At 39.1% G+C, this 288358-nt stretch overlaps 3 protein-coding genes, 1 long non-coding RNA gene and 2 pseudogenes across 18 annotated transcripts in view; 3 read left to right on the top strand and 3 right to left on the bottom strand.

Annotated features, from left to right (window-relative positions):
- NCDN (neurochondrin) overlaps positions 1–5967 on the bottom strand; it is a 9030-nt gene extending 3063 nt beyond the window's left edge. The window contains exons 1-6 of one of the 3 annotated variants that reach the window (XM_025935255.2): positions 5594–5967; positions 5254–5321; positions 4226–4366; positions 2161–3129; positions 1123–1364; positions 321–545 (exon numbers count right to left, since the gene is read on the bottom strand). In XM_025935255.2, the coding sequence (XP_025791040.1) occupies positions 321–545; positions 1123–1364; positions 2161–3129; positions 4226–4366; positions 5254–5286 (1610 nt within the window). In that variant the 5' untranslated portion in view covers positions 5287–5321; positions 5594–5967. The other 2 variants (XM_086716439.1, XM_086716440.1) reach the window with 2 other exon arrangements.
- KIAA0319L (KIAA0319 like) lies at positions 5774–104745 on the top strand. Of its 7 annotated transcripts, none has more exons than XM_086716433.1 (22): positions 5774–5924; positions 8946–9115; positions 36496–37025; positions 62809–63055; positions 65520–65621; positions 68546–68643; positions 72754–72841; positions 74013–74105; positions 75929–76061; positions 79798–80026; positions 81416–81539; positions 82133–82265; positions 84268–84416; positions 86259–86410; positions 86755–86893; positions 88413–88572; positions 92724–92866; positions 93716–93838; positions 94393–94483; positions 96388–96479; positions 101421–101525; positions 101839–103069. In XM_086716433.1, exons 2-22 carry the CDS (start codon positions 8974–8976, stop codon positions 102024–102026), a joined length of 3261 nt encoding a protein of 1086 aa, XP_086572559.1. In that variant the 5' UTR covers positions 5774–5924; positions 8946–8973; the 3' UTR covers positions 102027–103069. The 7 variants fall into 7 exon arrangements, with proteins under 7 accessions (XP_086572559.1, XP_086572558.1, XP_086572561.1 ...); XM_086716432.1 differs by lacking the exon at positions 5774–5924 and adding an exon at positions 6051–6266; XM_086716435.1 differs by lacking the exons at positions 5774–5924; positions 101421–101525 and adding exons at positions 6052–6266; positions 96962–97047 and having other exon boundaries at positions 101839–101997.
- On the bottom strand, positions 24581–26928 carry LOC147577913 (uncharacterized). Its single transcript, XR_015254605.1, has 2 exons — positions 26849–26928; positions 24581–25158 (listed from the first exon to the last, which is right to left on the bottom strand). It is a non-coding gene; the product is annotated as an uncharacterized LOC147577913 (long non-coding RNA).
- Positions 104746–121632: 16887 nt separating the features above from the next.
- On the bottom strand, positions 121633–267626 carry ZMYM4 (zinc finger MYM-type containing 4). Of its 7 annotated transcripts, XM_086716427.1 has the most exons (32): positions 267243–267626; positions 235056–235117; positions 207150–207195; positions 183198–183722; positions 181401–181462; positions 180878–181048; positions 176493–176555; positions 173672–173756; positions 173181–173436; positions 168905–169079; positions 168397–168609; positions 165631–165781; positions 165022–165137; positions 163703–163978; positions 163378–163528; positions 162159–162331; positions 161220–161370; positions 160281–160421; positions 159921–159958; positions 158836–158980; positions 154863–154981; positions 153781–153952; positions 150681–150734; positions 150106–150285; positions 149675–149769; positions 142572–142743; positions 142299–142394; positions 140156–140307; positions 130011–130122; positions 128284–128532; positions 125190–125319; positions 121633–124289 (listed from the first exon to the last, which is right to left on the bottom strand). In XM_086716427.1, exons 4-32 carry the CDS (start codon positions 183709–183711, stop codon positions 124082–124084), a joined length of 4620 nt encoding a protein of 1539 aa, XP_086572553.1. In that variant the 5' UTR covers positions 183712–183722; positions 207150–207195; positions 235056–235117; positions 267243–267626; the 3' UTR covers positions 121633–124081. The 7 variants fall into 7 exon arrangements, with proteins under 7 accessions (XP_086572553.1, XP_086572552.1, XP_025789817.1 ...); XM_086716426.1 differs by lacking the exon at positions 235056–235117; XM_025934032.2 differs by lacking the exons at positions 235056–235117; positions 267243–267626 and adding an exon at positions 267049–267073.
- LOC112849155 (small nucleolar RNA SNORA1) lies at positions 200476–200578 on the top strand (annotated as a pseudogene).
- Positions 260901–261501, top strand: LOC112871744 (small ribosomal subunit protein uS10-like; annotated as a pseudogene).
- Positions 267627–288358: the final 20732 nt, after the last annotated feature.

The following is a 288358-nucleotide window of genomic DNA, read 5'->3' as shown; positions in this document are numbered from 1 at the left end:
AACCTGGGATTCTGGGCTCCCAGCTTCACCAGGCAGGGTTTGGCAAGAAATGAGACAGCAGGGTTAAGAGTTAACTTTGGGCCCATTCATGGCATCTGGGGAACAGAGACTGGGTTATAGCTGGAGCAGGCAGACAGGCCCAGAGGAGTTCTAGACATGCCAAAACCTTGTGTGGGGTGGCTCTGTCTATTCTGAGAGCCTGTCACTCTAACACTAACAGGAACCCATGGGCACAGGGAAGCAAAGTAGGAGACGGAGATCTGAGGCAAGTCTGAGCAGCCCCCACCCCTTGCTTCCTCCAACCTCCTTCCCGGCCTCACTTGATCAGCCCTGGTGCGGTGACCACAAGGTTGAGGAAGATATGGCAGCAGGTCTGCAGGCCGATCTCCACACTGTCAGGCAGCACTGAGGTGTCATGGCCTGGGGATGTGAGTTCCCACTGCTGCAAGAAATACTTGCACAGAAGTGAGGGGGCTCCCTCCTTGATCAGGATCTCCCGGGGCCCATCTTCAACGGTCAGGTGGCACCAGCCGGGCAGAAGGAGCCTGGGGGGTGGAAGGAACAGGTGTGTAAGGGGTGGGGAAAGATGAAGGCACAAGGATTCCCTTTCTTGGGGCATCCCACCTAAGAGAAATGAAAGCAGGGGGAAAGGACACATCCTTCCTTGTAGGTCCCACAGGAAAAGCACATGCTTTGGTGCTGCACAGGCCTAGGCTTGAACTTGGGCTCTGCCACATGGTGTATGTGCGGGCAAGTTACTTTAACCCTGAGTCTCAGTTTGCTCATCCTGAAGATGTGGATGAGACTTATGTCATAGATTTGCTGTGTGAACTAAATGAGACTGTTTTGGTAAAGGGTAGAGCAAAGTGCTTGGTGTGTCGTAGATGCTCAATAAGCATGAGTTCTCTCTTTACAGAGAAATCTGGGGTTGGCAAAGAAGACTTGGCTGACCAGGAGTCCTGTGTGAACAAGCCCCCCAAAACAAACAGAAATAATCCTAAAGGAGATCTCATGCCCCAATCAGGAAGCCCAGCACAGACCAGTTTGGGGGTGAGGAAGTGTCCCTCTGTTATGCTTTTCTTTAGAACAGTCTGGCTGGACAGACTCTAACTACAAACTCACCGGAGAGCATCCCCTGGCCAGGTGGGCCCTGGGGTGGTGGGGGAGATGGCCAGGGTGGCCACCTGCTGGGAGAGGTCATTCGCCTCCTCGGCCTCCTCGTAGAGGGTCTTGGCATAGCGCACAAGGAAGGGCAGCAGCTGGCAGACCTCCTTGCGCAGGGATGAGGTCTCCTCGGCCAGCCAGGCCCCCAGGATCCGCACCGAAGCAAACACAAAGGGCTCCTTCTGCTTCTCTGGCCCCACCTGTTGCCATGGGACCCCTGTGAGATGGAGTAGGACCAGAGACCCTCCCCGGCCGGGACAGCATGCCAGCCAGCCTAGGAATAACACAACTAGAAGGGAATTCTGGCCTGTGAGCCCTTCAAAGGCAGGCCCTGTGTACCCAGCACCTAACACATGGGAAGGATGCGCTCAACAGGGGCCTGGCACAGAGCAGGCCCTCAGGGCATGTCTGCCGAGCGAACTGGACTTTGGACAACATGTCCCCACACTCACTGCATCCCCTTTCCCCCCACCTCTGAAGTATCACAAGGCTCGAAGGAAACTCACAGGTCCAAAGCTAACTAAACACTCCCTCTACCGCAGCTCTGACCTGGGAGGAGTTAGCTGAATCTCTCCAGAGGCCAGGAACCAGGCAGCCCCGCTCCTTTGCCCAGCTCCGTGCCAAGTTTGTATGTGCAGGTGTATGGAACAATGCAAGAGGCTGAGCAGAACAGACTGCTTCGATTTGGAGTGTGTGTGTACTGGGGGGAGGGTTGTGAGTGGGAAGTCACTGTGTTGTGTGCGTGTGTGTGTGTGTGTGTGTGTGTACTGTGATGTGAGTGCACATATGGTGTGTGGTATGGTGCTTGTGTGGAGGCTCAGGGAGGGAGGGAGAGGGAGGCTTGGCCACTCTACTCCCGGGAGTGCTGCAGGATCAGCCCTCAGAGTGGGCATCTTGCGCTCTTCCTATTACACTGAGGTGCAATTCACTTCCCCCTTTGCCTGGCCTTCTGGCTCTCCCCACACCAGACTCCCTCCGTGGGCCGCTATACCTCACCTGCTGCAGATAGTGGATGACAGCCCCGATGGCCTCCTTCATGATGCTCACGAGCTGCACCTTCTGTGGCTCCTTGAGCAGTGACTGCTCACAGCGGGTGCATTCCTGGATCCCCAACTCCATGAGGGCGTAGCAGGCGGTCACCACATCCTCTTTTACTTCTGTGCCTGTCTCCTCCAGTGCCAGCCGTACCTCCACACATGCCAGATTCACCAGCAGGGCCAGGAACTTGCTCCCGGAGCTGCCCGCTGGGATCCAGTCGGAGCCGCAGGCGTGCGCCAGGCGGGCTGCCAGCTTTAGTGCAGGGTTGCGCTGCCAGGAGCTCAGCTTGCTGCCCAGGATGCGTGCCAGCCCGGCCTGCAGATCCCGGAGGCATTCAGAGGGCACGGTTGTCGGGGGCAGAAAGAGGGGCAGCAGCTGGCAGAGCTCAAACTTGCTGGCATCCTCAGCTTTCTGGAAATCTTCACTGAGGCCCCGCAACACGGCCAGGAGGTCGGGCTCCGCCTCCTTCCAGCACTGGGTCTCAGCAGCAGCCAGCAGCCCCACTAGGAGTGCCAGGGCCTGGTCAAAGCCATAGCCATGCCCCAGGTATGCCTGACACAGGGCAGACACGGTGCCACCAGCAATGAGGTGCCGGGGGCCACGGGGTGTGCCTGCCACAGCTGTCAGGCACTGGTAGGTGTCGTCAATCATGGAACGGCGAGCAGCATCATCCGGGTCCCCCCGGGCAGTGAGGAAGGTGCTAAGGATGGGGATCTTGTTCAGGACCTGGGGATGGGAGGCCAGTTCAGGGTCACTGCAGAAGCAGGCCAGCAGGGCCACACCCAGGGCTCGGAGAACATGGTCGGGGCAGCCATCTGGTGCCTCCTTGGTGGTCAGGAGACGATTGGGGAAGGTGAAGCCTACGGCATCGAAGATCCGCCGCCGAGTTTTGGCATCGATGTCACCTGCTTTGACTGCCTTGGTCACCTAAGGGGGGGGGGGGTATGTGCTATCAGCAGGATGAAAGGAAGACTGCCCCCTGCACCCTTGGGCGCTGACCATTACCAGGATGTGGTTATGGAAGGTGATCCTCTCTGGGGTCAGGACGCCTCCAGAGGTCATTTTGTCCAGCTCCTTCCCTCCCCACCCGGGGAGACAGATGGCTGTGACCTCTGAGATCCCTCATTTATGATTACGTATACAGAAGGGAGGTCCAATCCTCAACTACTCGTTCTGCCATTTCATCACTCAGTCATTCGGGAAGTTCTTTCTGATGTCTAATCTAGAAGCTGGCAACCTGATTTGGGCTTAGAGCTCAGTTTAAAATCCCCCAAGGATTTAGGGTCTCGCCCTAATTGCTCTCACCCCCTCCCCAGAGAAGCCTCTGATCCATTCCTGCCACCTTCTCAGGGGAAATGGCTCCTGTGTCTCGCCACTCTGCCTGTCAAAACATTTCCCCTTACATTTCACCTCAACACCTCCTCTGCTGCAGTGTGAGCCCTTGACTCTGGAGCCTTCTCCCTGTTGCCATGGCAAACAAGCAGAGACTGTACTCCCTCCTCCCTTCACCCCCCACACATCAACCCCCCCCTTCCCAGCACTGCAGCTCTTGCTCTGCTGGCCCCAGCCTGGTTCTTCCAACTGGGCTAAGCCCCAAACCAGCTCCTTCACCCTCAACCTACCTACTGCCATCCTGGCCATCCCCTGGGACCCCTTCCCAGTTACTTCTAGTTCTGCTACTCTCTCCACCCCCAGAGCAATCATCCCCAGCCCTCAAGTACTCTGCACTAGTTACTACCTGCTGCTGTCACCCTATGAGTCAGCTCCCATCTGCTCCGGGACGCCCCAAAGAGCAGACCCAGGCAGCCTCCTCCAAGGCTTCTAAGGCCCTACGCCTTATTCACCCCCATTCTCCCCTTTGCTCCCACACTTAGGGGAGCAATGAAGAGTCCAAAGGCAGGCATCTTGGTGCCTCCGGGAATGCCAGGACCACCTATATATCCTCTGGGACTTTTTGACCCCATTCCTAGGGGACCCAACCACCCAGCCCTTCCCACCTCCCAATTTTCAGTCAGGTCCTTACTAGCAGCAGGGCTGCAAACTGCTCACTGTCATTCTTGGCCTCACGGAGGGCTCCCAGGTAGCGCTCCAGGGTGGGGTTTCGGCTCTCTGCCTGGTTCAGAGCTGGCTCACAATCCGAGGCCATGATGCCCGCCTTGCCCAACTGTGAACACAAGAGGGACTGAGCATCCCTCTGCAGAGGAGGGGTGGGGGTGGGAGTGGAGGATGGAGGGAGGGATTAGCACAGAGGGAGGGGAGGATCAGGAGGGATGGGTTCCTCAAGACTGACCTCCCTTGTGGGAGCCCCTTAAAGGCGCTGGACCCTCAAGTCCTTAGGAATGAAGAAGGGACCCTGGCCAAGGTCACCTCCGGAAAGCGGGAAGGAAAGAAGGACCATGCATCCTGCTGCTCAGCTGGACAGCTCTCCTTACCAGTCTCTCAGGAGTGGGAGGGGGCTGGCCCCACTGCTCAGCTGCCCCCTGGCACCAGAGGCCTGGTTTTATCTCCTTCCACCCAGGCACACCAGGAGGGAGTGGTGAGGACAGACAGGAAGGAATGGAGACATACATGGGTGAAGTTCGATTATCCGGACTCAGGCTGATATGAGGGAAAAGGGCATCCTAGGTTCCCTTTCCCCTCCCTTCTCCAGAACAGGCAGGAGACAAGCTTCAGCACAAGTGAGGATGCAGGGTACTGACCAGGGAAGGCTTGGAGGCCCCTTTGCGGACCCCACCCCTCCAGCCAGGGCTCTCAAACGCCCCCGCAGGCTCCTTGCCTCCTCTCCTTTCCCTCCCTCGGGCAGAAGCTGCAGCAGCAGCAGCAGCAGCAGCAGCAGCAGCAGCAGCAGCAGCAGCAGAATTAACCCTTTGCATTCCCTCTCCTCGCCCTCCCCGCTCGCTACCAGTCAGTGGATGCCGGCAGGGGCTGGAGAAGCAAGAAGGGGTCCGGGGTAGCTCCCAGGACAACGGAGAATCCAAAAGCCGGATAATCGAAGCGGGGCTGCTGAGATGGGGAGATGAGAAGGGGAAGAGGGTTCCTGGCGGTCACCACCTGTCCCGCCGCAGCCAGGTCACAACACGACATTGATGAAGTCACGACAGGGCGGCGATGAGATCACACTTCACGATGGCGCGGTGATGTCACGGAGAGATCACGGCAAAATCACGACATGGACAGCCCCCAAAGATGACAGGGCAAATTAAAAAAAAATATATAGCTATATATTGAAAAGGGCTGTGACAAAATGGAGTCTCGACAGGGCACGATGATGTCGCGATATGGCGCGATGGAGTCGCGATAGGGTCCCCGGGGTGTGTCGGCATCGATCAGCGCCGGCTCGGCGAGGCCCTGGTTGGGATGCAGGGGAGGGCCTGAAGGGGGCTGAGCTCACCAGGCTGCGGCCCCGAGCGGCGAAATCTTCTCCGAGCGCGATGCTCCTGGAGCCTGGGGCCGCTGCTCACGCCGCTTTGCCCACTCCCGGCTCCAGGCGGCTGCGGCTCCACCCCCACCCCCGCAGAGCTCTCGGCCAATCCGCGGCGGCTTCACTCCGGGCTCTGGCCAATGGCACACCTGGGCGCTAAGCCGTAGGGGGTGCCACCGTTGCCGCCATCTTGCTTATGGGTATTGCCCGAGTCTGGGGCCTGGGGCTCGCGCAGGGCAAGCGAAGGAGCAGACTGCGGAGAGCAGGAGGCGACAGCCTGGCGGCCCAGGCTCCTTCGCTCGTGCGTAGTTCTGTCCCTCAGCACTGCCTCACCTCCCCCTCTGGCTCGCGGCTGGAATTGAGCTTCCGGGGGTGGGGGTGGGGGCAGGAGGGCTGGTTAGCAAGAAGAGTGTGTTTCCGGGTTGAGCCCAGGGAGGTGGGAGGAGGCGGCGTTTCCGGCCGCCGTCGCTGTCCTGGGAGGCTGAGGCGAGAGGGAGCTGTCCCGGTGGGGAGCCCACACTACCTTCTTCTTTTTCCTCCTCCTCCGGGTGAGGGGAGCGAAGGTTGGGGCCCCGACCCCATGGACCGGGAGGAGGCGGAGGCCGCCGAGAGCCGGGGCCCCGCTGTGTGGCCCTGAGCCCCGGTAGGTGGCCGGGGGCGGCTGGCTGCCAGGCCGAGGACCTCGAGCTCAGGGGAGGGGCAAGCGGGACGGGCTATTTCTGAGGGTGCGCTGGCCGGGTGTTGGGACCCGGAGGTGGCGCTCCTGGCCCGGCTAGGGCAGCCAGCTTCTTCTGGCTTTGTAGGTGTGGGGCTCGAGTCCCAGACCCTGCTTCTTTCAGGCCCACGCCTGGTCATGTAGCATCCTCCATCCCCTGACAGACCGGGCTCGGGGCGCTGCTATCCTTCTTCTCTCGACTTCTGCAGCCTCGTCTTTAGCTGCTGTCTCTGGTGTTCGGTCTCCCAACCAAGATAGAAAGTTGATGCAGAACAAGGGGGGCGGGGTTGAGCACGACGTGTAAATTATCATGCGAAACCTGCCTTATTCCGGACTTTAGAAAATTATTCCCCACAGAGGGGTTCTGTGGTGTCTGCGGTGGGCACAAAGGTGAAATGAAGGAAGTCAAAAGAACAACACCCCAGGCGGTTCCAAAAACGCTTTTCCTTCTCTCACCTCCTGATGCTTGTGCCCAACCGACAATAGATGCAGTTAGTGAAGAGCATTAGCTGAATCTCCTTGTGCTTTCTTCTGTGATTAACAGACTGGGAGCTAAGAACAAATTGGAAAGACGACCTCCCAGAACAATCTGTTCATTTTTCCAGCTATTTGGAAAACAATGCCTGCAAATATAAGCAAAGTTATTCATGGCAGTCTGTTCTGTAACTTTCCCAAATATCTGAGATTTCTTTTTAAAAGAGCTTTATTCTTGATTACTCATACCAGCTGAATAGGCTGTTTCAGACTTGCTCTGTCGTTGTTCAAACATATCTTATCGCTGTGTACATAAATGGAGTTCCACGTATGTAGCTGACAGACTGAACTATGATACATCCCCCATCAACCTGAAGGATTAAGTAAACATTACCCCCTTCTCTGTCTGAACAGCTGCTGCAACAGAGAGTGCTTTTATTTCGGGTGTACTTGTAACGCCCTAAATGCCAAAACTATTGCAGGCTTTTCTGGATTTTCATTTGTCAAGTATTGTGGGGGTGTGTGTTCTCTCTCTGGGTTTTTACCCTTTGATTCTGTAACAAACCATTTGGATCTTGGTGATTGTGTTGTTCTTGCCTCTGGTCAGCAAGGCTTTGACTGGACCCTAGCAGTGATTTGCACCCTTAGGCAGTTGTAGATTTCAGAGGCTTGGCTGGTTGGGAGTTCATTTGAAAAGAGCTCTGCCTCTTATGCATGGTTCGTAAGACATTGCACTTCTGATCAGCTTGCTAATCCAATGGTGTTTGTTACTCCCATTTTCAAAACCTATTCATTTCTTTTATGCTTCTGTCGCCCACCTGTCACGCTATTGATGACAGGTGTTGAGTCACTTTGAATTTAAAATCCTTTTGTGGTAGGCAGAAATGTGTTGGGTAAGATCCATACACACACACGTACACGTGCACACTCACTGTTCCATCTTGAGAGGCTAGGGAAGTTGCTGGATATACTTTCTAACTTGGGCTCCATTTTATAATCTCTTGAACATGTCACTGGCCCGCACATCTTTCAGCCCCCTGCTCCCTAACATACAACTTCAAAACTGCTAGAAATCAGAATGGATGGAAGTGAATGAGGAAGAAGTACTTCAGTTGCTTAAAGCTCAGAGAAAGCCTTTTCTTGGGTGGGCTGTGCCTCAGTTTTGCAGCTGTGTGTGTGCATGTGTCTATTTCCTGGTATTAGTCAATATTGACTTCATGTGATGCCCATCTCCCTGTATGCTGGCTGGGGGTGGAGGGCAGAGTCTACCATTTGCCACATGTGGGTGACGGGTGCACATTTAGGACAGAAGAATTTGAATTGCTTCCTCAGAACTCAACCAACCCTCATGATATTGCCAAGATTTATATAATAATTTATACAATGTAGGGAAGTTGTATAAGAGAAGAAACAGATGAAAATCATTTTTTCTCTGGAAGGGACCTAAATTATCCAGCTCTTAGATTCTAGAGTAGCCAGCACAATGCCTAGCACATAATAGGAACTGTGTAAATATTTGAGTGTCTATATGAATTCAAGTCAGGAATTGCAGATGATTCTAGGAATCAGGGATGTGACATTGAAGTGTAATTTGGATAGATTTTTAAGGTCATAGTGGTGGGGCAGTAATAAACTGGAGAGTGCATGTACTTCCTAAAGATAGTCACGGTATTTTTTAGTTATTTTTTTTTTTAAAGCACAGCTAGACAAAACTCTCAGCTTAGTTTACCTCTGATAGTCGAAACTCTTCATAAATAAGAAGGTCTGTTTGGTCAAAGTCACAAAGCTGTTACTTGCAGAATTGGAACTGAAGCTCAGATCTTTTTTTTCTTCAGGCAAGTGCTCTTTCCATTCTTCCACATAGGTGATTTACTGTTAGCTTAGAAAATAATAGAACATAAAATGTTTCAGTTTTACAGTGGATTCATTTCATACCCCTTGCTATGTTTTTATCCTGATAATTATAGGCTTTGTCAGAACTCAGGTTTAAAATTTACAGGCAGGTATGAGCAGTGAAAGATAAACTTGAAATTTCTCTTCCCTCTAGGCTGTCACATTCTCTAGAATTCTACATTTCCAGGAATCAATTATTAATTACTTGGCATATAATTTCTTCCCTTTCTATCTTTATAGTGAACGGGTTCCGTCTGTCTGGAAGGCCATGGAGAAGAGGCTGGGAGTCAAGCCAAGCCCTGCTTCCTGGATTTTATCAGGATTTTGTTGGCAGCTATCCGTGAAATGGTTGAGAAGCCTGTACCTGTTTTTTACTTGCTTCTGCTTCAGTGCTCTGTGGTTGTCAACAGGTACCATTTTCTTTATAGATTTAAACTGTATGAGTCTTTCAGTTCATATTAAAGACTAGGAGGAGGTAGAAAAGCAATCTTCTAATTGAGAGAAACGGTCATCCTTTTGGTGGACACTTAGTTTGTTGGGTTTATTTGTTTTGGAACCACAATTAAAATTGGATTCTTTCTTATAAAAGGGAATTGGCATGATAATTTTAAGATTTGGTGAAGATGTCATGAAAAGAAAAACATTTGAGGGATGCCCGGATGGCTTAGTCAGTTAAACATCTGACTCTTGATCTCAGCTCAGGTCTTGATCAGAGAGGCATAGGTTCTGGCCCCGAGTTGGGCTCCACCCTGGGCATGAAGCCTACTTAAAAAAGAAAATAAAAATATTTGGAAGTTGGGAAGACCTGGGTCCTGGTTCTGGATGTTTCTACGTAATAACTGTAAAACCTTGAGCAAGTTACCTATTGTCTGTTATTTATTGTCTGTAAAGAAGGATAAGATTTCACCTTGTAGCTTGATAGGAGTGATACCATAATTAAAGTGTGTAGTACAGCACTGTGAACATAGATGCTTCATAAAGATACTTTGCTTCTTTTTCTTTTCTAGAGGAATCTTCACTTACAGGGACAATGTGTTCCTTGCTTTTTCTGTAGAAAAGGGTTATGCTGATAGATTTCATAAAGTATGCTTTCTTCCTAGAGATTATCTCACCAGGCTGGAACCTCTTGCCAGGAAAAAGTGCGAAGGTTACATTTCAAGGGATACTGTTTCTTGAAATCATTTTTTCTTTTAGTTCTTTTGTTGACATTATCCTTTTCAGAGTATGGAATGTGAGAGAACAGCCATCTCGGAGAGACTTTGGAGTATGCTGCCATTCTGGGCAGTGACCAAAAAGCCTTGTGTTATAGAGACCACTGTCTGGGATAAGGAATCAGCCTTTTGCTCCTATAATTCCAAAGATTTCTGTTGTTTCCCTAAAGGAGTTGGTGGTCATGATCTAGAGAATCAAGTAATTACTGTATTTAGCAATTTCAGTGACATCAGCTTTAGAGTTTTTGTTGTTCTGCAGTGGTGGTTGATGATTGCATAATTAGAGCAGTGGAAATTGCAGTTGACAGAAAGCTGACCTAAATGTTTTTTTACCCAGATGATGCTTTGCTGGGACAGCTAACTATTTCAGGCCAACATTTTATGTAAGATCATTTGAGTTAAATAAGTAAGTGATTTAGCACCATCAGAGTAGGAAAATTGCATTTTTTTGAAGAGCACCTACCACATACCAGACCCTTGATTATAAACATTGCATATCTTATCTCACTTAATCCCTATGATAATCCTAAAACAGATAGTTTTAGTCTCATTTTATACATAAGGAAATTGAGGCCCAGAGAGGCGGAATGACTCGCCTAGGGTCATACAGCAAGAAGTCACGACAGAGCCAGGAGTTAAACTCTGGTTTGTTCACCCAATAGCCTGTGCTCCTTTTCTTCTGTTACTCTCTGTCTTCCAACCACAGATAGTCTTTCGGAGGACCAAAGATAGTTTTTTTTACCCTGAACCATGATGAGCAGCTTGTTATTTGAGGGATTCCATGTACAGGGGGGAGGAAGCATTTCTACTTCTGTGTCTGTATTTCCAATCTAGCACTTGGTTAAACAGAGTACTGTGGGCTACTGTGCTAGTCTTTAGTATCCCCTCAGCTTGCTGCTTAAAAACAACAACAGTGAGCAGATTGAATATAGAGGTGCAAAGGTGGTATTGTTAGGAGTGGTTCTGGTGCAGATTAGATTTTACTAGTTTTATTTTAGAACAGTTTGGAGCTTTTACTGTGGAAGAACCAAGAACCATGTGTGTTCAAACTGAGGTCACATGCAGGTAACACGTGACAGATTTGTTATATATTTTAACTTACCAGAGCTTTTTCACATCAATATTTTATTTTATTTATTTAAGTTTATTTATTTATTTTGAGAGAGAGAACATGTGCACGAGCAGGGGAGGGGCAGAGAGAGAGGAAGAGAGAGAGAATCCTAAGCAGGCTCTGCACTGATCACGGAGCCTGATGCAGGGCTCAAACTTGTGAATGCTGAGATCATGACCTGAGCCGAAACCAAGGCACTTAACCAACTGAGCCATCTGGATGCCCCACACATCAATGTTTTAAAAAACATAATATATTTTTTTAATACTTTTTTAAATGTTTTATTTATTTTTGAGAGAGAGAGAGAAAGAATGAGAATAAGCGGGGGAGGGGCAGAGAGAGAGGGAGACATAGAATCTGAAGCAGGCTCCAGGCTCTGAGCTGTCAGCACAGAGCCCAATGTGGGGCTCAAACTCGTGAACCACGAGGTTATGACCTAAGCTGAAGTTGGTTGCTTAACTGACTGAGCCACCCAGGTGCCCCCAAAAAACATAATATCTTAATAGGAAAAATGAATAAATGATGTACCCAGAGGAAAGAAAAGAGACAGTACCATAAATAAGAAAGTAAAATGATTTATTAGCATTTTTAAAAATGTACTTTCTTGTTAGTAACCAGAGAACTGCGGATTAGATTTTTTTTTCTTTTTTTTTTTTTTAACGTTTTTATTTATTTTTGGGACAGAGAGAGACAGAGCATGAACGGGGGAGGGGCAGAGAGAGAGGGAGACACAGAATCGAAACAGGCTCCAGGCTCCGAGCCATCAGCCCAGAGCCCGACGCGGGGCTCGAACTCACGGACCGTGAGATCGTGACCTGGCTGAAGTCGGACGCTTAACCGACTGCGCCACCCAGGCGCCCCTAGATTTTTTTTTTAACTGAGTAATCTTTACTCCCAACGTGGGGCTTGAACTCACAACTCCAAGATCAAGAGTTGCACACTCCACCGACTGAGCCAGCCATGTACCCGCAAAGAACAGATTAAAGTGAGATATCTTTTTTTAGCTTATCATACTGATGAAGATCAAAGTAAAAATATTTAGTGCTCCCGAAGGGTGATGTGGTTGCCCTCATACTATCCTGGGAAATTTGAACAGAGAACTTTTTGGCATAAATATCAAGATCCTTAAAAAGTTCGTATCTTTTGGCCTGGTAATTCCCCTTGTGGGAATTTATCTCAAGGATTTATTTATTTATTTATTTATTTATTTAAAAAAAAAAAATTTTTTTTTTCCAATGTTTATTTATTTTTGGGACAGAGAGAGACAGAGCATGAACGGGGGAGGGGCAGAGAGAGAGGGAGACACAGAATCGGAAACAGGCTCCAGGCTCTGAGCCATCAGCCCAGAGCCCAACGCGGGGCTCGAACTCCCGGACCGCGAGATCGTGACCTGGCTGAAGTCGGACGCTCAACCGACTGCGCCACCCAGGCGCCCCTCAAGGATATATTTAGATGGTTGTGAATGAGGACATTCATCAACACTCGTTTATTGTATGTTGCAAAGCATTGCTACAACCTGCCCAACAGTAGGAGTGTGATGAAATTATAGCATGTCCACATGTGGCATATTATCCAGCTTCAGAGTTCACAGTTCAGGAGAGTAAGTCCATGGGAAATGCTCCTCATGTTAAGTGATAAGAGCAGGATAAGGGCACCTGGGTGGCTCAGTCGGCTGAGCATCTGACTTTGGCTCAGGTCATGATCTCACAGTTTGTGAGTTTGAGCCCCGCATCAGGCTCTGTGCTGACAGCTCAGAGCCTGGAGCCTGCTTCGGATTCTGTGTCTCCCTCTCTGTCTGCTCTTCCCCTGCTCATGCTCTGTCTCTCTCTCCTTCAAAAATAAATAAAAACGTTAAAAAAAAAATTAAAAAAAAAAAGCAGGATATACAACTGCATGTCCACTATGGTGCCAATTTTGTGCAAAGAGAAAAGTACTTTTATATAATAGGAAGCTTGAAACAAGATACATAATTGTGTGTGTATATATGTGTATATAATATATATGTGTGATGTATGTATATATTTAAAGTTTATTTATTTGGGAGAGCGAGATCACATGCTTGCAAATGGGAAAGGAGCAGAGGGAATCCCAAGCAGGTTCTGCATTGTCATCGCAGAGCCCAACATGGGGCTTGATCTCGTGGTTCCTGAGATCATGACCTGAGCAGAGATCAAGAGTTAGATGCTTAACCAACTGAGCCACCCAGGCATCCCCTGTTTGTATATTTTTTGAGTAGTGGAATTATTATCTCTGTACAATTTCTGCGTTTTCCATCTTTTTTTCAGTGTACGTGTATAACCTTTTTTTTTAATAAGGGTAAAAAAACCTACCTGACAAAGCAACAACAAAATAATAGCAGTGAAAACCTGCTGTTGGTAGCCTGAGTCAGTATTTATCTACTAGTGAGTTGTTCAGTTTTTATCTGAGCCCTTAAGTGTTCCCTGAAAAAATACATTCTTGATTCTTTGCTGTTGTCATTTAGCTTATGGATTATATGTTTATTTATTTTTGAGAGACAGAGAGAGAGGGAGGGAGGGAGGGAGGGAGGGAGGTGGGAGCAGAGAGAGAGGGAGACACAGAATTCGAAGCAGGCTTCAGGCTCTGAGCTGTCAGCACAGCCAGGTACCCCTGGATTATATGGATTAATCCTGAAAAACTGACCAAAATAAGGCAGGTCTCCTGTTATCCCCATTCCTGTTTACCACTTGGCAGTTTACTCCATCTCTAGTAGCACCCCAGGTACCTGCTGACTTATGTAGGTTTCTTTTTTATTTCAGTTTCTGGGTTCAGTGCTGAAGCCCACTGCTAGAAAGTAGTAATTATAGTTGGTCTGATAAAAGATACTCTGTGTTTTCCTTGTAGGCCATTGAATCACTATTTCTCTGTTTAGTGTCATTGTTAAATGGCTTAAAAATAGCATTTTGGGGGGAGCCTGGCTGACTCAATTGGTGGAGCATATGACTCTTAATCTCAGGGTTGTAGGTTTGAGCCCCATGTTGGGTATAGAGATTACTTAAAAAGAAGTAAAATCCTTTAAAAAATTCCATTTTGGACCTGGGGACTGTCAGTATCCGGAGACAAAAATGAGGTGATTCCAAGAATTTGGAAATTCCTGCAATAGATGTCAGCTTCTTAAGGGCAGAAGTTTTGCCTGTTTTACTTCTATAGGTATTCCTAGCAGGTGCCGAGTGCTTGGTATATAGTAGGTGCACCATAAAAATATCTGTTGACTGAATAAATTAATAAATTAGAAATAAGGGAATTGTCCTTTGAGAATTAAACTTTAAAATTAACATAATCTATCGCTTGAGAGTTAAAACTTAAAATTAGCACAATCAGATCAGAGGTATATGAGGGCACTTTAAGGAGACACAATGCCTTTGAGAGAAATGAGATCTGATTAAAATATTCACAAATATATTAACATATCTAAAGAAAGAATATGTACATCTGAAGAGCTATGCCTGTGTGTGTATGTGTGTGTGTGTGTGGTGAGAGGGCCTGAACCAGCATTGGAAACCTAAACTATGGAGTCACCAAGGCTCATGTAGGCCTAAAGCTAACAGTTGGCTGTGAAAACTTCTACTGACATTCCCCCGCTTCTGAGAAGTAGATCACCCAATTAGTTAGTAAGTATTAGTTAATAAACAAGAGAAAACATTCAATTCAGAACTGTTTTTTTTTTTTTTTTTTTAACGTTTATTTATTATTGAGAGACAGAGACAGAGTGTGAGCAGGGGAGGGGCTGAGAGAGGGAGACACAGAATCTGAAGCAGGTTCCAGGCTCTGAGCTGTCAGCATAGAGCCTGACGCGGGGCTCGAACTCACAAACTGCGAGATCATGACCTGAGCCGAAGTCGGACACTTAACTGACTGAGCCACCCAGGCGCCCCTCATAACTGGTTTTTGAGAACTTACTGGCAGTTTGGTTCCAGGCTAGGAACAAGGGTGATAAATATGAGTACAACACAGTTCCTGCCCTGGAAGAACTCCCAGTTTGACGAGGGAGTAGCCATATGAATACCGTGCCATGGTAAGTGAAAAGGTACAGGGGTGCAGTGCTGTTCTTTGTTCCCCTTCCAGCCCGTTCACTGAACTTTCTAATTATTCTTCCCTCACTCCCTTGTCAGCTTGTTTATTCAGCGTTTTGTTCTTCAGGGTTCTTTTTCTACCCTTTCTTATCTAACTCTTATGTGTGCCCCTGGGTAGCCTCATTTTTTCCCATAACTGTTAAGATGTGTGCCGTCTACTCCCAAATCCATAGCTGTTCATTCACTCCTTTCCAGAGCACATACCCACCTGCATGTCATACGTTTCCAACTGGATGGCTCACAGCTGCCTCCGACTTAATGTATCAAGACCAAACCCATGGTCCTTTGTCCTTCTTCCTCCTGTGTTCCCTATAACAGTGAAAAGACCACCTCCTCTTGCGTTCTGAGGTAGAAATCCCTGAGTCATTCCACACTCTTTTCTTTCCTCCACATTCACATCACTGTAGAGTCCTGTCTCGTGCAGAGTGCCGTTAGTCTTCTCACTGAGGTGGTCTGATTCAGGTAAACATAAGCTCCTTTCTGATATATTCTGAGACCTCTAGTTTGAACTTATTCTTTAATGTTCTTGTAGTGTCTTACAGCTCTCTGTTATTATATCATGCTGTACTGTGTGTGTTAGGCTTTGTGAGGAGAGATTCAGAGTGGGTCTTGCTCTAGAGTGTGGTCCTTAGTCCTGAGGTGAGGTCTTTCTGGTGTGTGCTCGTCTGTGGTGTTAATGTGACTTCTTCGCTCTGGCAGAGCCAAATTCCAAAGTGCTCCTGTTCTTACCCCCAGCGCTGTTTGACCTCTAGTGATTCTGTTTCCCTCTCTGCCCTGTAGCGTCTGCTATCTCATAAACCTCGAGTCTTGCCCTGTGCCTTTACATTCCAGCTCTCAGCTTGGCAGGGGACCCTCCCTAAGGACTTCTGGGGCTCCCTCTTTTCACAGCTCCTTCCTCTCCAGTGTCTCACCACTCAGATTTTAGCCAAATTCATATCTCTGCTTCCTGGGCTCAGCAAGCCCCCTGTGTTCTGTTTGGGTTCCAGCTTTCGGTGCTGTGGTTGGGAAGTTGGCCCTGGAGACCTGGGCAGTGGTAGGGCTCACTTCAAGTTTCCTCTCTTCTGCAATCTCTCTCGGGGATTGCAGCCTTGTACTGGCTGTTATCTCCTGACTAAGAACAGTTGTTTTGTATATTCTGTCCAGTTTTATAGTTATTTATTGTAGATGGTGAGTCTGGTACCAGGTATGCCAGGGAGTAACCTGTGTTCTAAGTAAGTAACCTAAGTAATCATAGCAGATGTGGCTGGGAGCAGATGGCTACTATGGTTACTCACTTATGTGTCTGCTTCAGGAAACTGTCTTAATCACAGTTACACACCAAGAATCTAGCACATAGTAGGTAGCAATAACAGTTTGTTGGATTAACCGAAAAATAATGCTGGAAATGACACCACGTTGGAATATACATGTTGAGGAGAATCGTTCTTTTCTACCCTGTTTTTCATTCTTGGCTCATTAAGTGGGCCCTTCACTTCCCAGGAGGGAGCAATATTTGGAAGGTGATTTTAGCTCTTTTTTCTGCCTTTTTTCTGGCTCTCTCTCTGAATGGATGAGTGACTTTTTTTCTGATTGGTGAGGTTGAAAAAGACTCCTGTTGTATGGAATGGCCTGTCTTCAGGATTTGCATACGTTCTGCCGTGCTCTAACTGGTCTGCCCATGCCAGGATAGCCTGCCTGTGTCCAACTGGGTAAGTTTAATTAAGTACAGGAAAGTATTAGAAAGCCAGTATGTGGTTGTACATCTAAGCTATGTTCCCCAGTCACCTTATCGCTTATTATAAAGATGATATTTTGATCTCCATTTACCTCTAACTGCCATATTTGTTTAGTTAAAAAAAAAAAATTTAAGTAGTCTCTACACCCAACGTAGGGCTTAAACTCACAACCCTGAAATCAAAGTCACATGCTCTACTGACTGAGGCAGCCAGGCACCCCTGCCATATTTATTTTTTAATTCGTCCCAAACTCCGGGTGGGACCCTCAACCTCCCGTAGAGACTACAGTTGAGACAAAGGCAGCTTCTGGCTTAGCAAGACGTCTTTTCCCCACTTGTTGCTATTTTCTTTTTGTTCTCATAACTACCTGCATTTGCCCCTGACAGACAGAAGGCACCTGCACTCACTTTCCTCCTTTGCCCCTATCGTTTGATTGTACTTTGAGGGCTGTAGCCCCTGTTGTACCAGACAGACCCAGAGGTATCTTTTTCTTTTAAGAGAGTAATATATCTTGATCATGCATTGGTCTTATCCTTAGGAGAAAAGCATTTTCAGGAGACTTTTTAAAGGGCATTATATCCCTGCTCTTCTTGTATCTGCTGGGCATCTAATTTAAGGTGGATGACTAATGGAATAAATCTCATAGTGATGAGGCTTCAGCAAGAACTTTCTCCTGCCAAACTGTCCTATATTCTTAACTACATTGCAGTACAGGAAGGTGATAAATTATTAATCCTACATCTGTCTCCTCAGATTGTAGGATAATGACTTGAGTATATGGCAGCTGGGGGAAGGTAGAGTTTTCTGGCTGTTAACACAAATCATGCGAGCTTTTTGATTCTAAAGTTCAGCTAGCATTGAGCAGGTCTTTGGGATCTTGTTATATCACAATTTAATTGACCTAAGTAAGACCAACCAAAATCCTCTAAAATTAGCCTCTCTCCCAATGAAATGAAGCAATTGTGTTTTGCTTAAACACTCTTCAATAAAAGATGATCATCTTAAGTCTTGCTCTGTATCTTGGAGCATAATTTTGGTGGGTTCTTTTTGCCCTTCAGAAACATAATGCAAACACAAATGTAGTTCCTAACTTGTGTGACAAAGTGAAGAGGGATAAGACAATGGTATAACTGGGCAGTAAATCCAATATGATTTAAAAGCTGTCTGAAATGGACTTGCCTTAGGAATTCTTCAAGGGAGGAAATAATACAGTGGAGGAATTTATAAAAACAAAATAACAATTGCAGGGCCAAAGTAAGCCTTTTTGCTTATTTTGGAGATTGCGTAATAATCTTACTAATTGAAACAGCTTTCAGTTCAAGTCATTGTGTGGAACCAGGAGGAACATGATTAAGAACTGTGTGTGTGGTTAGTGTTTGGACATTTATTCTCAGATGAGTTGTACTGAAAAGTTTGGGCCAAAATGCATAGCTCTTGGTTTGAGGGACTGCCTTTTGAACTTCCTTTCCGATCCTTCATCTAAGAGCTTCCTTAAGAAAAGTCAGTCTATGTGGTTAAGTTCCTTTAACCACTTTTGATTTCAGGCAATAATGGGTAAGTTTTAGAAGCTGCAAGAATTGGTCTTGATACCTACCTATTCATCGACCCAGCAAGAGACAGGAGGAGGCAGAGTAGCAAGAGCTTGGAACATGGACTCAGGAGTCAGACAGGCCTGGCTCTGAGTCCTGGTTCTCTTACATACTGGGTGGTATTACTGAAACCCACATTTCATCAGGTTTTTTTATCTTCGAAGTGAGAATGACAGTGCCTCTCATAGGATTGTTGTAAGGATTAAGTAAAATGTTTATGCAAAGTATTTAGCCTACTCCCAGGTACATAAGTGACAGTTCAGCAAGTGTTCACAGTAGTCATTGTAACATAACATAATATCCTGTTTGGTTAAACTCTTGTCTAACTGCAAGATGACTCAGTGGGCATTAGGTTTGAAGTCTCTCCTAGCTTCTTAAACCTCCACCCAGTGGGATCTCAGTTCCCACATTTTTAGAGGTAGAATGCAGGCAGGCAGCTGGTCTTTCTGCATTGTCGGGAAAAGGAGACCTCCATTCACATGGCTTTATAGGCCTGAGGTTGGTGGAAGCCGTGGTAGGATGAGCTACATTGTGTGTTTTCCATGATTATAAAATTCCACTAAGGAGCATGACTGACTACTTGTTTCCTCTTTCAGCCAAGGATACTTTTCCTCTGGAAGAGGACTATGTTCTGCTATCATGACACCACCTGACCCTGAGCCCTGGTTCACTTTCCCCAAAACTGTTGATGTGCCCATGCTTGGCAAGGCCGTGTGATAGGCCAGGTTATTGCATTGACTGTGACTGGTTCAATAGCACTTTTGGATTTTGTGTCAGAAGTAGCTTGCCAGAGTTAGTCCCTTTCTTCAAAACATTTTTTTGGGGTACCTACAATCCTGGGCATTAGAGATGCAGTGGTGAGTCAGAGAGACATGGTCTCTGCCCTCATGGAGCGTGCAGTATGTTGATTCCTTTGCCATTCCTAAGGAACAGAAAATATCTTTGAAAGGATGATGTTACTGGCATCAAGATTCCCTTCAGAGAGGCTGAGGCCTCCCTAGGGTCCCAGGGTAATTCAATGACAGTGGAGACCCAGTTCTTCTTGCAGAATCCTAGAAATGTAGGAGACTAGTTGATTTGATGTCTGGTCTCAGTAGAGTAACCTTCTGCTCATAATTGTGTGGGTGAAGCCACTGTCTACAGTATGTTTCCATCTTTCCTTTCAATCCAGCTGACTTGCTCCACCATTAATAACCCATGGCCCCAGATAAGCGGTGAAGGTGGTTATCTGGAGATTTGGGGACAGTGTGACAGCTGCAGCCTTTGCCCCTAACTTGGAAGCGTTTGTCCTCTGGTGACTTCATAAGTATTACGTATACCCAACCAGTGAGCTCTGGAAACTCTTTTCTGCATCAGTGTGCTCCTGCCTTTTCGGCATCAGGTTGGTTACTCAGGCCCTCTGGTGAACAGTTCCAGGGCTTAGTATCAGCAAGCACCAGATTATACAAATTCTGAATTTCTCTGGTCAATCACAAAAGGAAACTGTAAAATACCTTAAGATAAGCAGGAGTTAAGAATATCCTGAATGGCGCATTAACCATCACAGACACTGTTCTAGGAGAAACAAAAGCAGACGGGAATGCTGGCCAAGGCCTATCTGAAACTCCATCAACTTCAGACTCTGCCACTAAGGTGAGTGCCCATGTAGCTCACCTCAATTCCCCTTTTTAAACCCTTCCACTAAATGACAGAATTTTTAGGAATGCTGTCTTTCTTCCAACTGGCTTAACATTATGCTTTGATTCTAATCCAGCAGCACATTTGCGTTTGAAATAAATGTCTGCTCGTGGATTCTCTCACTTGTAGGTAATAGGAGAATGTCTAGTATTATCAGACCTGGGAGGTGGGGAATTTATATTGATTTGGTTTTACTTCTCTACTCTAATTTCAGATTCAGGCTTAAAAGTTTGACAGGACTGGCTTTTAAAAGAAATGACTCCTCTGGTGTGCGCGTGCACGCGCGTGTGAATGTGAATACAGCTCAGTGTTTATTGTCCTTAACTGGGGGCAACCTGAGTCAGCTGGAGGCTTATGGAAGTAGGCCAGGTAAAATGAGTGAGTCTTAATCAGAATAAATGAAGGGACCTTGTGGAGAGAAGCTGAAGAGCCAGATTCCATTTCAGAAAGTTGAGTAATCTGCATCCTGCTGGGTCAGTCTGTGGCTTTTAGCCTGAAGCAAAACAGCCCCCAAGTGCTGAAGCAGTGCTGAGCTTCTCTTCTACCTGTGCCTTCTATTTCATCAGTCCCGAACTGCTTATTTTCAAAATGCCTGTCAGCTGTGCTCTCCGGAGTATGCTCACGAGCTGCACCCTGACATTTCTCACAATGCACTTTTCAAATACTGGGGTGAATTTTAATGTTACCCGTTCTATGAAAGGTTAAAGGGAGGGCTTGGCCTTTAAGCTCAGGTAAGCAGACCTTGAATAGGGCTATGTGCCTAGGATGGTCAAGGCAGAAGCAAAACTTGTCTGGCCTTTCCACGGAGACTTTCACTGACACGCATACCCTCCTTTCCTTTCCAGGCTGTTTTGATTGAGCTGTTTCGCCTCCACTCTCATATTTCACGTGGGGGTTGCTGCCTTGGCAGCATGGCTGCCTGTGTCAGTGGGAAGGAAGAGGTAAAGAGTGAAGGCCCTGTGTATGATGTGTTTTCAAGGAGTTTCCTGTGTGCCTATGGGGAATGTGTGTGTGAGAGAGAGAGAGAGAGAGAGAGAGAGAGACACACACACACACACGTACTTGGATATCCTTATTGCCCCACCTAGAATTAATGTCACTTTTGAAGCAGCGGAATAATATTGCTATTTTAGGTGATGATAAGGAAAGGTCAGTTTCTCTGTGGCTAGAGGGAGTCTGTACTGGATAATTTGGTAGTGGGAAGTGTTGACCATTTGGCCCCAATTTTTATTTCTGTCAGTAGAATGTGTATTACAATGAATTTGAAAATGGAGGTATAAGAGAAAGATACATGTAAGTACATGTCATCAAAATGAAATCTATTAAAAGCCACATGACTACAATAAATAAACCAAACAATACCAAATTATCTGAATGTTGGTGCTGCGTTGTATAGATGACTTTAACTAGATGGCACTTTCCTAATATTTGCGATCCCTAGTTCTTCATATGTGTTGTCTTATAGTCAGTGCCTTATATGCTTACTGCCTTTTTAAAACCTTCTCTAGGATGTTTAATTGAAGTCACTTGATGATAAAATCTGGGTGTTATGTACATACTGTAGAAACATACAATTCAGGTCAACAGACACTGTCTCCAGCTAAATAAAACCCAGTTCCTGTCATCAGAGAGTTCACACTATGGAAGCAGAGATAGATATAGAAACATAAAGAAACATGATAAATTCCAAGATGTGCTATGGGAACACAAAGAACCGGGCAGGGAAGAGTTGAACCCTGTTCTATAACGGGCTGCTAAGACGAATGATACTCTGATCCCTTTGAACTTCCTTCTCCCAGATTCATGTGAAGTGGTTTTGGACCTGGAGAGCTCTTTTCACTTCTTGATCTCAGAGGGAGAGGTAGAGAGAAGAGTATGTACAGCTCTATAAAGTCTAGAGAACAAGAGCCCTGAGAAAATTATTTCTGTACAGATACAGATTGGCTTTGATTTAATTTAAATAAACTGGCTCTCAAAAATTCTAAGAATACTAACTACTCACACAGTTTTGCTTTCATTTACACACAGATGAGGAAGCATCTGCAGCTCTGCATTTTATTTGCTATAAGCAAAAAGTGGTTTAAGATATTTAAGTATTCGAAGCTTGGTTGTATTGAGTCCTCACATGGCCCAGTTCAGCCCACTGCAGTTTTTTTTTTTTATGACACTTACATAATACTCCAAAAGGAGAGATTTTTAATGGATAAATTGACACAAACTTTTCCTCTATTGGCCATATCTGCTGAAAGAGCACTTCATGATGGCTTGCTCCCTTATTTCCTTATTTCCTCCCAAGCTCACTGCTATTTTATATAATTTACATCCCTCTGCCACAGTCCTCCAAATGACCTTCTCTTTAGAAAACCAAATCAACCAGCAAAAAAAATTTTAAAACCTTCCTGAAAAACAAAGCAGGGCTCTGATTCAAGGTTCATTGTGTGGGTTTCCAGAGAAGGTTGGTATGATTGTGATGAATGCAAATAATTTATCAGCCCTGCAGTCAGAGACAGCAGTCAGCTGCGGGTTTTTAACAATAACCTCTACAAGTGGGCCATGTAGGGAATTGCTAGATTCGTGACACCATACCTGGGGGCTTTCTCTATAAAAAAATGTTTCTTTTTAGAACCACTTTTATGTATAGGCTGAAGTTTATCTGTTATCATTTGATACCTGTGCTTTTTGAAGTACAAAGCCCGTGTTACTTGGAGAGGTGTGGGTTCGTTCTTTCATGCTGTGGCTTGGAGGCGTGCGTTTCTTGCTGACAGCATTCTCCAGAGTCTTTTAGTCATAAGGTGGTGGGAGAAAAAGCGAAGCAGGAGATTCTGAGTATATTATATGCAGCAGTGTAACCCCCTAGTTACAGGTGTTTTTTGTTTTGTTTTTAAGTATATGGTTTAATCATTTGCCTTCAATCTTCCTTTAAATATTATAAAGCCTTGATGACTGGATCATTTTTGAACAGGTAACTTTATGGCAGGAGAGCTATTTTCAGCTATACCACTATTTTGATTAATATTCTCACTTATAGCTTGGTTGTAAAAATGGCTTTGGACTAAACCTTAACAGAAAGGTCTTTGAAATTAATAGCAATTGTATCTAGTTAATGCAAACTTCTGATTTTTATTTATTTTTTCAAAAAAATTTTTTTAATGTTTATTTTTGAGAGAGAGAGAGAGAGACCAGGCAGAGAGAGAGGGAGACACAGAATCCAAAGCAGGCTCCAGGCTGCATGCTGTCAGCACAGAGCCTGATGTGGGGCTCGAACTCACAAACTGCGAGATCATGACCTGAGCTGAAGTCGCACACTTAACCGACTGAGCCACCCAGGCACCCCAAACTTCTGATTTTTAAAATAAATATCAGGTAAAAGCTATAGGCATTAGAATTGTTATAGACTGGTTTCTGTCTTTCCACCTAGGTGACCAGAACTTGAGCTTTTTTTTCTTTTCCTTCCCATTATTGCTTGGGAGAAGGAAAATTGAATGGATCTAGATGTCATCTGTGATGGATGGCTGTTTGTCTAGGTGAACTGGAAACTATTTTCCACTGCCACTTTGTTCAGAAAGTTCTATGGTGAAAGCCTGTCCTTCCTTTGGCGTGTTCTGACATAGATAACTTGGGGAACTGAAATGTGGTTGGTCCTTTCACGAGGAAAGATTGCTTTGTGGTTTGAAAGGATGTTTCAGTGTAGGCAGGAAAGGCTGTTTTCTAGCTGGTTACTTTAGACGCAAAGATCTCTTAATCCATTTAGCTTTTCTTCGGTTTCTTTTTGTACATGTCCTCATACCTCCCATTCAGTGCTCTCTCCAATTTAACCCGGAAAGCCAGTTCTCGTTTCTTAGTGAGCTGAGAACTTTGCTTTTCTCTCCTGTCCCTGCCTTCTTTTAGTCAAGGAAATTTAATTACGATTAAGGAGCTGATTCGAACGACTACAATTCAAGTAGTCAAGTAGTGGAGCTCACATCTTTTGCTAGATTTTGTTAGTTTAAAAAATAGCATAAATTTATTTCAATATTGGGTAAATGTTTAAAATTAAACAATTCTTTGAACACCTTCTACATGCCAAGCGTTTTACTGTGCCTACAAATACAGAGTTACAACATACAACTCCAGCACTTCAACAGGGCACAGTGTGTGAGGTAAGCAAAGGGATATGATCAGTGGGAGAAATACTGTGATAGAGGATATGCAGAGAGGAATCTGGGGGTAAAGGTTTCATCAAAGAAGGCTTTCTGGAAGGAGTGGTACCTGTGCTGAAATGTACTGTTGGAACAACAGAAGTAATGGCAGCTAATATATACTGAGCTTTAACTACATACCAAGCATTGTGTTAAGTACTTTGCATAGATTACCTTCTTTTATATCTATAATAACCCTGTGAGTTTAGGTACTGTTACCATCATTCCATCATTCCTGTTTTTACTTATGAAGAAACCAAGAAATGGGACCCAGGATGACACAGCTAGTAAGTTGACTGTATAGAGATTCAGACTCTGGCAGTCTTTATTTCAGGGGCCAAAGCCTCAACTCATGGGGTGAGGGACAGAAGATGGGGTGAGATGGAGTAAGGGTATTGATCTTGATATGGGATTTTCTTTTGGAAACAATGTTTTTTTAACTCAGTTTTCCAGACGGTTCTGTATGAACCTCACCTTGGAGATTGGATGTATTTTTTCATCAAACCAAGATTAAATGAGGGGGTTTTCATAGGTCCTTTAAAGTGTCCATATTCTGCCTTAAATAAGAGATTAAAAGAACCTTTTCCCCCTCTTTGCATGTAAATATTGCCATCTTCTAAGGAGATGTTATGATTTTTCTCTTCAGCAGTTTGCCACAATCCAGTACTTTCAAGACTTCTTTAGCGACAGTCTTACAGGAGGCGACTTACTCTTCCAAGTACGCTTAATCAGAGAAGTGCTGTAGGACTCAGGTTTTGTGATTGAGTCGCTGGAAGCTTGTTTTCCATCTAGCAGGCAATCAGGAGTTAATGTGAACAGTGGCTGTGAGACATCTGTTGGGCAGCTGGTTCCATGGGGAGTTTGTCTTTGATCAGAATGGTCTTTGGGAAAAATGGAAATATTACATGTTGTCAAGGAAAAGGAGTCAGAATATGGACACAAAGCCTATTGATTCTTGTGTAGCAGTTTAGTTTCAGCAAATCACCTACACCACAACATTTAACAAACTGTGCTCTTAACAAAGCTAGGCACACAGTAAAGGCAATGAATGGTAATTATTTTCTTTTCAAAGGGCTGCTTTGTGAGGCTGCTGCCACCTTTCATTCTAACCTGTGTGCAGTTGAGGAAAAAAGTGTTGGCCCTTTTGAAGAGGAGAGAGGGCACCAGTTATTACCCTGGCTTTTTCCAAACTTCATAATATCTGATTGTGCCCTTCAGAGGATTTAGTTACCACCTCTGCTTTGCTTTCTGAATATGCTACCCCACTGTGGGAGAGAACTGGTGTGGAGAGTCACTGGAACCATTTTTGTGTTTGTTTGTTAGTGGGTGTGCAGGTGATAGACATGCTGACAGTCAAAAGGAAGGTGGAGGGTGCCCCCTGAGGTGGTTTGTATTTGAACGGTTCCTGTCAGTTGTTTTGGGGATTGATAATATCCCTGCTGTCTGCTTTTCATATGGCAGCCATCTTGGCTAAGACCTATTGCTTCTAAAAGAATGCATGCTTTTGATTATAGCTGCAGGAAGACAGTTGGTGTGGGGCCATAGTTCAATCACTGACTTCACCAAATTTAGGGCTTCTGCTTTACTGCTTGATAATAGTTCATTACAGGTATAATAATCAAAGGAAAGCTTTGAATGGATTCTTGACCATATTATAAAATTCTGAAATTTTAGTTTGAATGAATATTAAAAGTAAGTGCAAATTTTGCTTATATAATGTTCTTACCATGCCTTATTATCCACAGAAACTTGGTTTCCCTTTGTCCCCCAAGAGAAGAATTTACCAACTGTTCTTTTTTTTTTTTTTTTTTTTTAATAACACTGACGGGGCGTTCTCTCTACTCTCGTTTCTACCATGTCAGTCCTTCCATTGGGATTCAGTTTGATGAATTTGGTTAAAGTATGAATTCCCAATGACCATAACAGTATGGTTCCTAAAGTAGTGGGTGTTCTGTATCTGCTTCCTTCTTGGTTGCCAGCTCTGTCTTGGAAACTCTGAAGTTTCCAAGTTAGCTGGAAGAGTCAGGCTTGTTACCTGAGAATTACAAATGCCAGAGGTAACAGCATTGTCTCTAAGTATTTCTAGAGTTGTTCACAGCTTCCTAAAGTATTTGATGAACTTCCACTGGTAATAATTTTTTTTTTCTATAGACTTCTCCACTCTGCTGCTGGGGATTATGAAACCTGGTCTAGATTTTGTGCTAGATTTATTAGAATTTTGTATTTTGAGAGGCGGTAATAATAAGTAAGTATTGCTAGTTCCAGAGCTTCCTGTTTTGGGGATTCTCCAAATAATACATATGGGAGCCCTGTATTCTCTGCTTTGCCATGGCTTTAGAAGGAAAGGGATTGGCTCTGTCCTCCTGTTCTCCACTGGGTAAGCTTTCTACATGCTTCTACCAGGAGTGAGTTCCAGACTTTCCCAAAGGGTTTTCAGTCTAAGGTTCTATGTAAGCCCTCTTTTGTAAGGATTTAATATTGCTTTTGCTTAGGCCCTGGGAGCGGAGCCAGGCTATGACGGCGTGGGCAGGAGAGGAACTGATCTAAAATTGGAGCTTATTTTCATCTTACCTTTTATCCAAGTTACTTCTAGAATCCAATATTGACTCTACCAGGGCTCCCCTGCTTCCTCCTCTGATGAACTCTTTTTCTCAAGAGTAACAACAATGAAAACAATGAAAATTGAATCTTAGGTTAAATTACTTTCCAAAGGTTAAATTGCAGTAAATGATTGATCTAGAGCTGAATCTGGATCCCATGTCTTTTAGCCCTCTAAGAGGGCTAAATTATGAATTATGATCTACTGAATAGATGGAAAAGAACTGGTTTCCCCCCATATTTTTATTATTGAACACATAATGGAGCAACATTAAATAACATTTAATAAAAAAAAATAACTCAGTCAAAATCCTGCTAAGTAAACATGTGAACTGAGAGATCAGAGTACCTCCACTCCTGACTGAGATTAATTTTCTTAGCAATGCCATAGACAGTTAACCTGCCCCAGACCTCACATTTGTTTTTACTCTTGGTCACTGTCAAAGACTTAAGTGCTTCTGACCATTTGTCCTTTCCCAGGCTCTCTATTCCCTTGAGCTAAGACAAAGGATCAAATTGTCAGTTAAGATTCAGATGAATCAGAGATCTTAGCCGTCATTACTAAGCTTTAGTAATAATTGTAAGAATACGTCAATCAAAAGGTACAAGTGAGGTAGAGAGAGTCTGAAATATCCTGTGTGAACCCCCAGGTTGTTCCTTCCCTCACTGAACGGGTTCTCTCCAGCCCAGAGTAATGGTAAGATCTCTAACTGAGGCTTCCAGGTCACCTCACAAAGCAGGGGAAGTGTTTGGGTTATGAAACGTTTCTCTTTTATGCTGCCACATAGTTGTGTAGCTTATGTGACATTCTTCAGGGAGCCATGGAAGCAAAAGAAGACCTTTGCAGGTCAGACCAGTCTTATAGCTCCCTCCCCCCACCCCCACTTTTATCTCCTCTTCTTTCAAAGATCTGGATTTGACCAGAGCTGCTAGCAACAACCAGATAATTAGAATTTTTTGCTGTTTTCCCTTCAACCTTGTAATTCCCATAAATTTCCTTAACCATTTCTCCTGAGTCTAAATCTGTTCCCCCAGATTCCACAGTACCTCTGTGATTTGCCTCACAACTTTCACCATTTGTACTGAGGATGGATAGGCAGCAACCCTGTCATCAGTTCATCATCATAATTTTCCATCCTCTCCTTTTTTCTTGCTAGAAAGTACCTAACCGTTGTGATTTGTGTGAGTCTGACATGACATTCTTGAATAACTCTGTGTTTTTCAACTCACTCACATTTACCACCCTCCCTTCCCAACTTTTTAACTGTGATAAGAATCCATTGCATTATTAAATCCTCTCATACTGAAACTTGTGAGTTAAGATATTAGATAGATCTGGCTTTCTCTTGGAGGAAGACATGGTTTTCCCTCTAGCCTGCAGGCGATGGTTGCTCATTCTTCCATATCCCATGTACCTCTGAATTTGGAGGTGGAACTGATGTCCTCATCATTCGTCACTGTCACTTCTTGAACAGTACTCCTCCAGTGTCATGGAAAAAGTTCTGCTCTTTGAGGTTTATACCACTTCCTACCCTTCCCTAATCATTATTCATCTACCAACCATCATTCACCCCCCTCATTTATTGTGGCATATGGGCCTCATCTCTTTTTGAAGTCTTGTTATCAGCCTGGATGTCTTCAGTATGACCCACCTGATATCAGGCCACCTGGTTTCCTGACAGTTTACTCATGGATTCTTTCAATACTTCATGCATGCACATGTGCATTTATTTGTGCATTTATTCAAAAAGATATTTTGGGGGGTGCCTGGGTGACTCTGTTGGTTAAACATCCAACTTCGGCTCAGGTCATGATCTCATGGTTTGTGAGTTTGAGCTCTGCATCGTGCTCTGTGCTGATAGCTCAGAGCCTGGAACCTGTTTCCGATTCTATGTCTCCCTTTCTCTCTGCCCCTCCCCCACTCACGTGTGTGTGTGTGTGTGTGTGTGTGGGGGGGGGGGGGGGTAAGCGCGCGCTCTCTCAAAAATAAATAAACATTAAAAAAAAAGGTTTGAGGGGCGCCTGGGTGGCGCAGTCGGTTAAGCGTCCGACTTCAACCAGGTCACGATCTCGCGGTCCGTGAGTTCGAGCCCCGCGTCAGGCTCTGGGCTGATGGCTCAGAGCCTGGAGCCTGTTTCCGATTCTGTGTCTCCCTCTCTCTCTGCCCCTCCCCCGTTCATGCTCTGTCTCTCTCTGTCCCAAAAATAAATAAACGTTGAAAAAAAAAATTAAAAAAAAAAAAAAAAAAGGTTTGAAAAAGATATTTTGGGGCACCTGCAGTGTAATGTGCCAATCTCATGCTAGAGTTGGAGGTACAGTGGTGAGAGAAAAAAAAACAAAACAGACATGGTCCTGTCATCCTAGGGCTTACAGTGTGGGGTGGGGTGGGGAAGACATTGAGCAGATGATCGCACAAAGAAATGTAATTTTATGTGTTATAATTGTTTTGAAGGAAAGGGGCAACAGGGCCCAAAGAGTGTGTAAGCGGAGAGACCTGACCTGGCATAGAGGCTTCTCTGAAGAAATGATGGCTGTGCTGATATCTCATAAGAGGAGTTAACTGGGTAAAGAAGGGAGACAAGAGAGTTCCCACTAGAGAGTGCAGCATGCGCAAAGCCCAGTTAGGAGAGGGAGCATAGTCCATTTGAGGAATGAAAGAAGCCTGGTGAGTTGGAGCACGACAGAGGGAAAGCAATGATACAAGTTGGGGCCAGAAAGGTAGGCATGGTCTAGATCATACAGGATCTTCTTAGGTTATGTTAAGAATTCTGGTTATCAGAGCACCTGGGTGGCTCAGTTGGTTGAGCATCCAACTCTAAATTTCAGTTCACGTCACGATCTCATGGTTTGTGGGTTCAAGCCCTGCATCCGGCTCTGCATTGATGGTGTCGAGCTTGGGATTCTCTCTCGCCCTCTCTCTCTGCTCCTGCCCAGCTCACACTCTCTCTTAAAATTAATAAACATTAAAAAAATTTTTTTTGGTTATCATTCTAAGAGCCCTGGAAAGCCATTGAAATTTCTGTTTATTTAAATTTTTAAAATTTATCTTTCAGAAGATATTACATGTACATTGTACAAATTCAAAAGGTAAAAAAGGGTATTTGTGAACCGACAAGTCTCTCACTTCAGTCTTTTGAGCTACCTCATTTCCCTACTAAAAGCAACCGTGCCAACTTCTTGACTATTCTTCCAAAAATAGTCTATGCAAATATATGCATAAACATTATATTCTTTCTCTCCCTACACCAATTGTAGCATACTATGCACACTGCTCTGAACTTTTCTTTTTCTACATAACGTACCCTAGATATCACTGCATATTAGTACTGTATAAAGTAGCTTTATTCATCCCCATAACTGCATGGATCGTCTTTAATTTAGTTAACCAGTTCTTATTGAGAAGCTTATAAGTTATTTCCAATATTTTTTTCATTTCAAACAACACACAGTGAATATTTTTGATAGCATGTCACATGTGCGATAGTATACCTGTTCAGTTAATTCCAGGTTTAGCTACCTTTATTCTATAAAGGCTGAATTACTTTCCTTCAGAGCACTTATGCTGGTTTGCAATCCTGTATTCATTATTATGTCTATTTAATCTAATTTAATCCTACATTCGTTATTGTCTGTTTAATTGTGTCTTCCCCATCTAAATTATAATCTCCATCAAAGCAGTCCTAGCAGGAGACAGATGCATTGTAATATTTGTTGAATGGATGAATGAATAAAGAAATAAAGATAATAGGTAGGTGGGAAGAAAACGTGCCTTCTTAATTAAACCTTTGAGCTTATCTTTTACTAGACAGGAACAATTTGCATCTCTGTAAAAATCAAAATCATTTGTAACTTATCAGTCTTCTATAAATTAACATCTAAATTTAGGCTGTACTCATTAGTTAATAGTTCAAACAAAAGTACATTCTTTGGACCAGGGGTTGGCAAACTTTCTTAAAGGGCCAGATAGTAAAAATTGTAGGCTTTGTGAGTCTTAAGAAAAAACTCTACTGCAGCTAGTTAACTCTGCCATTGTGGAGCAAAAATAGCCATAGACATTTTATATGTAAATGAGTGTGACTATGTTCCAGTAAAACTTTATTTACAATAAATAGGCAGCAGCCAGAGTTACCCTTTGGGCCATAGTTTGCTGCCCCTGGTTTATTGAATCAGTAGTGATACCCCTTCTTTCATTCCTGATATTGTTAATTTGTGACTGCTATCTTTTTTTTTTTTTCTTTTTTTTCCTGTCATCAGTCTGACTAGAGCTTTATCAGTTTTGTTGATCTTCCAAACAACCAGATTTTGGTCTCATTGATTTTTTTTTTTTCTGTTTTTTATTTGTTTTCGTTTCATTGGTTATTCTTATCTTTAGCTTTTCTCTTCTCAGTTTATTTTGGGTATAATTTACCCTTCTAGCTTTTATGATGAAAGCATAGATCATTGATTAAAAAAATTTCTTTTTTTTGTTTAAAGTTTGGCCTTTTTTTCTCTAGATCATTTGGAATGTGTATAATACATATGTACAAACAAAAAAGCTTCATTTAAAAAAATATATAAGCCCATCAGACATAGATTTCTGCAACTTTTAAAATTTAAAGTATCATGGGACTCTTTCTGTTGCTGTATATAGATTCTACCTCATTGTTTTCAGTTGCTGCATAGCATTCTAGAGTAACTGTATCTGTGTTGATAGACATGTAGATTTTTCATATATTTCACCTGTACAAACTATGCTGTAATGAAATTGTCACATGTGAGAAGTTCTTCAGGATAGACGTGCACAGAGTATTTTTGTTACATGTGTAATTTATTGAATGTCTCCCCTTTGATGCTCAGAAGGAATTAACTCGATGTGAATTACCACACTAACTACAATTGGTGGCTCTGTCTTTGTTATGAATTTTCTTATGTTGTTTAAGGGCTGAACTTTGGGGAAAGTCTTCCTACTTTCATTACATTCCTGAGGTTTTCCTCCATATAGATTCTCTGATGTTCAGCAAGGCCTGAGCTGTGTCTGAAAGCTTTCCCATATTTCTTGCAGTAATAGGCTTTTTGTTCAGTATGAATTCTCATATCCAATAAGTTCTTCATGAAGACTTTCACACAGTCATTACACCAGTAGAGTTTCTTTTCTTTTTTTTTTTTTTTTAAATTTTTTTTTTCAACGTTTATTTATTTTTGGGACAGAGAGAGACAGAGCATGAACGGGGGAGGGTCCGAGAGAGACACAGAATCGGAAACAGGCTCCAGGCTCTGAGCCATCAGCCCAGAGCCCGACGCGGGGCTCGAACTCACGGACCGCGAGATCGTGACCTGGCTGAAGTCGGATGCTTAACCGACTGCGCCACCCAGGCGCCCCAAGTAGAGTTTCTTTTCACTGTGAGTTTTCTGATGTCCAGCAAAGGATATATACCTGAAAGATTTTCCCCATTTATTTCAGTGATAGGGTTTCTCTCTTGTATGTATTCGTTGATGACTAATAAGGGTTGAGCTCTTCCTAAAGGCTTCTCCACATTCATTACAGCAATGTGGTTTCTTACCAGTATAGATTTTCTGATGTGCCACACAGTTAAGTTATCCCTGAAAGCTTTTCATCGCATTTAAAAGGCTTTTCTCCACTATGCATTCTCATGATGAGTAAGGCCTGGGTTCTAAGCAAAGGCTTTTTCCACAGTCTTTTCATGTGTAGGGTTTCTGACTGGTATGAATTCTCTGATGACTTTAAAAGGATAAAGTTCATTTTGAAAGCTTTTCTACATTCATTGCATTTATGGGGTTTCTCTCTAGAATGGATTCTCTGACAATTGATAATTGTTGAGTCCTTCTTGAGGATAAGGTTACTTGTTCATGTGAATTTTATGATCATTTAAAGGAAATGAGCTGGGACACCTGATTCAGTCAGTTGAGCGTCCGACTTTTGATTTTTGCTCAGATCATGATCTCATGGTTCATGAGATCAAGCCCTGCCTCGGGCTCTATACTGACAGTGCAGAGCATGCTTCGGATTCTCTCTCTCCCTCTCTCTCGGCTCCTTCCCCACTTGTGCACCCTCTCTGTCTCAAAATAAATAAATAAACTTTAAAACAAAATCTTAAAGGAAATGAGATGAGTTGTTCATAAAGGCTATCCCATATTCTTTTTTTTAACTTTATTTATTTATTTTGAGAGAGAGAACGTGAGTGGGGGAAGAGCAAAGAGGGGAGAGAGAGAATCCCAAGCAGGCTCTACACCGCCGACAGCGCAGAGCCCAATGTGGGTCTCAAACTCATGAACCACAAGATCATGACCTGAGCCGAAATCAAGAGTCGGACGCTTAATCAGACTGAGCCACCCAGGTGCCCCACTATCCCACATTCTTTACATTAATGGGTTATCTCACCTGTGTAACATTTCTGGTGACTGATAACGGAAGAATTATATTTAAAGACTTTCCCACATTACCGTGCCACATCTCTTTGGAGCTTCTGTGCTCCCATTCCAGGCCTTTATCAATCATGACACTGTATGTTCACTCTTCTAGAGACGATCCTTCAGAAACGTTTTGCTTTAGGACTGATATCTTTGTTTCAAATCAGTACTCCTGGACTGTACAGGCACCTGGCAGAATTTTTCACACCTCTATCCAGGGCTCTACCCCTTGCTCCAGTGGGTGATTAATTTTGGTTTGAAAAAGAAGCCCCTTGGACACCAGATTCCCATAGTTTTCCAGCATCACATCCCTGTACGTATCCACTGAATGGCATCCAGGTGTCTCTGTTCAGTGTGGGTAAAGGTCACAGCCACATGTGTAAATGTAGCTTGGGAGCCCTTTGTCTCCTTACCTGCTCTTCAGAAAATCCTGATAAACCAATGGTTCTGGAGTCTAGAAGTCCAAAATCAAGGGTTGGTTCCTTCTGAGTCTCTGCATAGAGCCCTTCCTCAACTCTTCTTAGCTTCTAGTGGTCACTGCCAGTCATTGGTGTTCCTTGGTTTGTAGCTGTATCTCTCCAGTCTCTGCCTCTGTCATCACATGGCCTTCTCCTTGTGTGTCTCTCTAGATTATCGATTTTAGATTTTTCTTATTTTCTAAATAAGCATTTAAAACTGTAAATGCTCCCTCTAAATGCCACATTAACTGCATCCCATGAATTTTTATATGTTATGTTTTCATTTTCATTCAGTTCAAAATATATTCTAATTTCCCTCATGTGATCTCAACCTACACTTGGGGTAAATTAGTGGTCAGTCAAAGATGAAAAGGGACCATTATCCAGTTGTCGGGAGCTCTTTATCTGTGTAGCTTCTTCCTTTCTGGTTGTTTGTTCCAAAATTCTTGCTATCACAGTCACCTCAAACTCTGTTTCCTCAGTGCAGCAAGTCTGCCCTAGTCTGCTTGGGCTCTCTCCTTCCCTGTGCCACCATCTGGAGCATGATGCTGTACGGAAAGCCCTGGTGGTCAGAGGGCTCACCTTGTTTGTTTCCTTTCTCTCTGGGATCACATACCTGTTGTTCATGGTCTAAAAACAATTGTTCCATATATTTTGTCTAGCGTTCTAGCTACTCATGGTGGGAGGGCAAGTCCTATGGCAGTTTCTCCTGCAGGAGCAAAAGTGGAGGTCACGGTACATATTAAAAATTAAATGAAATAGTGGCTTATAGAAAAGTGTAGGTTATTTTCATCTGTGTGGACCTCTTCACTATGTTAAATATGAGAGAATTACTCTGGGAAGAATGACGGAAAGTTGATATAAAGGTGACTGACAGTGGTTACTGAGGTAACAATTTATTGATTTCAACACAGTCTGTGTACTTCGCTGTTAACCAAGATTCATACCATTGGTTACTGTGTGGGAAGGTGGATGAGGATATGAGGGGTATTTCTGTAGCTCTTGGTAGCTTCATTTTTTTCATAGTTGCTATTTCTTCATTTTTCTTAAGGAAGTTCTATTTTTTCTAGGTTTCTAAATTGCCTTGTCTGATGTTAGGTTCGTGCCAATGTCTGTCTCTTTTCTTTTAATGAACAATGGCAGATTGGCTTCCATAGCGCCTGCTCAGTCATCCAGAAGCTTGCCTTTATTTTCCTTATATCTCTCAGTTGACTGGCGTTCACATTTAGTCTGCTGGACGTTTTGTAAGTATTTCCTGGGAGTCAAGTTGGCTTTGGCTGATTCTTCTTCTTCTTTTTTTTTTTAAGTTTATTTATTTATTTTGAGAGAGACAGAGACAAGCAGGGGAAGTGCAGAGAGAGAGAGGGAGAGAGAGAATCCCAAGCAGGCCCCGCACCTTCAGCGCGGAGCCCAGCATGGGGCTCAAACCCACGAACCGTAAAATCATGACTTGAGCTGAAACCAAGAGTCGGCTGCTTAACCGACTGAGCCACCCAGGTGCCCTGACTTTGGCTGATTATTCCATTGTTGCTCTGGTTAGTCATAGCCCTTTTTCAGTTATGTGTATGTGCAGACATGATTATCCATCTCTTCAGTGTTTTGGTTCTACTGCATATTTTCTGTGTGTAATTTCAAGATATTTTGTGTTCTAACCCCAGGGCCAGAGCTAGGGTGAAGAAAGAAACACATAAGGCACAAAATTGAAGGAGGTGCTCACTCTCAAGGTTGGGTAAGCCAACTCTGTACTTACATGACTCTGAGAATATATTCCTTCTTAAATTTTGTGCCTGAGGCATCGATCTTGCCTCACCCTGGTTCTGGCCCTGTATAACCCTGACCATAGTTGAGTACAGATACCTATATAACTAAGACCTTAAAATGAGCTCTGTATAATAGCTTTCATTTAGAACATGCTTTGACTTTACTTCATCTAATAAAACAGAAGTGAGGTAATATTTCAGGAGAATTAATGCCATGCCTAAAGTAATTCAGTAGCCCAAAAGTTTATCCATAAGCAACAGTAACCAGAATTTTGAACCATGTTATTTATGTTAACCACACTAGGTCACTGTTGTACTTCTGTTCCTTTGTTTCTTATCATGACATGGCTTGTCAGTAGGAAGTTCATTCTAGCAGAATACCTCTCATGATTAAACTTTTTGGTAATCTGACTACTGATCAGCTCTGGTTGATACCATGATATGCAAAACCACCTGACTCTGGCAAACAGTTGGTTAGAAAATGGATGAACCTGTAACCTGTTGGAGGTGAAGAATACTCCGTTTGTGTTGCTGCCAGTTCAGTGGGTGGGGGTGGGGGTGGGGGGACTATTCCATCCTGTTCCACTACCTGTTCTTCTGGTCCCATAGTGCTTGCACTGTCCCTGAGAAAGGCCAGGACATGAGTGGAAGGTCAAGTGGTGGGACTCTGCCCCTTCCACCCCTCCATACACTTCCACCAGAATAACTATTTTGTTTGTCTTGCTTTTTTCATGAACTGGAATTCTGTATGAAAGGTCTATGTGGAAGGGACTCATTGAGAAGGGGAACCACCGATGAATGTGGAACAGTAGCTAAAGTATCCTGAGCCAAAAAACACTCTATTTTGCTTCTTCTGTTCCACTTACTAGACAGCTTTCCCACCTTCTTAAAAACCAGTATTCAAAATAGCCTTAAATGTTGGTGTTCAGGGCACTTTACAGATCAGTAGTGTGTTTTTATTACCTCTTAAAATGTTTTCATTCCTTGTTTTTAGATGCCAGTGAGAGCAGGTGCCAGCATGAGAAGACAGAATTTGGAGTTGGCCTGAGATCTGGGGGAGAAAATCATCTCCGGCTTCTTGAAGGAACCCCCTCTCTCCAGTTGTGTTGGGCTGCTTGCTGCCAGGATTCTGCCTGCCATGCCTTTTGGTGGTTAGAAGGGATGTGCATTCAGGCAGACTGCAGCAGGCCCCAGAGCTGCCAGACTTTCAGGACAGACTCTTCCAATTCCATGCTGGTGTTTTTTAAAAAATTCCAAACTGCAGATGGTTTGGGCTATCCACCTGAAGAAGATGAACCACATATTCTGGGGCTAGGTTGGAGCAGGGTATCTTGGAGGAGACAGAATCCACCCAGAGCTCCACTCAGACCCACTGTATCTTCTAGTGACCAGCAGAGCTTAATCAGGAAGCTTCGGAAGAGAGATAGTCCCAGTGAAGAAGTAGCTACACATACAGTGACACAGCATTCTGAAATGAATGACTCCAAGGAAGTAGGTGATCTGAATACCAGTGGTTCTGCAGAGGTAAGCATATTATGAATAAGGAGCAGAGAAACTGTTAAATCTGCTTTCCATTTGGCACACATGAGCAGTGAAGCTGGTGCTTGTGGGAAGCACCCTATGCTGAGGAATATATGTATAAAGCTGCTTGGTGTCATCTTTGTGGGTGCAGCCCAGATGTTACAAGCATAGTTGGACCTTAGAGATGTTCACTGCATTACAAGTCTGACCATTGTTTTGGTAACAGCAGAAATCTGCTCATTATCTAGTCTAAGCTGGTTCTTGGCTACAGGTAAGTGCAGTTGTGTGGTGTCCGTTTTCACCAACAATTCTGCAGTATTTTCTGCCAGGTTGCAAAACACTTGATTGACATAGTTGCATTCAAGCTGTCCTCCCTCTTCCCCATCTCCCACGTACAAATACATTTCCTTATGGGGTAGTTTGTATTCCAGTCTGAAGTGCCATTCCTGGCACCACAGACTAAGACCCGACTTACTGAGCTGGGGAGCCAGAGCTGGCCATTAGCCAAGAGGTTTCTGGGGTGACTTCTTACCAAGCTTTGTATGCCAAGGGAGATACCACCAGTAGAGTTTATTCTGCTTGTTATGTTTCTTCATTGTTGATCTTCCTGGGCAAATGATTAAAAGGAATGACTCACTCTGTGCTCAGCCTCCCTTGATTGCTGTGACTTATTTTTGTATTTGTTTTGTCCTAGTTGTTTCTACCAAGTTGAAGCCAGAGTGGGGAAGCTACTACATGCCAGGCACTATGTGTGCTAATTGTCGTACAATGTCATTTTGTTTGATTTTCATAGCAATATTCCCAAATTGGTATTATTAGCCCTGTTTTACCAGTGAGGAAACTGGGGCCCAAAGAGGTTAAACAGTTTGATTATGTAGCTAATGAATAACAAACCTAGGATTGGAATGCAGATTTAATATTAGGAAAAAACCTTTCAGTGCAATATTAGAGATACAGTCTTAGGTTTAATATGCCCCGTAAACATTAGACATCTGTTGTTAATGTCAGATACTTTACTAAGCACTAGAGATAGAAAGTGAGCAAGATGTGGTCCATGCCCTCAGGGAGTTTACAGTGTAGTGGAGACTCAGACACAAAGGTTGGGTATTTATAATAGTGTGTAACTATTGCATTAGTAGAGTTATATATACAATACAGTAGGAACAGAAAAGAGGAAGTGACTCATTTGAACAGGCAGGTGGTATGTATATGCAGGGAAGACTTCACAGAAATGTTTAATTTATTATTATTATTTTTAATTAAAAACATTTTTTGTTATTTTTGAGAGAGCACGCGCACGCGCGCGTGCACATGAGTGGGGGAGGGGCAGAGAGAGAGGGAGACACAGAATCTGAAGCAGGCTCCAGGCTCTGTCTGTACAAAGCCCGACTTGGGGCTTAAACCCATGAACTGTGAGATCATTTCCTGAGCTGAAGTTGGACGCTTAACTGACTGAGCCACTCAGGTGCCCCAGAAATGTTTATTTTATTTCTCTTTTCTCTTTAAGCATTTATTACCTACACTAGATTATAATCCTCTTTTTAAAAATGTTAATTCCGGTGTGGTTAACATACAGTGTTATAGTAGTTTCAGGTGTACAATGTAGTGATTCAACAGTTCCATATATTATCCAGTGCTCATCAAGATAAGTATACTCTTAATCCTGCTCACCTATTTCACCTATGCCCCCCACCCACCTCCCCTCTGGTAACCATCTTTAATATATTCCTTGAAGGATGTGTAGGATTTCACTGGGGACAGAGACACAGTGCATGCAAAGGCTCAGTCATTTGGCAAATACTTTTTGCACATTTCCTGTGTGCAAGGTATTATACTAAGCTAGGCACTGGGGATATTATAGTAAGTGAGATAGACAGGATTTCTCCCCCAACAGAGCTTATGCTCTGGCAAGGAAAACAGACATTATGTTTATAATACTTAAATAATTATAAGCTTAATATGGGTTTAAGAGGGTAAGTGCAGAGTGCTGGAAGAGCATCTAACAGGGACCTAATTGAGACTAAGGGATATGGTTAGGTACTTTAAGTAAAGAAAGTTTAAGTTGAGACTTGATGTAGAAGGAGTTTGGAAAAGAAGCAAAGTATTTCAGGCAGAGAGCTAACAATTTCAAAGTTTGTTAGGTGCCCTAGAGCGTGGCAAGATCAAGAAGTTGAGAGAGGCTGGTCTTGTTCCATGTAGAAAGCCAAAGGTGAAAAAGGAGGGTTGTGAGCTGTGGAGAGCCTTAAGGCCTTCTTAAGATTTTGGTCTTTATCTTCAGGTCAGTGAGAAGTCATTAAAGAATTTTAAGTAGGGGAGGGGCACCTGGGTGGCTCAGTCGGTTAAGCGGCCAACTTAGGCTTACGTCATGAATCTCACAGTTCGTGAGTTCAGGCCCCGCATCGGGCTCTGTGCTGACAGCTCAGAGCCTAGAGCCTGCTTTGGATTCTGTGTCTTCCTCTCTCTCTGCTCCTCTTCTGCTCATGCTCATGCTCTCTCTCTCTCTCTCTCTCTCTCAAAAATAAATAAACATTAAAAAAAATTTAAGGAATTTTAAGTAGGGGATAACTTGATCAGATGTGTTGCTGTGTGGTGAATAGATTGGAGAGAGGCAAGAATGTACTTGGAGCAAGCAATCTCATAGGCTCTTCAAGGCAAGGGAACCATTGTACTAGAGAAAGGTTGAAAATACAGGAAAGGGAATAAACAACAAATAATTCCATAAAGCGGTGGTTCACAAACCTTAGCATACATCAGAATCACCTAGAGGCCTTGTTGAAAACAGTTTGGCCCTAATTCCAGAGTTTGTGATTTAGTAGGTCTAGAGTGAGGCCTGAGAATTTGCATTTGTGACAAGTTCTGGAGAGGCCAATGCTGCTGGTCTGAGAAACGCACATTGAGAACTAGTGTCTTATAGGGTGAGTGCGTTTGAATCCTGAGCACAGAGGACCAAGATTAGCCTTAAGCAGGAGGAGATATCTCCTTCATGATGATAGGAAGGAAGAAATAGGTGAATATAGGTGTAGCAAAGGTGGGTTTGTAGGTTCAATAGAAGGAAATTGTGGTAGTTCTAATCTCATGCCTGTTTTTCTGAAGTGGGGTAGATTATTTGCTGAGAGTAGAAGCAGAGGTAGGTGGAATGGGCATAGGTAGGTAGTAGGCAGGAAAATCAGAGGTTTGGAGAGAGTGGTAAAGGTCTGAAACAGCCATTAGGAAGGCTGGGAGAAGGCCAAGCAGTAAGGAAATAGACTGCTGGTAGCACTGAACATGGAGACTACGAATTTATAACAGTGGTACTGACGTCTGCAGGTGTGTGAGTCTCCTCAGCAGCTCTCAGCAACCCTGTCAAGAAAAGGCAGTTTGATAGGTTGATTTACCCAAGATTGGAACTTTGCCAATCTTGCATAGAAGGAAATAGGGATGTGGAAGTCGAGGTTATTGTCAAGAGAGTGGATTAGGAAGATAGAAAAAGAGGCAAATAAATATAAGAGGGGCTAACTGACAGAGATATGATAGAGGAGTTTGGCATTTAGAGTTTTCCATGATGAGAGACAGACACAGGAGGCACAACTAAGTGTGTGTCCTGTAAAACTGGAGGTAGTCATCAGAGGATGGCATATATTTGTAAGATTATTTATTTTGATTGGGGGGGGGGAGGGAACAAGCAGGAGATGGACAGAGAGGGAGAGAAAATCCGAAGCAGGTGCCATGCTCATTGCAGAGCCCAGTGCAGGGCTTGATCCCAACCTGGGGCTTGATCCCATGACTATGAGATCATGACCTGCGCCGAAATTGAGTTGGCCGTTTGACTGAGCCACCCAAGTACCCCAAGGATGGGATATTTGAATCTAAGTTATTGGAGGTGGAGAAGTTCTGGCAACTACAATATCTAGGGTATAGTTGTGGAAGAGAGTTGCTGGGGTAGAGTAGACAAGGAGCTCAAAGAACTCAGGAAGCTCAAAATACATGTTACATGAGTTATCCATATAGACACTGAGATAGACTTTTATGATGATGATGATGATGATGATGATAGCAATAGCTACTGTTTCCTGAGTGAGCACTTACTGTGTACCAGATACCATTCTGAACCCTTGATGTATTTTTAACTCTTTTAATCCATACAACAACTCCTATGAAGTACTATTAACCATCTCTATTTTATAAACGAGGAAACTCAGGAAGAGAGAGGTTAAGGAACATGGTCAAGGCAATATAGCTTGTATATGGTAGTACCAGGATTTGAACCCAGGCACTCTGATTCTATCCAGAGTCTGTCCTCTTAACCCTGTTACTGTTTAGGCAGTAAAGAGGAATTTCGAGAGCCAAATGTCAAAGCCCTCAGAAAAACAGAAGGAGTAGTGAGGCATTTGGGAGAGGACAGTATGGTAAGGGTTGAATTGCAGCAAGATGGCAGAGGAGAGAGGTTTTACAAAAAAGATAGAAGGGTAATGGTCTGCAAAGGGCATTGGGAAGGGGAGCAAATAAAATACTAACCTGCCTTCAGTTGTGACATATGGGAGAGTAAGGAGCCCTTGCATTGCAGAGATACATGGGAAATAGTATCCTTAGGGAAGGGCATGCTCACAGTTAAGAATAGGTGCTCAAGGACCCTTTTATGGGCATGTGACCTGTGCAGTTGTACAAGACCACACACTTAGGCCCTGTTCTCTGTTTGATGCATTGCTGTCATTGTCTTGAAATTCTTAATAGTTTTTCAATAAGGGACCCCACATTTTCATTTTGCACTGTATCCTGCGTATTATGTAGTATGTCCTGCAGGAGGTATAGGGAATAACACATGAAATGATGAGCTTCTAGGTGATTTTTGATCATGGAATAGAAATTCTAGGTGATTACATGGAATTTTTGGTAGAAAGAAAAGGAAGCTAGGTCTCACAGGAGAGGAAGTGTAGGTAATTTAGGGAAAACAGTTGTGGTATAGTAAATGTTTAACAACTGGGTCCCTCCCTCCCCTCAAAGCCCCCAAAACAAGCCCTGAGTTGTAGATGTTGTCAGTTTCCATGGTGTAAATACAGCCACCATGACCATTTTGGAACTTCTAACATGAGTTGGGAGAGATGTGCACAGTCAGGTCAGATGAGCCAGCTCCAGCACACTTCCAATAACTGTGATCAGTAAAATGAGAAGTAGACCAATAAAACAAGAAATACAGTAGATGTAGGCCTGGCAGTGTCCTGGAAGAGGATAAAAACTCAAATTTGGGCCTTAGAGAATTCAGGTGTACATTGGAAGGAAGATCCTGGGGTTGTGTTGCTGGGGAGTACTTTTTCTTCTTGTTTGCCTGCAGTGGACAGTAGCAATAAATTGCTGCTAAGGAATGGGATCTGGAGCTTTAGGGTCTAAAACAGAGAGTGGGTGGACATGGGGGGGAGGAATATTGAACTTGAACTATGAGCCGCAAGAGTAGGAGGGGGCCTTTGTGCAATGTTGCACAGAGGCATTTATATAGGTTGGCATCACTTGCTGAGAACTGTAAGCATTGTAAAATAATAGGGCAAAGTGAAGTCTTCAGTTCCAGACATTATGTTTGACCTTATATGCCATTTGTAGGAGCTTGAGGCCTTGGATAGTTCTGGAAGGGTGGTAGAATCACCTTGCGCATTCAGAATAGTTAACTGGTAGGCATTTCTTTTAGGAGAGTACTTGCAGCTCAAACTTGTGCTTAATGCACTGGGGAAAGGGAAGGAAGTGTATACGCTGCAGATCTTCTCCTTCTAATTAGGGATGGCTGGCTAGCAGTACTAGTTTCTAGTTTGTACTGTTGGCATTAAGGTAGGTCAAGCAACTCTGCATCCAAAGTGGTAAGAAATTGTATCATAAATTGCTCTCGTCTTGCCTGAAATGCCTGCAGAGCTGTGAAGGCATTGGGTTGTTAGTAGCATTCTTCATTCTTTTGGAGACATACAAATATTGTATCTAAGAGCCGGTATTGTGGACCTTTTGCAATTCCAAAAATGGAAAGGAATGTCACCAATTTATTCCCCTTTATCACCTTAAAGAAGGAGAGGCTTGTACTGCTTGGTTTAAGTGCTGTGTCCTTTCTGTGCGGTGAATTGTCTCTGAATTGTCAGCAGGAGGAGAATGAAGGCTTATTGCAGTTCAGCCACTGGCAGTTAATTGCTGCCAGGCCTGCTTTGTGAAACGAGGAGAGGAATGTTCTCTGAGCCCAGGAAATGAAGGTACAGTTAGGTATCCCCACATGGAAGGTTTGGCTTTAGGAAAACTTGAGGCGCCCCTTTCTCTGCCACCACCATCATTTCATCCCCTGTAAGCCAGTGCCTTTCTGTGGGACAAATATCTGAGAGGATAAATGAGTCAAGCCTTTGGGCACCTCTCTGCTGCCTTTTTTACTGAGGAAAATTCTTGTGCTGACTCTACATCTTACCAGCAGATAGAGGTGTGGGGTGTGGGCAGCGACAGAGAAGAGCCTTGCATAACCGAGTACGAAACCCGGCAGTTCTGTCTCCCTTTGTCCCATGTTTTGGTTTGGTTTGGTTTGGTTTTCAGGGTTTTTTGCTTGATCACTTTGTTTTGATTTTTATTTACTTTTTATTTTTTTGTTAAATTTTTTTTAATGTTTACTTATTTTTGAGAGAGAGAGAGAGAGAGAGAGAGAGAGAGAGAGAGAGAGAAAGAAAGAGACCAAGTGTGAGCAGGGGGAGGGACAGAGAGAGGGAACACAGAATCTGAAACAGGCTCCAGGTTCTGAGCTGTCAGCACAGAGCCCAGTGTGGGGCTTGAGCTCACTATCTGTGAAATTGTGACCTGAGCCAAAGTCAGACATTTAACCGACTGAGCCAACAAAGTGCCCCAACTTCGTTATGATTTAAAAAAAATCTTTCCTGGGGTGCCTGGGTGGCTCAGTGGGTTGGGTGGCCAACGTCGGCTCAGGTCATGATCTCACAGTCTGTGAGTCCGTGAGTTTGAGCCCCGCGTCAGGCTCTGTGCTGACAGCTCAGAGCCTGGAGCCTGCTTCGAGTTCTGTATCTCCCTCTCTGCACCTCCCCACTCGCACTCCGTCTCTCTCTCTCTCAAAAATAAATAAACATTAAAAAAATAAAAACTAAAAAATCTTCCCTATAATCCTTTAGGGTTGTGAAATTTTTGCCAAGGGTTCATTTATTCTTCTGGCTATTATTTCCTGACATATTTGGAATTCCTAAGGGTCAGGCCTAGTTTCCCTCAGATTCTCATTCTCTGTTATCTGGGCAGCGGACAGGCAGGCCAATAACTTTTACCAAAAATTGTTTAGCCTCAGGCCCCCTTCCAGCCCCCTGGCCTGGATAAGTTGTATGACTTTGCTACCCCTCAGTGACCAAGGCCCTTCTAGTACTGTCTGGGTGCACACATATGCACTAAATGCCCCCTCCCCCACCACCATTCTAACCTTACATTACTGGCTTATTGCATTGAAAGAAAAACTGGGTAGCCTGTGCCCTTGTTGTGTGTGGGTGTGCAGAAATCCCTGCAACTGTACTGTTCTTTTCTCAAAAGTATTAGTGCCTGAACTAGAATACCCTTTCCTTTTTCCTCCCCTCCCCCCTTAACTGCTCCCTTTCTCCTCTCATCTCCTAAATTTTCTGGTTCTTTCATCAGCTTATCTTTTTTTTTTTTTTTTTATCTATTTCACTATATGAAGTGAATTTAAAAATGTGTTTGTTGGCTACTTTGTTTAAGGTTTTTTTTTACTTTTAAGTAATCTCTATACCCAACATGAGGCTTGAACCTACAGCCCTGAGATCAAGAGTCACACGCTCCACTGACTGATCCAGCCAGGTACCCCTGTTGGCTACTTTGCTAAGTTAACTTAGGATGCAGGCAGTGGTGAAGGTTTTGGTGTGGATGGGTTAATAGAGCGATGCTAATTGGCACACCTTGAGCCTTGGGAAGAAAGTCTCAAAACCAGCCATCTCTTAGCCAACACCCTTATCATCCCTCTCCCTTTCTCTCTTCATGGTGGTCTTAGTTTCTCCAAGGAGACTATGAGAAGACATAACTTTGTAACTAACTGCTGCAAAAATAAACCCTGCCCTGTTCTCCAGCCTCAGCTTTAGTTGCTGAGAACTGGGTTGGTATGTCTTTAAACCCCACTGGCTTTGCTATTGTAGGAAGACTGTCTTCTAGTAGGATTTTTTGTTAATGACAATGATAGTTTTTGTTTGATTTTAATACAGTTGTGTCTCAAATCAAAATGTGTTGAAAGTTCAATTTCTATGAACCATTCGTTCTTTTTTATTAAGTAGTCACCAGGGTGGCATGCGTATTACCAAGGAGGACCCCCTACTTGGACTGTGATGATATGGCCTGGATAAGTGTGAACATCCTGTGTGGGTCCTGCAGGCTCCTGATACTCAAAACCAAACAGCTCATGGTGGAAGTTTTTCGGGTCATCTGGAATTATGATATTAATCACTGGGCTGGCTTGTTTGATGAGGGGAAGGCAGTCCCAACTAGGCCTGGGGAGAAAGCAGAAGGAAGAAGTGGGAGAAGGAGTGAGAGAGAAATGGCGAAAGAGAATGTGAATAGAAGCCTCTCATCATTCTGAATAAAGCTTCTTTGAAGATGAAATAGGTGTATGCACCTGGGGCATGATTATATGACTTACGGTTAGTTCAGAATTAGGTTGGTTTTTATTTCTGTCAAGTGCCAGAAAAAAATTGCCTGAGGAAATTTCACCCAAATCTCAACCCTATATCATCCTCTACAAATTTTTAGTATTACTTCATAGTTTCTGAAGTAAAATGATTTGCTTCATATCTCCTCTTCCTGCTTTTTAAAAATTTAATAATAATAAATAATAAGCAAATTCTTTAAAAATAAAAATCTGCCTGCCTTGCTTAAAAGGATTTATACTCTTCTATTTCTGGGAATCTGTTCTAAAGCAGCAATTCCTAAATAAAGAAAGAGCTTCATACACAATGATAAGATGCTATTTAATTAAAAAATGGAAGCAGTCTGTCTAATAAGGGGAAAGTTGAAGTTGTTCAGCCATTAAAAATATATTTTTGATTAGGGGTGCCTGGGTGGCTCAGTTGGTTAAGCGTCCGACTTTGGCTCAGGTTATGATCTCATGGTTTGTGAGTTCGAGCCCCGCGTCGGGCTCTGTGCTGACAGCTCAGAGCCTGGAGCCTGCCTCAGATTCTGTGTCTCCCTCTCTCTCTGCCCCTCCCCTGCTCATGCTCTGTCTCTCTCTGTCTCAAAAATAAATAAAAACATTAAAAAAAATTAAAATATATATATATTTTTGGTTATATGAATGGCTTTTCTGAACTTCCTCTGCTTTCCACTTCAGCCACACAGAATGCTTGCTCTTCTGTGGATACCATACTTTTTTTTTTTTATAGTTTAAGGAATTTTTATTTATTTTAACTTTTTATTTTTTTATATATTTTTTTAATTTTATTTTTTTAATTTACATCCAAATTAGCATATAGTGCAACAGTGATTTCAGGAGTAGATTCCTTATCTGCCCCTTACCCATTTAGCCCATCCCCCATCCCACAATTCCTCCAGTAACCCTCTGTTTGTTCTCCATATTTATTTATTTATTTATTTATTTTTTTTTTTAAATTTTTTTTTCAACGTTTATTTATTTTTGGGACAGAGAGAGACAGAGCATGAACGGGGGAGGGACAGAGAGAGAGGGAGACACAGAATCGGAAACAGGCTCCAGGCTCTGAGCCATCAGCCCAGAGCCTGACACGGGGCTCGAACTCACGGACCGCGAGATCGTGACCTGGCTGAAGTCGGACGCTTAACCGACTGCGCCACCCAGGCGCCCCTGTTCTCCATATTTAAAAGTCTCTTACGTTTTGTCCCCCTCCCTGGTTTTATATTATTTTTGCTTCCCTTCCCTTATATTCATCTGTTCTGTGTCTTAAAGTCCTCATATGAGTGAAGTCATGATATTTGTCTTTCTCTGATTAATTTCACTTATCCTAATACCCTCTAGTTCCATCCATGTAGTTGCAAATGGCAAGATTTCACTGTTTTTGATTGCTGAGTAATACTCCATTGTATATATATACCACATCTTCCTTATCCATTCATCCATCGATGGACATTGGGCTCTTTTCATACTTTAGCTATTGTCTATAGTGCTGCTATAAACTTTGGGGTGCGTGTGCCCCTTCGAAACAGCACTCCTGTGTCCTTAGGATAAATACCTAGCAGTGCAATTGCTACGTCATAGGATAGTTCTATTTTTAATTTTTTGAGGAACCTCCATACTGTTTTCCAGAGTGGCTGCACCAGTTTGCATTCCCACCAGAAGTGCAAAAGAGTTCCCCTTTCTCCACATCCTCACCAACATCTGTTGTTGCCTGAGTTGTTAATGTTAGCCGTTCGGACAGGTGTGAGGTGGTATCTCATTGTGGTTTCGATTTGTATTTCCCTGATGATGAGTGATGTTGAGCATTTTTTCATGTGTTGGTTGCCCATCTGGATGTCTTCTTTGGAGAAGTGTCTATTCATGTCTTTGCCCATTTGTTCACTGGATTATTTGTTTTTTGGGTGTTGAGCTTGATAAGTTCTTTATAGATTTTGGATACTAACCCTTTATCTGATATGTCGTTTGCAAATATCTTCTCCCATTCTGTTGGTTGCCTTTTAGCTTTGCTGATTGTTTCCTTTGCTGTGCAGAAGCTTTTTATTTTGATGAGGTAGGTCCCAATAGTTCATTTTTGCTTTTGTTTCCCTTGCCTCCGGAGACATGTTGAGTAAGAAGTTGCTGCGGCCAAGATCAAAGAGGTTTTTGCCTGCTTTCTCCTTGAGGATTTTGATGGCTTCCTGTCTTACATTTAGGTCTTTCCTCCATTTTGAGTTTATTTTTGTGTATGGTGTAAGAAAGTGGTCCAGGTTCATTTTTCTGCATGCCGCTGTCCAGTTTTCCCAGCCCCACTTGCTGAAGAGACTGTCTTTATTCCATTGGCTCTTCTTTCCTGCTTAGTCAAAGATTAGTTGGCCGTACATTTGTGAGTCCATTTCTATTCTGTTCCATTGATCTGAGTGTCTGTTTTTGTTCCATGTGAATACCATACTTTTAAAAAACAGCTTTCTTGAAGTGTAATTGACATAAACTGTATGTACATGTTTAAAGTGTATAATTTGTTTTAACAAAAATATACCTATAAAACCATCCCCACAAAAAAGGTAATGAACATATCCATTACGCCCCAAAGTTTCCTCCTGTCCCTTTATAATCTGTCCTTCCTTCTCCCTCCCTTACCCCAGGGCAACCACTGATCTGCTTTAGGTTATTATAGATTTTCCAGAATTTTTATATAAATGGAATCATACATTATGTACTCTTTTTAACGACTTTATTGAGGATGCCATAAAACTCACTCCTTGTAAGCATACAGTTTTGTGATTTTATTAAGCATAGAGTTGTGCATTATCACCACCATCCAGTTTAACATTTCTGTCACCCCAAAAACTTCCCTTGTGCCATCCCCACTCCCACTCTTAGCCCCAGGCATCCACTAATCTCTTTAAATTTGCCTTGTCTGGACTTTTCATATAAATGAGCCATGCAATATGTAGTCTTTTGAGTCTGGCTTCTTTCACTTAGCATCATGTTTTGATGTTCATCCTTGTTGTAGTATGTGTCACATCCTACATAGTGTGTAGTTGGTTCCCTTTAATTGCTAAATAGTGTTCCACTGTATGGATACATCATTTGTTTATCTGTTCACCTGTTGATGGACATTTGAATTGTTTCTAGATTTTTGGGTGCAGATAAGGCTGTTAGGAAATTTGTGTAAAAGTATTTGTATGGGGATATACTTTGATTTCTCTTGGATAAATACCTGGGAGTGGAATAGCTGCATCATATCGTAGGTATATATTTAATGTTATAAGAAACCGCCAAACTTTTTCCAAGCAGTTGTACCATTTTACATTCCCATTTGTAATGTATGAAAGTTCTAGGTGTTCCACCTTCTCACTAAACTTTGTATGGTTTTAGACATTGTAATAGGTGTGTTAATAGTATCTCATTGTGGCTTTTCTTTGCATTTTCTTCATGACTGATGATGTTGAACATCTTTTCATGTACTTATTTGCCATTTATATATTTTTTGGTAACGTGTTTATAGTTTTCCCCATTTTAAAAATTGGGTTGTCCTCTTACATACATATTCTGCATATATGTCGTTTATTAGAAATTTGATTTGTAAATATTCTCTCAATCTGTGGCTTGTATTTTCATTCTCTTAGCAGTGTCTTTTGAAGAGCAGATATTAATTTTGATGATGTCTAGTTTATCAGTTTTTTAAATTTATGGATCATGCTTTTGGTATTGTGTTTTAGAAAGATTTTATCGTAACTTCAGAAAGCTTTATAGTTTTAAGTTTTTAAGTTCAGGTCTAGAATGTTTTTGTGCATGGTAGGAGCTGTGGATGGAAGGGTTTTGTTTTGTTTTGTTTTTTAGCATATGAATATCCAGTTGTAGTAGCACCATATTTTTTGCATCCTTTCTCCACTGAATTGCTTTTCACTTTATTGAAAATCAGTTAACTATATACTTATGAATCTATTTCTGGACTCTTTTTGGTTCCATCATTTTATTTGTTTATATTGATACATTGTCTATATCAACACCACCCTGTCTTTTTTTTAAGTAAGTTCTTTGCCCAATGTGGGGCTTGAATTCATGACCCCTGAGATCAAGAGTCGCCTGCTCTACTGACTGAGCCAGCCAGGCACTTCAACACCACACTGTCTTGATAATGATAGCTTTGTAGTAAGTCTTTTATTCAGATTATGTAAATCTTACAGCTTTGTTCTTTGTTATCAGAAATTTTTTGGCTAGGGGAAGCCTGGGTGCCTCGGTTGAGCGTCGGACTTTGGCTCAGGTCATGATTTCAGGGTTCGTGGGTTTGAGCCCCACGTTGGGCTAAGCTGATGGCATGGAGCCTGCTTTGGATTTTCGGTCTCCCTCTCTCTGCTCCTCCCCCACTCACATGCTCTCTTTCTCTCTCTCTCCCTCAAAAATAAATAAACATATAAAAAATTTAAAAAAGAAATTTTTGGCTATTCTGGGTCCATTATGTTTCCATATAAATTTTAGAATCATTTTGTAAAAAAAATCATCTTGTCAATTTATTTTTAAAAAGCCTTCTGGTATTTTTATTGGGACTATCTTGGGGCTATAGATCAATTTGGAGAGAATTGATAGCCTAATAATAATAGTGATCTAGTGATCCATGAACACAGTGTATCTTTCTTTTTATTTACATCATCGTTAATTTCTCTCAGCAATGTGTTGTTTTCAGGGTACAGATCTTGCACATATTTTGTCACTTACTTCTAAGTATTTTATACTTTTGGTGCTATTATAATTGGCATTTAAAAAATTCAGTTTCTAAAATGCTCCGTGAAAGAAACTATAAAAAAAATTCAGTTTCTGTTTGTTGCTAGTGTGTAGAAATATAATTACTTTTTGTAGATTGATCTTGTATCCTGAAACCTTGCTAAGCTCACTTAATCATACCAGTAACTTTTTTGTAGATTCCATTGGATTTTCTCTATTTATAATCATGTTGTCTGTGAATAAAGACCATTTTACTTCTTTTCTGATGTGGATGCCTGTTACTTCTTTTTCTTGCCTTATTGCACTGCCTAGAACCTTTACTACAATGTTGAATAAAAGTGGTGAAAGTGTTGATGTGAATTTGTATCAGGAATAAATGTTGGGTTTTGTCAAATGCTTTTTTTTTTTTACATGTATTGATATGATCATATGGGTTTTTGTTTTCAGTGTGTTAACATGGTGAATACCTTGATTGATTTTGAGTATTAAATTACCCTGTGTTGCTGAGATAAAACCTACTTAGTCATAATATATTATCCTTTCTGTATATTGTTATATTTGGTTTACTAAAATTTCGTTATGAATTTTGAATTTGTATTCACGAGGGATATTAGTCTGTGATTTTTAACATCAAAGAAATACTGGCCTTATAAAATGAGCTGAAAGTTTTAACTCTTTTCGTTTCTTGGAAAAGTTAGTGTAGAACCGGTACTATTTATTCCTTAAATGTTCAATATAATTCCCCAGTGAAGCTATCTTGACCTGGAGTTCTTTGCAGGAAAATCTTAAACTGTAAATTCATCTATATAATAGATACATAGCAATTTAGGTTATCTATAATAGTTCGTCATGAGTGAACTTGGGCAGATTGTGTCTTTCAGGTAATTTGTGCATTTTGTCCCAATAGTCAAACTTATTGGCATAAAGTTGCTCATAATATTCCCTTATTGCCCTTCTAATAACTGTAGAACCTGTAGTGATTATATTGGTAATTTGTGTTCCCTTCCGCTTTCTTCTCCCCCCCTCTCCCCGCATCAGACTGACTAGATTTTCTTAATGAATCTTTGGTTTTATTCATTTTTCTCTATTGCTTTTCTATTTTATTGATTTCTGCTCTAATCTATTATTTCATTTCTTCTTCATAATTTGGATTTCATTTGCTCTTTTTCTAGTTTCTTAAGATATAATCTCAATCGTTAATTCAGATTTTTTTCTAACATAGGCATTTTAGTGCTATAAATTTCCCTCTAAGTACTGCTTTAGCTGAATCCTACAAGTTTTGATATTTTGTTTTTACAGTTTCATTCAGTTCAGAATACTTTTAAATTTCCTTTTTGACTATTTCTTTGACTCTTGGGTTATTTAGAAGTATGTAATGTGGTATCCAAATATTGGGGGGGAGGGCCTTCCAGATATTGTTGTCTTATTGATTGGTAATTTAATGTAATTTTAATGCATTGCTGTCTGTGAATGTTGTATGACTTAAATCCTTTTAAATGCATTGAGACCTGTTTTATGGTTCAGAAAATGGTCTGTCTTGGTAAATGTTCATTGTGTATTTGAAAAGAATATGTATCCTACTATTATTGTTGGGTGAGTGTTCTATAAATGTCAAATAGGTCAAATTGGTTACTGTTGTTCAGATCTTCTATATCCATACTTATTTTCTGTTAGTTTCTATCAGTTATTTAGAAAGGTGATGAAATATCACACTATATTTGTGGATATATCTGTTTCTCCTCACTGTTAGATTAGGTTTTGCTTCATGTACTTTGAAAATTTTATTAGCTGTGTAAATGTTTAGGATTGTTACACACTCTTGGTGTATTGGCCCTTTTATCATTATAAAATCATCTTCTTTATCTTTGATAATATTCTTTGCTCTGAAATCTGTTTTGTCTGATATTGATATATCCAGTCAGGTTTTCTTTTGGTTAGTATTAGCATAATGTATCTTTTTTCATGTTTTTACCTTTAACTTACTTGTGTTTTTATATTTAAAATGTATTTTTTATAGGCTACATATAGCTGGATATTGCTTTTTTTCCAGTCTGAGAATCTCTGGTGATTAACTGAGATATGTAGACTATTTAATGTGACTACTGATGTGATTGGAGTCAAATTCTACTACCTAGTATTTATTTAGTGTTTGTCCCACGTGTTTTTTGTTCATTTTATCCCTATTTTTATGCTCTCCCTGAAATTAACTATTTTTTATTCCATTTTACCTGCTTTTCTTGATTTATTAGTGGTGATAGGCAGAACAGGAGGCCAATGTCCAACTCTCAGGAACCTGTGACTATGTTATGTTACATAGCAAAGAGGAAGTAGGGTTGCAGATGGAATTAATGTTATTAAACAGCTGACCTTAAAATAGGGAGATTATCTTGCATTTTTTGGTAGGCCCAATTTATACACAAGAGTCCTTAAATGTGGAAGAGGATAATATAACTATAGAAGAAAGACATAGAGAGATGTAACATTGCTTGCTTTGAAAATGGAGAGAGGGGACCATGAGCCAAAGAAAGTAGATGGCTTCTAGAAAATGGGAAAAGCAAGGAAACAGATTCTCTCCTAAAGCCTCCAAAAAGGAATAAAGCCCTGTGAACACCTTAATCTTACCCCAGTGAGATCTGTGCTGGATTATTATCCTGCAGAACTGTAAGATAATAAATTTTTATGGTTTAGGCTGCTAATATAATTTTTTACAGCAGCAATAAAAAGATTAATAGTTATAATAGTTATGTAGTTTTACTGGTTGCTATAGAGTTTATAGTTCACATCATTAGCTTATCAAGAACTACATTCAAATGATATTTTACTAGTTCATATATAATGTAAGGGCCTTACGACACTTCTGTTTTCTCTTTCCATCCTTTGCTCTATTGTTGTCATACATTTTACTTCCACATGTTATAAACCATAGCATCTATTACTACTATTTTTGTTTTAAACAGCCAGTTACCTTCCAAAGAGATTTGAATAATAAGAAGAAATATATAACCAATTAGTTACTATTTTCAGTGCTCTTTATTACTTTATGTAGATCTAGGTTTCCATTTGGTATCATCATCTTTGTCTTGAAGGATTTTCTTTATCATTTCTTGTGGTGTAGGTTTGTAGTGATGAATTCTTTCAGCTTTTGTATGTCTGAAAAGTCTTTATTTCACCTTCATCTTTGAAAAATACCTTTGCTGTTTAAGTAAATCTAAGTTGGCAGGGTTGCTTTGTTTTTGTTTTTGTTTTTTTGCTTATAGTACCTTTTTTATTAAAAAAATTTTTTTAATGTTTATTTTTATTTTTGAGGGAGACAGAGACAGAGTGTCAGCAGGGGTGGGACAGACAGAGAGGGAGACACAGAATCTGAAGCAGGCTCTGGCATGGCTGGAGCTGTCAGCACAGAGCTTGATGCGGGCCTTGAACTCACGAACCATGAGATCATGACCTGAGGCAAAATTGGATGCTTAATCGACTCAGCCACCCAGGTACCCTACAATACCTTTTTAAAAAAAAGGTTTATTTGAGAGAGAAAGAGCAGGGCAGGGCCAGAGAGAGAGAACCCTAAGCAGGCTCTGCCATGTCAGCGCAGAGCTCTACATGGAGCTTGATCCTGCGAACCATGAGATCATGACCTGAGCCAAAATTGAGAGTTGAACACCTAACCAACCGAGCCACCCAGGTGCCCCTGCTTACAGTACTTTAAAGATACTGTGGCAATATCTTCTAGCTTGTGTTATTTCATTGAAAAGTCGGCTGTAATTTTTATGTATTTCTTTCCTTTATACATAATGTGTCTTTTTTCTCTGGCTGCTTTTACGATTTTATCGCTGTTTTAAGTAATTCCATTGTTATTCCTTGGTGTAGTTTTCTTTCTGTTTCTTATCCTTGGAGCATAAACTCAAATTTATATTCAAGTGTGGGTTTATAGTTTTCATCAGATTTGGACATTATTGACTATTATTTTTTTCAAATATTTTACTGTCCCCCCTTCCTTTGAGAACTCCAAAGTGTATTTGGTCACTTGAATTTGTTTTACAAGTTGCTGCTACTTTGTTCATTTCTTTTCAGTCTTTTCTCTGCTTGTTTCATTTCAAATCATTTCTGTTAGTATGTCTTTAAGTTTACTTATCTTTTCTTCTGCATTGTCTACTGTGCCATTTAATCTTTGCAATGTATTTTATGTATGTGTCTGTACATAAGCCAGGATAACAATACCTTAATCACAGCAGTGGCTCACACAAACACAAAATTCTCCACAGTGTATTTTTCATCTTACACATTATAATCTTCATCTCTAGAAGCTTGATTTGGATCTTTTAAAAAAAATATCTTCCTGGGGCTCCTGGGTGGCTTAGTTGGTTAAGCATCTGACTCTGGCTCAGGTCATGATCTTATAGTTTGTGAGTTTGAGCCCCACATCGGGCTCTCTGCTGACAGCACAGAGCCTGCTTTGAATTCTCTGTCCCCCTCTTCTTGTGCCTCTCCCCTACTCACTCTCTTTCTCTCTGTCTCTAAAATAAATAAACATTAAAAAAACTAAAAAAAAAAAAAAATCTTCCGTGTCACTACTTAATATATGAAGTCATGCACTTTTTCCTATAGCTTCTTGAATATATGGAATATATAATACCTTTGTCTACCAGTTCTGTTCTCTCTGTTATTTCTGGGTCAGTTTTTAAAAAAAAATTTTTTTTTTCAACGTTTTTTTATTTATTTTTGGGACAGAGAGAGACAGAGCATGAACGGGCGAGGGGCAGAGAGAGAGAGGGAGACACAGAATCGGAAACAGGCTCCAGGCTCTGAGCCATCAGCCCAGAGCCCGACGCGGGGCTCGAACTCACGGACTGCGAGATCGTGACCTGGCTGAAGTCGGACGCTTATCCGACTGCGCCACCCAGGCGCCCCTGGGTCAGTTTTAATTAATTGATATTTTTCCTCATTACAGGAGCATTGTTATTCCCAAGTATTCTATTTTTAAGCCTCATTTCCTTTCCTTACTTGCTCTTCTTGGGCAAGCTTATGTATTCCCATGGCTTCAGTTGCTATCTTTGGGATCTTGATTCCAACTCTGGGTCGCTTTGAATTTCCCAGCTGTACCTCAGGTTTAGTATGTCTAAAACATAACTTGCCTGTTATTTTCTTAAAGTTGCTCCTTTGTAGTCTATCTTAGTTTTTGATACCACTATAGTTAGTCCCTCCACTCAAGCTGGAAACATGGGATTCATCTTAGATTCTTTCCCCCAAGCCCCTGATGCATTTCAGCTTCACAAGTATTAGATTCTTAATATTTTAAAATTCATCCCACAGGAGGAATTTCCAGTAATGGTGGCAGTGTAAAGTGGTCTCCTGAATCCTCCCACAGATAATAATTATAAAATATGTAAAAAAAAAAAAAATGCATTTAAGGAAATTGGAAAGGATCCCAAAGCAGACAGAAGCTAAAGGAGAGCTTATTCTTGAAAAAACAGCAACTGGAAGTGATAAGAATTGTGAGTTTGGAGCTTTTTAAAATTTTTGCCTGAAGACATTAGCTAACCCCCACAGCAGAGGAGAGTGGCAGTGGAAAACTTTAGTTTTATTTCCTTATGGTGGCAAAGAACAGATTTCAGGATAGAAAAATTCCCTGAAAATTTATGGGGAAAATAAGAAAAGCACAGAAGATGGTGAAATCCATAACCTGACAATAAACTCTACTAAAATCCCTGGCTGAACCTCTAAACTACACCTACATAGGAAGATTCCAGAGGGCATGGTAATAAAGCAGGCAGAGATCAGAGAGGCAGAGTTCTGTCTTTGAAAGACAGAATGTAATGCAAAGTGAGTTCTGTGAGTTTAACTGAGTGCATTCCTCAACAATATATAGCTCAGGTGGCAGAAATCTGAAGTCTTACTGACTTAGGGAGTCCAAGTACAGAGTCTAAGGCTGAAAAAATTTACGGAATAATCTCATGAAGTTAAGAAAGCACAGAGCAGGCCCCAATTCTGGGTACAATCTATGGCAAAATTGTTTTGCTTATCACCAGATTAAACGAGAACACCTGCAGGGGACCAGGTAGAAAAAGCAGTTGTGGGAATTACACAAAGATATCAGTTGCTGCATATTGCAGAGGAAGCAAAGTCTACAGTTCTAAGTCCAGATAAGTTACTTGCCTACTAGAAAAAAAAAAAAACTGTAAATAATCCCAATGAAAATACAGTAGAATCCAGAGTCACTGCATATATTAGATGTCCAGTATTCAAACAGAAACTGTTAGACCTGCAAAGACAGAGGAGAAAGTGACCCACACTCAGGAGGTAAAAGCAGTCAGTGGAAACAGACTCTAGTTTGATTCAGATATTGGAGTTAGTAGTCAAAGACTTCAAAGTATGTTCAGAAAACTAATGGAAGTTAAAGGAAAATGGTTTTAGTGAGTGAACAGTTAAAGAATTTCAAAAGAAATGTAAATGATTTTAAAAATGGGAAAATAGAGATTAGAGAACTTCCACTTATGGCATCATGAGAGGGTCCCTAATTTTCTCATTAAAAAAATACGTATAAAACTGAACAGAATTGTCAAAAATATTTCAGGCTACTAAAAATATAATAGAGGCAGAAGCAAATTGAGAAGCATTTCAGCTGATAATGCTTTGAGCAAGTACAGTGGGTGTCTGTAGTCTTCTTCCTGGGGCTTCCCCCATCAGTGTCTACCTCCATCACTCCAGCTCAGGTGACAAGAAATGTAGTTTTACGTGTGTGGTTGGACATGAAAACTAGCCACTTTTCTGGAGGTTCAACATGGCTTGGGGCAAAGGGTGAAAACATAGCTTTGACAACTGAACGTGGCAAACTTAGCTGGGAATGAATGGAGAGAATCCACAGCTTTGCTAGCCTGAGATTGCAGTGCCTGCTGGGATGAGTGGTGGGCCTGCCAGAAACTTAATGGGAAGATCTTAAAAATAAGAGAGCCATAAAAGGGCTAAGATAAGCTCTCCACATATCCCTGGTCAACGGAGAAACCCAAAGATACCCAAGAGAACCTGATAAAAGTTAAAAATCAAAGGAGACTTGAGAATTGGCTGCAACTTTCAGTGCATTCCCCAAGGAACACACAAATGGATTGGCAGAGGGTGAAGGTTTATGGGCTTAATGTGTTTGAGTAACCTCTGCCCAGATCATTGACTGACTGCTAAACTGTGCAGATATAGGAGCGACACCTAGGAAGCCAGGCTAAAATAAAAATAAGAATAAAAAACAAAACAAAACTGAGCAAAGGTATCACTTGCAACATTCTGTGGAGGGAGTCTGATCCTTCAGTTTAAGCACACAGAAGTTACTAAAAATAATCAACAGCCCATCAGAAAAATAAAATAGAATCCCGAATTGCTGCAGTATATGATCTAAAATTTCCAGTTTCCAACCAGGTGTCATGAGACATGTAAAAAAAGAATCAGGAAAGTATGACCCATATTTAGGGAAAGAAAAGTAATCAGTAGAAGTGAATTCTGAGAGGACTCAGCTGTCAGATTTAGCAAGACTTCAGTGCTGTTAAAAACATGCTTAAAAAGTTAAAGGAACCCGTGTTCAAAGATACAAAGGAAAACAAGATGAACATTGCCCAGCAAATAGTGGCTCTAGCCACTTTTACTCAGCATTGTACTGGAGGTCCTAGCTAATGTAATAATGCAAGAAAAAGAAATTAAAGGAATACAGATTGGAGATAAAGAAGGAAAACTGCCTTTATTCACAGATGATAGAATCATGTACCCCCCAAATTCCAAGGAATCTACACAAAAACTACTGGAACTATTTAAGGGAATTCAGAACGGCATCAGGATATAAGACCAATATACAAAAATCAATTGTGTTTATATATTAGTGATGAATACTTGGAAATTGAAGTTTTTAAAAATGTATAGCATCCAGGGTGCCTGGATGGCTTGGTTGGTTAAGCATCTGACTCTTGATTTCATCTCAGGCCATGATCTCATGGTTCGTGAGATAGAGCCTCGTGTTGGGCTCTGGGCTGCCAGTGTGGAGCCTGCTTGGGATTCTCTCTCCTTCTCTCTCTGCCCCTCTTCCACTTGCGTGCATGCTCTGTCTCTCTCTCTAAATAAACATTAAGAAAAATAAAAATAAAAAATGTATGGCATACAAAAACATAAAATACTTAAGGATGGATTTAACAAAATATGTGCAAGAGCTACATACCAAAAACTGTAAGACATCGCTGAAAGTAAAGAACTAAATAAATGGAGAAATAATACCGCATTGTAAGAGTGTTCCCTTCAATGGGGCGCCTGGGTGGCGCAGTCGGTTAAGCATCCGACTTCAGCCAGGTCACGATCTCGCGGTCCGTGAGTTTGAGCCCCGCGTCAGGCTCTGGGCTGATGGCTCAGAGCCTGGAGCCTGTTTCCGATTCTGTGTCTCCCTCTCTCTCTGCCCCTCCCCCGTTCATGCTCTGTCTCTCTCTGTCCCAAAAATAAATAAAAACGTTGAAAAAAAAAAATTTAAAAAAAAAAAAATAAAAAAGAGTGTTCCCTTCAAAATAATGTCCTCCTGGGACCTCAGTATTTGCCCTTATTTGGGAATAGGATATTTGTAGATGTAGTTAGTTAAGGATCTTAAGTTGAAATCATTCTTTATTTATTTTGGGTGGACTCTAAATCCAATGCCTGGTGTCTTTTCATGAGGAAGCAAAGGTAGATTTGGACCCAGAGAGACACAAGGAAGACAGTCATGTGAAGATGAAGATAGCGATTGAAGTTATGTTGCCACAAGCCAAGAAATGCTGAGAGCCTCTGGGAGTTGGAAGAGGCAAAGAAGGTCTCCCCAAAGGCCTTCAGTAGGATTGTGGCCCTGCAAATGTCTTGATTTCAAACTTTTGGCTTCTAGAACTGTGAGAGAATAAGTTTCTGTTGTTTTAGGCCACTAAGTTTGTGGTAATTTGTTATGGCAGCCCTAGAAAACTGGTACAATCATGTTCATGGATTGGGACTTAGAATGTCAAAACGACCTTGAAAATAAACAACAGAGTTGGAAGATTTAAACTCTGTAGCTTTAAGACTTAGTGTAAAGCTGCAGTCATCAAAGCAGTAGTATTGGTGTAAAGATAGACTAAATTAGTGAAACAGAATAACATCTAGAAATAGACCCACGCAAATATGGTTAGTTGATGTGCCAAGGCAAGTCCATGGGGAGAGGATAATCTTTTCAATAAATAGATGCTGGAACAATTGGATAGTGATATGAAAAAACATGAACATTGACCCTTACCTCCTACTGTACAGAAAAATTATCTCATATGGATCATAGACCTAAATGTAAGAGCTCAAATTATAAAACTTATAGAAGAAAACACAGGAGAACCCTTTTGTGATCTTGTCATTAAATAAATAAATAAACTCATATCACTAAAAGCATGAACCATAAAAGAAAAAAAATGATAAATTAGAATGAAAAATTATAGACTTTTGCTATTTAAAAGACACCAGTAACAAAAATGAAAAGGCAAGCTACAGACTGGGAAACCATATTTGCAAATTAAATACCCAACAAAGCTCTTATTCTAGAATACATAAAGAGCTGTTGAACTTAATCAGAAAACTAATAATAAAGCAAAGGATTTGAACAGATAGCCCATCAAAGAATTCATACAATCCAATACAGTGTTGGGACAAAAATGTCCAATAAATGCATGAAAAGATACTTATTAATCATTAGGAAAATGCATATTAAAACAACAATAAGATGCCATTACACACCTCCATAATGTCTAAACTTAAAAAGACTTAAAAAGACAAAAAAACCAATTTCTGTCAAGGTTGTAGAACAACTGGAATTCTCATACCAGTGGTGGGACTATATAATGATACAACTTTGGAAAATAGTTTGGTAGTTTTTTTAAAGTTAAAGGCATATCTCCCTTATGACCAGGCATTCTACTTGCAGATATTTACACAAGAGGAATGAAAGGATATATGGTTCATACAAAGACTTATAGAGGAATATTTATAGCAGGTCAATTTGTAATAGGCAAAAACTGGAACCAGCCCATATGTCCATCTATTGGTGAATGAATAAACAAATTGTGGTATATTAATATATGCGTTGCTCAGCAATCATAAAGGAAAAGGTACTGATACAGACAGCAATGTGGACAAATAGCAAAATAATTTCGCTGGGTGAAAGAAGCTGACAAAAAGAGTACATAGAATGTGATTCTGTTTATATAAAATACTAGAAGATGCAAACTAATCTGTAGTGACAGAAGCAGAGCAGTGGTTGCTTGGGGCTGGGAGTTGGGACAAGGGATTACAAAGGAGCATGAGGAATCTTTGGAAGTGATGGATATGCTCATTATCTTGATTGTGGTGATGGTTTCAAAGTATGCATATAGTAAAATTTGTCAAATTGTACACTTTAAATATGTTGTTTATTGTATGTCAGTTATGTCTTAATAAAGTAAAAAAAAAAAGTGGACAAAGATTTGAATGTCACTAAAGAAAACATATGACTGGCCAGTAAACACATAAAAAAATATTCAGCCTCATTAGTCATCAAAAAAATGCAAATTAAATCACAGTGAGATACTACTAGAATGATGAAAAATAAAAAGACCAAGAATACCAAGTGTGGTGAAGTTGTGGAGTACCTGGAACTCTCATACATTGCTGGTAGAAATGCAAAATGGTATAGCCACTTTAGATAACAGTTCATAAACTTAAATATACACTTATATGTAACCCGCAATAAAGACTTCTGAGTATTTACCCCAAATTAAAACACATGTTAACAGAAACTTTGGTATTCAAACATTTATAGCAGATTTATTTACAAGAGCTGAGAACTGAAAACCGCTTCAATCTCTATCAATAGATGAATGGGTAAATGAATTTTGGTATATCTCTAGAATGGTATATTACTCAGTAATAAAAAGGAAGGAATTACTGATATACACAATAACATGGATGAATCTTTAAAATATGTTGAGTGAGGGGCGCCTGGGTGGCTCAGTCGGTTGAGCGTCCGACTTTGGCTCAGGTCATGATCTTGCAGTTGGTGGGTTCGAGCCCCACGTTGGGCTCTGTGCTGACAGCTTGGAGCCTGGAGCCTGCTTCGGGTTCTGTGTCTCCCTCTCTCTGCTCCTCCCCTGCTCATGCTCTGTCTCTCTCTCCTTCAAAAATAAATAAAAACATTAAAAAAAATTTTTTTTAAATATGTTGAGTGAAAGCAGCCAGAAACAAAAATAGTACGTGACCAGAAATAGATTCATTCTATATGGAATATAAGAAAGCCCAAACTAACCAATGGAGACAGAAAACAAATCAGTGGTGGCGTGAGCCTGAGGGTGGAGGCAGGAATTTACTGCAAAGGGAATGAGCCAACTTCTGGGGCTGACGGAAATGGTTTCTCTCTTGATTGTGGTTACCTGGGTATATACCCTTGTCAAAACTCATAGTCCTATACACTTTAAAAGCATGCAGTTTACTTTCTGTAAAATACACTTCAATTCAGTTGATTAAAAAAAATCCATACCACCAGTTTTGTGTAGCCGCTCATCATTTCTCATTTGGATGAATGCAGTACCTTCCTAAGTGGTATTTCTGCTGTTGTCTTAGTTCTTCAAACCCTTACATGATGCAGCAACCTGAATGATCCATTTAAGACAAAAACCTGACCTTGTCACTTCCCTGTCTACAACACTGTAATTGCTCAACACTACCTGGCACCTTAAAATAGCATGTGTCTTCTTTAGTTTGGCTCTTGACAGTCTTTCCAGCTCATCCTCCATTACTTCCTGCCTCTCACTTTGCTTATGACTCTCAGCTCCCGACACAAGCCATGCTAATCTCATTTCCTGTACCTATATTTCTCTTTCCCCTCAGATTTTTTCTAGTAAAAAACTGTTTGCCTTTTTAAACTCAGCTTAGGACTGTCCTCTAGAAAAAGCCTTTATTTATTGAAACTGTCCTTCACATGCTCCCTCTTCAAGAGAGGAGATAAGTACTCTTCAGACCATGCTTTTTGGGCTCAGTGTAACCTTTATAGGTGTATTTATCATTTTGGCTTGTTAGGTTTTTTGTTCTCTCTCCCACTAGACCGTGCACTTGTTGAGCACAGCTATTCTGTCTTACTTATATTTTGGATCCACAGCCCCTGTTCCATAAGTGCTTAAGAAGTATTTGTAGAAAGATTTAATGTAAATGTTGAGAAAAGAAGGTAAAAGAGTATGCATAGAATGGTTATGACTATTTTGTTTTAAGGAAAACTCTTTGCATAGTAAAAAAGACTGGGAAGACTGACAACAACATTTGAACACCAGTTTGGGTGGTGAGATTAGTTTCTTTAATATTTTTGACAGTTTTGCATTTTTCATAAAAACATTTAACATGTAATTATTTTATGAGACATAACCTAAAAACTGGCTGTATAACTTTTGCCTATTCAAGCGAATGTTTGCATTTCTTTAGGTCCACAAGGCCGTTGTAATTTCCAGTCCCTTAACCACAGTCCTGACTGCGGAGACTCCTGGTTGGTTAAAGAATGTGTCAGTCCAGCCTGAGACATCAGAGGATCCTGGTGCTACGCCTAGCACTCAGCACATAAAAAGCCCTGGGAGAATCCAGATTGTTACCCCTCTGCCAGTGGCTCCCTCCTACAGTTATGCTACCCCTACCCCCCAGGCCTCTTTCCAGAGCACCTCAGCACCATACCCAGGTGAGGCCCTTTGCTTCTGTCCTTGGAGATAAGATATGAAAAGTAGAGCGTTTGATCACAGTGTCCCCTTTACTGCAAGAAAAGGAGGGAGGCATGACTTTTAAGTGCTGTGGATTAGGGGGAAAAAATAATAATCCTGTCATTGTATCTGTAATCATAGGACTTGGGGCTCTCCATCCTTTTTCTCAGCAGGCCCCAGCCTATGAGAATTTATGAGGCTCTTTTGCCCAGAGCCAGATTCCACTGTGTTGGGGACTAAAAGGCACAAGATTCAATTAAGTAATGTTCAAGGAACCAAACAAACAGAAGCCAGTGGGAAGACTGTTGGATCTACGTACCTATTTGCCTTCTGAATGTCTGATTGTACGTCAGTTCTTTGTCTCTCTGATTTCAGCAGCGTCTTTATTTTTAAGCAACCCATAGGAAGGAAATTTATAAGGAGTGTTGCCTTAACAAGTCTGTGCTTCATGAGTGCTGTTCTAAGGTATTAGGAGGAAGTGGTTAATCAAGGAAACTAATTCTTTATCCCCTGAAAAGGCAACAGGGTGAAGCCAAGCCAATGAAAATGAATTTTTGCTGATTTTTGATTTCCTAGGGTCTTCTTTCATGGTGGTATAACATGAAATTTTGGGGTTTCAATCCTGAGGTATTAAAGTAATTTTTGTGTTCAGGCAGAATGCCTGTAATTTTTGGTGTAATTGTGAAGGGTTTGAGCAATGCTATATTTTTGTCCATTACACTCTTTATGAGTATAGTGGTTTCTTTTCTTTTCTTTTCTTTTTTCTTTTCTTTTCTTTTCTTTTCTTTTCTTTTCTTTTCTTTTCTTTCTCTTTCTCTTTCTTTCCTTCCTTCCTTCCTTCCTTCCTTCCTTCCTTCCTTCCTTCCTTCCTTCCTTCCTTCCTTCCTTCCTTCCTTCTTTCTCTTTCTGAAAGTCACTTCAGAGAATTCTTATTCAACCTCTTAGGGTGTCTAAATGCTGAAACTTCCATAAGGAAGATTTCCTTTCTCCCCAAGTGCAGTGTTCTCAAGCAGATAAATCTCAAATTTCATGTTTTCTAAGAAATATGGATGGACCAGCCATTTGTTTCAAGACCCCCAGTGTTGAAATATGGATGGACCAGCCATTTGTTTGCTTTAAGCTCTCTAATTCCTAGGTGTCATGCCAAATGACAATTATTGTCAGAGAAATAAGATTTATATAATAGTAGTTCTCGATAACCTGCAAATATTTTTGGTTGTTACAATTATGGAGGAGGGTTGCTACTGACACCTAGTGGGTGGGGGCCTGGGATACTGCTAACCATCTTACAGTGTGTAGGACAGTTCCTCCCACCCCCTACAACAAAGAGTTATCTGGTCCGAAATGTCAGTAATGTCAAGGTTGAGAAACCTAGACATGTATGAGATAGTTATTGAATAGTATGAAGAGCGTATGTATATAGCTATTAGCTGATGTGGGTATTCCAGAAATGCTGAAGTAGTTCAGGAAATAGGTAAGTTTGAACTGAAATGGTCTGAGAAGATTTCTTGGAGAGAAGACTGGCTTTAAGCTAGAAACAAAGTACTGATTTAGAATAAAGAAAACATATAGCCCAGTTGAAGGAAGTAACATTAGCAAAGTCCCCAAGAGTAGACCATGTCTTGTATGGAGCACAAGAGGGAAAATGAATACAGCTGAGGCAGAATTGGGTAGGAAAGGTGAGGTGGTGTGATCAGATGATAATGGTTCTCTAATGCCAGATTAGGAGTTGGCCTCGAACATGGTGTGGGAGTGGGGGGTCTTAAGTAGGAGAGTAACATGGTGGGGGTAGTATTTGAAGAAGACAGAATAGATTACAGTGGGGAGTGTTAGCAGAGGGAAGACCAGTTAAGATTCTTGGAATAACCTAAGTCTATGGTTGTAGCAATTGGAATAGAAAGAAATTATTAAGGTTAGCTTCATGATCAATATTTGGCATTTCTTCCAGGAATGTTACAGATGTATTTTATTAGAAGGTTATTTATTAGCATAAAGATGATCCTTGAGACACTGTAGAACTTTAATTATTGAACTCTATGGAAAGTACTATATAAAGAGGGCTTAGGGACAGACTAGTTAAAATACAGTGAAGAAAAACTCAGAGAACAAGGAATAAAAGTAGAACAATATGGTGTCATGATAACTGAGAGTTTTAATAACGAGGCAGTCAGCATTATTAGATGCCACAGAAGTAAAGTATGTGAGTTGAGAAAGAACTATTGGATTTGCTAAGGATCAATTTGATGATGACCTCAAAAGATCTTTGTCAGGAGAAAAGTGGGGGCAGAATCAAATTTCAGGGGGATTAGAAAGTAGATAAATAATGAGGAAATAAAGGAAATAGCAGAATATTATTTATAAAACAAATTGGGCCCCAAAGGAGGGAGAGAAATGAGATAGTCTGGATCTAATTTCTTATGTCCTGTATATTTTCTTTGTTTCTAGTTATAAAGGAGCTGGTGGTATCCGCTGGAAAGAGTGTCCAGATCACCCTGCCTAAAAATGAAGTTCAGTTAAATGCATTTGTTCTGCAAGAACCACTTGAAGGTAAAACATCCCCTTACATTTGGATAATGTTTTAATTTATAATGATATTCACATACCTTAACTCATTTACTCATTGCAAGAGACCTGTGAGAACAGGATATAGTGTGCACATGCACAAATATTTATCTGATGCGAGAGGCAGTGTAATGTAGTGTTTGAGATCATGGGCTTTGATGTCAAGCCTGATTCAGATCCCAGCTCAGCCAGTCATTATCTGAGTGGTTTTAAGCAAATTATTTCTAAGTTTCCATTTATTTCTTAGTAAAATGAGGATAATTTCTACTTTATGAGGTTATTTTAAGGGCAAAATGAGATGGCATACAAGGGACTTGCTTCAGTCTGTGCCTAGCATATAGCTGATGCTCATTAAACTGAGGTTGTGTTGTACCCACTGAAAGAGGAAGAAACTTAGGCTAGGTTAACCTATTTATTTTGTCCAAACAACTAGTAAATAGTAGATATAGCAGTTGTAGAAAAGTTATTCAAGACTACTGCTAATATAGATTTGACATTAAAAAAAAGACAAGCCCAATGTGATACATAAAATTCAGATTTATAAAATATATAAATTAGGGAACGATTCATTCAGTATTTAAGAAAACTTTTATACTATGAGTATCCCTTTCACCTTTGAAGTATATGTTGATAGACCAGAATTTGACTTAGAAACATATATGCGCTTCTTAAAACTTTCTTTGACAGTAGTGAAGCATACTTTGATGGAAAATGTTTGCATTGGGTTTATGTTCCCCTCATTAAAGGTGAGTCAAGAAGAATGTCCTACTCTAGGATTCAGGTTGGAGTCCTCCCATTTTAGGTACATGTACTCTTGTCCTGTACAGTAGTCCTGCTTTCTAATAGGCCTAATACCAAATAGCATATTTATGCAAAAGTACTTTTCCAGAACCTAAATGCCCTCTCTGTTCTATATGTCTGCCCTCAAATTATCAGTTCATTCCAACTTCCTCCAGAGAAGCTTTTTCCTTCCCCGCTCTGGTGGTAAGTTAAGGTGAATGAATTGGGTGGCCTTTGAAGATGGAGGTGAGGAGAGAACAGCCTTGAGCTGTGGTTGCCTCCACTGTTTTGTAAAAGCAGCTGAGTTCTGCCTTATCTTCTTGTCTAACCCCTGTTTGCATGTTCATGTCTGTGTGGTGCTGTCACCTTGTAGATCAGTATTCCAAACCACATAGGTTGAGAAACAGATTCTTTTCTTTTAAAAAAAAAATTTTTTTTTAATGTTTTTATTTATTTTTGAAAGAGAGAGAGAGAGAGACAGAGCATGAGCGGAGGAGGAGCCGAGACAGAGGGAGACACAGAATCTGAAGCAGGCTCCAGGCTCTGAGCTGTCAGCACAGAGCCCGATGCGGGGCTCGAACTCACGAACCGTGAGATCGTGACCTGAGCTGAAGTCGGACGCTTAACTGACTGAGCCACCCAGACGCCCCGAGAAACAGATTCTTTTCAACTCTCCTCTCCATGAGTTGCTCAGCCTTTATCAGATACATGAGATGAATGGTTTCAGATTTTCAAAGGTTGAGGACAGATGAACAGGACCAGCTCTGCCTACTCTTCCTCCCCCTCATCTCCTGTGGCAATCCCTGAAGCGCCTCTCAGGATCTCTCTGGGGTTCGGAGGCATGGTTTGAAAACCACTGCCCTGAATCATTTAAACCAGCATTCTGTCTAGCAGACCTATCCTCAGTTGTTCCTACCCTTGGGCAAATTTTGGGCTGTAAGGCATAATGCATCCCCCAAGCTTTTCTGTCCTAGGAATATTGTCCTTTCTTGAAATTGCATTGCCAGCCTTAGATATTATAAAATTGTCAGTTCCCAAACTGGTGTGAGTCTGTTTTCTGTGTGGAAAAAAATTTCCAATTACAGTTGGAAGAAATGTCATCTCTTAGCACCAGTCCCACTGCTGCAGTTGCTTTCCTGCTTCTCACCTAACCTGACTTCTGCATAATACATTTGTGAGAGCTGCGCAGGGCTGACGGCTGGCCAACACAAAACTAGTATTTTCGGGAGGAAGGAAGAGTAATAGATCTCGTATCTTAGGCTTATAAAATAAAATCTGGTCTTCAGATGAAGGCTATCTTGGAATTAGGTTTGGCCATTCTCTGTTATGCTTTTGAGGTTTTTTTTTTTTCTTTTTTCCTTTTGAGTAGTAATGTAAACTAAGCCTTCGTTCCCTAGCCAGACATGAATTTAGTTCCTCCCTCCCCCAAATTTAAGACCACTTTCACGAAGGAGGGATTCCATTTAGATAACAGGATTCTGTCCTTGCCCTACTCAGTCATATAGTCTGAGCTACAAATGAGGACCATTTAATGCTTCATTTGATCTTAATTAATTTCAGTGGGGCCTGTTTTAAATGGGCCATCCCCTACCATCTTCTGCAGTGTGTTATTTAGCTCAGCAGGAATGAAGTAGCTCTTTTAACTCACCAGGGTGTGATGACCTCAGTGAGACAAGCATTGTTAGCACTCTGTAAAAAAGCTATTTTTGAACCATGTTATTTAGAAGTCATTGCTGTTCTTTGTTGCAAAAGAAGTTTTGCAAGAAAATGGCCTTTGTTCCCAGTAAGTTCATCTATAGTGATTGGTAGGGCATGTACTTTCAGTGTGACACCACACCATGAGCAACCCAGTATTTGGAGGGAGGATTGGCCTCTCTCAATGGGAAGGTGGATATGGGGCAGGAAAGAGCACTGCTGGGAGAAAGTAGAAGAAGCCCTGACTGTAGCTGAGTCAGCAGAATCTCTTTTTTCAACAAAACATTTGGTTTTCCCTATAGGCTTTGGGGTGGAATCTTAAAAACTAAATCCTTGTCAAGATTTAAAAGAGATTTGTTATTGGCAGGATGTGTGGCTGCCCTCCTTGTGTGTAGGTGTGTGTTTTCATGATTTTTGTAACTGCCCTTCTATAGGAGAAACCTACACCTACGACTGGCAGCTGATTACTCATCCCGAAGACTACAGTGGCGAGATGGAAGGGAAACATTCCCAGATCCTCAAACTATCCAAGGTGAATTTGCCTCCTCTCATTTGTGGGGCCAGGAAAGAGGTGCTGACCATTTTCTAAAATGTGTAATGTAAAATTTTCTGCTCACACTTAAATCAGGAAGTCTTTCAGAAGTGAATCCTCCAAAAGTCTGGCTGACATCCAGTATTTGTTAGTGTATGACTCTCAAATGTTCATTTATGGTGAGAAGACTGTATAAGCATGGTGGTGATAGCTGAAAATATACACTAAACAGCTTTTAAGGGTAACATAAGGATTTTAGAATTTGGGAGATAAGCTAAGTTTTTTGCGGCCACAAGACTGTGTAAATTGGCTCAGTCTTTTTTGAGATTCAGTGTAGTTATTAAGAGCCATAAAAATGTTCATATTCTTTGGCCGAGCATGCTCATTCATTCATTCATTCATTCTTTCTTTCTTTCTTTCTCTTTTTTGCATTGTTCATTGTATACTAGTTATGTGTCAGGCATTGGAGATTTACCAGTGAATTGATCAAAATCTTCACATTCAAGGACAATAGAGTCTCATGGGTGATACTGAGCAGAAGCAGGCAGTTATAACAGGGGATGCACTAGGTTGGTGCAGGGGGTATTGAAGCCCCGGGGAGTTTGATTTCTTAGAGTTTGCCTGGCTTGGTCATGATGGAGTGCTGGGTAAAGGATGGAGTGCAGATACCCCATGCAGGAGAAGCAATATATCCATTGGGCCAAATATTAGAGGGAAAATGTGGGAAAAAGGGAATTCCATGTGGTTCAGTGTGACTGGACCCTCTAGCACGAGAAGAGCAGTGGCACAAAGAAGTCAGAGAGATGCAGGGATCAGATCACACAGAGTCTTACACCAACCTGAGGACTTAGAAGCTTATCCATAGGGACTAGGGAGCTTTTGAAAGGTTTTAAACAGCAGAAAGACTTATTTAGATTTTCAGTTTAGAAAGATCACCCCGCCTGCAGATTAGAGGAGGTAAGACTCAAACCAGGGAAACCAATGGAGAATCTGTTGAAAAATGTAGGTGTGAGATGGTAATAGCCTGAGTAAAAAAAAAAAAACTAAATAAATAAAGTTTTATTTTTAAAATTGTTTTCATTTGAGAGAGAAAGAGTGAGCATAAGTGGGGGAAAGGGATAGAGGGACAGAAAGAAAGAGAATCCCAAGCAGGCTCCACGCTCACTTCAGAGCCTGATGTGGGGCTTGATCCCATGACCCTGGGATCATGACCTGAGTTCAAAATCAAAAGTCAGATGCTCAACCAACTGAGCCACCCAGGCACTTCAAAAAACTAAATAAATAACTTAAAGATCACCTGTTGAGTTCCTACCATGTGCCAGACATAGTGCTAATTGTTTTATGCACTTATTTCATTTTATCTTCATAACAACCCCAACATGTAGGTATTAATATCTGTTTTACAAATGACAGAACTAAAAATTAGAAAAATTAAGTGATTTAGCCAAAGTTCATGCTGTTATTAATTGGTAGATTTGAACTGGAACTTTCCATTCCTGAAGCTCTTGCTTTTAACATCTGTGCTGTGATCGTTGAAATCTAAGGTGATGGCAATGTGAACAGAGAGAAGTGAGTGGATGTGAGAAATATTATATGGAGGTTGACTCAATTAGACCTGGTGATCAATTAATTGGGTGGTGGTGTTGAGGAAGAAAAGTCTAGGATAATTCTAGCCTTTTGGCTTAGGCACCTGGGTAGATGTCAGTGCGACGGTGGTGATATTCACTGAAATGAGGAACACAGAAAGAGAAGCAAGTTTGGGTGAGGTTTACAGATGATTAAATCATTTTTGGACAGAGTGATTTTGAGTGATTTTGATTTCTCAAATGTGAAACATTTGAGTGGAGGTGTCCAGGAAGTAGCTGGGATCAGGGACTAGAGATCAGGACACAGATCTGGGCTAGAGAGATAAATCTTCACAGCAACCTCAAAGAAATGACACTGACACCATGGTAATAGATGAGATCATCCAGAGACAGTGCGTACAGTGAAGAAATAAACAGGTTGCAATTAGAATCCTGGGGAATGTTGTCCTTAAAGGTGTGGAAGGAAGAAGAAACTGAAGGAAATGAGGAGTGGACAGAGAAGTGAAAGCCAAGAAATAAAAGCGTTACAAGAAGAAAAACATCAGAAATGTTAGTCAGTTAGCATGTTCTCAAAGAGCATAATTCAGAAGAAAGGAAAAACCTCATTTGTCTGAATGATGTTCATCACAGCATAAATATCTGGAAACAACCCAAATACTCAACAATGTGGAATGCCTATGTGATATGACACAGTCACTCATGTACTATTCTGTAGCTTTATTTTATTTTATTTTATTTTATTTAAAAAAAAATTTTTTTTTTTTCAACATTTATTTATTTTTGGGACAGAGAGAGACAGAGCATGAACGGGCGAGGGGCAGAGAGAGAGGGAGACACAGAATCGGAAACAGGCTCCAGGCTCCGAGCCATCAGCCCAGAGCCTGACGCGGGGCTCGAACTCACGGACCGCGAGATCGTGACCTGGCTGAAGTCAGACGCTTAACCGACTGCGCCACCCAGGCGCCCCTATTCTGTAGCTTTAAAATGACCATTAAAAAGACTGTTATACTGAGGAAAGTGTTCATGTTACATGAACAGAAGAAAGAATAATAAAAAGCTTGATGCGGGTTTCTCTTTCCGATCCACCATCTGCAGTGGAACCACTGCCAAGTTGCAGATTTTCATGAAAACCCATATGAGGAAGATCATCACTCTCGAGGTTGAACCCTTGGATACAATAGAAAATGTAAAGGCCAAGATTCAGGATAAGAAAGGAACTCCTCCTGATCAGCACAGACTGATCTTCTCTTGCAAGCAACTGGAAGATGGACATACTTTATCTGACTGTAGCATTCAAAAGGAGTCCACTCTTCATCTTCTGTTGCGACTTTGTGGTGGTGCTAAGAAAAGGAAGAAGAGAGAAGCCTGGGTGACTCAGTTGGTTAAGCATCTGACTCTTGATTTCAGCTCAGGTCATGATCTCCGGTTTGTGGGATCAAGCCCCGCATCAGGCTCTGTGCTGACAGTGCAGAGCCTGCTTAGGATTTTCTGTCTCCCTCTCTGTCTCTGCCCTTCCCCTGCTCGTGCTCTCTCTCTCTTTCTTTCTCTCAAAAGTAAACATTTAAAAAAAAAAAAAAAGAGGAAGGAAGGAAAGGAAGAAGTCTTATACCACTCCCAAGAAGAATAACCATAAGAGAAAGAAGGTTCAGCTGTCTGTCTTGAAATACCATAAGGTGGATGAGAATGGCCAAATCAATCACCTTCATCTGGAGTGCCTTTCAGATGAATGTGGTGCTGGAGTTTTTATTACTAGCCACTTTGGCATTATTTTGGTAAGTGTTTTCTGACCTGTTGCTTCAATAATCTGGAAGACAAGGAATTCTATATGGGTTAATAAAAGACATGAAATAACAAGAACAACAAAAAAGCTTGATGCACACCTTGATTTTAACTGGACCCTGAAAGTCCAGTTCCTTGACGGTAGTAATCTTATCTTATTCATCTCTAAACCCCAAGCCTAGGATAATGTCCAGTACATGATTGGTTCTCAGTAAATGTTTGCTGAATGAATGAACTACTTAAAAACTATTTTTTTATATGTGGTCAAGGATTGGAAGGAGAAAAAATACAGTTACCTGATGTGTTAAGACAGTGGGATTGTCGGTGATTTTCTTTATATTATGTTTATACCATTAGTGGAAATCAGGAGGGAAAAATATTCAGATATTTGGGAGCTATTTGGTAGTTTTACAAAATGGTTTTCTTTGCACAGATGATTATTTTAATTTCATAACTCTGTGAAATAGGATGGTTGGGCCCTTAATGTTCTTCTGAAAAGAAAATGGGAGTATAGAGATATTGAATTCCCTTTTGTTGTTCTAGAGTCAGCTGGTAATAAGATTCACATTAAAAGCTATGGTTTTTTAGTTTATAATTCATTGTTTCATCTCCTTAGCTAGTTTACTTTCTCCATTTTGGAAACAGTGCAAAAAGAGAGTTCAGTATCAGCATGGCAAGTTCAGATATATGTGTTATTTTACATAGAATTGCTGTTCTTTGTGGTTGTCTTCTTTCACTCCCGCAGCTTACTCCAGGCCTGTATGAATTCAGAGTGATTGTAGATGGTCAAAATACCCATGGGGAAGGCTATGTGAACGTGACAGTAAAACCAGGTATGTGTTTCCAAGCTGTAGCTGAGTCTCCATTGCTCCCTCTGCAGGATTCCCAAAGAGAGGGAGATTTGACTTGAGGGGTTTTTGTTTCCCATTCTTTTTTTTTCTTTTTTTTTTAATATGTTCACTGGGCAATTCCTAGTTCAATGTAGTAAAAGATTAAGGTGGCAGAGTATATACTTTGGTTCTAGTTGGAACATTTGGCTGGGTGGAGAAACAGTAGTCACATGGCCCCCAGTGCAGTATGGCCTGAACGATAGCCTGTCTGTCTGAGAATTACTTCTCCAAGTAGGTCATGCTGAGAGAGGACCATGTGTTGTGATTAAGAGACACAAGAAAGCCAGGAGCTTAGGAGAAGTATGTAGAAGGAGAATCAGCCAAATGGCTGGCTCTTTCTGATCTCTTTCCAGATACGGGTTTTGCACACAAAATTCCTCATTTAAACCTTGCCAGTCTTCTTTCACTTTGGAAACCAAATCCCATCATTCTTTTTTAACTGATCCACCATTGGTAAATTACAGTGCAGTAGCAAAGTATCTTGTTTTGCATTTTCAGGGAAATTTGGGGGAAGTTGGAAAATGGTATTTTCTGCCTTTGTTGGTAATAGATTTTATTTTCTCTTTGTTCCTTGAACTTTGTAACCAAGGTAGTCCTTTCACTTTATTAAAAATGTGTTTAACATCAAGACCATTGGATTATTTCTCAAAAGGCCATTGGGTTTTTAGCTCACAGTCACTTGAGTAGACAGTGTGGTTTGTGACCCTCCCATCACTCAGGCCTAGTCACCTCACACACGATCAGCTCAGGGATGGTTGAGAAATCTCCCATTGTCTTTTTAGCACAGTCCGTGCCAAGGAATAGTTTGCTTGCCAAGGCCTTTATTGCACAAAGCTTGTTTGTTATCCACCTCTACTCAGCTTGTGCTGCTGTAGTACTTTTCATGAACAAGACAGCACCAGAGCCTATCTTCAGGCCTGGAAGAGGGTTTAACACTTCCAGGTATCTTATGGTAGAATGGCAGCCTGGTCTTATGACTTTCTAATTTGGTGATGCTGCAACCAATAAATCAATTATGTAATGGAAGCAGATTTATAATCCATTCACATAGGCCTGCTCCTCCTCTAATTTAGAAAGCCCCTCGTCCAATTTCTTCTGGGTCATTTTCCTGCAGAGCCTCGTAAGAATCGGCCTCCCGTTGCCATTGTGTCACCACAGTTCCAGGAGATCTCTTTGCCAACCACTTCTACAGTCATTGATGGCAGCCGTGAGTATTTGTCTAGACGTGATGTTTTAGAAGAGCATTCACTATGAACTATGGATAGAAAAGTCTGGTAGAAGATTCAGGGCCAACTGTGTCCACATTCTGTATAGGCCCATCTTCTTGACCATGTTATGGGAGGACTACCCATCTCAAGCAAATGATTAGGAAGTAAAAAACAAGACAGACCCCATTTAAAATCCCCATGTGGCTTGTTTGAAGTAATACTTCTGCTCTGTTGAGATGGTAAGAAAGTGGAATTAAGCATATACTTAGCATTATTTATTATGAAACTTCCTGGTTTTCAAATTTGCTTAGATAGAGTCACCATTTTTAGCTATGGAAACAAAGCTCCCTCCTCTCATAGCAAGGTAAGTAACTGAGGGTCTTGACTAAGGAGCTCTCCCCAAGCCCTCACTGCCTAACAAGGCTCTTGTCAGCCTCCTCCTGGAGAGACTCGCAGAATGTGCTCCATGCCCCGGCCGGGCTCGTTAACATTGTACCCTTCAGAGTAGTGTCCCCTGGTGGATGACATGAGAAGACTCTGGGATCTCTGCCTCTCGTCCTGGCTGCATGTGAAAGAGGTTTCAGGCCTGTCATCTCACCAGAGTTTGCTTGGTTTCCTTAGAGACCTCTTAAGGCCCCATTACACTGATTGTCTTGGCACCAATAGCAGCTTTTGGCGGATGCAGTCAGAGCACGAGCAGAAGAATCTCTAGCAAGGTTAAACATTTCATTATGTTACTGGCGAGAAGAGGAGGGTAGAAGAATAGCAGGCAAAGAGAGAAGGCAGAACAAGAAGCAGCACTTATGAGAGAAGTACAGAGGGTTCACATAGTACCATTTTACTTTATATTTTTTAATAGGTCAGTGTTAAATTGTAAGTAAAAGCATAAAGAGAAGAGTCACTACCATCCTTGTCTCCCAACTGTCCAGTTTTCCTCCAGACTATCAACGGTATTATTTTATGGTCTTTCTAGAGGCATTCTATGCATATGTATGAAAATACGTATACAGTCTTTACGATAGCACATAATACACACTTTTATGTACAATGTTTGTTTCTGTAGGTTGGAGAATTTTTTGAGTCAGTACATGAAATAGTGTTTCATTTTTTTTTTTTCTCTTAATGATTACATAGCCTTCCATTACATGGCTGTATAATGTCGTCGTATGGCTATATACTTGTTTTCATTCAATCTCTGTTGATGACCATTAGGTTATTTTTGGTCTTTTGTTATTACAAAGAACGTTGCCATAAATAGTCTTGTAAGCGTGACATTTAACACATGTGCAAATATACCTGTAGGATACATTCCTCAAAGAGGAACTGCAAGGGCAAAGATAAATTGTGCTAAATTACTCTTTATGGAGAGGGTGCATCTCATAAGTCCACCATGACTTGCGAGAGGGCCTTGCCCCACACCTTTACCCATAATATGTGTTATGAAACTTTGGTCTTTACCAGTCGGGTAGGTGAAAAATATAGTACTTGAAGTGTAATTTAAATGTGCATTTCTCTTATTTTAAGTGAGGCTGAGTATCTTTTCACGCGTTTGAGAATTTTTGATTTTCCTTTTTTCATACAGTAGCATTTTAACCAGAGATTGCCTGTGTTGGAGACCTTGGATAACTACGCAGTGGAATAGTCATAGAGAGGCAGACTGACCCAATACTCCTAGGGAAGAAACACTCTGGAGAGATAGTTTGTAATTTCATGAAGCTTTCCTAGCCTCACATCTCTGGGTAGTTGCCCTAGTTTGTGTAAGCTGGATAAGTGCTGAGACCCAGTGCTTTCATGTTGTAACTGATGTTTCTTTATGGTCAAGAAAGCACTGATGATGATAAAATCGTCCAATACCATTGGGAAGAACTTAAGGGACCTCTGAGAGAAGAGAAGATTTCTGAAGATACGGCCATATTAAAACTAAGTAAGCTCGTCCCTGGGAACTACACTTTCAGGTAAATTAGGATCCTTCAAGTTTACCTTAGGCTGTGTTTTTCCCTTGTGGGTTTTATGTTCCTCTAGGAGTAACTCTGACAGATATCAAAGTCATTGTAGATTTAGTTGATGATACAGCCTTCGGCTCGATTAGTTCTCTGAGTCCTGTGGTGATTGTGGTCACACCAATGATAAGTTTTTAGGGCAGATGTTCTTGCATAGTAGATCAGGACCCACCACAGTTAATCCTTCTCAAAGCTGCACCTGGCACATCTCCAAACATTTTTTTTTTAGGATTTCTGTCATTAAGTGAAACGGCTCACCTTCCTTTGCCTTTTCTCAGGAAAAATCTAGAAGGAAACTACCTACTCCTATCTTGTCCCTTCCCTTTGGTAAATGTTCCCTCAACTTATGAGATCTCAAAATCTTTACTTTTGACTAGTGTTTTATTTCAATATGATTTCTAGGATCTTTATCTTTTGGGACGTTTTGAGAGAATTTGATTCAAAGATAGTCCTGGGAACTAGGGTCGACTTTATAGGATGTTATTAATAAGAGTGTGAGGCTGACTCTAGAGTCATCCTCTTTATGTTTGCAAGACTTCTTGTATGTTACAGAGCACTTGTGAGTATCATACAAACATTGTATGTACATGATACCATCCTCATTTTACATCTGAGAAAAATGAGGCTCAGTGTATTTACTAACTTCTCTAGGGTCACACGTTTCAGCTAGGTTCTCTAACCCTCAGGTCAGGGCTTATTCTGTTCCACTCCTTGACTTGACCTGTACATATTTTGTTTATGGTTCATTGAATGCTCTACTCAATCTGTTGGAGTTCTGCCCATCCTTAGCGACCTGCTCAGTTTTCTACGAGTCCTGAGACTCCTCCAAGAGGAGAGAATATGTCTCTCCCCGGAACTGTTGCACTTGGTGCCTCTATGTGGCACCTACCGTGGTGCAATAGTTCATTCATGGGTGTCTGTCTTCCCCACTGGATCTGCGATGAGTCAAGTTTTAGACACTACCAGAGGCACAGTGATAAATGTCCTAGCACAACACCTGCCATGTAAATAAATAGGACTTAGCACTCTCATTGACTCAAGACCAGATGATTGAAAGGCAGCTGCCATTCAACAGGGTTGGAACCTTCTCATTGGCTTAAAATGAAAATGTGAGTTGGTTTTTACCTTAGATTTCTAATATAGGAGCTTTAGCATTTATGAAATTTAGCTTGGGCCAGGTTGATCTTTTTTAAAAAGTAACAATAATAGCTACTATTTCTTGAACAATTATTGTGAGTACTGTTCCGAGCTCTTCCCATGCAGTAGCTCATTTAATCCTATTATTTTGTAGATTAAGAAATTTAGGCACAGAGAAGTTAAGTAACTTGCCCAGGGTCACACAGGCAGTAGGACTCGGGTCTGCACTTTTTTTTTTTTTTTTTAATTTTTTAAATTTTTTTTTTTTTTTTCAACGTTTATTTATTTTTGGGACAGAGAGAGACAGAGCATGAACGGGGGAGGGGCAGAGAGAGAGGGAGACACAGAATCGGAAACAGGCTCCAGGCTCTGAGCCATCAGCCCAGAGCCTGACGCGGGGCTCAAACTCACGGACCGCGAGATCGTGACCTGGCTGAAGTCAGACGCTTAACCGACTGAGCCACCCAGGCGCCCCTGCACTTTTAACCACAGTATTTGGGTGGATGCAGTATTGGGGGTGATTCTTTTTTTTTTCTAACCTTCAATCTGTGAAATGATGAGGGTTTGATTAGCATTAAGATCCAGTCTGTTTGGTTCCACTCACCTTTCCTTCTCCCCTATGTTCATATGGCAGTGGCCTCTTTCCCCGGCCCTGTAGTCAGCTGCTAATTGGGTCCAGTATCCTTGCATGGAAGCCCGGGACTGTTTGAGGTGAAAGAATAACGGGTAGCTGCCCTTTGCCATTTGTCTGTAACTTACTTTTGTTCTGAAATAGGAGACAAATAGGATATGTTTAAAACAAAACAAAACAAAACAAAAAAATGTGAAAACAACAAGGAAACTGGAAAAAGAGGAAAGATTCTGTGGATTTTTCTTTTTTGAGATGTTTGTTGATTTGCACATGTCTGTTTGTCTGATGTTTTTGTGCTTTTCTTCTAAAAGCCTCTAATACCAAAACTCCCCTTCAGGCCATGGGTAGAAGGTGAGGCTGTGGGGTATAGCCCCACAGGTGTCTGGCCCTGTCTGTGGCTGGCAGTGAGATTTAAACAAACGACATGTCTTTTCGATGCTTTTCCTCTTTCTGTCAGCAAAATGGAAGGAACCCAAACCTCCTTGCTTGCTTATGCTCACATTTGGAGGTGGCAAGAGAAGCTTTAGGCTGTTCAGCTGGAAGGCATCATTTAGGTAAAAGCCTGCTCTTATAAATGAACATTTTTTTTTTCTCTTGCAAATCCTATTTCACACTGGCACAAACTGTGGGGCTGTCGCGTAGGAGAATTCATTTGCATCTCGGGCGCCTGTCTTGCCAGAGCCAGCCCTCCTGGTCCATCCTCGAGGTTGTCCGCCCGGGGCACCCCTTCTTGTAATGTGTGCACAGAGGAGGGCCTGCTGCAGTCAGCTTGCTCTACTTACTGGGATGCCTCTAAGCCCCACAGCTTCAGGGGCCAGGGATTATCTGTTCTTTTTATTTATTTATTTTTATTTATTTTTTATTTGTTTTTTTTTAATTTTATTTTTTAAAATTTACATCCAAATTAGTTAGCATATAGTGCAACAATGATTTCAGGAGTAGATTCCTTAATGCCCCTTACCCATTTAGCCCATCCCCCCTCCCCCACCCCTCTAGTAACCCTCTGTTTGTTCTCCATATTTGAGTCTCTTATGTTTTGTCCCCCTCCCTGCTTTTATATTATTTTTGTTTCCCTTCCCTTATGTTCATCTGTTTTGTCTCTTAAAGTCCTCATATGAGTGAAGTCATGATTTTTGTCTTTCTCTAATTTCACTTAGCATAATACCCTCCAGTTACATTCACGTAGTTGCAAAGGCAAGATTTCATTCTTTTTGATTGCCGAGTAGTACTTCTTGTGTATATATACCACATCTTCTTTATCCATTCATCCATCGATGGACATTTGGGCTCTTTCCATACTTTGGCTATTGTTGATAGTGCTGCTGTAAACATGGGGGTGCATGTGTCCCTTCGAAACAGCACACCTGTAAGGGATTATCTGTTCTTAAAGCTTGGTTTCTGGGCTTTGCAGTCACAGAACTGGGCTTGCACCTTGGCCCACTGTATAGCCCTGGGGAGATGACTCAGCCTCTCTCAGCTTCCCGTAAAGTGAGATTAAGGATGCCTGCTCTTTACGGTTGTTGTGTGGGCCAGACCAGACAATGCTCGTGAAGGCCCGAGCACACAGAACACACAGTGTGGGCAGTGGGCCAGAACAGTGCTGGTGACATACTGCCTGGATTCAGGTCCTGACTCTCTCTGCCTCAGTCTCCTTGTCTATGTGAGGAGTAAAATGAGGATAGTACTTTATAGAGCTGTTGTGAGGATTTAGTGAGATAGAAAGCACCTGGAACAGTGCCTGGGACTCAGTCAGTGTTAGCATTTAGTGTTATTCTGTCTTTGCAAGAAGAATGGGTAAAGATTTGGTTACCATTTGGTACCCCTGCTGCCTTGGTATTTCTTAGCCTCAATTTTCAGTCTTCTCAGATACATTCCTCTTCCTTAAGCCCATCCCTGACTGCACTGCTTTCTCTGCCCTGATAGCTTGACTGTAGTAGACTCTGATGGAGCAACCAGCTCTACCACTGCGAGCCTGACAGTGAACAAAGCTGTGGATTATCCCCCTGTGGCCAATGCGGGCCCCAACCAAGTGATCACCCTGCCCCAAAACTCCATCATCCTCTTTGGGAACCAGAGCACCGATGATCATGGCATCACCAGCTATGAGTGGTCACTCAGCCCAAGCAGCAAGGGGAAAGTGGTGGAGATGCAGGTAGGAGGGAGTGGCTTCTGCCTTCTCTTGCCCAGGGGAGTCAGAGCTCCTAGGCTGGCTGCCCTACGGAGGCTTCTTTTTGCCCCATTGTAATTACCAAAGTCAGATTTATATAGAACATTGAAGGTTAGAATTAAAAAAAAAAAAACTTAGAAAATTTAAGGGGCCTTTAATGAACACATTAGCAAAATCTTTGTCTTTAGTGTTTAGTATTAGAGAAAAAGATGAGATGAAAAAGGGGAGCTGTTCTAGAACAGTTCCAGAGAGTCAGTCTACTCTGATGCTACAAGGGTGCAGATCTTAATGAGCTCTGCCACAGATTGGAGTAGCCTGCCTGGATAGATGGTGAGCATCTTCTCTCGGGAGATATTTAAGAAGAGACTAGATCTGTCACCAGGCAGGTAACGTAAGTAAAACTGAATAGGGCCTTTGGCTAATCATACAACATAACCCCTGACTGAGGTGGCCATCTGTGCCTCAGGTCCAGCTGGTTGTTGCCACATGGAAATATGCTCTCATATATTCCTAGATAGACCAGCTTTTCAAGAGAAAATGGAATTCTAGACCTTTATGTGAAAATTTCCAACTTTCGGGGTGCTTGGCTGGCTGCTGTCACTGAAGCATGGGACTCTTGGCCTTGGGGTTGTGAGTTTGAGCCCCACATTCAGTGTACAGATTGCTTAAAAATAAAATCTTAAAAAAATTAAAAAAAAAAGAAAATTTCCAACTTCTAAGACACTGCAGGCCAAACACAACGCCTGCAGGCTAGATTCAGCCCAGAGGCTGCCAGGTTTTGCTCACTCTTCTAGAGGAAGTTCCTGCATTGCCCTAAATTGGGTATAATGTTCCTTCTGACACTGTGTTTCCAAATCGGAGGCATGACTTAAAGCTCACATTTCACCTGGCTTTTGTTTAGATATGATGTTCGGTTTCTCTGCTGCTGTAGCATCTGCACGAACCTGCAAGGGGACAGCATGGCATTGCATAACCTCTTGAGTTGCCATGTTTTACTGAGGCAGCTTTGTTCTGATGTCTGAGTGGCCTCAGCAGGAAGAACATGGTTTTAAAAGCATGTTGTTTTATTATATGCTCATGGCCTTCTTTCTGGCTTGGGTCATAAAGACTGATGATCTTGGTTATCTGTGCACAGTTTCCTGTACTCCTTTCCCTGGGGAGAGCTCTGACTTTATTTGAAAGTGCTGCTGTCAGGGAAGGTTGTTCCCTTGAAACGGGAACCTTTTACTTTCAACGGGATGTCCCACAGTGTTTGATGCTGCACTCACTAGCTTTAGAGAACTGGGTGCATCATTTAGACCAGAGTAGGACTTACTGTATGATGTTGTGATTCTGGGAGTCTGCTTTTCCACTTGTCTGTATTTATACATCCAGGGTGTTAGAACACCAACCCTGCAGCTCTCTGCCATGCAAGAAGGAGACTACACTTACCAGCTCACAGTGACTGACACGATAGGACAGCAGGCCACTGCTCAAGTGACTGTTATTGTGCAGCCTGGTAAGTTCCAACCTTGTAGCGCAGACTCCTCTGTTGGCTGGTCCTTTGAACCATAGGGGAGAAGAGGGTTTGGGTTCTGAGCTACACAGCGGTAGTGGGAGGCACCAGTCCACGGGGACCCTGGCAACTTCACTTGTCCGTTCCAAGTGCTTTCTTCAGAGCTAGAGAGAAAGAGTACTTCACAGCCTCAGCTTGTGCCCTTGCCTTTGGCTAGTCATCGTGCCTTCGAGGGGACCTAGCAGATAGAGTCTCTGTTATCCCAAAACCTACCACGTCCTGTAAGGGATAGCCTAAAGCCCACTTCCTCAAGAAAGCCCTATCTTATCACTCAGACTCTTTCATTTGAACTCCCATAGTATTACATTTCAAATTTAGCATGGCATTACAACTTTGTTATGTTCTGCCATGTTCTTTCAGAATAGTTTTATATCTTTCAGTCTTATATTCATCATGAGCTCCCTGACCCACAATATCTGATTGTTCTCTGGGCAGAGAGGCAGAGTCCTGATGGCTTCCAGAACATATGTCCCGGTGGCTCCTCTCTTTTCCCAGCCACACTACCTTCTTTTGACCTCTGTGTCTCTGTCTTCTAGAAAACAACAAGCCTCCACAAGCAGATGCAGGCCCGGATAAGGAGCTGACCCTTCCTGTGGACAGCACAACCCTGGATGGCAGCAAAAGCTCAGATGATCAGAAAATTATCTCATATCTCTGGGAGAAAACACAGTGAGTATTGACACAAAACCCTTATTTATGCAGCCTCCAGACCTTTGAAGAACAAAATGTCACTTGCTTTTAAGAGTTCACTTGTTCTTACTGGCTTATCCAAGGGGGCAACGGGGGTGGCTTGGTGACTGAGAAAGAAACGTTAGCAATCTAAACTAACTCTTAAGAAAATGATATAACATAATTTTTGTAAGAAAAAAGTATGCTTATCATCAGCTAGTCCCCAGTTAGTACTTTGTGGTCCTGGTGCTTTTACAGGTACAATCCATCTGCCGAAATGCATAGTTTAATTACACTTGAGAGGCGGGATGGAAGGGGTAATGGAGCAGAAAAATACTGTTGCTCAAAATTAACTGGGTAAGGCTGGCAGTGTGGATAGGGCAGAGCAGCTATTAAAGAGAACTGAAAATTCATCTGCACAATGAAAGCATTACTCTGTTATTGTTTCCTTAAAGACATCATTTACCAATTATGTTAGTGAGAGGCCAAAGGCACTAACCAAAATAATACTAATTAAGCTGGAATTACCTAATCGAACCATTTCTGGTTCTCACAGTTTCTTTCAGCTCCTTTAAACCATAACAAATGGAACTCAGATTGTATTCAGGATCCCACAGAAAGCAAAGGAATTCCAAGGAAGAGTTAAAAAGCATTCTTAGTTTCTAAAGGTAGCAACTAAGGACAGACTGAGGTTTTTTTTTTTGTTTTTGTTGGTGACTAGGGCATTCAAAATGGGTGGGAAGGGGCTATAATTTGACTATAGAAACCACTGGACTTTACAATTGGTGAGTTGGATTCTAGAAATTCATTTCCTCAGCTCTTGTCTATTGTGGAGAACCTAATCCTCCTCAGCCCAGTGTGTTTGCGTCGTAACTGTTAAAGACAGCTGATAAACCTTCATTTGAGTAGAAATCATATAGCAGAAATAGTGCTTAGAGTAGCTTCTTGGAGGAGAGTCTGTTTCAGGAGGGATGACTAGGGCCAGAGATTATATGTTTAAACAGCAAAATAAAGCAAAAACCTGGAAGACTGCAGATTTCTCTGGTCATCTCTTAATTTTAAACAAAGCTCTCTGGGGCATTCTGCTCCTTGAACAGAAGGGCTCTCTGGTATGTGCAGAGTTGTGCCTGGATGTTGGCACAGAGCTCACTCTCTGGCTGCAGGCTGCTATGTGAGGCCACAGGGGAGAAAGAAGGATGCAGGGTGTCCTGGGGCCTCTGTGGCCCCTGTCTGGGAGCTCTGCTTCAGAGCTGCTAAGAAGAGGATGGTTTTGCTGAGAGTTCCTCTGCAGCTTTGGCCCATTTCCTTTCCTTGACTTTTCAGTGGGAGGGAGTTTGGCATATGATTAAGAAACGCATTTTGCTTCTTTGCTGGCAAGAGCTGAACCAACTACTGGGCCAGAAATGCTTTTCAGAAACATCACTCTGAAATCGTTCTTTTGATCAGGGACCTGCTCAGAGCGCTTTCTTCCTTTTACAAACTGGAACAGCAGAGTTTGAATGTTCTAGAAACTCATAAAAAGGATAAGGCTAGATGTGTTTGAAAGCTGGTGAATGGAATTTTCTGATCAGCAGGTAGCTGTATTTTGGTGCCAAATGACACTCTGTCCAGATGTATTATTTTTATTTTTTTTTAAATTTTTTTTTTTCAACATTTATTTATTTTTGGGACAGAGAGAGACAGAGCATGAACAGGGGAGGGGCAGAGAGAGAGGGAGACACAGAATCGGAAACAGGCTCCAGGCTCTGAGCCATCAGCCCAGAGCCTGACGCGGGGCTCGAACTCACGGACCGCGAGATCGTGACCTGGCTGAAGTCGGACGCTTAACCGACTGCGCCACCCAGGCGCCCCAGATGTATTATTTTTAAACATGTCCTCTCAAGGTCTGGGAAACAATAGTTTGTGCATCAGCTGAGGCAGTAATTGTCTGCTTCTGCTGAGTCAGGGATGGAAGAACAGCAGACAGGTACAACTCTACCCTTTGGTTTCCATCTTTGTCCAGGGGACCCGATGGGGTGCAGCTCGAGAATGCTAACAGCAGTGTCGCCACTGTGACAGGGCTACAAGTAGGAACCTACGTGTTTACCTTGACCGTCAAAGATGAGAGGAACCTGCAAAGCCAAAGTTCTGTGAATGTCATTGTCAAAGAAGGTACCTCCCTGTCTTGGGTTGGTGCAGCCTCTGGGTGAGATAACTGAGGAATCAGGCATCTCTTTTTTGGCTGCAGAAATTGATGAGAGACAAGGGGTGGGGGATAAGTTGGGGGAAAGGGCAGCTGTTATGAACTTTTTTTCTTTTTAATGTTTATTTTTGAGAGATAGGGGAGGAGGGGCAGAGAGAGAGGGGGAGACAGAGGATCCGAAGCAGGCTCTGCTGACAGCAGAGAGCCCGATGTAGGGCTCGAACTCACAAATCATGAGATCATGACCTGAGCCGATGTTGGAAGCTTAACTGAGCCACCCAGGGGCTCCTGTTATGTGCTTTTCTAAAACAACCTTTAAATTTTTTTTCTTTTTTTTTTTTCAACGTTTTTATTTATTTATGGGACAGACAGAGACAGAGCATGAACGGGGGAGGGGCAGAGAGAGAGGGAGACACAGAATCGGAAACAGGCTCCAGGCTCCGAGCCATCAGCCCAGAGCCTGACGCGGGGCTCGAACTCACGGACCGTGAGATCGTGAGATTGTGACCTGGCTGAAGTCGGACGCTTAACCGACTGCGCCACCCAGGCGCCCCTCTAAAACAACCTTTAATTGGGAGTGCCTATAAGGTGACTTTTAATTTCTTGTCACCCTTCCCCTGCCTTCCTTCTCAACTGAATAGGGAAAGAATTAGGTTTTTTTCCTTTGCATTTTTATTTTGCCTCTGCTGCTGAGACCTGGGGTTTCTGTGACTCTCCTGCTAGCTGCAGTGACACCTGCTGTCAGACCTTAGAATGACTGGCCTGCACTGTAGTTTGCTCTGCTCCTCCTGTGAGCCAGCTGAGGCCAACTTGAGGCGAGCATTGATTGGCTTGCTCTGGTTTGCAGGCACGTGACCCGTGATGGCCTTGGGAGAGGGCTGTAAGCTGATGGGAGATGCGCAGGTGGCCTCCAGCTACAATATCTTGAGCTCAGTAGAGAATACACACCTGAGTAAACAAAGGGGGGGGCGGGGGGGGGGGGGCGCAGGAGAAGAGAGGTCTTTTTTTCCTTTTTCTCTATTAGAGTATTAAGGAAAGAATAAAAGAAGATGTTCAGAAAATAACATTTTAGGCCATACTGTAAAGAGAATTTGTGGTAGCAGCAGCATGAAACCTAACCTCCAGGTCTTTAAACCAGTTTGGGCCTTTGTTTCCAATCATCATGCGCTTCCCTAGCAAAGAGATGGAATCCTTCCAGGGGAAGCTGCTAGGAGGACACAGAAGAAAACTATGCTTGTTCCCCCTGCTGTATGGTGTCAGAAGAATGTCACTCTGGGCGGGACTGGAGTCTCAGGACCTGTGACACTGGTGGCTTCAAATTTATACTATTAATCATGAGCTCTCTGGCTCTGCCTGGGTTTTATTTAGCATGGAGAGAGGGGAACTGAAGCCTGGTCTTCACTGGGTCCTAACCCCCAACTAACTAAAAGTTGGTTTATTGTCAAAAAATTCTACTACACTGTTAGTTGCTGGCATGGATAGGCAATTAAAACAGTTCTCCATTTAAGATGCTTTTTTTTTTTTTTTTTTTTTTTATTTATCTTGAGAGAGAGAGAGCATGAGTGGGGAGGGACAGAGAAAGACAGAGAGAGAATCCCAAGCAGACTCCATGACAGGCTCGATGTGGGGCTCAATCTCACGAACCGTGAAATTATTACCTGAGCTGAAACCATGAGTCGGATGCTTAACCAAGTAAGCTACCCAGGTGCCCCTTAAAATGCTTTTGATGTTAATTTCCCCATTAGCATCATGAAGAAGCATTCTTTCTTTTCCAGAATGTTATGTCATTTCATTGATGTCTCTTTGGTTAGAAATGAACAAACCACCTGTAGCCAAGATAACTGGGAGTGTGGTGATTACCTTGCCCACGGACACAGCAGAACTGGATGGCTCCAAGTCCTCAGATGATAAGGCAATAGTCAGCTACCTCTGGACCCGAGATGAGGGGAGCCCAGCGGCAGGGGTAAGTGCCAGGAACTAGAGAGCTATATGGGGTCAAGGTGGTGAGATGGGGAGAAGAGGCTGAGCCAAACATTCCAGTATCTGTTTTAACCAAGGGGTCTTGTGTCAAACCTGGATTGCCCTCTGAAATCCAAGGATCCTGAATGACTTTCCTAGGGTCACTCTGCAAGTTAGTATGGCACAGAATATGTTCCTCTGCCCTGATCTTGGCAGCTGTGGGCTTCAGAGCTGTTACAAAAGCAGGAGCTTCCCAGAGGGGGCCTAGTCCTAACAGAAGCAGTACCTGACCCCAAGAAAGGAGTGTGGTCTTGCTCTGCAACGTAGCCATGTTGTTCAACTCCATAGGAGGTGCTGAATCACTCTGACCACCACCCGATCCTCTTTCTTTCCAACCTGGTTGAGGGCACCTACACATTTCACCTGCATGTGACTGATGCGAAGGGGGAAAGTGACACAGACCGGACCACCGTGGAGGTGAAGCCTGGTGAGTTTATCTGGCGCTGGGACTGGGTGGGACTGCCGGCTCAGCCCAGCAGGACCTCAGTCCTGGGACCCCTTCTGCCCAGCAAGAACAGAGCCAAGTGGCAAAGCCAGCTTCTAAACACTCTAGAAACCCCAAGCTGAAAAATCCGTGGAGACTCTGTTCCAGCAGTATCCCTCCTACCCATACAGGAGTTAGTGTGGATCCCTGCTCCCCAACTCATCTCAGATGGAGAAACTGAAACTCAGAGAGGGCAGGGCTTGCTCAGCGTCACACAGCAGTTGTGTCAGAGCCAGGCCTTTGTGCCCCTAGTCCAGCACTGCCTACTCACCACGTGACAGATGAGAGAGGGCTCTGGGTGCTTCGGGAATCTGAGCAGAGAAATAACTTGAGTCATGATGCCTCATCAGCACACAGCTGCAGAAAACAATTTATTTTTATAAGTTGAGCCTCAGGCTTTATCTGACAATCCAAGGAAGGTAAAGTAACTGATGTCCTTTACATTTTTCAGATTTATAGAGATAAAATTTCTTTCTTCCATAGAACTATATTTTTATTTTGCTTTGAGGCTAGATTAGTATTAGGGAGGAAATGAGTGTGGGGTGGGGTAGAGCTTTATAAATTCCTGAGCATCTGATACGAAGGTACTAACTTTAAATCTACTCTTGTTTATATAGGCCAAGCTCATGTACAGGTATCTTAGATGGGAAAGGATCTTGGCAGGTCTTCCAGTCCTTGTCCTACCTCTATGAAGGACAACAGCCAAGACACTGTAAAGTCTCTTCTGTGTTTAAAATCAGATCACAGATAGTCTACTAATTATGTAAATGATACATCAGAACAGGCAAATGGTGCATCCAATTATGGGAATAAGGTATTGTGATTAATCACTTAACTTCCAAGTGTAGCACAGCCTCTAGGACACAGAAATGAAGGACAGTGGTCTCACAGTTCTAGAGCCGTAAAAATATTATGCAGCTGTGATATTGCTCTAAAGCGAAGTCCTTGTTTCTTGGCTGCCTGGAAATTTTTTGTTTACTGTTTTCAAACCTGTAGGGCTGATGCATTTCCAGGATCAATAAGATTGTTGAGATGGACATTTTCCCTCCCATTGTTGTAGACAGAGCACAGCAAGGCACTGAAAGTCAGACACAGATCAGGAGAGATTGTACATATCCCCCACTTGGCCTGGAGAGCTCAGCAAAGCCAGCTGGGCAGAAGCTTTGAGAACAGACCTCGAAGTGTTCTTCTTTCCCACTCCCTTCACCAAACCCCTAGCCTCCCTGTTATGGCCTGATCCCCAGCACATGTGTGGTAATTGTCAGGTTGGTATAGAGCTCTCCACACCAGCCCCAGACCGCATTAGTAGCAATTCAGTATGGTCCCTTTCCATTTGCAGGAGGTCAGTTGCATTCCTGAATGCTCTCACTACTTTTTCTCCTGTGCCAGAACAGACACACAATGGCAGGTCTGTGTTAACTCTCCTACTTCCAAAGCCATGACTGATCCACATGCTTTCCAGATCCCAGGAAAAACAACCTGGTGGAGATCATCTTGGATGTCAACGTCAGTCAGCTAACTGAGAGGCTGAAGGGGATGTTCATCCGCCAGATTGGGGTCCTCCTGGGGGTGCTGGATTCCGACATCATTGTGCAAAAGATTCAGCCGTACACGGAGCAGAGGTAGCTGGGCAATGAATGGGGGGAGAAAAGGAAAGACCAGGGGCCCCCTGGGCTTGTTGATTGAGCTAAGAAATAGTGTGGGTAGATAGAGAAGGGTGGGCTCTTTGACCAAGAACCACTCATGGTGTCTATTTCTTTAATGAAATTTTCTCTTCTAGTACAGGTCACATAGTCTGTACTAGATACTGCAGCAGGGTACCAGGGTACAAGGTCAGAAGAGGTCCTTTATCTTGAAGGCCATAGTCTCATAGGGAAAATAATCAAGATGAGTATGTAACATCAGTACAGGGTGAATTTGACAGAATGTGTGGGTGTCATGGAGACACACAGAGGCAAGGCCAATGAATTCTTCCAGAGGAGTTGGGGCAGGGTGTGATCCAAAGATCTTCCAGAAGAAGTAAAACTTACATTGAGCAAGCATAGAAGGACTAGGAGGAAATTCATAATAGCTGAAAAGTATGAGCCATGGTCCTGTGGTATGAAAGTACAGAGTTCTCTCTGGAGGAAGTCATATGGTTCAGAGCACTTACCAGGCCCAGGACATGGTGGAAGATAAGACTGGCTGTGTAGATGGAGAATAGTCATAAGTTTAGGAAGGGGGGGATTCAAGTTAGATTCCTTTATGTGTGTGAAGTTTTTGTTTGTTTTGTTTTTGGAGCAAGGAAATTAGAAATTGTTTTTGTTTTTTGTTTTTTTTTTTAAGGAAGACCCCCTAGTGTGGAGGCTAGACCAAAATAGAGAGATGCAGAGAGAGAGAGACAGACACTAAAGGCTGGGGAACCAACCAGGAAGCTTTTGAACTAGTCTTAGTAAAAAAGTGATAAACCTAAGTTAAGGTAGTGGCAATGGAATGACAGAAGAGAGAAATGAAAAGAAAATAGAGGCAGATCAGCAGGACTTAGTAATTCTTTGGAATGAAGGGGAATGAGGCATCAAACATGAGGCTTTAGGTTTTGATGCCTGGATAGATGGTGAATGCCATTAACTGAGATTATGGATACAGAAGGAACCAGTTTCAAAGAAAAGATAACAGTTTTGACTGTTGAATTTAGGGTGTCTCATGGGTTACATGGAGAGAGATTTCATCAGACAGTGGCAAATACGGGCTGGAACTTGGGGCAGAAGGAAAAGCCGAAGATAGGGAATCACTGCATACAGGCAGGAATCAAAGCTGGAAGGACAGATGAGTCCCACTGGGGGTAATGTCCAGCACTCTGGAGAACCCCAGTATTTAAGGACGAGGCAAGGAGAAAAGAGCCAGCAAAGGAAACTAGGAAGCAATAGTAGAGAAGTGAGTGAAAAAGCAGGTGGGAGTGGTCTGCTGGAAGTTAAGAGGCGGCTGGCAGCTAGGGGCTGCCAGGGGATTCAGATGCCACAGAGGAAGAGTATGGTGAGGACACAGGTTTTGGCTTTATGATTAGATCGTCAGGACTACAGTGAGAGCATTTTACTTAGATGTTGGGGACAGAGGGCAAATTCTGTCATGGTTGGAGGATACAGAGATGGTAAATAAAACACTCTTTGAAGAGGTTGGTGCTGAAAACAAGATGGGAGGTAGATCAAAAGAACACCTTTTAAAGACAGGAAATACTTGAGCACTTTTATAGACTCAGGGAAGGTGCAGAGGAAAAGTAGAAGGTGGAGACTGGGGAGGTGGGTTCCAAATAGAGGCAGGTCTCGGGGACTGGCTGTGGGCAGAGCAGGTGTGCCACTTTCTCTGGAGATGGGAGGAAGGGCAGGAAAAGGTGCTGTTAAGGATGGATTTTAGAGACAGGATGGCATTCGAGAGCATTGATACTAGTGTTCTGGGTTTTGTCTTTGAAAGTGGAGGCCAGGCCATCTGCTTTGAGAAGGTGGGAAGGAGGTGGGCAGCATGAAGAAAATGGTAAAGGTTAGGTACAGCAGTTCCAGCAAAAGGATGCTGGCTTTGAGCAGCATTGAGATCTCATCCAAGGTTAGAGACACGAGGTTAGAGTGGTGGCTCCCAATTCTAGCTACTTGATAGCACCACCTGGAGCTTTTATGAAGGTGCCATTACCTGAGCCTCACCCCCAGGGATTATGATTCAGTTGGTCTGGAGTGAGGTCTGGGCGCCTGAAATTTCCATGCTCTCTAGGTGAATCTAACACTGAAGTTTCACTGGGTCAGAGCATGATAATAAGACCTTTTTTTTGGGGGGGGGGTGGGGGGGTGGTTTTATTTATTTTTGAGAGAGGGAGAGAGACAGAGTGCTAGCAGGGGAGGGGCAAAAGAGACAGTGGGAGACACAGAATCCAAAGCAGGCTCCAAGCTCTGAGCTGTCAGCACAGAGCCAGACACGGGGCTCGAACTCATGAACCATGAGATCATGACCTGAGCTGAAGTCGGATGCTTCACCCACCAGGCCACCCGGGCACCCCAGGGATTTTCTTTGTAATCTCTGCTGGCAGCCTGTGAACAGGAACAGGGCAAGTGGCTGCCTGGATTGACCCAAGCTGGTGGGGATTGGCTGGGCAGAAGTAGTGCTAAGACATTAGCAAGAGTGCTGCTGGACGTGTCACGGAAGGGTTTGCCAGCACACTTGCTCTCCCTGCATCTGGAAGACGATGCATGAGGAAGAGAAGCAGCACGGTGGCTCTGGGTTTCTGACTTGGACTGATTGGCCAAGTTGAGGAATTCAAGAGGATAGGCTTGCAGGCAGGGAGTCTATGATAGCAGGAAAGAGCATGGGGCAGACACCAGACAGACCTGGCTTTTGAGCCCTGCTCCATTAGTGTCTGCTCTGGGATGATGGGCAAGGTACTGCCCCTCTCCAAGCCTAGCCTGCTACTTGTACACTTTTGTAGGATTGTTACTGAGAGTTAAATAAGAGAATGTTCGTATCCCTACCATACAGAGAGTGCTCGGTTGCTGGTTATTGTAAGTTTATTTTGAGACCTGTTGGGTTACAGGTACCTATGAGAGATACGGATGGGGTGGATGTCCCAGCAAGCTTCTGCAGATGTAGATGTGGTCATTCTGGAAAGACTAAGGGAGAGGAGATAAATATTTGAGGTTTATTGGTATATATAGAGAAATTGAAACTGTTCGCATGGATTAGGTAACTGGGAGAAAATAATGAGAAATGGACCACACATTTTTATGACAAAGGTCTGTGTCTTGATTCTGAAATTTATAATACCCCACCCTTAGTCTCACTGTGCAGAGGACTTTATGAAGTCTTTTATGACAGTGCTTCCCAAACTTTTATGTCATGATACACATAGGCACTGATGCTATGTGTATGGCACTTTGGGATAAATAGACACGGCTGGTTATACAGGAAGCAACTGGTCTGGGGCCTCCGGGTCCCAGCCAGCCACTCTGTGTGTTGAAGGGATCAATATCTTGGGCACACCTACAACCCAGCGTGACCCACTGATTGAGAAGGTTCATTTGTGAGACTAACATGGAGTCAAGGGGGCTCTCCAAAAGGCCTCTTAAGGCCAAGGCATAGACAGCAGACTTTGTGCCCATATAGAGGTGAGATCAAACATGGCCTGCCCTGGACAGAAGTTGACAGAAAGCAAACAGATTCTGGACATGGGGTAGTATAATCTTGCACCAGCCACACCACTGTGTGGGGTCTTTCTTGTTGCCGTCACAGTAATGATCATTTGGCTGTTTTGACCCATGGATAATGCTTTGATGCTGTCCAACAACATACATTTTTCAGAGCATTATGGTTTGTCCTACAGGTAACCTAGGCACAGACCCAACAGCACCACACCACAGTCTTAGCTGTTAAAAGGCTGACAGCAGAGATGTAGTTGTAACCAAATCTCCATTTTCCTGACCTCCAGTTACTTGTTTGGAATGGGTTGTCTTGTTAGCTAGGACAGCTTAGGGCATTTCTAAAAGCATAGGTGTTGTAGTCAGACATACCAGGGTTGGAATTTGGCTCTGCCATAATTAACTGTGTGACCTTGGGCAAGTTACTTAACCCCTCTGAGCCCTAGTGTTGTCCTCTGTAAAATGGAGAGGATGCTGATAACACCTTTCTCACTGGCTTGCTGTGAGAGAATGTGTCTAATGCTTCGCACAGTGTCTGGCATAAAGTGCTTAGCAAATGGCAGCTACTGCTATTATTGCTGACGGCTTCAGCTCATTCATACTGTTGCATGTCTCTGCAGCACCAAGATGGTATTTTTTGTTCAAAACGAGCCTCCCCACCAGATCTTCAAAGGCCATGAGGTGGCAGCGATGCTCAAGAATGAGCTGCGGAAGCAAAAAGCAGACTTTCTGATATTCAGAGCCCTGGAAATCAATACTGTCAGTGAGTAATTCTGGGAAGCTGGGAATACAAGCCTGCCCAGTGCCCACAGTTCACCACAGTCCTGCTGTCCTCAGGCTTCATCACCTGTTCTTGAGGAACATGGATATAATCGCTTAGCTCCACTACCAGGGACATGGAAGAGTCCTGACTTGTTGCAGAGGTTTTAACCTGGGGTCCATGGGTCCATGAGCTAGTGTTCAGAGGGGCAAGGAGTTTGAATGGGAAGAAAATGACATCTTTATTTTCACTTACCTTTAACTGAAGTTCATTATTTCCCTCTGTTGTGAAGGTGGGCCACGAACTCCAGTAATATTAACAGAACCTGTGACTTTAAGGCAATAGGAATCACAAATAACGTCATAGCACACTACGTGATGAAGTATCATTACTACTCATCACTACTTCAAAATCATGACAGTTGTTAGACTTGCTTCTAAATCTTGTTACTTGATGTTTTCATAAAGACACATGTATATGTATAATTAGCTTAGAATTTTATATTCTTCAATATTTAAAAAACATGTGCAATATAATTGCTTTCCTTTGTAATACCATGTATTTTATTTTGGCAATTAAACGATGCAAAGAAGGGGGGGTCTGTGGGCCATGAAAGATGATGTACTGCTGGCAGAGAGTAACAATAAGTAAAAGCAGCCGGAACTGTCTTCAGTGGCCTGACTGCTCCAGTTTCATCTGACCGTGGCGATGATCACGGGCAATATGCCCGAGCTGTAAAAGCCCTCGGGGTGGGTGTCCAAGGAATTTCCCCACGGGCCACAGCAGGGGCGCTGGCAGCTGCCAGTCTGGCTCTGACTCCTGTTGACCTTTTCCCTTTCCTACTACTTTCAGCATGCCAGTTGAACTGTTCTGACCATGGCCACTGTGATTCATTCACCAAACGCTGTATTTGTGACCCTTTTTGGATGGAGAATTTCATCAAGGTGCAGTTGAGGGACGGAGACAGCAACTGTGGTGAGTTTTCTGCCTGGCGCTGTGCCAGCCGGTTTGGCACTGACTGTAGTTCTGAGTTGAGCAGGTGGGTGTTGGTGTTTCCGAGGCAGATGAGCAAGCGAGGAGAAGAACTCTGTGTATTTTCTGTTTGCAGAGGACTTTTACTTCCTTCCTCCACGCTGCTCAGGGTTAGAGCAGAGCTCTGAAGCAGTGTTGTACAAAGAACCAAGCTTAAATCAGACCAACTGCAAATTGCAGGCTAGATCAGACTGGCTGCAAGGCCTCCTGTCTTTTGCGGGGTGTCTCTGTGCCATAGCCTAGTGGAAGTCTGCAAGTGTCTGTTCTCCCTTTCCTTCTGGGAAAGCTCCTTACAACCTGCTACACTGCCTCAGGGTCTCAGCAGGGATGGTTTAGAAAGGTGAAAGCTTCAGCTGCCTACAACTGCAAGGTCTCACCTTCCCTGAGCAGCCTTCCTGTCTGCAGAGCGAAGCCACCTGCCCGAGGCCGAGGCAGCCCAGACTGTCCTGCTGGCCCCTCTCTCTTCACAGCCCTCACCATTTTGTTTCTCTTGGCAGAGTGGAGCGTGTTGTATGTTATCATTGCTTCCTTTGTCATCGTTGTCGCTCTGGGAATCCTGTCCTGGACTGTGATCTGTTGTTGTAAGAGGTAAGATGGATTCTCCTTGAAAATTCATTAGAGCTTCTAGTTGTGTCTTCATTCATTAGGGAGGTATCTGGCATTTTCCATGTGGAAGGTGCTAAGTCTTGGGGGGTCCCTCCCTTCCTGTCACTGTTAAAGTCATTTGGCCCACCCAAGGCATGCACAGAAAGGCTTTCCTTACCCTCTGCCACTCCTGAGGGCAGGAACACACCCCTCAGCCAAGTGGCTGTCACTGCATTGATGCACAACCTGGGAAGCGTGGCCATAGCCATGATGGGCCTGGAATGTGGACCTGAGTCACATCTGTCTAGGATAGGTGTTCTATATTACTCCCACTCCACCTGTCTCACCACTTGACACATGAGTTCTCAATTTTTATGCCTTCCTTTCTAGTTGGGATTCACGTGTCTATGTACTTTCACGTAACTGTAGACTTAGATTAGTCATGATTAAGTGTTCTAGGTTTTTTTGTTTGAGTCTTCCTCTCAAATGATATTTAATGGGAATATTTATTGTATGCTTTTCATTATTAATAATAAGTATGATTTCTACACTGCTGTGTGCCAGACACCATGATAACATTTTGTAGGTAATACCTTTTTTTTTAATTATAATTTTTTTTTTAACTGTTTGTTTATTTTTGAGAGAGACAGAGACAGAATGTGAGTGGGTCGGGGCAGAGAGAGGGAGGCACAGAATATGAAGCAGGCTTTAGGCTCCGAGCTGTCAGCACAGAGCCTGACGCAGGGCTTGAACTCATGAGCTGTGAGATCATGACCTGAGCTGAAGTCAGACGCTCAACCAACTGAGCCACCCAGGCGCCCCTGTAATACCTTTTTTTTAATGTATATGAGAACCTTTGCTCATCTTACAGCTAAGGAAATGGAGGCCCAGGAAAACAACCCCACCTGTCCACGGACACACAGTTAATACGTGACAGAGCTGAGACAGAGCCTGCAATATTGAGCCTAGGTTTCACATGAAACCTAGAAAGTGAAAATAATTTTTGATAATTTCCACCAGCCTGAGACAACCACCATTAGTAGATGCTTTCTTTCACCCCCCACCCCTCAAGCACAGGGTTTTTGTTCTCTTAATGTAATAGGGAGAAACTGTGCCTGACTCCACGTTGCCTCTTTCCCTTGCTGCTGTGACCTACAGCTTAGAAACTTCTGCTGGGCCCTGTACGTAGGCATGTTAATCATCGAAGGAATTTTGCTTATAGCTGAGATGAACAAAAAACTCTTGTTTTAACCTGAGACCTACCTCACTCAAGGAGATAAGCAAGTACCTTCAGATAGGCCTGTGCTATGTTTGAGATTCACAGAAACATGATCAGATTCCTACAGATTATCAACCAACCTAGGACAGAGAAGTTACACAGCCTTCCTTGGATGTCTGCAGACATCAGTCACCTTTCGACTCCAGCCTCCTCCCACTTCCTCCACCCTAACAGAAAAGCTCAAATATCATGCTGGGGGAGATGGTTCTTTGGGACAGGAGTCTGCCATCTCCTCGGTTTGCTGATTTTCTGAGTGAAGTCGTTTTTCTCACCCCATTCATCTTTCCCCTTGACTTACTGGCCTGTGTGTGGCGAGCAGGACAAGCTTGTACCCCCTTACGTTTGTGTTGTTAACCAGTCTCTCCTTCCTTGCTGCTGTGGAGTGGTGGCTCCATGGTAAGATAGTCAGAGTCACCTTCCTTTCCCAGAATTGGTGAGGCATTACTTGAAAAACAAATCACAGTCGCCACCTTCCTGCAGCTGCGAAAGCAAGGGAAAACAGTCCTCCCATTAAGCAGCTCTCACCAGGACGGGGCCCTCTATGTAGTCTGGCCATCACCCTGTGGTGAGCTCCCTAATCTCACACAGAACCCCCTTCTTGAGCAGCTGTGGGGATTGTGTTTTTCAGGCAGAAAGGAAAACCCAAGAGGAAAAGCAAGTATAAGATCCTAGATGCCACGGATCAGGAGAGCCTGGAACTGAAGCCAACCTCCCGAGCAGGTAGTGGCCCTGGGGGTTGGGGACGGAGGCCTCTAGATTTGTGCACTCTCCCTATGAAGAGCTACTGTCACTATAGTCCCCTCCTAAATGTGTTGCTAACAGCTGTTTGTTCCAGAAAAGCATTTTGACTCTTGCTTGTTAAACGCTGAGGGCTGACCTTGCCTTGCACTGCCAGAAGCTGCCTGCTGGGTGAGCTCTGATCTGGGGCTCACTTCTCAGTATTGCTTCTCTTTGCAGAAGGACTAAGCCTCTTGCTTTCCTTGGCATGCTCATTCCCCTCAGGGATTCCTCCTGGCTTTCAGCTGTTCATGCTGCCCCCTGTTAGTCATGCTCAGGGACCTTGGTCTCTTAGGCCTGACAAGTCTGTCCTTTCTGGGCAGACAACAAGGTGTGGCAGCAGTGGGATTGAAATCAGTGTCTCCAGCTGGCCTCCTCCTCAGCTGGCCTTCCTCTTCCATCTTCCTCTACCTTGTATTTGGCAGATAGATCCATGGGCTCCGCTGGTGGCTTAGAACAGGCAGGAGGGCAGCTTCCCTGCTGGTCCCAGTGCACAGGACTCGTCTTTCAGGTGCCTCCCACCAAGGAATCACCAACTGCACAAGCACTGAGATGGCTTGGGTGATGGGGCTGGAGGTCAGGGTGCGCAGGGACTCCCTTCCTTGGCTGGGTGTCGTCATGGGTGAGGTTTCCATTCATCATCATGAGGCCACAGGACCTGCATTGCCTGTTTATGGGACTCTAGGTGGGGCTATTCCTAAACACTCTGCCAACAGAACTGTTTTTATACAAAGCATTTATCAAACATGTTCATACTTAAAGCTTTGTATTAGGAGAGGCTGGAGGGGAAAACAAGAGAGTTCTGACACCCTGGCTCTGCCCTCGGAATTTCAGTCTACTGAGGGAGCACAGACACATTAGAGAAAAAAAAAAAAAATGCTCTCAGGCGGCCTGGGCTCTGCACCCATGCACCTTGGGTAGAGAACATCTTGGGGTGGTACCTGGAGGTGGTGGGGCTTGTAAAACCAGAGAAGTAGAAACACTGAAATGGAGCCTGGAGGTAAAAACGTGCACAGTCCACCCCCCAGCTGGTGGCCAAGGTTGTTTTCATGTTACTCTGAAAGTTTTCCCACCCCTCGAAATCCTTTGGTGACTGACTTTGGGTCTGGCTAACGTGGCCTTGGGTGAGCTCTTATCTGTTGGCTTCTCTGAGATCTATCGCCTTGTTGACTTGGTTCATATTTCTGTCCAGAAAGCTCTTTGTCGTTTTTGTCGTCCCTCCCTTAACCTGTAAATGTCATGCTCATCTGTCACGTGACTGTTTTGGAATTTCTGTCCCTATATTAGTTCTGTATCTTTCCCCTACCAGTCAGTGACATTGGTGAGGGCAGAGATTGTGTCTTATTCCTCTGTGCATATGGATTGAGACCACTGTTTGCCAGGCCCTCTGCCAGATACCAGTTACATACGGTGAGCCAGACAGACTCTGCTGCTCTGGAGCTTCTATGAGACAGACATGAAATATGCAAACTCCCAGATACACAGCATGTGATAATGAAAGGTCTTTGTAGGGGCGCCTGGGTGGCGCAGTCGGTTAAGTGTCCGACTTCAGCCAGGTCACGATCTCGCGGTCCGGGAGTTCGAGCCCCGCGTCAGGCTCTGGGCTGATGGCTCAGAGCCTGGAGCCTGTTTCTGATTCTGTGTCTCCCTCTCTCTCTGCCCCTCCCCCGTTCATGCTCTGTCTCTCTCTGTCCCAAAAATAAATAAACGTTGAAAAAAAAAATTTAAAAAAAAAAAAAAAAAGGTCTTTGTAAAGAAGAACACTTGAACTGAGACCCAAGGGACCAGTAGGAGTTAGCCACATAAGGACTCTGTGAAAGCGCATTCCAGGCAAAGGAGCAAAGTCGGTAAAGGGCCAGCTGCTGGAAGCAGCAGAGGGCATTTGAGGAAATAGAGGAAGGTGACATACTGGACATGGTGAGCACGGGGCCAGTGGCACGAGGCTGCACAGGTGAGCAGGGACCTAGCTGTGGGCTCCTTCTGAGAGTAGTGGGCAGCCACAGGCAGCTTTTTAAGGAGGTGAATGGTCTGATTTGGTTTACATTTTAAAAAGAGACAACCCTGGCTGCTGTGTAGGAATCAGACGGGCAAGAGCAGGTAAAAGAGGATTCGGTGGAATGTCCTAATGGTGGAGAGATGGTAAGATAGGGAGAGGCACGTAGATTCCAGGTACCTTTGCAGGGAAGACTTGATGCAGTTTGTGGCATGTTAGCCGAGAGGTGTGGGAGAAAAGGAGACGTGCAAGCTGGTCCTGGAGCTTCTGCTCTGAGCAGGTGTGGGTTGGGTGGTACTGGAGAGGAAATGCCGGAGAAGAGAAGTGTTTGCTTCAGGACGCTTGCGAATGGTGTTGAGGAAATGAGGCTGGAAGACTGGTGAGGACAAAAGTGCGGAAGGTTTTGAACATCAGCCAGGGTTAAGCATTAATTCTGATGGTGACAGGAAGTGTCATCTTGAAAGTGCTGGCTTAGGAAAATTAGTCTCTAATGACACCTGTAATTGACTGAAGGGGAGATATCCCATGTGGAGGCCAGCAAGGAGACTTTTGCAGTGGTCTGAGAGGGAGGTGACGATGACTCGACCAACATGGGGTCAACAGGATGGAGGACGGGAAAGGTCAGGGCTGACTTCTGACCTGAGGGACAGAGAATGATTCTGTAGACACAATTAAGACATCAGTGCAGTGCCGGCTGGGGTAAGAAAAGATGAATTCAGTTGAACCCAGTAGAACAGTTGGACTACAAGTGTCAGTGTAAGAATCTTCTAGATGCTGGTGAGGGCCAAAACAAAAGTGGGTCACATCCCTTCTGGGGAAAATGTTGAGGGACCAAAGAGTCCAGAGCTGAGGAGCCCATGAAGGGCCGTCAGTGAGGGAAGAGGTGCACCGTTAGGGAGTGGTCAGCAGTATTAGCTGTTGCAGACAGGGATAAGAATTGTCCATGAAGATGACACTGGGGAAGTTTCTGGTCACCTGAAGAGCTAGAGTAGAATGGTGAATGGTAGAAGTGAAAATGTAGGTTGTTCCAGCAGTAAGTATGCAGTGAGGAAATGGAAGCCCTAAATATTGAAAAAAAGTCCTTTAGAAGTGAAGCAGGGTGAGGCAGAAGACAGAGGTAAGGCTCCTGAGGAGAGAGGGAATGGGGCTCAAGAAAGGAGAGGGTGGGGGACACAGGGCTGGGTGATAGCACCAGGAAGTGCTGCGTTGAAGAGGCAAAATGGGCAGGAGGCAGACATCCAGTGAAGGGGGGGCAGCAAGGGAGAGCCCAGTTGCATCTGGGTCACCAGGAGGAGAAAGAGGAGAGTCAGGAGGCCCTTGTCTGTGGGCAGTGTGTAGCTGAGGGACAGGTGAGAGCCCCCTTGCGCTTGGTCTTCTGGCTCTGGCCGGCAGATCAGTTGTGGACTCAGCAGATTAGTGGGTGCCCCGCAGAGCAGAGCCACTAGCAGGTAGGGGAGAAGGGGATTCAAGCCTGTCAACGTAAGGCACGGAAGCTGATAGGTTGAAGCGTGGATTTAACAGGCCCCTTGTGAAGAAAGGTAATGCACGTGGAAGCACGCTGACAGAGACCCTGTTTGCTGGGAACCAGGCTGAGCTCTGATGAGGGCTGCCTGGGGAGCCGGTGCACCCGCCTGGGTGAGCTCCCAAGGCAAGCCTCAGGAGACCTGCTTTCCGTTCAGCGACTGTGGTTTTGGGTTTGTTTTTGCTATTCTATTGATTTTCCAAAGCTTTCTTTTGAAGCATATTAGATTGAACCATATGAAATTAATAGTGTGTGACTTTTTTGAACCCATAAAAATGGTAGTTTTTTGTGGTTTAGCCCAACGGACAGCTGGATGGGTTTCCTGCAAGTGAACGTGCCCATATAATCAGCTCCCTTTCTTTCCCGTCATCCTCTTCCTCCTGCCAACGTACTTCTGATATTTTAGTTTATATAAAGGGAATCACTGTATTTGGCCCTTTCCATTCACCATTACACTTATGACTTCCCGACGTGCTGTCAGGCAGAGCAGTCGTTTGTCCATTTCCTGCTGTGTAATTTCCACTGTATTAATACATCTGGCAGGTGTACTGTTGACAGGCAGTTGAATTCTTTCCAGTTGTGGCTGTTCTGAGGAGTGTGGCTGCAGAAGCTCCTGTCCAGGCCCAGCTTGTACTGTTTAGTGAGTGAGATCGCTCAGTTCTCCAGGCAGAGCAGGAGTGAGTGTGGGAAGGCCCTGGGTGAGTGCTGTCTGGTGTGGTGCTGGGTGCATGTCTCCCTCTCCCGCTCCTGTCCTCTGTAGCTGTGGAGGAAGGAGGGCTTTGGGGAAGAAGGGAAGCTTCATGTGGGCATGGGAGGGAAGGCTTCACAGGCACAGAGGGGAAGGGGTTGAGCCTCCCCTGGGCTTCGTTCTTATGTTGGCCCACTGTTCCCGCCACACGGGAGAAGCCTGGGACACTGGTATCAGCTTTCCTGGCCAAGAAGGGGCAGAATGGCTGAGAAGGCATCTCAGGACATTACTTCAGTGTTTTGGGGGATCTGGGTGGGACCAGGGGGAAGGGAGAGTGACTATTGGATATGGGGTTTCAAACATACCTCACCTGTCTGGTCACCTTTTTCAAAAAGGAGGTAGGTCAGCTCCAGGGTGGGTGGTGTAGGGCCCAGAACACTACCACGTGGGGTTTTCTGTTGGCACTTCCCATGCCTCATCCTGTGGCTTTGTTTTTCCGGTGTGGTTTCTGCAGCCACAGGGATAGGTAGTGAAGGTGACTGCAATGGCTTGCAGAATCTCAAGCATCCTTTCTGAACTTAGGTGCTTCTTATGGGTCCTCGTTTGTGTGTTCTGATGCACTGATGGCCTGGGACTGTCTCTGGGAGTCCCTGGTACTCCAGTCAGGCTCTCTGCTTCTAGCACCCACGCAATGGAACCAGAGCAAGCATCTGTGGGGAGCGAGGTTGCGTACTCACTTGATGTCGGGAACTCGGGCAAGCCCTTTACCATCCATGCTGAGCCGGGGTATGGTGAAAAGTTTGTCCTCTAGAGCTGAGTTCTCATTTGTCGTGCTTTCCTGCCTCCTGTGGGAGCTCCATCCTGTTCATAAAGGGAGGTGATAAAACATTGCACATTTCAACAAGAGGAGAATGGGTCATTAGGTGGCACTGTTAACCAAAGCTAATAGATACTGGAGACAAGGAATCCACATTGCAACCCAGTTCTGTTATTTCCCCGGTCCCTCTGTTCCTCTTCAGGCTGGGAGAAGGGTACAGGGTGTGGCTGAGGCCGAGGAAGGTTTTGTGCTCCTGAGCCTGGATTCTCCTCTCTCTCGCAGGCATCAAACAGAAAGGCCCAATGCTGAGCAGCAGCCTGATGCGCTCTGAGTCGGAGCTGGACAGTGATGATGCCATCTTCACGTGGCCAGACCGAGAGAAGGGCAAACTCCTGCATGGTCAGAATGGCTCCGTGCCCAACGGGCAGACCCCACTTAAGGCCAGGAGCCCACGAGAGGAGATCTTGTAGCTACTTGGTCTGTTTCCTCAGGGTAGGGGTGGGCAGTGCGAGTCCAGAGCATTGCCAGGCTGGTTCTCATACCTCCCATGTCCGTGGGCAGCTGTTCTCCCAGCATCTGCTGGTCATTCCACCCTAATACCCTCAACCAGAGCTGCTGGCACCTGAATCCAGAGACTGTCTCCGGGAACCCTGAATGAAGCTGTGAACGAAGAGGTTTCCTCTTTAAAACCCTTCTGGTAGCCGCCCCCCCCCCCCCCAAATGTCCTCACCTCAGGGCCTCCTTTTTCGCAAACCCCTCCTCTGCTCCAAGGGCTGTCCAGCCAGCTCCCAGCTGCCTCTCCAGTTCCCTGTTGGCAGTGTTGCTGCTCCCAGGGCACCCGCACAGCAAGTCCTGGCTGTAGAACAAGCACCACCAGCCTCCTGCTCCGAGAGCCTGCCTGTGGGCACATTCTTTGTCCTCCTCTTTGGGACAGAGCCGTTATCTTTTCGCTAGGTCCAGAGAAAGTGGAACCCCCTGTCCTCATCACTGATGCCCATGTCCAGCCTGAGATTAGGGGAGGACTGGCTGTTTCCGGAATGGAGGGGCCCCTCTGGCTGCTGGGCCATCTGTCAGACAGCTGGGCTGGCCACAGACCCTTTCCTTCCTCCTGACCTGCTGCTTCAGGACTCAGGCCCCCATGCCCTGCCCGCAGGAGACAGTCACACGCTGACTGGAATGTGATGGCATGAGCGCATGTGTGCGACTGCCCCATGGCGGTCTCCTCTGTCTTGTGTGTCCCTTGCATGTGTGTGTGTGTGTGTGTGTCAGAATGTGCGCACATCAACTCCTCATAGGGCTCTCGGGTACTTGTGAGGCTACCTGGACAGACTTTTAGCTCCTTGGAGCAGAGACTTCCTGAATCCCTCTGGCCCTGTCACTGGTTCCTCAGCCATGGTCATCCTGGGTGTTGGGGAATGGGAGCTTTGAGGGAGTGACTTTTTGAAAAGAAACTTAGTTTACACTACTGCACTACTGTCTGTTGTGAGATGATTAAACATGCTATTTAATTGTATGTGTACCTGCTGGGTGTGCTGCTTTGTGCTACACTGCTGACCTGTACCATGGGTCCAGCCACCTATGCATCCCTGGGATGCGATAGCCTCCAGTAAGGAAGTTGTGGGCCTTGGCATCAGTGTGTGTGGCTGATGGTGCTGAGATTCTGCCTCAGCCGCTGCCTGGCCACTGGTGCAGGCTCCCGGCCTCTGCTGGCCAGCTGCTCCCCCCTGGCTTTCAGGGAGGGGGTTTTCTGTCCTCTTAACCTTCTGTTAACAGAAAAATGATTCATTCCTCCACCTTCACCCCACCCTCTGAACCAAGCAAGGAATTCAGAGTGTCCTAACGCCCAGGGTGTGGACTTTAGATTTCTGGACCCCTGTGCTTCCCTTTTGGATTTTCAAAGCAATAGGGGTGGCCTCATGCCCCAGAACACAGTGCAGTGTTCATGGAGCAGCTTGCACAGCACGTAGGGTAGGAGGAGGGCTGGTGTACAGTCTCTCTCCCAGGAAGGGGAGGGGAGAGGACAATGGAGCTCATTCCCTACCCAAGGCCCTGCGCACAAAAACCCCCTGGGCATGAGCAGAATTGGCTCTGTTTTCACAGATACAGAAACTGAGGCATAGCAAGAAATAACTCGGTCCACATACAATAAATGACAGAATTAGAACTTGGGCCTCGCAGAAGTCTGTGGGCTGGATCAAAAGCCTGGGAGGCCTGATGCCAGACTGTGGGGGATCGACTGTGGACTTTCTGATGGAGGTCTGGCACAGGAGGATGTACCTTTCTACTAAGTTCCCAGGAGACACTACGCTGCAGATCCGGGGGCACACTGTGAGCACCACTGGTTTGGAAGTGCGTATCTAGTGCAACGTTGAAGAGGAGCGGCAGCTGTCCCATCCTGAAGGTTGGAAGTAATCACAGAAGCAAAAGCTTGAATCGCTTCAGGCCAGGGATACAGATTTCCTCAGGGCTGCAGGTCAGGCTACACAGGAGGAGAAGGTGGGCAGGAGACCAGGACTTGATCACTTACTGGCCTTCTGGACTTGTCCTGTTGTGGGGTGTGGGGCTCATTTCTACATCTTACCTCAGCCACAGCTCACTGAAGGATATGCTTTTATCTCCGAGATGATGAATTTTTCATCCCCTACTCTTCCCACTGAAAAAACGACAAAACCCAGAAACCAATGCTGCTGTCCTGTTAGGCATATTTCCAGTTGAGTACAGGAAATATTCAGCATTACCAAAGCACCAGTGTCCCCTTACTCATCGTCTTGTCTCTACTCCTTAGCACAGTGGCTGATACGCACTTCAGAGCGTGCCTGTGGTGAGCACAGTCTAAAAGGGTGATCCATCCTAGAGATGTGGGAGATGTGGCTTCTCAAAGGAAAATGTCAGCTGAACAACGGAAAAGATGGCAGATCTTGTCACTGCTGAACTGAGCTGACACTCCAGGGAAACATGGCCTACTAAGCTCCCAGAAGTATTACTTAGGAGAATAAAGAGAAGGAGTTAAAATATGAACAACAAAATAAGATTGGGGTGGGGGTGGGGTCAAATGATTGAAATTAAAGTAAGCTAAGGTCCTTCCAGTAAGCTAAGGTCCTGGATTCAAGTCAAGTATTCATGTTATAAATATTGAGGACACCATTAACAATTAGTAACTGGCATATGTAACATCTGCACCAGACAAGGGAAGAAAAAAATACTTCAATCAGTGAAACCGTACAGGAATGAAGGGGGAGAAAGCAGTTTTTTAAAAATGTGACCACTTAATGGGCAAAAGTTGTCAGATTCGACATTAAAACCACCACTGCCGTCACCACCACCACCACTTCCAAACTGAAGTTAACAGATTGGATATATTTGTAAAACTGTAAGAGAGACACGTAAAATACAACATTGAAACACTGAAAAAGAAAACAGTAAAGATATAGTAGGGGCTTTGGTCCTTATTAAGATGATAAAGTGGCATAGGCTACTGGCTCCTCTCCCCCCCAAAATAATACACCTTAGGAGATGGCATAAATCTGAGGAACCACCACCAAACCCAGCAACAAACCACCCCCAAATCCTGTAAGTATGCCTAGGAGACTGAAGGTCATCATAAACTGGGAGGTAGGCCATAAGTGAGAAGTCTACCCTTTGCTGCACATGGAATAATCAGTCAATTCACTGGTGTCAGCGGGACACTGTCAGGGCAGGGCCGTAAGCTCTGCTGAGATGAGAAGGGCTTGGCTGGGCTGCTCTTGAGATTAAAAAACCCTTCCCTCTCCAATGCCCCAAGACTGGAAGATGACAACTAGGAAGTTGCTGCTGCTTCCTAAGGATCTGAAGCAACTACTGGTAAAGCAGTTAATAGAGCCTTTGAGGTGTCTGGAGGTTATTACCTTCCCCTTCTTAATCTCACTGGGATGGACAGCATAGAGCCTGGCCTTGGCCTTTCATCAATAAATGTTACTAGACAGGAGCTGGTGCTCTTTAGAAACATGAGCTCATTGGCCAAAATAACCAGATGCTGCCTGGGGGTGTACAACCCTCAGCCCCAAAGACAGCAAACTAAATACACACATTAGTCGAGAACTAAAAATAAAGCAAAATAAATGTACAGGGAAACATTAGCAGTGTGAAACAGGAACAGGAAGTACAGGGAAATACCCAGGATGAAAAATATAATGAATGGGATAGAGTGACAGATACAGGTCAAAACAAATCAGCATCCTGAGGATCTTTACCACCAGAAAGCAGGAAAGGAAAAAGACAGCAGTCCAGGGGCAGAACAGAAGTGCCGACATGTGAGTAACTGGGAGTCCTAGAAGGAAATGGAAGAGGTAGAAAAGGAAATATTTGATGTAGTAAGACCAGAATTAAAGAAAGATCAAAGAACTCATGGATAAGTAGGGAAAACGTACTGAAACCAGAAACACTGTAGCAAGACAGCGAGAGATGGTTTTAAAGACCATCTAAGACGGGGCGCCTGGGTGGCGCAGTCGGTTAAGCGTCCGACTTCAGCCAGGTCACGATCTCGCGGTCCGTGAGTTCGAGCCCCGCGTCAGGCTCTGGGCTGATGGCTCAGAGCCTGGAGCCTGTTTCCGATTCTGTGTCTCCCTCTCTCTCTGCCCCTCCCCCGTTCATGCTCTGTCTCTCTCTGTCCCAAAAATAAATGTTGGGAAAAAAAAAAAAAAAAAAATAAAGACCATCTAAGAAAAGCAAAAATTCTGAAAGCTCCCAAAAGAGAAATAGATCGATTACAAAGGGAGAAGAATCAGACTGACATCAGGTTTCTTAACAGTATCCTTATGTGAGAGACAAAGAATCACATTTCCAAAATGCTGAAGAAAAAGAACTTTGAGCTCAAAATTTATATCAAGAAAAACTCATTTGAGAACGTAATAAAAAATATTCTCGGCTGTGACACTTGGGTGGCTCAGCTGGTTAAGCGTCTGGCTTCAGCTCAGGTCATGGTCTCACGGTTTGTGAGTTCGAGTCCCACGTCGGGCTCTGTGCGGACAGTTCAGAGCCTGGAGCCTGCTTCGGATTCTGTGTCTCCCTCCTTCTCTGCCCCTCCCCTGCTCATGGGCTCGCTCACTCTCAAAAATAAACATTTAAAGAAAAAAAAATATTCTCGGAGCACATGGCTCACTCAGTTGGTGGAGCATGTGACTCTTGATCTTGGGGTTGTTGAGGCTGAGCCCCATGTTGGGGGTAGAGTTTACAAAAATTCTCAGGAATATAAACCTTCAAAATTATTTTCACAAAAGATCCATTTAAAAAATATTCTTGGAAGTGGTCAAATACAAAAAATAAATTTAGACATGAGAAGAGATATAGGAAGTAGTGGCGAGCAAATAAAATATTCTGGCAAAGTTTGTAATCTGAAACAGCTAGGGCCAATGGAAAACAAAATGAAGTATATCAACAATACAAAACCAAAATTCCAAAGAATACCAACATGGTATGTTTAGGGAGACCAAGAACATTAAGAGTATAATGTCTTATCAGGAAGACTTAGATGGCAGTTAAACCAACTGGGGTAAACAAATGATTACTACTGAGTAAAATTGAAAAAAAACCTGGAATGTATTACCACTTTTTATTTTTTATTTTTCTTTTTTTTTTTTATTTCATTTTTTTTTATTTATTTTTTTTTCAACGTTTATTTTTGGGACAGAGAGAGACAGAGCATGAATGGGGGAGGGGCAGAGAGAGAGGGAGACACAGAATCGGAAATAGGCTCCAGGCTCTGAGCCATCAGCCCAGAGCCCGACGCGGGGCTCGAACTCACGGACCGCGAGATCGTGACCTGGCTGAAGTCGGACGCTTAACTGACTGCGCCACCCAGGCGCCCCTCCACTTTTTATTTTTTTATTTTATTTTATTTATTTATTTTTTTTATTTATATATGAAATTTATTGTCAAATTGGTTTCCATACAACACCCAGTGCTCATCCCAAAAGGTGCCCTCCTCAGTACCCATCACCCACCCTCTCCTCCCTCCCACCCCCCATCAACCCTTAGTTTGTTCTCAGTTCTCAACAGTCTCTTATGCTTTGGCTCTCTCCCACTCTAACCTCTTTTTTTTTTTTTTTTGTTCCACTCCCCCCTGGGTTTCTCTTAAGTTTCTCAGGATCCACATAAGAGTGAAACCATATGGTATCTGTCTTTCTCTGTATGGCTTATTTCACTTAGCATCACACTCTCCAGTTCCATCCACGTTGCTACAAAAGGCCATATTTCATTTTTTCTCATGGCCACGTAGTACTCCATTGTGTATATAAACCACAATTTCTTTATCCATTCATCAGTTGATGGACATTTAGGCTCTTTCCATAATTTGGCTATTGTTGAGAGTGCTGCTATGAACATTGGGGTACAAGTGCCCCTATGCATCAGTACTCCTGTGTCCCTTGGATAAATTCCTAGCAGTGCTATTGCTGGGTCATAGGGTAGGTCTATTTTTAATTTTCTGAGGAACCTCCACACTGCTTTCCAGAGCAGCTGCACCAATTTGCATTCCCACCAACAGTGCAAGAGGGTTCCCGTTTCTCCACATCCTCTCCAGCATCTATAGTCTCCTGATTTGTTCATTTTGGCCACTCTGACTGGCGTGAGGTGATATCTGAGTGTGGTTTTGATTTGTATTTCCCTGATAAGGAGCGACGCTGAACATCTTTTCATGTGCCTGTTGGCCATCCGGATGTCTTCTTTAGAGAAGTGTCTATTCATGTTTTCTGCCCATTTCTTCACTGGGTTATTTGCTTTTCGGGTGTGGCGTTTGGTGAGCTCTTTATAGATTTTGGATACTAGCCCTTTGTCTGATATGTCATTTGCAAATATCTTTTCCCATTCCGTTGGTTGCCTTTTAGTTTTGTTGGTTGTTTCCTTTGCTGTGCAGAGGCTTTTTATCTTCATAAGGTCCCAGTAATTCACTTTTGCTTTTAATTCCCTTGCCTTTGGGGATGTGTCGAGTAAGAGATTGCTACGGCTGAGGTCAGAGAGGTCTTTTCCTGCTTTCTCCTCTAAGGTTTTGATGGTTTCCTGTCTCACATTCAGGTCCTTTATCCATTTTGAGTTTATTTTTGTGAATGGTGTGAGAAAGTGGTCTAGTTTCAACCTTCTGCATGTTGCTGTCCAGTTCTCCCAGCACCATTTGTTAAAGAGACTGTCTTTTTTCCATTGGATGTTCTTTCCTGCTTTGTCAAAGATGAGTTGGCCATACGTTTGTGGGTCTAGTTCTGGGGTTTCTATTCTATTCCATTGGTCTATGTGTCTGTTTTTGTGCCATCCACTTTTTATTTTTTAGTAACCTCTACACCCAACGCGTGGGGCTTGAACTCACAATCCGACATCAAGAGTCGCATGCTCCCTCAACAAAGCCAGCCAGGTGCCCGTGGCATGTATTATTACTTTTAAGCAGGTAGAAGAAAAATTTCCATTGCTACTCAATGAAAAGCAAGAGGGAAAAAATACAGTAAGTAGAAACTGAAATAATAGCAGAACTAGCTTGGCTGGGAAGATGACAGAGTAGGAGAACTCTAAGCTTACCTTGTCTCACAGATACATAATACATCAACATAAATAACCCAGAAAACGATCTGCAGATTGGCAGAACAAATTCCACTAAAGGTAGAGAAGAGACCACACCCGAAGAAGGTAGGAAGGGTCAAGATGTGGTCCACAGTGGGAACGGAGCCGGTGGTGTGGAGAAGGGCAAAAAACAGACTTTCACACCTGGGAGCCCATGAACAGGGAGGATGTATACCTCGTAATACCTGCCTTTGAAAGCAAGAGGGGCAGAATTTTGTGAGTAACAACTCACAAACCAGCTGGATTTAAAGCCTGGAATTTTTAAATTCTGCAGGCTCTGCTCTAGGAGAACCTGGAGGGCATTAGGAAGCAGAATTCACCCCCCTCACCCCCATCCCCAAGAAACTACACAGCCAGTGCAGATACAGCAAGGAATCGGTAGTTTGGAAAGCACCAGGGGCAGCTGAGAGATGAATAATTTGCTCATCCTAGAGCATGACCTGGAAAGACAGGGACAACCAGGAAGATGGCTCTAGGAACAAAGGAGCTGACAGGTACCATTTCCCTACTCCACCCCCAAGTATAAAAAACCCAAACAGCAGGGTTCTGGCTCTGACACTTGTTACCTAAATCGCCTGCACCAACACCCTCCACCCCTCCTCACTTCTGTGGACTCATCCTTCCCACTCATCCGCCTTAAGTCGTGGAGTTGTGGGCCGCACCCCAAAAGGTCAGTGTAAACCCTGCCAACACATCTCTTGACTCATGTTTTGCGGGACCTCAGTTCTGGAGGTGGCAGTTGAGGCGGGGGGAAGGTCAGGTCTCACTTCCCAAGCAGACCACTACACACACTGTTAAAATGTGTTCCATCTCTACTGGGGACCAAACACTGCCCACAATAGGCAAAGAAAGCCTCTGCAGACAGCTGGACTGAAGAAAGAAGAGGCTAAGACAAAACCACAGAGAAGATACAACACACACAGAAGACACTCCTTGAAGTGCCAGGCCCTGGGGAACAGGGGACACGGCACTGCAGGGCACTGAAGGACCTCTTCTTCATAAGGCTATTCTTGTTAAAAGGAAGAGAAGTAGCTGACTTTCCTAACAGAAACAGACACAGAAAGTTAGACAAAATGTGGAGACAGAAAAATATGCCCCAAATGATAGAACAGGACCAAACCACAGCAAGAGACCTAAGCAAAATGGATGTAAGTAACATGCCTGATGGAGAATTTAAAGTAATGATCATAAAGATACTCATTTAACAAGAGTGAATGACATCAATGAAACCCTTAACACAGAGATAAAAAAGAACCATGCAGGGGACACCTGGGTGGCTCAGTCGGTTAACCATCTGACTTTAGTTCAGGTCATGATCTCACGGTCTGTGGGTTCGAGCCCCGCGTCGGGCTCTGTGCTGACAGCTCAGAGCCTGGAGCCTGCTTTGGAATCTGTGTCTCCCTCCCTCTCTGCCCCTCCCCTGCTCATGCTCTGTCTCTCAAAAAATAAATGTACAAAAAAAAAAAAGAACCATGCAGAGATCAAGAACACAATAAATGAAACTTAAAATACACTTGATGGAATAAATAGCAGGATAGATGAAGCAGAGGAATGAATTAACAACCTGGAAAACAGAGTAATGGAAAGTAACCAAGCTGAGCAAAGGAAATAAAATTCTGCAAATTGAAAACAGCCTAAGGGAATTCAGTGATACCATCAAGTGTAGTAACATTCACATTATAGGGATCTCAGAAGAAGACAGAGAAAAGGGGGCAGAAAATTTATTTGAAAAAGTAATAGCTGAAAACATCCCTAATCTGAGGAAGGAAACATCCAGATCCAGGAGGCACAGAGATCCCCCCCCAAATTCAACCTAAGGAGGTCCACACCAAGAAACATAGTAATTAAAAATAGAAAAAAAAAAAGTTCTAAAGAAATTTTCAAAGCAGCAAAAGAAGGCAGTTACATACAAGGGAAACCACAGGAGACACTCAGCAGATCTTTCAGAAAAAACTTTGCAGGCCAGAAGGGAGTGTTATAACATATTCAAAGTTCTGAAAGGGAAAAATCTGCAGCCAATAATACTCTATCCAGCAAGGTTATCATTCAAAATAGAAGGAGAGAGAAAGAGTTTCTCAGACAAAAACTAAAGGGGACTCTGAGTGCAAAGGAAATACCCTGAGGGACAGTATGAAAAGTAAAAAAATCAGAAAAACAGTAAAAACAAGTATTTCTGTAAAAATCACTCAAGGGATTCATAAAAAGAAGTAAAATATAGCAACATATACATAAAAAACGGGGAGGAGAGGAATAAAGACTAGGTTCAAACCTAAGTGACCATCAACTTAATACAGATTGTTTTATGCAGAAGATGTTTTATACAAACCTAATGGTAACCACAAATAAAAAAATCAGTAATAGATATGCAAAGAATCAAGAGAAAGAAATCCAAATGTATCATTAAAGAAAGCCAACAAACCAAGACAGAAAGAGAAGGTTCAGAAAAAATCTCTAGAAACAACCACAAAACAAGTGACAAAATGGCAATAAATACATATCAATAATTACTGATTACAAATGGACTAAATGCTTCAATCAAAAGACACAGGATAGGGGTCCCTGGGTGGCTCCGTTAGTTGAGCGACCGACTTCGGCTCAGGTCATGATCTCATGGCTCATGAGTTCAAGCCCTGCATCAGGCTCTGTGCTGACAGCTCAGAGCTTGGAGCCTGCTTTGAATTCTGTGTGTCTCCATCTGTCTCTGCCCCTTCCCTGCTTGTTGTTTCTCTCTCTCCCTTAAAAATAAATGAACATTAAAAAAAAATTTTTTAAAGACACAGGGTAACAGAGTGGATCAAGAAACAAGACCCATCGGGGCGCCTGGGTGGCGCAGTCGGTTAAGCGTCCGACTTCAGCCAGGTCACGATCTCGCGGTCCGTGAGTTCGAGCCCCGCGTCAGGCTCTGGCCTGATGGCTCGGAGCCTGGAGCCGGTTTCCGATTCTGTGTCTCCCTCTCTCTCTGCCCCTCCCCCGTTCATGCTCTCTCTCTGTCCCAAAAATAAATAAATGTTGAAAAAAAAAAAAAATTAAAAAAAAAAAAAAAAAAAAAGAAACAAGACCCATCTATATGCTGCCTACAAGACACTCATTTCCAACTGAAAGACATCTACAGATTGAAAGTGAGAAGACGGGAGAAATATTTATCATACAAATGGATGTCAAAAGAAAGCTGAAGTAGCAGTATTTATATTGGACAAAACAGACTTTAAAACAAAGACTGTGGAGCACCTGGGTGGTTCAGTAGGTTAGACTCCTGATTTCAGCTCAGGTCATGACCTCATGGTTTGTGAGTTCGATTTCCATACTGGACTCTGCTGACAGTGTGGAGCCTGCCTGGGATTCTCGCTCCCTCTTTCTCTGCTCCTCCCGTGTGTTCTCTTTCTCTCAAAATAAACAAAGACTGTAACAAGAGACAAACAAGGACACTATATAACAATAAAGGAGACAATCCAACAAGAGGATATAATAATTGTAAATATTTACGTACCCAACATGGGAGAACCCACATACATGAAAGAGTTAATAACAAACATAAAGGAAATAATTGATAGCAATAATAGTAGGGGACTTTACCACCAAACTACCTTGATGGACACAACATCCAAACAGAAAATCAACTTAGAAGAAATGGATAAATTCCTAGAAACATATAACCAACCAAAACTGAACAGCAGGAGGAAACAGAAATTTTGAATAGATCAATTACCAGCAGCAAAACTGAATCGGTAATCAAAACACTCCCCGAAACAAAAGTCCAGGACCATATGGCTTCAGAAGCAAAATTCTACCAAACACATAAAGAAGAGTTAATACCTATTCTTCTCAAATTATTCCAAAAAAATAGAAGAGGAAAGAAAACAGACAAATTCATTCTTTGAGGCCAGTATCACCCTGATACCAAAACCAGATGAAGACACCACAAAAAGAGAACTATAGGCCAAACTATCTCATGAATATAAATGCAAAACTCCTCAACAAAATATTAGCAAACTGAATCCAATAACACATGAAAAACAAAACACACCACAATCTGGTGGGATTTATTCCCAGAATGCAAGGGTGTTTCAATATTTGCAAATCAATCAACATAACTTTATCAATAAGAGAGAGGGTAAAAACTCTGATTTCAACACCTGCAGAAAAAGCATTCAACAAAGTACAACATCCATTCATGATTAAAACAACCTCTGCAAAGTATGTCTAGAGGGAACATACTTCAACATAATAAAAGCCTTTGTATGAAAAACACACAGCCAACATTATATACTCAATGGTGAAATACTGAGAGGTTTTCTCCTAAGGTCAGGAACAAGAGAAAGATGTCCACTTTTATTAAACAGTAATGGATGTCCCAGCCATAGCAATTCAACAACATAAAAAAATAAAAGGCATCTAAATTGGTAAGGAAGAAGTAAAACTATATTTGCAGATGACAAGATACTATATATAGAAAAACCTAAAGACTCCACCAAAAAACTAATCATGAAGCAGCAAAAGGAGAAATTAAAAAAGCTATCCCATTTAAAAAAAAAATCTTTTTTAATGTTTATTTATATTTGAGAGAAAGACAGTGTGTGAGCAGAGGAGGGGCAGAGAGACAGAGACAGATTCCGAAGTAGGCTCCAGGCTCCGAGCTGTCAGCACAGGGTCTGATGTGGGGGCTCGAACTCACAAGCCATGATGATCATGACCTGAATCGAAGTCAGAGGCTTAACTGACTGAGCCACCCAGGTGCCCCAAAACCATCCCATTTTCAACTGCACCAGAAACAATATAGGATCTTAGAATAAACTTAACCAAAGAGGGGAAAGGCCTGTACTCTGAAAACTATAAAATACTGATGAAAGAAATTTAAGACAACGCAAAGAAATGGAAAGAAATTCCATGTTCATGGAATGGAAGAACAAATATTGTTAAAATTTCTACACTACCCAAAGCTATCTACAGATTTAATGTGATCCATATCAAAAATACCAACAGCATTTTTCACAGAACTAGAATAAACAGTACTAAAATTTGTATGGAACCATGGTATCTCGAATAGCCAAAGCAATGTTGAAAAGAAAAAGAAACACAAAACTGTCGGTATCACAATTCCAGATTTCAAGTTATATTACAAAGTGGTACTAATTAAAACAGTATTGTACTGATTAAAAATAAACACACATATCGACTGAGTAGAAACCCCAGAAATGAACCCACAATTATATAGTGAATTCATCCTCGACAAATGAAGAATGAATATTCAATGAGAAAGACAGTCTCTTTAACAAATGGTGTTAGGAAAACTAGACAGAAACATGCAAAAGAATGAAACTGGACCACTTTTATCATACACAAAAATACCCCAAAATGGATCAAAGACCTAAATGTGAGATCTGAAACCATAAAAATCCTTGAACAGAGCACAGGTAGTAATTTCTCTGACACTGTCTGTAGCAACATTTTTCTAGATATATGTTTCCTGAGGCAAGGGAAATAAAAACAAAAATTAACTATTAGGATTACATAAAAAGTTTGTGCACAGTGAAGTAAACAAAACTAAAAGGTAACCTACTAAGTGGGAGAAGACATTTGCAAATGATGTATGCAATAAAGGGTTAGTATCCAAAATCTATAAACAATTGACACAACACCACCCCAAACACAAATAATCCAATTAAAAACTGGGCAGAAGACACGAACAGACATTTCTCAAAAAAAGACATACAGGTGGCCAACAGACACCTGAAAAGATGCTCAATACCATTCATCATCAGAGAAATGCAAATCAAAATTATAATAAGGTATCACCCCACACCTGTTAGAATGGTTAAAATCAAAAACAACAAGAAACAACAAGTGTTGAATGTAGAGAAAAAGGAACCCTCGTGCACTGCACTGTTGGTAGGAATGCAAACTGGGCAGCCAGTGTGGAAAACAGTATGGAGGTTCCTCAAATTAAAAATACAACTACCCTACAATCCCGTGATAGCACTACTGGGTATTTATCTAAAAAATACAAAAGCACTAATTCCAAGGGATGCACATACTCCTATGCTTATTACAGTATTTACAATAGCCAAACTACAGAAGCAGCCCAAGTGTCCACTACTAGAAGAATAGAATATTATTCAGCCATAAAAAGGAATAAAATCTTGCCACTGGCAACAACATGGATAGATGCAGAGAGTATAATGCTAAGCAAAATAAGTCAAAGACAGACAAATATCATATGATCTGATATGTGGAACTTAAGAAACAAACAAGCAAAGGAAATAAAGAGACAAATCAAGAAACAGACTCTCGACTATAGGGAACAAACTGATGGTTATCGGAGGTGAGGTTGGTGGGGGATGAGTGAAATATGGGATGAGGATTCAAGAGTACACTTATCATGATGAAAGGAAAAGCAACATCAGAAATAAGTTCTAAAAGCAGTAGTTAAAATGAATATAAACATTTTAAACTTAACTGAAGACAGACTCCCACCCCTCTTTGCCATCTTCACCTGCTCCCCCTGCAGACACATTAGCATTTGAGAAAGTAAACGCATGGAGTAATTGGTGTGCCTGGAGCCCAGGTACAATGGTGAGGGGTGCCACCGTGAAGCAGCCCTACTGCAGAGCAAATGAGGTGGTGACTGGCTGGAATGGTAAGGAGACTGATTACATTGTACAAATAAGTGATTCGGAAATTAAGTACATATACTGAGAATAATGGGAACCAGATTTTTCACTGTTCTGTAAAAGGATTTATGAATATTTATTTTTTAATTTTTTTTTTTCAACGTTTATTTATTTTTGGGACAGAAAGAGACAGATCATGAACGGGGGAGGGTCAGAGAGAGAGGGAGACACAGAATTGGAAACAGGCTCCAGGCTCTGAGCCATCAGCCCAGAGCCCGACGCGGGGCTCGAACTCACGGACCGCGAGATCGTGACCTGGCTGAAGTCGGACGCTTAACCGACTGCGCCACCCAGGCACCCCGGGATTTATGAATATTTAAAGGGAAAAGGCTAGAAAGAACCCCAATGTTTTGAATTGAAATTGGAAGAATTGGTAAGAACTCACAGGCTAAACAGGTAGATGGATAGTTGTACATAGTTATATGTATTTGCTTATGGATTGACTGATTCATAGGAAAAGAAAATTTTCCTTAGTAGCAATGAGCACCAAGTGCTAAGGCATTAGGTTCCACTACTGATTCCAAGATTATGGCAGGGAAGTACACAATCATCTTGGAACATCTTGTTTTGACTAAGTAAATGCTGAAAAAATGATGGGGACATATCAGAAGGACACAGGAGCCAGCCAGAAGAGGCTTCCACCGGTTAAATCTATTTTAAAACAAATAAAGAGAGCATCCGATTATAACCTAATGAATAAAATAGGAATCCATGAGTCTATACTGATATAAACAAGAGAGTAAAAAGGACGACTATAAATTCTTTATAAAATATCTAACAACATGGGGCAAAAATGATGGGAAAATACTACCAAGCAAACATTAACTAAAGGAAAGGTAGGGGATCAATATTTATAGTGACAGAATTCAACGCAAAAAAGAAGGGTTAGGGATTATATACTATAAGAAAGAGAAATTAATCAAGAAAAATGGATATTAGAGTACCTTTTCAAAAACAGCCTGAAAACTGACAAAATTTCAGGCAAGGAAAGGGAGGGTGGATAACGCTTAGTTAAAAACAGAAATGAGAAAACACCTACAAACAGACTAATGATAAAATCTTGTCTGAAGGTGGGAACACCACTAAAGAACTAAGAAGGAAAAATTGATTTGAAATCATTTTCATGAAATCATTTTTAGCAATAAGAATGATTAATAATGAAGGAAGCAATCATTCAACAATTTAAAGAATGAACTAAAAAACAAAAAGAACGGTAATAAAAATGGTAATAAAACCAGAAATAAGTAGAAAAGACAAGTCTGACCAAAAAAAAAAAAAAAAAAAGGTTCTTTGAAAAGACCCTTAGATAGCAAATACAGAATGGAAGAAGGGAAAAATTACAAACCATGTTAATAAAGCTGAACATATAGATGAAACTTATGAAAATTACAGAGAACTAGAAAATTGCAGAGAAAACATAAGATATAAAAATCCAAATTGACATCAAAAATTTGAATAGAACAGTGATCATTAAGTGAATTAAAATGGCAAAGACCTCCCCTTTGAGGGATAAAAAAATTAATAAGAATAGTAATTTTTACAGTTTGAGTATACTTTCAATAACAGAAATTTTCTATACATTCCACACAATGGAAAAGGAATAAAACTTGCTCACTCTTTTTGAGTCTAGTCTAACGGTGATTCCAAAGTCAGTTGACAATTCAAGAAAAAAAAAAAAAGTATTTCACCGTGAGTACAAATACAAAAATAAAATACTAGTTACCCAAACCCAAAGGTATGTACATATTTTTAAACTAATAAGGGTTTATCCAGGGAATGCAAAACCACTGATCATAAGAAAATCGATGTGTTTCATAACATTAATAAAGGCAAAAAAAATGACTATTACAATAAATGTCAAAAAAAGCATTTGGCAAGTTCAACACTTCTTTATAATTGAAAGAAAAATTCATGGCAAACTAGGAATAAAAAGGAATGTCCTTGGTAAGGGTTATATATCTAATCCAATAGTATATATATAAAATACATGAACAATTAAGATTTCATTAAGGAATGCAAGGATGGTTTGATATCAGAAAAATCCATCAACGTATTTCACTAAGGATACAAATTATATGATTATATAGACACAAAAAATGCATTTGATAACAATCTTTTATTTAATGGATGGAGGGGAGATTTTTTAGTAAAAGCTATCAAAACCTTCTTGATGTTTAAGACTGCTTTCCAGAATGGATATACAGTTGACCCTCAAAAAAACAAGGGTTTGAACTACACAGGTCCACATATACATGGATTTTTTGGTAGTACAGGGCTGTAAATGTATTTTCTCTTCCTCATGATTCTCTTAATAACATTTTCTTTTTTCTACCTTACTTTATTGTAACACAGCATATAATACATAAAACATGCAAAATATGTGTTTAATCAACTTTTTATATTAACAGTAAGGCTTTTTATATCAACAGTAGGCTACTAGTAGTGAAGTTTCTGGAGAGTTAAAACTTATACTTGGATTTCCAACTTGGATTTTCAACTGTGCAGAGATAATTGCCCTAATCCCTGCATCATTCAAGGGTCAACTGTACAGTTCATTTATTCTTGCAATATGTAAGGGTTTTTAAGTCCCAACAACAGTACACTTGACATTATCCATTTTTCCAATCTGTCCAGTCTCAAGGACATGAATTGATAGGTCTGAAGAGAAACTCCATGATTACTAATGAGTCTGAACATTTCTTCATATACTTGTTACCCTTTAGGTTTTTCTTCTATGAAGTATTTGTTATTCTTTGTTCAGATTTCTTTACAATTCAGCACTCTGGGGTATATTCTAAATATATATCATTGGGTAGTTTTGTGTATACAGATTCCTGCTTTTTGAAGGTTTGTTAGGCCACTTTATTTTTACAAAAGACTTACATTAGCACGTGTTTTTGCTAACCGAAAGATATCAGAAGAGGATTCACACTCTTACAAAAAAAGGCACAATGCGAAAACAGTGTTGAGTTTATTTTACAGCTAGCCCTTACAGAGGCAGTGCGCATCCCAAGGAATGAGAGTGGCCTGCCAAGCTCCTTTCCCAGGAGCACACTCAGTGGCTCAGCATCAACCATCTAAGTCTCCATAGCTTTGGATGTGTCTGTGAGCATCGGTGCTTTATCTTGATTTATTTTCTGTATCTGTTAGCAAGATGTGCCCTGAAATGTCAGGACAACCTAAGAGAGGTTATTTTGGGGTCTGGGAGTATTAAAAAATTTTCCATTACAAATTAATGGTAATTGCTTCTCCATTCTACACCATTTTGGTTTACTAAAGGTTTCATAGGAACACTTACTTTCAGATAGAGGGAAAACCTGTATCTTCCCTAAGCCTGTTATTTGTCATCTTTTATTGACAAACATCTTTAATTTTGATATAGAATTAATATCTAAGTTTTCTCCATATAGTTTCTGCTTTGGAGTTTATTTAAGAAGCTCTTTCTGTCCCCCAGATCACATTATTCTCCATATTTCTATTAATTTTATAATATTACCTTTCACATTTAAGACCTTTAGTCCATTGAGAGACCATCTTTGGACATGATCCGAGTTAGGTATCCTGTTTTTCTCCATGTAAAAAGCCAGTTTACCAACACCACCTACTAAAACAAACACAGGATATTTGTATATTACTTAATTACTAAATACTTTACAGCTTTCACTGCTACTGTGAATAGTATCTTTTCCTTTTAATTACATTATCTAACTGGCTGCTGCTCTAGTGTTTTTTGTAATACACACATGCACCTGAACCTCTGAAAATACGACTTAAAAATAATGAGTTTCAGGGATGCCCTAGCTGGCTCAGTTGGTGAAGCATCCAACTCTCGATCTCAGGGTCATGAGTTCAAGCCTCGTTTTGGATGTAGAGATAACCTTATAAATATAAATAAGATAAAGTAAAAATGAGTTTTATTTCTCTTCCCAATACTGATATTCTCTTTTTCTTTCCTTATAGTCTAAATCAGAATTTCTAGTTCTATGTTAAGCAGTAACAGGATACTGGGCATAGTAAGTCTTAGTTAGGATACCAGTTTGGTAACCAAACTTTACTAGAGACCAAATAACAATGACTGAATAAGATGGAAGGTATCTTATTTCTTTTTAAATGTTTTTTTTATTTTGAGAAAGTGTGCATGTAAGTGGGGGAGGGGCAGAGAGAGGGAGAGAGAAAAATCCCAAGCAGGCTCTGTGACGTCAGCGCAGAGCCTGACACAGGGCTCAACCTCACCAACAGTGAGATCATGACCTGAGCCAAAACCAAGAATCTAAGGCTTAACTGACTGAGCCACCCAGGTGACCCAAAAGGTTTCTTTCTTATGTGAAGGACTGAGCTAGCAGGCAGTTCAGGAGATACGTGGCTCTGCCTTATGAAGTTTAATGTGCTTTTGATATTCTGCCCTTTCCCACATAGATGAAACAAGTTTGCCATGAGCACACACACATTCTGGCCCGTGGAAAAGAGGCAATTACAAGACGAAGGCAAGCCCTTTCCTTTTAAGGATGTGGCCTGCTAGTTGTAAACTACTGTTTCTATCCCACTGGTCAAAACTCAGTCCCATGTTCCAGTTGCAAGGTAGCCCGGAAAATACTGTCTCTTACCAATGAAACTACTGCCTAGCTAAAATGTGAGGGAACAGGGTTTCTGTTACTGAAGGAAGAAGTGGGGAGACGTATACTGTACAGCTGTCTTGCTCCCAAGTGATGCTATATAACCATTATCAAGTAAACGAAATTTCATTAGGAGTTTCTCTAATTGAAAATAGGTATATCACATATATCTTCTTTGCAATGTAGTAAGTATATCAATGGATTTTTGTGATGTTGATTACTATTCGTATGCATATAGGCACATGAGTGAAGAACTTATGACTGTACATAGTATTTAGTTATAACAAATATTTGACTCAAATCATATAGGGAATTCTGTTTTGCAGAACCTGAAGCACCGAAATAGTGAAAATTCAGGCTGCAGGAAGGGGATTAACATCAATTTTAAATCTTGCTATACATGCCTAGCAATCTGCATGTTATAATAAGAAATCCACAACATCTGAAAGCCTACCATGAGCCAAACTTATAAAAGAGTTATTACTATTCCCACTTTATAAGTAAACTGAGGCACACAAAAGTAATTTACTTAAAGCTATACAACCAGTAAGTGAAAAGACTAGGCTCCAAAGCCTCAGCTCTTCCTACTCTGTTAACAATGCCTCTCAGTGATTATTTTTTTCAACAGTGGTAACACATAGGAAGAACTGGGGGAATCAGTGCTTAATTCTTCCCTAAAATTTCAACTCAGTACCATAGGGAACCTTTTTATCTGCATGTAAAATTAAATTCTAATTTCTAGTAGAAAACTGGGATTAATATACAGAAATTCATTTTACTGTAGACTTTTTGGAAAACTCCTGTTTTATAAAATTAGGGATGCCAAAAGGCAGCAGATAGAAACAGTCCGTATGGAATTTGAAGGTGTTTGTACAATACCAAGGCGGAGCAAGAATCTAAGGAAAATGCAAGTTAGTCTGACATTTCCAAGATAAATATATATACATATATATATACATATATATACACATATATATGTATATATATATATATATACACACTTAAGAATGAGTACATATTCTTTATTCCAGTCTCTCAAGTTCAAAATCACTCAAGGTAAAGTGATGCAAGCAAGCTTTGTAAATCTCAAAAAAGTTTGCCTGAAATGAAATATATATGTGAAATCTGGGATTACTCGCTATCAAGGCTTTGCATATAGTTAACTAAAAACAGGCACAAGTCTTTTGATGGAAAAAGACAACAAGTGAAAAGACTTTGCAATGAAACAGTCTGTTTACTGGACTTAAGTAAACACCAAATAATTTATTTCCTGAAAACTGCTCTTTCTTTGTAATATACCATCTGTTGGCTCATACCAATAAGGCTAAACAGAAAAAAATATTTAAAATTCGTTCAAGACAAAGAAAAGGAATAACTCACCCATCAAATACAAATATACTATTTTATTCTAAGGGAATATTTCTGTGGTTTCTGCAAGGGGAAAACCCAAAGTGGTTAAAAAACAAAAAAGAACGGAAAGGATAATTTAGATGTTTCTCTCGTTTGTTTGATGTTTTCTCCCCTGGAAATAAAAATGCAATTTTACATAATTTTAATAAAATTTTAAAAAGCAAATAGTCTGACACACATATCAACAGCTACGCTTATGAAGAATGACCAATAATTAATCAAAATTTTCTTTTACGAATTTAGGATCTGGACAACTCTGCGGACTAACATGCAATTGAAGTCCTGATACAGTCATTTACCTGGGTATTGGCTGTTCTCAGTTAAAAGATACAGATTTCTTTTTCTCTCTGGTGTTTTATAACAATGTATCTACTATGCCAACAATATTTGTTCTTGATACAACTACAGAAGGGGAAATGTTAGTGTTTATACAAACCATAAAATTTGTATAGTGGGGGCTATTACACCTGATGTTTCTGGATAGTTTATTGGCAGACTTATCAGACAATCCAGTTGTTTTTCCTCCATATCAAATAAGATCTGGAAGTAAGAAGTTTTCCAGTCAGAAATGACAAACACAGATGGAATTAATCATACAGAATTGGGGCAGATTTACTTCTTTCACACAGTTCCTGGTAACCAAAATGAAATTTGTTACAGGCAGAGGGACAGAACCATCAAGTACACAACGCCAAGAGGCCTACTTTAAAATTTTTATTTTACTTAAATGACTTCCATTTATTTTAAAAAACCAAAACACCTGCTACGCCCATCTAAAAAAACGGGACAGATTGAAAAGTTTTCCAAGGTTAAAATTACTAAGAGGGTTTTTGGACTCTTCTCATTTCTATTACAGGGTCAAATTAACCTCAGCTAAAGAAATTCTGTGACTGGCCAACATCAGAAAAGCTTTGAGTCAAAATTTGGGGGGGAAGAAACTGCGAATGGAGATGAGGGAGATGGACTGATATGCCAAACACACCTATGACTTGCAGTCCTCATAGAACTAGTAAAACAGCTAGAGTTTGGAATAATGCTAGAAGCCCTGCTGTGGATATGCAAGACAGTCCATGTCTTTGTATCCTGACCCCAGAATCCCTATTTTCAAGTTTCTTAGGACAACAAGGTCATCTTCCAAATGCTTTATAGGAACGTACTAGGACCTTTTCTACCATAATTCTGATAACTAAGTAATACTGTGTCCTTGTGGAATCATCCACAGGTTTGCCAGAGTGAGAGAGACTTTTCTTTTTGAAATGACAAGGGCCTCCAGAAACTGGTGCAAAAGACAAATAAGAAGATTTGGGAAATAGGAAGATAAAACAATGGGAGAAAAGCTGCCATTTGGGGATAAAATGAAAACAAAAGGAGAACCCCCATTTCTGTGTACCACAGCTCATGCTATGAGACAGCAGCAATAAAGGCTGACACCCAGAGAAGTGGGCATTTTAGTGGGTTTTCTACAAACATTTCAAGACACTTGGGGTCTAATGGGCTCCACAGATTTTCTGTGTGCATAATCAGTTTGTGGAGTATCAGCCCCTTTACCTCAATTTACCCACAGCCAGACCCACAGCTGAGAAGGCTAGACCCAGAAAGTGAAAGGGACATATTACTCTGTGAACAGCAGTGAAGGCCTTTTTCCCTGATGTGAGGGGCCTATGGCAAAAGCACCAGAGGCTTCTATCCTTCACAGAATTGGCTTGGCAGTGAAAATCAAAATCAAGACCACTTCACTCTCTACCTTTTAAAAAAAAAGTTGAGTATTTTTATTGGGTCTTCAAGTCTGGGTCCCACGGTCCTCATCTGATGTCACTCTTAGCTCTGCACTGACTTCTCCCCTGACGTGCACATAGGGCTTGCCTATGTAGCCTACTACAGCCAAGGTCTTACTCCAAAGCTACCTCTCTAAGGTCTAAGGTTACTATGGTAGAGTTTTATACAACAGTTTTCCTTAAAAATATTCCACAATTTGTTATTCCCAAACAAAATAAGATTATGCACCACTCAGAGAAATTGGTTAGTCATTCTGAAGATGTCTAAGAACTCTATCACTGCCAAAGAACAACATTTCTTGGTTCATATTCTTTCCTTCAATTTTCATTTGTACATCCACACTGTGGTTCACGAGTCATCTGTTTTCCATTATCTTGTAATCAAGTCAAGAGGACTTGTACATCGTTTTCCAAAGCTGGATGCATTCACAGTTTGGTGCATACCCACGTGTATGAAAATAGGAACCCCACGTCCACTTTAATCTGATAACTCAACATCAGAGTCTTCTGATTTGGCTTTGGCAAGTTCTTCGTGTACCTCCCTCACCATGAGAATACGTGTTAACATGGTGTCCAGGGTCCCAGGGTCTATTGGGAATGTGGAGTACCACATGGGGCTGTTCGGAACACAGGAGCGCTCAGGTTGCAGGTAAAACACGTCATTCCTCTGCTTCACACTTTCAGAACTATCCACAGGGGATAAAAAAGAAAGAAAGAAAGAAAGAAACTAAGAAAATTGAGGATCAGAAAGTATAGGAAATACGTAACTACTCTTTCATATAGTGACTCTCACCTTTTTCCCTACTGTGACTAATGTCCTAGATAAGCAATGTACCCACTGAGATAAATCAGTTTACAGGCATCTTCCCCCCAGGTGCAACCGGTAACTGCACATTTTTTTTCTCCTACGCTCACTGGAGGTGAGTGTAATGTTAACAGAAGACACAGTGTAAATCGTTCACAAATTGAAAGATTTAAAACATTATTAGGAGTAACAAAAAATTCAACTCACATGTAACACTATGGCTGAGAACCACATATCCTCAGTGCCCAGTATCCTGGAATGACCCCCAAGAGCACTCAATACACATTACCATGGGGCAAACCCAAGCCACTGTATTTCTTTGAGAAAAAAGTGCTTTTGTGTGGATCTTATAACTCTAAAGTCTTAAAGTTTCTGAAAGAAAAAGACCTCAAACATATAAATTCCTTAAAAATAAATTGTTTTTCCATTTATAGGTTTAGGAGTACAACTTCTCCTCTAAATTTTTCTATATAAACAGTAAAATCACAACAGTTTCATTATCACATAAAGGCTGAGCAACAGTTGTAAAGATCAAACTACAGCTGTGGTTCTTGATTTTGAAGAGCTTTTCAGGAAAAAAAAAAAAAATCAAGATAAAGCAATGTGTTTTGGGGTCCAAAATCAGGCAGATATGAGAATAGGGAAAAAAAGGAAATTAAAAGGACATCCTTATCTACAGTCATAAGCTGGCTACATTTCTGATATTCAAGCATCTGAAATCGGAACCATGCTAACTACTGTTTGAAGTGTGCTGGATCTAGTCCAGAGGAAGACTGCTTACCATTTTGACAGGTAAAACTCATAAAGTCGGACTGGGCATCTTAGTGGATTGTCAGTATTCTCTGCCATCTCCACACCCACGGGGACCTCGTCATCTTCATTTCGTTTCCTCTTGCCAATAGCCAGTTTATCTTGAGATGGGAAATAATTATCAAAAGATCAGAAAAATCTTTACTCCCATGCTCAAGACATCCACTGAGCTTTGTCTCCGGTCAGAACTGTCACTCCCTTTCTCCTCCCTTTCACTTAGTCATTCAACAAGCATGACCTATGCAGGTGCTGGAGAGTAATGTAAGTACTAGGTAATAGCACTGAACAAAACAAAGTCCCTGTTCTATAAAATTTATGTTCCCCTGCTTACAAAGTGAGCCAAATGCATGGTACTAGAGAGTTAGGTCTTACTTTTGAGCCTGACTTTGTTACGAAATTTTATCACGTGTATCTTAAGCCATAGCAAGGTAAAGCAGGAACAAAAAGGGTTCAGACAGAAGAGATCAAGGTATAAGTTGTCACCTAGTTATCTGAAAATATTTTCACTGTAGAAAACGGTTTTTCAAGTTTCTTTTATTTGTCAGTTTTATGAGAAATGGGATCTTTGCTGGGAAAAGAAATTCTCAGTAAAGTTGGCCATTTGGTAAGAAAGGAGCAAATCCTTTTTCACCAACAGAATTTTGTGGAGGCTAAGGGTTATCAAAAAGAAACCAGGGTGAAAACATGGAAAGTAAGGCTTTTTCTTTCCCACCTTCTCCATTCAGGCTTCAAGAGAATAGCAGTGGGTGGTGGATCTGCTGTGAACCTGAGGAAAAAGGTTTTCTTCTTCTTTTCTTACAGCTGCTCTGAATAGCTGGCAAAGAACTTTCCCCAGCTTCCTGTATTAGTTATTACTTAAAATTCACCCCAGTCTTCTATTTAGAGGATACCTAAATATAAAGAGTTGCTCATTCAGAGAAGAAGCTAAACTTACTACCAATCTTGTCAAGCACCTCAACAGAAAGCGGAAATGTAACCTGAATGCCTCTCCCTCCCACAATATTTATTAAGAGCACAAAATGGGTTATATATGAACAAAATGAAGGAGATAGGACATAGATATAATAATAGTTATATTTTCTAAAGAGAAAGGGCAAATGACAAAAAAGTTAACACAAACATGAACATCACAATTATTCTTTATAGATTTTAGTTTCAGTGATTTTATTTTTTTTCTTTTCTTTTTTTTTTTAATTTTTTTTTTCCAACGTTTATTTATTTTTGGGACAGAGAGAGACAGAGAATGAACGGGCGAGGGGCAGAGAGAGAGGGAGACACAGAATCGGAAACAGGCTCCAGGCTCTGAGCCATCAGCCCAGAGCCCGACGCGGGGCTCGAACTCACGGACCGCGAGATCGTGACCTGGCTGAAGTCGGACGCTTAACCGACTGCGCCACCCAGGCGCCCCTAGTTTCAGTGATTTTAAATGCTCACATTCAAAATATGTATTTCACTCTTATCCCAAGGAAGTAATAACTTGATTTTGGGAATTTTAGAACTTACAATTTTGGTCAAAATTGATACATTTATTTTCTAGTTCCATAATACATTAATTTTTTTAATGTTAAAAACAAACTATTACTTAATAGGCTTTTTTGGAATGTAAGATAAACCTTCTACGAAAATTGTCACTGCTGGTATTATTCTACTGTGTACAAAAGCAATACAGATCTTCCTTGACCACGATGGTGTTACAACCTGATACAGCCATCCTAAGTCGAAAATGCATTTAATACATGTAACCTACTGAACATCATAGCTTAAACATGCTCAGAACACTTATACAGTCTACAGTTGGGCAAAATCTTCTAATACATATAATAAGCCTATTTCATAATAAAGAACTGACTATCTCATGTAAATGATTAAATACGGTACTGAAAACACAGAATGGCTGAATGGGTGCAGAATGGCTGTAAGCATATGGGTTGTTTACCCTCGTGATCATGGGGCTGACAGGGGGCTACAGACTGCTGCTGTCAGCACCACAAGAGAGGATCATACTGTATTCCACTAGTTTGAGAAAATATCAAAAGTCAAAATTCAAAGCATAGTTTCTACTGAATGTATATTGCTTTCTCAGGATTGTAAAGTTAAAAAATTATTAAGTCAAACTCCATCTGTATACTCTAGGCCAGGTTCTAAGGTTCTGCAGAAACAGATAGTTAATGTGAACTAAAAAGTGGTGCTCTGGTTAAAAAAAAAAAAAAAAAAAAAAAAAAAAAGATTTAGAAACAGATTTAAAAATTAGGCAAGTTCCTTTTACCTAGCAATTGGCCACTCTGTTGCCTCTAAATCAGTGATTCTGATCCTTAGCTGCAGATTTTAATTCCCTGGGAAGTTGTAAAATGCAAATTATTTGAGGGGCACCTGGGTGGTTCAGTCAGTTATGCGTACGACTTGGATTCAGGTCATGATCTCACGGTTCACAAGTTTGAGCCCCGTGTCAGGTTCTCTGCTGTCAGTGCAGAGCCTACGTCAGATCCTCTCTCTCTCTCTGCCCCTCCCCCACTTGCACATTTTCTCTCTCTCTCTCTCAAAAATCAACAATTAAAAAAAAGAAAAGGAAAAATGCAAATTATTCGGGCTCTAATCTTGACCAATTAAATCAGAATTTCTAGTTTATTTATTTATTTTTTAATTTTTTTTAACGTTTATTTATTTTTGAGACAGAGAGAGACAGAGCATGAACAGGGGAGGAGCAGAGAGAGAGGGAGACACAGAATCTGAAACAGGCTCCAGGCTCTGAGCTGTCAGCACAGAGCCCGACGCGGGGCTCGAACTCACGGACCGTGAGATCATGACCTGAGCCGAAGTCGGACGCTTAACCGACCAAGCCACCCAGGCGCTTTCTAGTTTAAAAGCCAATAAAAGTATAGGGAGGCAAGTGATTCCTCTCATTTTGTGGCAAGCCTTTAACCTAACGCTGACAATAAAAAAGCATCTAAATTTTAAATTAAAGTTACACTCTTCCGTGTCTAGAGTTTACAGTTACTCTTCTGTGATAAGTCTATTTGAATACCAACAGGGCTTCAAACGGAAATCTCACAAACTCCCCCACACACCTGGTTCTGACTCCTGCTTTTGTAAAGGTGGGAAGAACCTCAAATATGTCATCTTGGTGCTGTACTTCAGAGTCCTGGTCCGTCTCATCACATGGGCAAAGGAAAGCTTCAAGTGCTCAGTAACATTCTTGAGTTGAAAGTATTTGGTATTGAAGAAAAGGAGGGTGTTCAAGAGGACAATTGGTGAGTAAGCGCCCAGCTGTTTGCATTCCCACAAATGCTCTTCTTCAATGCGAGAAAACATGTAACCTGCACCAGAAGGAGGACAGAAGTAACAGTACTAAGCTCCTGCTAAACAGGACTAAATAATTTCTCCAGTTCTCAGATAGGAAGATATAAAGGAAATGACCAATTGCTCCCATCTTTCCCCTGCTCCCTTATATGGAAAACCAAAAAAAATACCACAAAAGAAAAAAAGATGTCTGTCTGAGGCAGACAGACACTGGGAGCAACCCCCTGAAACAGTTTTAATCTATTGTTATTTTAGACCAGGGTTTGGCAAACTTTTTCTATAAAGAGCCGGATGTAAATATTTTAAGTACTGTGGGCCATTCAGGCTCTGAACAACTTTGTTGTTATTGAAAATAAGGGGCAGCAGAAAACACATAAACAAATAGCTGTGGCTATATACCAATTAAATTTATTTATACATACAAATATGAATTTTATATAATTTTCATTTACCACAAATTATTATTATCTTTACATTTTGTCCCGACCATTTTTAGCTCATGGACTATCCAAAAACAGGCAGCAGGCCAGATTAAGCAGTTTGTAGACTCCTGTTTGAGAGTATTAGGCTTACTGTTAACTGGTTCAGTTTTATTTTAGCTAAGAACATTAGAAGGCAGATAGTTCCTTCACTCCCTCACACTCCCTCGTATTTTAAATTTACATTAAGAGTAATTACTTCATGATGACTTTTATGGGATTTTTCTCGAAAAGCAGATGTCTTACAGAAGAATTAAGATGAATATACTGTTAAATGTACACTCCTCATGTCAGCCCTTAAATGCAGGTCTTCCCTTATGTTCTCTGAACAATCCTCTTTGCTGCTGCTTATGCATTCTATTCCTGGGAGCCTAACCATAAACATGAATTTATTACTTCCAACTCTATCTCCCTAGCTGCCTCTTTGAATGCTAACTGCATCAAGCCACCACCCTACTCAGAATCCTTCAAAGTTGCTCTACAACCCAACCAAAGAGGCAAAAATTCCTGAACATCACATTCAACCTCTCCATTCACAGCCAAGGAGCCCAAGACTAGGAGTAAATTAGGGAGCTGTCCAACAACATATGGTCAAAGACAATTCAAGGATGAAGATTTAACTCTTGTAATAACCCATACAGGGTATTTATAATAAACTGCTGAAGAAGGACCACTGCTAACAGGTAGTGTCTACAAGTAAAGTATGTGCCAGCTACTGGTATAGTGTGCAACTACACTACCAATATCGGACCAAAAATGGTTTCTAAGAAGTAAATACAACCTCCAGTTGTTTTTTTTTTTTTTTATTTTCAATGGTATATACCTATACATACACTATATGGAAGTTATAATTCTACTTAAATAATAAGCCAAAGACTTCCTCCTCAAAACTCCAAATATCTCATGAATCAAGACAGAAACATAAATGAACAGTTTATAAAAAGATAATCATAAAAATTAACCAATTTAAGAATGCATATCAAGAAAAGAATCAAAATAAAAAATAAGCATCCTACCATTAGGAAGTATTGTAGGTTCCCATATTTTCAAGAGTTTGGTAAGTTCAATCATAAATCTGGAATAGGGCTCAGTAAAAATATTATCTATTCTACCATTTTCAAACAGGTACTACAAGAGAAAAAATGGAAACATATATGTTGATACAAAGAAAACACAAGTTTTTTTTTTTTTTTAAGATTATTTTAAGGAATAAAGTTGACCCTTAATTTTTGCCGTTAACGTTATGAACCATTTTAAGAACACATCTTAAAATACCAGGATTTAAGCTATAAAGGTTCTTTTCTTTTTTTTTTTTTTTTAAGTTTATTTATTTATTTTGAGAGAGATAGAGATAGTATGAATGGGGGACGGGCAGAGAGAGAGAGAGAGAGAGAGAAAGAGAGGGAGAGAGAGAGGCTGCCAGTGTGGAGACCAATGTGGGGCTCAAACCTGTGAAGGCATGAGATCATGACCTGATCTGAAACCAAGAGTCAATGTTTAACCAACTGAGCCACCCAGGTCCCCCTATAAAGGTCCTTTTCATATGAACTGTCCTTGTCTCAAGCACTGAGCTTGCAAGGTAAAATTTTCTCAGTTCATAAAACTGATATACCAAAAATTGGTTCTAGTTTGGTATTTTCCAAATCCTTTTCGAATTCAAAGGATCTATCTGCAAATGTGTTCTCAGAAGGTTTTGGGTTTTTTAGCACAGTTACAAGATCCCTTCCTGAAATAATATAGTTAGCTAGTGTCAGGTGACCTAAGGATAGCCAAATTTTAAACCACAGCTCTCAACTCTCTACCCCACAACCCAGACTTCAAAAAGTTCAAGTCTAATTATAGGATGTAAAACTATGCTAATTATAACCATCAAGAACCATATCACAGAATGGGGAAACAAGAAACAGTTTGGGTAAACTACTGTTAAAAAACATCTTGAAGGTGCAGGGTAGGTCAAATGAAATCACTCAGGGAAATACAACACAAGGTATAATTACATGCTTAAAATCTTTTGGTGTTTTTTATGATTTGGGATTTCTAATTTATTTATCTATAGATATTTTGGTTTTCTGCTTTTCTAGCCAATGTATGACCTGGAGAAAAATTGTATTGCCAGTCAAATCTTGTTTTGGCTAATAAAAATTATATACCATTTCAACATGCATTTCTATAGGCCTCTTCAAAGGCAATTCATGCCACTGCCAGATTATAGTTTTATTGTTGAGAAGTGTTCATCTTTTTCTTCTTTTAAAGTTATTTTCACAATGTAAGCATAATAAATCTTCATTATGGAAAAAGTTTAAAATACAGAAAACGTGGAAGAATGACATGCTCCCAACTCACTAAACATCAGAAACACACAGAGTTGAGTTTTATACATTTACTCAAACATATGAGTACATATAAAATCCATGTTTTTTAAATTACTTCCCCCTTAGATCAGGAACACGACAAAACTGCCTGTTCTTGCCACTTTCATTACTGTACTTGAAGTCCTAGCCAGAGTAAGCAGGCAGGAAAAACAAATAAAAGGCATTCAGACAGGAAAGGTCCTAAGGAGTAAAAATATCTCCATTTACAAATGACACGAGCCTATATAGGGACAATTCTAAAGAATACACACATACACGCGCACACACAAAATTGTTATTAGAGTTAATAAATGAATTCAGCAAAGGATACAAGCAACACAAAAATCACTTGCAATGAATAATCCAAAAAGGAAATTAAGAAAACAATTCAATTTACAATCGTACTGTAAAGAATACTCAAGAATAAATTCAACAAAGGAGGTACATGACTTATACAGCTAAAGGTAGAAAAAAACAAAAACAAAAAACTGCTAAGAAATTAAAGACCTAAGTAAAACATCTCATATTCATGGATTTGAAGATAATATTGTTAAAATGGAAAAATTCCCCAAAGCACTCTAAAGATTCAGTGCAATCCTAATCAAAATCTCAATGGCTTTTTTTCTTTTCTTGCATAAAGGGAAGGAAAGGCCAATCCCAAAATTCATATGGAATTACAAGGAACCTCAAATCACCAAATAAATCTTGAAGAATCATACTTCCTATTTCAAAATTTATTACAAAGCAACAGTAATCAAAATAGCATGTATCACCATAGGAATAACCATATAGACCAATGTATCAGAATTGAAAGTCCAAAATAAACACATAAATTTAGTCAAATGTTTTTCAATAAGGATGTCAAGACTGTTCAATAAAGAGACAACAGTCTCTTCAATAAATGGTGGTAGGAAAACTGGATATCCACATATACAGTTATCCCTAAGTCAGATGTATCCCTACCCTACGTGAGATATAAAACTGAATTCAAAATGGATCAGTGACTTAAACATAAGAACTAAAAGCCAAAAACTTAAAAGAACACATAGAGGTAAATCTTTATGAACTTGAATTTGACAATGGATTCTTAGATGATGACACCAAAAGCACAAGCAACAGAAAAAATAAACTGAACTTCATCAAAATCCAAAATTTCTGTGCCTCAAAGTAGAAGACTGAAAAGAAAACTCAGAGACTAAGAAAAAATATTTGCAAATCACGTATCTGTCAGAGTTTAATATCCAGAATACATAAGGAAATCCTACAACTCAACAACAAAAAAACAAACAACAAATTAAGAAATGGAGCAAAGGACTTAAATATTTATCCAAAGAGGATACACAAATGGCCAACAAATACATGGAAAAATGTTCAGTGACATTAGTCATTAGGAAAATGCAAATCAAAACCATAATGAGATACTACCTCATACCCATCAGATAACTTTTAAAAAAAAAAAAAAGGAAATTAACAAACATTGGCGAGAATGGAGAGAACAGACCCTTTGTACACTGCTGCTGGCAACATAAAATGGTGCAGTCACTGTGGAAACTGTTTTGGTGGCTCCTCAACAAGCTTATCATGGAGTTCCTATTTGACCATGTGGTTCCACTGGTAGGCACAGACCCAAAAGAAAACAGATGTTCAAACAAAAATTTGTACATGAATGTTCACAGTATCATTCACTATTTGTAATAACCAAAAGGTAGAAATAACTCAAATGTCCACAAACAGATGGATAAGAAAAATGTGGTATATCCAAAAATGAAATAATTCAGCCATAAAAAGGTACTGATTCATGCTACACAGGTTAAACCTGGAAGAAGCCAGACACAAAAGGCCACATAATTGTATAATCCTGTTTATATGATATATCCAGAACAAGGAAATCCACAGAGATAGAAAGCAGATTCATGGTTGCCAGGCACTAAGCAGAGGAAGTAATAGGGAGTGGCTGCTTAATGGGTTATGAGATTTCCAGTTAGGAAAACACAGTGATATTTTGGAAAAACACAGTGATGACAACTGCACACCATCATGAATGCACTTAAGGACACTGAACTGTACATTTTAAAATGGTAAGCTTTATAATATGTGTATTTTGCCACAATATAAATAAATATTGCACAACACAGTCGTGCAAGTTACTTTAAAAATATGTCTCTTGGGGGCAGGCACCTGGGTGACGCAGTCGGTTAAGGGTCCAAATTCTGCTCAGGTCATGGCCTGATGGTTCACAATTTCCAGCCCCACGTCAGGCTTTTTGCTGATAGCTCAGAGCCTGGAGCCTGCTTCAGCTTCTACGTCTCCCTCTCTGGCCCTCACCCACTCAACACACTCTCTCTCTCTCTCTCAAAAGCAAATAAACCTTAAAAAAACTTTTTTCAATGTGTCTCTAAGAGTTTTCCATGCAAAAATGTGTAAGAGCAATTCATTGCTTTTTAACTATTGTATGGTATTTAACAGTACAGACATATTATAGTTGATTGAACATTACTGTTTTAATGAACACATAGGTGGTTTCCAATTTTTTGCTGTTGAAAAAGTTATAATAAAAATACCAGTCTATGTACATGTGTGCATTTCTTGGGGGAGAAATACTGATCAATGGATTTGCTACACTGAAGAACCTACAAGCATATTTTTTAAATGTTTATTTATTTTTGAGGGAGAGACAGACTGTCTGTGGGGGAGGGGCACAGAGGGAGACACAGAATTAGGAACAGGTTCCAGGCTCTGAGCTGTCAGCACAGAGCCCGATACAAGGCTCGAATCATGAACCGAGAGATCATGACCTGAGCCGAAATCGGATACTTAACCAACTGAACCACCCAGGTGCCCCGAATCTACATGCATTTAATGTTTTATTTGCCACATCAACTTGCCCTCTGAAAAGGCCTCCAACAGTAATATGTTTTCATTAATACTTGGTATTATTGAACTTCTCAACCTTTCAATTTTTAATCAGTTTAATGGGTGACATTTTTCCTTGATTATAGTTAAGTAACCTTTTACATCAGGGAGATAGTCCAACACAGTGATCTTAAGAATGGACTCTGGGGGCGCCTGGGTGGCTCGGTCGGTTAAGCGTCCGACTTTGGCTCAGGTCACGATCTCACGGTCCGTGAGTTCGAGCCCCGCGTCGGGCTCTGTGCTGACAGCTCAGAGCCTGAAGCCTGTTTCAGATTCTGTGTCTCCCTCTCTCTCTGCTCCTCCCTTGTTCATGCTCTATGTCTCAAAAATAAATAATCGTTAAAAAAAAAAAAAATTAAGAATGGACTCTGAAAATAAATTACCTGGATTCACATCCTGGCCCTGCCACTTACTACATTTGAGGCCTTAAACAATACTTTAACTCACTGTGCCTCAACAGAAAATGGTGATGATAACAGTCCTTATGTATCAGAGGGGCACGCTCACAAGTGAATGAGTTAATATATGAAATAAGCTTATATTAATAATACACACAGCATACACAGTAAATGACTGTTAGACATTCCTAACACATTTTGCCTGTTAGCTGTATGTTAATTCTGCTATTTGCCTATTTATTTCTTTTTGCCAATTCCCCTTCTCAGCTAATGTTAACAGTGGTGGTACAGGTGTTGATATTATGGTTGGGTTTAATTTATTTCTTTACACTTTAATGTATTTTCAAAATTCTTTACACTTAGCATAACCATTTTTATAATCAGGAAAGAAAACAAAACAGGAAGCACATCTAAGATGTGAGCTTAAGTTACATTTTAAAATTCCTTATGGTTAAGGAAAGTTTATTTCTTGTCAGAACTGGTAAAAGGTTTATAGTATTTACTTCCTATCACCGATAGGTAAATATTGTTAACTTATAACCTCTTTTTAATAGTATTATTATAAAAATCATTTATTAATATAAACAACAGGATAAATACACTGGAAAAAACTTTTTATAAGGTTATGATTTGTCTCACAAATTAGAGTATATTTTATAGATAGCAGAGTATCTGGTATGTAAAGCAGTTTGTGACTGAATTCACAGCAATGGCCACACGTTTTGATTATGTTCAAGTCGGAATATGAATCACTGCCACAATATTTCTTACTCCTTGACACCTGCACTGATAAAATATGAGAATGTTTTTAGATCCATAATATCATAAACTCTAAAAGCTCAGAAAGTGTTCAGAATCTTCAAAATTTTTACCTAACCAAAATGCATGTGTGGTACATAGTAGGTGCCCAATACATTTTCATTGAAAGAGCCTATAAAATTCCTCTCATGTGTTGACTTTCTTTTTTGTTTTCCTTTATTTTTATTTTAGAGACAGAGTGCAAGTGGAGGAGGGGGGAGGGAGGGAGGGAGGGAGAGAGACAGACAGACAGACAGACAATAGGAGAGAGGGAAAGAGGGAAAGAGGGGGAGAAGGGGAGGGGGAGAGGGAGGGAGAGAGGGAGAGGGAGAGAATACCTTAAGTACTGAGCATGGGGCTCAATCCCACAACCCTGGGATCATGACCTGAGCTGAAATGAAGAGTTGTATGTTCAACCAACTGAGCCACCAAGGCACCCCTTGTATGTTGATTTTAAAAACATCTTTTACAATCTAGAAATTGTATCAAAATATAATGGGAACAATATTTTAATAACAAAGGTGCTATTTCGATTCTGTGGGGAAAATGAATGCTACCTGTGTAACTAGATAACCCATCATAAATGTTATTCATCTGAAGTAAACGTGTATCATACACAAAAATGAATTCTGGATGTATTAAAGATGTCAATATAAAAAGTATGTATTTTAGAAAGAAATCTATGAGAATTTAAATTTAAACACATAAGTAGGAAGACCATCCTAAGCAACACAGAAAAATCAGGAATTATAAAATAAATGCATATTATTAAACTGTGTAAAAAGGAAAGCTTTCTGAATGGCAAAACAAAACTGAAAGGCAAATATACACTAGAAAAATTTAACTCAAGCACTTAGAGTTCATATCCCCAACATAAAAGAGATCCTACAGAAAGAGAGGAAAATCCAAATGACCAACAGCATACAAAGACATACTACTTCATAAAATTGGAAAATAAAAATTGGAGCCACCAGATGCCATTTTTTTTAATCCATCAGAATAATAAATAGTAAAAAGAGTAGTGGTAAGGAGAATTCAAGAAATGGGCGCACACAACACTGCTGGTAAGACTGTTAATTACTATAATCATTCTGGAAAGTTATCTGAAAACATCTTAAAATTAGAGAAATCTATGTATGTTTTAACCTAAAAATAAAAGCCCCAGTTCATCAGGTATGCAAACAAAATATTTACTGAAACACTGTTTATAAGAATAAGGGGGGAATACGGACTTCAAGCTGTACTACAAAGCTGTAATCATCAAGACAGTATGGTACTGGCACAAAAACACACTCAGATCAATGGAACAGAACAGAAATGGACTCACAAACGTATGGCCAACTAATCTTTGACAAAGCAGGAAAGAAGAGCCAATGGAATAAAGACAGTCTCTTCAGCAAGTGGTGCTGGGAAAACTGGACAGCGGCATGCAGAAAAATGAACCTGGACCACTTTCTTACACCATACACAAAAATAAACTCAAAATGGAGGAAAGACCTAAATGTAAGACAGGAAGCCATCAAAATCCTCAAGGAGAAAACAGGCAAAAACCTCTTTGACCTTGGCTGCAGCAACTTCTTACTCAACATGTCTCCAGAGGCAAGGGAAACAAAAGCAAAATTGAACTATTGGGACCTACCTCATCAAAACAAAAAGCTTCTGCACAGTAAGGGCAATAATCAGCAAAACTAAAAGGCAACCGACAGAATGGGAGAAGATATTTGCAAATCACATATGAGATAAAGGGTTAGTATCCAAAATCTATAAAGAACTTGTCAAACTCAACATCCAAAAAACAAATAATCCAGTGAACAGATGGGCAAAAGATGTGAATAGACACTTCTCCAAAGAAGACATCCAGATGGCCAACCGACACATGAAAAAACGCTCAACATCACTCATCATCAGGGAAATAAATACAAATCAATACCACAATGAGATACCACCTCACACCTGTCAAAATGGCTAACATTAACAACTCAGGTAACAACAGATGTTGGCAAGGATGTGGAGAGAGAGGATCTCTTTTGTACTGCTGGTGGGAATGCAAGCTGGTGCCGCCACTCTGGAAAACATTATGGTGGGTGCCTGAGTGGCTCAGTTGGTTAAATGGAAAACAGTATGGAGATTCCTCAAAAAATTAAAAATATACCCTATGACCCAGCAATTGCACTACTAGGTATTTATCCAAGGGATACAGGTGTGCTATTTCAAAGGGACATATGCACCCCAATGTTTATAGCAGCACTATCAACAGCCAAAGTATGCAAGGAGCCCAAATGTCCATCATGGATAACGAATGGATAAAGAAGATGTGAGATGTGTGTGTGTGTGTGTGTGTGTGTGTGTGTGTGTGTGTGTGTGTGTATATATATATGTATGTACGTGTATATACATATACACGTACGTATATATACATATACACGTACGTGTATAAACATATACACGTATATGTATATGTATATACATATACATATACACACACACACACAAACACACACATGAAGTATTAAACGGCAATCAAAAAGAATGAATTCTTGCCATTTGCAACTACGTGGATGGAACCAGAGGGTATTATGCTAAGCGAAATTAGAGAAAGACAACAATCATGACTTCACTCATATGAGGACTTTAAAGATACAAAACAGATGAACTAAGGGAAGGGAATCAAAAATAAAATAAAAACAGGGAAGGGGACAAAACATAAGAGACTCAAATGTGGAGAACAAACAGAGGGTTACTGGAGGGGTTGTGGGAGGGCGGATGCGCTAAATGGCTAAATGGGTAAGGGGCATTAAGGAATCTACTCCTGAAATCACTTTTGCACTATATAACTAACTTGAATGTAAATTAAAAAAAAAAAAATTAATTAAAAAAAAAAAAAAGAAGGGGGGAATAACCTGAATGTACAAAAGAAAAAATGGTGAATAACTGGTATATTCATACTCTGCAGTATTATGCAGCTTTCTGTATAAAGGAAGAAACTTCATTTATATTCAATTGGAGGGACAAACAGATTGGGAAAAATAAGCTGCAGGGGTGCCTGGGTGATTCAGGAGATTAAGCGTTGGGACTCTTGATTTCAGCTCACGTCATGATCTCATGGTTCATGAGATTGAAACCTCCATCAGGCTCTACAGTGACAGAGCAGAGCCTGCTTGGGATTCTCTCTCTCTCTCTCTCTCTCTCTCTCTCTCTCTCTCTCTCTCTCTGTCTCTCTCTCTGCCCCTCCCCTGCTTGTGTGCATACTCTCTCTCAAAATAATAAACATTTAAATTTTTAAAAAAAGTAAGCTGAAAAAAATGTGTATGGTATGAGCTCTATTTTGCTAAACAGTAAGCAAAACAAGAATAAATGTATAAATGCATAATGCATAAGAATAAATGCATAAATGTATAGCACAGAAGAAGGTACATGAATGACAGATGTTACAATACTGGTTACCTCAGAGACTGGGAATGGAAGTAGATAAAATTTTCCTTAAATGCCTCACTGTTTTAATAATTACAGTGAGCACAAACTACTTGTATAATTAAGAAATAAACTTTAATAAATGCCTAAATAAAAGAACCCACCTCCCCCATCATACACCTGGAAGAAAATTTGGCAAACAGAGAAAAGTCAACAATACCCAAGGCACTACCACCCTAAGACGATAACCACGATAACTGCTGTCAACATTTTTTTGGTGCATTTCATTTTACTATGTATTTATATGATTGGGTTTTAAATCACTGTGTTAACATGTATTCGTACTCTCATTTTGTTCATTTAGTCCTTTAATATTAATATTTTTATGTTACTAGAAGTTACTTTGTAAACAATTTTTATTGGTTATGTAATATACTTTATAAATATACTATAATTTACTTAAACATAACACTCTATCTACCTTTGATATAAACATAACACTAATATCTAGCTTTGACAGACTCCCAAAAAGGGAATTACTTGGTGAAAGAGTATGAACATTTGGTGTGCTGGATGGCTCAGTTGGTTGAGCATCCTACTTTGGCTCAGGTCATGATCTCGCGGTTCGTGGGTTCGAGCCCTGCATCGGGCTCTGTGCTGACAGCTCGGAGCCTGGAGCCTGCTTCACAGTCTCTTTCTCTCTCTGCCCTTCCCTTGCTCACATTCTCTCTCTCTCTCTCTCTCTCTCTCTCTCTCTCTCTCTCTCTCTCAAAAATGAATAAACGTTAAAAAAATTTAAAAAAAAAGTATGAACATTCAAAAATATTCCTGAAACATATGTTCAAGTGTATACTAATTATCACCAGCTATGAAGGCAAATCCCCTCCTCAAAGAAGTCCTATCAACAATAAGTGTTATAATTATTTTATTCTTGCTAATGTGATAGACAAAAAATGGTAACCTGTTATTTTAATATGCATTTAAAGTACATACATATATATACATATTCACCTATATTACTTTTTTGTGAATTGGCTATTCTTGCCTTTTTTGTCCATTTAATAATTAAATGCACCATCCTCATTTTCTGTTATTCTACAGAGTCTCAATTTGGCTTACAAAAGACTATATGATCAAGACTTTTAAATCAGGGTCAGTGGTTCATTAGAACAGAATATAAAAGTAACACCAAACAACCAATACACACTATAGTTTTTCAGTTTGAATCGTAAGTTCTATGAGAATTATTAAAAATGCAATACATTTTAGAACAATTACTGAATTTGATACCTGCTGAATTCCAAGGCACAAGTATAAGATACTGTCTGGATCATATTTTTCACCATTTGGTCTCCGCACCTCTTGGATAAACTGGCATAAACCCAAACTCAACTCAGCAAAAGTGCAGGACAGAATATCTTCCTTCAGCTTGATAGAACGGACTATGGAAAGGTAGAAAACATCTGAAATATTAACTTATAAGAAACACAGTAACACAACTTTATTCACTAAAAAACACTGACCACTAATGTGCCCCCAGGCATTGCAGTGAACACTGGTGAATACATGGATTACAGACAAATCCAGCTCTCAAGGCTTTTTCAATTAAAGAAATGAAAACAATGTAGTACCAGGTGCTATGACAGAGGTTTTATTTAAGAAGGATTCTAGGAAAACAAATAAGGAACATCCAACAGGGAAGGGTCAGGTGAGATTCTGCAGGATGTGATACTAATGCCAGACCTTGAAAGGTGAAAAAGAATTAAACAGGTGAATAAAGAATTCCAATCTGAGGATGTAAAAAATTTTCCCAAAGCATATTCCACAAAATACTAGCAATATGAGAGCTGGACAAACCCGGGTTTCTAAGATCTGATAAATTTGGAAAACAGCAGCATATTATATTTGCCTCTAAAGAATTCACAATGGTATATAAAAGGCTTATGAAAGGTTCTGGGAATATCTGCATTAAAATGCTGTTTAACTTTCTCTAACTCAGATTTATGTGCATATAGAACACTTAAATAACATATAAAAATGTCATGTCCTTAGAAATGCTGGAATACACAAAAAATGAAAAGGTTCAGGGGATTTAGATATACCGGAGAAAATCAAGAAAGGCAGATGGGAGCAGATCATGGTAAACCTTACATAGCATATTAAGGCTTTGAAATCAACTAAGAACTGAATTAATTTTGGGAGAGTTACCCAATTTGATTTGTAGAGATACTACTTCAGTAGAGATCCTACTTCAATTCAGATTAGAATTGAAACACTCTTCCTAGTCACTGCTCATCTATATTGAGACAAGACTGCATGTTTCCAAAGATACACTTGAGTTCCCCTGAAATGATTTTGCAAAAGGTAAAAGTGGTGGCTCAGAGGGCAAGGACCATGTTTGACCTTTTCACCAAAGCACCTAACCACTATGTCTGCTAACCACCTAGCACATAAATTCAGTAAGTATTTTTTTGATGAACGAGTAGCAAAAATGAGTAGGCATCCCCTGTGGCTATTGCATTTAGGGCTGGTAGTCTAACATAGTATTACCTCTTCATTCTCATTATCCTTCTTTCTTTTTTAAAACAAAGAGTGCTGTGGCTCAAAGTGGTTGGTAAAGGGACCAATAAACCTCCACAAGAGGAGTATATTTATATAACTCTGTAGAGATTACACTTGATCTGTAGGAACTGAATGAGTCATAGACCACAGCAGCCACTAACTAAAAGCCAGCAGGATACACTGAGGTGAAGCCAAGAGTGCATGCAACTACTAAGTTGTTAGATAGAAGGTATAGTTGGAAACAGGCAAAAAAAATCTAGTGACAAGGACATACTCATTCATTCCTGCCCTATCTCATTCCACAAAGATTATAGTAAGTATATTACATAAAACAAAGATAATAAAAAAGGAAAATATAAAATGAAAACAAAAGTTTAGAATAGGAATTTCAAAACCAAGGCAGGGGCAATGGGGGAGTTAATGTGGGCTCTAAAATTATACACTGTTGTTCTATGTGAAGTGTTTATTGGGTTCCAAATTTCCCAGCACCCAGTCTCACAGAGCTTGTTATTAGGAAAAATTTCTACAGAAGAGGCAAGGCTTTTCCAGGTACTTTTCTTAACACCAACACCAACAACAGAAGTTCCATGTGGGTTAGGTTACAGATACAGGGCTCAAGAAGGCAGATTTGAGCCACCCTCATAGTGTTGGAAAAAGGAACAAAATTCCTCATATTTGCATAACGAAATCATGCCTGTACAACCTTACCTTTATAGAGCTTATGCTCTTTATAACTGAGAGTAGGATATTAATTTCTCTCTTTTACCATAACACTTCAAATACTAAATATTCCATTTACAAATTTAAAATTGACAATAATATTAAAAGTGATTCAGAAAATTCAGATTACAAGCAGAGAAATGATTTTTACCTCTACAGCCTGGCTCTGAGGATTCTTGAGAGAGTACATGGTCTTGAGCACTTCCTAAAGGGTCAGAACATGGGCTAGATGCAGCATGTTCAACACCTGACAAGGAGAAAAAAGAAATAAGAAGTTAAATAAAAATGGGAAAAATTTTAAGGCAGGCCAAAACCAAAGTTTTATGGGATTTTTGACCTAGTACGTATCCCTTTTGTGTAGATTAATGACTTGCACTCTATCCTCCCAACCACCTTAAGATACAAATTCATGCTGTGTATTTACCGCCACATTTCAGATCCCCCTGATCTTCCTTGGCATTTTTCCACTGAACCCAGTTCTTCCAGGCATTTACCCCGTACATGTATTTCAGTGTCATCCCAGACACTGAGCACCCCTGAAAGGCTCCTTGAATAAGACTTCTGGGCTCCACAGCCACTATAGACTTCTTCCGTCCCTGTAAGAATTCCAAAAATTTATAAAATATAAAATTTAGTTTTGAATCTTTAAGAAACAAGCTCTCAAAGAGAGAAGGGAAAAATTTACAGAATATGCAATTTTTATTAGATCCTAAAGATTCAGAATTCTTAAAGCTAGAAAGAAGCTTTAGAGATTAATCCAATCCATATGGGAAAAGAAAAAAAGAGAGTTAAATGCAGAACTGTAATGATTACTAACACTTAAATACTCACTATATTCCAGATACTGGACCCATCCAGTGAGGTATGAACAACCATTTTTACCATTCAGGTCTATTTCATGAAAAACAAGAGTAGATCATATTCTGGGATAAAAAAACAAGCCTCCATAAATTCTCTAACTATAATCAAGTTAAACTAGATACCTGTAGTGGAACAATATTAAGAAAATCCTCAAAAATTGGAAATTAACCAACACATTTATAAATACTCATGGTCAAAGAAGAAACCACAAATGCAATTAGAAAATATTTTGAACGTCAGTGAAAACAAAAACCAAGCATTTTTTTCCCACAGTGCTAAAGCTTACAATGACATTTATAGTATTAAAATGTGTCTATGCGGGGCGCCTGGGTGGCGCAGTCGGTTAAGCATCTGACTTCAGCCAGGTCACGATCTCGCGGTCCGTGAGTTCGAGCCCCGCGTCAGGCTCTGGGCTGATGGCTCAGAGCCTGGAGCCTGCTTCCGATTCTGTGTCTCCCTCTCTCTCTGCCCCTCCCCCGTTCACGCTCTGTCTCTCTCTGTCCCAAAAATAAATAAAAAAAAAAAAAGTTGAAAAAAAAAATGAAAAAAAAATGTGTCTATGAAAAATAAGTCTAAAATCAATAATCTAAGCTTTATCTTAAGAAACTAGAAAAAGTTGGGGCGCCTGGGTGGCTCAGTCGGTTAAGCGTCCGACTTCAGCCAGGTCACGATCTCGCGGTCCGTGAGTTCGAGCCCCGCGTCGGGCTCTGCGCTGACTGCTCAGAGCCTGGAGCCTGTTTCACATTCTGTGTCTCCCTCTCTCTCTGACCCTCCCCCATTCATGTTCTGTCTCTCATGCTCTGTCTCTGTCTCAAAAATAAATAAACGTTAAAAAAAAAAAAAAAAGAAACTAGAAAAAGCAGACCACATTAAAACCCAAAGTAAGAAAAATAAAAGAAATAATAAAAGGGCACACACATTATCAGGGAAATACAAATCAAACCACAATGAGATACCACCTTACACCTGTCAAAATGGCTAACATTAACAACTCAGGCAACAACAGATGTTGGCGAGGATGCTGAGAAAGAGGATCTCTTTTGCATGGTCGGTGGGAATGCAAGCTGGTGCAGCCACTCTGGAAAACAGTATGGAGGTTCCTCAAAAAACTAAAAATAGAACTACCTTACAACCCAGGAATTACACTATTAGGTATTTATCCAAGGGATACAGGTGTGCTGTTTTGAAGGGGCACATGCATCCCCATGTTTATAGCAGCACTATCAACAATAGCCAAAGTATAGAAAGAGCCCAAATGTCCATCGATGGATGAATGGATAAAGAAGACGTGGTATATATATACAATGGAGTATTACTTGGCAATCAAAAAGAATGAAATCTTGCCATTTGCAACTGCATGCATGGAACTGGAGGGTATTATGCTAAGTGAAATTAGAGAAAGACAAAAATCATATGACTTCACTCATATGAGGACTTTAAGAGACAAAACAGATGAACATAAGGGAAGGGAAACAAAAATAATATAAAAACAGGGAGGCGGACAAGAGACTCATAAATATGGAGAACAAACTGAGGGTTACTCGAGGGTTGTGGGAGAGGGGATGGGCTAAATGGGTAAGGGGCACTAAGGAATCTACTCCTGAAATCACTGTTGTACTATATGCTAACTAATTTGGATGTAGATTAAAAAAAAATAAAATTAAAAAAAAAAATATATATATATATGAATAAATATGTCAGAAGAAAGTAAGGTACATCCCGCAAATGCAAACTTAGCTTATCATTCAAAAAATTAATATATATCATCATTTTTAAATTTTTTCTTAAGTTTATTTTGAGAGAGAACACATGCACAAGCAAGGGGAGGGGCAGAGGAAGCACGAGAGAGAATCCCAAGCAGGTTCTCCACTGTCAGTGTGGAGCTCAGCATGGGGCTTGAACTTAAACTCAAACTCACAAACTGAGATCATGACATGAGCCGAAATCAAGAGTCAGATGCTTAACACACAGAGCCACCCAGGTGCCCCTGTATGTCATCATTTTAATAGACTCAAAAAGAAAAACCAGATGATCATTGCAATAAATACAAGAGAACCACCTGACAAAATTCAACAACACAATCATGATAAAAATTCTCAGCAAATTAAAAACAGAAGAGAACTTCCTGGACCTGACAGAGGACAACTAGGAGAAACCCACAAGTAATATCATACTTAATACTGTAAGACTGAGGGGCACCTGGCTGGCTCATTTGGTAGAGCATGTCACTCTCGATCTTGGGATCATGAGTTCGAGCCTCATGTTCAGTATAGAGATTACTTAAAAATAAAATCTTTAAAAAACAACACTGCAAGATTGAACACTTGTCCTAAGATTAAGAATAGACATGAAGACCTGCTTTCACCACTAATATTCAACATTGTACTAAAGAGCCTAGCTAGTGCAATATATCCAAAAATAAATAAATTAATTAAATTAAATTTAAAAAAATAAATAAATAAAATAATAGAGGCATTAAGACTAGAAAGGAAAAAGTAAAACAATCTTGTTTGTTTTTTTTTAAACATTTATTCATTTTTGAGAGAGAGATAGAGCATGAGTGGGGATGGGCAGAGAGAGAGGGAGACACAGAATCTGAAGCTGGCTCCAGGCTCTGAGCTGTCACCATAGAGCCAATGCAGGACTCGAACTCATGATTTAGATCATTATCTGAGCCAAAGTCGAATGCATAGCCAACTGAGCCACCCAGGCGCCCCAAGAGTAAAACAATTTTTATTCGCAAATAATATGATTGTCCACGTAGAAAAGCCTAAAGATTTTGATTGAGCAAAATCACAATACATAAACTCTATATAGAAAAAGTAATCTCTATTTTTATATGACAATGAGGAATATTAGAAAATGAAATTAAAAATAATACTGCTTGGGGCACCTGGTGGCTTAGCTGGTTACGTGTCCAACTTTGGTTGAGGTCATAATCTCACAGTTCATGAGTATGAGCCCTGAATCGGGGTCACTGCTGTCTGCACAGAGCCCGTTTCGGATCCTCTCACCCCTCTGTCTCTGCCCCTCCCCTGCTCATGTGCAAGCTCTCTCTCTCTCAAAAATAAACATTAGAAAATTTTTTAATAAAAATAATACTTAACACAGGGTCAAAATAAATTTTAAATACTTATTAGATAAAAAGTATGAGACTTGAACAATAAAATATATAAAACATTGCTAAGAAAAATTAAAGATGATCTAAATAAAGGAGAAAAACATAATCTTCATATATTGAACAGCTCAAAATTGCAATTTTATGCAAATTGATCTTTGGATTCAGAACAGCCCCAAATTTCCAGCAGTCTTTTTTATAAAAATTGGCAAGTTATTCTAAAATTTATATGGATATACGAATGACAATTTTGAAAATGAACAACAATGTTGGAGGACTTATACTCCTGATTTCAACACTCACTGTAAAGCTACAATAATCGAAACAGTTGGTACTGTATTAAAATAGACACATAAATAGGGGCGCCTGGGTGGCTCAGTCGGTTGAGCGTCTGACTTCAGCTCAGGTCACGATCTCGTGGTCCGTGAGTTCGAGCCCTGCGTCAGGCTCTGGGCTGATGGCTCAGAGCCTGGAGCCTGCTTCCGATTCTGTGTCTCCCTCTCTCTCTGCCCCTCCCCCGTTCATGCTCTGTCTCTCTCTGTCTCAAAAATTAATAAATGTTAAAAAAAAAATTAAAAAAAAAATAGACACATAAATCAATGCAGAATACAGTTTCAGAAACAGACGGACATATATACAGTTGGCTGATGTTAACAGAAGTATAATTCAATAAGGGAAAGGACAGCCTTTTCCCAGATGGTACTAAAACAGTGGGACACCACATACAAAAAATAACCTTGACACTTGCCTGAACTCATATATAAAAATCATCTTAAAATGAATCAGAGACACATAAAATCTAAAATATAAAACCAGAAGAAAACATAAGATAATATCTTAGTTGCCACAGGTTAAGCAAAGACTTTTACATGGAATTCTAAAAAGCATGAATAATAAAAGAATTAAAAATTGATGAAAACGGACTTTCACAAATTCAGAAAGTTCTGTTCTTTACCATTAAGAAAATAAAGAAAAAACAGCATAGAAGCAAAAGTCAGTTTGAGAAAAGAATTACATCCATGATAAAGAACACTTACAACTCAGTAAGAAGGCAAACAACCCAGTAAAAGAAATGTGCAAGAGGGGCACCTGGGTGGCTCAGTTGGTTGAGCATCCCGACTCTTGATTTTGATTATGATCTCACAGGTCATGAGATCAAGCCCTGCATTGGGCTTTGCACTGACAGTGAGTAGCCTGCTTGGGATTGTCTCTCCCTCTCTCTCTGCACCCCTACCCCTGCTTGACATACACTGGCTCTCGTTCTCTCTCTTTCAAAATAAATACTTAAAAAATAATAATAAGGTAGTTTTTTAAAAAAAATGCACAAAAGTTTTGAATAGACACCATACCAAAGAAAATACAAGAATAACAAATATACACATGGAAAGATATCCAACATCATCAGTCATTAGGTAAGTATAAACTAAAGCCACAGTGAGATACCACTACACATTCACTAGAATGGTTAAAATTAAAAATACCAAGTATTAGCAAAGTCATGGACCACATTGGAACTCATACACTGCTGGTGGGAATTCAAATCAATACATTTACTACCCTGGAAAACAGTTTGATAGCTTTCCTACAAAGTTAAAAATACACATACAATAAGACCCAGCAATCCCACTCCTGGGTATTTTTCCTCAAATGAAAGTATATGTTCACACAGAGATTTCTATTAAAATGTTCACAGTAGTATATCTGAAATAGCACCAAACTGGAAATAACTCAAATTACCATCAACTGTTAAACAAACTATGGTTTGTCCATTTGATGAAATGCTACTCAGAAATAAAAAGGAATGAATGGCCTTACTGATATATGGAACAACACAGATGAATCTCAAAACCATTATGCTAAGTGAAAGAAGCCAGACAGGGAAGATGACAAATCACAAAACTCCATTTATATGAAATTATAGAAAAAGCAAAGAGGTACCATTTTACATCAATCTGCAAAGTGGATCGGTGGAACTGGAAAGGACAGACTACAAAAGGTCCCAGGGAGCGTTCAGTACAGTGGAAGGGTTATGGTTGTGGTGGTAGTTACATACTTAATATATCTGACAGAGCCCCTCAAATATTACACTTAAAATTTATGAACTTTTAGGGGTGTGTGGGTGGCTCAGTTGGTTAATCATCTGACTTCTGCTCAGAACATGATCTCATGATTTGTGAGTTCGAGCCCAGCAACAGGCTCTGCTGACAGCTAAGAGCCTGGAGCCTGCTTCAGATCTGTGTCTCTCTCTCTCTCTGCCCCTCCCCTGCTCACTGTCTCTGTCTCTCTCTCAAAACTAAACATTAAAAAAATTTTTTTTTAAATTTATGAACTTTTAGATGCAATTATAACTCAACAGAGCTAATTAAAAAAACTATAAGGCCATTATTCTTTTAATTTTAGTGTGGGAAAGCCCTGTCAATATGAGAAAATGTCCAAGTGAATTTCACTATTATACTATATTATATAAAATAATAAGGGGTGCCTGGGTGGCTCAGTCGGTTGAGCAGCCGACTTCGGCTCAGGTCATGATCTCGCGGTCCGTGAGTTTGAGCCCCGCGTCGGGCTCTGTGCTGACAGCTCAGAGCCTGGAGCCTGTTTCGGATTCTGTGTCTCCCTCTCTCTGACCCTTCTCTGTTCATGCTCTGTCTCTCCCTGTCTCAAAAATAAATAAAAAACGTTAAAAAAATTTTTTTTAATAAAATAATAAACTTCATTATTGTATGTAAAAAAGGCTAAATTTAGAGGTTTTTTTAAAAAAAGTGTACAATGAGGATTTTAAAAAGCTTTTTAAAGTAAAACAGAACAAAAACATCTCTAATTGTAGAAACAAAGAGAGCCTGGTAGAAGAAATATAAAGTAAAAGATAATGTTTTTTTTTTTGTAACAGCAGTAGTCTGCCAAATATTATTTATTAATTTAAGTTAATCAAGTGTTAACACAAATACATTTATAAAGTTTTATAAATCTATAAAAATTTCATGATTATGTGGCACATACACAGGTGTGGTATCATATGCTATTTAGAGAGGCAGGAATGCTGTCTTTTCTTGGGTCTATATGGCTGAAGCATGGGCCATGACTCAAAATATATGCTCAGGAGCTCATCAATCCCTACTGAATCCTGAATGACTTTCTGTAACACAACTGAGTAACAAAACAGAGTAACAAACAATCCACCAGGAAACTATAAACTTGCCTGGTTACCCTTCTACCAGCTGGAAAAGGTATAATGGTGATACAGACCATGACATTCACAAGAAACATCTGAGCAGCTACATAATAACAACCACACACTAAGCATTTGCCCAGTGCTGTGCTGGGAGACTTGTCTCAGTACCTCTACTACCATAACATGAGGTTTACACATCCCTTTAAAATATCCAAAAGATACCGTTCTTGATTATAAGAAACAAAATAAAGGCATAAAAATACAAGGTTCTGTAAAACAATATACGGAATACTGGGACGATGGCCGTTACAGAGCTTTGTAAACAGCAAGAATTAATAAACACCAAAGAAAACGCTAGAAAAATTAAGCTACTGCTTACTCTTCGTCTGGGCTGAGGGAAGCCATCTCTGTGCCGTCGTCTTGTTCGGGAACGTGCCTGGATTCCCTGTCCTTTATTCAGTGGGTCAAAGGATTCTATTAATAATAAGCAGAAAGCATGTTATGATATAAATAACTCAGATTTATATAGAGACTTTGGGGGAGAAAATATCAGGTAATCATCACTATATTATTTTTTTATGATCAAAAAAGGTGGATATAGCATTTAAATAAAAACTTCATTAATGATGAAGGAAACCTCCTGCAAGATTACGGTGTGAAAGGTTAAAAAAAATTAACCACTTTATTATTTAACCTTCAAAGGTAGAGACCATTTGTGCCTTAGGTTATCAGACAGTATAACTGCTTCATGATGTCAATTCAGAGTTCTACCAATCTTCTAAAACCAAGAGTATTTTATGTTGCACAAACCTGATGGAAAATCTGCTTCCAGATCCTGCTCAGTTTCCCCTTTTGAGAACTGCTTCAATTCTGAATCAGCCTCTTGCACAGCATTTGACTTTAAGGCATAATGATTCAACTCTTCCTCCCAGCTATGTGGCGTAGATACTGCCTCTGATTCAAGATCACCACTGTATGTACTTCCTTGGTCTGAAATATACAGAAAACAAACAAATGCTCAAAATGAGATGGACCCTATACATGCTCAGAAACCCTCCTGAACCCCTGAATAACAAAAACCAAGATACACCTGCTGATTTAAGTAGATACACTCAAAAGATGAAGTAATTTCTTCACCAGCCTCACAAAACTGGCTTCATATTCTTGGTAAACACTTTAAAGCATTATTTTAATTAATCCTTAAAACCAGTATCTGAGTTACCTTTTATTATTCTCATTACACATTAGCATACAATCATAGACATCTGATGCCCCTTATGAATAGCTAAAAATACAAATATTAAATCCAAGAATACTAATACTTTATGGTTTCTATGACTGAGAATAATATTTCTAAGATTTGAAATATATGTAGAATTACAAACCTTTTTCAAAAATCTTGGTATCTAAAAAGAGCTCCTGTTCAGAAGTTTGGGATCCTAAGGGAAAAAAAGCACATAATTAAAGAACTTACATGTATTCACAAAGCAAACTGCATCTCAAATGAAATGACTACATTATATAAATGAATCATACTAGGGAATGCTAAAAAAATAGCCTTCATATGCAGGGCACCTGCGTGGCTCAGTCGGTTAAGCATCCAACTTTGGCTCAGGTCATGACTTCATGGTTCATGAGTTCAAGCCCCCCACATTGAGCTCACAGAGCCTACTTAGAATCCTCTGTTCCCCTCTCTCTCTGCCCCTCCCCCACTCATTCTCTCCCTCTCTGAAAATAAATAAACTTAAATAAAAATAACTTCATATGCAGAAAGAATAATTCATTAATAAAAATAGGCATTAGTGATAAATGCAATTAAATTATGACCCCTAACAGTGTTTATATTTCTAAGGTAGCAGTACAAGAGAAGTCATGTCAAGAGGGACCTTTATTTTAGATTTACAGTCCTGTGCTTTCTTTTTTTTTTTTTAATGTTTATTTATTTCTGAGACAGAGACAGAGCATGAGTGGGGGAGGGGCAGAGAGAGAGGGAAACCCTGAATCTGAAGCAGGCTCCAGGCTCTGAGCTATCAGCACAGAGCCCAACGCAGTGGTTAAACTCATAAACCGTGGGATCATGACCTGAGCCGAAGTCGATCGCTCAACCAACTGAGCCACCCAGGCACCCCATACACTCCTGTGCTTTCTGAATTTATTTTTTACCACGAAACACACACACACATACATAATTTATTTACAAACTGACAAATATGCATTGAATTGCTTTTTCCTCCCAAAACATATCTTAACACTACACTGAGAAGTCACTAGACTTAGAATATAAATACAAGTTACATGAACAATCAGCACATGAATGAAACCGAACACAGTTCTATCAATTAACTATTTTAAAACTAAAATGCTTAAGGTTTTAGGGGCGCCTAGGTGGCTCAGTAGATTAAGCATCTGACTTTGGCTCAGGTCATGGTCTCGCGGCCCATGGGCTTGAGCCCTGCATTGGGCTCTGTGCTGTCAGCTCAGTCTGGAGCCAGCTTCAGACTCTGTCTCCCTCTCCCACTACCATTCTCCCATGCACACGCGCTCTCTCTCTCTCTCTCTCTCAAATGTAAATAAACATTAAATTTTTGTTTACTTTTAAAAAATAAAAGTAAAGAGCTTAAGGATTCAAAGTAAAAAACAAAACAAAATGCTTTTTAAAACCCAGGACTACAGCTTCTTTTCTCTGAAATCAAACATAAATTAGCCAGTTCTCTTCAGTAGGAATAAATTTCTCCCTCCTTTATGTTTCTAAACCATTAGATTTTACTTACACTCTAGTGATTACAACTATCTGTCTTAAGGCTTAGTTTTAAAATGTTTTTTCAGTCTGACTCAATTTTTAGGTTAAGAGAAAGTCACAATATTTGTTCAGAGGAAGCACCTAAAAAATGTTAACTATTTTTTTTTAATGTTTATTATTTTTGAGAGAGACAGAGAGCAAGCAGTGGAGGGGCACAGAGAGAGGGAGACACAGAATCTCCTTCATGATTGTGAGATCATGACCTGAGCCAAAGTTGGATGCTCAACCAACTGAGCCACCCAGGCACCCCAAAATGTAAACTGTTAATGTGAGTGGAAAGCCAACTTAAAATGAGGTTTATTTTCATGAATTGCTAAACTTCCAAACTAAGTATCAGAAATTATAAGATCAAGCATAAGGGGCAACATTCTAAGACATTAAAATCTACATATAAATGGGTCAGAATTATGAGATTATACACTAGAGACCAAAATGAGACCAGAAACAGAATAGTAACAAATAACCTTTTTATGCAACTCTGACAATATTATGATTTTAAAACTTAATGGCATCACTAGAGATGTGGGTACTTTTTTTAAAAAAGCGCTACAGTGTTTGGGGTGCCTGGGTGGCTCAGCTGGCTAAGCATTTGACTTTGGCTCAGGTCATGATCTCACAGTTCTTGGGCTCAAGCCCCCATATTGGGCTCTGTGCTGACACTCAGAGCCTGGAGTCGGCTTCGGATTCTGTGTCTTGTCTCTCTGCCCCTCCCCCACTTGTGCACTGTCTCTCTCTCTCTCTCTCTCTCTCTCTCTCCCTCTCTTTCTCTCTCTCTCAAAAATAAATGTTAAAAAAAAAAGTTACAGTGCTCAGAAAAATCACCCATCATTTATTATGCAAAAATCTAAACCTTAGCTTTGTAAAAACCATCAATAAAAAAAGAAAAAAATTGTCAAGAAAAAATAATTTCTTGACTCATCAGTGATACAGGAAAAGGCCTTTGTATATTTTGACTATCCAAACACAATTTTCTCTATGTCTTCTTATATCCCAAAATCAAGAAAGTGCTAAGGCCAGAAACCTTTCTGGATATGTCCTGCTAGTATTGGTTACTATCATCAACTTTGGAGGAAGACAGACCTGAATTCAACCTCTAGTTCCGTCACTTCCTGATTGTACAACCAGGGCAAGTAGGATATCCTATTTTTCCAAATGAGGAATCTAAAGTAAACAGTACCTTCCTCATAGGGCTGTTGTAAAGGTTAAATGAGGCAATGCACACAGTGCATTTAGGACATGCCTACGGTATGTAAGCACATAACTACTGTTCTTATTGTTATTCCACCCCACAGAGGGGGATTTATCTACAGGTTATTTTGAGCTGAATGGTTTTCCATCATAATATTCTATTTACCTTCTATGAACATGCTGATTATTATATACTAAGAATTCTTACATGGGGATCATGGCTTTGAATACAGAAATGAAGTCAGAAAATAATCATAAAAATGGATTTACAGGCAATTTTTCTGGAATCATTAAGAACTAAAAACTGTATTGACTATAGATATGTAGTTTCATAAAAAGGAAAAAAGTTTCAGAGGTATCAACAAGTTTAACAAATTCGGTATTTAAACACAAATAAAGCTTTTAGAAATATCTTGACTACCCAATACTTAAAATTACTTGAGCTACGTGAAAATTTGTGTGTTTTCTTTCTTTCTTTACTTTACAATTATACCAACCTCCCTGGGATAGAGTCTTCTCCTTCTCTTCATCTTCTGCAATCATTTCTGCCATCTCAAGGAGATCAGCTTCAAATGGATGTGAAGGAAGCTTCTCCTTAATGTCTTCAATACTTTCAGTGACTTTATCTTCATTATCCATTGAGGATGGAATAAGCATAGGGACAGGCATCTAAAAGACCAAGGACAGTTTCTTGGGAACAGGTTTGTCATCAAAACTATTATTTGTGAGATGATTTAAGCACTAAAATAATGAACAAATTCAGATATTTCTATTGCTAATGATTAAAATAGTCTTGCTAGTTTGTTTTTATAAGACAACAGCCATTTAAATCAAAATTCAATTAAGTGCTTTTCTGGATAGTCAACAAAATGTGTTTCTAACTCATCTAAAATAAGTTATCTAATACACACTAGTTTCTGATTATATTTCTTGCTTAACATTTTCAGTTTCACACAACTATTTTCCTTAAGAATTCACCAAGGAAAGGGGCGCCTGGGTGGCTCAGTCGGTTAAGCATCCGACTTCGGCTCAAGTCACGATCTCATGGTCCGTGAGTTCGAGCCCCGCGTCGGGCTCTGTGCTGACCGCTCAGAGCCTGGAGCCTGCTTCGGATTCTGTGTCTCCCTCTCTCTCTGACCCTCCCCCGTTCATGCTCTGTCTCTTTCTCTGCCTCAAAAATAAATAAACATTAAAAAGAATTCACCAAGGAAAAATATATTTCCAATACAAAATGAACACATTTTTTAAAATAGTGAGAATAATATAAATCACAGTATTTATTTTTTCACCCTTGTTAGACTCTAGAATTTTAACACACATACACATGTCTGACCTTTTTCTATTTAAGTGGTCTTATTGTGTATGGAACATTATAAAAAGGCTGTATCATAGCATTCTCTGAGAAGGCAGGGTATAAATACAAGCAGCCCTTAATATACTCCATATTAAATAATACAGTAATATGATAAGAGCCAAACACTTTTTTACCAAAAAGTGAAGAGTTTTTAAATTGAGCTGTAACATTTTAATTGAGGAAAATGTGCACTCAATCAGCCTTCATCTCTACATGATTACTCACGGGAACTGGAATTCCAAATGGGACTGGTGCATACTGAGTATAAAGATGAAGAGGTATGGGCACAAACACTGGTACGGGAACTGGCACCACAATGATCTGGGGCTGACTTGGAGTGTCTTCTAATGAAAAATAAATAAATTAAAAAAAACAAAACAAAGAGGGTTAGAAACATCTTAATATAAATTTTTTAAAAAGCAATGGGGATTTACAGTTCCAAAGAATTATAATTAAAAAAAAACTTTTTAAAGCACACAGACCTATAGTTCAAAAGTGTAATTTATGACACTGGCAGTCAAAAGAAGAAATAACTAAACTAGCAAAGAAAGGTTTGAGTATAGCAAAGATAAAAAGCAGGCAACAAAACAATGAGCAATGATATGAGGATACAATGAATGAAGGATATAATGTGGATTAATGCATGTAAAGAACTGGAACAATTATCTTAGAAGAGGGTTACAGAAAACTGCTAACATGAATAAGAAAGGTATGTTAAAGATGAGATTAAATAGGGCCATTTTTGTGAAGCTATAATGAACTTTAAAATAAATGTTTATGTATTCTGGGGGGAGGGGACAGAGAGAGAGGCAGACAGAGGATCTAAAGTGGGTTCCACGCTGATAGCAAAGAGCTTGATGTGAGGCTCAAACTCATGAACTGCAAGACCAGGACCTGAGCTAAAGTCGGATGCTTAACCGACTGAGTCACCCCGGCACCCCTATAATGAACTTTTAAAATCATTTCTAGTAGATAGTGTGGAGTTACTGCAGATCTGTTAGCACAGAGTAATATGATGAAAAGGTCACTAAAAAAGATTAATTTGGAGGCCATCTTAGTATGGAATAAAAAGTATATGAAGTGTAAAAGGAGCAGGCAATTGAAGTATGTACATACAATGAAGACGATGAGGACCTGGACTAGGGTGGTTATGATACCTACAAAAATGAATAGATACATACAAGCAGATTTTCTTTTTCTTTTAAACCTTTTTTTTTTTTAATGTTTATTTATTTTTGAGAGAAAGAGAGAGAGACAGAGTACGAGCAGGGGAGGGGCAGAGAGGAAGGGAGAGAGAATCTGAAGCAGGCTCCAAGCTCTGAGCTATCAGCAGAGAGCCTGATGCGAGGCTTGAACTGTGAGATCATGACCTGAGCCAAAGTCGGATGCTTAACTAACTGAGCCACCCAGGCAAGTGAGCCATACACATATTCTAAGGTATTAAAAAGATGAAAAAGAACTTAGAAACCTAAATGAGAATAGGGAAACTAAGTGAGAAGGATGGAGAATTTATCCAATGTTTAACAGGTATCCTACAGGGTCCTTTCTATGTACCAAAAAAATACCCTAGATGATTATAAAACCATTAATGTAAGAGAAAGGTAATGCTAGTGAGAAGAAGTGAAAAGCTGACAAGTTGAGTAGGGTTAGAGGTAGGAAATAATATTGGATCAATTTTACCATGGTCTAGTGGACATTAAAAATTACCTGTCAATGGGAATGCAAACTGGTGCAGCCACTCTGGAAAACAGTATGGAGGTTTCTCAAAAAACTAAAAATAGAACTACCCTATGACCCAGCAATTGCACTACTAAGGTATTTATCCAAGGGATACAGATGTGCTGTTTTGAAGGGGCACATGCACCCCCATGTTTATAGCAGCATGTTGTTTTGGCTATCAACAATAGCCAAAGTATGGAAAGAGCCCAAATGTCCATCGATGGATGAATGTATAAAGAAGATGTGGTATATATAGACAATGGAATATTACTTGGCAATCAAAAAGAACGAATTCTTGCCATTTGCAACTACATGCATGGAACTGGAGGGTATTATGCTAAGTGGAATTAGTCAGAGAAAGACAAATATCATATGACTTCACTCATATGAGAACTTTAAGAGACAAAAACAGATGAACATAAGGGAAGGGAAACAAAAATAGTATGAAAACAGGGAGGGGGACAAAACATAAGAGACTCATAAGTATGGAGAACAAACAGAAGGTTACTGGAGGGGGTGTGGGAGGGGGGACAGGCTAAATGGGTAAGGAGCACTAAGGACTCTACTCCTGAAATCATTGTTGCACTATATGCTAACTAATTTGGATGTAAATTAAAAAAAAAAAAAATTTCTTAAATTACCTGTTGATAGGAGTCTGGGCAAAATGGGTGAGGGGGAGAGGGAGACAGAGGTCTCCAAATTATGGAATGAGTAAGTCACAGGAATAAAAAGCAGAGCATAAGTAATACAGTCAATGATACTGTAATAGCGATATGATGGGGACAGATGGTAGCTATACTTGTAGCGAGCACAGCATAATGTATAAACTTGCCAAATCTCTAAGCTGTACACACCAGAAACTAATGTAACTGTGTGTTTCAACTATACGCAAAAAATAAAAATAAAAATAAAATCACCGGGATTAGAGATGTCTGATAACCAAGCTACATAATACTAAGTAAGTCACTATTAACTACAATACAAATATAGGCTGAAGTCATCTGTAACATTACTATTCAATGTGGTCCATGGGGGCTTTAAGAAATGCAAAACCTCAGGGGCGCCTGGATGGCTCAATCAGTTAAGCATCTGACTTCAGCTCAGGTCATGATCCCACAGTTCTTGAGTTTGAGCCCTGCAGTGGGCTCTGTGCTGACAGAGTGGAGCCTGGAGCCTGCTTCAGATTCTGTGTCTCCCTCTCTCTCTGCCCCTCCCCCGCTTGTGCTCTGTCTCTCAAAAAACATTTAAAAAAACAAAAAACAAAAAACAAAAAAAACCCAACCACTTAAATTCTTTACAAATTGTCCTAAGGGAATACAGCAAATAGACATTTATTTGAGAAAATCTACCTAAATACAGTAAGAATAGTGGGAATCTATGACATGTGCTCCACTACTTACTCCATACCCCAGCTCAGCCAGCTCAACTTGACAGAAGCTCTGCTCTGGGTAGGTGTGGCCAGGAGGAATGGGATCCTATTTCTACAGCTCCCAAACAAGGGTTACCATATCTCACCAGGGGGCTGGCCACCATCATTTCTCATTCCCTCCAACTCCATATTGAAAAGTTTAATTTCCTGGTGAGTACAGCTGACAGGCTGGAGTCTCCCTTTCTCCACCCAGCTGCCACCCATAGGGTAGAAGCCCTACTGCAGGACTGGTAGGCCAAGAATATGAGGTCCCAATCATCCTCAGCCCAGATCATTTGCAGGGCAGAGATTCCAGGCCAGGAGAGGCGAGCTGAGAAGATCAGAGGACTGCACCACACCAGCATCCAGAAAAGTAGATTAGAGGATTTTGCTTAGGGATGGCAATTCAAAAGAAAAGAAAGCCCCCCGCCCCCACAAAAACCTGACTTTATTTGATACAGAGGGTAGAAAAGTGCAAACATAAGGATCCTCTATGAAACTACAACTCCTATTAAGAGCGTGTCTATATAATTCCAAAGTCTACCCTTATTCCATAAAATTACACTGTCATTAACAAAAGAAAATGAAGTGTTCACAGTATGGTATTATCAATTAACTACCTTCTCTTTGGCATAACTTAATTTTTAGAGGGTGAAAATACCTAACTGACAGGAAAAGTCATGAGGATGCAACTGGGTGATGTACATAAGCAATCAAACACATCACCCAGGGCATAGGCACTCAATTAATGTAAGTAAATCTAGCATTCCTTCCCCACTAAAAAAAAAAAATATATATATATATATATATAAATATATATATAAATATATATAAATATATATACTAAATATATATAAATATATAAATTTATGTATGTATAAATTTATATATAAATAAATTTATATATAAATTTATTTATATTTATAAATATATATACTAAAAACATATATATAAATATGTATATAAATATATATATAGAGAGAGAGAGAGAGAGAGAGTATATATATATAGAGAGAGAGAGAGAGAAAGAGAGAGAGAGAGAGGGAGAGAGAGGAAGTGCAAGGAACATACCTGTCTGGCATTCTTTGTTTTGGGTATGTGGTTTGCAAGAAGTGGCTTTAGTCTGTGTGATAGGTTTACATAATAAAGCTTTATTCTTCAAAAGTCTTGGGGGCTGGGAAGGTGGCAGTTTCAGAGCATCTGTTTGTGTACTTGCCTAGAAAAAAAATCAGAAACCAAAGAGGTTTCAAAAGCTTATCATTAATTAGAAGAAATACTATAATTTCAAAAGAAACACTATATTGGAATTACATGGAAGACAAAGAACATAAATATTCAACTGAATATGTAAGAAATACAATATTCCTGAAATACCAATAGCTATATAAGAATATTTTGATAACTATATACTGACTCTGAATGTATCTAATTACCAATTCTATTTACCAAGAAAAATGCTATTTCTATTATAAGACATTGCTGGTCAATCTGGCTATGTTTAAAATGAGAACTGTTATTTCCTGACTGAGATGAGTCTTAAAAGACTTAGGTTCAAGATAACTAGAAATAACATAAACACTTATGATCATTTAAGTAACCTAAAAAAAGATGATGTGAGAGTTATCTAACAGACCAGGACACTTCAGAACTGCTAGTATTCTAGTTGTAAATTTTTCTCCAATTAATTTTCTTCTAAGAAACAAAGCAAAAATTATCGAGGAAAAAAAAAGAATGCTTACTTAAGGATAATCTGCTCTGGGTGGAAACAAACTGTATTTTATAAATACTTTATTTACAATCTGACTACATTACAAAATGTCCCAAATACCTTTATGCCTGAATTCTGTAAAATTTTATTATCTACTATTAAAAACAACAAAAACAAACCAACAAAAATAGGCTTCAGTAACTATGCAGAGATAGCAAGTATTCAAAGAAATCAAAGTACATTAAAGACCTAATTAAATAACCACAATATGAATCAATCAATAAATAACCAGAATATCTTATTCCTAAACAAAGGTTATGAGCTTATGAAAATTATTTTACATAACAAAGAATAAAGCATGGAAAATTAGCATAGACATATTCATACTGTACAAAACTGGAAAATAAACACAGTAGCAAGCAATACCAGTTAAAAGAATAAAACTTACATCCCCAATGATTTTCGCTGTTACTGTTGGAACTGCACCTAATATAAATTAAAATAAATATTTAGGATCTTACACAATTATTTAAACATAAACAGCAGCATTTAAAGCTGATGGTGGGATAACAGACACAAAATCTCCAAATAAAAACAGGTATTATCTTAATTCATGGGAAGACTAGCATCTAAAGTATCACGTGTGAAAAAGGGACAAAAACATTGTTTAGTGCCCAACAGCCCACAGAGAGCCACCACTCATAATATAAATGTGTCAAATATTTGAAAATGACCAGTGATGGAAAAAAGACAGAACCCCTGTACTCAACCTCAAAAGGCTACATAAATGCTTTCAAATCAGACATACCTTGTAAGACACTGTTAGAATTCACTGTGGGCTGAGCAGCAGGAGCACTGGCTAATGATACCACATTGGCTATAACTGGAGTTGAATCTTTTCTTAGAGATGGGGGCCCTGCTGAAGCAGCTGGCACCATGGAAATACTTGCTGATTAAATAAACAAAAATAAAAAGACCTCATGTAATTTATATGCACATACATAGAAACCAACATCTCAAGGAGGTTAAACAATGCTTTCAGTAAAGTTAAATTCTGTCAGAGCAAAGAATCACGTTAGGATTAACTGGGGTTTTTTTTTCCTATTTTTTAATTAGTGAAACTTAGAAGTATTCCATGTATTTTCTCTTGTAAAACTACACATGTGGTGTATTTAAAAGGCCATGTGGGGGCGCCTGGGTGGTTCAGTCGGTTAAGCGTCCGACTTCAGCCCGGGTCGCGATCTCGCGGTCCATGAGTTCGAGCCCCATGTCGGGCTCTGCGCTGATGGCTCAGAGCCTGGAGCCTGCTTCCGATTCTGTCTCCCTCTCTTTCTGCCCCTCCCCCGTTCATGCTCTGTCTCTCTCGGTCTCAAAAATAAATAAACGTTAAAAAAAAAAAATTAAAAAAAAAAAAGGCCATGTGATTTATATTCTATGTCCTTTGTTACATTCTCAAATCCTTGTTTAAGGAAGTCAAGGTGTATATACCCATTACAAAATATTAACTGCCATTCTGTCCCATAGTTCTTACAGAGTTTATTTAATTCAAAATGTTCAGAGAAAACTAAATGAACTCCTTTCTACAAAGATTTAATCTGTTAAACAAAAAGGGATTCAAATGTTAATGTCATTTGAACAGAGTGAAATTTGCATTTCATGAAATTATTAACAACTGTTTAAAGTTCCCATTCTGTAGAACAGTAGTTGGTCCCTAGCACTGATCAAAGACTATAAAGTTTAATTTTACCTGCATTGTTTTGTGAAGGTGGATCACACATACTTTGCTGATTACAGAACATCAAGATACAAAGCAGGTTACAGAAATGTTTCATTTCTCCTCGCCATTTCAAGGACTCACTGAGTTTACCCTGTCGCTTACAACCATCACATTTGGCCATCTAAAAATGAAATAAGATAGTAAAAGAGTAAAATACAAATTATCTCTGGTCTGACAGAATAAAAGGAGTTCACACATAACAAGTGAGGAAATTAACTTAGAATTTAGAACATAAAAATGAAAAACATCCTAAAATGGTAAACATTTATCATTTTTCAAATCATTTACACTACATATTAAAAGTCACATTATAGGGGCGCCTGGGTGGCTCAGTCGGTTAAGCGTCTGACTTCGGCTCAGGTCATGATCTCGCGGTCCGTGAGTTCGAGCCCCGTGTCGGGCTCTGTGCTGACAGCTCAGAGCCTGGAGCCGGTTTCAGATTCTGTGTCTCCCTCTCTCTGACCCTCCCCCGTTCATGCTCTGTCTCTGTCTCAAAAATAAATAAACGTTAAAAAAAAAAAAAATTTTTAAAAAGTCACATTGTAAAGATGCCAATAAAGAGTAATTAAAAAACATAGTGAAATGAAAATAAAACCTATCTTCTTCAAAAACTTCAGAAGACAAATTCATTTTAGTTAAATAATAAATAGATAAAATGCTAATTTTAAACTCTTTAATGTCTTAAGACTGATACGTCTTCTACAAGGAAATTAAAAACAAAAAGAACATAACTTCAGTGACATTAAAGTCATCTTAAATCTTACATTAATACCGCAGGACAACATAATACATTTAATACTTAAAAGTTTTAAAATCATTACATTGCCCTTCATGCTACTTTAAAGAATAAAAGAAGGGAATAATGTGTGCCTTAATTTGAAAAACCCCAAGGATATTAATTTTAATTACCTGATAGAATAGAACTGTATATTTGGACATGCATTCTTCACAACAGAACTCTTCTACTTTCCCCCCCAAATTATTCTGTACCAATTTGGGAGATGTCTGTAAACAATAACTGCACATTTTACAGTGATTTCCCCAGCGTTTCGCCAAGTCATGTTTATAAAGCAATTTGCAACCTAAAAACAGGAAAAATAAAATTAACATTAGAAAAAAATTAATTAAGTACCTACATCTTTAAACTTAAATGCTCTAAGACAATGTTTTCACAGTTGGATCCTTACCAGTTAGTAGACCAAGAGATCAATTTATAGAATCTATACTATCATTTTCTTTTTCAAATAAAATAGGACAGGATAGTAAATACTACAGAGCATCACATATAATAAAAGTCAGTTTTGTTTCCTAAAACTTTGTTTTACTTGGGTAGGTGATAACATACTGGGTCACAATGTAAAATGTATTTCTTCTTTTGTGTTGTGGTCAAAAGGTTTGAAAGCCAATAGTCTAGGAGGTTAATCATGCACAGTTTTAGAATAAAACATTTTAAACATACAAAAAAGTCATCAAAATAGACAATCTACCTCATACTGATTTGTCTATTATATTCAGAAATATAATGACTATTTAAAACAATAAAAATATAATTTAGGATGCTACTAAAATGTAAGAAGTTCTATTTATTTATGTTTAAATGTTTGCTTTTACTTATTTATTTACTTACTTACTTGCTTACTTATTTATTTAGAGGGTGCGCACAAGCAAGGGGAGGGGCAGACAGAGGGAGACACAGAATCCGAAGCAGGCTCCGGGCTCCACACTGACAGCCAAGAGCCTGATGCAGGGGCTCAAACTCACAAACTGTGAGATCATGACCTGAGTCAAAGTCAGACACTTAACCGACTGAGTCACTCAGGTGCCCCTAAGAAGTTTCTCTTTAGAAATAAGCGCCAATAACTAAAAGAATCCCTATCAACCTAAAAACATGAAATGTTTTTCACATCACCACCATCTTCTGTAATACACTTCAACAATCTTTTCCTTCATTTTAACATCTATATGATATGAAGGACTAGCTCAGTAAAAAGCAAACCAAATGTAAACAAAACAAAAAGCTTTGTTACACAATGGATAAAACAGATAAACTTACAAAGTAACAGCTTAAATTATCAGTTACTTTTAAGAGGACCAACATGATCAGTAGGTAAGATGATCTTGTCTTTACCTTCACTACAGAATGACTTGTCAGCACCTGAGAATCGCACAGTCTCCTTTACAATTTTCTCAATTTTACAATATTCACACATTGCCATTACATTATTTATTTTCTTATATTCATCAGAACAATTCTTGCCACAGAACTGAAACATTTTACCCTGTAAAGAAATAATCATTAAGTACTAATGAAACATTTGGTTTATCTTTTGGAAATCCTTTATTCCCTCTTATTTTAAAACAAGTAGTGTAATTTTTAAAGATGAAAAGCTAGAAATGATTTTATAGATAGACCATTTTACACTCAAACCCTTTATCAGGATCCTATACTTTACCTTATAGTCAAGAAGTTCTGGCTTTGTGGCAAAAAGACGGTTACAGTGCTGACACTTGAGTTTTACAACACTTCGTGCAAACCCAACGTGCTGGGATTGGGCAGCAAGACGCTGGAGGCCAGCTGCAGCAGAGCTACTGATGGAGGTGGGGGAGACAGCAGAGGTATTACTCCCACCTGCTGACACTGTTGAACCTGTGGGAATGCTTACAATTACCTGGCCCTGAGACAAGGGCACTACTGAAGAATTCATTCCTGTTGGTTTGTTGAACAAATTCTGAAAAATGAAACAAAACAAGATAATCAATGTAATCATTTGTTCAGTCAAATGAGCACCGAGTGCCTAAGTCTGACAAGCACAATTCTAGGTACATAAGATACACCTGTGAACAGGCGACACTCCGTGCCCTTGAACAGCTTAGAAGTGAATGGATAGAGTGTCATTTATATGCAGAAACTAAAATAACTAATGATCTCTTTAAATTTTTTAAACTTTTTTTTTTTTTTAAGTAATCTCTACATGCAACATGGAGCTCGAACTCAGGACCTTGAGATCAAGAGTTGCATGTCTACTGACTGAGCCAGCCAGAGGCCCCAAACTAATAATCTCCTTTAAAAATAATATCCCCATGGGATGGCCTGGGTGGCTCAGTTAGTTAAGCGACCGACTCTTGGTTTCAGCTCAGGGCATGACCTCATGGTTCATGGGATAGAGCCCTGCACTGGGCTCAACAATAACAGTGCAGAGTCTGCATGGGATTCTCTCAGTCCCTCCCCTGCTCACACACTCGCTCTCTCCCAAAATAAATAAACATTTAAAAAAAAAAAAAGGTAAATTAAATAAAATAAAAATAATATCCTCCCGGGGCACCTGGATGACTCAGTTGGTTAAGCATCCGATTCTTGATTTTGGCTCAGGTCATGACCTCATGGGGGTGAGTTTGAGCCCCGTGTCGGGTTCTGTGCTGACAGCACAAAGCCTGCTTGGGATTTTCTCTCTTCCCGCTCTCTCTGCCCCTACCCTGCTCGTTCTCTCTCTCAAAATAAATAAATACGCTTTTAAAAAGTTAACAAAAAATAAAAGTAAAATAAAATAATAACATCCTCCCAATAGATAATCTGGGTAGTAACAGTACCATTTAATTTTACAGGAGGCAGTTAAATGACATGCCTCCAAACACATCAAAAATCAAAGAATCCAAGTGTAATAGGACTGAGAGAAAAATTCAGGCAATCCAGGCATTAGCAAACACCTAACAAGTTTATATACGTTATGGTAGGCAACTCACTGACAGGAGAGGAAGATTTCTGAAGCCGTACCTGGAAAGCTACCACACAACTGTAGCTGCAGAAGTTGCGTATACTTCCATCTGACATGGCTAGGTGATACTGAGGGATTGCTGAGGTTTTACAACTGTTACATTGAACTTGTACACCTTAGCAAATCAAAATAAAAACTAATGAGTAATATATACAAATGTATACAAATGTATGAGAAAATAAATATTATCCAATATATGAAATTCAAGGGCCAGGTCAAGTTGCAGCAACTGAAACTAAATCATGTCACATACAGACAAAAACTAACTTAACATTAAAAATATTTTTAATGTAAAGTTGGCACGGTAGATCTACCCTGAAACTACAAAATGAACCCTGAAATAAATCAGGTGTGGATAAAAAAAATACCTTAAAGAAGTCAAATGGAATTCTTTTGGTAAAGGGGAATGCACAAATAGGCAAGCAAATAAATAAACATAAGTTAAGCAATCAAGGCAATAGGTAATATTTTACAACACAGATCTGAAATATTTTAAACTTGCCTTAAAAATCAATTAAATCTGGACAAAAATCTGTACTATACAAAAAGCAATAACCATAATTTTGTCAACTATTATATATTTATATAGTTTATGAAACCAGTATTACCTGCAGAAGTAACCATTTTAACTCTGTAAGCAGATAAGCAATTAACAGAACAGAAAAGCTCTGTCTTTCCCAAGCTATTGGTATTTTCAATCATTTCTGCTGAGGATCTCAATGATTTGCAAAGCGCACATGGTGTAATTTTGGCTGATTTCTATTAAGAGAATAAAATAACATTCATTTTTACCAAATGATAAGTAAAAGCATAATTCTTTGAAATGTTTATACTTAACACTGTTGAAATATTTTAAATTAGTGGCTTTCAAACTTTTATGATTACAATCCTCAGTAAGAAATAAATTTTACAAAGTGACCCAGTACATACTTCTGAACTTTCGTGTTTGTGTAGTATACATGTATATAAAACTGAAAAAAGTTTCATAAAACAATATAAATCATGATAACATGTGATGCATTTTTATATTTTCCATTATATTCTATCTCATTAAAAAATAATGCTGAACACAACCTAGCAATTAATTTGGGAATCTACTCATTGATTGTAACTATAGTTTTAAAAATAGTATTTTTAAAAAATTACAAACAGGGAATTCATGCTCTTACACTATGCTAAAAATTAGAAGAACCCCCCTACAAAAGGTGCTATATGTGGCAATAAAATGTGATTTCAATAAAATTAATAAACTTATTAGGAAAGTCACTGCCAACTATTCTATCACTAACAACAACAAAGCACACAAAGCAATAAAGCAAGTACGCAATAAAGTGGGAGCAAACCTTGGATATCACAAATTTTCAAATATAAGCAATCGAACAGTCTATTATTATCTTAAGTTTGCGCTAAATTAGGGATTCAGCAGGGGTGCCTGGGTGGCTCAGTGAATTGAGCGTCGTCCGACTTCAGCTCAGGTCATGATCTCACGGCTCGTGAGTTCGAGCCCCGTGTCGGGCACTGTGCTGACAGCTCAGAGCCTGGAGCCTGCCTCTGCTTCTGTGTCTCCCTCTCTCTCTGCCTTTCCCCCACTCAACACTGTCTCTCTCTCTCTCTCAAAAATAAATAAACGTTAAAAAAATTTTTTTTTAATTAGGGATTCAGCAGCCAGTAATACTAAATACTACTAGTATATCATACATTCAAGATAACTTGTAAGTATATCCAGCATCCATTATCTCTGTGAAGTTTTTGCTGATAGTCTCATCCTGTCCTACCAACTAGAACTGACCATGTTTCCTCTGTGCCCCATTGAACACCATAATACTTCCACCATAGCATCTCTACTCAGTTTTATGTCTATCTCTCTCAGGAGACATGGAGCCCTTCAAAGCAGGAATCGCATCTAATGTTTGTTGAATGAATTATATATAAGGAAAAAAACAAAACAACAGATACGACCATTTTCAACATGCCAGGTTCTATACTAGGTGCTTTCCCATTCTTCCTTCACATAATCCTAATAACATCCCAGTGACAGTAGTAGTATAATACCCATTCACAGATAAAAGTTAAACCCAGAGAGTTTAACTGTTTATCCAAGGTAAAATTCTATTTGAATAGAGAATCAAGATATCAAACTGAGATATGCTTTACTTCTAAATCAAATTCTTTCTCTATACCACAGTACATATCACTATGTGAGAAATTTAATAAGTAATGGCTAAATTAAATATAGTAAATAAATTAAAATTAAGATGATTCAACCTATTTCTCCTTCTCTTGTGGAATATAAACCATCTTTGAATGGACTGAATCCAAGTAACTTTTAGTACTTGAAACAGTTATCATGAAAACAGTCTTTTGAACAAGGATAAACTCATGAAGATATTGGCTTTTTTTATCCCCTGTGAAAGCAAAAACAAGGAGTTTCTAAAGGAAGGAATAAATAGTAAAGCTAAGCCCCTTTAATGTACTTGAATAATAACAAGAAATAAAAGGAAACACCATATAATGTTTAAAATTCCAAAATCACTGCAAAGTATTAAGAATTTAAAAGGAATTTCTCAATTGACATTATTACATTCATGAATGTTGGTAGACTGTATAAAAAGTCACTATTTTAAGAAAAAGAATGATCAGCTATCATGCTACAAAAGAAAGGCATTGTAAAATAAACAAAAAAGATTATCATATCTTTGGATTTATGAATTCTAATTTTTGATCAAAATTTGCTAACAAATTACAAATATGGTAAAAACGAAGCTGTATTTGTCATACAGAATTCATTCAATTCATCTTCTATAAGCCTCATCTATTCACAAAATAATATATGACCTACATTTATTTTTTTCGTATTTCATGAAGAAAAGGAAAAACCCTTATAAACAAATTAATGGTAAGATTTTCAGTTTCTGAATTGCAATTTCAACTATATGGATCTGATTCAAGAATATGTACGTAACCTGGACCTTACCTTGTCCAATAAAAAAGTATATTATATGCAAACCAAATATATTTCAAAGAAGGCTACACACCAAAAAGATAAGACTGGGTATCTCTGGGAAATGCATTATTTTTCTTCTTTGTGTATTTTCAAAATATTATTCAAAAACATGAATCATATTTGAAATAAAAATGTCATGCCCACAAGCATGTATTTCAAATGCATGAAGAGAAATATGCTATTTACAAAACTCTATACCCGGGTTTTTAATAACATTCATTTGACAAATCCTATTTATATGTAAAGTACATCAATTAAGCTAATAATAAGATCTTAGTATTTCTGCCGCATTTTCATAAGTAAGTACTACCAAAAAACGTAGGTCCTCCTGAAATGAACAAAGACATCGGGGTTAGATACAGTCATGTACCTGCTTATACGCCGTGACACATGCTGAACTACAGAACTTCTTAGACTGGCCCTCTATCTGAAGCACGTGGCACTGCCCAGAGCCACTGTAGCAGTAGCCCCCACAGTTCTCACAACAGTTCATGGTGAGGTTGTTGGCAGAGCGAAACTTAGAGAAGCAGGCATCACTGCAAAGTTTATGTACCACATTCTGGTAATTAACTTCATGTCGAATCTAGGAATTAAAAAACAACAAACAAATCACAAGCACAGACCATCAAAAGCTGTTCTTGGGGTGCCTGGGTGGCTCAACAGGCTGAACGTCTGACTCTTGGTATTGGCTCAGGTCATAAGCTCAAGGGATCAAGCCCCTCATCGGGCTCTGGGCTGACAGCACGGAGCCTGATTGAGATTCTCTGTCTCCCTCTCTCTCTCTCAAAAGAAACAAACATTAAAAAAAAAAATCTGTTTTAAGCACAAACATTAGATTTCCCCCCCACACACCCCAATACAGTAAAAAGATGACTTACAACAGCATTCTTCTGACACATGCTGCATTTGGTTGAAATGCTATTCGTATTTATGGTGACAACAGGTTTCCTTTTCAGTTCGTATGTTGACAGACATGACTGACTGCAAAAATCTTTACTAGCTGTGGTATTTTCAAACTGGGCACTGATCACATCCTTTGGATTTAAAATGTCTCTAAAAATGATAACAAAGATAAAATAAGCCACAGTATCATTTGTATTTTTCCTTTTTTGTGAGTTAATAAGTAACACAGAGGCCATTACAGGTGTATGGAAAGGGCACTGTTACTTAAATGAGAAAGCCTCAGTTTTCCTGGATAAACTGATAAATTGCTCTGATCCTTAAGTTCTGTTCCATAAAACAGAACTTCTAACACATGACTTATTTCATAGAACTGTTGTGAGGATTAATATACTATATTTTAAGACTAACAGACTACACATCAAACAGTTCTCATTCATTATCTCTAGTAGGTGGGATTATAAGAGATAGGAATTTTCTTTTTTAGGCTCTTCTATATTTTCAAAGTACTCTTTAAAAATAATTAAAACTATTTTTAATTTTACATACACTTGAAAAATCAAAAAAGAAAAAAAACAAAACACTATCATTTAAGAGTAAAAATACAGGGCCGCCTGGCTGGCTCAGTCAGTACAGCATGCAACTCTTGATCTCAGGGTTGTGAGTTCAAGACCCACGTTGGGTGTAGAGATTATTTCAATAAAACCTTTAATGAATCAATGAATGAATGAATGAATGAAAATAAAAGTACATTTCAAGCTACAAAGTGTATATTCTAGCATGGTTATACAAAATAGAGTATTTCCATATCTAAATAATTTAATTTACAAGCATTAGTAGCAAAGGCAATGAATATTAAAACCTTTTAAGGCTCCCTACCACTCCACCCTTTATCTTACCCCTAAACCACTGTTCCTAAATAGTAGTTTATCAGATAGTTTAAGTGTAAAGCATTTTAAAAGCCAATGGGAAAACAATGCCTTGATGAAATTTTCCAAATAGTGTCTCTCTCATGAATACACATACACATAATAGTATATAAGCCATTATATTCATTCTTGCAACTTAAATTATACTAATAGAGCACTTTTTAGAAAAGATGACAAATATCTCTGATTCAATAAAAGATAATAGTAAACATAATGGGAATCATCACCAGGAACACCTCATATGCTGTAATGTATAACTTCATACCTCATCTTCTATACTTAGTAGCTCCAGGCACCTCTAGTTTCTGCATTTTTTTTTTTTTTTTTGCCTTCACAGTTATTTTTTAAGTAGATTTTAATATATTTCATTTATAGGGGTATTTACTGAGCACTAATATTGAGCCAGCCACTAGCTACATCCTGTATAAAAATATGGTACAAGCATGCACTAAAGGCGCTCACACTATATTGGGACAGACAAATGACATAAAATGCCATAACAGAAGCATTCTTAAAATATAAAAGTGAACTAATTATGAAAAAATATAATGCACAACAGAAAGAGAAATGAAGAAACAATTATTTCAGACAATATGTAACATGAAAGGCTATTTCTGCTATGTCTTAAATAGGAGTTTCCAGAAGGTTAAGGAAATAAGAATTGGGGAGCAGCATTGATCAAAGCAATAGAGTATAAAAGTAGGTATTTCTCACTCGCCTTAGTATGCTTAGCATCCAACTACATTACATCTTATCATAGATTTTATCTGATTCCAAACAGTAAAAATTCAGAAATGATACAGACAATCCCAAAATAGTTACTTCTCTATCATTGTATCAAGTAATTTTATCTAAAAGCATTAAAAAAATTACCCTCCAAATTACCTCTTTTAAGTAGGATTTTGAAACAGATTTTTAAAAACTAAGCATTAGGTCCTTATTACTAAGGAAACCTGAAAATTAAATGATGATTAGCTAAAATATATTTAGAATTTAGGTTAAATTCAAGATGCTAAGAAATATGGTTAATAAAAGATTAAGAAAACTAAAACGTAATTCAAAGAGCTAATGAGGTTTTTTTTTTTGTTTTTTTTTTTTTTTTAATCAACCTAAGTGCTGCTGCTGTATCTCTACTGGTCTATAAAAATAGCAGTGGCTATCAGGATGGAAATCTTTTCTAGCTCCACCCATTCAAATTAAATTGAAATCCTTCTTGGGCTCCTTCAAGGGATTAACTTACAAATTAAACCTGTTTGATTATATGGAGTGGCAGGGGCAGGCGATGCATTTGCCAAAATTAACCAGCTATGTGACACAGAGGAACTCTTTTAATTTCTTTGAATCCAATTTCCTTATACTTAAGGTACGATCCAATTCAACAATATTATAGTCAGATAAATCAGACCATCCTAAACTTCTGCAGTCTGACTGTGTAAGAGGAAAACAAGGGGAGGAATGGTTAAGTGGTAAAAAGGAGATAAAAGAGTAGTTCAGGAATAAAACAAAATGCAAGGAAAAACAAGACTGATCAGTGGTTGAGGACTGAGCAACAATAGAAAAGATATCCTGTAAAATGAGAAGGGGAGAAAAGAAAGAAAATGGAGAAGATCAGGCAGGTAAGGAGTACCTGAAAGGACAGTAAGAGGCAAATGGAAAAGAACGAGGGATTTAAAAAAAAAAAAACAAAAAAGGATAATAGAATACGTGAATGAAGAGGTAGAACAGTTAAGAGTCAAGAAATGACAGGATGAAAAAATGGAAGATTTATGGATAAGACCAAACATAACAAAAGAGAAATGCAATCTTAAAGGATAACCAAACTACATAAGATCAAGATAGGTAAGATATGATATGTAGGTAAAAATGACCTAAAATAAAAATATGTATGCACAAGAATTTAAAAACAAAGAAAGAGGGCACACATCTTAAAACTTCTATGGGTTTCTGAGATGCCTGGGTGGCTCAATCAGTTAAGCATCCAACTCTTGATTTCGGCTTAGGTCATGATTTCATGATTTGGTTCATGGGTTTGCACCCTGCACTGGGCTAGCCACTGACAGTGCAGACGCTGCTTGGGATTCTCTCTCTGCCTCTCCCTGCTCACACTGTCTCTCTCAAAATAAATAAAAAACAAAACAAAAAAACAAAAACCCCTTCTGTGAGTTTTCTAAGGTCATTTTGAAATTCACTGATAACATCTCTGAACTATCTAGGGCTATTATTATGAAAGAAGAAATAGAATCAAAATTTCAGAAAGTGCCTATCACTAAAGTAGAATTAAATAAAGAAGCATAAAAGGAAGTTAGATGAAATTGTCTCATGGCAAAACAGAAAACAGGAAAAAAAACCCCTATAAATATAATTTTCAAGTTGACTTAATCTTAGAATCTGATGATGAATATACTAGAATATAGAAAAGAGGTAAACACTTTCAAAAGCATGCTTTATAATTCAAACAGTATAAATAAAGAAATCTATTTTTGCTAAATCAAACATGAAACATAAAGGGAAGCCCACATAACTAACTTCCAAAAAGACTTCTAACCACATTCAAATTTCTTTCAAGTCTCTAAAATGCCTTTTTCCATTTAAACCAGAAGAGGGAGCATCTTTTTTCCCTTTCCAGAGAAAGGGAAGGATCCGCGTAAGGCACTATAAACACAAATATCTAAACTAATAAATCATGGTTTGAACAGTTTAATAACAGGCCAAAGTGTTTCAGAATGAGAGCATTATTCATCTTTTTCTGACCTATTTAAACAGTTTTAACAATCACCTTACCAAATCAGCCAAAATTAGTTCATATTCTTCAAATATATCAGGATGATCTCATCAAGGTCTAAGGTCATATTCTTTTGATATTAAACACTGAAATGGTACCTCTGAGGCAGTTCAGAGATATTGAGAAGATAAAAATATATATTGGAGTCCTTTTTTCTACACTGGAGTACTTTTAAAGATAAGAAAGGTATTAAATGAATTCCAATTAGATAACAGGATACATTAAATATTTTTGGATTTCAGTATCTATTACCTACAAATAAAATATTGTGGTATTATATGACCTAAGTGGTGTAGTTTTTGTTTTATGAAGCATCTCAACTAACATGGATGGGAAAGGCTGGTTTCAAAAACATCTCAATATATAAAAGGCACATTATTTATAATTAAAATAAGCTGAGCACCTAAGATCCAGAAAAACTGAAAGCAACAACATACTGTGGCAATTACCAAAAAATATGGAAATGTAGAAAACTAAACAATACACAGATAAGAATGAAGTGTTTTAAAAGGAAACAGAAGATAATTTAGAATTCTGCTATACTTTGAGCAACTTGAACAAGTTTTCTTGGTGGGAGGAGGTGGTGGGCGGGCAGGTGGAACTGTATATCCAGTGAGGCACAGTGTAGAACAGAAGAGCTGAGTCGACCCCTTCCTCTGGTAAGCAGTTTGCCCCTTCTGGAGGATTTTTTTACAACCAGAACAGGAAACTCGAACAGCTGTGGCTGGAACTGAAGGAAGCATTTTATTCATGCCAGATGACGCCAGTGAAGGCTGAAAGCCAGTAGTCAACTGTGGAGCTTAAAAAAAATTAAAAGAAAAATGTTTTACTTTTCATCATGAATTTTATGTATATATCCTTTCTTCCTCTTCCATAACCAGTCTTGAAACCCCAAACTAATTATCCAATATAAATGACAGCCATTCTAAATGAGCAGAGAACTGCCTAGCTTACTAATACAAGTAGATACTTCCTCTCACTCATACTGGTCAGAATAAATAAACATGATTCATTTACTCAATTCTGTTTCTTACCAAGAGGACTGCCACTGACTGAAAACACAGCACTAATTTTCAGTTCCCCTTCTTGAGTTTTTTGCTGTTGGCCATGACTATACTCCTTTAAAAAAGAAAATAAATAAATAAATACTTAGAGAAAAGAATAAATATAAAATATCTAAAGAAATCCAGACATTCAATAAGTTTTGTTTTGGCTACATGGGTGGGAAGGTGGGGAGGGGAATTTATACTACATTACCATTAATAAGAAATAATAGCAAGCAAACTATAATTGCAATAAGGGTATAATAGGTTTGTATATGCTGAGAAAGAAATAAAAAAAAAAATGAAGGAAGCTACCCAATTAGCCTTGTAGCACTACCAGATATTTAAATTATTTTTGACAATTATTATTACAGTATTTTAAGTTGTTGTTTATCTATTATAAAAGTAATACACAAACTATATTTTGTATTGTAAAACTATACAAAATTTAGACAAGCAGAAATAAGGAAAAATTCTAATCATATTTCTATCACACCAAAACAACCACCATTTTCTCTTGGTATATTTCTTTCCAGTCTTTTCCCCTCCTGTAGTCAGAGATTTTATTTCTCTACATAGTTGTAATTAAACTGAATATATCATTCTAGTAAAATGATTTCTTGATCACTTGAGTCAGTGAAACATTTGCATATTATTACATTTTACTCCAAAATCACTTCAAGTGGCTAAATGTCCGTGTTTTTTAAGTTGGAGTCCAAGAATCCCTGAGGTCTACAGATGTACTGTAGGGAGTCTGAGAATTCTAAGAGAATATTTTTAAAAACTGCATCTATTTCAATGACTTTTTTGGTGAATGCAAACTTATTTTTAGTCATGAATAACCACATATAACTGAGTTATACTACAAGTTTTCAGTGCTGTTATTTGCTTTAACAATTCTATTATTGCACTGTGAAAACTCTAAGTGCCAGATTTAACTTTTATTTTAATTAATTGCTTATCACACTGAAATCTGCGAAACCCCAGCAGATCTCTTATTCTTGGAATTCTCAGGCAACTCCAAAATATCCCCCTTTTTTTGTGGTTAAGAGGTATCTGGTACATTACTCAAGTTTGAGAAGTACTGATAGATGTGTATTATTTAATAGATATACCAGATTACACAGGGATCGGACTGGGATAGGGTGAGTGAGGCATTTGCCTCAGGCACAATGTTAAGGTACCAAAAATCTCAGTAATCAAGATAAATTAGTGTTTCAATGTGGCATTTTTAAAAATGAAAAAATGCAAAATCCATGAACAAAATAACAAAACTTAAATAAATAAAGACAGGATCAGTATTACTGATTTTTCCTTTGGCCTCAGTCTCCAATTTGATGGCCCTGCATAACATTATGAGATTATATGACCATAACCCAATGTCAGTCAGTCCATTTGTTTCCTCACATTTGGTATAATTAGAAATGCCATGATGAACATCTTAAGTGAATATTCATACTCTCATACTTAGCATTATCTTCTAAGGAAAGGATTCTTGAAGTGAAATTACTAGGTAGAAAGGCACACAGTAAATGTTCTTGATACACAATGACAGGTTGTTGTTTTTAAACTTCTGATTAGATTTATTCTAGCAATTTGTGAAAAGCCATTGAAAAGTCTTTCCCCACTATTTCATTTCAATCTGCAATTCTTTTTGTAATATCCACTTACAAAAAAGCATTATAATATAACAATATTAACCCTGTATAGCATGTTATCAACATTTCCTCAATATGTACTTTTAAAACTTTTTATAAAGTTTCCATTTCTATGCCAAAAATCTAGTTTTTACCTTTGTGACTCCTTCGATTCTTATAAAGTTCTACTTCCAAAATAAAACACTAAGAAAATGGTTTCATTGTTTCTAAAACAGTCCTTTCATCCAGAGGTCAGCAAACTTTATCTGCAAAGGGCCAGATACTAAATATTTTTTATTTTGGAGGCCATACTACCACAACTACTCAACTCTGTCCTGGTAGAGCAGAAACACCCATAGGTAATATGTAAATGAAATGAATGTGGCAATGATCCAATAAAACTTCATTTACAAAAACACTGTGCAAAAAAACAAAAACAAAACAGAAACACAGAAAGCAGGCTGGATTTGGCATGCTGCTGCTAATTTGCCCAATCCCTAATTTAATCCATCTGGAATTTATTTATTTTGATGTTTAAAGGGCTAGTCTTCTTTTTCTTTCTCTGAGTAGTGAATTCCTTCCATTCACTGTTAACAGAGCAGATTGCTTTGAAAATGTCTCTTTTGTGGCAATCTATTCTGTATCATTATCAGCCGTATTTTTTTTTTTAAATAAACTCTACCCCCAGCATGGGGCCCAAACTCAAGGCCCCAAGATCAAGAGTCACATGCTCCACCAACTGAGCCAGCCTATTTTTAGGATATCACACTATCCTAATAAACGTAATCATGAGAGGTTTAAGCATTTATACAATAGTCCACCACTATCAACCTATATTTTTAGAACACATGTCTAATGTTTGTGTGGATGCCTATTCTTCAAAACATTAGAACCTACTGATATTGTCATCGGAACTGTTATCAAAACTGTATCTTAATTTAGGAATAACTAATATCTTACATTTTTTTAAAACTCTCCATTCTATCAAATTGTCTTTCACCTGACATAAGTACTTTCTAGTTGCTCTGCCAAGGGGAATACCAAATATTTTCATCATATTCTCTGAGAAACAAGTGATTTACAGAAATATTGCTATCTTTCATATAACTAAAATTCAACTAGCTACTCCACTATACTTTCATGAACTCTATTAATTCTCTAATAAAGATCCTTACCAGTAAACGATGACAATTTTGTCTCCCCTTTTCCATTATTTCTTCTAATTTCTTTAACATGTACTGGGTCGAAAATCCAACAAGAGTTAAATAATAATGCTGACATCAGTAATTTGTGTTCTTTTAGTAATTATTAACAGGTTTCCATCATTTTACTCTTAAATTCAATGATTGTTATTGATCTGAAGTAGATATTTCCTTACCATGACCAAGAGAGTATCTATTACAAGAAATGCACAGTAAATTACGTGAGATGTCTTTCTGCATCTATCTATCCAGTCTTATTTGACCAGTTGAAATTATGTATTAAAAGATTTCCTAACATTGGCTCCTCCTGACATTCTTACATTATACAGTATATTAAAGCAAATTTCAAGTAAAAAAACCTTTTTTTAATCTCAGAAAACTCCCGAAAAAATCAATACTTATTGACATACTTTAATGGTCTCCAGTCAGCTCTTTTTCACTGTTCACGACAATTATTCCAAACTTCTGATACGTTCCTTAAGCCTCAAGTACATGTTACTTATATACTATAGTAAAATAAGTATATCTTAAGTACTCTACTTATAGACCGCACAACGCCTTCAAAGCAGAATCATGTTTATGTTAGTATCCCCCTAATAATGACTAACTTTACAAATATTTAATTATAAACAATGACTAATAACTTAAGTGAAAATCTGATGTCTTCAAAAACTTTCAGAAGGAGAAAAACAGGTTATCAAAACAAAACAAAAAAATCCTTTACCAATAGCTTTACCTTCCCTTTGTTTACCATAAAGGAAGAACTGTATCCGTATCCCAAGACAGTATTTTAGAAATGAAGAACCCAGTACCTATAGCCAAGCTAATCTGATATACCTTAAAAAAGCCCAGCATTTAATTACTGCATTCTACTTTCTAAAACTCTATGACTCACTATTGTGAAAATTTATTTGCTTTCCCATCATAATCCATTTACTTTAACAAGAGATAAAATTAGCTTTTTTAATAAGAGGAAAAAGAAAAGAAAAAAATCATGACGTTAATGTAGTATTCACTGAATTTCCAATTTTTAGAACCAATTGAAAAGGGGAAAAGCAAAAATAGGGTCTCTGGCTCTTTAAATTTTCTATTTTAAAAACCTTCTCCAGGCAGTTTTAAACATTAAACAACTTTTATTTATATATTGTTAGGATAATAATAAAATGACCTTCATTATGGCCCCATAATGGTTCCTTCCAACCTTTATGAACTTCAGTTCCCTCATCTACAAATGGAGTTAATACCACCTACTATGGCCTTCTTATACAGAAAGATGAGGCAACACACTACACACTGTATAGGTACACTGTACCTATAAAACACTACAGAAAATATAGTCACATGCAGGAGGGATCTGAATAAAGAAATGAAACTGCAAGACCAAATGATATTATGCTGATAACAGAGGTAGGAGGATGACAACTGGTGACCCCAGAAAATCATTAACTGATGAAATAATCAAGAACAAATGGGTTGAGTCTTTAAATATATATACACACATTTCAGCACCCCAGGTGATTTGGAAAGTAGAGCAAGTATGGAAAGTAAAGAAATTAAGACCAAAATGAATTGTGTAAAAAGGAGAATTAGGAAGTGAGCTGAAAGTAAAATTACAAGTTAAGCAAAGAGAAAAGCCAAAGGAGGTTTTGATAAGGTGCCATGAACCAAAGCTATGATCTTATTAAATCATGACAAAAGTTACTACTGGTAACTGACAGTCAAAAGTAAAGCCTGACCACAACTGTAAAACCTCAGTATTTTAAGAGAGTTAGGTTAATAGCACTGCTTTAGAAACTGTTAAAATAATATTGGGACTCCTTTCACCAGTCTATGGGAAATGTAAGAGTGAAAGCATTAGGCAGTACTGAACAGCAAAGAATACAGATTTCCAATGGTCATGGGAGAGAAATACCTAAAGGAAGAGGGCAATGAAGGAGAGGAAGTGGGGAGGGAAAGGGGAAGGGAAAGGGAACAGGAAGGAAAGATGAGGGAAAAGAAAAGAAAGACCAGGTATCTGTGTCTAACATAAGTTGCCCAGAGGGATATCTAGAAGAATTATGAAAAGGTCTGATCCTACAGAATTGGTGTGGCTGATACAATAGAAAGGATTTCTCAGAGAAAACCTAACTTTATCGGGGCACCTGGCTGGCTCAGTCGGTTAAGTGTCCGACTTTGGCTCAGGTCATGATCTCGCAGTTTGTGAGTTCAAGCCCCAGGTCGGGCTCTGTGCTGACACCTCAGAGCCTGGAGCCTGCTTCGGATTCTGTGTCTCCTCCTCTCTCTGCCCCTCCCATGCTCATGCTCATGCTCTGTCTCTTAATAATAAACATTTTGTTTTGTTTTGTTTGGTTTGGTTTTGAAAAACCTAGCTTTATCTACTCACGTGCTCGGACTGCCCCGTTGTAGGGTCAGGGTAAAGAATGTCTCTGGACTGTACGCCCAGGACCTATACACATTCCTGCTTTGTTCTCAAGAGTCCAATCAGTCAAGTGCTGGAACTTTTGAGGAATTTCTTCCCCAAAATCATGATGAAACTTCATAATCAGCATTTTATAACATATTACACTTTCAATAGTGTATAAACATGTAGTTGTTTATGACAATTCCATCCTATTGGTATCCCCCAACCACCGGAATTGCTGATTGCTTTCAAAAAAGTAATATAAATTATCCTTCCTGATGTTCCCTTTCCCCCAAGGTATTTGGTCTTTGCTATAACTGCCTTTTCATCCTAAAGGAAGTGTTACTGGGTCATATCCAGAGAGAAAGTAATGCTTTTGGATCCCTGCCAGGATTATGATTTCTTATGAATGTCCCATGTCCACACTGGGGCATGTAAAGAGACAGGAAATCTTCCCTGTATACGGATGTGTTTGTAGTCTTCTGAGGCATGAACTTTCCCTAGGTTACCAAGATATTTCTTTATCCCTAATACCAACAATCAAGATCTCCATTTTGCGTGCTTCTGTTAACATGCTTTCAATCTACCTTGTATTTAACTATTTTCATATTCCTGCTCTGCCATCTTCTTTGTTACCTTCACACTCATAACCATCCAGTTCCTACAGCTTTATCATCACTACTCTATACTGCTACCTTCCACTGAGCACCAAGAAATTAAGTGAACATCAATGTGACTCATACAAAACATCTATTCTTACATCTCCTTATTGTAAAACAGGTGGTTCTCAACAGCAGACAATTTTGCCCACCCCCCAGGGGACATATGGCAATGTCTGCAGACACTTGGGAGGGTGGAGATACTACTGGTACCAAGAAGGTGGAGGCCAAGGATGTTGCTAAACAAATGTACTACACTGCATAGGACAGCCTCTCACAACAAAGAATTATCTGGACCAAAATGTCAATAGTGCCAAAGTTGGGAAACCGTGCTCAGAGACATGTGAATAAAAAAATCTCTTCCACAGAAGTCTCACACATTCAGCTCCCCAAAATAATAGAAACATATGGAAAGGGAACTTGTCTTTAGATCAACTATCATGTCGAGAAATAGCTAATTCATGGTATCTTTACTTCTCAGCCTCTGAATTCATGCCCTTTGTATAAAACATAGACCACCCTCAAATAATTGATTTTGTGTATTCATCCCTCACTTCCCTTTGTACACTCCAAACTTATTACAGCACATAACTTTTTTCTTACATCCCAACTACTGTAATGTCATTAACTGCATAGATATCTTCACTGATTTCAGAACTTCAGTTACAGGATCTCTGTAAATTTTTCCTCCAGAGCAATCTTCAATAGCAGAGCTGGGTCCTCCCTATTAATTACAGATCTCAAATTTGGAATCCCATTTCACCCATCAAAGCCTCCTTTACCTTCTACCCATTGATCAAATGAACTAGTTCTTCAATCAATTAACCCTTTCAAAGATAACCTGTCCATTACTTCCTCCCCCAAGAAACTTAAATCCACACACGGTGTGTACTTCATTATCAGTAATTGCGCAAGGCTTACTACCTTGTATAAACTCAATCACAACATAAACTCATAAAAACCATAAACCTTCAGCCATGTCTGCTGCATCAATCTCAAATCCTTGAAGACTCCCCTTCCCTAATCCTGCACTGAAATTGTAAAAATCATAGAACAGTGACATTAAGGAACAAAGAGGATTAAAAGCCTAAATTACTACTCAGGAGAAGCTTCATGTAACTCTTGATTCCTTAGCATTACTCTCAGAAGATAATTCAAATTGCCTTAACCTTCATGAAGTCTCCTCTCATACTGTCAACAAACTACTTCACTTCTTAATCAAGAATTTCCTCTCTCAAATGAAGAATTCACGTGTGGAACAGAAAAGAAGGGGGGGTAAGTAAAGGTGAAATGTTTACTTGAGCATTGTCAGGTTCATCTTTAATTTTGTCTAGTAGTCCCTGCTGTGGTGCCATTGCTTTGTCATACTCATCATCCAAAGGTTCTTCTTTAATTCTAATATTTGATGCAAAGGAATTCCCCAGTTCCGAACCAATGGATTCTTTATTGGCAAATGGATAGCTGGAATCCTAAAACACAATATAAAGTATTAATAAATATTCAGATTTAAAGATTACTCCTCTTCAGGTGTTAACACCCAAAGATAAGCTCACTGGAAATGAAGAACTCTATGGATACGCATTAGAGTCCCTATGCCTAAAAGTAAATTGGTCTATGTCTAAATATCAAATACAAATAAAGAAACTAAGAGCTGAGGCTTCTCAGAACATCTTCAAAGATGTCCTTACCAAATAATAAAGCAAATTAAAAAAACAATCCGTGCTCTACCTAACACATATAGTTACAGTTTAGAAAATGACACAGAGAAAACTTTGACACTTGCCACAGTTACAGCAGTCTGCATACACACTGAAAACTTACCCTAAAGTTTGTTTCTGGGGTTTGTGGTAAATGGGTATGTAATGTTTCTTCAACTTGATTAGCTATTGAAAGAAAAAAAAAACAAAACAAACACATGTATATGAATAACAAATCTTATAAAGAGTGACCTAAAAAGCTATCATTCGATAATCACCTCTCTTGTCAAATAAAGATGCTTATTAGAGTGAAGTGGGTCCCCAAAAATACCCAAAAGATAGTTTCACTCAAACAAAAGTCTAGCCCCACTTTCCTTTTAGCCTCACCTTACACATTTCCTTGCTCAAACCTAAATAATGTGGTTACCTTATTCACTATACTCTGCAAATTACTTGTGTTTATTCCTCCCCATTTCTGCTTATATCATTCCAAGACCCCTCTATCCATCCATCTATCTATCTATCTATCTATCTATCTATCTATCTATCTATCTATCTCTATACAGACTTCTGATTCTGCTCAGTTCAAAATTCACCTCTCCTCTATAAACCTTCCCTGGCCACTGAGTTAAAAAGCAGCTCTTTTCTAAGAATACCTAAAATACACTGTTTCAGTTACCTGAAAGAAATCTTCTTGTATGGCCTATGACAAATTCTTCTACCACTGTATTTAATTATAAATTAAATCTTACACTATTTAACTGGTCATTGATACTTCTACTACTTGACTTTTCCCTTCTACTATTAGATATTATGCTCCTTGGGCATAAATGCCCTCATAATTTATCCCCCATAGAGATATCAAAAATATAAATTTAATAATATATATTTAAAAATATAGTATACCCTGTTCAGCCTGGTACATAATGGATATGTAAATTAATTGCTCTTTTTAATAATACTGACCTAGTCTTTCTACTATATTTTTCCAGCATTGACAGAAGAAATGTAAGGGTTGATATATGGCACCTTGCTTTCCTTCACATCTATTGAGCATTTATTGAAATATTACAATTTTCACTGCACCAAGTTAGGCCCTAAGAATGCAAAGATGAATATGATACAACCTGGCCCTCAATAAACTACACTGGTAGGTACAACAAAACAAATATAGAAGTATAATAAGTAATGTAAGTACTATAAATAATGAGGTATGAACAAAATGTTATGTAAATATAGAGAAGGAAACAATTCATTCTTCAGGTAGAGAGGTTAGAGATGACTACAGAGTAGAAGAGGTTTATGTGTTAGGCATTGTTGGATAAGAAGTACTTTATAGGCATATACACAAAGAAAGAAAAGGACATGCAGACAAACGGAAGAGCAGAGGTAAAAGAAGGCAAAGAAACAAGAAAATATGTGACATATTCAAGAATGGAACTGAAGCTAAAGTATAGGGTTCTCTGGGCAAAGAGGCTCAAGAAGGGCCTCCAGAAACCTCTAGAACATAAAAGAGAAATGTTATCAAATAGAAAAACCCTCCCTAATTTGGACTAATTGGTGGGACAGCAGTTTGAATTAGTGCTTACAGCACAAAGAAGTTAAATCCAACTTGAGGTTCCAATGTTCAACCAAAGAAAATGAACAGGTGACTTGAGTATCTTGCCTTCTCATCAAAATATTGCAACCAGGGGAGGGAGAAATGAGGTTTAGAACTATTTTTCAATCATTTTTACCATTACCAAAAGTTACTGGGAGAAATTCAGTCACTCTGCAAAGAACAAGGATAAAAGAAAAATGACAAGCTTACAATGAATTTAACTGTTCATATTTTGCTTAGAATCAGAACTAATAAAAACTATATTATTATCAGTACGTAGTTATTTATTGTGTTTTGTGGCTCTATTCCAACAATTATTACCTGCTTTATCAAAAAAACTGCTTTTCAACCTTGAATCCAACTCTTTATGGGGTTTATCCAATCGTTTTTCACGTTCATGATAAGTTAGGTCTCTATTTTTCTCCTTTCCAGAAAATGTCTCTTTGCTGTTTTCTCTTACTAGACTAAAATCTTTCCGTATTGATTTAAAGACAGAAACCTGATCAAACTGTTTAGGAAAGTCTTTTTTTAATTTATTTTGAATCTGTATTTCATTTTCATTGTCTGATTCATGCTGTGTGACTCTTCTCTCTACTTCCAAGCTATCATCAGTATGAATTGAAGAAACAAGATTGTCCTTTGAACTAAAATCCTGTTCATCCTCATTGTCACTACCAACGACTGGAATTCCTGCAAGATCCCCAGAGTTCAAAAAATAATCATCTTCATCCAGCAATGAATTTTCAGATCCTGTTTGATTCGGCATTCCATAAGACATGCTGTCAAGAGTAGGAGTTAAGTTGTGGTCTATATCTTCAGACATTTCTGTATCCATGATACCACCACCTTAAAAAGTAAAATACTGTTTAGACAAACGATAGTGCTAAAGATGACCACATTTATAAGGTCTGTCTGGTATTTAACCAAATATATAATTTCTCTTTTCAAACAAAATATAGATAATAATACCACAGCATTCAATGAGCAATTTGATATAGGTGTGATAGGACTATCCTAATGTGACAGATAAGGAAATAGGGATCTACAACTTGAGAAGCTATTTGAGGTTAGAAAGGAGGCAATGTGATGCAGAAAAAAAAGAGTACCAACTTCAGAAACAGACATATCTGTGCTGGAATCATAGTATGATCGCTAAAAATCTATGTGATCCTGAAAGGTAAACTCTCAGGTTTCTTTATTTGTAAAACAGTGTAATACTCACCTTAGAGATTAATTTGTGGTGAGGATTAATGATAGTATGTATAAAAGGCCTATTAACACAGTGACTAACACACAGAAGAGAATATAAAACTTCATTTTAATTACTACAGTGATTATTCTGGGGAACTGAGATTAGAACACAGGTCTCTGCTCTTAAAGTCTCACTATCTCTGTACTAACTCTAATAAACACAGCAGTTAATGTTTACAATGCTAAATATTTAAACATAAAGAATAAAATGTATCCAAGCCAGAAAAAATTTAAAAACTATTTACCGTTTGAAACTACAATGCTCACATCTCTTCCATTCCAAAATAAAATTTAAAAAACCTCCCAGCTCTCTCATTTCACCTTCCCTTCACAGTCAAACCTCTAGAAAAAAAGTCTACATCGGTTTATTTCTACTTCATCTCCCAGTTATTAATCCTCCAAACTTAATGCAACCTGGGTCCCAACTTCTCATTGGAACTGCTCTCATTAAGATCATCAAGAATTTCCTAATGGTCAAATCCAATTGATTTTTTTCAATCCCTATGTGGCATATATGTCCTGAATAAAAGGCCTTTGGTTTCTTTGACACTATACTTCTTCCTACCTTTCTAATTAGTCTATTAATTTATTTCATATTCCTCTTCCTCTGTTTATGCTCTCAATATTCCAATTCTCTTATTTTATACACTCAGACTATTTTACTCACCACCATAGCTTTCACCATTGCTGTGAATTTCCTAAGCACTTTCTTCCAAGATTCAAATCTCCATATTCAACAAGCTCCTATAAGTCCCTAGGGATCTCCAACTTAGTACTTTTAAAACCAAGTTCATCATGTTCCCATTCCAAGCATACTCTTCTTGTATTTCCGTCACCTGATTAACAGCATCAGCAAGCCAGCAGTTTGCTCATGAAAAGAGAAATCAGTCCAATTCTCTTTCCCTCTGGACAAATTCTGTAAACTGTCCTACTTAATATCTCTCGAATCCATCTCCTCCACAAGGCACCACTCTAACACTCCACATCTCTTACTGTGGACACTGTACTAATTAAATCTACATGGACATCTAGGAAGCAATCATATTCTTACAAACCCTACCCCTAAACCACATTTAATTGATCCATGAGCAGGCAAACTGAACCTAATAAAAACACAGAATGAAGGAAAGACTAAAAATATTGGTGGTACCAACAGCCTTGTTTTTATTTGTTCCTGAAGCCCAGATCAACCATTCGTGAGACTGGTTGGTTCTTCAAGTCATTCCCTGGATTCCATGATCCAGGATAAATTCCTTTTTTTGTTTAAGTTTGTTTGAGTTGGATTACTTATAATCAAATCCTAACTGATACAAAGTCTAAATAAAAGCATTCCTCAAGTTGCCCCCCTCCAGAAAGACACTAGATTATCTTTCTAAACCATAAATCATTCCATATTATATCCCTTGAAATCCTTCCACAGCTTCCTACTGCCTAAAGTACTCATTCATTCAGCATGTATTTATTAGGAAACCACTCTGTGGTTAAGTATTGTGATAAGTTCAAGGGATAAAATGATTAAAAAGATAGCTATGGTTCCCCCTCCTCAAGAACTAGAAAGACAAACAGAATAATAAAACAAGAAAATCATCATTTACTTAATTAAATAATAATCAAACAATAGATGCTAAAATCTTAGGAATGTCTACAGCTTACATTCACATAGTATATATATAACACAGAGAGAGCAGCAGGGAGGAATCAGAGAGCATGCACTACATTATAGATATTCAATATACTATTCCTTCAATTGTTCTGTGTACTTGAAAATTCTTACAGTAATAGAAAGTTAAGGAGAAAATATAAATAAAGAAGTGTAGGGTGTTGCACACACACATGCATATGGTGTGATAAATCTACCAGACTGTAAGCAACTAAAGGCCAGGGATCCTTAGTACCACGCCATACAGCACATGCTCAGTAACTGTTTCATGAATGAATACGCCTTTCATGTGGTCAGCAGCTTAATCTAAATTTTACAGTATATGAGAAGTAAACACTAAAAAGTAATATTGCAAGCAATTTTCAAAACCTCTACATTTAAATTCAGGATATGGTATTGAGAGAAAAGGCTAGCCACTTGGGAAAAGTAGATCCTTAACTCCTATCAATTTCCAGATGTTTTCAAAGTTTAAACATAAAAAATAAAACACTAATATAAAAAATATGGAAAAATTATTTTTAAGTCTTAATAAAGTGGGGAAAAGCCTTTCTAAAAATGACACAAAATCTAGAATAAAAGACTAATTTATTGAGTAAAACAATAACAGGTCAAATGTGACCCAAAAACTGCTACAGAGAAGACACAAACCAAACCAGAGATTAAAGATTAACCAGCTAAAAAGATTTTATTGTATTTGATATCACAAAGGGTCATTTTGGATACAGATAAAATTCGTATGCCTCAATAAAAATACAACCAAATACATGTACAAAAGAAAAGGATTTGAACAAACATTCCAGGAAAGGACACATGAAGGATGAGCTTTGTTCATAAGTGAAATGAAAATTAATAATGCAGTGAGATACCATGTTCACAAGCAGGTTGGTAAGGACAAAAGGTTTTGATAACAGCCTGACAGCCATGCTACAGGCCAAAGCTGCCAGAACTATGGCCCAAGGCCAAAACATATATACAAAAAACAAAACAAAACAAAAAAAACTTGTGACATGGACCATATGTGAGCTGCAAAGCCTAAAATATTTACTCTAGCCCTTGAAAGAAGAAAAGTTCGCCAACGGCTACAGTCAAATACTACTGGTAGGAATATAAACTGGTACAACTCTAATAAAGAATAGACAGTGATATTTATGATACTTTAAATACACATACCTCTTGAGCCAGCATTTCAACTTCTAAGATTTTATTCTAGAGATATAATATTCTTTTTATTTTTTAATTCGACCATAGTTAATATACAGAGTTTTATTCTAAATCTTGCAAGGGAACTATGAAAAAAGAACAGTTACAGCAGCAAAGTCTGGAAACAGCCTATCTATTCATCAGTGAGGCTAAATTAATTATAGTACATACCTACAACAGAGCATTATGCAGTTATAAAAAAAGAATGAGGTAGCTTTATATGAATTTCCAAGGTTAATTAAGTGAAAATACCTAAGTGACAAAGAATAAATACATTAGGCTATCACTAATGTATTTTTTAAAATTTATGAGTATAAAAAATATCTTCCATTGATCTTCTATGAAAATCATAACTGGGTAGCTAGAAGACAGAAACACAACTTTTCAAAGCATATTTTTTATATATTTTGAGTTTTGAAGCACATGTATCTATTGTTTATTGAAAACAAATTTTTTATCCTTATTTGAAAATGCACTTGAGATTTAAAGCTTTTTCAGAGATGGCAATTTCTAACAAAGCATCTAATTTGAATTTGAAATTTTGCTAGTGGGGTGCCTAGGTGGCTCAGTTGCTCAAGCATCTGGGTAAATGTCTAACTCTTGATTTCAGCTCAGGTCATGATGCAGCAGTTCATGAGTTTTAGCCCTGCATCAGGCTCCACTCTGTCAGTGTGGAGTCTGCTTGGGATTCTCTTTCTCTCCTTTCTCTCTTTGCCCCTCCCTCACTTGCTCTCTCTCAAAAATAAACTTAAAAGATTTTTTAAATGAAATTTTGCTTGTTATCCCACAAGAAATATACAGGCTGAACAAAGCTTAACGTAAGTACTAGTTACATTAAGATACATAATTAACAGGGTGCCTGGGTGGCTCAGTTGATTAAACCTCCGACTTTGGCTCAGCTCATGATCTCTCAGCCCATGAGTTGGACCCCACGTCGGGCTCTGTGCTGACAGCTCAGAGCCTGGAGCCTGCTTCAGATTCTGTGTCTCCCTCTCTCTCTGCCCCTCTCCTACTTGTGCTCTCTCTCTCTCTCAAAAATAAGAAACATTAAAAACAATTTTTTTAACAGATAAATAATCAACCGGACAAGAATTCTCATCCTTGAGGCCCATTTAATCAAACAAAAGAAATAGCTCCTGTTTCTCAAAGCCTAGATATACAAAACAAAGCAGGACACTGCATTTATTGGGGATCCCAGTAGCCAGTGAAACACTTGAAAGTACCAATTTCTCATGGAAGACTCCTGGCTGTTAGACACTGTGAACAGGATTGGCATATGTGAGGAAAAGGAAGGACAAATGACTGGACCTGAATGAGTGAGAGGAAGAGTGCTAAAAAATGAGAAAAGAGAAAAAGCCAGAGAATAGGTCTATTACAAATTTGCAGGCCATAGGGAAAAATGCAATATATTTAAGTGTGAAAGGAAGTCATTAAAAGATCCTGATGAGGATTAACATGATTTATATTTTACAAGGATCACCCTAGCTTCTATAGGACTCCTTTAAGACTGTTAAATGTTACAGGGAATGTGACGCCTAAGTGGCTCACAGTCAGTTAAGCGTCAAACTTTGCTTCAGTTCTTGATCTCATTGCTCCTGAGTTCGAGCTCTCCATCGGGCTCTGTGCTGACAGCTCGGAGCCTGGAGCATGGAGCCTGCTTCAGATTCTGTCTCCATCTCTCTCTGCCCCTCCCCCATTTTCTCGCTCTCTCAAATATAAAATAAAACATAAAATTTTTAATGTTAAGGGAATGAAGAATGGAATGGAAGTGGGAAGAACAATTAGAGGAGATTATTGCAATAATCCAAGGAAACATTGGTGGCTAACGCCAGGATAGTAATGGTGGATGTAAAGGAGAAACAGTCTGATTTGGGTTTAGAGGCATTCCCTGATATATAAGAAGCTGGATATGAAAGAAGCAAAGGATAATACAACAGGGTATCATTGCTTGAGATGGGAACACTAAGAGAGGAGCAGACAGGAAAGAGGTAACTTGGTTTTGGGCCTGTTAATTTTGAGAACTTTATTAAATCTTCAACTGGAGATAATAAGATGGCAATTAGATATATTAATAAAGAGGAATTAAAAAGGAGACTCTTGCCAAGCAATGACATACATATTGGGGAGTCAATGAAGAGATGGCACTTAAAATTAATGCGACAAGATGAGATCACCTAGCAAATTTATTTACTACTGATGGAAGAGAGCTAAAGAGTCCTCTGCACCATTTGGAAATCTGATAGAAAGGAAGGAATATGGAAAAGAGACTAAGATACAACAGCCAATGAGGCAAGAGGAAAACTAGGTGACTGATGTCAAACAAGCTATGTAAAGGAAGAATTTCAGCAAGGATAGACTGACCAACCAAAACAAACACTGCTGAGCTGACACAGAAGATGAAGATTGAGAAGGATCAGTAACATGTGCAAAGCTGAAATGATCTTCTAACTTGACAAGAGTATTACCAGTGAACAAATGAGTGTACAAGCTGGAGTGGGGTGATCCCAAAAGACAGAACTGAGGAACCTTAAGTACAGACAACTCTCCGTAAGAGTTTTGCTCTAAATTAAAGAAAATGAGCAGAAACAGGGTTAAAATCTGCAGTGAAGTCTTTTTCCGACCTGGTATTTTTGTTTTGTTTTCCTCATTGTTTTACTTTTTGGTGGTGTTTTTTTGCTTGTTTTTATGATGGAGAATATTGCAGCTTGTAGTCTGCTTATGAGAATGATCCAACAAAGAGGGAACAACTAAGGAGTTTAAAAGGAAAATCTATGTGCAACAGTGGATGTGGTCAGTACATAAATAAACTTCCTCAGTACAAGAATGAAAGGAGTACATGTGTTAAATGCAAGTAAGTTGTAAGATTTTGTGAACGGAGAACAATGGTATCTTAAGCAGTTTTAAGTACAGTATTTGTATTCGACAATGAAAGCAAATTTCATGGTAGGTCAACTTTTACTCCAGGTCTTCCTGCTGAGGCTTTGCTTTAAGAGGCAGACTGATGTTTCTATACTATACCCAAGGATCATTTTAAGGCACAAACATCAACTAAGAAGTCCAATAAACACATAAATGAACACTGTGAAAGGGCTGTTAGCTACTTTCATTGCCAATACATTACTTGATTCCTCCCATACTTTTTTGTTTTTAATCAAAGCATAATTTTCAGATATTAAATAATATCAGTTATAATTTTAACTTTAGAAATCTTAGTTCTCAAACAATTCTGAAGTTGCTTTTCTCTCTTATATAAAAGAATCAAAAAAGAAAAGAAAACATAAACTCTGAAGAATGCAAAACCAAGTAATAACAAGCATAAAAATGAGGTAATCTATGGGGTGCCTGGGTGGCTCAGTCGGTTAAGTGTCCAACTTTGGCTCAGGTCATGATCTCGTGGTTCACAGGTTTGAGCCCCACGTCAGGCTCTGTGCTGACAGCTCAGAGCCTGGAGCCTGCTTCATGGATTCTGTCTCCCTCTCTCTCTGTCCCTCCCCCACTCGTACTCTGTCTCTCTCTGTCTCTGTCTCTCTCTCTCTCTCAAAAATAAATAAAACATTAAAAAAAAATTTTTAAATGAGGTAATCTTGTTCATTTTAAGTGAGGTTCATTTTAAATAAAAGCTTACAACATTAGAATTTTGTCACTGATATATTTCTAAGATGATTTAGTGTTATTCAATAAAATGCAATTTGCTGAATAATAAAAGCCTCTTTGAACTAGATTAGGAATACAGTTTAATAGTTAAAACTCCAATAAAGCCAGGAATCATTAACAAATGAAACATACATGTCTTACACATTTATTTTTATTTGGGATATATAAAAGCATACTGACCAACCATTTGAGGATCAACCAAATCTTGCAGAATGTGCATGTTAATTTGAGTTCTTTCTTGAACAAATTACACCCATAATGTAAACTCCATGACTGCAACTGTGGTTTCTTTAAAGTGGAATGACAAAATACAGACACCTGCACCTCCATGTTTTTACTGATTTACGTAGTAAGTATTTCCAAAGCATTCAAATTATTCATAGAAACAAGTCACTTGGAGTGCATAGGTGGCTCAGTCAGTTAAGCATCCAACTCTTCATTTTGGCTCACATCATGGTCTCATGGTTGGTGAGACTAAGTCCCATGTTAGGCTCTGAGCTGACACAGAGATTGGGATTCTCTCTCACTCTCAGCCCCTACCCCACTCAGCGTTCTCTCTATCTCTCTCAAAATAAGTAAATAAATATTTTTAAAAATTTAAAAGAAAGAAACAACTCACTTTCCAGAGTAAATTCCATTAGTGTAAAAACAATTTAAATTATACAATTACAATGACAAGTAGTACTAAAAGAAACAGGTTTGGAAACAACGGACTCTTGGTAAACATACAATTCATCAACAGCTGAACTTATGTGGCTTTGTCTTAAACTAGTAGACGCTTTTCAACAGCCATTCTAGCTTCTGCCTTTATTGACAGACCCCGATTCTCATCAGGACACACTTACAGTAATAGAAAGAATGATAATTTGTATTTATGATCCTAAGATGAAAAGGAATCTTTGCTATTAACAGGCCAGTAACCAACAGAAAACTTTTCATGGAAATGGGATAATAATTAGAATACAACAATCCAGTGTTCTTTCAAACTGCAGGTATCACCCATTAGTGAGCCAGGGCCAGGAAATTATTTTTTAATAAGACAGGGTAGAAGGGGCACCTGGCTGGCTTAGTCGGTAGAGAATGCGAATCATGATCCCAGGGTCATGAGTTTGAGCCCTGTGTTTGATGTGGAGATTACTTAAAAAAAAAAAACAAAAAACAAAAAACAAAAAAACTATACTAGAAAGCAAAGTGCATTAGTCAGAGTAACAATAAGCAATGCTATAAAAAATGTCTGTACACACATAGGTCTCTATGTAAAATATATTTCTATCAGTGTTTCAAAGTTACAGTGAATAAGTGGTGATGGGTATTAACGAAACTAATTGTAGTAATCATTTTGCAATACATACATACAGCAAATCATTATGTTGTACATCTAAAAAAATTACGCAATGCTGTATGTCAATTTTACCTCACTTTTAAAAATTTTAAAACAAAAACAAAAACCCCTAGATAATTTTGCTTCTGATACACAATAATTCTTGAGGATCACTGAACTAAAGCAATGCTTTCTCAATGATTACCGGCCATCAGAATCTCTTGGTGAGCTTGTTGGAAACAGATACCTGAGTTCCACACCACCCCCAAAGATTCTGGTTCTGCAGGTAAAGGATGACAGCTAGAATCTGATTTCTAACATACTCCCAGGTGATGCTAATATTGCTGATCCACAGACCACACCTTGAGTAATAGGCTCTAGTTTTTTGTGAACCAGGCATAAATCACCACACCCAGAGGCTGAAAGCAATCTTCAGATTCATCAAGTCTAACTTCTTATCAGATGGTTGAATTTCTTTCACAAAATCCCCCTGAATGTTCTACCAACAAAGACAAACCACTGAATGCCCTACCATACCAGAGATGAACCATTTACTTAAGTCAGGTCAATCATCAACGATCCATGGTAAGTACTAACAAAGATGAATGAGCTTCCTCAGGAAGTCACGACTACAGACTATAGCTCTCTTATTTTCATTCAAATATGTGTTGTTATTGTAGAACTATTCAAGTATGCCATTGTAACCTCTACACATTCAATAAAGAGAGATGAGATTCATAGGTGATAGTCACAGGACTTACTTTCACTAATTTTTGCTTTTATTTGTTCCCATGGGAAAAAAAAAAATAGCTCGAAACCAGTGGAATATTCACAACAATTTGATTTTATAACTAATAGATTTTATTACTAAAAGGTGACCAACAAATGTTGACACTTGAAATACCTCTGATAGAAATAAGTTACAATTTCAATAATCCATTTGAACACTATTAAGACTAAAAAAAATGTGATTTTAAAGAACAGATAACAACCGTTTGTTATAAAACAACCATTTGTTCTTCACTATGAGGACAACTAAAGACAACAGACTTTACTTTTTTGAAGGTTCACTGGTATTTATACTACTCTAAAAGTAATGATCAAGAAGAACAGCGAAATCCATAAATTGATACATTTGGCATGTACCTAAAAACTGTCCAGGGTCTATTAAAGTTGAAACATATCACTATAACAGAATATCATACACTTTAATGAAATAAAACATTTATGTATTTTTATAATATTTCAATATTTCAGGGCATATTATTTTCATAAGCAAAATAAAATGAAATTTTAACAAAATAATAAAAGTGGAAGTAACTTATGCCAATAGTTCCAGAAGCCCAATGCCACAGAGATACAAGGAAACAGTCCCAAATCTGTCCCAATCTACACTTTCAAATCTTCTATCCTTCCAATTCTAAAATCTCTGTAACATGGTTATATTATTTATAAAGTGAAACCTTTAATTTTCATCTTCTCTCCCATCTTGCCTCACCAGATATAGCTGATATCCCTTTCTATTCAGATAAACAAGGATCTGTTCAAGTCCTGAATCTAATTTATCCTACCCCTTATAACTAGAAAGAATTGCAATGCTAAAGGAAATCATTTTAAGGGCTATAAAACTGTAGAAACAGAGTAAGCTGCACTTTTTTCCCCTCAATGGCATCAGTAAAATTATAATAATTTCACTTGTTATTCTTATGAGATCATTAAATACAGATACACCAATCCTACTATTTGCAAAAAAAGCAAATTCTGGCACAGGCTACAACATTATGTTATGTGAAATAAGTTAGTCACAAAAAAAAAAAACCAGTATGATTCCACTTATACGAGGTACCCAGAGTAGTCAAATTCATAGAGGCAGAAAGTAGAAGGGTGGATGACACAGCTAGAGGGAGAAGGAATGGGGAATTATTATTTAACAGGTATAGAGTTTCAGTTTTGCAAGATGGAAAGCGTTACAGAGATTGGTTGCACAGCAATGCCAGCTTACTTAATGTTACTGAATTGTACACTTAAGTATGGCTCAGATAGTAAATTTAAGTTTATGTATATTTCAGTTAAAGTATTTTTTTAAAAATTTATATGAAGAAGTTGAGAGACAGAATACAAAATTAATAATATCAGGAATGAAAGGTATAGCAGTAAAGACTTCATAGAAATTAAATACAAAGTGAGAAAATATAAACATTAATAAATTTTAAAATGCTATGAACAACTTCATGACAGTACACTTAAAAATTATTAAGAAGTTTATAGAAATAAATTTGACAGCTTAGACCTTCAATGTCCAACATGGGAAGCCACCTGTCACCTATGTCTATTTAAATTAATCAAAATGAAAACTTCAGTTCAGCACTTGTTACATTTCAAGTGCTCAACTGCCAAGGGTAGCTACCTAGTGGCTACTATATTTTAATAGTATACATACAAAACATTTCCATCATCACGCAAAAATTCTATTCAACTGTGCTGACTTAAAGGAAATGCCTTGAGAGGTGCAAATTACCAAACCAGACACAAAAGATAAAGAAAATCTGAACGCACCAGGACCAGATGACTTGCTAGTAAATTAAATATTTAAGGAAATAACACCCATCTTCTATGTATTCTTTCAGCAAATATAGGAGAAAGGAATATTTCTTAACCAATTTTCTGAGGCCAGTATTACTCTGCCACCAGAACCAGAGAAAGATACAACAAAAGACAACTTTACACCAATATCCTTCATAAACATAGGTGCTTAAAGTATTAGCATACTTAAAATACTAGCAAACTGAATAAAAATATAAAAAACAAATAATAAGTAATGACAAAGTAGGATTTATCCCATGAATATAAGATGGGTTGAATATTCAAAAATGAATTTACCACATAACACAATAAAGGAAAACACAGGACTATCTCAATAATGAAGAAAAATAATTTGACAAAATTTAATATTCATGCAGGAAAAAAATCTTTCAGCAAACAAGAGAAAATCCTCAATCTGAGGGAAGATATCTACAAAGATAGTAAAGAACATATGGAGACTGAAAAAAACAATTTTCTAATTATAAGGTAATAAAAAATAGAAATAAGGGATACTACATTTCAAGTAAGTAAAGAAAGCATGATTGATTATTCACTGACCTGGGAAGGAATAATTGGCTATCTCTATGGGGGGAAATTGTCCATCAATTTATCCACGAACAAAAAATCCAGACAAAATATTGGAAAGAAAAAAAAAAAAATATATATATATATATGTATGCTAAATTTTATAAAATATGTGCAAACTCTATAAACTAGGAACTACAAGAGATTTAGAAATTTAGTAATAATTTAGAAATTAGAGATTTAATATACCTATATTGTGTAGGTATGATTCAATATATTTAAGATATCAATTCTCCCCGAAATTAATCTAAAGAATATGCAATTCCAATCAAAATCCCAGTAGCTTATGTGTATAAATTTACATGTAAATCTAAAATATATATACGTAAATGCAAAGGACTTATACAGACAAAACAATTTTTAGGAACAGAGTTGGACGACTTATACTAACTCACTTTGTAAATCAATAATCATTTCAAAATGAAAAGTTAGGGGCACCTGAGTGACTCAGTCAGTTAAGCATCCAAATCTTGATTTCATCTCGAGCTGGAAGTCAGGGGCTGTTAGCACAGAACCTGCTTTGGATTCTTTCTCCCTCTCTCTCTGCCCCTCCCCTGTTCACACTTCCTCACTCACACACTCTCTCTCAAAATAAATAAGCATAAAAAAAAAAATTTAAACTAATTTTTCAAATATGGTAAATTTTGCTATCTGTACATTATACTTCAACAAATTTAATTTTTAATCATTTCACTTACAATAGCATAAGAAATTTAAAATATATAGGAATAACAAAATATGTACAAGACCTCTACTTTGAAAACTACAGATCATTGCTGAGAGAAATGAAATAAATAAATAAATAAACCTAAATAAACTGACAGGCATATCATATTTATGAATTGGAAAACACTATTAATTAGATGTCAATTCTCCCCATACTGATCTACAGACCCAACAGAATCACAATAAAAACCCCAGGAAGCTTTTTAATAGAAGTTGACAAGCTGCTTCTAAGAAATTGCATGAAAATGCAAAAGATCTAGTACAGTAAAACAACACTGGAAAATATGACTTAGAATATCTGATTTAATATAAAATTAAAGGAATCGAGACAGAGTGATATTGTCCTCAGAACAGATATATGTATATATAGATCCATGGAACTTATAATGAGTCTGGAAATAGACTCAATATACAGATCAACTAATTTTCAACAAATGTACCAAGGTATATCAATCAGAATAAATAATCTTTTCAATAAATGCTGCTGACTCAACAGATATCCACACACAAAAATTATACATTTTGACTTTTACATTACACTATATACAAAAACTAAAATGACATGGATGAGGACCCTAATTGTAAAAGCTAAGGCTAAAAATATAAAGTTTCTAGGAAAAAACAAGTGTAAATATTCATGATCTTGGGACTGGTATCTTAGAACACAAAGAACAGACCACACAAATACAGTAGTAGTAATAATAATAACAATAATAATAAAATGAGACTTCATCAAAATTAAAAACTTGTGCTACTCAAGGACACCACTGAGATCATAAAAAGGCAAGCCACAAAATGGATGGATGGATATGAAGGGATTTATAGACACAGATACATGGAGATGGATATCCTGACTGATTTCAATCTACTGATCCACATGACAGAAGACTTGTATCCAAAATATATAAAGAACCTTTATCCTAATAACAAAAAGACAAACAACCAAAATGAAAAGTGGGCAATAATTTGAACAGACACTTCACAAAAGAACATTAAGAATGGCCAATACACACAATAAAAAGTTGTTCCACATCATTAATAGGGAAATGCAAATTAAAACAATGAGATGCCACTGTCCTTCCCACTAAACTACCTCTAATTCAAAAGACAAATAGACCACTTAAATGAAATGGACAACTTCCTTGAAAAATACAACTTACCAGAACTGACAAAAGATGAAACATAAGGGGCACCTACATGGCTCAGTCGGTTGAGCATCTGACTTCCACTCAGGTCACGATCTCGCAGGTCACGATCTCGCAGTTCGCGAGTTCGAGCCCCACACTGCGCTCTCTGCTGTCAGCACAGAGCCCACTTTGGATCTGCAGAGCCTGCTTTGGATCCTCTGTCCCCTTCTCTCTGCCCCTGCCCTGCTTGTGCTCTCTCTCTCTCATAAAAAAAAAATAACATTAAAAAAAAATTATTTTAAGACTGTTTCTTGGTTTGTCTCTCTCTACCTTAAAAAAAAGGGGGGAGGGGGACATAAAATATGAAAAACCTTATATTCCTATTTGAAAACTTTAACTTATAACTTACAATCTCACACCAAGAAATCTCCAAGCCCGGATGGTTTCACTAGTGAATTGTAGACAACATTTAATAAAGCTACATACAACTCCAATAGTAAACAAACTTTACCAGGAAAATCCTTAACAAAATATTAACAAACTAAATCCAGTAATACATAAACACAAATATTCTTCAACCATTCCACAAGGTAAGATAGGAATATTTTTATTTATTTATTTATTTATTTATTTATTTATTTATTTATTTATTTATTTTTCAACCTTTATTTTTGGGACAGAGAGAGACAGAGCATGAACGGGGGAGGGGCAGAGAGAGAGGGAGACACAGAATCGGAAACAGGCTCCAGGCTCTGAGCCATCAGCCCAGAGCCTGACGCGGGGCTCGAACTCACGGACCGCGAGATCGTGACCTGGCTGAAGTCGGACGCTTAACCGACTGCGCCACCCAGGCGCCCCAAGAATATTTTTTTTTAAATGTAATAAAGACTAAGCCTATGTGACAAAAACTAACAATTGGCCCTAAATTAACAAAATATGACAACTAATTAACTAGAATTAGAAATTAGTCAAAGGTGACAACTACCACGATTGTTTATTATAATCCCACAATTTATAGTAAAAAAAATTAATTACATAATTTGGGCAGTCACTGTGAAAAAGAAAATATTTTCAGTTGATATGGCTTCATGTCTGGATAACTACAGTCTCAAATTTTAAAAGTCTACTATATTTAATAAGGGATTTCAGTAACATAGCTAAGCTATTCTTGCAATAAGAACCTACAAATAATAAAAATACTTTTTTTTTTTAAATGTTTATTTTTGAGACAGAGAGAGCGACTGGGGGAGAGGCAGAGAGAGAGGGAGACACAATTCGAACCAGGCTCCAGACTCTAGCTGTCAGCACAGAGCCCAACGCAGGGCTTGAACTCATGGACCATGAGATCATGACATGAGCCGAAGTCAAATGCTGGACCAACTGAGCCACTCAGGCATCCCTGAAAAATAGACTCCATTTGCAAAGGTGACAAATAAGATACTTAACAAATGACACACAAAAAAACACAATACATACTACTTGACAACCATAAAATTTAAGTAAATAGCATAAAACAGAATCTGTATAGCAATAAAAATTGATTCTTCCAAAAGTAATAAATAAATGCATGATTTTTATAATTTTCTTTAAAAATTTTTTTAATGTTTTTATTTATTTTTGAGACAGAGAGACACAGAGCATGAGCAGGGGAGGGGCAGAGAGAGAGGGAAACACAGAATCCGAAGCAAGCTCCAGGCTCTGAGCTCTCAGCACAGAGCCTGACGCGGGGCTCGAACTCATGGACTGTGAGATCATGACCTGAGCTGAAGTCGGACACTTAACCGACTGAGCCACCCAGGCGCCCCATTTTTATAATTTTCTTTAAGAGAGTGTGTGCACATACACATGGGAAGGAGGGGCAGAGGGAGAGACAGAATCCCAAGGAGGCTCCATGCCCAGCACAGAGCCCACAGCAGGGTTCAACCTCACAACCCGGGATGATAACCTGGGTCAAAATCAAGAGTCGGACACTTAACCGACTGAGCCACCCAGGTGCCCCTTAAATGCATGCATTTTTAATTAGAATTGCAACAGAGTAAATTTGGGAAACTGAATAAAATCATATTAAAATTTAGTAGAGCCATTAGCAATGACATGGATGGAGCTAGAGAGTATAATGCTAAGTGAAATAATTAAGTCAGAGAAAGACAAATATCACGTGATTTCAATCACATGCAGAATTTAAGAAACAAAACAAGGGAAAAACAATAAGAGAGAGACAAAGCAAGAAACACACTCTAATTTATTATAGACAACAAACTAATGGTTACCAGAGGGGAGGGGCAGGGAGGGGTAAAACAGGTGAAGATTAAGGAGTATACCTGTGATGAGCACATGGTGATATATGGAAGTGCTGATTACTATACTGTACACCTGAAACTAATATAATGCTGTAAGTTAACTAGAATTAAATTAAAAACTTAAAAAAAAAGATAAACTTGGTACATCCAACCATTTCAACCCTATGTATTTACACAAGAGAAATAAAAACCTTTCTGCAAGAATACAAAGTAAAATTTAATGGAAGGATAGTTTAAAGAAAAGCTTTACTTTAAAATTGTTTTATGTTAATTCATTTTTGAGAGACAGAAAAAGGTCATGATCTCACAGTTTTATGAGTTCAAGCCCCACATCAGTGCAGAGCCTGCTTAGGATTCTCCCTCTCTCTCTCTCTCTCTCCCTCCCTCTGTTCCCCCCTCCTCCCTGTTCTGTCTCTGTGTCTCTCAAAATAAATTAACTTAAAAAAATTAAATACTGCTAATGCAAAAACTTTAAAAAGACAAGTCATAAATTAGGAGAAGTTATTTGCAGTAGCTATAACTGACAAATTTATTCGTCGGGATATTTAGAGAACTCCAACATTTCAGTTAAGAAAACACCAACAACCCAACAGCAAGTGGGCAATAGATTTAATTAGGCATTTTGCCAAAGAGGTAGCAGAAATAGCTAAAAAACATGAAAAATATTCAAATTATTAACGAAGGAAATAAAAAAATTAAGTATTAAGTCCATGTTATACCTACCAAACTGACAAAATTTAAAAGTCTGATAATGTCAAGTGTTGGCCAGATGCCAAAACTCTAGTTAGTGACGCTAGATAGTAACCAAAACTCTAACCACAATGTGTCAATGTATATAGATAAAACTTAGGAAAATAAGTTTTGGAATTCTGATAAAGTTGAGAATGTACATAGCCTAGGCCTGAGCAATAACCTTCCCATATATACCTTACAAGAGTAGGTAAACTATGCCTGCATGCCAAATGCAGAAGCCACCTGTTTTTTGCGGGGGCACTGGGGAGGAGGGCTTATACAACCCATGAGCTAAGAATAGTTTCCACATCTTTAAATTGTAGGAAAAAGCCATCAAAAGAAAAGCATTTCTTTATACATGGAAAATTATGTTGAATTCAAATTTCAGTGTCCATGGTTTTATTGCAAACACATTAATTCCTTTACATGCTACAAACATGCTACAAACGCAAAGTTGAGTTGTTGCAACATAAACAGTATGATCTGTGACTACATTAAGACACAAGTTATGTTTTCATCACAGCAAATTTATTGCAGTGTTGACAAAGAGACCTGTAACATTTTCTACTAGGCTCGTGGAGTAAAGTGGAAGTAACAGACTTTTCAATACTATAAACAATTAACGAATAACAATTTTAGATCATTTTCCAAAATAACAATCAATGTACTTTCTACAATTTGACTTCTAGGGCCCTAAAATAAAGAAACTGGATCCCAAGAATTACAGGTATGGAATTTTTGAAGTATGTTCATATTCAAGTGGAGATCAAAGAAGCCCAATTGAAAGAACTGGACTGACAGTGACAATTGTGGACTCAACAGAAGTTCTTGTAAAAGTGCTATTTTGAGGGGCACATGGATGCCTCAGTCGGTTGAGCATCCAACTTTGGCTCAGGTCATGATCTCATGGTTCACTGAGTTCGAGCACCTGCACTGGTTTCATTGCTGTCAGCCTGGAGCCCGCTTTGGATCCTCTGTCCCTGTCTCTCTCTGTCCCCTCCCCTACTGATGCGCTCTCTATCAAAAGTAAATAAACATTTAAAAAAAAAAACAACAACCCGGTTATTTTGAAGATTATGATTCTGACTTTGGAGAACTACAATGACTGGCAGGGGAAGGAATCATATGTAAAATTCCTTAGATAAAAATTTATTGGGGTGTCTAGGTGGCTCAGTTGGTTAAGCATCCAACTCTTGATTTTGGCTCAGGTCATGATCTCATGGTTCATGAGTTCGAGCCCCACACTGGGCTCTGTGCTGACAGCACAGAGCCTGCTTGAGATTATCTGTCTCCCTCTCTCTTTGCCCCTCCCCCACTCACACTCTCTCAAAAGAAAGAAAATAAAATACAACAAAATAAAATAAAAATACCGACTTTAAATAAATTTGAAAACAAAACAAAAAACAGCATGACCTATAAAGCCTAAAATATTTTCTGTCTGACCTGTCAGAGAAAACCGTTTGCCAATCCCTGACTTAAGAAATAGATTCTGGGGGCACCTGGGTGGCTCATTTGCTTGAGCATCCACCTTCAGCTCAGGTTACAATCTCATAGTTTGTAAGCTGAACCCCCACATCAGGCTTAATTGCTGTCAACCTGTCAGTGCAGAGCCTGCTTCAGATCCTCTGTTCCCCTCTCTCAGTCCCTCCCCAACTTATGCTCTCCCAAAAAATAAACAAATATTAAAAAAAAAAAAAAGAAAGAAAGAAACAGATTTTAAACTTGTTTCTAACAGGGGCACCTGGGTGGCTCAGTCGGTGAAAGGTCCCACTCTTGAGTTTGCTCAGGTCATGCATGATCTTACATTTCATGGGATCAAGCCCCCATGTCAGGCTCTGCACTGACAGTGTGGAGCCTGCTGGGACTCATTCTCTCTCCTAATCTCTCTGTCCCTCCCCTGCTTATGCTTTGTCTCTGAATAAATAAACATTTTTAAAAAAATAATAAGCTAGTTTTTGACAGAGACCCACCATAATACATTTTACACTGAATTCCATACATGGCACTTTCTTGTATATATCCTGAAATATATAAAATAATGTTCATAAAGAAAAAACAGAAGAATGAGGAACAACGAGAAGTATATAGACATTAGAATGACTTTAAAGTTCTGATATATTTTAAGCAGAAGACCTAAAAACTCCTGAACGAACACACACACACACACACACACACACACACACACACACACACACCAGCTTCATGTCACTGAATTTGGCAACAATTTCTTGGATATGACACCACCAAAAGCACATGCAACAAAAGCAAAACTAAACAAATTGGCCACCAAATTTGAAAAACGTCTGTGCATCAAAAGGAACCATCAACGGAGTGAAAAGGCAATGTACAGAATGGGAAAAAAACTTTCGTAAATCATATACCCGATAAGGAGTTAATATCCAGAATATATAAAGAACTAGAAATCAACACGAACAAAAGAATCAAATAACCCAAGTCAAAAACAGGCAAAGGACTTTCAACAAGCCTATGAAAAGATGCTCAACATCACTAATCATTAGAGAAAGGAAAACCAAAACTACAATGAGGTTATCATCACCTCACAACCTCTAGGGTGGCTACTATCAAAAGCACGGAAAAGTAGCAGTGTTGGCAAAGATGTAAAGAAATTGTAACCCTGTGCACTGCTGGTGCAAATTTAAAATGGTACAAATCACAACTGAAAATAATATGGCAGTTCCTCAAAAACTTGAAAACAGTATTATATAAACCAGCAATCTCCATTTCTGGGTATACAGCCAAGAAAAACAAAAGCAAGATCTTGAAGAGATATTTACACACTCATACTCACTGCATCAACACAAGAATGGATAAACAAAATGGTCTAACCATACAATGGAATATTATTCGGCCTTAAAAAGGAAGGACATTCTGACATGACATTCTGACATGTTACAACACAGATAAACCTTAAGGGGGAAACAGAATTTTTATTCAAGAGCTATTAAAAATTTGTTTTGCAAGATAAAAAGTTCTAGAGATCTGTTGCACAACAATGTGAATGTACTTAAAATACTGAATTATACACTTAAAAATAATTAAAGTGGTAAATTTTACATTATATACTTTTTACTACCATTTTAAAAAATAAATAAATTGTGATGTATTTAATGAATAAATACACATCAGTGATGAATGAATGAGAGCTACATGCAACACTACATTCAAATCTCAGGAATATACGGTTAAAAAAAGAAAGTGGTAACATATACAGTGTAATTCAAAAACAATACAAAATCTATTAATAAGCAAAACTAAATAATCTCTTGATTAATAATGTAAATGTGGTAAAAACTATTAACAAATGCAAGGAATTAAGCAAAATTGAGGATAATGGCTGTGTAAAGAGAAGAACAGAATGGGACCGAGGGATTGGCACGAAAGGCATGATCGTGCACGTTTTTCTACAGCTGGGTGGTGGTGAAGTCAGAGGTTTTTATTTTTAATATATCTCACGTGTTTTAAATATTTTTTTGTTTAACACTTTTTAAAAATATTTTTCTGGGGCGCCTGGGTGGCGCAGTCGGTTAAGCGTCCGACTTCAGCCAGGTCACGATCTTGCGGTCCGTGAGTTCGAGCCCCGCGTCAGGCTCTGGGCTGATGGCTCGGAGCCTGGAGCCTGTTTCCGATTCTGTGTCTCCCTGTCTCTCTGCCCCTCCCCCATTCATGCTCTGTCTCTCTCTGTCCCAAAAATAAAAATTAAAAAAAAAAAAAAAAAATTTTTTTTCTAAATACTCCAATAAACTCTAGGGTAACATATATTCAAAGGGTGAGGAAAACTTTTTTAAACCAAAACTGAAAACCATGATGTTAAAAAAGACCAAAATTTTTTATATTAAAAACATTTGTTTAGGGGCGCCTGGGTGGCTGTCGGTTGAGTGTCCGACTTCAGCTCAGGTCATGATCTCACGGTCCGGTCCATGAGTTCAAGCCCCGCATCGGGCTCTGTGCTGACCGCTCAGAGCCTGGAGCCTGTTTCGGATTCTGTGTCTCCCTCTCTCTCTGACCCTCCCCCGTTCATGCTCTGTCTCTCTCTGTCTCAAAAATAAATAAATGTTAAAAAAAAAAATTAAAAAAAAAAAACATTTGTTTAGGAAAAGATGACACAAGCAAAAAGAAACAAAACAAAGGAAATCAACCCCCTCTACTTCATTATTAAAAGAACTTTAAGTTATCTTTTCTAAAAGTTAAATTTCCTGAGTGAATGTCTATCTTTTTAAAAGTATACCTGAACCTTCTTTCAGTTTTATCCTTTACCATGCCTACTATCACTCCCCTTAACAACTATGATTATGATATTACAAAAAGCCTGTAACGTGTCATGAAAAAAAACTTTAAAAAATGGGCAAAGGGTATTCATTTATTTAACAAATATTTACAATTCGACAATACAGAGGAGCCAGTCCAAATGTTGAAATTATTAAAAACTGCTTAAATTCAAATTCAATAGGAGTTAAGAAAATGCAGAATAAAGTTAACACTGTGCTATTTCACATCCATCAGACTGCTAAACATGAAGAAGAGCTATAATGGACATTAATGGGGTGAGGAGGTATTCTTATACATTTCTGATGGAAATGTAAGACAGTCAAGTTTTGAAAAGCAGGACAGAAACATCTATTAAAATTACACATACCCTTTACCAAACAATACCCACTCTCTGTAATCTATGCACACATATAAAACTAATATATAAGGATATTCTTAAAGGATTTTTCATACTTCATTGATTATCATGGTAAAAAAAAAAAAAACAACTAAAATAACATCAGTGTCTGAAAGGGGAAAGGGGAAAGGGGAAAAGTTGACTTGCACATCTAAACCCTGTGATGTTGAAGCTATTCCAGTCAAGATGGAAGGAGATCATAAAGTACTCCTGAATGAAAGAAGCTAGGTAGAGAAATCTATGTATATGATGATCTCACCTGTTAAACAAAAAATAAAAGTCTTCAAAACCCTTACATATACACATATAAATACGTATATTTGCATATATTATATATATATATTTATACATGTATATGTTGTATATACATGTATATATATTATGTGTCTATATATGAATATATATGATAATGATTTTAGGAACACTGGAGAAAAACGTGAAAGGCTACCTACAAAGGTATAGGGTAGGGGGCAGTAGGGACAATGATGATATGGAAAGGAATGACTAAGTCAAAAAAAAAGACAAAATGTTACTCATAAAATATCATGCATGATCAGATTCATCAGTTTCTGTTTCTGTATTACAGGAGTGGTTAATGTTATGAATATCCACATACAGACCTAAAGAATGAATTTCTTTTTTAAGCCATTTTTTAGTTTAGAATAAAATATCATGTGAATAAAATATCATGTGACAGCATTATATGCTGTGAATGCAGACTGGATTTTCCAAATACGGCTGCAACAATATCTCCCATCTACATTGTTTTCTACGATGTGACCTTGACCCTTCTATCAAGAAGTAAGGTCTAGGGGCGCCTGGGTGGCTCAGTTGGTTAAGTGTCTGACTTCAGCTCAGGTCATGATTTCACGGTCCCTGAGTTCAAGCCCTGCATTGGGTTCTGTGCTGACATCTCAGGGCCTGGAGCCTGCTTCAGATTCTGTGTCTCCTTCTCTATCTGCCCTTCCCCCACTTACACTCTGTTTCTCTCTCAAAAATAAATAAACAAAACAATTTAATTAAAAAAAAAAAAAAAAGGTGAGGTCTGAATATCCTCTTCTCCTAAATCTGAGCAGGCTTGTGACTCCCTCATACCCAAAGGATGTAGTAGAAAGGACACTGTGTGACTTCTGAAGGTAGCTCAGAAAAGATGCTGATTCTGCTTTCTTCACTGAATTACTCTTTTGCTTGGAGCCTGAGCCACCATGAGAGAAGTCTACCTGGAGGCCGCCATGCTATAAGGAAGGCAAGGCAACAGGGAGAACATGTACAGGGGCTCAAGTCAGCAGTTCCTGTCTTTGTGCTCTCAATAGCCCAGCCTAGACATGAATGAACTCCAGATTATTCCAAGACCATTAAAGATCAAGAGAGCTAGCTACCTCTCAATATGTACTCTATAAAAACCTGTTCTCTCTCAAAAAACGTTAACAAACTAATTCCAAAGAAGGTACTCACAGATCCTACTACTGGGACTTAAAAAAAAATTTAAAAAGAAATGCATATTTTCCTTGACTTACTAGCTCTAGATGACAAAATTTATTCTTCATGAACAAGCACACAAACATCCTTTGATGATTCAGCAGTTCAATTCTTAGAATTTATTCTACAGAAAAGGATACAGTCCCTTTGTCTATTTCAATAGAAGTAGACAAAAATGTGTACAGGAATACATACTAAATATTGTTTGTAATACTGAAAAACTGAAAATACATACATATATAAAAGAGGAAGATGGCTAAATTATAATACACCCATACAATAAAATACCGAGTAGCCATCAGAAATGATGCAAAAGGTCAAAATCCATTGACATACAGAGATGTTAAGGCAGTTGAATGAAAAAAGCAAGAACAGTATCCACAGGATCCCTACAAACATATATAAATCCCCACCTGTCATACATAGATCTATATACATCCACAGAAAAAAAGTCTGGAAAGATATATATTAAACTTTTAGAAGTGGTTATCTTTAGAGAATAAAAAACACAAAGGCTTTCATTTTCTGCTTTTTTCATTTTTGTATTGTAAAATTGAATGTATTACTTTTATAATCATAAGAAACAAAAAAAAATTTTCAGAGAATCATGTAACATAGAAAGAATATAAACAGAAAATTAAGAAGCCCTGTAAACAAAGTAGAAATCTTTACTGAATGGTTAAGTCTAAACTTCTATATGGTTAATACATACACAAAGCTTAGCTATATTTCAACATTAATATCTGTGAGAATAAAATATTTACTAAAAAAAGGAAAAACTCTTAAAATTAAGATTAACTTGCTGAAAATACTAACAGAGTGATGATTTCTAAACTATATCAAATTGGACCATCGCATTAATCAGCCCAAACTAAACCCTGTTAAATGTTAAGCACTGATACATGCTCTATCTAGACTCAATTATTATCTACATAAAGACATGAGTGGTTTTTTTCTAAAGTGGTACTTACAGTTCTCTACAATTTCATCAAAAACTGCACCAGTTTTCTGCTCAAACTGAAAAAGCAAAAAAGCAAAGAGAAAAGTAACATTATTGTCACATTCTATCATACTTTCTGGTATCCCTCCTCACTCCCCCAAAAGCTGTAATTTTCAACCCAAAGTATACAAAATCACAAGATAAACAAAATACTGCCAAGTAGACTAGAATATAATTTATAATGAATAAAATAAACTCTCACGTGAAAACCCCCAAACCAAAAACAAAGAGACAAATACATGCCCTAATATAAACTTATTTTTAAATCACTTTTGCAGCACAAAATATAGTCCTATGTATTTATAATAATAAAAATAAAGACAGCCAACACTTACTGAGAACTTACTAACACTGATAACTATATAAAACTTCTAATCAAAATTAAACAGAACAATCAGTATCAAATAGGTTTTTAGCTGTCCTTCAAAAGAAAGTTAGTCCTCTTATAGAAATGGTTCCTATTTCGGTATGTTAGGGCCTAGGACAGAAGCAGAGCCAAGTCTGAGGTAATTTTGGATCTTTAAAACACAGATGCAGGGGGAATGGTAACTGGCTCAGTTAGTAGAGAATGCAATCTCCAGGTCATGAGTTTGAACCCTACGATGGGTGTAGAGATTAGTTTAAAAAAATGTACACACACACACACACACACACACACACACACACACGTATATGTGTATGTATAAATAAAAAAATAAATAGGGGCACCTGGGTGGCTCAGGCTCAGATGGTTAAGCCCCCAACTCTTGGTTTCAACTCAGGTCATGATCTCACAGTTTATGAGTTCAAGCCCCACGCCAAGCTCTACACTGACAAGAGTGGCGCCTGCTTGGGATTCTGTCTCCCTCTCGGCCCTCCCCTGCTCTCTCTTCCTCTCTCAAAAATAAATAAATATTCTTGGGGCGCCTGGGTGGCTCAGTCGGTTAAGCGTCCGGCTTCAGCCAGGTCACGATCTCGCGGTCCGTGAGTTCGAGCCCCGCATCAGGCTCTGGGCTGATGGCTCGGAGCCTGGAGCCTGTTTCCAATTCTGTGTCTCCCTCTCTCTCTGCCCCTCCCCCGTTCATGCTCTGTCTCTCTCTGTCCCAAAAATAAATAAAAACGTTGAAAAAAAAATTAAAAAAAAAAATAATAAATATTCTTTAAAAATAAAATATAAATAAATAAATAAGACAGAAATGGAGGGGAAGGGGGGAATGGAGTACAGCAAAAGCAACTCTATCCAGGAGCTAGAAACACTCACATGCTCCACCCCTAGTATGTAAAGAGCTCCTCATTTTGGCAAGTGTGAGCATTCCAGCCTCATGCTTTCCCACCTACTTCTCATCAATGAGACAAGAACACAAGGAAGGCTGCTTCTTGATAAACCTTACCCACTAAAAGCCAGAGTATGTCTCCCCATTCAAGGAGAAACTTTTAAGGAAAAAACAACCACCTAGATACCTATGTAACTACAGAGGAAACACAACAGCTGGCTATAGTAATTAACAGTATCTGAGGATGCCTGGGTGGCTCAGTCATTGAGCATCTGACTTAGGCTCAGGTCATGATCTCACATTTCTTGAGTTCAAGTCCCACTTTGAGTGAGTCTCACATCTCTCCTCTCTCTCTCTTCGCTCACTTGCACCCTCTCTCTCTCTCAAAAAAAAAAAAAAAAAAAAAAAGATAGTATCTGATGTGTATAAATGTGAAGAGACAACCAATGACCCCCAGGTTTCTGAAATAAACCGTGTAAAGGAGAGAGTTCAAGGTGAATAAACAGAACCACTCAGAAGGCAACAATTTACAGAAAGAAAACTTCTAAAAAGTATTTTAAGTGGTATCTGAGATATGAGAGGATAGAGATGCAAAAAAAGAAAAAAAAACACTAAAAACCAAGAAAAGGAGACAAGAGACAGGAAAATGACTACAAAAATTAAAATTTTATTGGAAAGGGTAGTGATAAAATTCTCAGGTGGAAAAACAAACAAAAATAAATATAATAAAGTCAAAAAGCTAGAAAAGATATTCTATCTGATGCCCTGCTAAGACTGAACTAGCAGGGAGGCACCTGGATGGCTCGGTCGGTTAAGCTTTTTTGACTTTGGCTCAGGCCATGATCTCACAGTTCGTGAGTTTGAGCCCTGCATCGGGCTCTGTGCTGACAGCTCAGAGCCTGGAGCCTGTTTCAGATTCTGTCTGTCTGTCTCTGTCTCTCTCTCTCTCTCTACCCCTCCCTGGCTCGCCCTCTCTCTCAAAACTAAATAAACATTAAAAAAAAAATTTTTTTTAAAAAAAGACTGAACCAGCAGGTCAAAGAGCAATCTCAAAGGCATCCCAAAGGAGAGAACAATGGAAAGGTGAAATGATAGAAGAAAATTTTCCTAAAAAAACTATTTGAGACTGAAAGGGCCCACCATCTCCAAGAGGATATGGAAAAAAGATACATCCTGGTGAAATTTCAGAATTTCAAACAAAAACTGATGAGGAATAAAAAGAATTATAGCCTACGTGATTCATAAAACACATTAAACATACTGATTTCAACCATATAAAAATGAAAAAGAAAGCAAAACAGTAAAGGCCAACCAACCACCCAACAAGTTATGCTCCAGAATAAAAGAGAAATTGGGACATGTGACTTGGCAAGCCAAAGATTGAAATAGTACTTGCCTGCACTGAGGGGTTCCCAAGTGTTTAAAGATAATGTACATTTTGTATAATACCACCCTGGACACTTTGCATGCACAGCCAAAGAAACTATAATCTTACTCAATGATAGAAAATAAAAATATAGTAGTGACATTACCAAGGGTGACATACCTATACTTTATGGGTGACTTAAAGAGATTTTCTAAGGTAATTTGGATTATGTACCATTTCATTTTGTGAGCTGATTATAAAACCCAAGAAAGGATAATACAATATTATAATTTAGTCTCCTAAGATAAGACTGTGTTCTATAAGAAACAAGAATCAAGCTGATACCATACTTCTCTGCAAGATGAACACAAAAGATAAATGATTTTCACATTCTAAAAGGAAAAAAAAAAAACCTTGGAATTTAGACCAAATTTTATTATGAAAAATATATAACAAAATGGAAATTAAGTACACTAATTAAAATTATACTGGACATGAGAAACAGGAGCCAACGGATTATGACGCCAAAGAAATGAAAACAATGGAAAGAACATAAGAAGACACTCTTCAGAAGACACTCTTTTGCAAGGCAACAATTCTAGGATTCAGTGATCTTCTCTATGGCTCAGAACAAAACCTTTGTTTTCTTACTTCCCCCTCTCCCTCCCTCTCAAACAGAAAACAAAAACAAAGACTAAATATATTGCCACTGATGCCAAACAATTTATAGGTTTGTTTACAACAGATACAGTATCGGTCAGCAAGTCCTTTGTTGACAATGGGTACACATTTCAAAACCATAGGACAAAATGGATTAGTGCCCACCTAAGACTAAGGAGAAAGATCTGAGAATACTGCTAATGAGTAAAGGATTGCTTTCTTTTTTTTTTTTAATAACGAAGTATAGCTGACACATGATGCTATTATTAGCTTCAGGTGTACAACACAGTGATTCAACAACTCTAAGTTATACATTATGCTATTCTCAGCATAAGTGTAGCTATTGAAGTCAATAATATGATACTATTAAAATACCTACTAACTGTATTCTGTTGGCTGTACCTTTCATCTCCATGACTTATTCATTCCACAACTGAAGCCTGTACCTCCCGCTCCCCTTCACTGCTTTTTCCCAACTCCACCCCCTCTGACAATCACCAGTTTGTACTCTGTGTTTATGGGTCTGTTTCTTTTTGTTTGTTCATTTGTTTTATCAGATTCCACACATTAAGTGGGGTGCCTGGGTGGCTCAGTCGGTTAAGTGTCTGAATCTGGATTTCGGCTCAGGTCATGATCTCACAGTTTGTGAGATGGAACCCTGTATTGGGCTCTGCGCCATCAGCTACTTGGCATTCTCTCTACCTCTCCCAAACTTGTGTACACACATGCTCTTTCTGTCAAAATATATAAACTTAAAAAAAAAGATTCCACATGTAGGTGAAATCATATGGTATTTGTCTTTCTCAGACATATTTCACTTAGAATACTCTCTAGGTCCTTCCATGTTGTCACAAAATGGCAAGATCTCATTCTTTCCTACAGCTGAGTAATATTCCATTGTGTATGTATACATCTTCTTTATCCACTCAACTATCAACGGACCTTAAGGTTGCTTCCATATCTTGGCTACTGTAAATATGCTGCAATAGACATAAGGTACATATATCTTCTCAAAGTAGTGTTTTCATTTTCTTTGGGTGAAGACCCAGTAGTGGAATTACTAGATCCCATGGTACTTCTATTTTTAGTTTTCTGAGGAACCTCTATATTGTTTTCCAGAGTGGCTGCACCAATTTACATCCCCAAAAACAGTGCACAAGGGTTCCTTTTCCTCCACAACCTCACTAATGCTTGTTTCTTGTGTGTTTTATTTCAGCCATTCTGACAGGTGTGAGGTAATATCTCATTGTAATTTTGATTTGTATTTCCCTTGTGATTAGTGATACTGTGTATCTTTTCATGGGTCTGGTTGGCTATTTGTATGTCTTTAGAAAAATGTTCAGGTCCTCTGTCCATTTTTTAATCGAATTGTTTTTGTTTTTTCATGTTGTTATAGAAGTTCATTATATATCAGAGGTATTAACCCTTGTCAGGTATATCATTTATAATATCTTCTCCCATTCACTGGTGTCTTTTCATTTTGTTTGTTTCCGTCACTGTGCAAAAAGCTTCTAATTTTGGTGTGTTTTATTTTTGTTTCCCTTTTCTGAAGAGACACATCTAGAAAAATGTTGCTAGGGTCTAAGTCAGAGATTACTGCTTATACTTTCTTCTAGGAGTTTTATGGTTTCAGGTCTCATGTTTAGGTCCTTAATTCATTTTGAGTTTATTTTTGTGTATGGTGAAAGAAAGTGGTACAGTTTCATCTTTTTGCATGTAGCTGTCCAGTTTTCCCGGCACCATTAATCTAAGAAACTTTTTTCCCCCATTGTATATTGCCGCTTGCTTTGTCATAGGTTAACTCACCAAAGTGTAGACTGGTTTCTGGACTCTCTATTTTGTTCCACTGACCTATGGGTCTATTTTTGTGCCAGTAGCATACTGTTTTACTACAGCTTTGTAGTAGATCTGGGTACAGGGCTTCCTTTTCCAGGTGATGAAAATGTTCTAAAATTGATTCTGGCTGCACAATTATGAAAATATTAAAAACCACTGAATTGTGTGACTACTCAACAATGTGCAGGCAGGTAACATTAACACTGCTTTCAATTAAATGACAGGCAGGACTCCAAAACACCTATCTGGCCTATAATCTCACCAACTGGTTAACAAAAAATTTAGACAAAACACTTAGTTTTGTGATAATATAATGGTTTCACTAAACGTGTTTTCAGTGCTTCTTGTCCAATCAGTATATTTACAAATAAGAAATTAAATCTAAGCAGTCACAAATTTACCTTTGAAATTAATGACCTACTAGTCAGCCCTCAGGTTTCATGAAAGATTTAACTGAATTCAAAAGCCAAGCCAATTTTATTTTTAAGAGTCTGTAGTAACTATTATATATATGCAAGGATTTTCTCAATACTATGAAACCAAAATTAAACCAAATGAAACCAATGAAACGAAAAATCAAAAAAATAAATTAACATGCGTGGTACTGACAAAAAAAAATATCAGTTCCTTTTTAGTTGTTAAAATAGTCTTGTGGGTTCTGCCCATTAACTTTAAAACATGTAACCATTAGGGGCGCATGGGTAGCTCAGTCCATCAAGCGTCCAACTTCGGCTCAGGTCATGATCCCATGGTCTAAGGGTTCAAACCCTGCATCAGGCTCTGTGTTGTCAGCTCGGAGCCTGGAGCCTGCTTCGGATTCTGTGTCTCCTTCTTGCTCTGCCCCAGCCCCACTTGTGCTCTGTCTCTCTCTGTCTCTCAAAAATAAATGTAAAATTAAAAAAAAAATTTTTTTTAATAAAAATAAATAAATAAAAGAAAACCTCTGGGCAAATGACTCAGCCCCTTGTATTCCAAAAAGTAAGCACTGGGGATAAAGTACATTTTTACTTATAAAACAAAATACTCACATTCCCTAACCCTGGAAAGAGAAAAAAATTCCAAATATATTGTGAATTGGCAAGCATACCACCCACACCCACCTGCAAAAAAAAAAAAAAAAAAAAAAAAAATCACAATAGCCAAATCAATAAATTTGATTTTTAAAAAGTTAATGTCCTTGGGGCGCCTGGGTGGCTCAGTCGGTTGAGCTTCGGCTCAGGTCATGATCTCGCGGTCCATGAGTTTGAGCCCCGCGTCGGGATCTGTGCTGACCACTCAGAGCCTGGAGCCTGTTTCGGATTCTGTGTCTCCCTCTCTCTCTGACCCTCCCCCATTCATGCTCTGTCTCTCTCTGTCTCAAAAATAAGTAAACGTTAAAAAAAAATTTTAAAAAAAAAGTTAATGTCCAATTTTCTATCCTTCATACATAATGACATAACTGATAGGATAAACATAATACCATAACGTACATGAGGACAGAATGACTAATACCATAAACATTCTCCAACTGATTTTAATATTTGATAGTTTATGTGATAAGTTTAATAATTTGAGAGTTTATATGATAAACTTATTCAATGACAACTAAGTAACAAACCAAGAGCTCTAAAACTGTTTAGGGAACTGAGGCAAGGTTTTCAATAATTAAGTAGAGACTGGGGCGCCTGAGTGGCTCAGTTGGGCGTCTGACTTCAGCTCAGGTCATGATCTCGTGGTTTATGGGTTCGAGCCCCATGTCGGTCTCTGTTCTGAGAGAACAGAGCCCCAACACCCTAAAAGTCAAATGAGAACTCCCAAAATTAGAGGTTTTCCCCCATTTCTTTCAACTGGTCAATAGTAAGAACCTTCATTTCTATTTCTAAAACATCTTAGTGTTTGAGATAAATCTCTACCATGATGAGCTATCTGATATAAGAGGTCAGGAAAAGCAAAGGAACTGCTCCTTAATTTAAGATCTGAAGGATGACTAAGAATCAAAACAGGTGAAAAGGGGGGTGCCCAGGTGGCTCAGCTGGAAGAGCATGTGACTCAATCTTGGGATTGTATTTTGAGTCCGAGCCCTGTGTTCGGTGTATAGACTACTAAAAAACAAAAATAAGTTAACTTTAAAATAGGTAAAAGTGGAAGGGAAGATTCAAGAAAAGAACAACTAATGTTCAAGGTTCTTAGCAGGAACAAGAAGAAAGAATCCAAGAAATAGAAAGGCTAGGTGAATTAATAGAATTCTGTGAGTAAAGCAGGCCAGACTGTAAGATAAAGCTCATGACATGTATGGAACCAGAAAAGACCCCGACTAGCCAAAGAAATCTTGAAAAAGAAAACCAAAGTAGGAGGCAACACAATCCCAGACTTCGGGCTGTATTACAAAGCTGTAATCATCAAGACAGTATGGTACTGGCACAAAAACAGACACTCAGATCAATGGAACAGAACAGAGAATCCAGAAATGGACCCACAAACGTATGGCCAACTAATCTCTGACAAAGCAAGAAAGAATATCCAATGGAATAAAGACAGTCTCTTCAGCAAGTAGGGCTGGGAAAACTGGGCAGCGGCATGCAGAAAAATGAACCTGGACCACTTTCTTACACCATACACAAAAATAAACTCAAAATGGATGAAAGACCTAAATGTAAGACAGGAAGCCATCAAAATCCTCGAGAAGAAAGCAGGCAAAAACCTCTTTGCCCTTGGCCGCAGCAACTTCTTACTCAACACGTCGCCGGAGGCAAGGGAAACACAAGCAAAAATGAACTATTGGGACCTCATCAAAATAAAAAGCTTCTACACGGTAAAGGAAACAATCAGCAAAACTAAAAGGCAACTGACAGAATGGGAGAAGATATTTGCAAATGACATATCAGATAAAGGGTTAGTATCCAAAATCTACAAAGAATTTATCAAACTCAACACCCAAAAAACAAATAATCCAGTGAACAGATGGGCAAAAGACGTGAATAGACACTTCTCCAAAGACATCCAGATGGCCAACCGACACATGAAAAAACGCTCAACATCACTTATCATCAGGGAAGTAAATACAAATCAAAACCACAATGAGATACCACCTCACGCCTGTCAGAAAGGCTAACATTAACAACTCAGGCAACAACAGATGTTGGCGAGGATGTGGAAAGAGAGGATCTCTTTTGCACTGCTGGTGGGAATGCAAACTGATGCAGCCACTCTAGAAAACAGTATGTAAGTTCCTCAAAAAATTAAAAATAGAACTACTCTACAATTGCTCTACTAGGTATTTATCCAAGGGATACAGGTATGCTGTTTCAAAGGGGCACAGGCACCCCAATGTTTACATAGCAGCAGTATCAACAATAGCCAAAGTATGGAAAGAGCCTGAATGTCCATCAATGGATGAATGGATAAAGATGTGGGTGGGTGGGTGTGTGTGTGTGTGTGTGTGTGTGTATGGAGTATTACTCGGCAATCAAAAAGAATGAAATCTTGCCATTTGCAACTACATGCATGGAACTGGAGGGTATTATGCTAAGTGAAATTAGTCGGTCAGAGAAAGACAAATTATCATTATGACTTCACTCATATGAGGACTTTGAGACAAAACAGATGAACATAAGGGAAGGGAAGCAAAAATAATATAAAAACAGGGATGGGGACAAAACATAAGAGACTCTTAAATATGGAGAACAAACAGAGGGTTACTGGAGGGGTTGTGGGAGGGGGGATGGGCTAAATGGGTAAGGGGCATTAAGGCATCCACTGCTGAAATCATTGTTGCACTATATGCTTAAATAAAATAAAAATAAAATTTAAAAATAATAATAATAATAATAAAGCTAATGACAAATCATAGGCCAAACACTGCAGGACATTCTTAATACACAGGGTGACCACATATTCCAGTTAGCTGAAAGCACCTCTATTTACACCTGTCATATCCATGTAATTGTTAATGTGCTCCCCTTTGCTCTCAAAACTGTCTCAGCTTCTCAGTTTTGTCACCCCTAAGTATTAGTCATGTTTAGATACTAACTTTATCCTAAGAAAAACCACTGAAGGAGATGGCAGGAAACAATTCCTGTGGCTACAGAATAAAAGTCATTTCTCACTCCCACCCAAAGTTCTAATCATACCATTCTCCTATAGTTTTCTCCCTACTGGGAATAGACGTCTACCTGATGAAATGCCACTGCTTCTTCAAAGTGTAGCTCTTCAGGGAGTACTTTTCTGACAACCCATTTAGAATTCATGACTCCTCTGTAGCACTTAGATTTAATTTCATTTACAGTCACTTGTGGCACAGTTAACTTATGTATATGTCAGTATTACCTTCTAGATAAATCTTTTTTCATCCTGGGATACCAACAGACCCTACCATATTGTATGGACTTATTGTAATGTATTAGCTCTTTTTTATTAACTGAATGCCATAATTTTCCACTTCTCAATATCTGTTATGCAAAACCTGAAAGATGAACTAAGATAAAAAGACTCCTGTGACCAAATAAATATAGCAAATACACATCTCTTTTCAGTGTAACAATACTTGTTAATTTACTAATTTCTTTTTTTTTTAAGTTTATTTATTTATTTTTTGAGAGAGAGAGGGCACATGCAAGCAAGGGAGGAGCAGAGAAAGAGGGAGAGAATCCCAGGCAGGCTCAGCGCTGTCAGCATGGAGCACGATGCGGGGCTCCATCTCACAAACCGTGAAATCATGACCTGAGTTAAGCATCAAGAGTCAGATGCTTAACTGACTGAGCTACTCCATGCCCCTTAATTTCTAACTAAAGAAACCTGTACTGTTTTGTTTCGCCCATCGTTTTCCAAATGTACTTTGACCACAGAACCCTTTTGAAGGATAACACTAACATGTTACAGCACAACTGTGGGAAATGAGCCTAACTGCTGCTAGCATTAGAAGTTTGTATATTTCTATGCACTTTAATACAAGATCATTTTTTAATTAAGTAATACACTCCAAAATAACAGTTTTTACGTTTTTTCTTTAATCTTGCCATTTGACCATCTGCAGTTTTCACACCTATTGTATGAGGACTTTTCCACTTCATAGTTTAACAAATACATAAAACAGAATGTAATTAACATAAAACAGAATGTAATTATTTAACGTGCTAAAGAATCTCAAATTATCAGCTAAATTTAATAAAGAAATGTTAAAGACAGTAAATACTCCATTCCTAATACTCTCTTCCTTCTAAACATCTCCTTCTACCACTAATCAATCACAGCAATCTTTCCATAAAATATAAACATGTTATCAGAATTGTTCTCAATTCAAAATTCAGGTGTCCTTAATAGTCAATTGAAATTGGCAGGCAAGATCAATATTTACTACTTAATTACCATTAAAGTGGTAATATTACCAATATCATACCTTGCTCTAGAAGTACTAGTCAATGCAATCAGAAAAAAAAATGTAAAGTGTAAAATAGTAAAAAGCAAACAAAGTTATTTACAATTCGCTTGTCTACTTGAAAAGTACAAGATAGCAGAAAACGTTTTAGGAATCAGAATACAGGTCAATAGAGTAACTCTTTACAAGACTGAACATTCAAGAAATCAGTAGCATTCCTGAGAAACAACAACAATTAGTTAAAATATAACAGAAAAAAAAGGATCCAATTTACAATAATGACACATAAAATATCATAAGAATAAACTTTGAGAAATGTATAAAATCATTGTTTAAAAACTTACAAAATTTTCTGGAGAATAAACAGGTGATATACCATTTTTACCAAAGGGGAAAAAAAAATCAATACTATGAAGAATACAATTTCCTCACAAAAAAGAGTGGGGTGAATAGAACTAAACAAAACAATCATCAAGTACATCTGGAAAAATAAAGATAAAAAGAATATCAAACAAAATGTTGAATTATATTAGTAACAAGAAGAAAAATGTGCCCTACCATATATCAAAGGTACAATAACTAAAATATGGGGTACTGGCATGGCAATTAATAGCTTAATGAAACAATAGAAAACACAAAGTCCCAAGTATACTTAAGAATTAGACTATGACCAGTAACCACTTTGGAGGAGAAATCTTGGATCACTACCTCATACTTTACACCAAAATAAATTCCAGATAGATTATAGACAAATTGGCAAAATAAATTCCAGATAGATTACAGACAAATTGGAAAAAATGAAAACAACAGAAGACACGAAAATCTTTTAACCAGAAAAAGAAACAAATCCTTATGTGACCTTGATGACACTAAAAACAGAAATTGGAGAGATGCCCAGGTCGCTCAGTGGGTTAAGAGTCTGACTTCGACTCAGGTCATGATCTCTCGGTTCGGGAGTTCGAGCCCAGTATCCAGCTCCATGCTGACAGCTCAGAGCCTGGAACCTGCTTCAGATCTCCTGTCTTCCTTTCTCTCTGTGCCCCTCCCCCGCTGGTGCACGCGCGCTCTCTCTCTCTCTCAAAAATGAATAAACGTTAAAAAAAAAAAAAACTGGAAAAACTTAAAGACAATCTGGGGGGAAGGATGTATTAATAATATTACAATGTTAATATCCTACTTATAAAGCAGTCTTAGACTCTATTAGCAGCATCCTAATAAAAAATGACTGAAGACCAGAAATAAGCACAAAACATTCAATCTCACCTGAAGTCAAAACTAAAATAAAATCCCATTTTCTCTCAGATCAGCAAAAATACAAACAAAAGGACAAATAGAAATTCCCCTCCAATTTTTTTTAAACCTAAATATATCTAGGAAATTTCTCATTAAGCAGAGACTTAATTCACTTTTTAGTCACTACATAATCTTTGTTATATTATAGTAATGGACATTTAGGTTGCTTTGAGCCTCTTTTTCAAATGCAGTATTATAGCTGTCATCTTTATACATATAAACTGGCTTGTGTGTGTGTGTGTGTGTGTGTGTGTGTGTGTGTGTGTGTGTGTATAATCAGTTCCTAAAAGTGGAATGAGATTAAAGGGAATAGGTGAATATGGTAAATTTTTAATAGATGTTACTCAATTGCACACTAAAGCATTCCACCAATATATACAAATACCAATAGGGTGAGTCCCTGTTTTTTTTTTTTAAGGTTTATTTATTTATTTTTAAAATGTTTATTTATATTTGAGAAAGAGACAGAGTGCAAGAGGGGGAGGAGCAGAGAGAGGGAGACACAGAATCTGAAGCAGGCTCCAGGCTCCAAGCTGTCTGCACAGAGCCTGACATGGGGCTCGAGCTCACAAACTACGAGATCATCACCTGGGCCAAAGTTGGACGCGTAACTGACTGAGCCAACCAGGTGCCCCCAAAGGTTTCTTTATTCTTGAGAGAGAGTGCAAGCAGGGTACGGGCAGAGAGAGGGAGGGACAAAGGATCCAAAGTGGGCTCTGCGATGACAGCAGCCACCCCAATGTGGGGCTCAAACTCACAAACCATGATATCATGACCTGAGCTGAAGTCAGACACTCAATTGACTGACCTACCTGTGCCCGGGTTCCTGTTTCTTAAGAACTTCTCCACCGGGGTGCCAGGGTGGCTGGGTCGGTTAAATGTCTGACTCTCTATCTCGGCTCAGGTAATGATATACATACATATACATACAAAGAGCTCTGAAAAAGTCTCCCTAGAAAAATGTCCAAACTTCTGACTCTGCAAAATCTGGCCCTACCTTCCTCTACTGCTTCACCTTTTCCTACCTGCATGTTCTCACTGCATCTTCATCCCCAAAGCAAATGCTCTAGTTATTACTAGATGACCAGTAATTACTAGATGTATTACTGTATTACCAGTATTACTAGATGACCATAACTAAATGACCAGTAGCTCACCCAACCTTTCAGGTACTTTCATGCCTCTGAACCATTATACACAGTGCTTCAGCTTTTCCAGTCATATTTCAATAGTAAACACCTATTCAGCTTTCATGACTGAGCTAAAGTTACAAATCTTTAATGATGTCATAATCTCACACAATGCACATACACCCAACTTTCTAAACAAGAAGAATTCACAACTTTCTTTCCTAGCACTACCACAGTAGATGTATCTATGATAGCAACTATAAAAAATTTACTCTAAAGTTGGGGATGCTATAAGGAATAAAGTAACCATACACCTTTCTGAAGCTATACCATGAAATGTCCCATTCTTTCCGTAGACCTACTGACAAATAACAGGGGTTATACAAACCTGGAGTTTTTACCCCATTTTGGAGACTATCTCAAACAATTCAGTAAAAGTAAACACTGCTTTTATACAAAATCCTTTAGAATTATACAAAAATTAAAAATAATCTAGTTTCTTTCAACCTAAATGAAATCCAGATTCTAAAGAATTAGAGATTCCACATTTCTCAAAGCAGGGAGCAGGTTAAAGTATATCATCGTTTAGAGAGATTTTTTTTGTCTGTTCCATACTGCTGTAAGCCGACCTCCTACTATATAACAGAAGCTCAATAAATGTTTGCTGAATAACAGAATTATCTTTATTACAATAAAAACTTATACACCCTAAGAGTATACTTTAAAAATTACAAGACTCTTAAAGATTAAACAGAAGCTTCAAATATTTTTTTATGCTGGCCCCAGACCTCTCCAAATTAAATGTCCAATCCTCTCCCTTCAACCTGAAATGGTAATGTCTGTCTCTCCCTATTGCTATTCCAATGAACATCTTGTACTTTAACTTTCAAATTTATTCATACTGACAATCTTTATAATCATTTTATCAAGTGAGAAAATATAACAAACTTGTTATGGAAAAAACATATTATTTATACAGACAGTACTCACTTTGAACTGTAGCACAGAACCATGAAAAAGACCTTGATAGCTGAGCAATCTTATTAATCAAAGGCAAAAAAATCACAATTGTTCTGTAAACTTTAAATTTTTACGTAATATTTAAAAACATTTAAGATCCATTTACTGTCAATTATAGCACAAGAAAATGAAAAATACTGTGTGACTAGTATTTACTATTTTGGAATAGTAAGAACATACGGACATAAAACATAAGAAACCTTGAGAATCAGAATGTTCTGTTTCTTTCGAAAAATACTTACCAAGAGTAAACAGTTCTTGCCTTCTCATTTTCCTCATATAACTTATGACACAGAATAAGCATATTTTCTATGCCTTGGCAAACTGTCTCAATCCTTTCAAAGTTTGGTTCAGGTTCCAACATTTTTATACCCTTTGCCCTATCCATCTTATCAAATATTTCCAAGAGTTTCTTTAATGCAAAATTTTGCTGGAGTCACTTCCTTTGAGATATCTTGATCCTTTCTGTCACAACCTTCCTCATTTGTTGATAAATTCACCTTTACTAACTTCCTAGGGCTTCATACGTATACCGTTCCCTTTATGACCGCTTCACAATCTTATGTCTTTCATCACATTAAGTTATTGATGGGATTGCATTAAAAAACAGACCTATCTCACATTAAATTGTTGGTTACCATAATTACTTGCTCAATTAATCTTTGGAATCTGGGCGCAACATTCATAGCATTATCCCTACCTGCTCTAGCAGCTTCATCCTGGCAGCTGATTCTGAAGAGAAACCAACCTTCACTAGCAATAAAAAGTTCTTCATTCTCTTTGTACTTAATTTGTTTTTATGTAGCAATTAACTTCAACACTTATGAATGCTACCCAAACTGATTTGAGTTCTGTTCCTGTTACAATGTAAAATTGATGATGTTAGGGGCACCTGGGTGGCTCAAGCTGGTTGAGCGTCAGACTCTTGATTTTGGCTTAGTTGCGATCTCACAGGTTTGTGGGTTCAAACCCCATGTTGGGCTCTGCATTGACAGCACAGAGCCTACTTGGGATTCTGTCTCTCCATCTCTCTCTGCTCCTCCCCCATGCTCTCTCTCAAAATAAATAAACTTAAAAAAAATTTTTTTTACTAAATAAAATTAATGTTAAAGCAATTTTACCTTGTTTTTCTATTCTTCCCATTTATTTATTTATTTATTTATTCATTCATTCATTCATTCATTCATAGACAGTGCACATATGAGCAGGAGAGGGGTAGAGAGAGAGGGAGAAAGAATCCCAAGCAGGCTCCTCACTGTCAGCACAGAGCCCAACACAGGGATGATCCCACAAACTGCGAGATCATGACCTGAGCCAAATTCAAAAGTTTGGATGCTTAACCAACTGAGACACCCAGGTGTTCCTTTTTCCAAATTCATACGTACCTTCATGCAGGCCTAGCTCTTATCCTATCTTCACTTGCCTGACACTACTTTCAAATCTTCACGACATCCAATTATTCAGATTTAGTGCTACCACTTTTCATTTCTTTGCTGCACTTCCATCTTTGTTAGTCAATTCTGTTCTTTGATTATGCAGATTATGTCTTTGTAAAATGACAAAGGCATTTGTCATCTTTGTAAAATGGCAATTATGATTATGTCCTTTGCAAAATGTCACACAGATTTACCACTGGACGACAAGGAAGTAACACAACTGCATACTATGCTGTCTGTGCAAGAATTGAATTAACAGACACACAGTGACCAATCTCCAACAGACTCTGAGAGAAGTAATGTGACTGGTCACGGATCATGACGGACGTCTGTTAATTACATACTGATTTGTAACTCAAGAGCTAGCACAGACTGAGAGTTCACATACCATGCGACTGACATCTGAAATGTGCTGTTAGCAGATTGGTATTATTTAACAAAACCATGGCAACAGAAATCCAAGCAAAGTGATGACTAAACAAAGAAAAAAATTTAAGTAGCTACATGTGGGAAAAACTGATGTGAAATACATGATAGGTCTCAAGAAAGGCTGTAAACATCGGTACGTTCCATTCTAGTCACTGATATGCTAAGAATTCATAACAGACTTCAAACAAGAAATGTAACTCCTTTGGGCCTCAATTTCTTCAAACCATATAATGAAATGGGTCTATAAAATCCTAAAAGTTCTCTCCAAACTTTGAAACTTAATGCTAGCAATTCACTTCAAGTAAGGCACAAAGAAGAACTCAAATTGGTATAATGGAGACTGAAAACGTCTTAAGAACACAATAAAAGTAGATTTCATTCTCTCTCTATAAGTGCATTTCCTAACTAAATAATTTTTTTAACACAATAACAACTCCTTCCTATAAAATAGAATCATATTGGGGCACCTAGGTGGCTTAGTCAGTTAAGATCTGACACTTGATTTTGGCTCAGGTCATGATCTCATGGCTTGTGAGATCGAGCCCTGTGGCAGGCTCTGTGCTGACAGCACAGAGTATGCTTGGGATTCTCTCTCTCTCTCCTTCTGCCCCTCTCCCCTTCTTGTATGCTCTCTCTCCCAAAATAAATAAACATTTTAAAATAATAAAAACTAAAATGGAATCAAATCTATCTTCTTTTCACATTGTTATTCATTGAAAAATGTAAATTAAACAAAATAATTATTCCCAATAAAATTGCTTTGACATAAACTAAAAATTAAATAGACTTGACTTCTCCATAAAAATAAGACTCTCAATCTAGTGTAGACATACTTAGCATTTCTGACTCATATTTCATGTGCTACCAGCATGCTTTATTAGTAGTGTTTCTTAAATGCTATACAGAATTGGGGCGCCGGAGTGGCTCAGTCAGTTAAGCATCCAACTTCAGCTTAGGTCATGATCTCACAGTTCGTGGGTTCGAGACTCACATCCAGCTCTTTGCTGACAGCTCAGAGCCTGGAACCTGCTTCAGATTCTGTGTCTCCCTCTCTGTCTGCCCCTTCCCCACTAGCACTCTTTCAAAAATGAATAAAACTGTTAAAAAAATTTTTTTAATGTTATGTACAATAAAAACCAAAGTTCTAAGTAGAAGCAGTTGAGGTAAGTTGGATTTTACAAATTTATAATTCCATAAAATGAAGCAACTGAATTAATTTCAAGTTCAGAAATACACTGAACAACTCAGCCATTAGAAATGTATTATTAGGGGGGCACCTTGGTGGCTCAGTCAGCTAAGCGTCTGACTTTGGCTCAGGTCATGATGTCACGGTTTATGAGTTTGAGCCCCACATTGGGCTCTGTGCTCTCAGTGCTAAGATCCTCTGTCCTCTCCCTCTCTGCAGCACCCCACCTGCTCTCTCTCTCAAAAATAAGTAAAACATTAAAAAAAAAACCTGTATTATTAGGGGTGTCCTGCTGGCTCAGTCGGTAAAGCATGCAACTCATGATATTAGGGTCATGAGTTCAAGTCCCATGTTGGGTACAGAGCTTACTTAAAAAAAGTTAAAGTTAAAATTTAAAATAAATAAATAACAAAAGCTTTAAGAAAATTTAAAAAAAAAAGAAATGTATTATTAAGACTCACACTTACCAATAAATGGTGTTGGGAAAAGTGGACAACTGCATGCAAAATAATTAAAATGGACCATTATCTTACACCATACAGAAAAATAAATTCAAAATGCATTAAAGACTTGCATGTAAGACCTGAAACCATGAAACTATTGGAAGAAAAATAGACAGTAAGCCCTTGACGTCAGTCTTTGTGGTATTTTTCTGGATCAGTATCCTCAGGCAGGGGCAACAAACACATAAAATAAACAAATGGCTATACATCAAACTAAAAAGCTTTTTTGCAAAGCAAAGGAAACCATCAACGAAACAAAAAGGCAACCTACTAAATGGGAGTAGATATTTGCAAATTATACATCTGAAAAAGGGTTAATCTCTAAAACATATATGTCTCATACTTATATTACACTATACACCCAATATTTTAAAAAACCAATTTAAATAATAGAAGACTTAAACAGACATTTTTCAAAAGAAGACATGCAGATGGCCAACAGGCACATGAAAACATAGTGAACAACACTAATCACCAGGGAAGTGCAAATCAAAACTAAAAAGTGCTATCACCTCACATCTGTCAGATTGTTCATTATCAAAAATACAGAAAATAACAAGTGCTGGCAAGGACACAGAGAAAAGGGAACCCTTGTACACTGTCAGTAGAAATGTAAATTGGCAGGGCGCCTGGATGGTTCGTCAGTTGAGCATCTGACTTCAGCTCACGTCATGATATTGTAGTTCATGAGTTTGAGCCATACATGAGCTGCTTAGGATTCTGTCTCTCCTTCTCTCTGCCCCTCCCCCACTTGTGCTTTCTCTCACACATGTGTGCTCTCTCAAAATAAATAAACTTAAAAAAAAAAAGAAAAAGTAACTAATCAGAACAAGAGAGAAAAAAAAAGATTTAAAAAAAAAAAAGAACAGAGCCTCAGAAACCCATATGACAACATCAAAAGGAATAGTGTTCATGTCATCAGAGTCCCAAAAGGAGAGAAAAACTATAGTGCATAAAGAGTACCTAAAGAAACAATAGCTGAAAACTTTCCAAGTTTGGAAAATGATATATATCTGCAAATTCAAGCTATCTGCAAATCCCAAATAGGATAAATCTAAAGATATCCACACCAAGACACTCACAATGAAACTGCTGAAAACTAAAAACAAAGAAAAAAATCTTTAAAACAGCCAGAGAAAAAGGACATATTACTTATCACTGCAAATTTCTCATCAGGAATCTTGGCTATCAAAAGAAAAGAAAACACTTTTAAAGGGCTGAAAGAAATGTCAACCCACAAAGCTACATACAATGAAAATACTCTTTAGAAATAAAGATATTCTCTGAAGAAGCATTCACTGTCTGCAAACCTCCTCTAAAAGAACTGTTAAGAAAGGTTTTTTATACAAAAGTGAAATAACAAAAGAAAATTTAGAATATTAGAAAGGAAGAAAGAACAAAATTGGTAACAATCTGAATAAATGTAACGATTTATTAAATACAGTCCATTCTTCTACACTTGAGTTCTTTTACATACGTTTGACAGCTAAATGTAAAAATTATAACATTATGAGACGAATTTGTTATGTATATATGACGACAATACCAACATAAAGGTAAAGGGTAAAATAACCTATATGGTGGGATCCAAATTTCCATGAAATGATAAAACACTGATTCTAAGAAGCTAGTCTCAAAATGTTAAATACTTTATTAATCCATTTATGACATTCTGAAAAAGACAAAACTACAGTGACAGAAAACAAAACTGTGGTGGCCAGTGGTTAAGAGGAAATGAAGAATATGACAAAAAGGATAGCATGTAGGAGTTTCCTGGGGTGACAGAATTGTTATTAATCCTGTTTGTGATGGTGCTTACAGGAATCTATAATTGTGCTTAATATTATACAACTATGTACCAAATTATAAAAAAAGGAATGTTAGCTAGTGTATGTTCATTTCTAAAATAAAATACGTATAGGGGTTGCCCAGGTGACTCAGTTGGTTAAGCGTCCCACTTCAAATTCAGTCAGGATTTCACAGTTTGTGAGTTTGAACCCAACGTTGGGCTCTGTGCTGGCAACTTGGAGCCTGGAGCCTGCTTCAGATTCTCTGTCTCCCTCTCTCTCTCTGCCCCTCCCCAACTTGCGCACGCGCTCGCACTCTCTCTCTTAAAAATAAACAAATAGTAAAAACAAATTTTTAAGTACATATATGCATGCAAGATAAATGTACACATAATTATAAATAAATACACTAAGTAGTGGTATTACAAGAGATTTTTATCTTTCCTTTATACTTTTTAAAATCTTTCAAATCATCTATAATGTCTAAATGCTGCCTTTAGAATAAAAATAAGATATTCAAAAATAACTACAATATACTTAATTAAGCTAAAAATATGCCACTTCAATACAGTTTCCTAATACTACTATTTGGAAACGATAAATGAGAACTTTGCAAAGTATTCTGAGATCTCCAAGTGTAATCACTTGAATTACATAATCATAATAGCAGGCAGCTGCAATCCCCTTCCTTGACTCTCTCTCACACCCAATCTCTCTCAAAATTTACTAACAGATACGGCTGATCCTTGAACAACTTGAGGGTTGGGGTATTGACTGTCCCAACAGTCAAAACCCACATATAATTTTTGACTCCCCAAAAACTTAACTACTAATAGCCTACTATACTAGAAGCCTTGTCAATAACATTATCATTCCATTAACACGTATTGTATATATGCACTATATACTGTATTCTTACAATAAAGTAATGTAGATAAAATAAAATATTAAGAAAATACAAGGAAGGGAAATTACATTTACAGAATTATACTCTATTTATCAGATAAATTCTGAGTATAAGTGGACCCATGAAGTACAAACCCACATTGTTCAGAGGTCAACTTTACTGAGATTCTGAGAAGATGGAAGAGTAAGGAAGCCCCAGGATTCTGTCCCTCCACCTAGAGAATAATGACACAAGCATAATCTGTCTGATATAACTGGTTTTTGGAACTCAAGTGTCCACTGAAAGCTTGCAATTTCCAGGGAGTAGGTTTGGAGGGGAAATTTTTCAGCAGTTGGTTAAGCTTTTAGCAGGGGAGCAGCTACACATCCTCCAACTCCAACTACATGGCAGTTAGTTGTACGTATCTTCTATAAGCGGTTTGTGAGAGCTTAGGGTGGGCAAAAATGACTGTGTCCTCCATGTATTGGAGATCTGTGCCCTAATTCCTCATTGCTGCTTCTGATCACAGAAATGAAGACAAAGAGGCATAGGGCCAATTTTTTTTAAGGCCATTTTTGTTGCACCAACTCCCACTGCTACAGTTCCCTCCTTTTTTGCTTGTACTCTTCCGTTCCCCTTCATTTTTCTCAATTTTCCCCTTTGGGAGCCAGACATTAAAGACTAGGACATTCAAAAGCAACTGCCCATACAGAAGAAATCAGAAATCAGAAACTCACCATACATATCCAGGGAAAAGCAGTAACTGAGAAAAGACCTGAGAACTTAAACTGACACCTCAGGTTGATCCTAATCACAAAGATAGGCTACAACAGTCAAAAAAACAAAATATTGTGGGGAAGGAAGAATCTGATTTTCAGAATTACCATATTATTATACTGAAATGTCCAATTTTCAGCAAGAAAAAAAATCACAGAAAACAGGAAAACATAGCCTACACAAAGGAAAAAACAGGAACTATTCCCTGAAAAAGACCTGATGGTAGACATACTAAACGAGACATTAAAAGAATTTGTTTTAATGTTTACTTATTCATTTTGAGAGAGATTTAGAGCACCAGCAGAGGAGGGGCAGAGATAGAGGGAGAGAGAGAATCCCAAGCAGGCTCCACACTGTCAGCACAGAGCCAGACGCAGGGCCTTGAATTCACTGTGAGATCATGATCTGAGCCAAAATCAAGAGCTGGACCCTTAGCCGACTGAGCCACCCAGGTGTCCCTAAAATAACCGTCTTAAAGGAGTGCCTGAGCGGCTCAGTTGGTTATGTGTCCAAATCTTGATTTTAGTTCAGGTCATGATCTCACAGTCATGAGACTGAGCCCCGCATTGGGTGTAGGGCACTGGGTGTAGAGCCTGCTTGAGATTCTCTCTCTCCCTCTTCCTATCCCTTTGCTCTTATTCCACTTGGGCCTACATGCTCTCTCTCTAAAAAACATAATAAATAAATGTCAAGAAAGCAAAGGAAGATATGGATAAAGTCAAGAAAACAATATAGAAACAAAACAGAAATATCAACAGATAGAAAACCTGTAAGAAACCAAAAAGAAATTCTACAGATGAAAAGTAGAAGAACTGAAATGAAAAATTCAGTATAGAGATTCAAAGGCAGAAAGGGGCAGGCAGAAGAAATAATGAGCAAGCTTGAAGATAGGACGATAAAAATTACCAAGTCTGTAGGACAAAAAGAAAAATGACAGAAGCAAAATGAACAGAGTAAGATACCCAAGGGATACCAATAAGCAGACTAACATGGAAGTCCCAGAAAGAGACGAGAAAGGGGCAGGGAGTATATTTGAAAAAATAATAAATTGGAAACTTCCCCAAACTTAATGAAAGACATGAATATAAACATCCAAGAAGCTCAATAAACCCCATATAAGAATTTGAAGAAATTCAGAGACACTTTGGACAGCCACAAAGAATCTTGAAAGTAGTGAGAAGTGATTCACATACCATGGATCTTCAATAAGTATATGAGCAGATTTCTCATCACAAATGTTGGAAGCCAGAAGCCAGTGAGCTAATGCACTCAAAGTCCTAAAAAGAAACAATCAAGCAAGGTTCCTGTATCTGGCAAAACTGTCCTTCAAAAGTTAGGGAGAAATTAAGACCCTCTCAGATAAACAAGAATGCTCAAGGGTGTACAGGAGTGTGAAATGAAAGGACAGTAAACAGCAATTCAAAGCCATACTGAAGAAATAAGGATCTCAATAAAGGCGGCAATTATAAAAGCTAGTATTATTCCAACACTGTTTTATAATTCTAAATGCTGTTTTCTACAGGATTTAAGAGACTAAATGCAACTTAAAGAATGTTGCTTACTTTATGTTTTTGAGTACACAATGTATAAAGATGTTACCAACAACCAAAGGGGTGGGGTTGGAGCTGTTAAAAAGCGGTTATTCTACATTACTAAAGTAAAGGTGCTATAAATTCAAATTTGAATGTTATAACTTTAGGATGTTAAATGCAATCCCCAGGGTAACCACAAAGAAATTAGCTCTAGAATATACACAGTATGAAATGAGAAAGGTGTTTAAACATTTCACTACAAAAAATATCAACTAAACACAAAAAAATAATGCACAAAATGAAGAACAAAAAGCTACAAAACATAGAAAACAATTCATGGGTGCCTGGGTGGCTCAGGTTATGATCAGGTCATGTGAGTTCAAGCCCCACCTGAGGCTCTCTGCTGTCAATACAGAGACAGCTTCAGACCCTGTGTCTCCCTCTCTCTCTCTGCCCCTCCCCGCTCACACGCTCTCCCTCAAAAATAAATGAACATTTAAAAAAATTTTTTTTAAAAAGAACATGCCCATAAAAACAAAAAAATGGGATGCAGCAAAAGCAGTGCTGGGAGAAATTTATAGCTATAATCACTTATACAATAAGGAAGATCTCCTATCAACAACGTAATGTTGGGGCGCCTGGGTGGCTCAGTCAGTTAAGCGTCCGACTTCAGCTCAGGTCATGATCTTGCAGTTCGTGAGTTCAAGCCCTGCATCAGGCTCTGTGCTGGCAACTCAGAGCCTGGAGCCTGCTTCGGATTCTGTGTCTCCTCTCTCTCTGCCCCTCCCCTCCCTGCTCACACACTGTCTCTCTCAAGAATAAACATTAAAAAAAAAAAATTAAAAAAAAAATAATAATGTAATGTTACACCTTGTAGAACTAGAAAAAGAACAAACTAAACCCAAAGCAAGCAGGAAGGAAATTTTAAAAATTAGAGAATTTTTAAAAATAGAGAATAGAAAACAAAGAAAAATTAATGGAACCAAAAGTTGATACTTTAAAATACCAGCAAAACTGAAAAAACTTTAGCTACACGGACTAAGAAAAAAGAAAAAACACTCAAATTACTAAAATAAAAAGTGAAAGTGGAGACATTACTGGTTTTACAGAAATGAAAAGTACTATAACAGAGTACTATGAATAATTTTACATCAACAAATTGGATAATCTAGATAAAATAGACAATTTCCTAGAAATACAAAACCTACCAAGACTAACTTATAAAGAAATACAAAGTCTGAATAGACCTATAACTAGTAAGAAGATTGAATCAGTAAACAAAACTCTCCTAAAAAAGAAAAGTCCAGGGCACCTGGGTGGCTCAGTCGGTTAAGTGTCAGACTTCGGCTCAGGTCATGATCTCACAGTTTATGAGTTTGAGCCCCACATCAGGCTCTGTGCGGACAGCTCGGAGCCTGGAGCCTGCTTCAGATTCTGTGTCTCCTTCTCTCTATGCCCCTCCCCAACTTGTGCTCTGTCTCTCTATGTCTCTCAAAAAATAAATAAACGTTAAAAAAAAAAAAAAGTCCTGGACTTGATGACTTCATTGGTGAATTCCAAAAAACATTTAAAGAAAAATACCAATCCTTCTCAAACTTTTCCCAAAAAAAATAAAAATTAGGGAACAACTTCCTAATACATTCTCTGAGGGCAGGAGTACTCTGATACCAAAGCCAGACAAAGGCACCACAAAGTACTAGCAAATCAAATTCAGCAACATATTAAAAAAATTATATACCATGACCAGTAAAATTTCTTTCTAAAATGCAAGGATGCTCAGTCGGTTGAGTGTCTGACTTTGGCCCAGGTCATGATACCGCACTTTGTGGGTTCGAGTCCCGCATCGGGTTCTGTGCTGACAGGCTCAGAGCCTGGAGACTGCTTGAGATTCTGTGTCTCCCTCTCTCTGTCTCTCTCTCTCTCTCTGTCTCTCTCTCTCTCTCTGCCCCTCCCCCACTCCATCTCCCCAAAATAAATAAACATTTTAAAAAATAAATAAAATAGGGGCGCCTGGTGGCTCAGTCGGTAAGCATCAGACTTCGGCTCAGGTCATGATCTCACAGTTCGTGAGTTCGAGTCCCCCGTTGGGCTCTGTGCTGACAGCTCAGAGCCTGGAGCCTGTTTCCGATTCTGTGTCTCCCTCTCTCTCTGACCTTCCCCCGTTCATACTCTGTCTCTCTCTGTCTCAAAAATAAATAAAATGCAAGGCTGGTTCAACATATGAAAACCAATCAACAGGGGCATGTGAGTAGCTCACAGTTGGTTAAGTGTCTGACTCTTGATTTTGGTTCACAGTTGTGAGATCCAGCCCCATGTAGGATTCTGCACTGAATGTGGAGCCTGATTAAAATTTTCTCTCTCTCAAAAAAAAAAAAACAACAATTTTCTCTCTCCCCCTCGGTCCCCTCCCCTGCTCATGTGCACACAGGTGTGCTCTCTCACTCAAAAACAGATAAATAATGTACACTTAGGGGCGCCTGGGTGGCGCAGTCGGTTAAGCGTCCGACTTCAGCCAGGTCACGATCTCGCGATCCGTGAGTTCGAGCCCCGCGTCGGGCTCTGGGCTGATGGCTCAGAGCCTGGAGCCTGTTTCCGATTCTGTGTCTCCCTCTCTCTCTGCCCCTCCCCCGTTCATGCTCTGTCTCTCTCTGTCCCAAAAATAAATAAACGTTGAAAAAAAAAAAAAAAAAAAAAATAATGTACACTTAAAAAGGGGTAAAATGGAGGACCTGGCTAGCTCAGTTGCATACAACTCTTGATCTCGGGGTCATGAGTTCAAGCCCCACGTTGGGTGGTATTTATTTACTTGAACTTAAAAAAAAAAAAACAGGTAAGATGGTAAATTTTAGGTTATGTGTACTCTACCACTATTTTATTTTTTAAAAAGGCAAAATAAAGAATTTTCCAGATGTACAAAAGCTGGAAGAATTCATCACTAGCATATCGGCCTAATAAGAAGTTATTAAAGGTATCTGAAGAAAAAAAAAATGACACCACATGGAAATCAGGGACTACCCAAAGAAATGAAGGGTACTAGAAATGTAAATATCTGACATTACCAATTATAAATATATTGCCTCTCAACTCCAAATCCACTCCTCTCTGCCCTGCTTTGCAATAATGAAGCTGGTACCTGTAAACATTTCTTCTCTGCCAGCTGGCAAAATGTTAACCTTCTCAGCAGATGGCACTAGAGGAAGACTCCAGACAGAAGTAGGTTCTCTTCCAATTAGTGTGCTCTAACCTGATGGTTCCAGTGGAGAACAATGGTATGCAAAACACCCAACAGCCCTCTCCCCAAGCTCCAACTTCCCATCAAGTCTCAGCAACACATATGCAACCCCATGAGTAGTTTCCCAGCAAGTTTTGTCAGCACCCTGCACTGACAGCTGTGCAGCAAGTTTCTGTAGCACTCTTATGGGCCAAACACTTCCCAAAGAATTATGCCATGTTCCAGCTGGCTTCTTAGATTGAGAAAGGGGCTTCCTAGTAACTTTTCTCAGTCCCCCAAAAGGGGGTTTCTTGCTTGATAATGAAAATTTGCAGCACTTCACACTTCTCCAGCATCCAGTGTAACACACCCTTTCCAACAAGATCTGAAAGTCTCAGCCTTCAAACTGGAAAATTCGGCATCTTCCAGATTTGTTCCATCCATCCTTGCTACCATGCCCCAGCCCTAGAGGTAGTGGTTGCTCATTCTATTGTGTATACTTCACAGTTCTCTTTGCCCTCTAGGGTTAACTCTCTGTTACTGGTTAATAATTTTTTTTTGGTTAGTAATTCTTTATATTAAACTTCCCTGTTCAAATTAATGTGTGGTTTCTGAGTTGGTACTGCAATGGTCACAGTAAACATACCTACAAAGATGGGATTTGAAGATTGGCTTGGTTGTGCCCTCTGCCTCAAACAGGAAATAGGATGCTAATAACCCCCAGCATGCAGTGGCATCACAGTTAATCAAGCTATCAACTGTGGTTGACTGTGATGAGGTGCCAACAGAAGCAAGTGCCTTAGGACCCCAAATGGCTATTGTACTGAACTGTTAAGGCAGTACAGATGACTACAAGGTCTGCTATATGAGATGGATTCTCTAAATGCTCTTGAACAGGTACACAAAAAATAAGTTCAAGTCCGTTAACTGTCAGATTAAATCACAGTCTGAAAAACAGTACTGTCATGACAGTATTAAAGAAATCTCAGGGGCGCCTAATTGGCTCAGTCGTTTGAGCATCTGACTTTGACTCAGGTCATGATCTCGAGATTAGTGACTTTGAGTCCCACATCAGGCCCTCTACTATCAACACTGAGCCTGCTTTGGATCCTCTGTCTCCTTCTCTCTCTGCTCCTCCCCTGCTCACATGCACGTGCACGCTCTCTCTCTCAAAAATATACATTTAAAAAATCTCAACACCTCTTTATTCTTATAACCTCAGATTCATATTGCTAAAAATCAAATGCAAAATTTGATTCTGCAAGTAGCTGAATTATAACAGGTGAATTCATAGTCTAAGTTTCTCATGTGAAAGTAAGAGCAATGACTAGGAAAAAAAAAATGGAACCCTGAAACTTAGACATGTGGTCGAATCAGAATGAAAAAAACAACTTCACACCTCCAGTGGCACTAACTTACTCTTCTGTATATAGAGAGCAGCTTTCCTTTGCTGAAAATCCTGTGATATTGTTACGTTCTGCAAATGACTTGGAAGAGGATGCTCATTCTCCTCAAGACCAACCCTGTTGACACTACACCCATAACTAGGTTCAAATCTCAGCACGTTCTAGAGGAACAGATATACGTATGCATGACTCAAGAGAAAATAGCTTAAGCACTAAAAAAATGCCAAAATTCTGTTAATATATAAAGGAAAAAACCTGAGGAATATGTGTGAAAATCGATGCTAAGGGTATTAGACCAAGGAGATTAGAATTCATCAATATGAGTGAGCTTACCACAGATTCTATGATAACTTGTGCAGTTGGAGATGGCTCTAATAGCCTACTTGTTGACTGAAACTTACACTCAACAATATAGCTGTAATCATTAAGGAAATGTAAATCAAAATTATTCTAACACTGCCAATGAATATTAAATGAGGTTTAATGAGGCTGAAATACTAGAGTTCCACTGGCATTATGTGGAAGAGAAAATCCAAAGGTTTAAGGAGACAGGAATATTGAAGTGGATTTATCCTCTGCAACCTACTACCCAACTACATACCCTGAGAAGGCCCAGAAGACACTATAATTAGTGAGGGAAGCACCACATACTTGAAAAGGCTGTGTGGCTGCTCTCTTTTAAGTCAGGTACGACTTCAGGGAATGTCACCACTGAGATGAGCTCCCTGATCTCACTGAGGATGATGGGATCCCAAAGTAGCAGAGGCCAAGTGGCAGTACTTAACTCCAAAGATAAGGGCAGCGAGGACGTACCGGTAATCAGATCGCTTTGGCCCGCAGGGATCTTTGGCAGTGGCTAATTGATCACGATGTTCCTAGGAATGAAATAGATGGGCAGTTTAATCTATATAACAGAAAAATGCCTAAATCTGGTGGCCAAAAACCGACTTGAATCATCATAGTGGAAGTCATGGGCATTTGCCCACCTTCCAGACCTGGTCAATTCACAGACCCACAGCCTTTTGTAACTGAGGAGAGACTGGGTCCACCTGAGGAAAAGCTCTGCACCATTACAGCAAGGACACACCATAAATATTCCTCCAAAGCCTTCCTCAAAGGGACTACAGCCATTTAGTAGAGCAGTGGTTTTTAAGCAAGGGCAATGTTGCTTCCCAAATCTAGAAAATTTGGTGAAATCTGGAGGCATTTTTGGTTATTACAACTAGGGAGCTCTACTGACATCTAGTGGGTATAGGCCAGGGGTGCTGTGAACCATCCAGCAATGTATACTATAACCCCTACAACAAAGAATTACCTGGTCTTAAAAACCTCTCCAAGATTTAGTTACCTCCCTGATCTCATCTCCTACTACTCACTACCTTACTCACCTACCTTCAGCTACCACCACTTTGCTGTTCATAAAATATACACAGCATTCTCCTGCGTCACAAACTTTGGATTTCTTGTTCCCTCTACCTGGAATGTTCTTCCTCTTAAGATACCCCTGTGGCTGGCTTTCTCATTTCCTTCAGATTTTGCTTAAATGCCTCTATCTAAAACTGCAATGCCACTTCCACAACAGCACAATGTATACCCTTTTTCTGCTTTATGATTCTCTATAGAAGTGTCCCATTTTAAATGTTCTGCATTAATTGACTAATAGTTCTCTCTCCCATCAACAGAATATAAACTACGTAAGAGCAGAGATTTTCTCCATTTTATTCACTACTGTATCCTCATTCCTACAATGGTTCCTTGTGTGTAACAGACACTCAAACATTTGTTGAATGGAAGCATGAATGGTGACTGGATGGAAATTAGGGATGTGGAGCACTGAGGAATTCTAAGATGACTCCTAAAGTGGTTATCTGCTTTTATCTGCTGAGTACCCCATTCTTCTGAAAACAGTCACTTCTGATTGTCAGATATTTTGAACACTTTTTCCTTTTTAAAAATGTGACAATTTTTTCAATGTAGTCAAACCAATTATTCTTTGAATTACCTTTTTTTGGTTTATGCTTAAAAAGGCATTCCCCGTATCAAGATGTTGTATTTACCTATATTTTCTTTGGGTAATACCTTTATTTTCTTATATCCATATATTCAATCCCTCTAGAATTTGTTTTGGTATCTGGAGGAAAAGAGCTAACTTTATCTTTTGCCCAAATGACCAGAAAACTATCCAAACACAATTTAAAGAATAACTTACAACTATATTCTTATACACAGAAATGAATCTCTTTATTTGTAATAATTTGAGCATACCTATGTCAGTATTATATTCAAAATCCTATAAAACAAGGTACCCACTTCCTCTACTCCTCCACTCCCCCAATACTCTTCTAATTCAAAACTGTTTTGGCTATCTTTCACCTACTTATAATTCCTAGTGAAGTTCATCACTGTTTTCTCAAATTCTACCCTCCTTACCATGAAAAAGAAAAACAAAATCCTGTTGGGACACCGATATAATAATATTAATTTTATGAGACATATATTTTGATTATATTGGATTTTCCCATCCAGGAATATGGTATATCACTTATTTTTTTCAAGAGCCATCAAAGCATAATGGTTACAGATTCTCTGGAGTTTGGAGTGACACAGCCTGAATGGGTTCCAATCCCATCATTCCTTATCCTAGCATCTAAATTACCCTGACAAGGCATTTTACTTCTCTGTTACCCTCAAACATAACACTGTATTATAAGGTCACTTTGAGAATTAAATGAATTAAGTGTTTAAAACAATGTTCATAAAGATTACTTGTGTTGTGACTATCATTATTTTTTTATTACCATGTCCTTAGGTAAACTCTTGTCATTTTAAGTCTCATACTTTTTAGGTTTATCCCAAGGAATTTAATTTTTTATTGTTTTTTGAATCACTTTTTAAAAATATTTTCCAACTACTTACAGTCAAAGTTACTAAGTTTCATGGGATTTTTAAAAATATTTTAATGTTGTAACTAGACATTTTACAATTCCCTGTTACAACTCTAATACACTTTCTCTTTTCCTCCAGATTGCTTTCACTTTTGAATTTTTACTTCTTAGCCCTAAAATATTTTCTACTGATACTCTTGAGAATTCCAGGCAAATAAGTGTGTCATCAGAAAATAATCGTAATTTTGTTCTCCAACTTTCCAAGATTTATGCCTTTTTTCCCTCATCTAACTATATTGCCCTAGAACTTCCAGAACAGTCATAGCCATGGTAATAGCAGGCATCCTTCCTAAATCTCAAGGAATGACTGCTGGATTCTAACACATATGTTTTATTATGTAAAGGAAAGAACCCTCTATTTTTAGTTTTATAAAAAAGAGACTTTATTGCTAGGAAATGAATACTAAATATAAAAAGATCTTTAAAAAAAAAAAACCTTTTTAATGTTTGTTTATTTTTGAGAGAGAGAGAGAGACAGAGCACGAGCAGCAGAAGGACAGAGAGGGAGACAGAATCTGAAGCAGGCTCCAGGCTCTGAGCTGTCAGCACCAACTGAGGCACCGACTGCTTAACCAACTGAGGTACCAAGGCGCCCCAAAAAAGGTCTCTTTTTTGTTTATTTATCTTGAGAGAGAGCACATGTGTGCTGGAGCAGGGGAGGGGCAGAGGGAGTGGGAGGCAGGTAAGAATCCCAAGCAGGCTCCACGCTGTCAGTGCAGAGCCCAACGCAGGGCTCAATCTCATAAAGCATTAGACCATAACCTGAGCCAAAATCAAGAGCCAGATGCTTAACCAGCTGAACCAACCCATGCACTCCTATATCAAGATCTTTATTAGCATCTTGGTATGAGACCTTTTCTATTTTGGTATATATTATTAAAAACATGGATATGGACTATTCCTCAATGGTACAAAGAAAGATTAGAAACTGGGGGGGAGGGGGGCAGGGAATGGCTGATTTTTGACATTAACTGCCATTTCTTAAATGGTTACTGGCCTATTCAGGTGTTCTATCTTTTGAATCAGTTTTGGCAACTTATTTCAGAAAATCTTCCATTTCATCTAAAGGATCGTGTTAATTATATCTTAAAAAGTTTAGGGCACCCGGGTGGCTCAGTCAGTTAAGGAACCGGCTCTTGATTTCAGCTCAGGTCATGATCTCACAGTTCATGAGTTTGAGCCCCACAGTGGACTCTGCACTAACAGTGCAGAGCCTGCTTGGGATTCTCTGTCTCTGCCCGTCCCACATGCGCTCTCTCTCTCTCTCTCTCTCTCCCTCTCTCTCTCAAAAAATAAACTTAAAAAAAAAATTTCAACATATTATCCCCAAACTATTTATGGTTACAGCCTTTATTTCAACACTATTTGTTTTCTTTTCTTCAATTAGACTTGTCAGTAACTTGTTTATTGGTCACTTCACAAAGAATCTGATCCTTTTTCAGTCTATACATTTTCTACTTAATTCATTTTTTCTCACATATTATTTTTTTTGTCACATATTTTTGACTTTATTAATTCTTCCCTTGTGCTTTCCTCAGGTTTATTTCATTGTTCAAACATATACAGCTAATACACACTTTTTTTTTTTTAACTAAAAGCATTTAATGCAAAATATTCTCTTTGGAGTATAGCTCTGCTTGTATCCCAAGATATGGTTTGCTCTCATTGTTACATTCTTTTGCTGTTATTATTCAGGTATAACTGACATACTCGTCATATACTCAACTGTCTGTAACTGAAGTTAGCTTCAACTTGTTTAACCCAAGAAATGCTTAGAAGTTCTAAAATTTCCAAGTGGTAGGGCTGTGTGAATTATGTGTCAATTATGATTAAATTTTATAAATGTTCCATGAAAATGTTTGCATGAAAATGTAAAGATGGTCATGTTTTTCTCAAAGTGTACTAAGTTCAGTTGAACTTCAGTTCCTCTAAACTATTAAAACTTTTGATTTATATATGCCAATACAAAGGTTTTCGATACATAATGATTCATGGCAGTTATATCTTCAGTGTGAATTACAGCTTCTACAAAGTCAGAAAGTACTGATAGTTAATTACTTTTGCCATGAATAATTTTGTTTTAATATTAAAATTCGAATTTTTGCTGTATTTGCAACTTTGACACATTGGCATACTTTTATTTTTAACTTTTATTAGTTTTATTTCATTTTAGATTTTTCTTATAAATAACCTAAATATCATATTCAATATAAGAATCTTTGTCATTTAACCTTTTTAAATGGTCCTCAAATGAATCTAATTATGAACATGAAAAATACTTAAGTCCCTACCTAAATACTTAGGACACTTCCTACATGGACAGAAACTTAAGATGGTACAACTTTAAAAAGTTGTCAAGTGTTAGGGGGCCTGGGTGGCTCAGTCGGTTAAGCGTCCGACTTTGGCTCAGGTCATGATCTCGTGGTTCACAAGTTTGAATCCCAGGGCTGGGCTCTGAGCTGGAGCTGACTGACAGCTTAGAGCCTGGAGCCTGCTTCGGATCCTGTGTCTCCCTCTCTCTCTGCTGCTCCCTTGCTTACGTAAACACTCACGTGCTCTCTCTCTCTCAAAAATAAACATTAAAAAAAAAATTTTTTTTTTTTAAGTGGTCAAGTGTTACAGTCTCTTAATACCATTTCCCACTAAAAGGAACCAGACCTCCTGGAAGATATGGCTGATTTCAGGTCTGGAGTAGGGATTATACAGATGAGTTTGATTCATCTTGCACCAGAAAGCAAGGAAATTATCAAAGACTACGGCAGTCATGACAAAATGACAGAAGAGCTAATCTGAAGAGGCTTTTATCTACCAAAGATGGCATAATAGACTACAATTATAAATAAATCTATTTATAGTAATTTACCATGATACTGCCTTTATTCCCCTTACTTCAAAAAATAACTCTCACTGGTCATTTGTGAAGGCTGTATCACTTCATCAACTCATTCTTAAAAACAAAAAAAGAGAGGGCGCCTGGGTGGCGCAGTCGGTTAAGCGTCCGACTTCAGCCAGGTCACGATCTCGCGGTCCAGGAGTTCGAGCCCCGCGTCAGGCTCTGGACTGATGGCTCAGAGCCTGGAGCCTGTTTCCGATTCTGTGTCTCCCTCTCTCTCTGCCCCTCCCCCGTTCATGCTCTGTCTCTCTCTGTCCCAAAAATAAAAAATAAACGTTGAAAAAAAAAAAAACAAAAACAAAAAAAGAATCCAGCATTTATCTTTTCTTCTTGTTTTGGGGCTTTTTTTATATATCTTGTCTTGTCTTTGTCTTATATTAATGATATTTTACAGTTACAAAGAAACCAAATGTTAGTTGATAAGGAAAAGTTCTTCTCTATAAAATAATCATAGCTAATAGACACTGGAGAAATAAAAGATTTAGGAAATCATCATTTTATAACCCCTAACGAAACGGTGAATCAAGAAATAATTATTGGGCGCCCGGTTGGCTCACTCAGTGGAGTGTGTGACTCTTGATCTCATAGTTGGGGGTTCAAGCCCTGCACTGGGTATAAAGATTACTTATGGAATAAAATCTTTTAAAAAAAGAATTAGTTAATGAATGTTAAAACCATTCAGGTAAAAACTGAAGGGGAACTTTTAAATATATGGTTTATGCTGACATCCCCTGAACTAAGATGAATGCGATGGTTCCACTAGCGGTGTCATACCAATAAAGAATTCTTTCCAAAAAAGACGAAAACTTTAGAGTGCGTGGCTGGCTCAGTCAGTGAAGTGTGCAACTCTTGATTTTGGGGTTGTGAGTTCAAGCCCCACACTGGGTGCAGAGACTACTTAAACTAAAAAAAAAAAAAAAAAAAAAAAATTTAAGACAAGAAAAAAAAATTTTGAACCTAAATCTAATCACACTTCTACCAGTTACAGGAAACATGAAGAACAGAGTAATATGTCCAATGACACCAGGATATAATCAACAAAGCCCAGAATGTGGGAAATGCTGCAGAACAAATCAGCTAGTGTCTTCTAAAAATAAACAGCAGTTTTTAAAATGGGGAGATTTACTGATTAAAAGAGGCTGCAGATACATAACGCACAAACCTTATTTTATTTTAATTTTTTTTAATGTTTATTTATTTTTGAGAGACAGATCATGAGCAGGGGAGGGACAGAAAGAGAGGGAGACACAGAATACAAATAGGCTCCAGGCTCTGAACTGTCAACACAGAGCTAGATGCAGGGCTTGAACCCATGAACCATGAGATTATGACCTGAGCCGAAGTCAGATTCTTAACCGACTGAGCCACCCAGGCGTCCCCACAAACCTTGTTTTAGCTACTGACTTTGTGAAACAAATAAGAAAGTTGTACAAATATCAGGTGACATTAAGGAAGCCTGTTGATTTTGTTCCATGTGATAATGTTATTTTGATTTTTTTTTTTTTAAAAAAAGAGACTGTGTATGTTAGAAATGTATACTTGTGTATTAAGAAGTAAAACAAGGGCCACCTGAGTGGCTCAGTCAGTTAAGCGCCTGACTCCTGGTTCCAGCTCAGGTCATGATCTCATGGCTCTTAAGATCAAGCCCTGTGTTGGGGCTCTGCATGGACAGCACAGAGCCTGCTTGGGATTCTCTCTCTCTCTGCACCTCTCCTGGCTCACACACTCTCTCTCTCTCTCTCAAAATAAACAAACTTAAAAAAAAAAATTGAAATGAAATATGTCTACAATTAGCATTAAAATGCTATAGAGACTGGCACAAAAACAGACACTCAGATCAATGGAATAGAGAACCCAGAAATGGACCCACAAACGTATGGCCAACTAATCTTTGACAAAGCAGGAAAGAATATCCAATGGAATAAAGACAGTCTCTTCAGCAAGTAGGGCTGGGAAAACTGGACAGCGGCATGCAGAAAAATGAACCTGGACCACTTTCTTACACCATACACAAAAATAAACTCAAAATGGATAAAAGACCTAAATGTAAGACAGGAAGCCATCAAAATCCTCGAGGAGAAAGCAGGCAAAAACCTCTTTGCCCTTGGCCACAGCAACTTCTTACTCAACACGTCCCCGGAGGCAAGGGAAACAAAAGCAAAAATGAACTATTGGGACCTACTTCATCAAAATAAAAAGCTTCTACAAAGTAAAGGCAACAATCAGCAAAACTAAAAGGCAACCAACAGAATGGGAGAAGATATTTGCAAATGACATATCAGATAAAGGGTTAGTATCCAAAATCTATAAAGAACTTCTCAAACTCAACACCCAAAAAACAAATAATCCAGTGAAGAAATGGGCAAAATACATGAACAGACACTTCTCCAAAGAAGACATCCAGATGGCCAACCGACACATGAAAAAATGCTCAACATCACTCATCATCAGGGAAATACAAATCAAAACCACAATGAGATACCACCTCACGCCTGTCAGAAAGGCTAACATTAACAACTCAGGCAACAACAGATGTTGGCGAGGATGCGGAAAGAGAGGATCTCTTTTGCACTGCTGGTGGGAATGCAAGCTGGTGCGGCCATTCTGGAAAACGGTACTGAGGTTCCTCAAAAAATTAAAAATAGAACTACCCTACAACCCAGCAATTGCACTACTAGGTATTTATCTAAGGGATACAGGTTTGCTGTTTCGAAGGGGTACATGCACACTTATGTTCATAGCAGCACTATCAACAATAACCAAAGTATGGAAACAGCCCAAATGTCCATCGATGGATGATGACTGCATAAAGAAGATGTGGTATATAGACATATATATACATATATATACACACACACACAACAGAGTATTACTCAGCAATCAAAAAGAATGAAATCTTGCCATTTGCAACTACGTGGATGGTATTATGCTAAGCGAAATTAGAGAAAGACAAGTATCATATGACACTCATATAAGGACTTTAAGACACAGAACAGATGAAGAGAAAGGAAGGGAAACAAAAATATAAAAAACAGGGAGGGTGACAAAACGTAAGAGACTCTTAAATATGGAGAACAAATAGAGGGTTACTGGAGGGGTTGTAAGAGGGGGGATGGTCCAAATGGGTAAGGGGCATTAAGGCATCTACTCCTGAAATCACTGTTGCACTATATGCTAACTAACTTGAATGTAAATGAAAAAAAGAAAGAGACATTAAAATAAAATAAAATAAAATAAAATAAAATAAAATAAAATAAAATAAAATAAAATAAAATAAAATAAAATAAAATAAAAATAAAATGTTACAGGGAAAGACGTGAGAGGAATGAATAAAACAGGCAGAAAGTTGATTACTGTTTAAAGAAGATGAATGACAAATACATGACCATTAGTCGAACTATTTGCTCAACATTTATATTTTAAAATGTCCATTATCAAAGGTTTTAAAAAAGTAGTGATCAACTAGAAACATCTTAAATACAGAGTTGTATTCCTCACACTAAACAAGAAGCTTTTTTCCTAATATAATTTATTATTTAACGACCCTGAAAATAACTCATTATTTTGGGGCCTGTGTTACTTTCTTCCAACAAATGACAACTAAACAAAGTAAATCCTTCTTTGATGCTAGATGCAGCACTTTTTTTTCTTGTTCATAATTATTGAATACTGCTTCATTAAAATTAATTTTAGATGGAGCGCCTGGGTGGCTCAGTCGATTGAGTGTCTGACTTCGGCTCAGGTCATTATCTCACAGTTCTGCTCTCTCTGCTCTGCCCCTGCTTGTGCTGTCTCCTCTGTCTCTCAAAAATAAATGTTAAAAAACATTTTTTTTTAAATTAATTTTTCGGGCACCTGGGAGGCACAATCAGTTAACCGTCCAACTCTTGATCTTAGCTCAGGTCATAATTTCACAGTTTGTGGGTTCAAGCCCTGAATCAGGCACAGGGCTTGCTTGGGATTCTGTCTCTCCTCTCTGCCCCTCCCCCACTTTGTGCGTGTGCATGTGTGTGCACACATGCTCTCTCTCTCTCAAAATACATTAACTTTTTTAAAAAGATGTAAAAAAATTAATTTTCCATATACAAAAACACAGGAAAATATTTACTTCTCTTTTATGTTAAGACATCAATGGGAATGCAAGCTGGTGCAACCACTTTGGAAAACAGTATGGAGGTTCCTCAATTAAAAATAATTAAAATTATATTTTAAATTTAAAATACTATTAAATTAAAAATAGAACTACCCTACGACCCAGCAATTGCACTACTAGGTATTTATCCAAGGGATACAGGTGTGCTGTTTCAAAGGGACACATGCACCCCAATGTTTATAGCAGCACTATCAACAAGCAAAAGTATGGAAACAGCCCAAATGTCCATCGATGGATAAATGGATAAAGAAGATGTGGTGTATAAATATATATATACAATGAAGTATTACTCGGCAATCAAAAAGAATGAATTCTTGCCATTTGCAACTACGTGGATGGAACTGGAAGGTATTATGCTAAGTGAAATTAGTCATTCAGAGAAAGACAAAAATGATATGACTTCACTCATATGAGGACTTTAAGAGACAAAACAGATGAACATAAGGGAAGGGAAACAAAAATAATATAAAAACAGGGAGGGGGGTAAACACAAGAGACTCAAAACTGGAGAACAAACTGAGGGTTACTGGAGGGGGTGTGGGATGGGGGAATGGGCTAAATGGGTGAGGGGCATTAAGAAATCTACTCCTGAAATCACTGTTGCACTATATACTAATTTGGATGTAAATTTAAAAAAATAAAAAGTAAAAATTTTAAAAATAATAAAATAAATAAAATTAAATTAAATAAAAAAACATCAAACATGAAGAAAAACCGAAGGACAGTAAGTATGCATATTTTCTATAACTATCTTGAGAGAAATACTTCAACTGACATAAATTCTATGAACAATCCTATGACGATCATATTAAAAAGCAAGGAAGTTACTATGATATAACGGAATTCAAGATCAGAAAACATCATATTCAATTTCAGGGGAACAAAAAGGTTGAATGAAAAGAAAAATTGGAGCCAACGTTTACTTTTTTTTTTTTTTTTTAACATTTATTTATTTTTGAGACAGAGAGAGACAAAGCATGAACGGGGGAGGGTCAGAGAGAGGGAGACACAGAATGTGAAACAGGCTCCAGGCTCTGAGCTGTCAGCACAGAGCCCAACGCGGGGCTCGAACTCACAGACCGTGAGATCATGACCTGAGCTGAAGTCGGCCACTTAACCGACTGAGCCACCCAGGCGCCCCGTTTACTTCTTAAATAATTCAAGTGTTACATAGAAAGGAAAGCAAGAAAAAAGTAATGTTCACTCTCACTTCTAGGCAATGACTTCGAAGGTTTCCATGACATTATCCTTGGCTCCAGGTCCTTCCCCCTTTGCCTCTAGAAATTACCACCTAGTATATGCTAGTATTTCCTGTGCACTAACCCACTGAAACCCACTAAGAGTTAGATTTATCTCTTTCTATTTGATCCTTAAGGAAACAAAAACCATGTTACTGTTAAGGACCAAGGTCAAATTCTGTGACGGTGGCTCCTACTCTGCAATCCTCCACCTAATCTATTTCAGAAGGTCTGGGATAGATAAGGACTACACATTTGTGTATTACACAGGAGCAGGGATGGAATTCCCCCAGGGGATTCTGAAGCATATTGCTAATTAAAAACAAATATACCATGATATGTTTTCTCCTGGGCACTCTGCTGTTATCTGTCTGATTTCTACAAAATTAAGTTTGTGTCTCTGTATATGGGTATATTCATCAGCCTCAATCTCAATTTCTGCTGTTTGAAGAAAACAATGTTAAGAAAATGAAGATGAGTCATAGTCCAGGAGAAAATATTTGCAAAACACATATCTAAGGATTTGTATCCAAAATACATAAATAACTCAAAACACAATATGAGAAAACTTATATCACCTAGCAATACCACTCCTAATTATTTACCCAAAGGATATAAAGACACGTTTACACAAAAACCTAGACACGAGAAATTGAGACTACTTTCTTCTGTTAGAAAGAAAATGTTACTGAAGACATTGTTCATTACTCAGTGTCTCCTACTAAAGATTCACATCTGTAACTACTTTTAGAATCAGTGCTAGAAAATGCTGTTTCTTCACAGTACAGTAATATTTGCTCTATGTGATATTGGCCATATTTAACTAACTCTGATCAATCACAACATTAGAATTACCATATCTATATTTTCCTTTACCATGGTCCTTAATTCTTTTAATCTTCTTTTGTATATCTTTTTGTAAAACTACCCCAAATTCTTTGTGGAAACAGCTAAATCTGGACAAATACACATAAAGAAATTGTAACCAACATAATAAGCTTTCTCCTTCTATTAATCCTTCTTGGAAATGAAGGGGTTTTTTTCCTTTTTTTTTTTTTTTGTTTAAAGTTTTTATTTATTTAAGTAATCTCTATTTCCCACGTGAGGCTCAAATTCACAACCCTGAGATCAAGAGTAGCATGCTCTTCCAACTGAGCCAGCCAGGTACCCCTTTTATTTTCCTTTTGTATATGCTGTTTTAAAATTTTGGAAATAGTAAATTATTACAAGTAGTGCAGCTGACCTTTGAACAACATAGGTTTGAAGTGTACAGATCCACTTATCCACTTTTATCAACAAATATGGTACAATACTGTGGATGTGTTTTCTCTACCATATGATTTTGTTTTCTTTTTCTTTAAGTAGGTTCCATGCCCAGCATGGAGCCCAAGCCCAGCATGGAATCCAACACAGAGCTTGAACTCACAACCCTGAGATCAAGACCTGAGTTGAGATCAAGAATTGAACATTTAGGGGCGCCTGGGTGGCGCAGTCGGTTAAGCGTCCGACTTCAGCCAGGTCACGATCTCGCGGTCCGTGAGTTCGAGCCCCGCGTCAGGCTCTGGGCTGATGGCTCAGAGCCTGGAGCCTGTTTCCGATTCTGTGTCTCCCTCTCTCTCTGCCCCTTCCCCGTTCATGCTCTGTCTCTCTCTGTCCCAAAAAAATAAATAAACGTTGAAAAAAAAAAATTTAAAAAAAGAATTGAACATTTAACCAACTGAGCCACCCAGGCACCCCTCTCTACCTTATGATATTTTTAAAAACATTTTCTTTTCTTGGGGCGCCTGGGTGGCTCAGTCGGTTGAGCATCCGACTTCGGCTCAGGTCATCATCTCACAGTTCATGGGTTCCAACCCCACGTCGGGCTCTGTGCTGACAGCTCAGAGCCTGGAGCCTGTTTCAGATTCTGTGTCTCCCTCTCTCTCTGCCCCTCCCCTGTTCACGCTCTGTCTCTGTCTCAAGAATAAGTAAACATTAAAAAAAATTTTTTTTTTCTTTTCTCCAGCTTACTTTATTGTTAAGTGTATAGTACATAATACATATAACATAAAAAATATGTTACTCAACTGTTTATGTTATTAATAAGGCTTCCAGTTAAAATTGGGTATTAAGTTAATTAAGTTCTGGGGAGTCAAAAGTTATAGGCAGAGGTGCTTGACTGGTTCAGTCAGCAAAGCACACGATTCTTGATCTTGGGGCTGGGAGTTTGAGACCCATTTTGGGTAAAGATATTATTTAATACTAGATAAAATTTAAAAAAATTTTTTAATGTTTACTTATTTTTGAGAGAGACCAGAGTGTGAGCAGGGGAGGGGCAGAGAGCGAGGGAGACACAGAATCCGAAGCAGGCTCCAGGCTCTGCGCTGTCAGCATAGAGCACGACGCGGGGCTCAAACTCACAAACCACGAGATCATGACCTGAGCCTAAATCGGAAGCTTAACCGACTGAATCACCTAGGCATCTCTAAAATTTTTAAAAAGTTATAGGCAGATATGACCAGGGGGTTGGGGGACAGTGCCCTTAACCCCCATGTTGTTCAAGGGCCAACCATACACACATATGGTAACGCTGAGCTTATAGAGTAAGAGACTAACAACAATAAAACGATTATAGCACTATACTGCAATAAAAGTTAATGTGGTCTCTCAAAATATCTCACAGTACTGTATTCACCCTTCTTGTGTTGACATGAGATGATGAAATGCCTATGTGATGAGATGAAAGGTGAATCTAGGCACTGTAACTTAGCGTTATACCAGTGACCTTCCGACAATGCAACAGGAGGATCATCTACTTCCGGAAGGACCGTGGTTGACTGTGGGTAACTGAAACCACAGGAAAAAAACCACAGATTTTTTTTTTTTGGGGGGGGGACAGGGGGAAGATGGAGAGAATACTGTATTGGTTTATAATTCCCTCCTACTATACTCAACTTTTGATAGTCTTCTTTAAAAGTCATAACCTGAGGGGCACCTGGCTGGCTGATTCAGTAGAGTATGTAACTCTTAAACTCAGGGTTATAAATCTGAGCCCCATGCTGGGTGTAGAGATTGCTTAAAAAAAAGTCTTTAAAAGTCACAACCTGATCTCAGCTGTGCTGGGTGGAATTAAGCAAAGATTCTATCTCTACATCAGGCTTATAGGGCCAAGCAGGACCACTACCAAGACTAGCATGACAGTAGCAGAGAAAATCAGAAAAAAAACTTTCCCGTGAAGGAAAAGTACATTTCTAGGAGAGAGAGTCAGAGCTGTGAGGCAACCTGCCTCTCGCCACAGGAAGAGAATGTGAACAGTACCTACCCTGGGGAATTGAAATATTATTAAGGGAACCAAATTGTTACCATATAGATGAAGAGATTTTCATTTCTAAGATAAATCAGTCTCCATTGAATAAAATGAATGGGGGAAAGGAACACTAGAAAAGGGAGGGAAAAGAAGAGTGGGTTTTTTTTTTTTAATTTTTTTTTTTCAACGTTTATTTATTTTTGGGACAGAGAGAGACAGAGCATGAACGGGGGAGGGGCAGAGAGAGAGAGGGAGACACAGAATCGGAAACAGGCTCCAGGCTCCGAGCCATCAGCCCAGAGCCTGACGCGGGGCTCGAACTCTCGGACCGCGAGATCATGACCTGGCTGAAGTCGGACGCTTAACCGACTGCGCCACCCAGGCGCCCCAAAAGAAGAGTGTTTAAAGGCAAGGAAAGCAAGAAGACAAAGCAAGCAAAATGAGTACCATAACCAGGCTGCTGGCAATAGAAATAAAGTTTTACAAATCATGTGTGAAGTTACCTCAATAAGACTCACCAGTTAAAATTGGATTGATAAGGTAAAGAGGAAAAAAATGACTGAGCAGTTTCTAACCAGGGTGACTAGAAGAGGGTTAACTAAGAGAATACAGAAAGAACAACAGGTAGGGAAGGAATGGGGCACTATTTGTGAGAGCAAGTGCTTACAAGGGGAATAAAGAGTCCATTGTAGGCACACTAAATTAGCAGTATTTGTTAGCACAAGTCAAAGCATACATCTGAAAACACAGATTTTGAGTTTTAGACACACACATGCAAAAGAAGCAAAGAAGTACAAGGGAAAATCACATATGTATTTAATGGGTAGTGGTTAAAACTACTGTAGGTGATTACCCAAGAAAAACAGAGACCAAGGAAACATTTATTGGGCATGCAGAAAGAGTCAAAGATGACTGAAAAGAAACAATTCAAGAAAACAACCATGAGAATGCCACTTTATAAGTAAGGGAAAAGTTTCAAGGAGGAAATGGACAACAGAGTAAGATGTGTAAGAGATCAAGTAAGAAAAGCTCTGAAAAGCATCCATTAGACGTGGTAATTCTTAGGTTATTTCAGTGATCTTAAAGAGAATTTCAGTGGAGAAACAGATGGAAAAGCCAGATGTGGGTTGAGGAGTAAATGTGAAAAACACAAGCAACAGAGTCTCAAACAGACTCTAACTTCAAAAAGCTTATCTCAGTTCAGACTATAGTCTGAAATTACCATTTCCTACTGAAAAGGTACCAGGGCTTCCTGGGAGTTAATTCCAAATATGAGATAGTAACGTATAGCATGAGCCTAGGTAGATCTTTTTGGCCAAAAAGGGAAGAAACTTTCAAGAACTACTGATGTTAAGTTATAAGGATGCAGATAAGGGGCACCTGGGTGGCTCAGTAGGTTAAGCGTCGGCCCTTCAGCTCAGATCATGATTCTCACAGTCCATGAGTTCAAGCCCCACGTTGGGCTCCACGCTGTCACTGTGGAGCCTGCTTGGGTTTCTCTGTCTCCCTCTCTCTCTGCCCCTGCCCACTCACACTCTCTCTCTCAAAATAAATACATTAAAAAAAAAAAAAAAAGACACATGTCTAAGTATTTTATTTTTATTCTTTTCAATGCTGATATAAGTGAAATAATATCCTTGATTTCCTTTCAGGATTATTCACTGACAGTGTGAAGAAACACAACTGATTTTTGGGTGATTTTTTTATTCTGAACTCTGAACTCGTTATTACCTCTCACAGGGTTTGGGGATTTTTTTGGTGGATTTGTAAGGGTTTCCTATATGAACAATTGTATCATCTGTAAATAAGAGATAGTTTTACCTTTCTTTCCAATTTGGATGCCTTTTCTTTCTCGTCTGACTGCTCTGGCTAGAACTTCAAATACACTGATTAGAAGTACCAAAGAGGGCATCCTTATCTTATTCCTGATCTTAGGAGAAAGCCTTACAGTCTTTCACCATCAAATATGATGTTAGCTATGGTTTTTCATATATAGCTTTTATTATATTGAGGAAGTTCCCTTCTATTCCTAATTTATTAAGTGCTTTTATAATGAAAGTATGATGGAGTTTTTCAAATTTTTTTTCTCCACCAACTGAGATATGTAAGTTTTTTCTTTCATTCTATTAATATGGTGTATTACACTGAGACTTAGAAAAAAATTTAACCAAGGAAGTACAAGACTTGTACACTGAGGAGACTTGCACAAAACACTGTTGAAAGAAATTTTAAAGGATGGGGGCACCTGGTTGGCTCAGTCAATAGAACATACAACTCTTGATCTTGGAGCTGTTGAGTTAGAGCCCCACATTGGGGATAGAGTTTACTTAATAAAAAAAAGTTTTTAAAGGACAAAGATATAAGGAAAAACATTGCATTCACTGATTGGAAGACTTAATAGTAGGATGACAATACTACCCTAGAGATTTACAAATTCAATTCAATCCCTACCCAAATCCCAGTGGCATTTTTTGTAGAAATGGTAAAAAATTCGGAGCACCTGGGTGGCTCAATCAGTTAAGCATCCGACTTCAGCTCAGGTCATGATCTCACAGTCTGTGAGTTCAAGCCCCGCGTTGGGCTCTGTGCTGACAGTCAGAGCCTGGAGTCTGCTTTGGATTCTGAGTCCCTCTCTCTCTCTCTCTCTCTCTCTCTTCTCTCCCCCCTCCCCCACTCACACTTGGTCTCTCTCTCAAAAATAAATAAACATTTAAAAAAATTTAAGAAAGAGGGGTGCCTGGGTGGCTCAGTCAGATGAGCATCCAACTTCGGCTCAGGTCACAATCTCATAGTTGGCAGGTTCGAGCACCATGTCAGGTTCTGTGTTGACAGCTCAGAGCCTGGAGCCTGCTTTGGATTCTGTGTCTCCCTCTCTCTCTGCCCCTCCCATGCTTGTACTCTGTTTCTCTCTCTCAAAAATAAACATTAAAAAAAAAATTAAGAAATAGGAAAAGACTCCTAAATTTCATATGGAATTTTAAGGGATGCCAAATAGCCAAAAACAATCTTTTGTTTGTTTGTTTGTTTGTTTGTTTACCTGGGCGGGAGGGGGAGGGTGGGAAGCAGAGTGAGAGGGAGAGAATCCCAAGCAGACTCCAAGCTGTCAGCACAGAACCCAACATGGGGCCTGAACTCATAAACCGCAAGATCATTATCTGAGCCAAAATCAAGAATTGGACACTTAACCAACTGAGCCACACAGGTGCCCCAAAACAATCTTGAAAAGTAAAAACAGGGGTGCCTGGGTGGCTCAGTCAGTTGAGCGGCCGACTTCGGCTCAGGTCATGATCTCGCAGTCCGTGAGTTTGAGCCCCACGTCGGGCTCTGTGCTGACAGCTCAGAGTCTGGAGCCTGTTTCACATTCTGTGTCTCCCTCTCTCTGACCCTCCCCTGTTCATGCTCTGTCTCTCCCTGTCTCAAAAATAAATAAAAAACGTTAAAAAAAAAAAAAAAGTAAAGTAAAAACAAAGTTAGAGGACTCACACTTTCCAACTTCAAACTTCTACAAAGCTACAGTAATCAAAAGTGTAGTACCATCACAAGGCGATACATAGACCAATGGAACAAAATTGAGAATCCAGAAATAAGCCCTTACATATATGTTTATATACTGAGTAGGTGTGTCCCCAAAATATATATTTTGAAGACTGAAACACCAATGTTATGATATTTAAAGATGGGACCCTTGGTAGGTAACTAGGATTAGAGGAGGTCATGAGGGTAGGGCTCTCATGATGAGATTAGTGCCCTTCTAAAAAGAGACCAGGGAGCTTGCTCACTCTGTCTCAGAACACACAAAGAGATCATGGGGACACAAAGCAAAGATGGCAGCTGCCAACAAGCCAAGTGAAGAGGCCTCAGAATGAAATCTACCTTGCCAGCTCTTTGATCTTAGATTTCCCAGCCTCCAGAACTGTGAGAAATAAATTTCTGTGGTGTAAATCATCCAAACTATGGTATTTTGTTACAGCAGCCCAAACTGATTAATACAAAGGCCAAATGATTTTGGACAAGGGTGCCAAGATCATTCAATGGGAAAAGAACAGACTTCAAATATGGTGCTGGAAAAACTAGATATCCACATGCAAAAGAACAAAATTGTACACATACCTTATGCCACAAACAAAAACTAACTTAAAATTAATTAAAGACCGAATTTAAAGAGGTAAACTAGGAGTGCCTGGGTGGCTTAGTCGACTAAGCATCCGGCTCTTGATTTTGGCTCAGGTCCTATCCTCGCTGTTATGAGATAGAGGCCCTCTATCAGTCTCTGCGTGGAGCAAGGAGCCTGCTTGGATTCTCTCTCTCCCTCTCTCCCTCCCTCTCTCTCTCTCTCTCTCAAAAATAAATAAACGTTAAAAAAACAACGGACTTTATTTAAAAAAAGAGATAAACTACAAAACTCTTAGAAGAAAACATATGGGAAAAACTATATGATCTTAGATTTGGCAATGATTTCTTAAATATGACAACAAAAGCACAAGCTACAAAAGGAAAACATAAATCAGACCTCATCAAAACTGACAACTTTTGTGGATCAAGGGACACTATCAAGAATGAGAAGAAAACCCCCAGAATGAGAGAATATATTTCCAAATCACGTATCTGATCAGTTTAACATCCAGTATGTAGAACTCCTACAACTCAACAAAAAGACAAACTACCCAATTAAAAATGGGCTAAGGATTTAAACACACATTTCTCCAAGGAAGATCGACAAATGGCCAAAAAACGCAAGAACAGATACTCAACGTCATTAGTCATTAAAAAAAATATCAATCAAGGGGCACCTGGGTTGCTCAGTCGGTTAAGCATCTGACTCTTGATTTCAGCTCAGGAGAGATGGAGCCCCAAGTCATGTCAGGCTCTGTACTGGGCATCAAGCCTGCTTAAGATTCTCTCTCTCCCTCTTCCTCTACCCCTCCCCCGCTCTCACGCGCGCTCTCACCCTCTCAAAAGAATTCAAGGGGCGCCTGGGTGGCTCAGTTGATTAAGTGTCCGACTTTGGCTCAGGTCATGATCTCATGGTTCATGGGTTCGAGCCCTGCGTTGGACTCTGTGCAGACAGCTCAGAGCCTGGAGCCTGCTTCAGATTCTGTGTCTCCCTCTCTCTGCCCCTTCCCCAGCTCACACTCTGTCTGTCTCTCTCTCAAAAACAAATAAACATTAAAAATTAATTTATAAAAAAAAAGAATTCAAATCCAAACCACAAGATACTGCTTCACATCCACTAGGACAGCTTTATCAAAAAAAAAAAAAAAAAAGAAGAAGAAGAAGAAAAAGGAGGAGGAGGAGAACAGAACAAATGTTGGAGAGGATAGGAGAAATCAGAAGAAGAAGAAGAAGAAGAAGAAGAAGAAGAAGAAGAAAGAGGAGGAGAACAGAACAAATGTTGGAGAGGACAGGAGAAATCAGAATCCTCTTGCATTGCTAGTGCACCTCTGTGGAAAAGTTTGGTGATTCCTCAAAAAAGATAAAACATAAAATTTCTATTTGTCCCAACAAATCCATTTCTAGGCATATACCCAAAAGAAGTGAAAACACAGACTCAAACAGATATTGTACAGCACTATTTGTAACAGCATTTTTCACAACAGCCAAAAGATAAAAATTTGTGTCCATCAACAGATGAATGGACAAATGTGTCATATACATACAAATAAGATTATTATTCAGCCATAAAATAGAATGAAGCTCTGATATATTATGCTGAATGAAATAAGCCAGACATCAAAGGTCAAATACTGTATGATTCCGCTTACATGAAATATTCAGGATAGGCAAATTCATTGAGACATAAAGTAAATTAAAGCATAACAAAGACTGGAAGGAACTGCAATGGGGAGTTATTCCTTAATGTGTACAGTCTTCTGTCTGGCATGAAAAAGACAATGGTAATAGTTGCACAACACTATTAAAATGTACTTAATGCCATTCAAATATACACTTCTAATAAAAATTTAAGGTAACTTTTAATATAATAATTTTTTTAAAAGCATTGAGATGCAAACCTTAAAGACCTTGCTGCAGGCTGAACTGTGGCCCCCAAAGATATGTCCTCCCAGATATTCAGAATGTGAGCTTTCTGGAATAACCTTTGCAGATGTAATTAGTATAAGGATCTTGAAATGAAATGACCCTGAATTAGGATGGGCCGTAAATCCAATGAAGACTGCCCTTAAAAGAGACAGAAACACAGAAAGAAGGCCATGTGAAGGCAGAGGTAAAGAGAGGAGTTAATGCTGCCACAAATTAAGGAATACCTAAGGCCACCAGAAGCAGGAAGAGACAAAGAGAAGGTTCTTCTCTAGAGCCTTCAGAGAGAGGATGGCCCTGCTGACCCCTTGATTTTGGACTTCTAGCCTCCAGAACTATAAGAGAATAAATTTGTTGTTTTAAGCCACCAAGTTTGTGGTGATTTCTTATGGCAAACCTAGGAAACTTATATATATTTTAGTATAGCGAAGTGGTATGTTGCTGTAATAAATATCTAAATACGTGCAAACAGTTTTGGAATTGGATAACGGACAGATGCTGGATGAATTTTAAGAAGCATGATAGAAAAAAAATCTAGATTACCTTCAAGAGATGGTTGGTACAAACATGGATACAAAAGGCAGTTCTATCAAAACCACAATGAGACACCACCTCATACCTTTCAGAATGGCTAACATTAACAACTCAGGCAACAACAGGTGCTGGCGAGGATGCAGACAAAGACTATCTCTTTTGCACTGCTGGTGGGAATGCAATTGGTGCAGTCACTCTAGAAAACAGTATGCAGGTTCCTCAAAAAATTAAAATAGAACTACTCTACGACCCAGCAATTGCACCACCAGGTGTATTCAAGGGATACAGGTGTGCTGTTTCAAAGGGGCACATGCACTCCAATGTTTATAGGAGCACTATCGACAACAGCCAAAGTATGAAAAGAGCCCAAATGTCCATCAACTGATGAATGGATAAAGAAGATGTGGAGAACATATATACACACAATGGAGTATTACTCAGCAATCAAAAAGAATGAAATCTTGCCATTTGCAACTACGTGGATGGAACTGTAGGGTATTATGGTAAGAGAAATTAGAGAAAGACAAATACCATATGACTTCACTCATATGAGTAATTTAAGAGAGAAAACAGATGAACATAAGGGAAGGGAAGCAAAATAATATAGAAACACAGAGGGGGACAAAACATAAAAGACTCTTAAATACAGAGGACAGAGGGTTGCTGGAGTGGTTGTGGGAGGGGGGATGGTCTAAATGAGTAAGGGGCAAAAAGGCACCTACTCCTGAAATCATTGTTGCACCATATGGTAACTAACTTGGATGTAAATTAAACAATAAATTATAAAAAAAATAAAAAAATAAAATAAAGGCAGTTCTGGTGAAGGTTCAGAAGAAAGTGAGGAACAGAGAAGAAAAAGCTTATAACATCTTAAAGAATAGGTATACCATAAACAAAATGTTGGGGAAAATATGAATGTTAAAGGTGCTTCTGGTGAGATCCCAAAAGGAAATGAAGAATATGTTATTGGGAACTAGAAAGTGATCTTTGTTATAAAATAGGAGAAAACTTGACTGAATTGTGTTCTACTATTTGGATAGAAGGCAGAACTTGGAAGTGATGAACTTATTTATTTACTAAGGAGATTTCTAAGCAAAGCACTGAAAGCGCAACCTGGTTTCTTCTTGTTGCTAAGAGTAAAAAATGAGGGAAAAGAGATAAACTGAGGAAATATTAAGCAAAAAGGAAGTAACTCTTGATGGTCTGGGAGATTCTCAGCCCATCCAGATGGCAGAGGATGCTAAAATTAGGGAATTCACTATTATAAAAATGTGCTCCCTAAAGAAAGGGCCAAGGGTATGGCTGGACAACTACTAGCTGAAGATATCAGATATATGACTCATGGGTCCAATCTATCACCTCAATTTAAGTCAGGAATACAAATGGGGTTATCAGTGATTTATGAAGAACCTTCTTGTCTAATTGTGTGGATCCCCTTTACACACAGAGAAGACTCACAAGGCTTGTGAACATATTATACCAACAAAAACACTGCCAGCCTATACTTCAAAGAACAGAAACTAGACAAAAATTTTAAAAAGCTGTCTGACTTCTGGAATTCTATGGTCAAGAAAAAGCTAGTAAAGCTACTCATGTGTGAACTTGTGCTACCCTTCAAGAAAAAGAAAGGTACACAGAAGTGGAAACCAGAGAAGTAGGCTCAAAGCAAGAGTCTACGGTGTCTCCATAAACCCAGAGGGCAGGGGATCAAGCCACAGAGAATTATTCTCAGGCCTTGAAATCTAATAAAACTGGTCCTGCTGGGTTTTGAACTTGGCTGGCGCAAGTGATCCCTTTATTCCTTCCATTTCCTTCCTTTTGGAATGGGAATATCTACCCTATGTCTGTCTCACAATTGTATGTTAGAAGCAAAACATTTGTTTTCTGGTTTCGCAGGGCCACAAATAAAGAGGAATTTTACCCCAGATGGAATCACACTCATACCTCATGCAGATGATTTAGATGCTGAGATTTGGCTGGTCTGAGCTAAGGATATTTAGAAGAGATTTATTAAGTCTTAAGAATTCATGTTGTATGGGGCGCCTGGGTGGCTCCGTCGGTTGAGCGTCCGACTTCAGCTCAGGTCACGATCTCACGGTCCGTGAGTTCGAGCCCCGCGTCGGGCTCTGGGCTGATGGCTCAGAGCCCGGAGCCGGCTTCCGTTTCTGTGTCTCCCTCTCTCTCTCTGCCCCTCCCCCGTTCATGCTGTCTCTCTCTGTCTCAAAAATAAATAAACGTTAAAAAAAATTATTTTAAAGAATTCATGTTGTAATGGGTTGAAACTTTGGGGAATGTTGAGATAGGGATGAATGTATTTTGCATATTGGATGGTTAAGTTGCATATGGGATGGTCTTGAAGGACAAGGGGGGGACTGTAGTGACTTGAATTGTGACCCCTAAAATATATGTGCACCCAGAACCTCAGATAGTGAGCAGAACAGGTTCTTGCATATGTAATTAAGGTAAAGATCTTGAAATGAGATCATCCTGGGTTAGGATGGACCCTAAATCCAATAAAGAGTATCCTTAGAAAAGACAGAACACACAGAGAGAATGACAGGTGAAGAGGGAGGTGGACTGGAGTTATACTGCCACAAATCAAGGAACACAAATCAATCCACCAGAAGCTTCCAGAATTCTTCCAAAAGATGGAAGTGAGAAAGGATTCTTCCCTAGAGTCTTCAAAGAGAACATGGCCTTGCTGACACTCTGACTTCAGACATCTAGCCTCCAGAACTGAGAGAGAATAAAATTTCTGCCATTTTAAGCCACCAAGTTGGTAATAATTTGTTACGGCAGCCTTAGGATACTATTACAAATAGCCATTAATAAAATATATACCAAATTTAAACATCAAAAAGAATACTGAACACAGTAAATTTAAATATATCAAATATATTAAAAATCCATGTGTTCATAATCATATCACCTCCCAAGTCTCACCTTTAGGATTTGTAGGGACATCAATTCATTCTTCTGAAAGTTGGCAAATAAAGGGGAAAAAAAATAAGCATTTACTCTGTGCTTTTCCTGTATAAATATTATGAGGTAACCAAATAATGGTTATTTGGTGAATAATAATCAAATTGTTGGTTGAAGGAATCCAACCAATGAAGGAATTCTTTATGGAAAAATTCCAGTGAATAAATACAGAAGAAATGATTTAAAAAAAAAAATCATTCCTCAAAGGAAATTATGGATCTAGACAACAATCATCTATGGCTGATAAATTCATTAGGTGAAAGGTTAAGAAGTTGTAATGTTTGGACTCCACTGACAGAAAGAATGTAAACGGATCAATATTAGTATCACTAAAGTGTGACAACCATTTAGATGCCTCCTAGAATGATATAACCATCTAACAGGGTGATTATATATCCTAATTTGTCCAGGATACTCCCTGTTTATGGCTATTGTCCCACTATAATTATAAAACAGCACACCCTTTATTTCTAAAACTTATTGGAAATAAATTATATAATTACTCTATGAATTTTTCTTTCCAAAAAAACTGAATCTAAATCTAATAAAGCTCTACCAATTCAAGTTCTCAATTCTGGCTACAGACTGAATCACTTGGGAAAATTTTTAAAAATATTGATGCCTAGAATCCACCCATGAATTCTGATTTAAGTCATCTGAGATGTAACCTGAGAATCAGGATATTTAAAAGCTCTCCAGGTAATTCTCAAGTTTCAGCCAAAATTGAGAACTACTGCTCCATATGTAACTACTAATTTGTGGGAAATATGAAGGGTAATTGAACATGTTAAGACACCACAAGAATTCAAGCAGCCAAATCCAGAATGTGGGAAATTCTCCTGAACAAATGACCTAGTTTTTACAACAAAGAAATAGCATGGGGAAAAGTTCAGGGTGTATACAGTAGGGAGGAAGATGGTTGAAGTTAAGAGAAATTTAAGAGGCAGATAAACCAAATCAAATGGTAAATCTTATATGGATAGTGATTTAAAAACAAACCAACTATAAGAAAACATTTAGAGAATCAAAGAAATCTGAACAGACTGGATTAAGGAACTCTTAACTTTACTAGGTATGGTAGTATTGGAGTTGTTTCATTTTTTTTTAATTCTTACTTATTAAATATACATACATAAGTATGTATAGATTAAATGATGTGATTCTCGAGATTTCTTTAAAAATATTTCAACTAGGGCACCTGGGTGGCTCAGTCAGTTAAGCATCTGACTCTTGATTTCATCTCAGGTCATGATCTCACAGTTCATGGGTTTAAGCCCAACACAGGACTCTGCACTGACAGTGTAGAGCCTGCTTGGGATTCTCTCTCTCCCCTCTCTCTCTGCCCCTACCCTGCTCTCTCTCAAAATGAATAAACTTGAAAAATTAAAATATTAAAAATAAACAATTTTTAAAAATTTAATAAAAATTAAATAAAATTATCTCAATAAAAAAAGAGGCAGGGGCACATGGGTGGCTCAGTCAGTTTAGCAACCAACTTCAGCTCAGGTCATGATCTCATGGTTCATGAGACCCTCTGTCCCCCTCTCTCTGCTCTTCCCCCATTTATGCTTTCTCTCTCTCAAAAATACACATTAAAGGGGCGCCTGGGTGGCTTGGTCGGTTAAGCATCCGACTTCGGCTCAGGTCATGATCTCACAGTCCGTGAGTTCAAGCCCCGCGTCGGGCTCTGTGCTGACAGCTCAGAGCCTGGAGCCTGTTTCAGATTCTGTGTCTCCCTCTCTCTCTGCCCCTCCCCTGTACATGCTCTGTCTCTCTCTGTCTCAAAAATAAATAAAAACGTTAAAAAAAAAATTTTTTTTTAAAATACACATTGAAAAAAAAGTTGGATGACACAGGAATAGCAAAATGTTGATAACTGTTCAGTTGTCAAAGCTGAGTAATAGGAATATGGGGTTTCACTGTACCAATCTATATTTTATATTCTATATTAATATCAAATTATGAAACAGAATAAAAGGGTTTTGTTTTTGTTTTTTGTTTGGTTTTTTGTTTTGTTTTTTTTTTTGCCTGTAAATGTGCAGTATGCATGTGACGGCATATATATATGTGTGTGTATATATACATATATGTGTGTATGCATATATGTGTATATATGTATATGTGTGTGTATATATATGTAACTTAAAACATCTTAAACCAACACGTTGGGAGATGTAAAGAAAGATAAACACATATGATCCTTGGCCTCCAAGAGTATTGGGTAGTCCATGTTCGATAGAAAAGGGTTGCTCAGGTACTATCTTTGGTCAAGGAAGGTAGATAACTTAAGCTTCCAGGAGGCCAGAAAAATAATAAGAATGAAATTAAAATACCACTATGCATATTCCCTAAGTATAAATGTGTGTGGGTGTTATTATCCCAAAATTGCTCAACACCAGAGATTGTACCATAACCTGACTTTGAGAAGCCCATGCTCTATTAGATTGAGGCATATGAAAATGCATTTTTGGCTCTTTGAGAAAGACATGGTCACAGCTACAATGGAGCTCCCGGCACCCAGCTCCTGTTCCTGACTCACCACTGCTCACTTCTGCCCAACAACAAATCAGTCAGGAAGCCACGCCACAGCCATGGCTTTTCAAGACACCGGGAAGACACGTGGAACCAGAAGTGGCAATTCACTGAATCAGAATCACTCCAACCAGCTGCAATGTAAAATCTTTGGAGAAGGTATGTGCTGACTTGATTAGAGATGCAAAGGAAAAGAATCTAAAAGTGAAAGGACAAGTTCGGATGCCTACCAAGACCCTGAGAATCACTACGAGAAAAACTCTTTGTAGTAAAGGTTCTAAGACTTGTGTCTGGGGGCGCCTGGGTGGCTCAGTCAGTTGAGCATCCAACTTCGGCTCAGGTCATGATCTCACAGTTCGTGAGTTCGAGCCTGTCATCGGGCTCTGTGCTGACAGCTCAGAGCCTGGAGCCTGCTTCTGCTTCTGTGTCTCCCTCTTTCTCTGCCCCTAACCCACTCACATTCTGTCTCTGTCTCTCTCAAAAATAAGCAAACATTAAAAAAAAAAAAAAAAAAAGACTTGTGTCTGTTTTCAGATGAGGATCCACAAGCGACTCACTGATTTGCACACAGTGCTTCTGAGATTATTAAAGCAGATTAAGATTACTTCCATCAGTATTAAGCCAGGCGGTGAGGTTGAAGTCACCATTGTAGATGCTTAAATCAACCTTTTTAATAAAGTGATTATTCGTTGTTTGAAAAAAAAAAAGACAGAAAATGTGTTTTTGTAAGTCAAATGGTCAAATATCAGCAATTTCATATAGTTCAACCTAATACTATAATGCTCTCCTTTCTCTTTCCTTTACTAAAATAATTACATAGTTAATGCACAGTAAAATAATCAGAATACTTAACGGAAATGTTATTCTTCTTTAAAGAGTGGTTGATCTAATGTAGAATTCAAAAATATCCACTAAATACCATAGAAATTGCAATTTTACATTTATCTCCTTATACTGTCTTTAGCAAAATAAGAAAATAAGTCCATATTCAAAGGAAGCACAAACTTTAAAATATATCATAGTTTTAAAATATTTAGTGTCTACTTTATTAAAAATAAACTTGTGAGTTGTGAAGATATGTTTTAAGGTTACCTCAAACTGGAATGTATTTCGATGCTTCCTGAGAAGTAGTTTATACATCAATTTAAATATAATTCAATTGATTTTAATCATCAAAAATTCCACATAATGAATTCGGGACCTAGACCATTTTACACATATTATTATATACAGTATTCTATGTTACATATATTACATTTAATTAGTAGACATATTAACTCTTACATGTTGTTATAATAAATTCTAACCTAAACTTTATCAAACAGTATAATTTTTCACGTAGTACTTGATACTGGTTTAACTTATTATATTAGGACCCTGAGCAAAAAAACCCCAGAAAACAAAAAACAACTCTTTGCCCCAGTTTCTTCATTTATAAAATGGGACAGTAACAGTGACCACTGTTTATGGAATTGGAATTGATAAGGACTGGAGGATATATTACATATAAAATAATCAGAATAATGACTAGAACTTAAATGTCTATAAATATCAAGTATTATTTATAGAAACCTCTGCTAGTTATAAGATGGGCACTGTGAAAACAATTCACTAGATTGGGCTCTTCAAATGCTCTCTATACAGAACCAATGCATTCTTCAAGCAGATGCTTTACATTCTAGACACGTGAACTGCAAATATTTTTAATAATACGTACCGCTGTGATTTTTTTCTTTCAATGTTTATTTATCTTTGACAAAGAGAGCAAGCAAGCAAGCAAGTGCAAGCGGGAAAAGGGGCAGAGATGGAGGGAAACAGAGAATCCAAAGCATGCGCCGTGCTGAGAGCAAAGAGCCCGACATGGGGCTCAAACCCACAAACTGGGAGTTCATGACTTGAACCAAAGTCAGACGCTTAACTGACTGAGCCACCAGGCTCTCCTGTGACATCATGCTTTTGTGCTTTTAAGTAAAACATTTAGCAAAAAGACAAAAGATAAAAAGTTCATCAAGGAACTAAGAAGGATCAACCTTTTGCAATTATTGCAAATATTTAATAAAATATTAAAATAACAGAAATCCAAAACAAAATTCCATAATCCCATCACGTGATAAAATCAATGTTTTCATTTGTTCATATTATTTTCTATTCCTTGTCTATACGCATGTTCAGTGTTTACATATTTACAATAATAATATGGATAACATTTTACAGTCTACATTTTCACTTAATATTATACCATGAGTATTTTCCATTTTGCAAAAATCTTCCCCTATTCTCCCTTTCCCTTATCTCAAACCCTTGAAGATAATCAACGGTAACATGTAGCCTGAAATGTATCCTCCACAACTTTCTCCAAGCTCATACATATATACACATGTATGTAGGGAGGGGAAAATGGTCAGTTTTTACAAAAATTGAAGCATACTACTTCTACATATGTTTATCTTTAAGTATACCAAACATATATGTCCCAAATGTAATATACAGAGAAGTTTAAGAACGGATACAACTTACTAGACCACTTAATAACATATACATTTACAAAAATCATCATTCTGTATGTAAACTCTGAAAAGATATAGGGGGGCACCTGGGTGGCTCAGTCAGTTGAACATCCGACTTCAGCTCAGGTCATGATCTCGCGGCTTGTGAGTTCAAGCCCCGCAACCCCTGCGACGGGCTCTGTGCTGACAGCTCAGAGCCTGGAGCCAGCTTCTGATTCTGTCTCCCTCTCTCTCTGCCCCTCCCCCACTCACACTCCGTCTCTCTCTCCTTCAAAAATAAACATAAAAAAAATATATACAGGGATTTCACAAAAAAAATATGGCCACCAGATTTAGATTGCCTGCTTCATAGGTTTACTATAATAGCCACATATAAAATAATTCCACTATTTACAACAAACCTACCTAATGAATTTTAAAACTTATTTAAGAAAATAAAAATTTTGGGGCGCCTGGGTGGCGCAGTCGGTTAAGCGTCCGACTTCAGCCAGGTCACGATCTCGCGGTCTGGGAGTTCGAGCCCCGCGTCAGGCTCTGGGCTGATGGCTCAGAGCCTGGAGCCTGTTTCCGATTCTGTGTCTCCCTCTCTCTCTGCCCCTCCCCCGTTCATGCTCTGTCTCTCTCTGTCCCAAAAATAAATAAACGTTGAAAAAAAAAATTTTTTAAAAAGAAAATAAAAATTTTGCAATCTTAAAAAAAATTCATAAACGTTATCTCAAAAATATCCTAACTTTAAAATGAGAAAGAGTGTATGTGTATATAATACTGGCCATCATGTGAACTTGTTCTTAGCACAGATGATAGATGGATATAGTGCCGACACACCCACATACTCAGCTTCCCCAAGTTCACAAATTGAGAGACTGGCATTCCAATATAGTCAGAATACAATCGAATCAACCTTATCTAATGAATACCTATTGTTCTAATTGCCCACAAGCATAATAGACACCAGGCAGGCCTACACAAAACTTAAGGTTGTTTACACTCTTCCATCTAACCAAAATCCCGAACAATCAGAAGATCCCTAAATCTGGATCCATAGGAGAGAATTACTGAGTATAAAGATGGTATGAAACATTTACAAAAGCTTCCAAAATTACAAAACAGATAACTTGGTACCCACGCCATACACACTCTACTATAACAACTGAACTTTCTTACCAAAAACCAAGTCTTTTGAGTTCTATTATGTGGAAGTCTTAGGTGTTGGAGATGCAAAATGCTGTACAATGGTCCCTCCTCTAAAGGAGTTGGCAATTTAGCAGGAGAGCCAGAATGTATTATTCTAGCTGATCATAAATACCATAGCATAATGCATAGCATAAGGTACATCAACTAACATAGGTGCTCAACAACTTGTGACTTAGGATTATAAAAGTCAAAGCAGTATCATAAATATAATACCATGTCATATCAATGCAATTTGAGATGAAATAACCTAAATTTATTACTTAGGCTTGTGCAATTTTTTTTAGCTACCTCAAAGCAAACAACCAAATTATTTAAAAAGATCTTGTACTTTTGCACATAGTCCTCACTAACCTGTTTAGAATATACATATGGAATCCATATGGAGTTTAGCATACACCAAAAAGTGAGTGAAAAAAAAAAAGTGCATATACCATGTGTACAGTTCGGGATAACCCTACTGAACATTTTGTTTTGATATCAAAACAAAATGGATGGGCACCTGGCCGGCTCAGTCGGTAGAGCATGTGACTCTTGATCTCAAGGGCCATGATTTTGAGCCCCATATTGGGTGTAGAGATTACTTAAAAAAAAAAAAAAAAAAAAAAAAAAAATTAAATAACAACTTTAAAATGGATTATGGAATCTAAAAAATAATGAATGTAAACCTTCCTCCACAATGAAATTGGTAAAATAATGGTAAAACCTGTGGAAGCGCTACATATATTACATATTAAAAAATAATAATTTAGATTACCACCAGTGCAGCACCGTTTAAGCATATTAGAAGAGCAAGAAGTATTTAAAATCCAGTTGAAATTGTTACCAAAGCACGCAGATGTTTTTCTAGAACATTCCATCTTATAAGGTGAATGACAACAGCAATAATAGCAACTGGATTCAGCAATCTCCTTGAAAGAACATTACACAACTAAAGTAATTTACCCTATATATTTTAATGGTGGATCACATGCCATCTGCCTTCACTCAAATATGAGGATCGACTTTAAAATTGACTCACAACTGGAAGAGTAATTTAAGATTTCAAGACATGCATTCTATACCCAATATTTACATTAAATGTACTACTTGGTACACTATCATTATACAGCTTAACTTGTTCTCTAGCTATGACTAATTATTGCATGAAGAGCTAAACTTTTATAAACCTAAGACTGTCAACATTAAATTGTAATTACTCCAAATACGACAATGAAATGCATTAAAATAACTGATATAAGGATAAAGGACTAAATAGATGAATAAATATGTAATAAAACCAGTAAAATGTCAATAGAACAATCTAAGTAGTGGGTATATGAACGCCACCTGTAAAATTTTTCAATTTTGCTGTGTAGTTGAAAATATTTCCTAATAAATTGTTGGAAAAAAACTATTCGACACTTCTTTGGCTATTTATAATTTAAGCTTTTAAGGAAAGAAACATAGATTGGCAACCTACACAAGTACTGTAGTTGGGACAAACCTGAATTCAAATCCAAACTCAACCTCTTAAATAGCTATCTGATCTTAATTACTTAACCTCTCTATATTTCTCTATAAGCCTATATTTCCTCACCTGCAAAATGGGTTTTACATAGCTAATGTAAAGGTAAATTCTTCCTAAAAAGCACAATGCCAGACACATAGTAAGCACTCAAATGACTATCCCTAATATCATCAAGAGATTGCTAACTCTGCTAAATCAAAAAAGGCACTATCAGTAAAAATCTAGTAATTTTTTTACGTAATTGACTTAACACTAATTTGATCATTTTGTGATCATTCCCAAAAGCAAGATTCCTGATAAGAAATTTACTGCTCAACATGCTAAGGGGGGGGGGGGGGGGGGGGTGGGTAGGAAGTAAAAAAAAAAAAAAAAAAAAAATCTGAAAAATATTGCTCAATCGATAGTACAGTATCGTTCTCCGTCTGAAAAAAAAACATTCAGAATTAAATAAAAGTTTCAAGACAAACTTTAAAAGCACTCAACAACTCCTATGCAGAACTGGCTTCACCTCTGCAGGTTGGTTGGGTGCATTCCTGTTATGACAAAACTTGTCATACTCTTCCACGTTCCTAATTGTTGGTAAAGAGGCTAGACTAGAACATGACATTTAGAGTTGCCAAAATCTTTCTCCTAAATCAGGACATGCCAACGACCCCACTTCTTCACAGGTAAGAGCACCACCTCCACCTTAGTCTTAATAACGGTTATGGGGGGGGGAGGGGAAAGGAGGCAGGAGCATGAATTCGCGACGGTGTTACTGAAGAACCCTCCAGGTTATTCCTCTTGAGACCAGTCCACGACTTATTCCCGCCACCACCACCCCCACCTGACCTCTCCCCAGTTAAACTTCCAGACTCTGATTTACTAAAGATGCACTTAACAATCTGACACCTTCCCTCCCCTGGCCCAGATAAGCCACCCCCAATGCAGGAAAAATAAAAAAAAGCAAAGAACCCCCCGCCCCTCCCCCTCCTAACCAGCAGCAAATCTTTGTCCCACCTGCCGAAGGACCACTCTCCAGCACGCTCCAGACCCAAGGTTGCCTCAGTCCTGCCCGCAGCCTCTCTCCAACCGGGCCTCCGCGACCCCTCCACGAGCCTGCGCTTGGCCCATTCCCGGCCCCGGGACGCGGCTCCCGCCCCGCCCCCCGCCGCCCGCCGCCCGCCGCCCGAGTTCTGCCTCACCTCACCTACCCTCTTTCGGGGGCCGGACTCCACCTCTCTCTCCGCCATGTTGGGCCCCGCTCGGAACCGCTGCGGCTCCCGGCGCGGTGGCGGCGGAACCTCTCGGGCCCCCGGCCCCCGCCCACACTGCAGGCACGGCCGCCTCGCGGCAGCTTCCCCGGACCCAACCGGGCCCGGCGCTGAGAGTGGGGAGGGGGCGGATGCCGCGCGCCGGGTCTGAGATCCTGAGATCCCACGGGTGCGCGCGTGGGCGGTAGGGCCTGCCCGGGAAAAGGGGGGGCCGGGACTCGGGGGGTTAATGGCCTCCAAGGGGCCCCGTGAGTAGGATTATTTTCTCTCAGAGAAATTCCTCCGCCTGCGGTTTCTTAAAGGGATCACCAAACCAGCCCCTTGCGCGCGCCCCAGTTGCGCAGGCGCACCTTAAGCCCCTCCTTCCTTTCCCACCAAGCCCCCGGTCCTGAGCGTGCGCTGTGAGTGGCCAAGGGTAGGCCAAATCCTGCAAGTCTCTTTGCTGCCAGCAGCTGCTCCCACCACTCAACTATGGCCGCTGCCTTAAAGGGACCATGATGCAGTGATGAAGGAGGAATGAAAGAAATTAATGAAAGGACTGTCTGGAGAATTGGGTGAAATGTCAGTGAGGGGTCCAGATCACCATCTTACACCTGACTGCGGAGATACCATTGTATAGGGGAAGTGATGGTGAACTGAAGTTCCCAGTGGACCTCTGAACATGAAGAATCCCAACCAATGAGGAAACAAGCCAGTCATCCCAAAGAGACCCAGCTTTCCTTCCTTTAGACAGCCAGATCTGAAGCCCAGAGCATAGACTATTAAGGGCCAACTCTGACAGCCTAACCTCAAAATTAGATCCTATAGTGATTTTGAAGACCGAACCAACAACTGGAGATAATTTCCTCTATAGTAATTTGTCCTTAGAATATCCAAATCGAGAAGGATCTCAGAAAGCATCTACTCCAATACTCCCAATAGTAAAATAGCAGCCTAGTCCAGAAAGTAATTTGCCCCAAGGCACCTAAATGCTGGTGTGAAATTAGAATCAAGATTTGAGTGACAGCCTCCCAAGCTTTTCAATGCACCAAACAGTTTTCAAAGCAAAAGATAAATCAGCTTTCATCTAGAAGATCAGAAATGAAAGTTCCATGATGTTTCAAGAATACTGTAATTCTTCTCTGAAGATGGGTGATGATTTGCAGGTATTGTATGTCCTCATTCACCTCCATTGAAGGAGCTTTGAGGATCTGACTTAAAGGATGCTCATCTTATTTCCAAGCAGAAAACTGGGAAGTAGATTTGGGTCTATCTTGCCCTAAAACAGAAACTGAGGAAGACTGAAGAGAATGGAGGCTTGATTTAGTCCCCTTCGTACAGTTCCCTAGCCTCAGGTGGAGAAAAATTGCTCTAATGGAGTTCATGATAGCTGAGAGACAATCAGGTAAATACAAAGAAGTTGCCTCCTGAAGGTCATTCCCACCCAGCAAGAAACATTGAAATGCAAATGAGCAATTCCTAAAGTCACAGGATAAAAAGAGACCATTTGTGACTTTTGCATGTCACTTGGTAGCTGTTTTGAAACTGAGAAGTTTCTTAATCTGTCACATTTTGCTGAAAACTGTGGAATCACTGGATGTATCCATGTTTGTCCTTGCTTAGGCCTCTTCACTTCTGCGTAGGAAAGAGGAAAGGACAAAAGAATGTATATTTCAGATGGAATTTTTAAAACATGTCAGATCTTTTAGTTCCATGTTTAGAACAAAACGGAAACCAAAAGAGAAACCAAAAAAAAAGAGATTGTTTTAGAGAATATGAGTACATGAAAGGTCTAGTGGTTTCCACCTGTTTTATTGGCAGTAGAATATTCCCTTCTAATAAAATCTGAGCTTAAAATGGAGTTGCTAAATTTGAAGTGGAGATGGGGAACCCATCCGCTCATCTATCCTTCCCCTTGCCCTCTCTCTTCTTCTTTCATGACACTTCCCACCATTAGAGAAATGTGGCATTTCTCAAGACACATCTGAAGGCCATTTGATTCAGTCCAACACCACATTTTAAAGATGGAGTCACTGAGGTTCAGAAACTTGTGTGAGATCACACAAACGATTCATAACAGCATCAGGACTGGAACAAGCATATTGACCTCAAGTCTAGCAGTGTCTATCATATCAGATTATTTCTGGAAGTATTGGGAATATATTGGGTCTTGAACAATAGACAAGATTTGTGCATTGCAGATAATATACAAGCATATCATGAGTGTTCAGTGCTAGCATCCATATAGGAGGAGAAAAGAGAAAACCAACACTTAGTGAGCACTGCAAAGTTAATCATATTATGCTTATTTTACAGAGGGATTTACAGAGGTTAAGTGACCACTACATGGTCATTCAGCAGAGAAGCCAAGCCAGAATCCAAAGGTTTTTTCTTTCTAGCTTATTCCAATATATCATGAACTAGAGGTTGCATATTGGTTGCCTTGCAGACCAATCTTCCCCATAGACATGTATTTGGTTTGCATCACATATAGCTATGTGATCTTGGTCAAGTAACTTGCTCTATGCCTCAGTATCCTCCTCTGTAAAATGCATTGTTGGGAGAATTAGTTAATATCTTTAAATCTCTTAGAACCCTTTGGTTCCTAGCACTAGAAGAGTATATTATTTTATACATTCTACATTTTTAAATTTTTTAATTATTTGCCAACATTTAAAATGGGATTATGTCATGTACAAATCCAATCTTCTGACTTCTCAAAAAAAAAGTAAAATATAATAGTATAATACTTTAACAAATATCAAGCTGATTCATTTTAATTTTTTTCTTTAAATCATGTTCTATCCTAGACTCTGGCCTGAAGTAGAGCTCTGAGACTTATTTCCATAATCAGGAGAGAGTAGAATAGGCTTAGTGGAGAGAAAAAGAATTTGCTAAATTTCCTTAATTCCATTTAACTTATAAAATTTGGTACATAGTAAGAATCTCATTTCTCCCCAGACTCCAGAGGAGATGCTCCTTTCATCTAGGACAGCTAAGCCATGAAAATGTGACATAGGAAAGTAAACGAAAAGCCTGGCTCTTAGTTAAATGGCAGAAGGAATAAGAAGGAAAAGAGAGGCAGTGATTGAAAGACACACACCTCTGTCTTTCTACTCTAGCCTTTCCGAATAGAAAGCATTTTTGCTTTGCTTCTGTTTGGAATTCCAGGTAAAGATGATTTGCAGACTATATCCACACCCACAGGCAAGCAGCTACATTACTTTAGTAAAAGTAATGGCCTTGTGTAGTTGGGAAGAGAAAGAAAGCCTGCATTTAGCCCCTCAGAGTGCCTTTTAGTTAGGGGTGAATCCATATTTTGTGGGTATTAAAGCTTATGTGATGAGGACAGGGAGGAAATTTTTAAAGAACTAGAACACAACTTCTTCCATATACAAAATTAGACACAGAATCTTGGAAGAAGTTCTACAAGTGAGTGGCCCTTATCCCCACTGAGGTATAGAATGTATCTAGAAGTTCCCACATATCCTGTGGAGACATAGGGAAGATAGCCAAGAGACTAACTGAGAACTCTAGGGGGAAGTAGCTCTGTAGAGCTCACTGGACCTAGAACAAAAAGTAGTAACAACGAGACTTCAGAAAGAGTTGTGGTTCCTCCAGACAATTAGCAAGCTTAGAGAGGCCAGGCTACAAGATACACCACTCACTGACCAATAGGTTGCTGAACATCTAGACAAGTCAAAGTATAGCACAAGGACACCAAATAGATCCAAGGTTTCAGGCTTCCTCAACACATTAACACTTCATACATGTGGACGCCATCTTAGGGATATGTGCAGAGAGCAGCTATAAAAGACTTGGAGTTTCTTCCCCAAAGAAGTTATTACCTAGAGGAATTCTATCCCTTAGATTCAAATATGTTTTAATGAAAATCAGACATTTGGGGCGCCTGGGTGGCGCAGTCGGTTAAGTGTCCGACTTCAGCCAGGTCACGATCTCGCGGTCCGTGAGTTCGAGCCCCGCGTCGGGCTCTGGGCTGATGGCTCAGAGCCTGGAGCCTGTTTCCGATTCTGTGTCTCCCTCTCTCTCTGCCCCTCCCCCATTCATGCTCTGTCTCTCTCTGTCCCAAAAATAAATAAACGTTGAAAAAAAAAAAATTTAAAAAAAAAAAAAAAAAAAAAAAAAAAAAAAAGAAAATCAGACATTTATATCTATTAGGTAAAATCTGAGGATGTTCAGAAGAAAGTAAGACAGGGAGTTGGGACAAAAAGTGGAGGAGGACTACTTTAGTTGGTTGGTTAGTTAGTTAGTTGGCTGGTTAGTTTCTGAAGAACTCTTAAACTCTGGTTGTGAGAACCTGAACAAATAGAACAAATAGAGTTGAGTGTCCCCTCTTGTGGGATGCTGCTTGTAGAGGAACATCATCCTTCTTTCCCTACTACCTGGTGGGATACTTTCAAGAATTACACAATTATGAGGCTTATGGAAGGGTCTTCATTTTCCTCCTCATTAACCTCTGCCTTCTCCCTGGGGTAGGAGGAGGAACATCAATATTCTGCTCCCTGTCCCTTGCTGCCCCCTTGGATTTCTTAATGCCATAGGAAACTGTCTTCCTAGATAGAAATGATCCACCCTATATAGATTTTCATGTGCCTTGCTGGTTTCTGGGGCATTGTTAACTGATTCAAATCTCAAAAGAAAACAGATTTTACATTATACAGAATAAGTGTTCTCTGTCAGCCAGTGAATGACCTTTGGCCAGTCCCCTTACATTTATGGTCCTCAGTGTTCTCACAATGTTAAATGATTAGAATACCTTAGGTAGGGCCTCATTGGCAGCTCCAATTACCTGGTAATGGCTGCTGGGGGCATTGTGTAGAAAACATCTATTGAATCACATGTAGGTTCAATAACTTATTAGTGATATCTAACACAGATGAGGTGTAGAAGCTATATCACGCATCATGCCATCCCTTGGCTAAATCTATTATGTCCAATTCTAGATTTATTTGCTTCTGTCATCTTTTATGACTGCTATTGAGAACTATCCCAATTTAATTTCACTGTCTTTTTTAATTTTTTTTAATGTTTATTTTTATTTTTGAGAGAGAGAGAGAGAGAGACAGAGTAGAAGTGGTGAGAGAGAAAAGGAGACACAGAATCTGAAGCAGGCTCCAGACTCTAAGCTGTCAGCACAGAGTCTGATGCAGGGCTTGAACTCATGGACCCCAAGATCACGACCTGAGCCAAAGTCGGACACTAAACTGACTGAGCCACACAGGTGCCCCAGGATAAGTTCCTAGATGTAGAATTCCTGAGACAAAGGTTATAGCTTTATAGCCATGTAGCTAGATTGTCTTCCAGAAATTATAAGTTACACTTTCACCAGCAGTGATTGCTTACTGCAGACTCCCATCCTATTACTATATTTTTTAATAATTAAAATATAAGTAATATACATAAAAGTGCACAAATTATAAATATATAGTTGAATAAACTTTTAAAATTGTAGTGAAATACACACAGTATAAAATTTTTCATCTTTTTTTAAAAGTTTATTTATCTTGAGAGAGAGAGAGAGAGAGTGAGGAGGGTAGGGGCAGAGAGAGAGAGAGGGAGTGAGAGAGAATCACAAGCAGGGTCCACACTCCCAGCACATAGCCAAATGTGGGGCTTGAACTCACAAACCATGAGATCATGACCTGAGCTGAAATCCAGAGTCCGACGCTTAACTGACCAAGCCACCCAGGCATCTCTAAAATTTATCATCTTATCATTTTTTTAAGTAGGCTTCATGCCCAGCGCAGAGCCCAATGTGGGGCTTGAACTCATGACTCTGAGAGCAAGACCTGAGCTGAGATTGCAAGTCAAATGCTTAACCTTCTGAGCCACCCAGTCACCCCCATCTTACCATTTTTAAGTGTACAATTCATTGACATTAAGGACATTCAAATAGTTCTGAAACCATCAACACCATCCAATTCAGGAATTCTTTATTGAGTATAGGAAATTCTTTATTGGGTACAGAAGATGCTATACCCTATAAACAATAACTCCCCATTGCTTGATGAATTTTTAAAACATCAAACCAGCTCCAAGGTCAATAAAAAAAATATTACCAATGTCCCTGAAGTCCCCCTAAGTGTCTCCTTTTAGCAACTAAACCCACACACAAGGTGTTGACTCCTGGCTGGGTTCTGTTTCTAACTATGATGATTTGATAAAATAGTGTCTTACTGTTAAATCAATTTTTTTGAATTATTTGAAGAAGCTGAACTCTTTAAAATATGACTCTTGACCATTTGTATTTCTTCTTTAGGAATTGGTATCACATCATCTTATTTAATCCTCACAAAAACCTGGTGAGATAAAATCAACAAAGCCAAGAGTTAGTTCTTGGAAAAGATCAACAAAATTGACAAACCTTTAGCTAGATTGACCAAGAAAAACAAGATTAGGCTCAAACAACTAAAATCAGAAATGAATGTGGAGACATAACTACCAATTCTACAGGAATAAAAAGGATCATAAAAGAGTGAACAATTATCTGCCAACAAATTGGATAATCTAGCTGAAATGGACAAATTGCTACCAAGACTAAATAATGAATAGAAAATCTGATAGAATGCCTGGCTGACTCAGTCAGTAGAGCGTGTGACTCTTGATCTCAAGTATGGGTTCAAGCCCTGTGTTGGGTGTGGACATTACTTAAAAATAAAATATTTAGGGGTGCCTGGATGGCTCAGTTGGTTAAAAGTCGGACTCTTGGTTTCAGCCCAGGTCATGATCTCATGGTTCATGAGTTTAAGCCCCATGTAGGGCTCTGGGCTGACATCATGGAGCCCACTTGGGATTAGCTCTGTCCCTCTCTTTCTGCCCCTCGCCTGCTCACAAGCTCTCTCTTGAAATAAAGAAATCAACAGTTTTTAAAAATAAGTAAATGAAATACGGGCACCTGAGTGGCTCAGTCAGTTTGGCGTCCAACTCTTGATTTTGGCTCAGGTCATTATTTCACAGTCTGTGAGATCAAGCCCCAAGTCAGGCTCTGCACTGACAGTACAGAACCTGCTTAAGAGTCTCTCTCTCCCTCTCTTTCTCGGCCCCTCCCTCCCCCTGCTTGTGCTCTGTCTCTCAAAACAAATAAATAAACTTAAAAAAAATAGAAACAAAGAAAGGCCCAGGACCTGATGTCATCACTGGCGAATTCCACCAAACATTTAAGAACTAATATCTGTTCTGTTCAAATTCTTCCAAAAAATTGAAAAGGAAAGACTACTTCCTAACTCATTGTATTAGGTTAGCATTGCCCTGATTCCCAAGCCAAAGACACTACAAAAAAAGAAAGCTATAGATCATTATCCCTTATGAACACTGAAGCAAAAATCCTCAACAAAAATACAAGTAAACTGAATTCAACTGCATGTTAACAGGATTATGTGTATGACCAAGTGAGATTTTTTTCTGAAATGCAGCGATGGTTCAACGTATGAAATCAATCAATGTAATAGATCACATTAATAGAATGAAGGAAAAAGAACCACGTGATCATATCAACTGATACAGAAAAAGCATTTGACAAATAAAATACCCTTTCATGATAAAAACACTCAACAAACTAAGAATAGCAGGACACTATCCCAACATAACAAAGGCTGCATATGTAAACCCACAGCAAACATCATACTCAATGGTAAAAGACTAAAACATTTTCCTCAAAGATCAGAAACATAGCAAGCATCCCCACTTTTACTACTTATATACAATGTAGTGATGGAAATCATAGAGCAATTAGGCAAGAAAAAAAATCAAAAGCATCCAAATTGGAAAGGAAGTTCTTTGTTCACAGATGATATGATCTTATTTGTAGAAAACCCTAAAGATTCCACAAATAATTGTTACAACAAATAAGTCAATTTAGCAAAGTAACAGGATACAAAGTCAACATGCAAAGATAAGTTGCATTTCTATATACTAATACTGGACAATATGAAAAGGAAATTACATTATACATATAATTCCATTTATAATAGCATCAAAAAGAATATAATAACTAAAAATCAATTTAACCAAGGAAGTAAAAGACTTGTACAATGAAAACTACAAAACATTTCTGAAAGAAATTAAATAAGACACAAATAAATGGACACACATCCCACACTCATGGAATTAATGTCTTAATATTGTTAAGATGTCAATATTATCCAAAGTGATGTACAGATTCAGTGCAATCCCTATCAAAAGTTTCATACATAGTTAGTATGCAGAACTAGTATAATCCAACCTAAAATTCATATAGCATCTTCAAAGGACCCCAAATAGCCAAAAGAGACTTGAAAAAGTAAATCAAACCTGGAGGACTCATACTGTCTGATTTTAAAACTTATTATGAAGCTACAATAATTGAAATAGTGGGGTACTGGGACAAATCAGACATACAGAACAATGAAATAGATTGGAGAACTCAGAAAGAAACCTCCATATATGGTTGAGGGTGTGCCAAGACCGTTCAATGGGAAAAGGACAGTCTTTTCAACAAATGGTGTTGAGAAACCTGTATAACTACACACAGAGGAATGAAGTTGGACCCTTACCTTATAACCATATACACAAATTTGGATCAAAATGGACCAAAGATCTAAATGCAAGAACTAAAACTATAAAACTCTTAGAATAAAACATAAGGGAAATTTTTCATGACAATAGATTTGGAATCATTTTTTAGATATGACACCAAAAGGATAGCCAACAAAAGAAAAAAATAGCTAAGTTGGAGTTCATCAAAATTAAGACTTGTGGGGGAGCCTGGGTGTTTCAGTTAGTTAAGAGTCCAACTCTTGATCTCAGCTCAGGTCATGATATCACCGTTCATGAGATCAAGCCCCGAGATGGGCTCAGCACTGGCAGCATGGAGTCTGCTTGTGATTCTCTCTCTCTCTCTTTCTCTCTGCCCCTTTCTCTCTCACATTCTCTCTTTCTCTGAAAAAATAAAAAAATAAAACTTGGGACACCTGGGTGGCTCAATCAGTTAAGTGTCCAGCTTTGGCTCAGGTCATGATCTGAATTTGATGAATTTAAGCACCACATCAGGTTCTCTGTTGTCAGCATGGAGCCCACTTAGGATCCTCTGTCCCCCTCTTTTTCTGCCCCTCCTCCACTCACATGTGCTCTCTCTCTCTCTCTATCTCAAAAATAAACATTAAAAACATTTTTTAAGTAAATAAAAATAAATAATAAAACAAAAAATTTAAAAAAACAAAATCAAAATCAAACAAACAAAAAACCTTGTGCATCAAAGGCTATCAACAGACTGAAAAGGCAACCCACAGAATGGGATAAAATATTTGCAAATCATATATCTGATAAGTGATGGATATCCAGAATATATAAAGAACTCTTACAACTCAACAACAACAACAAAAAACAACCAATTAAAAAATGAGCAAAGGTCTTGAACAGACAATTCTCCAAAGAAGATAAATGGCCAATAAGCTTAAGAACAGGTGCTCAGCATCACTAGTCATTGGAATATGTAAATCAAAAACACAATCAAATACCACTTTACCCACATTAGGATGGCTATTATAAAAACAAAACAAAACAGAAAATGAATATTGGTGAGGATGTGGAGAAAATGGAACACATGTACATTGCTGGTGAGAATGTAAATGATGCAGCCATTGTGGAAAAGTGTTTGGCAGGTAATTCCTCAAAAAATTAAACATAGAATTATCATATGATCCAGCATATATGCTTCTGGATATATACCCAAAAGAAGTGAAAGCAGGGGCTTAAACAGATATTTGTATACCTGCGTTCAGAACATTATTCATAATAGCAAAAAAGTGAAAGCAACCTAAGTGTCCATCAACAGATGAATGGATAAAAAACATGTAGTACATCCACATAATGGAATAGTCATCAGCCTTTAAAAGGAAAGAAATTTTGACACACATCACAACATGGATGAATCTTGAAGAACAATACTATGTGAAAAAAAGCCATTCACTGAAGGACAAATATTGTATGATTCTACCTATATAAGATATCAAGAATAGTCCCATTCATACAAACAGGAAATAGAAGTGTAGATGCCAGAGGCTAGGGGAGAAAAGAACCAAAACTTAGTATTTAATGGGTACAATGCTTTGGTTGGAAAAGATAAAAAAAGTTATGGAGCTGGATACTGGTGATGGTTGCAGAACAGTATTAGATGTATTTAATGCTATAAAACTGTACACTTTAAAATCATTAAGCTGAGCCTGGGTGTCTCAGTCAGTTAATCATGCAACTCTTGATTTCAACTCAGGTCATGATTTCACAATTTGTGAGTTCGAGCCCTGCATTGGGCTCCTTGATGATGGTAGGGAGCTTGCTTGGGATTCTTTTTCTCTCCCTCTCTCTCTGCCCCTCCCCTGCTCATGCTCTCTGTCTCTCAAAAAATAAATGCACTTAATAAATAAATAAATAAATAAATAAATAAATAAATAATTTTTTTTAAACGTTTATTTATTTTTGAGACAGAGAGAGACAGAGCATGAATGGGGGAGGGTGAGAGAGAGAGAGAGGGAGACACAGAATCTGAAACAGGCTCCAGGTACTGAGCTGTCAGCACAGAGCCCGACGTGGGGCTTGAACTCACGAACCGCGAGATCATGACCTGAGCCAAAGTCGGACGCTTAACCGACTAAGCCACCCAGGCACCCCAATAAATAAAAATTTTAAAATGAGGAGTGCCTGGCTGGCTCAGTCAGTGTACCATTGCAACTGTTGAACTTGGAGTTGTGAGCTCAAGCCCCACATTGGGTGTAGAGATTACTAAAAAATACAATCTTTTTAAAAAATCTGTAAAATGATAAATTTATGTTATGTATATTTTACCACCACCACAACAACAAAGTATACAACTTTTGCATTTTGTACATGAAAAAAATTAAGCTCTATCAAAAGTAAGCGACTTTACACAGCTGGGAAGTAAAAATGGTATTTAAAATTTTTCAAAGTTTATTTATTTTTGGGACAGAGAGAGACAGAGCATGAACGGGGGAGGGGCAGAGAGAGAGGGAGACACAGAATCGGAAACAGGCTCCAGGCTCTGAGCCATCAGCCCAGAGCCCGACGCGGGGCTCGAACTCCCGGACCGCGAGATCGTGACCTGGCTGAAGTCGGACGCTTAACCGACTGCGCCACCCAGGCGCACCTAAAAATGGTATTTAAATTCGAAGATTGGGCATCTGGGTAGCTCAGTTGCTTGACCATCTGACTCGATTTCAGCTCAGGTCCTGATCCCAGAGTCCTGGGATTGAGCCCTGCGTCAAGCTCTGCACATGTGAAGCCTGCTCAAGCATCTCTCTCTCTCTCTCTCTCCCCCTCTGCCCCTCTCCCCTGCTTGCTCTCTCTCTAAAATAAATAAATAAATAAATAAATAAATAAATAAATAAATAAATAAATTCAAGACTTTTTTTTTTTTTTTAATTTTTTTTTTCAACGTTTATTTATTTTTGGGACAGAGAGAGACAGAGCATGAACAGGGGAGGGGCAGAGAGAGAGGGAGACACAGAACCGGAAACAGGCTCCAGGCTCCGAGCCATCAGCCCAGAGCCCGACGCGGGGCTCGAACTCACGGACCGCGAGATCGTGACCTGGCTGAAGTCGGACGCTTAACCGACTGTGCCACCCAGGCGCCCCAATTCAAGACTTTTTAACATCAACACTTATATTCTTTCCATTAAATCTTTGTTTGTTTTGTTTTTAAGGTAAAATTTAGGTATAATAAATATAGGTATATTACATATAATAAATATAAAAAATTTAGGAATAAACACATAGATCTAAAGTGTACAATTTAACAAATTTTGGTTTTTTAAATTTTTTTTTAATGTTTATTCATTTTTTTTTGAGAGACAGAGAGAGAGCAAGCTGAGGAGGGGCAGAGAGAGAGACACACACACAGAGAATCCGGAGCAGGTTCAAGGCTCTGAGCTGTTAGCACAGAGCCCGATGCAGGGCTCAAACTCACGAACTCTGAGATCATGACCTGAGCCGAAGTCCGTAGCTTAACCAACTGAGCCACGCAGGTGCCCCAATTTAATGAATTCTGATAAATTCATATACCTGTGTAACCACCACCCCAATCAAGATAAAGCACATTTCCCCTAGAGAGTGCCCTCATGCCCCCTTCCACTCAACTCCTATCCCCTTTAAACAACCATTATTTTGATTTCTATCACCATGGATTAGCTTTATCTTTGTTTTTCAATGTCTTATAAATGGAATTATTCAGATACACTCTTTTGTGTCTCACCCTTTGGCTCAACACAATGGTTTGGTTTTTTTTTTTTTTTTTTTAATGTTTATTTTTTGAGAGAGACAGAGAGTAAGAGCAGGGGAGGAAGAGAAAGAGAAGGGGACAGAGGATCTGAAGCAGGCTCTGTGCTGACAGCAGAGAGCCTGATGCGGGGCTCAAATTGACAAACTGTGAGATCATGACCTGAGCCAAAGGCAGACACTCAAATGACTGAGCCACCCAGGCACCCCTCAACACAATGGTTTTGATGTTCATCTACACTGTTGCTTACGTCAGTAATTCACTCTTCTATTGCTGAATTACATTCCATTTTGTGAGAATGCCACAATTTGTTTATTCTTTCTATTATTGATGAACATTTCAATTGTTTCCAGTTGTTGACTCTTACAAATAAAACTACTATGAACACTTTTTCACACGTCTTTGTGTGGGCATATTTTCATTTCTCATCTCATGGGACTTACTTCAGTCAATGAGACAGTAAAAAACTTCATTCAATCAATTGAACAATTGCTTATATGGTTTCTCTTCTTCTCTTTAACATTGACACTACCATGACAACAAACACACCTAGCCTGCTGGGAGATGAGAGACCATGTGGAGTGGAGCCAAGTCCATTCTAGACTAACCAACCCCCAGCAAACCCAGCAAGTATTTATGGATTCATGAACAAGTTCAGGTGAAATTAGCCTTGCCCAGCCCAGGTCGAAAGAACTGCCCAGGTGGCCAACAGAGTCATAACAAATAAACGGTGGTTCCTTTAAACCACTGAGTTTTGGAAAGGTTTATTAAATAGAATTCTTGTGGTAATAGCTAATTTACACACATTTGTACCAGTTTTCTACTGCTGCATAATAAATTGTGTGGACTAAACACAAATTTAATATCTCATAGTTTCTGTAGGTCAGAAATCTGGGCATGGGTTAGCTGGGTCCTCTGTTCTGTTCTTATCAAGCTGAAATCAAGGTATCATCTAGAACTTCAATCTCATCTTTGGCTTGGAATCCTCTTCCAAGCTCCTTGGTTATTGGCTGAATTCAATTCCTTTGTCATAGGACTGAGGCCCTTGGTTTGTAGAGGCCATCCACCATTTCCTACCACATGGCTCTCTCTAAGACCTGGCAGTTTTCTTCTTCAAGGTCAACAGATGAGCATCTGATGTTTCAAATCTCTGTGACTTCTTCTATCTGTGACATCTAGGCCCCTTCATAAAAAGTCAAGCTGATTAATCAGGCCCACCACCCAAGGCTATCTCCCTTTTGATTACCTTGAAGTCAACTGATTAGGGACCTCGTTATATCTCTAAAATGTCCTTACTGCTGCTGTATAAAATAACTTAATCACAAAACTATATCCTATCATATTACAGGTCCCACCTATAACTTAAGGGGATGGGATCTTATAGAGTGTGTACACCAGGGGATGGAAATCTTGGGAGCCAACTTAGAAACCAAGGTATATAAATAATTTTTAAAGGTAAAGAAATCTATTTATTAAGCAGTTAAAATAAATATTAAGCAATGAAATAGATTCATGTATTATATAATGGTATAACTTACATAATAATTTATAAGTTATTATTTTCTTAAGTTTATTTATTTAAGTAATCTCTACACTGAAAGTGGAGCTCAAATTCGTGACCCTGAGATCAGGAGTTACATGCTCCTCTGATGGAGGCATCCAGGCACCCCAATAATTTATAATTTATAATAGGTTATAATATATAATAAAAGATTATAATATATAACATATATCATTATATAAAGGTATATAGTAAAAATAAAATCATAATATGGTATATATCATAATCATAATGTTATAGATCATATTGTATAACTGTAATTATATCTAATATACTATACATTATAATATATAGTATATTATATATGTGAATATACAAATCTGTTTCATTGCTTAACATTTATTTTCATTGCTTAATAAATAGATTTCTTTACGTTTAAAAATTATTTGTATACTTGAGGTCTAAGTTGGCTCTCAAGTTTTCCATCCTCCTGTTTACACACTCTATAGTATCAATTAAGTTATAGGTGGGACCCATAAATATGATGGGATATAGTTTTGTAATTAAGTTATTTTATACAGCAGGGGCGCCTGGGTGGCTCAGTTGGTTAAGCGTCTGACTTCAGCTCAGGTTATGATCTCGTGGTTCATGAGTTCAAGCCCCACATCAGGCTCTGTGCTGTCAGCTCAGAGCCTGGAGCCTGTTTTGGATTCTGTGTCTCCCTCTCTCTCTGCTCCTCCCCCGCTTGTGCTCTGTCTCTCTCTGTCTCTCAAAAATAAATAAAAACTTCAAAAAAAAATTTTTTTAAGTTATTTTATACAGCAGCAGTAAGGAGATTTATATGCCATAATATAATATAAATATATACCATTATATGGTATATTACGTTATATGTCTTATATATTATAATATATAAAAGCATATAATATATACCATTATATATAATGGTTTGTGTATATAATGTGTACTATGTAATATACCATACTAACCTTCAAATAAACAGCTCTTAGAAGGTTAATATCTTTGTCCATAAAATGTAATTAATTATATTCAATATTCAAGTAATTATATTCAACTCATCAAAGAAAGAAGACTTGATTATGAGATGTGGTTAGTGGAGTAAGGGAGCAAGGAAGTTACTTTTTAGGAGGTACATTCTCTTGTTGACCATTTTCACCAGTTTTTCCATCTTTTCAGGCTCATGGTTATCTTGCACTTAAATTGAGCTTAAAAATAAATTTATAACATGGAAAAACACTCCTAGAGTAAAATAAAGGCTACATACAAAAGTGCTTTGAAAAATGAAAATGACTTAACAATAGAGAACACACAGAGGGCTGCAGGAGGGAGGAGGACAGGCAGATGGGTTAAATGGGTGATGGGGATTAAGGAGGGCACTTCTTGTGATAAGCACTAGGTGTTATATGTTAAGTGTTGAATTACTAAATTCTATTCCTGAAACTAATATTACATTATATGTTAACTAACTGGAATTTAAATAAAAACTTGAAAAGTGCCTGGGTAGCTCAGTGGGTTAAGTGTCTGACTCTTGGTTTCATCTCAGGTCATGACCTCACCATTTGTGAGTTTGAGCCTCGCATTGGGCTCTACACTGCAGGTGCAGAGCTTGCTTGGGATTCTCTCTCTCATTCTGTCTCTGCCTTTCCCACCCTCAAAATAAATAAATAAACTTAAAAAAAAAATTTAAATATGGAGTGCCTGGGTGGCTCAGTAGGTTGAGTGTCAGACTCTTGATTTCAGCTCAGGTCATGATCTTGCAGTTCATAAGTTCGAGCCCTGCATTTGAGCTCTGTGCTGACAGTGCAGAGCCTGCTTGGGGTTCTCTCTCTTTTTCTCTCTCTCTCTCTCTTTCTCTCTCTCTCTCTCTCTCTCTCTCTCTCTCTCTCTCTCTCTCCTCCCCCCATGATCTCTCTTTCAAAGTAAATAAATATGCTTTAAGAAAAAAAAATAAGTAAATACATACATACATACACACATACATACTGGGGAAAAAAAAGAAAAATGTAGATGACATACACAAACAACTAACTGCAGGATCCTAAAAGATACCTCATTTTTCTCACTTGGTATCCATATGCAAAAGAAAAAAAAATTTGTGTTCATCTAAATCTGGAGCACAATTCAAATTTTTTCAAATGATATTCTCTAAGTAAATCTATTGTGCCAAGTAAAGTGGTGTCTTTGCCCAAAACTACAGCATTGAAAAATTATGGTATAAAAATAGATTATATTTTTACTATTTTTTAAGTGAAAAACTTGTCATACTGAAGAAAAAGTAGAACAGTTTTTATGGCAAACGCTCACTAAGTGAATGATCATTACATGAGGTAAATCCGTACTCCTTCCTTAACTCCAGAGCTAAAGTTCTTATTGGCAATTTGCTGACTGATGTGTCTCATGTCCAATCAATATGACAGTTGAGCTGCCCTAGTGTAAACAACTATGTGTCTGCCGAAGGCTGTAGATATATCATCTAATTTAAATCTCATTACTAGATACTGAGGGAGAAAGTGATGTTTGAAAGGTGAAGTAACTTGCTTAAGGTCATACGGCTAGGAATTAACAGAGTTGGTATTTGAATCCAAGTTTGTTCAAGTCCAAAGCCTGTTCTCTTAGCTGCTTCCTCTGCCAGTCAAAGCCTGGCATTTGGTATATGAGGGGAAAAACGTTCTTGGAGTACAAGACCAGCTTTCATTCAAGTCCAGCCTCTGCCACTTCAGAGCTGTTCAGGGTTATGCAAGATTCGTCACATCAATAAGGCTATTTTATTACTATAAAATAGGGATAGTAATTCCTACCTCTTATAGTTTTGTTTGTTTGTTGTTTGTTTGAATTGAAGAGACTATGTTTGTGAAAATATATTTAGCAGCTTTTAGTAAATTATAAGTGCATCTCCCATAAATGATAGGAGCATCTAGGCCTAACACTCACTGTCTCTTACCCCTCTCCCCACTGCCACCCATAAACCTCTCCTTTTGCTTTTCTTCAGGGTTCTGGCACCATCAATCATTCTGTCTGGGAAACCAAATCATCTTTTTAAAAATTTGTTTCTTAATTTTCAAATTTTATTTGAGATAGAGTGAGTGAGGAAGCAGGGGACAGGGCCAGAGGGAAAGAAAGAGAATCTCAAGCAGGTTCCACACTCAGCATAGAGCCCGACCTTGGGTTCAAACCATGACCCTGGGACCATGACCCTGGTGGAAATCAAGAGTGGGACACAATTGACTGAGCCACCCAGGTGCCCCTATATCATCTTTAATTCTTCTTTGTCTTTCCTTTTAGCCCTATCACCATCCAAACCCTCAAAATCAAATCAGTTATCAAGACCAACTGATTCCACTTTGGCAATATTTATCATACTCGTCCATTTTGCTGTAAGATCCTCACCAATTGTTGTTGGAACTATTTTACTTTTTTAATTACTTATGTAAAAATTGTGAACAATAAAACCTAATCCTAATGTGAATTTTTTATTAAAAAAATTTTTTTAATGCTTATGTTATTTTTGAGGGAGAGAGACAGACAGACAGAGTGTGAGTGGGGTAGGGTCAGAGAGAGAGGGAGACTCAGAATCCAAAGCAGTCTCCAGGCTCTGAGCTGTCAGTGCAGAACCTGACGCAAGGCTTGAATTCACAAACTGCGAGATCACGACCTGAGCCAAAGTCTAATGCTTAACCCACTAAGCCACCCAGGCTGATGTGAATTTTTTAAAAGACATAAAGTAAAAAGAAAAAAAGGACATAAAAGGTCATATAGTGAAAAGTAAGTCTCCCTTCCATGATTGTCTTCCAGCAACCTAATTCTCCACCTCAGAGGCAGCCACTGTTACAAGTTTCTTTTTTTTTTTTCTTTATTTTTTTAAAGCTAATTTAGGGGCACCTGGGCGGCTCAGTCGGTTGGGCGGCCGACTTCGGATCGGGTCATGATCTCGCGGTCCGTGAGTTCGAGCCCCGCTGTCGGGCTCTGTGCTGACAGCTCGGGGCCTGGAGCTTGTTTCAGATTCTGTGTCTCCCTCTCTCTGACCCTCCCCCGTTCATTCTCTGTCTCTCTCTGTCTCAAAGATAAATAAACGTTAAAAAAAAAAAATTTTTTTTAAAGCTAATTTATTTATTTTGAAAGAAACAGGGAGAGCATGAACAGGGGAGGGGCAGAGAAAGAGGGAGAATCTCAAGGAGCTCTGTACCACCAGTACAGAGCCCATGCAAGGCTCAAACTCACAAAAACGTGAGACCATAACCTGAGCTGAAATCAACAGATGGATGCTTAACCAACTGAGTCACCCAGACACCCCTTTCTTTATTTTTAAATTTTTATTATTTAAACAAAATTGTTTGTTCAAACTTCACTTACTCTACTTTATTATATATATTATATACATATATATATATATATTTGAGTATAGTTGACACTCAATGTGACATTAGTTTCAGGTGTACAACATAGTGATCCAACAAGTTTATATAAGTTTCTTGTATACGTTTTCAGAGGCTGCACATCCACAAGCCCCCCTCTCCCCAACACACACACATTTTTCATAGATGACAGCAAACTGTGTATATTGTTCTCAACCTTGTTTTTTCATTAACAACATATTTTAGAGATAATTACGTACTAAGCCCATAAAACTGATCAATTCTTTTCAATGGCTTCATACTATGCCATTATATGGATAGCTTAATTTATTTAACCATCCTCTATGGGCACTTAGAGTCTTTCCATTCCCTGTATATATAATTTTAAACAAATGTGCATATGTTTGTAGTATAAATTCCTAAAAGTGGAATTTCTGGGTCAACATACACATATATTTTATTTTATTTTATTTTAACCAACTTTCTTTCTTCCTTCTTCTCTCCCTTTCTTCATTTCTCCCTTCCTTCCTTCCTTCCTTCCTTCTATGTATCTCTACACCCAACATGGCACTTAAACTCACAACCTCAAGATCAAGAGTTGCATACTCTACCAACTGAGCCAGCCAGGTGCCCCATACACATATATTTTAAATATTAATAGATATTAATGTTTTATAAAAGTCTGTTCCTTCAGAAGCTATGTGTCAAAGTGACTGTTTCTTTGTACCTTTTCTCTGTACCAACTAAGCATCTTTACTAGACTTCTTAAGCATTGTGGATTAATTACATGAAAAATGGTATCTTGTAGTGCTTTTTCCTTTTTTTAAAGTTTATTTATTTATTTATTTTGGGCAGGGCAGGGGGGCGGCAGAGAGAGAGAGAATCCCAGGCAGGCTTTGCATGCACAGAGCTCGATGCAGGGCTGGAACCGTGAACCGTGAGATCATAACCTAAGCTGAAGTCCAACGTTTAACCAATTGAATCACTTAGGTGCCCCAAGTGTCTGACACTTGATTTCAGTTCAGTTCACAATTGCATGGTTCTTGGGTTTGAGCCCTGAGCTGACATTGCAGAGGCTACTTGGGATTCTCTCTCTCTACATCCCTCTCCCTCCTTCTCCCTCACTCTTCCTCTCTCTCTGCCCCTCTCCACTGATCCTTTCCCCAGGGAGCCACCCAGGCGCCCTAGTAGCTTGTAGTTTTAAGCACTCTTTTTTTTTTTAATGTATATTTATTTTTTTGAGAGAGAGAGCGAGCACGAGTAGGGGAGGGCCAGAGAGAGAGGGGCGACAGGGTATTTGAAGCAGTCTCCGCATGACAGCAGAAGGCCCAATTCACGGCTCAAACTCATGAACTGTGAGATCATGACCTGAACCAAAGTTGGACACTTAACCAACTGAGTCACCCAGGCGCCCCTGGTTTTAAGTATCCTTAAAGTCTCCACTGTATTGAAACCTCTTGTTTGTACTTTTGTTACATCTTTTGCATTGAGATTAAAGAATATTTGTTACAACTATTTTTAATTAATTAGTTAACTTTTTAAGCTTATTTATTTATTTTGAGAGAGAGAGTGCATGAGTGGGGGAGTGACAGAGAGAAGGAGAGAGAATTACAAGCAGGTTCCACACTGTCAGCACAGAGCCCAATGTGGGATTCAAACTCACAAACTGCAAGATCATGACCTGAGCTGAAATCAAGAGTTGGATGCTCAATGAACTGAGCCACTCAGACACCCCAAGTATTTTAAAAGCCTTTCTGGATGTGGATATTCTTTGGTATTATATTAATAATCAACACATAGGAGTTTATTAAAGTTTAGTTTCAGTGTGGAGTTTATTAAAGGTTAGTTTCAGTGAATTTTTTATTCTGTTACATTAAAATCCATTGGTCTATCTTGTATCTTAAATAGATGTTCTACCCATGAAGAGTTAAAACTTTTTTTTTTTTTTAAGTAATCTCTATATCCAACATGGGGCTTCAACTCACAACCCCAAGATTAAGAGTCACACACTCCACTGACTGATTCAGCCAGGACCCTAACTCATAAATAATTTTAGGACACCATACATTGCTTGTTTGGAAAATATTGATTCACTACATTATGCTGATCTTCCAAATACTCTTATGTTTCATTATAAAACATCAAAAATCTCATTCATGAATGTCACCACCCATCTCATCATAAAAGATTTGAAGTATTTCAAAACTGTCAAGGTCCTGATGACAGATGCAAGTTTTCCAAAATTCTAGTTTCATGTGAAAGCTTGAATTTTATTATTGGCAACAAATACCGTCCGTTGTTTTCCTTGAAGTAATAGTCTCATTTCATTCACTTTTGAGAAAATGCCTGCCAAATACCCAAGTCTGTATAACCATCATTTGTCAATCATTCTTTCAAGTAAAAATGACATCCCCTAATAAAAGCAGCTAGATTTGCTCCAAACTTAAATGACTGCACAGGTGCCTTCCCTTGGAATAAACCTCATACTTTGATGTGCAGTTTAAAGGCTTTATGATTTCACCACATTTCGTCACACAGAATATTAAAAAGATATGTACTCAAGATTGAGATTTCATAAAATTAAAACTAATAATTTTTACTGCTTCAAGAACATTTGTTTTACTGTGATTGTGTGGCAGTAAAGAATACATTTGTGATTTGGGACCACTGTGCTATGGGGATAGCAGATCAACCTACCAGGGATTTGTAACATCAGTGCAAATATCAACACAGTTAGAAAGGCAAATAACAGAATGTACAATGAATGGTACCGCCATCATGCAAAACAGTATGACAGTTCATCAAAAAATTAATAGAATTACAATATGATCTAGCAACACCACTTTTGGGTATATATCTGAAAGAATCAAAAGCAGGCTCTCAAAGAGATATTTGCACACCCATGTTCGTAGCATTA

The sequence above is a fragment of the Puma concolor genome, chromosome C1 (assembly GCF_028749965.1).
Source record: "Puma concolor isolate L17-30 chromosome C1, mPumCon1.1.hap2, whole genome shotgun sequence".
Classification (NCBI taxonomy): domain Eukaryota; kingdom Metazoa; phylum Chordata; class Mammalia; order Carnivora; family Felidae; genus Puma; species Puma concolor.
The sequence above is the reverse complement of the archived record's forward strand: the minus strand, read 5'-3'. Positions and strand labels throughout refer to the sequence as shown.

What these genes read in the sequence shown, in the direction of transcription:
- KIAA0319L (XM_086716433.1), top strand. Translation starts at nt 8,974, where the DNA reads ATGGAGAAGAGGCTGGGAGTCAAGCCAAGCCCTGCTTCCTGGATTTTA. An exon ending in AGGGGAGCCCAGCGGCAGGG is followed by an intron (nt 86,411 to 86,754) that starts GTAAGTGCCAGG and finishes TCAACTCCATAG; the next exon opens with GAGGTGCTGAATCACTCTGA. An exon ending in ACCATCCATGCTGAGCCGGG is followed by an intron (nt 101,526 to 101,838) that starts GTATGGTGAAAA and finishes TCTCTCTCGCAG; the next exon opens with GCATCAAACAGAAAGGCCCA.
- ZMYM4 (XM_086716426.1), bottom strand. Translation starts at nt 267,281, where the DNA reads ATGGCGGAGAGAGAGGTGGAGTCCGGCCCCCGAAAGAGG. An exon ending in CAGAACTTCTTGACTATAAG is followed by an intron (nt 163,529 to 163,702) that starts GTAAAGTATAGG and finishes ATTTCTTTACAG; the next exon opens with GGTAAAATGTTTCAGTTCTG. An exon ending in GAGTTTTACCTGTCAAAATG is followed by an intron (nt 124,290 to 125,189) that starts GTAAGCAGTCTT and finishes CCCTGTGGATAG; the next exon opens with TTCTGAAAGTGTGAAGCAGA.